Below are 288358 nucleotides of genomic sequence, written 5' to 3' on the forward strand. Positions count from 1 at the left end.
GGAACGGGGCTTATTATGTGTATAATATATGTAATGGAATTTGCCTATTCAATTTGAGAGTAGCGGAATTTACTGAGAGTACTTTCAAGAAATGATTTTGTGAGCATAGCGGGTAGACATAATTGAAGATAGCAACATAATCATAGCAATTAGTTAACTTGGCATAGACAATACTTTTGCAAGAGAGAGAATTTAGAGAACATGACAACAGTTGAGGACCGGATTTATGTGGAGCCGGACCCCCCTCCAATAGGCATTTGTATAATGATTTCTCCCATAAAGAGAGACGTGTTACAATACATTCTTTGTGTTCCTTGTGACGTAGGTGAAGCAATGAAGATGGAAAGCTTCATGCATCACCATCATAGCATAACCTAAACTTGAATAAAGCTTTAACTATACCAAGCCTTAGTCCAAAGACCTCAAACACCTTCAAAGGTGGAGAGAGCTAGCAAGGAATGAGGGTAGGGAAGAGGAAGAAGAAACATTTCATACGAGAAAGATCTAGTTCCTCACTTATCATAACTCTTGTGCTAGCATACATAATAGCATAGTAATGAACAAGAAATAGATGGCAAGCTCAAGCATTGAAGCATGGCTCTTGGATGGATTTGCACTCCATAGCCAAGCGTGTTGGTGTAGGCTCTCAACCTCTACTTGCTTGGAGAAGGAGAGAGAGCTCTTGCACTTTGCATAGTACACAATGAGAGTGTTTGTGTGTGTGTGTGTGGGTGAGTATACCCCCTAAGCACCCCCCTAGCTTGCTTGGGTTGACCCCCCCTTGTAGCTCATGCTTGAAGCTCATTGGACCCCTCCAGGCCTAGCCAATCACAAGCACGAGCCATTACAAGCAACAAGGGTAGCCTTGGGATAAGTGTCCCCCTTTCCCCTTTGAGAGAGAGGACTTGATAAATGCAAAATCAATTAATTAAATATCCTAAATTATCATTGGACCCCTTGGGTGGCCAACCAATAGGCTTGAGGCACACCATGAGGGCAACATGAGGAGGAACTTGACAAGTGTCCTTGCTGCCTCTTCAAGATGGGGCTTCCCTTGTGTGTGTGTGTGTGTGTGTGTGTGTGTGTGTGTGTGTGTGTGTGTGTTCTCTCTCATCCCCCCCCCTTGTAGGCTCGCCCCCCTCCTTGTAGGGATCTTTTTGACTTTGGATGAGCAAGCCCCTTAGTCATCAAACAGACTAAGCACTTGAAGTAGGGGGTGTTCCCACAAGCATCTCAGGCAAGCTTCTCAAGGCACCTCAAGCACCTTAATCATGCACCAAGTCAAGTACCTCAAGCATGGAGCCATTCAAGAACCTCAAGCATCTTAATCAAGCACCTCAAGCATGACAAGCACCTCAAGCAGGACAAGCACCTCAAGCACGACAAGCACCTCGAGCTTGGGCCGGGTTCCCACCTCAAGCTCAGCCCTAGCTTACCTAAGCTAAATGACTTTTACACACATTATTGGAGGTCTTCAATGGAGCTAACCCTAAGGTCTGATGCTCCATTGGTTAGACTTGCTCTTGATAGACCATCTCCCATTTGGGGCCCTTTACTATTGGTCCCATGTTGAGATAGATCTATAAGCACATATCTATATCTTAACACCTGTTCCCGTTTATTCTCCCACATTAAGTGATCAATTCAATATGAGAAAATCATTTTGGTTGGTTAGATATTAGATTTTATGACATTACCTCTCTCTTGAAATCATAGTCGTCCTCGACTATGAGGTAGAAGAGATAAATCCTTAGTCATGAGTCAATTTTACTTAGAGGGTAGAGGATCCCTTTTTTTAACCCTACGACATCTTTCCAAGATGGATGACTAATCCATTTGGTGCTTGGGAGACATAGCTGCCGCAAGCATGTCTGCTCTTTATTCCATTTCATTCTCCCAAAGTAGAGTGACAAATTCTACTTGGTGTTTGAGAGACGTCGTCATCACAAACATGATTGTAAGCATGCATACTAGTTAAATTTGTGCACAAGTAAAAAGAGGACTAGTCTTATAAGACAAAAACATGAGTCATTTAAAAGAGAGTTGTACATTTGCTTACTCTAATGTAGCATTGTAAGCATTGACAAGGTTCATACTATCCTTAAGTTGTACTCCTTGCATCCATTTAGCATCTTCAAAAGGATAATTTTTGAACTTAATAAGATACCGTCGGATTATCTTACCATGTCGTAGTACCTTGTCTTCATGCCGAAGGACAGCTTCGGGTTGTAGCACCTCTTCTTGGTCTTCAACTTCGGGAGGGTCTTCAATAATTGGTTCAGTTGGTGGCTCTCCTTTGTAGGGCTTAAGTAGGCTTACATGAAAGGCATTGTGTATAAGCCAATGGTTGGGCAACTTGAGTTGATAAGCCGTCTCATTGATGGGCTTCAAGATTTGGAAAGGACCATAGTATCTGTTTGCTAGTTTAGCATAATACTTTTGATGGCCCGTAGGATTTTTGCCCGTCGTTTGCCTTAATTGAGCCTTAGGAAACTTGAGTAAGACCCAATCATTTTCTTTGAACATTAAGGCTCTTCTGTGCTTATCAGCAGCAGCTTTTTGCCTTTGTTGAGAGATGGCTATAGCCTCCCTAATCTTTTGAAAAGATTCTTGTAGGTCACGGCTATACTCATCGACGGCGAAGATCTTCCCATGTACTTTGAGTAGCAAGGGACTTTTAGGTCTTCCCTCTATGATCTCGAAAGGTGCTTTCCCCGTAGAAGTATGTACAGTATTATTATAGGCATACTCTGCTAGAGATAAATACTTTTCCCATTGTGAGCATTGATCTACTTCGGTAACATAAGTCTTGAGTAGATCAAGTATCGTAAGATTGGCTATCTCACTTTGGCCATCCGTTTGTGGGTGGTAGGCCGAAGAGAAATTCAATCTTGTTCCTAGATTTTCAAAGAGACCTTTCCAGAAATTACTGGTCATTCTAGGATCTCTATCTGACACGATGGATGTGAGTAATCCATGGTGCTTGAAAATCTAAGATATGAAGAGAGTTGCCATTTGATGTGCCTTAATAGTCTTTTTGACGGGAATAAAATGTGCTTGCTTGCTAAACCTGTTGACTATTGTCCATATTCCTGTATTCCCATGGATAGACTTGGGTAATCCAAAGATGAAATCCATGTATATACTCTCCCATGGTGAATTTGGAATAGGCAATGGCTAGAGTAATCCAGGTTGCTTCCCTCTATCATACTTGGTCTTTTGGCATACTACACATTCTGAAACATACTCTTGTATGTCCACTTTCATGGTAGGCCAATAGAAATACGTCTCTACTCCTCGGAGAGTAGGTTGAATACCTCTATGCCCTGCATATGGAGGAGCATGGGATTCATACATAACCTTCTCACGAAGGGAATGGGTAACACATAGCCTATTGCCGTGGAGAAGATAACCATCCTGCAACGTGAATGGTTCCTCTTTCTTCCCCAAAGCAAGGGCTGACATTATGTCTCTAAAGTGAGGGTCAGTAGCATACTCATCTATCATAGAGGATAGATCATTGTGAGTAGCTATAGACACCGCATTAACTTTTGGTCGTCGTGAAAGTGCATCAGCAACTTGATTGTGCTTACCAGCTATGTGAGCAATATGGAAATTAAATTGCGAAATAAAATTTGCCCACCTCATTTGTTTGTCGAAAAGTTTGGTTTGCGTCATGAAATACTTGAGACTTTGGTGGTCGGTTCGTAGGATAAATGGAGTCCCCAATAGGTAGTGCTTCCATGTATCTAGGGCATGTAGAACAGCTAAAAGCTCTTTCTCATAAATGCCCAAGACTCGTTCATCACTATTGAGCCTTCGGCTCTCATATGCTATGGCATGCCCTTCTTGAAGCAAAACCGCTCCAAGGCAATCACCACAAGCATCACATTGGACCTCAAATGGCTTTGAGAGATTCGGAAGCACGAGGACTAGTTGGGAAGTAAGCTTCTCTTTGAGTTTTTCAAAAGCATTTTGCTCCTTAGCAGTCCATACAAACTTAACGTTCTTCTTTGTTAAGTCGTGTAGTGGTCCTGCTACTTGAGAGAATTTTGCTATGAAGCGTCTATAGTATGCACACATACCAATAAAGCGTCTTAGCTCATGTAGATTCCTTGGGTTAGGCCATGATTTTATTACCTCTAACTTTGATGGATCCATACGAATACCATCGTGAGAGATAATATGACCTAGATATTGAATCTCTTGAAGGAAGAATTCACTTTTATTTTGGTTGAGAAAAAGTTTGTTCTCCCTCAAGGCTTGAAAAATCACTTGGAGATGTTGCTTATGTTCCTGCAAAGACTTGGAGTAGATGATGATATCATCGAAGAACACTCCAGTGAATTTACGATATGGTCTAAAAATTTTCTCCATGAGACGATTGAAAGTAGTTGGTGTATTAGTCAAGCCAAAAGGCATGACTAGATATTCATAAAGACCAAATGTTGTGCGAAACGCGGTCTTTAGGATATCTTCATCCACTATCCTTATTTGATGATAGCCACTCTTAAGGTCAATCCTACTCAAGTAGGTAGAGCCTTGTAGCTTATCAAACAGATCTTCTACCCGAGGCATGGGAAATCTGTTTTTGATAGTGATATGGTTTAGTGCTCGATAGTCCACACACATACGGTATGTACCATCTTTCTTTTTCACTAAAAGGACTGGAGAACAAAAGGGAGAGGAACTAGGCCTCACCATCCCTTTGTCTACCAATTCGTGTACTTGCCTCATAATCTCCTCTTGTTGAGCTTGTGAGACTCGATAAGGAGGTTTTTTAGGCGGTGAGCTTCCTGGAAGGAGCTCAATACGATGGTTATCATCCCCTCGTTTTGGAGGTAGGTCCATAGGGATATCATCGATGAACACATCTTGGAATCCTTTTACAAAAGTAGACAAGTCTAACTCTTCTTGATTCCTATCATTTTCATTTGATGAAACATTATTAGCTTTTAGAGACTCTTTGACATAAATCATGTACGCAGAAACTGAGCTCTTCATTGATTTATCAAAAGAAAGAGGATTTACAAGTGGAATAGTGCGACCACGCTCACTAGCATCTATATACATGTTCTTTTCCCTGTAGGTGAAGTAAATTCTCCTTTCAGGGAACTTCATGTTGGCAGCCATGCGATCAAACCATGGTGCCCCTAGGATAACATCTTGATGTTGGAGAGGAGAGATGAAGAAGTCTTCTTTGTCGACATAGCTTTGGACATGAAGCCTCAACTTCCCAATCAAGGGAGTAACGAAGGCTTGTTGTCCCTTGAAAGATGCATTATCTGTTACTATATCTGCCATCTCAAAAGCTTGAATGCCCAACTTGGTGGCCAACTCTATTGATATGAAGTTGAGAGTAGAGCCAGGGTCAAACAAGATGAAGGCATCATGCTCTCTTACCTTTCCCCATGCATAGGAAAGTGATGATCCTTTGCAATGAGCATCCTCTTTTGGAGCTTCGATGGTGGAAGCTCTAGGAGTCTCATTGCGAGTATTCTTATTGGGGCAAGAACGATAGCCATGTCCTTGCTCCCCACACTTGAAACACTTATGGTCCTTGCGAAAAGCTTCAAGCTCTTCAGGAGAGAGTTTGTTTTTACCTTTGTAAACTCCCTTCTCCTTGGACCGATTGTTGTTGTTGTTGTGGTTGGAAGTGCCTTGGGAATTATTTTGAGCATTGGATTTTCCCTTTGCATCATTTTTATCTTTGTTTTCCATGGGCTTGACATTACGTCTAGCCCCTTGATGGAAATTGATGCGTGAGGAAACCATGGTGTGGTGGATTACTTCGGTAATAGTACCGGGCCGTTGAGAGTTGATGTATTCGGCCATCTCTTCAGGTAATCTCGCACAGAATTGCAGTCTTTTCTCGGCAAAGTCTATCTTTTGAAAGACAGTAGCTTTGAGATGTAAATCCCAAAACTTGTCTACATACTTGTTGATAGACTCATGAGAGAGAAGCTTCAAGCCGCGCCATTTGGTAAGAACTTTATCTTTAGTATCGCTTGGAATAAATTGCTTCATTATGGAAACTCGTAGAGTTTTCCATGTCTTTGGGGCTTCTCCATTGCCACGAAGGCTAGCCCACCATTGACGAGCTGATTTTTTTGAAAGTGCATAGCTACATGGCATAGCTTGGAGGACTGTGTGAATCCCTCATCCCCAAAGGCCGCATCAAATTGCTGGATGAAGTCCAACACTTTGTCAGTAGCACCAAAGGTGCCATCATAGGTGAGAAAAGAGATACTCTTTCCTCCCTCCTTGAACTTCTTTAGCTTTTGTGACCTTCGCCATGCAGGAAATGATTTGCGATGTCCTCCCCTCTTGTATTCTCTAGGAGAATAGCTATAACTTTCATCGGAAGAGGAGGAAGGTGAAGAAGAAGGAGAAGAGGGTGACCTCTTCCTAGCCCTTTTCTTCCTTTGTTTCCTCTCTTGCCTTTCAGAGTGATGAGGAGAAGGACTATGGGTTGCTCTTCACCTCTTGGGAGGAGTAGGCGATCGTCTAGACCGCCGTCTTCGTGGAGCCACATCTTCAGAGGAACTTAGACTTTCATTGCTTTCTTTCTCTTTGGATTCCTCCTCTCGAATGGGAGAGAGTCTTCTTTTGGGGGTCTCTTCAAGAGGCCTCCTAAGCTCTCTCTCCTCTGGGAGAGGAAGGGAAATTCCATAAGCACGAAGTTGTTGAGTAACTTCGGCTTGCAAAGCAGGGTTTCCCATAGCTTGCTGCAACCTACTGAGGAGATAATTCACAAACATGGGAGCATCATCATTAGCACCTTCATGTGCAAAATCAAAGCTATCAATGTTCATTCTACTCTCTTGATTATTGTCAGCCATGTTAAAAAAATTTATGTTTATACTTAGTGTATGCTTTGGCAATTCAAAACCTTAGTTGCCACTCCTCTTAGCCTTTGAAAATCGGCTCTTAAGTATCTACACCCACTGCTCAAAGTGGTTAATTATAGAGAGTAGAGGAGTAGGTCTAACATAGCAGAGTTGCCAAGGGCTAGCTCCTTTCGGACTTCTTATGGCTCAATAATGGTAAAGCCGTAGGCAAGTCTAAAAAGACTCCATTATTAAGTCCAAAGATCCCGAGGTGTGCACCATCCCCCACATAGTGGTCTTAACAAAACCGATATTAGATCCCAGTTCCACTTACTCTATTATAATAAACAACATCAACCATTTATAGGCTACTTAAGGACCTCTCTTCTTAATCAAGAAAAGAGAAACCAAATGCTCTGATACCAATGTAATGGAATTTGCCTATTCAATTTGAGAGTAGCGGAATTTAATGAGAGTACTTTCAAGAAATGATTTTGTGAGCATAGCGGGTAGACATAATTGAAGATAGCAACATAATCATAGCAATTAGTTAACTTGGCATAGACAATACTTTTGCAAGAGAGAGAATTTAGAGAACATGACAACAGTTGAGGAGTGGATTTATGTGGAGCCGGTCCCCCCTCCAATAGGCAGTTGTATTATGATTTCTCCCATAAAGAGAGACTTGTTACAATACATTCTTTGTGTTCCTTGTGACCTAGGTGAAGCAATGAAAATGGAAATCTTCATGCATCACCATCATAGCATAACCTAAACTTGAATAAAGCTTTAACTATACCAAGCCTCAGTCCCAAGACCTCAAACACCTTCGAAGATGGAGAGAGCTAGCAGGGAATGAGGGTAGGGAAGAGGAAGAAGAAACATTTCATACGAGAAAGAGCTAGTTCCTCACTTATCATAACTCTTGTGCTAGCATACATAATAGCATAGTAATGAAGAAGAAATAGATGGAAATCTCAAGCATTGAAGCATGGCTCTTGGATGGATTTGCACTCCATAGCCAAGAGTGTTGGTGTAGGTTCTCAACCTCTACTTGCTTGGAGAAGGAGAGGGAGCTCTTGCACTCTGCATAGTACACAATGAGAGTGTTTGTGTGTGTGTGTGTGGGTGAGTATACCCCCTAAGCACCCCCCTAGCTTGCTTGGGTCGACCCCTCCTTGTAGCTCATGCTTGAAGCTCATTGGACCCCTCCAGGCCCAGCCAATCACAAGCAGGAGCCTTTACAAGCAACAGGGGTAGCCTTGGGACAAGTGTCCCCCTTTCCCCTTTGAGAGAGAGGACTTGATTAATTCAAAATCAATTAATTAAATATCCTAAATTATCATTAGACCCCTTGGGTGGCCAACCAATAGGCTTGAGGCACACCATGAGGGCAACATGAGGAGGAACTTGACAAGTGTCCTTGCTACCTCTTCAAGCTGGGGCTTCTCTTGTGTGTGTGTGTGTGTGTGTGTGTGTGTGTGTGTGTGTGTGTGTGTGTGTGTGTGTGTGTGTGTGTGTGTGTGTGTGTGTGTTCTCTCTCATCCCCCCCCCCCTCCTTGTAGGGATCTTTTTGACGTTGGATGAGCAAGCCCCTTAGTCATCAAACAGACTAAGCACTTGAAGTAGGGGGTGTTCCCACAAGCATCTCAGGCAAGCTTCTCAAGGCACCTCAAGCACCTTAATCATGCACCAAGTCAAGCACCTCAAGCATGGAGCCATTCAAGAACCTCAAGAATCTTAATGAAGCACCTCAAGCATGACAAGCACCTCAAGCAGGACAAACACCTCAAGCACGACAAGCACCTCGAGCTTGGGCCACGTTCCCACCTCAAGCTCAACCCTAGCTTACCTAAGGTCAAAGGACTTTTACACACATTATTGGAGGTCTTCAATGAAGCTAACCCTAAGGTCTTATGCTCCATTGGTTAGCCTTGCTCTTGATAGACCATCTCCCATTTGGGCCCCTTTACTATTGGTCCCGTGTTGAGATAGATCTATAAGCACATATCTATATCTTAACACTTGTTCCCGTTTATTCTCCCACATTAAGTGATCAATTTAATATGAGAAAATCATTTGGGTTGGTTAGATAATAGATTTTATGAAAAAATATATATTATATATGCTTTTTTTTTCCTGTTTGGCGGCATGCTGCAGCTATGCGAGGAGGAGTGGGGGGGATGGGAATGGTGTGTGTGTGTTTAAACAAGGGGATGTGTGTGTGTGTGTGTGTGTGTGGGTGGGTGATAGAGAGAGGGAGAGTGAATTGTTTCTACGCCTGTACAGGCCCGCGAGGGGGGGGGGGGGGAGAGAGAGAGAGAGAGAGAGAGAGAGAGAGAGAGAGAGAGAGAGAGAGAGAGAGAGAGAGAGAGAGAGAGGATATGATGGTTGGGGCTGTGTGTAAAGCCCGAGAGAGAGAGAGAGATGGGGTGAGGGAGAGGGTGCGAGGGTGAGAGAGGATGAGGGTGTGTGTGTGTGGGAGAGAGAGATAATTCCCTGCCCGGATGCGCCTGCAGAGGCTGGAGAACGAGAGAGAGAGATAGAGAGAGGTTCGGAGTGAGGTGGCAAGAGGAGGTGAGGGTGGGTGTGGATAAGGGTGTGTGTGTGTGTCCTTGCACCTTCGGGATGTGTCCATGAGCGGCTGAGAGCAAGAGAGCGATGGTGGGGCACCTTCAGCCGACAGAGGTCATGAGTATAAGGAAGGGGGGGGGGGGGGGGGGGGGGGGGGGGGGGGGGGGGGGGGGGGTTGTTTTTTTTTTAGAGAGGGAGAGCGAGAGGGAATACTTATGGTGGTTGCCACTGTAGGGGGGGAAGAGAGTGTGTGAGTGAGGGGGGGGTGGGGGGGGGGAAGATATTATCCTCTGTCTTGCATGGTGTCTCAAGGATGAGAGGAGGGGAGCAAGTCAATGGGGTGGGGGGGAGAGATGGAGAGTATTAGTGGGCCAAGGGAGGGAGAATGAGGCCGAGGGAAGGGTGAGGCGAGCGGGTGGGGGAGAGAGAGGGAGTATTTTTGGTTATCGGCTTGCATAGAGAGCGAGGGAGGGGGCATGTGTGGATAAGAATATGGGAGAGAGCAAGGGCGTGTGCGGCTATGGCTCGACACAACGGGAGTGCGAGAGAGAAAGCGAGAGAAGGGGTCGGGGTGAGTGCTCGAGGCCACTCCTGGCCGAGGGTGGCCAATAAGGGGGGGGGGGGGGGGGGGGGGGGGGGGAGGTTATTGAGGGTCAACGGGGGGGGGGGGGGAGAGAGAGAATATTAGAGAGAGAGAGAGAGAGAGAGAGAGAGAGAGAGGAGAGAGAGAGAGAGAGAGAGAGAGAGAGAGAGAGAGAGAGAGAGAGAGAGAGGGTGTGATCGGCCATTGGTAGGCAACGAGGGAGATAGAGAGAGAAAATGGACGGCCCACCTGCATGGGCTGTGATGAACAGCGCCGGGCCATTGCTTAAGCATTCTGATCGTGTCGCTAAGGCTCTGGTAGAGGGAAAAAAAAAACTTTTTCTTTTTTTCTTTGATTTTCAAAAATCGGCCATCAACAGCTCTAACTTTTGATAGACAACTCTAAATTGAGTCAGGTATAGCTAGGAAGAAAGCTTGCGGGCAATAGCACACACCTAGACCAATTTTACAAGGTTTCCTAATTCCAAACTTTTAGGGTACCCATAACTAGTTTTCAGAAACCAAAAAAGTCACAAATTCTTGACTTTTGAGAGACCTGGTCAGGGGCAGCAAGGGATAAGTTGCAGGTAGCCAAAGTGGGGTTGTCAATGACTGTCTTGAGAGTTCTAAGAGAGTCTTGACCATGACAAATCATCCACCACCACGGTTCTCTACTCCACTCAAAGGCATGAGAAACGATGCAATGCGGACAACTGGGGGATTGGGAGAATACATAGAGGAGAGGCATCCTCTGATCAACAAACCAAATGTGAGATGCATCAAAGGCAATGAATCCATGAGAGTGCTTACAGATTACACTAAGGGCTTGTATAGATTCACAAACGGGGATCCGTATATCTTCTACAAGTGTGAAGAGCCCTATGCTAGAGAGTTGACCACCCATAAGAATCTCTATGCGTTCACGTATATAGATGCCCATGGAGTGCAAGTTTTGATGGTAGATAAGTATGGATGTGAGTACAAACTTGTTGATCCAATTCACTTAGGATGTCCTTAAGTATGTCTACAAGATCACCAAGTCAGATACCCCCACTATGCTGAGAGGTACATGGATCGCGATCCATGTTCCCTGTCAAATGTTTTTTCTCCACATTTTTCCAAATTTTAATTGTGTGTAGACAAGGTCATGTGCATGCTATATACCAATTTTTATCAAATTCTAAGGTGGACTTGATCTCTTGGCAGCTTATTGCACTCTATGTCCACAAGCTAAATCTCAAATCTTTTTGGATTTGGACTTGTTTTGACAGGCCAAATGGTCAATACAAGGTCTGCATTGCGGTTTTCAGTTTGTCACCTGTTTTGTTCCCTTTTGACCCAAATTTGCTCAATTTTTTCCAAGATTGGACTTGGGGATATGTTTTCTTCTGTAAGCACTTCTGATTTGGAAAGTTTTCAGGTCAAGCTGTCACTATGGGTACATGGATCGCGATCCATGTTTGGAGCCCAAATTGACTTCTCTTGGTATCATCTGATTCACCATGCTTAGGAGGTCCTATGGTATCATTTTTAAAAAAAATGGACCTCTGGATTAAAAGTTAGGTCAGTTCTCGCACTTGCATAGAGTACTTTGCAGTTCTGGGCTTTTGGACAGGTTTTTGATATCCAATTTCACTTTTGAAAAGACCACTAGATTCCTTGTGATGTCCTCTAGCTATGGTGCAAGTTTGGTATTTGACTGTGAGAAAGGAACATGGATTGCGATCCATGTACCTATGTGTTAGATTGCACTGAAACTTGGCACATAGCTTCCCCTTGGTCCATTGATCCTTGCTATATGGTTTTTATGTGATTTGGACTTGTTTAGGCCAGGCAAAAGTCAATTCACAGGTCTATTTTAGGGTTTTTACCCTGGACAGTTTATGGCACTTTTCACCCAGTTTTTGAACTTTTTTGATTAAAATTCTTTGGGGACTTTTGTTCACAATGGTCTTTGCTACAGGCTTGAAAAGTTTCTTTCCAAAAATTTCTCAGAGGTGCATGGATCGCTATCCATGTTCCACCACTTTTGGATCTCAAAGTTTGGTGTGCTAATAGCTTGTGATGTTTGTAGCTTGCTCCACAAAAATTTCTGGATTTGGATCAATTTTGCCCAACCAAAACTGACTTCTACAGTTTATTGTGACAGTTTTGACAATGCTCTGTTTTTGGCTCTTTTGACCACTTTTTACAACTTTTTTGCATTTGGTTCTTTTGGGAAAATTGTTTGTCTATGTGTCAGCTATCCAGTGCTCAAATCTCAGCCAGAAAAAAAAAAAAAAAAATTTTTCATGAGGTACATGGATCGCGATCCATGTTTGAAAGCCAAACTGACATTTCTTGGTACCATTAGGGTCAGCATGTTTACTAGATGCTATGGTATCAAAAGTTTTGGATTTGGACTAGTTTTTGCCATTCAAAAGCAAGCTTTTCTGTTTGTCCTACGATTTTTCACTAGTTTCTGTATTTGGCTATTTGGACCAACTTTTTTTAATTTTTTGACATGCTCTCTTTTGGCAAAGTTGTTCCAAATGATATCAAGAATGTACTTGTCAAACATCAGTCCCAAATGACAAAAAGGTACATGGATCGTGATCCATGTTTGGCAGCATTTTTTCATGTATTTTGTTATGTTGGTTCTCTATGCCCTATAGAAACCAAATCTCATCCCTTTTCGAATTTGGATCCCAAAATCTCAAGATTTGATCAATTTTGTGTCTGCAATGTTTTTTTTACTTTTTTTGTCCTAACAGCCAATTCTGAAGTGATTTTTGAGTTTTTCTTTCAAGCAAACTTAATCAGAGCAGTTTCCCACTGATGCTCACTGTAACTGGTCACTTTTCACCAAAAATGGTTTTTTGGGGTACATAGATTGCGATCTATGTTCCTTTACAAATTCTTTCCAAACTTTCTAGATTGATTCTAGAGAGTATGTTGATGCCCTTGATCCACAAATTTTTGAACTTGGATCACTTTTGAGGTCTCTACCATCAAATTTTCAGAATTTCAGAGTTATGGTCATTTTGGCCAAAATATGGTTTTCACACTTTTTACCCTCAATCTTCTAGCCCAAATTTGATGGTGGTAGTTTCTACTTACCCTACTCCTAAGTACTGAAATGAAACATGAAACAAAAACAAATAAAATGGTACAAAATAAAGTCGAAACGAAAAACGGTACAACACTCTGAAAGCATAGAGAAAATCGAAGAATGAAATGCTTTTGGCTATCTCCCTCACAACCGTCTTTACTTCTCAAGAATAGATCTAGCAAGTCCTTGACTTCTAAACTCTATCAAGCACTAAACCCCGTGTCTAGCTGCTTCATTGCTAAAGTGTAAATGGAATGGAATGACAAATCTTTAAAAAAATAACGCTCTAAATACGCACTAGGTCACTCACCATCTAAGGATCATATCCCCGACATCGGCGCCAATGTTAGCGGGTCGCCGCGACAGACGTCTGTAGCATAGCTTTCTGGCACTAACATAATGTCAATACTCAGGGAAAGTGACTCGGATGGGGCACGGAGACTCTATGATATCGTCAATATCACGAAGTGAACCTTAACAAGCAAACACAACAGCTCTACAAGCAAACCTACACTCAATGATCAGGGAAATTTGCCTATGTCCTTTCTCATAGTTCTAGGTCAGCATGCCATTTTGGCACTCGAAAGGACTCAAAACGCAACAAAACTTTAGGAGGAGGTCTATGACACCTAGGGGCACTATCCTAGCACTACCCATGTTTGTGAATTATCTCGTAACTAGGTTGCAGCAAGCTATGGGCAACCCTACTTTGCAAGCAGAATTTACTCAACAACTTCGCGCTTATGGGATTTCCCTTCCTCTCCAAGACACAAGAGAGCTTAGGAGGCCTCTTGAAGAGAACCCCAAAAGAACACTCTCTCCTGTATTAGAGGAGGAATCCAAAGAGCAAGAAAGCAATGAAATTTTAAGTTCCTCTGAAGATGTGGCTCCACAAAGACGATGGTCTAGACGATCTCCCACTCCTCCCAAGAGGAAAAGATCAACACACAGTCCTTCTCCTTGTCACAAAAAGGGAAGAGAGGAAAAAAAGGAAGAAAAGGGCAAGAAAGATTTCACCCTCTTCTCCTTCTTCTTCACCTTTCTCCTCTTTTGACAAAATCTATGGCTGTTCTCCTAGAGAATACAAGCGGGGAGGACATTGTAAATTGTACCCTGCATGGCGAAGGTCACAAAAGCTAAAGAAGTTCGAGGAGGGAGGAAAGAGTATCTCTTGTCTTACCTATGATGGCACCTTTGGTGCTACCGACAAAGTGTTGGCCTTCATCTAGCAATTTGATGTGGCCTTTGGAGACGAGGGATTCCCATAGTCCTCCAAGCTATGCTATGTAGCTATGCACTTCCAAAAATTAGCTCGTCAATGGTGGGCTAGCCTGCGCGGCAACGGTGAAGCCCCAAAGACATGGAAGACTCTACGAGTTTCCATCATGAAGCAATTACTTGCAAGCGATGCAAAGGACAAAGAGCTTACTGGATGATGCATCTTGAAGCTTCTCTCTCATGAGTTTATCCACAAGTATGTAGACAAGTTCTGGGATTTACATCTCAAAGCTACTGTCTTTCAAAAGATAGACTTTTCCAAGCAAAATCAACAATTCTGTACGGGATTATCTGAAGACATGGACAAATACATCAACTCTTAACAGCCTAGTTCTATCACTGAAGTAATCCATCACACCATGGTTGCTTCATGCATAAATTTCCATCAACGGGCTAAACAGAATGTCAAGCCCATGGAAAACAAAGACAAAAAAGATGCAAAGGGGAAGACCAATACTCAAAAGTCTTCCCAAGGCACTTCCAACAACAACAACAACAATCGTTCCAAGGAGAAGGGAGTTTACAAAGGCAAAAACAAACTCTCTACTGAAGAGCTTGAACCTTTTCACAAGGACCATAAGTGTTTCAAGTGTGGGGATCAAGGACATGGCTATCGTTCTTGCCCAAAGAAGAATGCTTGCAGCGAGACTCCTAGGGCTTCCACCGTCAAAGTTCCAAAAGAGGATGTTCATTGCAAAGGACCATCAATTTCCTATTCTTGGGGAAAGGTAAGAGAGCATGATGCCTTCAACTTGTTTTACCCTAGCTCTACTCACAATTTCATATCAATGCAGTTGGCCACCAAGTTGGGCATTCGAGCTTTTGAGATGGGAGATATGGTAATCGCTGACATAGCTTTCAAGGGACAGCAAGCCTTCGTTACTCCCTTGATTGGGAAGTTGAGGCTTCATGTCCAAAGCTATGTCGACAAAGAAGAAATTTTCATCTCTCCTCTCCAGCATGAGGATGCTATCCTAGGGGTTCCATGGTTTGATCACATGGCTGACAATATGAAGTTCCCTAAAAGGAGAATCTACTTCATCTACATGGGAAAGAACATGTATATAAATGCTAGTGAGCGTGGGTGCACTATTACACTTGTAAATCCTCCTACTTTTGATACATCAATGAAGAGCTCAGTTTATGCGTACATGATTTTTGTCAAAGAGTCTCTAAAAGATCCTAATGTTTCATCAAATGTAAATGATAGAAATCAAGAAGAGTTAGACTTGTCTAATTTTCTTGAAGGGATTCCAAGATGTGTTCATTGATGATATCCCAATGGACTTACCTCCAAAACAAGGGGATGATGACCATCACATCGAGCTCCTTCCAGGAAGCTCACTGCCTAACAAGCCTCCTTATCTAGTCTCTCAAGCTCAACAAGAGGAGATCATGAGGCAACTACAGGAATTGGTAGACAAAGGGATGGTGAGGCCTAGTTCGTCTCCCTTTTGTTCTCTAGTCCTTTTACTACAAAAAAAAGATGGTACATATTGTATGTGTGTGGACTATCGAGCACTAAACCATATCACTATCAAAAACAAATTTCCCATGTCACACGTAGAAGATTTGTTTGATAAGCTACAAGGCTCTACCTCTTTCAGTAGGATTGACCTTAAAAGTGGATATCATCAAATAAGGATAGTGGATGAAGATATCCTAAAACCATGTTTCGCACAACGTTTGGTCTTTATGAATATCTAGTCATGCCTTTTGGCTTGACTAATGCACTAGCTATGTTCAACCGTCAAAGGAGAAACTTTTTAGACCTTACCATAAATTCACTGGAGTGTTCTTTGATGATATCATCATATACTCCAAGTCTTTGGAGGAACATAAGCAACATCTCCAAGTGATTTTTCAAGCATTGAGGGAGAACAATCTTTTTCTCAACCAAAAGAAAAGTGAATTTTTCCTTGAAGAGATTCAATATCTAGGTCATATTATCTCTCAAGATGGTATACATATGGATCCATCAAAGTTAGAGGTAATAAAAGCATGGCCTAAACCAAGGTATCTACATGGGCTAAGAAGCTTTATTGGTATGTGCGGATACTATAGACACTTCATAGCAAAATTCTCTCAAATAGTAGGACCACTACATGACTTAACTAAGAAGAACATTAAGTATGTATGTACTGCTAAGGAGAAAAATGCTTTTGATAAGCTCAAAGAAAATCTTACCTCCCAACCAATCCTCATGCTTCCGGATCTCTCAAAGCCATTTGAGGTCCAATGTGATGCTTGCGGTGATTGCCTTCCATCAGTTTTGCTTCAAGAAGGGTATGCCAGAGCATATGAGAGCCGAAGGCTCAATACTGATGAATGAGTCTTGGGCATTGTTTGGAGGTGATAACAAGTGCCCACCTAGCCAAGGCGCCCGTTGGGTCAGTCGGCCAAAGTTTTGATGTGGTCACATTATTTTTCCGATGTTTAATACATGAAACCCTGTAAAAGCCTAATGTCAATTGTCTATGTCAAGTCTAAGTCAAAGATGTAATCTTTCCAATAATGTATGTAAAGGTCCATGAGAAGTTGGCCACCGGCCACTTTAGAAAGCTCTAGGTATATAATACACTAAGGTTAGTGTAAAAGGACGATTATTTTTGGAAGATAAGTGACTATTGCATTACACACACAGAGCTACCTCTTTGCTCCAACTTGTAATCATCGCTTCTATGGCTACAGTAATCTAAATTCAGTTTTGTTTCTTGCATTGTGTTTCTCTTAATCTTCTCTTTCATTCAAGTGTAAGCATTCAAGATTCGGTGAAGGTTTCAAACGCATCCGTTTAGGCCTTAAATCGTTGTTTTGAGTGTTTATATGCGTATTTTATGTTGTTTTGACCCTAGGAGGGGTTTTAGGGACCCAAAACCGACCCTTTAGGATCATTCGTTTACTGTTTTTGTGTACTTTGGGATGAACGATCGCGATCCGTGTACCCATCCAGAATGCTGTGACAGTGATAGGATATGTTGTGACAGTGATAGGATATGCTCCTGATAGTCCCCTGTAGCTTCCCTTCAAGTTTCGTGCGAATCCGATATGATCTGCATGGTAAACAGGCGTGATGACTGTAGAGCTGTGTAGAAAGACATAAGCAGATTACTTGGCTTTAGTGCATTTGATTTGCTTGTAGAGTTAGTAGTTGCATCTCTTTGATTTCACTTTGACATTAGGATTGACACCCTAGTGAGTTTCCATGCCTCATCCGAGTCGCTTCCCTGGCATTGATATTTATGTTGATGCCTGAAGGCTATGCTATGGACGTCCGTCGCGGGGACCCGCAAACATTGGCGCCGCTACCGGGGAATGAATCTTAGGTGATGAGTGACCGATTGCTTATTCAGAGTTTTCTTATTGTTCCAAAAGATAATTTCCATTCCATTTACATTTTAGTGAAGCATCTAGACAGGGGTTTAGTGCTTAGTGGAGTCTAGGGTCGATGGACTGGCTAGATCTACTCTTGAGAGATATAAGGAGTTGTGAGTGAGGTTGCTTTAAGCATTTTTTCTCTTCAAATTTCTTTGTATTGATTGAGTACTGATCATCATCCGTTTTTTATCCTGTTTATTTTGTTTGATTCATTTTCTTATGTTCTTTCATTTTTGTACTTAGGAGTAGGATAAGTAAATCACATTCCAGTCAAATTTGGGGCAAAAGATAGAGTCAAAAACACAAGAAAACCATGACTTTGGCAAAAGGGCCATAAGACTCTGAAATTAGAAAATCTGACCAAATAGAGCTGAAATTGATTCAAATTACAAAGTGGTAGCACCAAACACTGGGAAATACTTGTCAGAGAGAGCCTGCAAAATTTAGTGAGATTTGTCTTTGGTACTACGATCGTGATCGGTGTACCTCAGTGTCAGAAGTGTACAAGATTTGACATGTGCCTTCATGATAAGATTCTAAACAAGTTTGTCTAAAGCAACCACACCCAAAAACATCAAAAATCAAGGAAATCGGGCCACTTGGGTAAAACTAGCCTGACAGACCTAGAAACTGTAAAATCTTGACTTTTGGTGATCCAAATGCAAAACAATTTGGGGGATAGCCTTAAAACATCAGTGTCTACAAGCATGACAAATTTGGTTGAATTTGGACTTAGAACTACGATCGCGATCAGTGTTCCTAGACCTTAGATTTGTACCAGATTTGATGAGTAGACTCTTCAAGGGTATACAAACATAAAAGTCTAAAGGACCTAGGGTCAAAAACCACAAAAAACTGGTCAAAACCACTAATTATAGATCCAAGTCAAAAACTGCTAAACTGGCATAGAAATTGACTTTCAGTAGACCAAAACACATCAAAACTGGAAAGAAACCATGAAGAGGGATAGCCTTTGCATAGGACAAGCCTAGGTATCTCTCAAATCCCAAATCAAACATCAAATCAATCAAACCTAATAAAATTAAAAAATCAGGCACTTCAGACTAAGAAAATGTAACAAAAATGTATGGCAGATAGTCTTAAAATAGCCTAGTGAACAAGCTGGTGAAGTTTCATTCAATTTGGGCTCCAAACTACAATCGTGATCGGTGTACCTCAATGCCAGATTTTGACCAGACTTTACCCACACATACACCTAGGTTATATAAGATACCAAGAGTTTTCAAAATTCAAAAAAAGTGACCAAAATTGCCAAAAATAGCAGACAATCAAAAAACCACTGCAGTAGACCAAGATCTAGTGAAAACTTGACTTTTTCTTGTCCAAATTCAAAAAGATTTGGGGAGTAGACTGTAAACATCATTGTCTACCATATCCATAAGTTTCATCTGAAAAGGAGCTGGTACTACGATCGCGATCGGTGTACCATAGTGACATTTTGAGTTGAGGCTTGGTGAGTAGGTAGCTGATAACTAGACAAAAAACATTCTCAAAAGAACCAGGGTCAAAAAACCAAAAGACAGTTGTCAAATAGGGCAAACACTGATCACTGATCCTTCAAACCAAACTTTTGAGAAAATTCAAGTTTTTGTGATCCAAATGTAAAGTGGGTTTGGGAATAGACTAATCATACCCCTGTCTATCAACTCCTAAAACTTCATGCAAAAAGGGCTTGGAACAACGATCGCGATTGGTGTTCCCCTGTGACAAAACATCTCCAAATTAAAAAATACAAAGACACTTGGTATCAAGACATCAAGGGCTAGCTACTATGCAAAAATCTTCCAAATCTGTGACATGGGGTCAACAATCGCGATTGGTGTACCTATCCATGGTGAGGGTATTTGACTTCATAAGTTTGTAGACATACTTGAGGAAATCCCAAATCTCAAGTTTGAGCTAAAAATACCTTCGGGAGACCAAGATACAAGCCAAAGTTCCTGTGTTTTGGTCCTTAGACTGTTTTGAGTGCTATTTCAAGTGCAATTCACTAAAAGTGCTCTAGCTTTTGATAGGCAACTCCAAATTGAGTCAGGGATAGCTATGAAGAAAGTTTTAGAGATGAATTTTTCTAGGTTTCCTAATTCCAAACTTTTAGGGTACCCATTATCAATTTCTAGAGCCCAAAAAAGTCACAAATTCCTGACTTTTTAGAGACTTGACCAAGGGCAAAAAGGGATTGTGTGCACTAAGCCAAGGTGTCCTTATCAAGGATCATATTGAGAGTATTGAGTGAGGCTTAAACATGACAACTCATCCATCATTAGGGTTTACCACTCAACTCAGAGCTATGCCATCTACAAAAATAGCCAGAAATACTGCAACACCTATAACAAGAGGGTTGAGACAAGACCATGAGGCTTATCAATCATATCAAGCCAAACCTCAAGGATGGCTCATGGATATTTGTCAAGTGATCATGTAGCTCACTGGAAGCCAACCCAATCAACTAAAATGCGGGAGTTTGGAAGAGCAAAAGTGGAAATTACTGGAGACTTCGAGGAGAAGCATCCTCTAATCAACAAACCCAATGTGAGGTTCATCAAAACCAATGAAGCCACGAGAGTTCTAACGGATTACACTTATGATGTCCTTTATAGGTTACCTATTGGGGATCAAAAAAACTTCTATAGATGTTTAAATTCCATCATTGAAGAGTTGACAGACTACAAGAACCTCTTTGCCTTCACATACACAGATGACCAGGGAGTGCAAGTTCATGGACGAGAGTACCAACTTATCAGCCCAATTGAGCTAGAAAGATATACATACATGGGTACTCCAATCTCTGCTTACAACTTTCAACCGAGTGTAAGCGTACCGGGGGTTTTTGTGACTGATTTTCAAGAAGCTAACATTGAAACTATGGAATCAAATGGACCTCAAACATCCAAAATAGCTATTCATGGCAGTGTAGCTCCTACCTCATTGAGTGGAACCAAGAGACCACCAATTAGACTTACAAATCCATCAACATTTCCAAAACATGTCTCAAAGGGGATTCCACCAGGATTTGCTCCCAGACGAGAAGAAGGAACGAGGGATGTCTTTGTGAGAGACCCCAACACGCTAAGAGACATGGTTGAACCAGAACCAATGAGACCATATCAATTGGCCAAATGTGTCAAGAAGAAGTATGATGGGTTAAGGGATCCATATGTACATGCATCCTTGTTCAAACAAGTGTTAAGAGCCGAACAAGTATTTTATTTTCATACACAGTATGAGGGATTTGGCTTGACCTTCGAACGGATAGCATTGAATTGGTTCCAACCGTTGGACAAAAATGCCTTCTCAAACGTTGAACAACTGTTGCAAGAATTTGTTGTGGAGTTCTCTAAAAGGGGAATCAAGCATAACACAGTGTCCCAAATCTATGCATTCAAGCAAAAGACGATGAGAGAGTGAAGGAAGCATCGCTATGCTTCAAAAAATATATAGAGAGATGTCCGGAATGCGAGTTACCACAAGATGAAAGATTATCAAGTCTCTTCATAGAGGGTTTGAAAAATGAAACTCTCAAGAAAGGTTTTCACTTAAAAGGATGTACTTCCTTTGAACAAGTCATGAGAGAAGCGTTATACCTAATTGACAATTGTAAAGCCTATGGCGAGGAAATTGGTGATACAAAGATCACTATGGATAATGCTCCTTTAGCATCTAGTGAAACCAACACAAGGCAAGTGGTTATGTCTCAATTAATGACCAACCTAGATGAGCTAGCAGCAGAAGTAGCACAACGAATAAAATGGTATGCCATTGAGAAAAAATGGACCAATCATGAGATGAGTGAGTGCTACTATAATCAAACCTACACGAGGGGGATACTATTTGGACATCAAATAGAAAAACAAATGCCATTACCAAATCATCCATTATTTCAAAATACGGTTGTATCAAGGGCTTTACAAAGAGCTAAGGTATCACAACCTAGGCTAGGGAAAGAACCTATGAGAAAACTCTATTCATTGAATGAGAACACTCTGATGTTCATAGCCAATCAAGAGCATAGACTAGAGACCATTCTTGCTAAGCAAGAACAACCATCAATTGTGCCACCAGTAACTCAACAAGATGGACCATGCTACAAGTGTGGAGGTAATCATTGGGTCAATAATTTTTCTCGTGTAGAGACCCAACCAAACCCTAGAGCAACGAGGGAAGAAATATCCTCATGCTGAGGTAGAGACTGAGAGGTTGAAAATGTGTAAGGAATTGGTAAAAACGGCACAGGCAATGATGGAGCCTGAAGCACCAATTCCACCTCCAGAAACAAAACCAAAAAAGTGTTGGATTTGAAATGCCTAAGGAAAAGGTTGTTGAAACATTAACTCAAAGAAACATTGAGCTAGAATCTCAAAAGGATATGCAAGCAAATACTACAACAAGAAACCAACAACCTAGAAATTCAACTAGATGTTCAAGTAGTGGCCAACACCACTATTGATGCAAGGTCAAGATCACAATTTATGACACCTATCCCAGAGATAGATGAGCCATGGCCAAATGAATTGTGAGAAGCAATTAGAAGTGCAAAAGATGGAAGTGCAACTTTCCAATCTGCACCCATAACTGAGGTCAATACACGGCATGAAGTCTATCAGGGAGACATTCAATCTCTAAATGGAGATGCAGGGACGGAAGTTTCAATTGAAAGCAAACCAGAGTCCTTGAAGACCTTACCCTCATACATAGGAGAACATGAGGTAGACTCAGAGACTAGAGTGGTGCCATCTCAGAGGAAAGCCATATACAAGATGATGGAATTGAAAGAGTATGCAAGAGTTGATGTCAGCTCCAATACAGTGCACCATTACTCTATCTAAACTGCTTAAGATTAGACCACATGTATGGGATGAAGTAGGCAACAATTTGGGGAAGATGGGATTAAAGATACCTCTTCAAGATCTACCCTCAAATGAACAATCAAACAAAACACAACAAGAAAGTGCAAACTCTAAACAAACAAGGTGGGGGAATATTGCGAAGGAGAAGAAGGAAACACCACCTTACCTGTGGAATAAAAAGGAGTTAAAACATTGGCTATACTTGATAGTGGGGTTGGAGTAGCCATAGCCACAAAAGACATTTGGGAAAAATGGGGTGGACCAGTGCTTAGGAAAACTAGAATGAAGCTGCAACTTGTAGATGGATACATGGAAAAACCCCTGGGTATCCTAGAGAAAATTATTGTGACTTCTTGTGGAATTGAATATGAACATACATTTTCAATAGTAGATTTGGGAAAAAGGAACATTTTTTATATCATTTTAGGAAGACCTTTCATGTGTCAACTTAAGATGGTTCAAGATTGGGGCTATGACTATATCTACTTGAGACATAAAAATATCACCACAAAAATAAGCATAAAAGACCATAGCTATAGAGATGTGAATAGAACTCCTTTAGAAGAAATTGACTCTATAATAGTCAATGGGAAAGAGATACCTGTGTGGATACAAACCAAACAAGAACTTTGGATGTGTGGTGGTTCGAAGTGTGGAAGCTCAGTGAAGGAGGATTGCATCCTAGAAAGATCAATGGACGATGAAGCTAACATACCGGAACCCTTTTCAGAGCAATTATTTGAGCCATTTGGATGGACTCAAATATTGGCAACCTTGGATGTGTTTGTAAATGAGCTAACTCCAACCAAGTTTTGCGATGAAGAAGGCTACGACCTAGTTTCATGTTTTATGTTGAAAGTGTTGAGAAATGCTAATGAGATTTGTGAGAATGAAAATAGAGGGACAAATAGCTATGTCATGGATGATGTTGCATAAACACAAACTAGGAGAGCAATACAAGCATGTGGAGATGTCATCATTGACATGCTTAAAGATTCAACGACATCTACTCCAAAGAAACTAACTTCAAATGATGCAAAGTTGAAAGTATAGGAAGAATCAGATGTCTTGGGGCGGTCACTTTTTAGAATGTGTATGATATCACGTGAGTTAACTGGAGAGGATTATTAAAAGACCAAAATGCATAAAAATGTATACATACAGAGGGGGGTGGGGGTTTTTTAAATAGGCTCACAGTGTAAGTATAGTATGTATATTGGGGTATTATTAATTACCTCTTGAACGCACGTGATATAGGGTTCTTTTGATAAGTGACTGCCCCGGGTTGGATGTGCAAAGCTCCACATCAACAGATGTTCTACAAACTCAAGATCAAAGGAAGAATGAGGAAGAAGCCAAAGATGAAAAATATCCCACATTGATCAAAATAAATTTATGCGGACAAACAGGGCTCAAGGTTACATGTTCGGCCGCAATTGATCCTTATGCTCATATGGCACTTGGATAATGATGGGAAAGCCAACAATTAAAGAAGTGGAGGAAAGAGTATACACCAGTGCCAAAACACCAATCCCAAGTTTTGGCATAGCGGAGGTAATACTCAAGTTGAGTCATGGGGAGTTCAAAGATAACTTCAACATAGTTGACTCACATCACATCAAAGAAATTATAGTCCTAAAAAGGAGTTGGAAGAATATCTTCTTCGGGCAACAACAAAAAGCATCAACAATAACAACAAAGACAGTCCAAGAGACATCAACAAAAAAGACACGACCATCTGCAGCAGAAAAAGCTAAGGCCAAACTAAACATTGAAGAAGATCATCCTCGCAAGTCACTTTTACCTTTGACAAGCCCACATCAAAGCTCACGCAAAGCCTCTACGTCAAGAAAGAAAGCTTCAACAATGCAATGCATCCCTAAACAAAAGGTTTTGCAACCTAAATCTCCATTGCAGCAAAGTCTCCAAAAGAAGCAAAGAAATGTCAAGCAAGCGTTGGTATCCAAGGAACACATTAAAGTCAAAGATCCAATTTGGATACACTCTCAAGAAAAATCTTAACAACAAAAGGCGACAGGGTGGGTGGCCTCAAATGATGTTTGGGCCAAAAAGCCCAAGGTAATGGCATGGAACTTCTCACCCTTACAAAGAAACCCCACAAAGAACAAGCCGAGCATTCAACACAAGACAACCAACTCAGCTAGGAGAAAGAAGAACCAAAAGAAAAGAGCTTTAAAGAAGCAAACAATACAACAAATATGGGTACCAAAGTCAAAGATTTATCAAGCTACCCAACAACGCCAAATGAAGACAAAGAATATAATGGTTCACGTCAAGCTACTTGAAGCACAAGGATTCTATGAAGGTAACACCAAAATATGGTTACCCAAAGTAGTTGCTCAACCTAGAGCTACTAAGACCAACCAAGTAGCAAAGGACCCCACACAAAGACAATCAACAACAACAAAGAGCCAATGGGACTAAGCACAACCAAGGGAGAAACAACCTCAAAATGGATCCCTCATCTTCTACTACAAAACCAAGGCCTTTACAATGGTAAAAGCCAAGTATGGATACAAAATCCTAGTGTCCATCAAGTCAAGGGAGAGACTCATGAAGCAAGAACAAAGTGGGTCCCAAAACCACTGTTGAAAACTCAGGCTCCTCACAAAGAAGAAAAAGTAAAGGTACAACAATGCGGCCTCCTTACGGAACATCCCATGCAACCAAAGAAGCTAGAGGAGTCAAAGTATGCCAACTTACTTGAAAAGATGGTGGCATTTAATGACCAAAACAATGATAGAGGCCTTAAACTCAAGAACTTATGGAATTGGGTTTCAGGCCATGAACAGGTAAGTCCAAGTCGCCATTAAAAATACATGGCATAAAAGTCAAGAGTCGGGCAGCTGAGCCACTAAATGAGCAAGGCATTAGTCCCAAAGCTTCAAATAATATTCTCTGTGGTCTAAGAGTCTTAGATATTATAGGTACGACTCAAGGTGGAGGAGTTGAGCATATTTATGTTGTGTCGCTCATGGTTGTATAGGTGAGCATAAGAGTCCAAGTCTATTTATTTTAAGTTTGGTAAAGTGAAGAAGAGAGTCCAAAAGACACTCACGCACTATGCATAGTGAGTAATGAGTGGAGAAGTTTCAACATCACAAACCCTCCTTGGAAATGTGGAAGCTATTGAGATGTCCTTGGATATCACATGTGCTACATTTGTTCCTTGAAGCACCCAACAACTCATTTTTCACACCGCATGATTTTCTTGAAAGAACTCTTGTGTGCATATAGAGTGTCCCATAATTGGCACTTGCATTACGCACTCTTACTTTATTTCTCCCAAGCACTCACCTTGCATGAACAGGTACTCAACTTCCAAGTGTTGAACCCCAATAAGAGCGTATACCAAAGGCATTTTTTCCCACTGGGTTTTTCCCTTTGGTCATTCAGGTTCTAGACCCTAATTTAAAAACACCCATCACTATTCTATTGTATATATTCCTTCCATCAAATGAAACCAATAAAGAATTTGTTACAGGATCTTCAAAGAGATAAAGTGGGGCCACATTGTTCTCAACTACACTTCAACAAGAGCAGCTCTTATCTTCAAAGATACCAACAAAGCTCTATTGACAAAGTGGCAAAGAAAATCAAATTGGAGATGCCAGTGCACACATGTCAAAGTCTCAAACATTTTGAGATACGAGCTCCAATAAAAAGTCAACTGCACCAGGAGGCAAAGTATCCAAAGAAGTAGGTATCATCGACCAACTGCAGAAATGGAAAGGTAAAGTAGGATGTGCAACAACATGCACAAATGCCTCGTCCACAACATCCAAATCACAAAGAACACATGTTCATCATCAAAGGAAAATGGGCACCTCATTTGAACAAGCAAAACATGCCAGATATAACTCAATCAAGGAAGGGGGGAGTCTCATCAACAAGAAGACCATACTACAAATGGTCGTGTCAAGGGACAACACGAGCTAGGAAGGGGGGAGTGTTTGGAGGTGATAAAAACTTTCAAGTGCCCACCTAGCCAAGACGCGCGTTGGGTCAGCCGGCCAAAGTTTTGATGTGGTCACATTATTTTTCTGATGTTTAATACATCAAACCCTGTAAAAGCCTAATGGCAAGTCTAAGTCAAAGATGTAATTTTTCCAATGATGTATGAAAAGGTCCATGAGAAGTTGGCCGCCGGCCACTTTAGAAAGCCCTAGTTTTATAATACACTAAGGTTAGTGTGAAAGGGCGATTATTTTTGGAAGATAAGTGACTATTGCGTTACGCACAGAGAGCTACCTCTTTGCTCCAACTTGTAATCATCGCTTCTGTGGCTACCGTAATCCAAATTCAGTTTTGTTTCTTGCACTGTGTCCCTCTTACTCTGCTCTTTCATTCAAGTTTAAGAATTCAAGATTCGGTGAAGGTTTCAAACGCATCCATTTAGGCCAAATCGCTATTTTGAGTGTTTATATGCATATTTTATGTTGTTTTGACCCTAGGAGAGGCTTTAGGGACCCAAAAACGACCCTTTAGGATCATTCGTTTACTGTATTTGCGTACTTTGGGACAAACGATCGTGATCCATGTACCCATGCAGATTGCTGTGACAGTGATAGGATATGATCCTGATAGTCCCCTTGTAGCTTCCCTTTAAGTTTCCTGCGAATCCGATATGATTTGCATGGTAAACAGGCATGATGACTGTAGAGCTGTGTAGAAGGACATAGGCAGATTACTTGGCTTTAGTGCGCTTGATTTTCCTGTAGAGTTAGTAGTTGCATCTCTTCGAGTTCACTTCATTAGGATTCACACCCTAGTGAGTTTCCATGCTTCATCCGAGTCGCTTCCCTGGCATTGATATTTATGTTGATCCCTGAAGGCTATGCTATGGACGTCTGTTGCGGCGACCCGCAAACAGGCATTTATGAGAAAGAGCTTTTAGCTATTCTACATGCGCTAGACACATGGAATCACTATCTATTGGCGACTCTATTTATTCTACGAACCGACCACCCAAGTCTCAAGTATTTAATGACACAAACCAAGATTTTCGACAAACAAATGAGGTGGGCAAATTTTCTTTCACAATTTAATTTCCATATTGCTCACATTGCTGGTAAGCACAAACAAGTGGCCGATGCACTTTCAATACAACCAAAAGTTAATGCGGTGTCTATAGCTACTCACAATGATCTATCCTCTATGATAGATGAGTATGCTACTGACCCTGACTTTAGAGACATAATGTCAGCCCTTGCTTTGGAGAAGAAAGAGGAACCATTCACCTTGCAGGATGGTTATCTTCTGCACGGCAATAGGCTATGTGTACCCATTCCCTTCACGATAAATTTATGTATGAGTCCCATGCTCCTCCCTATGTGGGGCATAGAGGTATTCAACCTACTCTTTGAGGAGTAGAGACCTATTTCTATTGGCCTACCATGAAAGTGACATACAAGAGTATGTTTCAAAATGTGTAGTATGCCAAAAAACCAAGTATGATAGAGGAAAGCAACCTAAATTACTCCAGCCATTTCCTATCCCAAATTCACCATGGGAGAGTATATCCATGGATTTCATCTTTGGATTGCCCAAGTCTATCCATGGGAATACAAGGATATGGACAATAGTGGACAGTTTTAGCAAGCAAGCACACTTTATTCCTGTCAAAAACACATTAAGGCACACCTAATGGCAACCCTCTTCATATCTCATATTTTCAAACACCATGGATTACCAACATTCATCGTGTCAGATAGAGATCCTAGAATGACCAGTAATTTTTGAAAAGGTCTTTGAAAATCTAGGAACAAGATTGAATTTCTCTTCAGCCTATCATCCACAAACGGATGGCCAAATTGAGATAGTCAATCTTACAATACTCGATCTACTCAAGACTTATGTTATCGAAGTAGATCAACACTAACAATGGGAAAAGTACTTACCTCTTGTAGAGTATGGCTACAGTAATACTGTACATAATTCTATGGGAAAAGAACCTTTTGAGATCATAGAGGGAAGACCTAAAAGTCCCTTGCTACCTATTGGACAAATACGCCGCAATGGACGTCAGCACAACGAGAACTCCCCTAACATATAATGTCAACTAAGGAAGAAGCTCGACCCGCAGGCGCGTGGAAGCAATCATAAGGTGTCAACCTACACTCGACCAACTCCTAACTAATTCCTATAGAGGTCTCTACCAATTGTTTAAGTCACAGCCTTCAAGAGTGCATAAGAGGAAACTTCCTACAATGCTGTCTAGATCCGAACACCCATCAAACAATCTCAAAACACCATAGAAGTTGAAGGAGACCCTACTAACACCAATAGGTCGCTCTCCCTAAGGTCTATGAACCAAAACTCCAACCCAAAACACCCGGTGCAAAATCACGTAGGATGTCTGGCCGAAATTTGCAGGTCTTTGTTTCCGAAATCTAAAGTGCCTAATGTGTAGCTCTACTCAATGTGAACGCGTGGATATGATGCAATGAAAAATCGGATTACGTATGCTCACCAAATCACCAGATGAAGCTCGTAGAAGGAGCTCGCAAAACCGGACCGTACGCGTGCAATGTAGGTATCGGTGCGTAGCTCTTGTCGGGGGCAATACGCTGCACTTCTCCGCACTCGATTCAAACCACCGGTGCACCCGTAGCATCAAGATGAAGCTCACACTCTCTCGCGTACACAGTACGCTCACTCACACACTTCAAAAGCTCGTTTTTTTAAAATGACAAAAAGGTTCTTCATTAAGGTCAAAAAGTGGTATATATACCTTACAATTCTCCAACCCTAAAGTTCCAAATCAACCATCTAGTCAATCTAACTATCAAAACTGGGATACAATCTGGAAACTTCTGTAAGCCTCAATATTTACAAGGTGAAAAATCAGGTTTCCTCAATAAATGAATAATTACAAAAAATGATAATCTTCCGAGTAGTCAGTTTCCGTGGGGTGTGTCTAGCTTCTAACACTCCCACCCTCCTTGCTCATGTTGTCCCCGACATGGCCGCCCGCTGAGCTGCTTCTTCATCGTATGGTTTCACGCATCTTGATCAACGATTCATATCTTGCCGGTGTAGAACGCTTCTTCAAAGGCCTGGAGGTGATAGGATGGCAGAAACATTATCCTTTGATACAATACATGTATCACCTCCTTGGAAGGCTGACCAGACAGATCATAGGCACATCTGTAAATATCTTGGAAGAAGAAGATACTGTCTATCACCTGGCCGTGCTTGAATGTCTCAAATACTGCTAGAAGAGTTTTGCAGATTTTCTTTATCATGATGCACGTAAGGTCAGGTCAGCTTGTGAACAATTTGATGGCGCCCGTTAGGTTTTCACCATGTATTGGACACTTATTCTCTCCCCTGCCTTCAAGCCTGGAAGCTTAGGATAATTCAGCCAAGTGGGTTCGCTCCAGTATAATATCTCCTGGGCCTTCCAGGTCCTGATCCTTGGTAGAGGACAAAAGCTGAGGTTGTCTCTGATGTTTTTTGGTGCCTCTACCAAATGGATTAGGTATTGTGGGTACTTTGTCAGCCAGGACTTCTATTTCAGCTTCTGTTTCAGCTTCTTCTCCCATATTCACGAGGAGGTCGTTCAGCTCGGCGTTTATCTTCTCCGCCTCCTTGAGCTTTCTTTTGATATTTTCTTCTTCCATTCTTCTTCTTCTTCCATTCTTGTTTGCATAACAATTGACCCCTCTGTCATCATCAATCGTTGCTTTTTCTCTAGAATCATCTCTTTCTGAAGTTCTTGCATCTATTCTTCATACAATTGGCTTTCCGTAGTGATGTGAGTCGAGCTAGTAGCTCTGACTCTGGCAGGAGATGCCCACAGCCTCTGGATGGTTTGATCTTTCACTTTGAGCTGGTCTTTGAGCTCAAGGACCTCATCCTGGCTGGCTTCTTGATCTATCTCCGCCTTTTCTTTGGCGTTTCGCATTGCGTCAACTTCTTTAGATTCCTCAGCCAGTAGTAGGGTCAGGTTATCCCTTTCCCTCTCGGCATCTATCAAGGATTTGCTAAGTTGCTGACATTCCTCTTCAACTCCTTGCATTCTTTGGGCTGCTGCCTGATTTTCTTTTTCCATTTCCTGGCATCTTTGCAATGCCCTTGCTGAGACTGGCCTGTAGCTCCGCTTTGTTAAGTATGGAACCTGATTTACCCTTGTAATTTTCTGTGGTAAAAGCGCACATTTGTAAGGCCCCCATTATGAGGAGAAGCCATCGTGCGTGAAGGAAAATCACTCACCGGAAACCAAAATTTTCATGGACAAGAATCAGGGGAAACTTTAAAGGCTATGCAGGATCTCAGATTCTGGAGAGCCGGAATCATATGAAGAAGCTATGCAACATGAATCCAAAGAAGAATGGACGAAGAGCATGCAAGTGGAGATGGACTCACTACAACGCAACCAAACATGGGAGTTGGTTGAGTTGCCTAAAGGTAAGCTGGCACTTCAAAACAAATGGGTGTACAAGCTAAAGGATGAAGAAGGTGGGAAGAAAAGGTACAAGTCTAGGATTGTGGTAAAAGGTTTTTCTCAAAAGAAAGGTATTGACTTCAATGAAATATTTTCTCCTGTTGTAAAAATGAACTCAATTAGGCTTGTCTTAAGCCTTGTGGCTGCTCATGATCTAAATCTTGAGCAAATGGATGTAAATACGGCATTCCCTCACGATGACTTAGAGGAGGAAATCTACATGCTTCAACCAAAGGGGTATGAAGTAAAAGGTAAGGAGAAAATGGTTTGCAGATTAAAGAAGAGCTTGTATGGTTTAAAGCAAGCATCAAGACAATGGTACTTGAAGTTTGATCGATGGATGTTGGATCATGGATTCACAAGATGCAACTCGGATCACTGCGTCTACACGGAGAATTTGGGAGATGGGAAATTCATCATCCTAATGTTGTATGTTGATGACATGTTGATTGCAAGTGCTAACATGCAGGACATCAAAGACCTAAAAGAGGAGCTGTCCAAATCTTTTTCACTGATTTACCCTTGTAATTTTTTGTGGTAAAAGCGCACATTTGTAAGGCCCCCATTATGAGGAGAAGCCACCCTGCGTGAAGGAAAATCACTCACCGGAAACCAAAATTTTCACGGACAAGAATCAGGGGCAACTTTAAAGGACTTTTTTTTCGCCGGAATATTATGGCTGGACGACGGCTGGAAAGTGGTCGGAAAACAAGATGTCTTTTTCATCAAAATTGCATGGGATTTGTTTTGTGGGTAGTCCTTGGCCTATGGAACATGGCTATGCTCTTGGATTTGGATTTGGACAAGGATTGATGCTTGCAAGAGCTTGTATAGTGTTTTGGGGCTCAAAAAGCATATCTTGAAGGTGTTGGGGGTCAAAATTGATTAGAATGGCTTCAAAATTGGTATATGAGCTCTTGATGATGATGTGATTGGATCTGGAATGGACAAACATCCTTTGTAGGCCAAAAATGTCAAATAGACATCCTACGCGTAGGATGTCTACTTCACCAATTTTTGCTTCTGACCACACAGATTGGTTGGTGATGTGCTTGTGAATGTGTTGTGCAAGTTTCATGTGGTTTGGACAAGATTTGGTAGGTCTATGGCCCATTATTGCCTCTATGCCCTAACTTTGAGTTTTTTCTTGCATATGAGGTCAATGTTGGTCCAAATGTGATGAAACTTGGTGGATAGCATGTAAAGGTCATTCAAAAAATGTGTGTGATGAAAAATGTTGGGATCTTTGCCCAGAAATTCCCTTGAGACATCCTACGTGTAGGATGTCTCCTGATGATTTTTTCATGGAATGTGCCACTAGTGCCTGCCCTTGGTCCCCCTAGGTCCCTTTTAAGCCTAATTTCAACAAAAAAATTCAAATGGATAGAAAGTAACTCCCTGTGTGGACTTCAGAGCCTCTGAGCCGTTTTCTGACTTTTGGAGTGCTTTTTGGCGATGAAATTTCTTGATGTTGGTCTCCATAGCTTCTCGATCCCCTGGGGATCCTTGCCGCATGGTTTTTGTCGACTTTGGCTTCACCGGAGCTTCATTTGGCAATTTGTCGCCCTAGAATCACCCGTGGTTGCGTTTACATGTCTTCGATGATTTGTGGTGGTCTACCACCATAGGACTCGGTTGTTGATGGTCTAGGAAAGCCGCTCGTGAAGTTTGGTGGCAAACGGGTATGTGGTTTGGCCGCGAGAGCTATTTGACGCTTTGTGTATCTAATTCCGTTTCTGAAGTTTAGTGTCGCTTCGGGTCATTTTTTGGTCATGTGGGTCACATAGACTTGTCGAGCATGTCGAGATGCTCCTACCCATGAATTTTGCTAGCGTTTGGGCGCCTTTTTGCCGATTTCCCATTTGGTAGCCTCTTGTGGGATTCTAGGAATTAGGGTTTTTCCCGATGGTTTTCTACTGCCTTTGGACATCCAAGACTGGTCTCCTATGCTAGGGTAAGCTGCCGATGAAGTCTCGGTAATTTTGGGTTAGCCGCTTCTATTTGTAGGTCTCTACCGCCCGCTTTGTGTGTGAACCCTACGCTAGTTTTCGCGACAAAATGACAAACATACACGAAAAGCTCAAGGTGGTGAGCCTACCTCTCAGGTCTAAAGCCCGTCGGGTATTCATGCGCATCGTAGAGGCTGCTGGAAGGTCCGTTTGCTCTAGGTGGCAGAAGCTCTCTCCAAAAGGTCAATAGTGAATTTGAGCTAAAAATGAGGTGAAAATTTCTTATAATGGAGGTCCCCAAACCACTTTTCATGAAATTTGACCTGTTCTCCCAACTTCTTGCAAGATGCGATTTAGGCTCAAAAATTTCTTGATTTGGATTCCATTTGCCCTGTTTACCAGAAATTTGGCATTTCGGTCAAAATTTGGCCAAAACACGCTTTCCGCTCCATTCTCATAAGTGCATCCCCACTGTACCATAGGTTGTCCTATAGTCATTGATCATCCCCATATTTTCTATTTTTCATTACGACCGTTTTTCACCTGCTTTTTGTATTTTTGAAGTTTTTTTGCCGAAAGTTAGCAAAATTAAAAGGAAAATAGAAAATCAAACCCAAAAAATCCCGAAAAATCATAATCAATCACAAACATCATTGCAAAACATTATATACACTCACATGCAATTTTTATGGCTGGATTTCTCCGTTTTACAAATATTTTGTCCGAAAAATGGCTATTTCTACTCGTATACACACACCTAGGGGCTTGATTTGGCGTTTGGCACCATATACCTATAGATACATGCTGTATAAGGGCATATTTACCTGGGTTAGTCTAGAAAATTTTGCAATCTAACAACAACCCTGAAAATAGTCAAAAATCATGCCCTTTTTTGCTCTTTCTGCTATTGGTTCCGCATTTGAGAATGCCTCCCCCCCTCCTAGCCGGAGTCCTCCCGGACGACAACGTATCGCCTTGAAGTATGTGCCGTACATAGGTTAAAAAATTTGTGCTAATTCTTGGCCAATTAATGTGGCCTAATTTATGCATACTCGATCAATGCATGGAAAAATTAATGTTGTGCAAGAGAAGGGAATAAGCAAGATGCATTCGCAGTCGAGGTTTTCTGTTTTCTTTGCAAGTAACAGTTGTAACTCTACTGCTCTCTGTTTGTTTTGCAAAAGGCAATCGCTTTGCCACTACTGTTGATATAGCCTTAGTTGTTTCTGTGAAGAGGATTGGCTTGACCGGAATGGCCTTGGACCGTATTTCTTTTGCTTTCCGTTGGTAGCTTGTTTTTGCCGATTTTTTTAGGTGTTTTGCTACTTCCTTGGTTGCCACTGTTTTGTTGCGGATTGGCATCCACATAAGTCGGTTGTCCTTTTTCGAATGCAGCTGTCTCCCTTCCGTTGTTGCTTGTACTGAAGGGAATTTCTTTTGATTTTGTTTTGGTATCCAAATACGAGTAACCTTTGGGTTATTTCTGAGCGGTTTCTTTGGGAGCCATGTCTGTTTTATGCCCTTGGTTTGTGGTTGAACTATCTGCTTCGGTTTAATTCTTTCGTTGCATTGTTGTTTGTCTGCCATGTCATTTATATCCTTCCGCATCCATATTTGTTTCCCTTGTTTGGTAACTTAGATCTTTGCACTGCGGTCGGTGACTTCGTATGTATGTAATTAACATGGTTGGCCTTTACCTGTCTGTTGGCCCTAGATATCATGTTGTTCTTTGGTGGAATTCTTGCTTTTGGCTCTTTTTCTAGTGATTGCATGGCTGGCAGCTGATTATTCCGATATTGCTGAGAAAAGGCTATTACCTGTTGTTCGTGTGCATGTTGAATTTTGACTGCATTTGGATTCCAATCTATCTGCACATTGTACTCTTTTTACCAAGGTTGTCCCAACATCATTGGGTGTTGTGTGCTTTCATCCTCTACTACATAAAATTTGTGTGGGTAAATAGATTGATGTACTTGTACATGCAATATAGTCCAGCCTTATGTTTTCAACGAGTGTGATGTACTACTTTCCAGCACTTGAGAGTAGGATGAAGTTGACCTGTGGATTTGAGCATTCAGTATAATCCGTAAGAGATCAAATTTTCTTGAGTTCTAGAATCAAGCAATGTCGTCAATTTTACTTGATTGCTACCCATCTTGACTGCAATTATTGGTTCCACTGTGTCTTCATCCAACTTCGTCAGTCGAATGGCATTGATTCGCAATGGTGCTCCACTTTGTTGTTGTTGTCGTAGAAGTCTTCGTTTTGCAATGCGTTCTTTTGCTTCTGCTTGAGCCTCTTCTCGTACTCTTTGTTTTTCCTTTATTCGTTGTTTTCCTTGATGAATTTGTTGAAGCATATCCTGTGTGAGTGGTAGATGATATTTCTTCAGTCGACATCCACTAATCCAGTTCGGTATTTCTTCACCTGCTAATGTAGCAAGCTTGACAACTGCACTTTGTCATAGATCACTAATCACAAAGGGTCCCATCCCTCGCTTTTTAAGTTTCTTGGCATGTTGCTTCAAAGTATAAAAAAGTATATAATCACCTGTTTTGAACTCTTTAGTGCGCACATGCTTGTAAAAAAACTCTTTTTGTCTTCTCTTTTTAGCATAGATTGAATCTACAGCTCTCAAGCGGAGTTCATATAGCTTTCCAAGATCATCTATTCTTGAAGAGAGCTCATGCCCTGTCCATTCTAAGCGTTTTGCTACTCGTAGAGTTGGAATTAAGAACTCTATGGGTAGTATAGCATTTAGGCCAAACACCATGTTGTACGATGTTGTTCCTATCGATGTTTTGTAAGCTACCCTGTATGCCCATAGTGTTGAGTGTAGCTGTTGATCCCAATCTGTTCTTGACTCTGACACTATTTTAGTGAGAACCATGCATAGTGTTTTATTTGTGGCCTCAGCTTGTCCATTTGCTTGTGGATGGTATGGAGAAGATTTCCTATGTATGACCATGAATTCCTCTAGTATATATTCAATGACTTCATTAAGAAAATGTTTCCCACGATCACTGACAATTTCTATTGGTAAACCGTATCGTACAAAAACATTCCCATACAAAAATTGTGCAGTAGTACGTGCATCTTCTTTTTGCGTTGCCTTGGCTTCCGCCCATTTTGTGAGATAGTCCGTAGCCACAATGATATATTGGACATGGGTGCAATATGCAAGGGGTGAGATAGGTTCCACAAAATCAATGCCCCATTTAGCAAATGCTCTTGCTCCCATCATTGGCCGTATTGGCATCTCATCTCTCTTTATCGGCACCTTGGTGCGCTGACATGCGTCACAACACTTTACAAATTCTTCATATCCATATGCAATGTAGGCCACCATATACTTGTGGTTAAGACAATTCTTGTCGTCTTATCGCCGAAAAAATGGCCTCCACTTATTCCGCTATGTGTATGCTCTAGAATCAGCAAGTATTCGCTTTCACTTGCGCATATTCTAATTTGATTGTCCTTTCCTCCCAATTATTTGAAAGTCGCGAGCTTCCAGCTCTATAGCCCTTTTTCGTGCTCTTGTGATGTTCTCAGGAAATGTCCTGGTGGTTAAGAAATCAATGATATATTGAATCCATGCAGGTGCAATGTTTACCTGAAACAATGTCGCGTGATCCATTGGTCATTTGGCAGTACACATAGTACAATTGGCAACATAAGAATGTGTATCCGCATACATAGTTGGCCAATAAACCCCTAACTGTTTCAGTCTCTGGTGTGTTTTCACTGTTGAACAATGAAATGCACAATCTTGGACATGTGATTCTTCAAGGTAGCACTATAATTCTTCCGGATTTATACATAAGCGTAGGATTTGGTCCGATCCTAGATGATACAGCCGTCCTGCTATCAACTGAAAGTTTTTTGTTTGTTGAATTGTTTGTTGTTTGGATCTGTATTCCATATTATCAAACCTACTTCCAAAGGAAAGAATGTTAACAATTTCCTGAGACCATTTGGGTATCATTTCAATATTGAAAAGATAAGAATCTGGTATGTCATCATCTACTCCTTCAAGAGCTTCCCCATTGTGTATCCTTGAAAGTTGATCCGCTCGTAGATGGGTTTTACCCTTTTTGACCACCACTGTGGAATCAAATTCTAGCAATATAATAAACCATAGTACAATTCTCCCTATATTGCATGGTTTATTTACCAGATACAAAAGAGCTTGATGATCTATGAAGAACACAAATTTGTTTGCGAGCAAATAATGCCAAAATTTCTTCACAACATAGATCATTCCTAATCCTTCTCTTTCGGTGGTTGTATAGTTCTTTTTCTCATTGTTTAGCTGTCGGCTTGCATAACAAACTGGAAAATCCATTGTTCCGTCTCCAGGTTGAGCCAAAATACTTTCGAGTGCATATGCAGACGCATCAATGTGAACATGGAATATCTTTTTCCAATCTGGTGCTTTAAGCACAGGTGCTGATATAAGGTTTTCCTTCAGCTTTTGGAATGAAGTTTCACACTCCTCGGTCCAATCGAAATTGACTAGCAAACAATACAGAGGTTGTGCAATGACTGCATACATGTATATGAATCTTCCATAATATCCGCAGTGTCCCATGAAGGATTGCACTTGTTTAGCATTAGTAGGCCTGGGTAGGTCTACTATGACTTTGACTTTGTCTAGGTCAGTGGTTATGCCATTTCTTGAGACAATGTGTCCTAAGATGCGGCCTTGCTTAACCATAAAGATACACTTTTTCGGGTTAAGACAAATTCGATATGTTCTATATTTTTCAAAGACCTTTTGCAAATGGTCAATATGTTCCTCTCGTAGAAGAGAGTGTACACAAAGATCATCCATGTATATTTCTAAGAATATTCTTAGGTATTCTTTGAACGCGTGCATCATTAACCTTTGGAAGGTAGCTGGGGAATTAGTTAAGCCAAACGGCATAACTCGATATGCATAAATTTCCCATTCTGTGGCAAACGCTATTTTGTGTTGATCCTCCCTTGCAATTGCCAGTTGGTTGTATCCTGAAAACCCATCCAAAAAGGAGTAAGCCCGTTTTTTGGCCACCCGCTCAAGAACATGTTCTGTGATTGGCAAGGGATAATTATCCCTTATGGTGGCTGCATTTACCTTTTTGAGGTTTACACACACTTGCAGTTTTTCATTCTTTTTGGAAACTACCACAATGGGTGACACCCAATCTCTATGTTCAATTTCATAGATGAATTCAGCTTGTCAATCTCCTCTTTGATTCGTTTAGCAAATGTGTCATTGTATGTATAAGGACGTTGTTTGCTAGGTTTTGCATCCGATTTCAAAGGAATTGTATGTTGGCATATCGATGGATCAACTCCTTTGAGGTCTTTATAGGACCATGCAAACACATCTTTATATTTCTTGAGAAGTTGTATTAGCTATTCTTCTTCTTCAGGCTCCAAATCGTTTTCTATATAGACTGGCTGAGGTTTTTCACCTTGTTCAGCGAGGTCTATCCTTTTTGCATTTTTTGGCCCATCGTAAGATTCTTGGTTGGTTCTTTCCCTGACTGGTGGTGTCATGATGATTTTTCTATCCTAGATGGTAAATTTCCGATAGTGTGATGGTACATTCATGTTTCCCTTTTCTGACTCCCCTTTACCATCACTATCTTCTTCAGTAGTCCATATCTTACATAAAGACCGTTTCAGTTCTTGGTATTTCTGTTTACGCTCCAATTTGGTCCACTCTTGGTCTTTTGTTGTTTCTTTTTTTTATTTTTGTGATTTTTTTTCTGTTTTAGCTTTTTGTTTTTGTTTTATTTCCTCTTGCATTCTTTCCCTTCGATCTTTTGAGAATCTTCCTGATATTTGATCTTTTACACAATCCTCTGCTTTTACAAGCATTAAATAGTGAGTTTTACCTTTTATCATGGGCATCAGGTTCTTTCTGTTTCCTGCTCATTTCCTCCTATAGCGCTCCTGGCGTCTAGAGTGCTGATTAGCAAAATCATAAAACTTGTTATTCTTTGTTTCCCTTCCACGCTCACTTCAGGTGTCTGAACACTCATTATCTGCATCATCATTTACTTCCAGATGTTCAGAGGAGTTATAAAACTCTTCTTGTTCTGGTGGTTCTATCATCTCATCTTCTCCGGGTATAATGCTTACCATGTAGTAGGGTAGCACATCATAGCCATCTTTATCGTAAAATTTTGTTGTTGGACTATCTGTAATGGTATAGACATCCAATGTTTCTAGTATGTGTTCCTATTCTACATGTTCCAAGGCATCTTCAGGGAAAGGTTCCGGAATATACTCCTTGTCCTTCTTTTCCTTTCTCGTGCTATTCATGTGGTTACTCATCCTATTAGCCTCGTTGGCCTCACGGATTTGCTTCCACAGATCATCTAGACCGTTATAGTCCTTATCCATTTTTGTCAATGTTTTAGGTTGGAACCCGTCACTTGCCTCATCTATTTTATTTGGCACTATGATAGGCTCTCCTCTGGACTCATAGGCATTAGTGAGTCTTTTCTTTGTTTCTACATGTTCCTCTAAAGTTGGTTGGATAGGGGTTGGAGCTGGTGCTTCATACAAATTTGCAGGTTTACCCACCGGGTCTTCCATCAATGATTGAGCTGTTTCAATCATATTTTTACACATTTCAAAACTTTCTTTTTCCTCATATGGATAAGTCATCCACCTTTGCTCGTGGGTTTGTTTCTTTTTTAGTCTGGCTTCATAGGCTTTTAGAAGCGCATCCAACTGCTCATTTACCTTGTCTGCCAGTACAGATCCTCCTGATCCTGCACTTTTGGGCTTTGCTATTTCCTTGGGTGCTATGGTTGCCGTGGTGTGTGAGCTTATGCTAGCTAGATACTCCAACCTCTCTAATCTATCCTTTGTATGTTTCAACTCCTCGGATAGAGCAGTTTTCTCTCGTTCTTTCCTGGCTTTCATACGCGCTGACGAAGGAAATTTGGAATGGCGGCCTCTACACCAAAACAAAATCCATTGCGCCACAAGGGAAATGAGATGAGGGCACCACCTAGTCTTGGAAGCGTGGACTAGGACCGCTACACAAAGAGAGAGAGAGAGAGAGAGAGAGAGAGAGAGAGAGAGAGAGAGAGAGAGAGAGAGAGAGAGATCACTATGAATGAAGCATTAACCGTAGTGTGTGTACAAGGAATGGATGACTTCAAACACTCCCAACACAAATAGCATATAGATTACCAAACAATCACTCAAGGATTAGCCAAGATCACATCAAGCACTCTCACACACATATAAAACATTTCTCTTAATTAACATAAGTAAGAGGAGGAGAGGTTACTAGCATGAAACAATTTGCACTCTAGGATGTGCAAGAATAGAGTGAATGAATGAGCTTATGGGCTCATGGTGAGTGATACAAAGGCTCAATGGGGCTGAGGGAGGCTTGAAATTACAAAGGGGAAGGCCTCTTTATATACGAAAGAGAGTGATTAGGAGTGAGGTTAAGATCCAAGTGTAATTTGTACAAATGAAGCTTGATTAGGGACATTCAACCAATGAAGAAGCTCCTTCCAAGTGATTTGTTGACCAATTAGCTCCATCATCACTTGTGTTGTCTTCACTCCTTCCTCCATAGCTTGAGTCCAAGAGCTTCCTTATTTTAAAATGTAAAGAATCTACATAAAATCAATACATATCTAGTAATAATAGGAAGGGGTTGAATGAGAACTTATGAATTACAACAAGATTAAGCATGACTTGAGAGGTGATTAGAAGAGGAACTTTGATGGGTTTTTGAGCTTGAGAGAGAGGAGGAAGGAGAGGAGGGTGAGAAGACTAATGGCTGATTTTAGAGAAGGTCTCAATGTGGAAAAGGAAGGGTGTGTGTGTGTAAAGGTAGAGGGGGTGGTCTCCACCACAGTTGAAAAAACTGGCGTCCACCATTTTGGCCATATCTCCTAGACCGTAGATGCAAAAATTATAAAAAACATATGGCCAAAATCTCCAGCTCATCAGCTACAACTTTGATGAAGACAACTTTTCTTGGATCGGAGTGGAAGTATTTTTTAAAAATTCAGCAAAATCATGTGTCTGGTTTCTTCCTTTACCAAGTTTTCCACTTGGGTCCCATTTGTTTGAATCATCATATGGCTCCAAAGCCATGATGATATGAGCCACTCATGACCCTTGAATCATGGGTGCATGGCTCCACAACCACATCATATCTTTTCTTTTCACATTTACATATTTTCCCTTCCCTTTACCACTAGGTTCTCCCTCTACCTTTCACCTCCGGTGAACTAGTCAAGAAAAAATCTTTTTTTTAAAATTTTTTCCAAGAGGTTGTTCTCACTCTTTCTTTTATTGTAAACCTCTAGAAGCAAGGAAAACCAACAAAATATGATAAACAAAAATTTGTGATAGGCTCGGATCATAGCCCCCCCAAACCTGGCTAGGGGTATTTATGCCTCTAGCCTACTTTCTTTTATCTTGAGCTGACCTTATCCTGATGTGATAAGGCTTTAGACGCCATCCAGTTGTCCTGGTCTTGTGCACTTTACCATCAATGTCTTGAAGTCTGTAAGAGCCATTTTTGAACTTTTTGGTGACCAAGAACGGGCCTTCCCATCGGAAAAGAAACTTTCCATCCTTACGAGTGTCGAAGCGATTGTCATATCGAAGCACCAGAGATCCCTTTTTGATGTCTTTGGATGCTAGCTTTTTGTTGAACTTTTCTCTGCGCTTCTCTGCTTCTTGAGAATAGTGGTTGATGGCTTCTTCACGATCCAATTGCAGCCTCTCTAGATCCATGATCCTTTGATGTACTTTCTCCTTTTGAGAGCCTACCTGGCTACCCAATATTCGAAGACTTGTTAACTTCACTTCAATGGGCAAAAGCGCCTCCTTTCCATAAACCAAATGAAAGGGTGTGTACCCTAATGTGGTTTTGAAGGAGGTTCTATAGGCCCATAGAGCTCCATTCAGGTGTTTGTCCCAATCTTGGCGCCTGGCATGTACCTGTTTGGTGAGAATTTTGCAAATGATTCCATTTACTTTTTCCACCAAACCATTGCACTGAGGGTAGTAAGGAGTAGAGTGTTGATGCTGAATATTTAGCTTCTTCATGAGTTCTCCTACCAAGTCTGCTCTAAACCCTGGTCCTCTATCAGATAGTATTTCAAGAGGGGTGCCAAACAGGCAACAGATGTGGTCAAAGATGAACTGACTCACATCCTTAGCAGTAATTCTATTGGTCGGCATAGCCTCAGCCCATCTAGTCATGTAGTCTACTCCCATGATGATGTACTCTTTACCTGATTGAGTGCGTGGTAGAGGCCCTATGGCATCAATTCCCCACTTCTCAAAGGGCCCATATACCTTTATTGGGTTCTGAGGTTTAGCTATGAGCCGTCGTGGTCCTGCTTTCTGACATTCATCACATGTTTGACACCAGTATTTGACATCACGATGAAGACTTGGCCAAGTAAACCCAGCTTGTAGAACCTTTCTACTAGTGACGTCGTGTGCAAAGTGTCCTCTGCACATATCATCGTGACAAGCTTTTAAAATCTCTTCAATTTCACTCTTCAAAGGAACTCTCCTAAGCACACCATCCTTACCAAGACAATACAAGTCATCATTTACTATGCGATACCTGGTAGCCTTCCTAGCTAACCATCGCCTTTCCCCTGCATTCAAGTGTTTAGGAGCCTCTCCTTGCTCCAGAATGTGCATAATATCTTCCAAGTCCTCCTTGCCTTGCTGAAGTGGAAGTTTGATGGCAACTGCTCCCACTATTGACTCATTTAACTTTGATGATGCTAGGTGGTCTGCATCCTTGTTCTGGTCTCTTGGCACATGATGTACTTGTGCCTCCCTAAATCTCCTCATAAGAGCTTTTGCTTCTCTCATTTTAGTAGAGAGACGGGCATTTTTGCAAGCCCATGTACCTTGCATTTGCCTTACCAAAAGCATGGAGTCACCAAAAGCGTTTAATCTCTTAATTGAGTTATCGAGGCACCAACAAAGGCCATGAATTAGAGCATGATATTCTGCTTCATTGTTGGAGTGGACATCTTCTAGAGTGATCCCTTCACCATGGATCCTCTCTCCCAATTGGGATAAGACCACGATGCCTGCAGCTGCCTTATCCTTGGTTCTCTTGTATGCTCCATCAAAGTAGAGGCTATAAGCATTGACCAAAGCCTCTAGAGCTGGAGGTGGTGGAAGTTCCTTTCTCTTCAAATGGAAAACTTTTTCATAGCACTTGTTTGTTAAAATGTCGGCTAAGCATGCTCGAGTTGTTCTTTCAACCTGTATTGTATAATCAAACTCTTGAAGTTGCACCACCCACTTTGCTATTTTGTCAGAGATTTCCATATGTTGTAGTGCATAGGGAAACATATCCTCCACAGTGATAATTACAAACCTCTTCGGCAGCAAGTATGGCCGAAATTTGGTTACTGCAAACATGAGAGCTAACACTAGCTGTTCCATCAGGGTGTAGGCCTTCTCTGTGTTTTCCATGAGGCGGCTAGCAAAATACACAGGCCTCATAAAGGAGGTTTTTGGATCTTTTTGTAGGAGGGCAGCACCAATGGCTTCTTCTCCCACACTAGGGTTTACAAATAATGTTTCTTCCCAACAAGGTTGGAGGATTACAGGGAGTGACCCTAACATTTTTTTAATCTCTCTAAAATGCCCTTCACTTTCTTCACTCCAAACAAGCGTCTCTTGACGAGTCAGCTGTTGTAGAGGAAATATCACTTGGGAGAGTAAGTGTATGAATCTACTCAAATATCTTAGCTTTTGCAAGAAGGAGATTAATTGTTTGATGGAAGTTGGGGAAGGTAGATTTAGCAATGTTTCTATCTTTTCAGGATCTACCTCGATTCCATCAATGGACACTACATGCCCTAATAGTGTAACCTTGCTTTCCCCAATGTGACATTTGTCCTTGTTTAGTTGTCCACCCAGCTTAGCTAAATGAGTAAATCCTTCATCAATCTTGCCGAGATGCATACTTTTGGAGCTGTAAATACAAAAGTCATCTATGAAAACCCTTATGGACTTACCAAAGTAAGGTTGGAAGACCATGTTCATGAATCGTTGAAAGGTGGCTGGAGCATTGGTGAGACCAAAAGGCATGACTCGAAATGCAAAACATCCCCATGGTGTGATGAAAGTAGTCTTTTTCTGGTCCTCCTCTGCAATGCGTATTTGAAAGTAGCCAGAGTAGCCATCACACACTGTGTATCTCTCATGGCCTGCTACTTCATTTAGAATCTCATCTTGAAATGGGAGAGGGAAGTGGTCCCTCTTTGTTGCAGCATTTAGTGGCTTGTAATCCACGCACACTCGCCATTTACCATTCTTCTTTGGCCTCACCACTACTGGGGAGACCCATTCTGAATCTTCTACTCGGTATATGAATCCTGCTTCTAAGAGTCTCTTCACCTCAGACAACAGTGCATTTTGTTGCACAACTCCTAATCTTCTTAGTTTTTGTACTACTGGCTTGCTCCCTTCTTTTAGATGGATATGATGCTTCACTGCAGTGACACCTGTAATGTGAGTGTAATCAGAAATAAACAATGATGCATGCTTCTTGAGAACATTTACATAACCCTCCTTTTCTTCTTCCTTTATTTCCTTGGATAACATCTCCTCTAGGCTGGCATCCCACACATTCTCCATTTGGATCCTTAGGTTGTCTTCTGATGAGGTAGTTCTCTTTATGGTGACGCCCATGACTTCGAGAGTGCTATCACTCTCTTCACTTGAACTCTCTTCCTCGTCCATGGATGAGGAGCATCCACTTGAGCTCCACTCATCAGCTGACGTCTCTAGTTCAAGGTTCTCTTGTCGCCCATTCTTTAGGTTATAAACCACCTTCCAACTATGGCCACCCATGCGAGGCCTCAACTCCAAGTCTCCTGTTGCCCAATCTTGCCTAGCTCCTATACCCATGAGCCAAGGTCGTCCTAAAATAAGGGGGTATCCTTCTCCCTTTACTGGCATCACATAAGCATCAACCTCTGTAGTGATTCCAAAAACAGAAACTCTCAAAGCTTTCACTGCACCCACACAAGTGACAGAGACATTATTGGCCATTTTTGCCCTAAAGTTTGATGATTCCATTACCTCTAAACCCAATTGATGCATTAGCTTTTCTGTCATGACACAAACCTCTGCTCCACTGTCAATGAAAGTTTTTGGAATCCGTTGTCCCTTGATTTGAGCCTCCACCAAAGGCACTATATCCTTGAGACCATATGCTTTGATTACACTTACTAGCTTACTTCGCTTTGCCCTCGTGCTCACCATTTTTGACCATTTTCGTCGAAGCTTTGGGGAGATATGAAGTAGTTGTGGCCAAGTAATCTTTGGTCCTTGAGAACTCACATCAGCTGTCAAGTCATAAGGTTGTGTCCGAGATCCCATAGGGAAATCAGAGATGTCAATTTGAGACCTAGTACGGGTCTTTCTCTTCTTGGATTCATCTTTAGTTTCCCGAGATGTACTTGCTTCATTGCTTGCATCCTTGCTTGTTTCTTTACCTACTTCATCTTGGACACGCACACGTTTGATAGGCATTGTAGCCACTTCATCTATCTTCATCTTCCCTTTAGCTATTTCTTCTTGGTTGCTTCTGCCCTTGAGGACCTCCTCCATCCTTATGATGCTCACATTTGGTTGAGTAACAGGGGCTTGAGCTTGAGCACGAGGTGGCTGCAAAATTTGAGGTTGCGGTTGCTCTTGTGCTTGAGCTCTAGCACGGGGTGGACTTACTTGTTGTCGAGGACCTCTGACAGGGTAGTCATATCTTCTGGGATGAGGGCAATTATACATGCCGTGGCCAATTTCCCCACAATTGTAACACAACATTTCCCTTGCTTGACGTCGCATTGGTGGCCGATTCCCACCATTTCCCTCAATAGGCCTTCTTGCACCCTGCACAAGATTTACTCTCCATTTCCCTCAATAGGCCTTCTTGCACCCTCCACAAGATTTACTCTCAACCCCTCTAGCTGGTTTGTGAGATTGTTTATTTGTTGGAGCATATCTTCTTGTTGACCTCTATTGAGGTCTGGTGCATTAGGCACATTTGGAGGTATGTGAGAAGCTTCCATAGTTGTGATATTGCCTCCCAAAGCTAGCTGGCCAGCTTGGGCTTGATAGAGAATCTTTCTATTCTTTTCCCTAGCAATTCTTAAGGCATCTTCAAAAGCATTTGGAAATTTGCTCTTTACCTTCTCCCTTAGCAAGGGGTACAAACCTGAGATAAATCGATCCTTTTGGAGGCAATTGGGAGCTCGATCACCAGGGTTTAGTGAGTCTGACCATTGCCCCCAAAGTTTCAGAAAACCTTCCTCATAGGTTGCATAACCATGAGGGTCAACTTGATGAAGGGACAGAAGCCGTTGCCATAGTTCTTCTGCCGAATTGGCTCGTTGAAATCTTCGTAGGAAAGCCACCTTCAATCCCTCCCAATCAATTCTTTGGGTTGGATCTAGAGCCTGGAACCATATCCTAGCTTCTTCTTTGAGCACCAAAGGAAAAGCTCTCAATTTCAATGCTTCGTCATCCCTCCCTGAGACAAGGAAAGCCATCTCCAAGTTATCCAAAAAATCCCCAGCATTTTCCCCACTACGCCCAAAAAAATTTGGGAAAGCCATCATAAAAGTGGGTTACCTTCCTCTCAATACAGCACAAAGATGAAAACGTCTAGGCCCAAATCATATCTTATTAAGGGTAGAATAAATGGATTGATAGATGCATTAATCTCAGCTAGACGACGAGGGCCTAGTAAGTCCCTTATGATGTTTTGGAACCTAAGCTTTGTGCTAGCTATTATATGCACAGTTTGTCTAGCAAGAGGTTGGAAAGGTCCATATAAATCCCTATGATTCATGGAGTATGCTTAAAGCAAGATGAAGATGTGAACATGAAAAGATACATTATACTCCAAAATAGGAAATATTATAGGGTCAGGGGACAGCAATATCTCTCTCAACCTCTCAGCTCCAAAATAGAAGACCAATCTTTGTTGGAAAAAAATATTTCTATCAATGCGCACATTCACCCTAATATTCTGAACTGATTGAAAGTTGTAGAAAATGGGATTATTCATTGGTGCATTAATTACAAACTTCCATGAAGCACTTCATTGAAGTTGAGCTCTCTTGGATCCCACCATTTGAGAGATGCGAAGAATTTGCTCACCAGTGATTAGCCTAGCTTTGGTGTGACCATCTTCAGCTTTGTAGAGTTCATAGGGTTCGATGGCTACCCTCTCAACCACCTTGAGCCTTCTTGCTAGTAGTAGTTGGAGTGCATCACCATATGTAGCCTCTTGCCAATACCGCACCCCATTGATGTGTAGCTCCCCCTCCAAAAAATTGTTAATACCCGAGTTTGAGAGTGCTTTCACCACCTGAAGTCGAGGCTTCAAAGGAAGTGTCTTCACACTAGCCACAAAGCACTCAACACAATTTTTTGACCTAGGGACTTGATGACTACAAGATTTTCCTTGAAGCAAAGAAGGGTGTGTGTAGTTAACTCTCTTTACCCGCATACGTGCCGTTTGTCGATAAAGACGCTTCTTTTCTCGAGCTTCTCGGGGAGACCATAGTGGAAGTCTCGGAGAATTTGATGGATCTTCCTTCATAGGATTGATAGAGCGCTGCTTGAGAACTCCTCCGTGGGGGCACCAATTTATGACGAAGGAAATTTGGAATGGCGGCCTCTACACCAAAACAAACTCCATTGCGCCACAAGGGAAATGAGATGAGGGCACCACCTAGTCTTGGAAGCGTGGACTAGGACCGCTACACAAAGAGAGAGAGAGAGAGAGAGAGAGAGAGAGAGAGAGAGAGAGAGAGAGAGAGAGAGAGAGAGAGAGAGAGAGAGAGAGAGAGAGAGAGAGAGAGAGAGATCACTATGAATGAAGCATTAACCGTAGTGTGTGTACAAGGAATGGATGACTTCAAACACTCCCAACACAAATAGCATATAGATTACCAAACAATCACTCAAGGATTAGCCAAGATCACATCAAGCACTCTCACACACATATAAAACATTTCTCTTAATTAACATAAGTAAGAGGAGGAGAGGTTACTAGCATGAAACAATTTGCACTCTAGGATGTGCAAGAATAGAGTGAATGAATGAGCTTATGGGCTCATGGTGAGTGATACAAAGGCTCAATGGGGCTGAGGGAGGCTTGAAACTACAAAGGGGAAGGCCTCTTTATATAGGAAAGAGAGTGATTAGGAGTGAGGTTAAGATCCAAGTGTAATTTGTACAAATGAAGCTTGATTAGGGACATTCAACCAATGAAGAAGCTCCTTCCAAGTGATTTGTTGACCAATTAGCTCCATCATCACTTGTGTTGTCTTCACTCCTTCCTCCATAGCTTGAGTCCAAGAGCTTCATTATTTTAAAATGTAAAGAATCTACATAAAATCAATACATATCTAGTAATAATAGGAAGGGGTTGAATGAGAACTTATGAATTACAACAAGATTAAGCATGACTTGAGAGGTGATTAGAAGAGGAACTTTGATGGGTTTTTGAGCTTGAGAGAGAGGAGGAAGGAGAGGAGGGTGAGAAGACTAATGGCTGATTTTAGAGAAGGTCTCAATGTGGAAAAGGAAGGGTGTGTGTGTGTAAAGGTAGAGGGGGTGGTCTCCACCATAGTTGAAAAAACTGGCGTCCACCATTTTGGTCATATCTCCTAGACCGTAGATGCAAAAATTATAAAAAAAATATGGCCAAAATCTCCAGCTCATCAGCTACAACTTTGATGAAGACAACTTTTCTTGGATCGGAGTGGAAGTATTTTTTAAAAATTCAGCAAAATCATGTTTCTGGTTTCTTCCTTTACCAAGTCTTCCACTTGGGTCCCATTTGTTTGAATCATCATATGGCTCCAAAGCCATGATGATATGAGCCACTCATGACCCTTGAATCATGGGTGCATGGCTCCACAACCACATCATATCTTTTCTTTTCACATTTACATATTTTCCCTTCCCTTTACCACTAGGTTCTCCCTCTACCTTTCACCTCCGGTGAACTAGTCAAGAAAAAATCTTTTTTTAAAATTTTTTTCCAAGAGGTTGTTCTCACTCTTTCTTTTATTGTAAACCTCTAGAAGCAAAGAAAACCAACAAAATATGATAAACAAAAATTTGTGATAGGCTCGGATCAGCGCCTTCCTAGCCTTCCAAGTGCTTCTCTAATTTTTCGTTTCTGAACTTTGGGCATCTGTTTTATGCTCTTCAACTATGGATTCATTCATCATTCTTTGAGCTTGGGCTCGTGTTATTACCTGAATAGGTATGATTGTTTCATTTTTTGACCCTCCACTGGAAGGTACTGTTTCTAGTGTTCAAGGTGGTTTTTTCTCCTTTGCTCAGGTTTTTAGGGAAATCAGGAATCAGATGAGTAACTCCACACTGGGTGCAATATACGTTTACTCTAATGATTTTATCATGAGGACAGTCTCTTAGCCAATGGTCTCCACCACACTTGTAGCAGGGTCCCTTGGGTTGTTGAGGTGCTCCTTAAGCTCCCTTTGTTGGTATGCATGTCTCTATCCGCTCATGCCTCCGTTGGCTATGAACAACAATATTCGTTCATCTAAGCTATATCTCCCTTCTCCTACTGCATGTGCAGCTATTGGTGGTCCTGTACTTCCTATCATGCTCCATGGTTCTGGTGTCGAGGGTTCTTCCGGTGGATAATAGACAGAGTTTGCCGCATATCCGTTGGGATCTTCATAATATGCATGTATAGGTACCAAAGCCTTATCCTCTGATTCGGTTACGGTTGGTGTGTATCTTATACGAAGTGGTCGTAATCCTCGTAGGGGTGGTTGTTGCCCTAACACCGGTTGTGGTCTTTCTACACCTACAAGTCTTGGTAGGTTTCCTGCCTGATACCTAGGCATCGATGGAACTTGAGGAGAAGCTACCTGAGCTTGGGGAGCATAAGGTCTCTCTCACACATATCCCTTGTTATAATAACATTCCTCGGTACCATGGTTTGTCCATTTTTGTTCAATAGCACACCACTTGGGCTGTTTAGCCTTGGGTTTGGCATACAAGTTAATCTTTTTTAGCACTTCTCTTGGTTTACAGCTACTTCTCCCTTCGGTGCTGTCTTAGAATACTTGCTTCCACTTTGTTGTGAAGATGAATTGTCGTCAAGGTCCGTGAACTCCCCCTCTTTGTAGACCGCACAATTGTCCACAAGGTAAAGAGCCTCCTTTGTCAACTCATTCAACGTCGTGCTCCTCTTCATATGTAAGTCTTTCTGGAGATCCACATTCCTTAGTCCTTGGATTAATATAAGCATAAGTCTGGACTGAGTTGGCAGTTCTTCCACCGGACAGAACTTAACATATCTTTTTACTCTTAGGGATGCCTTTCGTACAGATTCCCCATCTTTCTGTTTGAATTTATGGAATTGTGAGACGGTATTATGAGCTATCCCCCTTTGTGAGAATTCCTTGATAAATTTTTCAAACACTTCCTCCATAGACTCAAAGTCTCTATGCTCTACAGAGTCAAACCAAGTGGCAGTATCATCCTCTAGGGTTAGTAAAAACCCTACAAATTGGGTAGGGAAGTCTAACACCTCTTCAACTCTAATTACACGCACAAAGACTGCTACATGATCTCTTGGGTCTCTGTTTCCTGTGTATTTCTTGTTTACCCATTTTTGCACTTGAGAAGGTCTAATTCTACGATGGTCTACAAACCTCATCATTGGATCTCCACATCCTAATCGATATACCTCCTTAGGTCTTCTGTAGTAGGCTGGTGGTTCCTCTCTAGTGGTGCTCCTAAGCCATAATTTCTAACAGTTCTCGCTAGAGATGGTTCATCTCTTTGAACTCGTTCTATGGGTGGCCCTCCAGGCTCTGTTGACCCTTGAGTTTTTGGCTTACTCTCTCCTTGATACCTCTCTTGGGTCTCTGTTTCCTGTGTATTTCTTGTTTACCCATTTTTGCACTTGAGAAGGTCTAATTCTACGATGGTCTACAAACCTCATCATTGGATCTCCACATCCTAATCGATATACCTCCTCAGGTCTTCTGTAGTAGGCTGGTGGTTCCTCTCCAGTGGTGATCCTAAGCCATAATTTCTAACAGTTCTCGCTAGAGATGGTTCATCTCTTCAAACTCGTTCTATGGGTGGCCCTCCAGGCTCTGTTGACCCTTGAGTTTTTGTCTTACTCTCTCCTTGATACCTTGAATAGAGGGGTGGTTCTTGCAAATCCATTAGCCCTCGTGCGGCTTGATAACCATCTCGGGCTCGGTCTTGCTCCATTGTTGCACTTTGTCGAATCCATGCTTGCAATGATGGTTGAGTTGCTGGTTGGTTTTGGTTGTTGAATGCCTGCGGTCGGGTAGAATGTGAGGTCGCGTCATACTCTTCAGAAAAGGGATTTGTCGACTTGCTCGGGGTGTAGGTGGCTCTTGGCACTTCCTCTGGGGCATATGCTGATGCTCCTAGACCTGTCGCGCTTTCTACCTCCTCTGGGAGAATACATTGGTATTCTCGCCCGTATCTATCAACAAAAACTATACCCTTCCCCATAGCAGTTTCATAAGAGAATAATTAGAGAACCTTGTATTTGCTTAATTCGTTTAAGTATGGTTCTTTGCTGCGAAAGTAAGCGACTATACCCTCACTCTCATGCTTGTAGATTCCCACGTTCTCATTATAAGTTAGAACCCTGGTTGTTTTCTTATCATACATAAAAATAGCTCCGGGCCGATCAATGTTTGGTGGAAGTTCTTGAGCTTCTGAAACCATTTTCCCTTTCGCCACATTATCTCCATATCTATTGTAATCTTCTGGGTTACTAACTATCAGATAGTGGTTCTCCTTTTTGTCTCCGAATCTATCTCCATCATCATAGACTCAAATTATTTCCAATCTCTGAGCCGGCCTCTCTTCGATACAAATGCACTTGCGTCCTCGATAGTCTGAATAGACTAGGGCTCCCCTCGATTTTTTTCCCTCGAAGAAGATCACAATGAGCTGGGAATCATTCAAAGGATTTAAGGAGGTGCTTCCTCCTGTCTTGGTCCGTCATCGGTGAAACCTCCTGGCTGTTGACTACCCATCATGAAGAAAGATTTTTCTAACAAAGTGTCACTATAACTACCTTCCTCAATAATTGGTGCTAGTGGATCTAGCCTTGCCTGAGTTACACTCTCCTCGGTGGACACTAAGCTACCTTGGTCACCTGCCACCTTTTGGTCTCTAAAAATGTATCTTCCTGATCTTAAATTCATCAAACTTATCAATGCAATTTATAAAAAATCCAACCACTCACCTGGCAAAGGATCAATCTCCGCACAACTTCTTGCTTTGCTGCTGCTGAATATACCTGCACACAAGCGTTTAATTTCGGCAATTGAATCAAAGCATTTATCTGATAAAGGTTATCTTAGTAATGATTGGTGTAACTAGAGAGTTAATCTCAACCACTACTGTATTTTATACACTGTTGATGTTCTGGATTAGATGTGCTAATCTGGAACTGTACTTCCCTCGGATGTTGCTCAATTTATGTTAAAAAGTATGAATTCAGTCTTTGCTCCGTCAAATGGACAAACAAGGTCCAAATTCACTTCTGAAAGAAGTTCTGGAACCTTGATCCAACTGGAATCTCATTGTCTAAGCCCAGTCAATTTTATTTTTCCAGTAGGCCCCAGTAGACATCCTACGCGTAGGATGTATCCTGCTTTGTTTTGCCTGGATTTTTGCACTATGGATTCCCCTTTATGTGCTGAGTCCACAACTATTTTTACTTTTTGATTTGGACACCTATAAGCTGGTCAATGGATCAAAAATCTGTTCCGACAGTCTGTTGCTGATTTTGATCAGTCTAATCAGCTCCAATTTGGACCAAAATGGACTAGGGAGCTTGCCTCAGGCTATACAACACCTTGCTATGCCCACTGTCAGTATCTGGCTTCAATTTCTTTCTTTTTCATCAGAATGGCTTCAAATTCAAAACACAGGCTTCCCTTCAGTTGCTGATCACTTTGGTATGCTCAAAATTAGGTTTGGAGTGTAAAATCACACAGAAGACATCCTACAAATAGGATTTATTTTTGGCCTGTTTGACCCCAGACTTGACCCACAGCTTTCCCTTGATGTCAGTAGCATAGAGGTATGCTTAAATTTTGGTTTGGATTTCAAAAGTCCCCAACTTTAGCTGTTCTTTCCTTTTTCAGTCAAAAGTGCTAAAGTCCACTTTGAACCTAAATTTTCTCACCCAAATGAGGTGAAACCCCTCTCAGTCACTCAATATATCATGCAAATCATGCTCATACAACCCTCATATGGTTTTGGTCTTAAAATAATGCTTTGGCACAATTTGGGTAGGATGTCTGGCAATTTCAGTCTATCTGGCCTTATCCTGTCAAGATATGGTCAAATTTCCACTTTCCAGTTGAAATTAGGGTAAACCCCACCTTCTGAACACACTGGTCAACTCAAAATCCCAAATTCCCACCAGATTAGCCTATGGACATCCTACGCGTCGGATGTCTCCTGGCTTGAAATTAATTTTTTGTCTGACAGAAATGCTTCTGATGCTCTACAACTCTATCAGAAACACTCACAGTAACTTTTGGACTTCACTTAGGCTTTCAAACACACTTTTGCGTCTTTTACAAACTTGTGATGAATTTACCAAGCAAGTATACATGCATGGAGTGCTCTAGATCTTGAATCATGATGTCCTACTTACTCTACTCCTACTCATCATGTGAAATGGTGATAATGGTGTTTTGGGTGATTTCTGGCCTCTCCGGACTCTCAATCTCTCCTCCCACCGCTTCTACCACTCCAACTCCTAGCTACTCAAGAACTCAACTAATACCTAAAACTATCTTAGTCTACCTAAATTTACCTAAGTCGAAGGATCTAGGCCAAACACACGCTTCCTATACTCCCTCTAAGACCTAGAGAGTCCTCCACCCTTAGATCCTATCTCAATGTAAAACGAGACTCTTGGCAAGCCAAAAATCCCTATCCTCAAGGACTAGTCTCGGTCACCTACCTAAGGTTTCCGTCCCCGGCAACGGCGCCAAGGTTGGACGGATACGCAGCGACCAACGTTAGCACAGCGAGAACTCACCTAACATATAATGTGAGCTAAAGACGAAGCTCTACCTGTAGGCGCGTGGAAGAAAGCATAAGGTGTCAACCTACACTCGACCGACTCCTAACTAATTCCTACAGAGGTCTCTACCAATTGTCTAAGTCACAGCCTTCAAGAGTGCATAAGAGGAAACTTCCTACAACGCTGTCTAAAGCCGAACACCCATCAAACAATCTCGAAACACCATAGAACTTGAAGGAGACCCTACTAACACCAATAGGTCGCTCTCCCTAAGGTCTATGAACCAAACCCCCAACCCAAAACACATAGTGCAAAATCACGTAGGATGTCTGGCCAAAATTTGCAGGTCTTCATTTCCAAAATCTAAAGTTCCTAATGTGTAGCTCTACTCAATGTGAATGCATGGATATGCTGCAATGCAAAATCGGATAACGTATGCTCACCAAATCACCAGATGAAGCTTGTAGAAGGAGCTCGCAAAACCGGACCGTACGCGCACAATGTAGGTATCGACGCGTAGCTCTCGTTGAGAGCAATACGCTGCACTTCTCTGCACTCGATTTAGACCACCGATGCACCCGTAGCATCAAGATGAAGCTCACACTCTCTCTCGTACATAGTACGTTCTCTATGGGGTGTGTCGAGCTTCTAACACTACCCAAAGTACGTGGGAAGATCTTCGCTACCGATGAGTATAGCCATGACCTACAAGAATATTTTCAAAAGATTAAGGAGGCTATATCCATCTCTCAACAAAGGAAAAAATCTGCTGCTGACAAGCACAGAAGGGCCTTAACATTCAAAGAAAATAATTGGGTCTTGCTTAAGTTTCATAAGGCTCGATTGAGGAAAACCACGGGCAAAAATCCAACGGGCCATCAAAAGTATTATGCTAAGCTGGCAAAAAGATACTATGGCCCAAATTTTGAAGCCTATCAATGAGACGGCCTACCAACTCAAGTTGCCCAACCATTGGATTATACACAATGCTTTTCATGTGAACCTACTCAAGCCCTTGAAAGGAGAGCCACCAAGTGAATCAATTATTGAAGACCCTCCCGAAGTTGAAGACCAAGAAGAGGTGCTACAACCCAATTCTATAATTTGGAATGAAGGCAAGGTACTACAACATGGTAAAATTATTCGATGGTATCTTATTAAGTTCAAAATTTATCCTTTTGAAGATGCTAGATAGATGCAAGGAATACAGCTTAAGGATAGTATGAATCTTGTCAATGCTTACAATGTTGTATTAGAGTAAGCAAATGCACAAACTTCTTTTAAATGACTCATGTTTTTGTCTTATAAGACTAGTTGTCATTTTAATTGTGCACAAATTTAAATAGTATGCATGCTTAGAATCATGTTTGTGATGACAACGTCTCTCACACACCAAGTAGAATTTGTGACTCTACTTTGGGAGAATGAAATGGACTCAAGAGCAGACATACTTGCGGCAGCTATGTCTCCCAAGCAGCAAATGGATTAGTCATCCATCTTGGAAAGATGTCGTAGGGTAAAAACAGATCCTCTACTCGCTAAGTAAGACTGACTAGTGACTAAGGATTTATCTCTTCTACCTCATAGTCAAGGACGACTATGATTTCAAGAGAACACCATTTTAGATGAAATGGGAAAATCCCACAACTTTGGGACTAATTTCAACGCCTATGGATTACTATTTCCCATTAAATTTGGAAAAAATTCATTTAATTTGGGAATGTGACAAAGAGATAGATTGTCAAGAAAATGGTGGTGTTGAGAAACACCTTTTAAAATTTTTATTTTTATGTGGGTGTTTCAAAACACTTCATAAAAGAGATAGATTCTCAAGAAAATGGTGGTGTTGAGAAACACCTTTTAAATTTTTTATTTTTATGTGGGTGTTTCAAAACACTTCATAAAAGAGATAGATTCCCAAGAAAATGGTGGTGTTGAGAAACACCTTTTAGAATTTTTATTTTTATGTGGGTGTTTAAACATACTTCATAAAATCATACATAAGCTGGGGAAATTAAAAAATAAGCAAGATATGAAATGCTATTCAATTTCTCCTATTAAGCTAGCCTGTGCCTTCTCCATGAGATTTGATGGGATCTTGATTGTTTCCACAATTCTTCCACCCCTTGGAGTCCATGACCATACATCTGTATCAACACACTCCCAGCGCTTTGGGTCAGCAAGATTGCAACACCAACTCTTTTTCCAACAATCCTCATACTGTTCTTGGATTGTGGGATTTCGTTTTCGATGTTTTGGTGCCCAATACTGAATCGGAACTTTCTTGTAGTTAGGAGCTGATTTGTCTATATCAACGTTTGACTCTGCCACTCCTAGCCATGTCGGATATTTAGGATCTGTGGGTTTCACAAGAACAAGATCCCCTTTTCTTACATCAATTTGAGGCCTAAAGGCCTCTTGTGGCCTTTCACTTTGAGGACCAACATAGTGATCATTCAATTCTTCATATCCTTGAAACTCATCTCTGTCTTCCTCTATCTCTTGCATTCGATGACTCCCTATAGTCTTTGACCAAAATGTTGTATATTCACCAATGTGTTTATTGGTTGGTTGTTCAAGCTCATTGATTATGTTTTGCCAATAAGTGATAACAAGCTCCATGTATTTTGTGGAGTCATGGTCCTTTCCCTTTAATCCCTTGAATAACAAGCAGACTATCTCTCACATAGTTTGCTATAGGTACCACATCTAGACAGCCTGTTGGTAATTTTGGTTTTCCCTGGTCATCCTTTTTCCACAACTCAATTCCCGACTCCTTTGGCATCCAATCGGGTGATTTGGGATGAATTTTGTACTGCATTACTGGGACTTCACCTTGCATATAGAAACGAAATTGAAGTGTCTTAGAGTGTCCGACTAGAGCATCTTGTCCGTCACACATGTACCCTTGCACAAAGGATTTAAAGTCGGGAACTTGTGTCATCAAAAATGGTGCTGGAGCTGAGCTTTCACATTTTTGAAAATGTTCCATCAGATGTGGAAAAGTGAATGTCATTCCTGTTCGCAATCTTTCTGAGAACCTACTAAACATTGCATCTATGTCCTCATGTGTATGACCCACCATTAAGAATCCCAAATGCATGGTTTTGAAAACTCCTTTTGCTACTAACAAGGATAAGTATGCAAACAAATATCGATTTTTATTCTCTCCTGCACAATTATCTAGCTGTAGCAAAAGATTCTCAGGGGGCAATTTTTGAAATACAGGAGTGGATATGGTATCCACAACACATTGAGAGGAAGTTGATTGTATGTGTACAATCTCTTCATTACATCCTTGGATGGCCAATGGTGGTGTCATTGTTGATGCATTCCTCTCACGCTCTTGCTTCATTTTGTTTTGGAGGTCTAGAGCTCTCCTTGAGTTCAATGCATTGAATAACGTTACATTGCTGCGTGGCATACCGTCATCTCCGAGTCCATGGTTTTCTGTTCTTTCCAGATTCTGTAAGCATATTTCAAGAAAAACAATTGTAGCATTGGGTTCTGAAGGCCATAGACCATTAAGTGGGAAGTGACCATACATTCCATGACGATGTCCATGTGTTATCATACCTGTTAATGATACTTGCAATTGATATGCATTCGCATAATCTTTTGAGTTCACACACAACCTAGGTATTGCTGTCTTTTTTCGATCCATTTTATCATGTATAATGCATAAATAATAATCCTTTTGCAACTAGGAGAACTTACGTCAGGTGTAGTACACATTCCTACAACTTTGTTGTTGCAACATGTGAATTCGACAATCATCCTTCAAATGTGCAATCATCTCGTCATCCTTTGTTGACTCTAGTTGAGACTTTATCCGACTACACACAACACATTTGGAGAACTCACTTGTTTTTGACAATGTCACATTAGAACAAACTCTATGTTCCAAATCCTATTGAATGTCGTGCTAGACATTGGCTTGAGACTCATATTGTCAAGTGTTTTATTGACATCATGTAAAATGTCTACTTGATTGTACGTGTTTGGTATTGCAAGAAAAGTTTCCCTAGTACCATCTTCCATGGTTCTACTCTTATGTGGCATTGTTGGAATTAGGGTTGCAGAGAAACACACACAGCTTGGAGAAGACGAAGGAAGCTCAAGGCACACAATAGAGAGTGTATTACTTAGTGTGCAATGGAAAGATAGATAGCCCTAGAGTGATGGGCGTATATACAATGCACGGGGGAAAAAACCTCCTAAAGAGGGAAAAAATGCCCCGGCGGTCCTAGTGTGTTCACACACATCACTACCACATGTATATGGTAACAAATCCCCCCTGGAGTGATGCGGTGAACGAGAGCTGGCACATGAGTAAAGGGAAGTGCCATGCCCTGAGGACAGGATCAGTCCACAAAGGGGAGTAAGCCCAAAGCTTTGCGGAAAGCTTCAAGCTTCTCACGAGACAATGCCTTTGTGAAAAGATCTGCAAGGTTGTCCTGTGTTGGCACATAAGCCAAGCTGATCTCTCCTGCTGAGAGCCTCTCCCTGACATAGTGGTAATGCACCTCAATGTGCTTTGTGCGAGCATGAAAAACTGGGTTCCTCGCAACTGCCAATGCGCTCTGACTGTCAGTGTAGATAGTGTTGGCAGTGTCCTGTCCAACACCCAAGTCAGCCATAAGGCGTCTGAGCCATAGACACTCAACCGTAGCTGTGAAGACTGCCCTGTACTCAGCCTCACAACTCGAAGTGGCCACAGTAGGTTGCTTCTTGCTCAACCATGATATACATGAACTGCCAAGCATGAAACAAAAACCACTTGTGGACACTCGCGTGTCAAAACAACCAGCCCAATCTGAGTCCGAAAAAGCATGTAAGTCTGGCGGCAATGATCCCCCCTTGGGATAAAACAAGCCAAGATGTAAAGTGCCACTAAGGTAGCGGAAAATCCTCTTGACAGCCTGCCAATGCTTAGACCCTGGGCTATGCATAAATCTGCTGACCTGCGAGACTGCAAACTGAATATCTGGCCTCGTGTTGCATACATAAATGAGGCAGCCAACAGCAGTTTGGTAAAGAGTGACATCAGCAGGATCGCCAGCATCATGTAGACTCAACTTCAAACCTGTTTCCATGGGAGTGGCAATAGGTTTGCAATCCTCAAGTCCAAACTTACATAGCAATGTCTCTATGTAACTTTTCTGACACAAGGCAATACCACCATCACACTGCTTAAACTGTATACCCAAGTAATGATGCAACAGCCCCAAATCTTTCATCTTGAAAGTAGCATTCAAATCAGCCTTAAATTCAGCAATATGTCTCTCATTTGGTCCAGTGATCAGCAAATCATCAACATAAAGAACCACAATGAGAAATACATCATCCTCACGCTTTACATACAATGTGCTTTCTGTTGGACTGTTACGAAAGCCTCGTTTAACCAAATGAGTGTCAGCTTTCTCATACCAAGCACGAGGAGATTGCTTCAACCCATACAAAGCCTTCTTACATTTGCACACTTTGTCCTCTTGTCCTTTTATGACAAAACCGCGAGGCTGCGTTACATAAACTTCCTCAAATATGTCACCATTCAAGAAAGCAGTAACAATGTCTGATTGATGTACATCCCAACCAAAATGAGCTGCCAATGCACATAGAAAACGCACAGTAGTCATACGACAAGTGGGAGCAAAAGTCTCTTCATAATCTATGCCTTTTTGTTGTGCATAACCCTTTGCAACAAGTCGAGCCTTATGGCGATCGATCTCACCATCCGGCTTGCGTTTCAACTTGTAAACCCACTTCGTACCAATGGCCTTTTTGCCAGGAGGCAAATCACATAAAGTCCATGTGTCATTCTCTATAAGTGCATCATATTCTGATTTCATGGCAGCAATCCAATTTTCTGAATTCTGTGCTTCATCAAAAGACAGAGGCTCCTCAACATCATGTAAACTAGACACAGCCAAAGCATAACAATCTGATGCATAAGATGCATGGCGAGAGCCTGAACGAGTACAACTAGATAAAGGTGCATCCAATTTACTGTCACGCAAAGTGTGCACCAGCCATTTTGGCATACCTCTAGCCTGCTCATTTTCAGCCCTTTCCTCATCAAGTACATCATGTACATCTGCATCAGTAATAGGCTGTTCTAAAACATTTTCAGAAACCCCCATAGGCTGTACATTTGCCTCATTGGAACTTACATTCGTATTTCCACCACTGAAAAGAGGCAACAAAGTGTCATAGATGTCCTGTGAGCTTACATTACTGTCTCTAGTACATGACAGCAAGGGTTGAACAGAATCTTCCACAAACACTACATCCCGTGAAACCAAAATACGTTTTGTTTGCGGATGATACAACCTGTAACCTTTGCTTTCAGCACTATAACCAACAAAAATACATTTGACAGCCTTATCATCCAATTTTCTGCGCTGCACTTGTGGCACCAAAGCATATGCCAAACAGCCAAAAACACGCATGTGCTCAATAGAAGGTTTTCTATCATGCCATGCTTCATATGGAGTAATAGACTGCAAAGCTTTCGTAGGACACCTGTTAAGTACATAAGTGGCACACATGATGGCCTCAAGCCAAAAAGAATGCGGCAAAGCTTGACTTTTGACCATACATCGTGCCATTTCCGTTAGTGACCTGTTTTTCCTCTCAGCAACACCATTTTGCTGAGGTGTATAAGGCACTGTACATTGGTGTTTTATCCCACGACTAGCCAGAAATGCATTAAATTCATGAGACATATACTCCCCCCCTTGATCGGAACGGAGGGTGCCCATAGTACATTTTGAGACATTTTCAGCCATAGCCAAAAATTGTTTGAAGCACATAAAAACTTCGGACTTCGCTTTAAGCGGAAATACCCACGCATGCCTGGAGTAATCATCAATGAAAGTCACGAAGTACAGGTAATTGCCCAAGGACGGAGTTTGCATGGGCCCACAAACGTCACTATGCACAAGCTGCAACCTGCATGTGGCCCTAACTGAACCATCCTTTGGAAACTTAGAACGCTGCATTTTACCCAGAATACAACCTTCACAAACATGTTTGATAGGTGCTTCAAGAGGCGGCAAAGAAGCAACCATATCAGATTTCTGCAAACGCAGCAAACTGGCAAAATTCAGATGACCAAAACGTGCATGCCAAAGTTTTGCATCTGAAATAGCCCTTGAATCTGCAACAGCATTTGCAAAATTTTGTCCACACTTGTCATACAAAGTGAGCTTATACAGCCCACGGCACAAAAGCCCAGATGCAACAATTTCATCACCAAAACTGAGATCATGAACTGTACATCTGTCATCCACAAATTTGACTACAAGTCCAAGTCTAGCAAGTGCGGATACAGACAATAGATTCTTCTTGATCCCAGGTACATAAAGTGCATCAACAAGTGTGAAGGAACTGCCATTAGCAGCAGTGAGCACAATCTTTCCAACTCCCTGAACTGGATAAGAGGCGTTGTTGGCACAAGTGACTGAATTCCCATGAGGGACAGACTCGAGAGAGGTAAACAATTCACGATGTGAGGTAATGTGCTTTGTAGCACCACTGTCGAAATACCACACATGTGAATCTGCAGCAACTGACAAGCATGCATCATGGACAGCAGGATTGTAAGTGCACTCTGCGCTAAAAGCCCATTCTGCATCAACATCAGCATCACAATCTCCTTTCACAGAAGACTCAACAATGGCTGCATTTGTAGTGGAACCAGCATTTGCAGTGGAACCACCCTCTTTCTTCTTAGCCTCTTTGGCCTTCAACTTAGGACACGACTTGATCAAGTGATCATTGGCTTTACAATAATGGCAACGCATTTTCTTTTTGCCCTTATCACCAGAATTGCCAGACGAAGTGCTGCCAGCAGAAGCATTAGGAACAGAAATTTTGCCACTCGCAGCAGAACCATAAGAAGTGGCTGCATTACTGTTACCACCCTTTCTTTGAGAAGCAATAAAAGCCTGTTCAACTGCACGCTGCCTAGTCCTGTTTTTTCTAGAAAGTGACTCTTGCAACAGCAATGTGCATAATGCATCAAACTTGACAACTTCAGGATTTCCTTGGGTCATCAGTCTCCAAGTACTAGCAAAAGTCTGGTAGGAATCTGGTAAGGCATCAAGAACAGTCTGCACAAGGGAACTGTCAGAAATGACTTCACCTGCAGAAATGAGTTGCTCATTGATATCCTTGACACTAGCAAGGAAAGTGTCCATATCATCTTCCTCATGCATAATCTTCGACTCTAGCTCTTTACGCAGCAAAGCAATTTTAGCCTCATTGCGGCTTGCATAAAGACCTGCTAGAATATCCCAAGCCTGTTTTGCAGATTTTGCTGAACGGATGTGAGGAATAATGGTGCGCTTCACAGACAACGCAATCAATGCATGAGCCTGCGCATCCTTAACATCCCAATGAGCTTGTTCTGCTGTAGGCAAAACAACTCTAACAGCTGCAATCCTTGCAGCAAGACCTGCAACATCCTCAATATCGCCTACATCTTCAGAACCAGGACGTACATCAATGCCCTGCACAATGTTCCAGACACCTTTTGACACAAGAACGTGTTGCATCATATAAGCCCACATAGGGTAGTTGTCCCCATCCAACCTGTCCTCAGCAGCAAACATCTTGAACACATCTGTGTTGTTGTTGTCAGCCATGGTAAATGCTGCACCTGATGTGAAAACTGCCCGAAAATAGGAGAAATGGAGCGGGAACAACTTGTGCTATATAGCACAAACCGTAGAAGACTAAAAGGCACCTGTTATGCAGAAAACGGCACTGACAGAAAATCTGCACAAAATGACGAAATAGCCTGTGCAGTACTGCCCGTAGTGGAAACGGAGGCCGAAATGAGCCCAAATCAAAATTCTGAGCAGACCGAGCTCTTCGAGCTCACCCAAAATATTTGTCGACCTGCGAACGCTCACCAAAGCTCACTGAAATCGGAGAAAGTGAGCAGGCGTGTGCTGGAGCAGCTGGCGACTAAGCCCGGGAGGACGTGACCTGCTCTGATACCAATTGTTGGAATTAGGGTTGCAGAGAAACACACACAGCTTGGAGAAGACGAAGGAAGCTCAAGGCACACAATAGAGAGTGTATTACTTAGTGTGCAATGGAAAGATAGATAGCCCTAGAGTGATGGGCGTATATACAATGCACGGGGGAAAAAACCTCCTAAAGAGGGAAAAAATGCCCCGGCGGTCCTAGTGTGTTCACACACATCACTACCACATGTATATGGTAACAGGCATTCTCTCCGAGTTTTCATCAAGAAAAGAGCGCATCAATGCCCTTCCCATTTTTGTATGGTCTCTTCCTTTTCTCATGACACCATCATTACCATGCACTGAGCGTCTAACCCCATTCTCAAAATGTTCACGGTAACGATAAAATGAAGTTTTTGGAATGCCATGAATTTCGTACCAAGTTCTACTGCAAACCTCACTTCCATTAAAAGAAAACACATAGCATGTCTTTGAAGATGTTTTGTTTTCACGCCATGCAGTCAACATACACATAGTTTGTTCTATTTTGCAAACTCTATCCCCAAAATTTATTGCGCATAGCCATGACCTTATCTCGATTGGCATATTGACAACACCTTTTGGAACAACAATCTATGGTTGAAACAAGCTGGACAAATGCTAGAGATGCTTGATTGGATCTCTTAGAAGCTTTAACTGACATTTTTGTCTTCCTATTTACAAAGCAATATTTCCGCCTTTTTGAAATAGGCTCTACCAAATAAGCTGATTCAATGCATGTGTCTTGTAACGCATGCATAGCATGTAGATCCTCATAGCATAACAATTACTTTCCATCCATAGTTGTCAGTCTCTTGATAGGCTAACAAACTAGATAAATGCTGCATACACTAGCTTCTGCAGAAATAGTAGCCTCATCTGCATAGGATGTTTTGATACCAATACCAATGTTATCTTCACCTAGCTCACCAAAGTTTACAGAGTCAAACGGACACACATACATGACAACCCCTTCGGCTACTACATGTGTTTTGCTTTCATCCCAAAGTTGAACCCTCTTATCCTTCCAAACCTCTCTGTAGCTCATTCCATTACATTGTGCATCCAATGCCGCTTCTGATTTGTCAGCCTCATGCATAGAAGCCCCTTTGTACTGCATCTCATTTATATGTTGCAACAACCCACTACTCCATTTCACAATACTATGAAAAGCATCTCCCACTGTCAATGCATCTGTTGTTGGAAAAGGGATGAGTGCTTTCTTTTCAAAACACAAATCAACTGAAACCGATACATTGCCTTCCCCAATAAGCATGCCAGAACAATATGCACTTGGATTTATTTCAAATACAGTCCCAATGGAAACCTTTTGTGTCTCTACAAACATGCACACTCTATCACCATGATTGAAATTAGCCATACCTGCAAGTAGATTTGCAAGAATAATTGTTAAACAAACCGCTTGCAGAGTATATTGATTTACGTAGCATAAAACATAACAAGTATGTATGTAGGTGTTTCATGAGAAACACCCTATGGCCTGAAGGTCATAGGGTTCCCTCTATGCTACTAAGAATCTCTTTGTGCTCTATGCTCTATCGTCTATGCTCTATGATCTATATTGACTTCCTATGGCCCCTAGACCACAAGGCGCCCTCATTGTTTCCAAAAAACCCTCATTGTTTTGCTATGGCCCTAGGGCCATAGATCTCTATGCCAGTATAAAGCATATTTGCTCTATATTAGCTCCCTAAGGCCTGAAGGCCATAGGGTTGTCCTCAAGATCACCTCACAGAGTTTCATGTCAAGTATACATACATCTTATGGCACCCCATGACCCTAGGGCCATAAGATCTCCAAATGAAACATACGGCAATGTATGGCCCTTGAGCTTATACATTGCAACCCCATGACCCTAGGGCCATAGGATCGGCATATGAAACATACGGCAATGTATGGACCTTGAGCTTATACATTGCAACCCCATGACCCTAGGGCTATATGATTTCCAAAATAGGGCAACGTATGGCCCTTGAGCTTATACATTGACACTCTATGGCCCTAGGGCCACAAGACTTCAAAACATACAAAAAGACAACCTATGGCCCTAAGCCCAAGGGTGTGAGTTCAAGGGTGGCCAAGATGTCAATGCAACCCCATGGCCCTATGGCCATAGGATTTCCAAATGGAACATAGGACAACGTATGGCCTTTGAGCTTAACATTGACACCCTATGGCCCTAGGGACACAAGACTTAAAAACATACAAAAAGACAACCTATGGCCAAGATGTCAAAGGTGGCCAAGATAGAAATGTAGCCCCATGGCCCTAGGGCCATAGGATCTCTATATGGAGCATGTGGCACCCTATGGCCCTTGAGCTTATACATTGCCACCCCATGACCCTAGGGCCATAGGATTTCCTAATGGAACATAGGCAATGTATGGCCCTTAAGCTTATACATTGCCACCCTATGGCCCTAGGGCCACAAGATCTCACAACATACAATAAGAGAACCTAAGGCCCCTAAGCTCAAGGGTGCGGGTTCAAGGGTGGCCAAGATATCAATGCAGCTCCATGGCCCTAGGGCCACAGGATCTCTATATGGGAGATGTGGCACCCTATGGACCTTGAGCTTATACATTGCCACCCCATTACCCTAGGGCCATAGGATTTCCAAATGGAACATAGGCAAAGTATGGCCCTTGAGCTTATACATTGCCACCCCATTACCCTAGGGCCATAGGATTTTCGAATGGAACATAGGCAATGTATGGCCATTGAGCTTATACATTACCACCCCATGGCCCTAGGGCCGTAGGGTCTCCATATGGGACATGTGGCACCCTATGGCCCTTGAGATTACATATTGCCACCCCATGACCCTAGGGCCATAGGATCTCCAACTAGAAATTAGGGCAACGTATGGCTCTTGAGCTTATACATTGTCATGGACCTAGGGCCATAGGATCTCCAACTGGAACATAAGGCTATGTATTGGAGCTTATCCATTGTCGCCCCTAAACCCTAGGGCCATAGAATTTCCAAATGGAATATAGGGAAACTTATGGCTCTTGAGCTTATACATTGCCACCCTATGTCCCTAGGTCCACAAGCTTTCACATTGCCACCGTAGGGCCACAAGGATCTCACAAGATAGAAAAAGAAAACCCTAGGACATAGGATTTTCAAATGGAACTGAGTGCATGCTTTGATCCTTGACCTCCAACATTGTCGTCCTATGGTGGGAGCCCAGGGGTGGCTGAGGTGTCTTCATAATAATTTCGGCCATTCAAGGGATATCCGCAAGTGGCATAAATTAAAAAATAAAAATAAAAATAAAAATTTAAAAAGTTAAGTTTTTTTTTTAATGCTACGACAAACTTTGTCATAATGGGTTTGCAAATACACTTAATGATATCGGACAAAAAAATAGCGCACAATTTTCGGGATAATTTTTTTAAATATTAGCTATTTTTAGTGTATTTTTTACTATGCAGATTTTGATTTTGCAGTTCCACTCGTACTACAAAGATATGGACATTGACAAAGCCTTGCACCAACTTTTTTTTTTCCATACTCTTTTTTTTTTCCTCCTGAAAAGCTCTTTCAATTTCGGAGCCGATGAGCTATGTCTCATTTTCGCACAAAGCCTAGAACTCTAGTAATCTGGATTGCAACCCCGTGAGAACAACCCCTAAATTCAAAATTCGAATTTTGAATTTCTAACCTAACCTAACTAACCTTATCTCTCTCTTTCTCTCTCTACCACAATTTTTTTTGCGCTATTGCTCTCTTTCTCTCTCTCGTTTCTTGCTCGAAACCTGCACAGAGCTTGTCTTTCTCTGTCTCTCTCTCTCCCTCTCTCCCTACACATATAGTTCTACGCCATCGTTGTGGCGCGCACACAAATCTACGCGAAGCCATCGCCACTACCTTCAACAGAAGGACTACTGTCGCGACCTCCCAAACACAGATCTGTTACCATCATCGTCGCGGCCTCAACACACCTAAGTGACTGCTTGCTACTGCTGCAGTCGGTTTTCATCAAACACAAATTTACTCAGAGGTAGCCTATAGAAACCCTAATATTTTTGCTTAATTCGGTTTTAACTGTTCTTAATCTAATTACGTTTAGCTAAGTTGTGAATCACCTCTCTCTAAAACAATAAACAAAAATCATTAATTAGATCTCTAAAACTGTAAAAGTGTAGACTTTAGAACTATAAAACATAAAAATCTCTAACTAGAGATCTAAAACTGTAATACAGAATACTCTAATTAGAGACCTAAAATATAAAACAGAAGACACTAATTAGGGACCTAAATTTGTAAAACGAAAAACTCTTATTAGGGACCTAAATATGTAAAATAGAAAACTCCTCATAAGTGACCTAATACTGTAAAATTGTAAAACTCTAACTGCAAAAATCTCTAATTACAAAAAAATTTATAAACCTGCAAATACAAAAGACAATAACTACAGAAAATGCTAAAACTATGGATACCTGTAATTGGGTTGTGGGGAGTTGGGCACACGTTGTAAGAGGACGAGTAGAGCGCGCTGTTGTATGAGGATGGATTAGGGTTCAGTTTGTAGGAGGATGGGAAAAAAAAAGATGCAAAAAGGTGGGAAGAAAGTGTACACTATATGTGTTTGTAAGATATGGTGTAATATAGTTTCTTTAAATTCATTTGTTGTCACTAAAATAAAACTAGACATCGAATCTTTAGAAGGGCAAACAGGGTGTGGCAACATAGGGTTTCACCTCATACTAAAGTGTAAAATATGGCCCTAAGGCACCCTATGACCATAAGGCCATAGGGTGGTCTCACATCGTACTATAGGGTGACTAATGTCCCATCTGGCCATAGGGTACCAATGTACAATCTCAAGGGTCATAGGGTTCCCTATGTTCCTATTGAAGATCCTATGGCCATAGGGCCATAGGATCGCCAAAACATATATATGGCACTATGGCCATAGGATCACATGGTGCTCTATGTCCGATCTAGAGACCTTGTGGCCCAAGGGCCTTAGGGTGGCAATGTACAATCTCAAGGGCCATAGGGTTCCCTATGTTCCTTTTGGAGATAGGGTGGCACTAGGGCCATAGAATCTCCAAAAGCAGCATAAAGAACCTACGGCCATAGGATCAAAGGGTGACCTATTGGAGACCTTGTGGCCCAAGGGCCATAGTGTGGGAACGTACAGTCTCAAGGGCCATAGGGTTCCCTATGTTCCTTTTGGAGATCCTATGGTCCTCGGGCCATAGGATCTCCAAAATGAACATATGGCCCTACGGACATAGGATCACAGGGTTCCCTATGTTCCTTTTGGAGATCCTATGGTCCTCGGGCCATAAGATCTCCAAAATGAACATATGGCTCTACGGAATAGGATCACAGGGTGCCCTATGTTCCTTTTGGAGATCCTATGGTCCTCGGGCCATAGGGTCTCCAAAATGAACATATGGCCTTACGGACATAGGATCACAGGGTTCCCTATGTTCCTTTTGGAGATCCTATGGTCCTCGGGCCATAGGATCTCCAAAATGAACATATGGCCCTACGGACATAGGATCACAGGGTTCCCTATGTTCCTTTTGGATATCTTATGGTCCTTGGGCCATAGGATCTCCAAAATGAACATATGTCCCTACGGACATAGGATCACAGGGAGCACTATGTCCCATCAAGAGACACTGTGGCCCAAGGGCCATAGGATGGCAATGTACAATCTCAAGGGCCATATGGTTCCCTATGTTCCTTCTGAAGATCCTATGGCCCTAGCGCCATAGAATCTCCAAAAGGAACATAAGGAACCTATGGCCATAGGATCAAAAGGTGCCCTATGTTCCATCTTGAGACCTTGTGGCCCAAGGGCCATAGGGTGTATTTGTACAATCTCAAGGGCCATAGGGTTCCATACATTTTTTTTGGATCCTATGGCCCTATATCCATAGGATCACAGGGTGCCCTACGTCCCATCTAGAGACCTTGTGGCCCAAGGGCCATAGGGTGACAATTTACAATCTGAAGGGCCATAGGATTCCCTATGTTCCCTAGGGTCACAAGATGCTCTACATTCCATCTGAAGACCCTATGGCCCAAGTGCCATAGGGTGGCAATGTACAATCGCAAGGGTCATATGATTCACTATGTTCCTGTTAGAGATCCTATGGCCCTAGAGACCTAGGTGCATGGGGATGCCATGGTGCCCGTTAATATGCATCATGGTGTACCCTATGTACGTAGGCCACCCTCGGGCCCTTGGATGCCCTCGGTCCCATCTAAAGACCTTGTGGTCCAAGGGCCATAGGGTGACAATCTACAATCTCAAGGGCCATAGGAATCCCTATGTTCCCTAGGGTCACAAGGTGCCCTATATTCCATCTGAAACAATGAGGGCACCTTGTGGCCTTCGGGCCATAGGATCTCTATGTAGAGCATAGAGCAAAGAGCATAGAGAGATTCTTACTACCATAGAGGGAACCCTATGGCCTTCAAGCCACAGGGTGTCAATATAGAGATAACACAGGTTCTTACTAGCATAGAGGGGACCCTATGACCTTCAGCCCACAAGGTCTCCTCAATATAGATAAAATAGTGTTTTTTACTGGCATAGAGAGCACCCTATGGACCTGGGTCCATAGGTTGCCAAAAAAATGTCATGAATGGTTTCTTTAAAACATACAGGGCACCTTGCCCTTAGGGTCATAAGATGTGTAGAGCATAGAGAGGTTCTTACTAGCATATAGGGGACTCTATGGCCTGAAGGCCACAAGGTCCCAATATGGAGCATAGATCGGTTCTTACTAGCATAGAGAGACCAAATAGTGCTTTATACATGGGGCCATAAGGTGTCAAAACAATGAGGGTTTTTTCAAAACAATGAGGGCACCTTGTGGCCTTGGGGCCATAGGATGTCAATATAGAGCATAGAGCGTAGAGAGCTTCTTACTACCATAGAGGGAGCCACACGGTGTCAATATAGAGAAAACAGAGGTTCTAGCATAGAGAGGACCCTATGGCCTTTAGCCCACAAGGTCTCCTCAATATAGAGCAATAGTGTTTTTTACTGACATAGAGAGCACTCTATGGCCCTAGGTCCATAGGTTGCCAAAAAAACCCTCATGAAGGGTTTCTTTAAAACATACAAGGCTCCTTCTGCTCTTAGGGTCATAAGATGTGTAGAGCATAGAGAGGTTATTACTAGCATACATAGGACCCTATGGCGTGATCGCCATAGGGTCCCAATATAGAGCATAGATCGGTTCTTACTAGCATAGAGAGACAAAATAGTGCTTTATACCTAGGAGCATAATGTGCCAAAACAATGAGGGTTTTTACAAAACTATGAGGGCACCTTGTGGCCTTGGGGCCATAGGATGTCAATATAGAGCATAGAGCATAGAGAGCTTCTTACTATCATAGAGGGAACCCTATGGCCTTCAGGTCGCAAGGTGTCAACGTAGAGAAAACAGAGGTTCTTACTAGCATAGAGGGGAACCTATGGCCTTCAACCCACAAGGTCTCCTCAATGGAATAGAGAGAATCCTATGGCCCTGGGTCCTTAGGTTGCCAAAAAACCCTCATGAAGGGTTTCTTCAAAACATATAGGATGTGTAGAACATAGAGAGCTACTTACTAGCATAGGAGGGACCCTATGGCCTTCAAGCCATAGGGTGCCAATATAGAGTATAGATCGGTTCTTACTAACATAAAGAGACCAAATAGTGCTTTATACATGTGGCCATAGGGTGCCAAAAAAGCATTGAGGGTTTTTTCGAAACAATGAGGGCACTTGTTTCCTTGGGGCCATAGGATGTCAATATAGAGCATAGAGCATAGAGCATAGAGATCTTCTTACTAGCATACAAGGAACCCTATGGCCTTCAAGCCATAGGGTGTCAACGTAGTAAAAATAGAGGTTCTCACTAGCATAGAGGGGAACCTATGGCCTTCAGCCCACAAAGTCTCCTCAATATAGAGCAAATAGTGTTTTTACTAGCATAGAGAGCACCCTATGGCCCTGGGTCCATAGGTTGCCAAAAAACCATGATGAAGGGTTTCTTCAAAACATAGAGGGCACCCTTGTGCCCTTGGGGTCATAGTATGTGTAGAGCATAGAGAGGTTCTTACTAACATATAGGGGACCCTATGCCAATATAGAGAATAGATCGGTTCTTACTAGCACAGAGCGGACCCTATTGCCTTCAGGCCAAAGGGTGCCAATATAGAACAAAGATCAGTTCTTACTAGCATAGAGAGACCAAATAGTGCTTTATATCTGGGGCCATAGGGTACCAAAACAATGAGGGTTGTTCAATGGCATAGAGAGCACCCTATGGCCCTGGGTCCATAGGTTGCCAAAAAACCCTCTTGAAGGGTTTCTTCAAAACAAAGAGGGCAACTTGTGGCCTTGGGGTCATCGGATGTGTAGAGCATAGAGAGGTTCTTACTAGCATACAGGGGACCCTATGGCCTTCAGGCCATAGGGTGCCAATATAGAGCATAGATCGGATCTTACTAGCAAAGATCGGACCCTATGGCCTTCAGGCCAAAGAGTGCCAATATAGAGCATGGAGAGGCTCTTACTAGAATATAGGGGACCATATGGCTTTCAAGTCACGTGGTGCCAATATAGAGCAAATAGTGTTTTTACTAGCATATAGAACATCCTGACCTAGGGGGATTGGTTGTCAAAAATCCATCATAGAAGGGTTCCTATGGCCTTTATCCTACAAGGTCTTCTCAATATAGAGCGAATACTATTTTTCATTGGCATACAGAGCACCCTTGGGGCCCTTGAGGCCAACCCTATGGCCTTCAGGCCTTAGGGAGCTAACATAGAGCATGGTGCTTTATATCGGCGTAGAGAGCTATGGCCCTAGGGTCATAGAAAAACAATGAGGTGTTTTTGGAAACGATGAGGGAACCTTGTTGTCTTGGGGCCATAGGAAGTCAATATAGATCATAGAGCATAGACGATAGAGCATAGAGCACAAAGAGATTCTTAGTAGCATAGAGGGAATCCTATGACCTTCATGCCACAGGGTGCCATTATAGAGTAAACAGAGGTTCTTACTAGCATAGAGGGGACCCTATTGACTTCATCCCACAAGGTCTTCTCAATATAGAGCACCATATGGCCCTGGGGTCATAGGTTACCAGAAAACCCTCATGAAGCGTTTCTTTAAAACATTGTGGCCACCTTGTGGCCTTAGGGCCATAGAATGCCAATGTAGAGCATAGAGAGGTTCTTACTAGCATGCAGGGGACCCTATGGCCTTCAGGCCACATGATTCCATATGGTGTTGGTGTAGAGGCTCTAAAGGGTTATTGAGGCCATTCAAGGGATACTTCTTTGAGGGTCCTCTAATGTCATAAGGAAACATGTGATCACACTACCATAGAGTGGCCTAGGTACAATTGTAGAACCATTTTGTTGGCACCCTTTGGACCTAGGACCACATGGTTTAACATAGAGGTGACTCTATGGCCCTAGGTCAATATGGATGTAATAATATCCATCTTGTCTAAATATATGTCATTCTTTTTACAGAAAATGTCTCAAAAGAGAAAGTCAAAGTCAGTTGATGCAACAGGCTCAACACCAAGTTCTTGGTATTTAGATTTTCACTTACCAAATGGTGGAAGTGATGAGAAAGTCCACTTGTTCTTTCAAGATAAAGAGCAATTGCCCTTCAAGGACTGTGGTATTGTCAAGGAGATAAAGAAAGATTGTTCATATATTGAAATGTCTCCATGACTTGAAGTAAAACTACTCAATGGTGACTCCTACTTGTTGGAGCCTGTGGCCTTTGCTAAAAAAATTGGTGAAGGTTGATTATGAAGGAGTGACAATGACAAAAGCAGGGTGGGTGGATCTTCAAGAAGACACTCCAAGTGAGAAATTTATTGACTTATATATTGAGGGCTTTAAGAAAGTCAATCAATATTTAGGTAAATTGAGCAGCACAAAGAAGAATAAGAAGCAAAATAATGAAGACACAGGTACAACAAATGAATCTAAGACGCTCAAGGAGAGTCAGACTCCCTCACTTGGAGAAAATAGTGGAAATGTGGCCAAAGAAAATCTTTCAGTTATACCCTTACAGACTCAAGAAGCAGGAGATTCTAGTGGACTTGCAACCTAGCAGTTGGAACCCCCTCAGTGGCAGTGGTTGTGGACTCAACATCCTTAGCTGTGTTGGACTCTATTTTACAACCCAAAGAAAAAGATCTTGATAAAGAAGTTGCCAAAACTTCTAAGAGTGGGCTAGATGGATACGTCGGAATTGATCACTATTTTAAATTTGGTGTACAATTTACCCAATTGATCCCAGTTGAGCAATGCAACATTGCACCAGATGGCTATAGATGCAGACCATTGTCAGATGTATATGTGAAATATCTCTTGAAGAACTTTGTAGGGCACTCTAGGCCAGTCTCCAGTGCAACATACTTGATGTCGTATAACCCAATTACAAAAATGCCTTTACAAATAGTTGAAGTGCATGGAGACAAGCTATCAACATACCACTACTCGATTTTAGTTGGTCAGCATTCCATCATAGCGGCTAGAGCTTTTTTGCGTAACAACGGCACTAAGTATTCTTTGAGAAAAGAGTTCTGCAAGTTTAGAACTGCAAGGATAGTGGTAGATGCTCCAAAAGAGGTTGCTGTTCGAATTTCCAAAATGGAGAACATGGAGAGAATAACAACAATGAAACACCAGCCTTATGTGGAGGTCTTGAAGCATGGCCGTAGTCAATGGCTTGCATATTCTAAACCAACAAAACCCAAGGCAGGTGTTCCTATCGATCATTCACTACAAGAGGCTCTTCATATTAGCGACGCTCACACAGCGACGCTCAAAAAAAAATTTCCCGGCGTCGCTATGAGCGTCGCAAATTTACAAATAAATTTGCGACGCTCATAGCGACGCTTATAGCGACGCTCATAGCGACGCCAGCTGGGGTAAAAAAAATAACCGAGCGCGCCCAAAAACTCAGATCTCAGATCTGAGTTTTTCGGCGCCCTCAAGCAAAGAGCAGGTAACGCTCTCCCTCACTCTCTCTCTCTCTCTCTCTCTCTCTCTCTCTCTCTCTTTTTCTTCTCCACACACACACACACACACACACACACACACACACACGAGGAGAGGAAGGAGAGCCAGGTATGCTCCTTCCCTCTCCTCATTCTCATGTTCCCTTCCCCTCTTTCTCTCTCCCTCTCTCTCTCTCTCACACACACACATAGTGTTTTTGAGAGAGAGAGAGAGAGAGAGAGAGAGAGAGTACAAACAAAAACAAAAACGCACACACATACATAAACAAAGAATGCACACACACATTGAGAGAGAAAAAGAGAGAGAGAGCATGCATAAACAAAAAACGCACGCATTGAGAGAGGAAAAGAGAGAGAGAACATGCATAAACAAAAAACGCACACATTGAGAGAGGAAAAGAGAAAGAAAACATTCATACGATCCAAAAAAACGCACACACATTGAGAGAGAAAGAAAGAGAAACTAAGGGAGCGTCGTAGGAAACTAATTAAAATTAAAAGACCTAAAGATCTAGCCGACGAGGAGTTGAACTCAAGACCTATTATTCAAGAGGGAAATGGCATAATCAATTTATCATACTTGGCATGGGTGATAGAAAGGTTATACCATTTATCTCTTTTTATTGGCACACACATCCACACACGCGCACACACACAGGAAGAAGAGAGTTATAACGTCGTAGGAAACTATCTTAAAAGACGTTAAAGATTAGGTTATATGTAGACTTACATTAAATTAGATTTAGGTTTATTTTTAACTAGATTTACATTTATTTAAGCTAGATTTAGATTTACGTTATATTATATTAGATGCGGGTCTCCATAGACTGCGATGCCTGCATGAAGCGGGTGAAGAAAGCCCTCAATGGAATATAGGGTATTGCTGCCTTCACTCATGGTGGGCTCCGTCGATCCAAAAGTACTGGTGAAATGTCTTCAGAAGATAGGGAAGAAGGTGGATCTTCAGGGTGGCAAGAGTCACTACATCCCCGACACAATGACCATCTAGACAACCTCTAGTCATTAGACTTACGTTAAATTAGATTTAGCTTTATTTTTAGTTAGATTTACGTTTATTTAGATTTACGCTTATTTACGTTAGATCGAGTCCACGCAAGAATTACTTACGGTTTAGGGTTTAGAGTTAGACGAACAGTGAAAAGATCTACTGTGAAAAGATGTTAAGATGAAGTGAAGTGCTACAGCTAGAGAAGAGGCAAAGGGATTTTGTCCACTACATGCAGTATCATGTAGACGTGGGTGTGTAGATTTCTTGTACCCACAAATATAGGTATTGAACAATAAAGACGAGATTATAACCCGATGGTTCTGATCTCCGTGCACCTCTAGACCGAGGTGTGCGGGGATTGGACATGACTAGAGAATGTGAGGTAGAGAGAGAGAGAGAGAGAGAGAGAGAGAGAGAGAGAGAGAGAGAGAGAGAGAGAGAGAGAGAGATAAGACGAAGAATGCCAATAGAATATTAAATTTGTTGTCCAGGTTATAAGTTTTTTATCCTCATTATGAGTAGCGACGAGGATGTGGGACCGTCCAACCGAAACACCTATCTCTCAACGAGGGTCTTATGTCCTTGTAATCAATGCAAGCATGCTGTGCGACGGACAAGACGTGTTTCTTTGCAGCACGTTCGCGAATTTGGCGAGTTCGATCCATCTATTATAGATCAAGTTGTTGCCAATTATAACTCGTCGGACTCTGACGCTGGCCAACAAGCAGCAATCTTGCAACCCAATAGACGTATTCGCAGGCGCTTTGGACAAGCAGCATATGTGAGGCCACAAGATGTAGCCTCTGACAGCTCGGGGGATGATCATGCAGAGCACATTCCCAACGAGGCAATGTTTGAGCCCGAGATTGATGAAATGATCGAGACGATCATGGATTCAGAAAGGCTTATCTATGATGATATGAAAAGTGAAGCCGATACGTCATTGTATAATGGAGCACGTATGTCTAGATTGAAAGCACTCCTGGTTCTTCTCAACATGCAGGGAAAGTTTGGATGGAGTGACACTAGCGTCACAGCGCTTTTCAGGTGATCTATTACAATTAGTTTACTTTAATAGAACTCTAAATGTATAATGATCTGATAGATTTTTACACGACTGTATCATATTTTTATGTTGTGTAGATTGCTGAAAGAGCACATTCTACCAGCTGACAATGTGATGCCAGATTCCCGAGATGAAGCAAGAAAGATTTTGCGAAACTTGGGGATGGATTACAATTCTATCCACGCTTGTCCTAATGACTGCATTCTTTTCAGAGGGGAATACACAGACATGGAGAAGTGTCCGAAATGTGATTCCGAAAGATATCGAGTAGATCTCCACGGGACAAAAATTCCACAAAAGGTTTTGCGACATTTTCCTTTGCTTCCTCGCATCAAGAATTTCTTCGAATGTAAGTCCATGGCCGCCCTAGCATCATGGCATGAGGAGAATAAATCTTCGGATGGTGTGCTACGAATTCCTGCAGATTGCGCAGCCTGGAAACATATAGATGGAACATGGTCGGATTTTGCCAGGGAAGCTCGAAATTTGCGCTTAGGCCTGGCTATGGATGGCGTAAATCCATTTGGTCAAAGATCAACATCTTACAGTGTATAGCCCGTTGTCATCGTCAACTACAACATTCCCCCGTGGTTGACTACGAAGAAGGGGCACCTATGGCTAAGCTTGATTGTGCCAGGGCGATATAAAGTGGGGAATATGGATGTGTATCTTCGTCCACTATTGGAAGAGCTACAACAATTGTGGATTGGCATAGAGGTGGTGGATATGAGCCGACACACAGGACGACGGAATGCTTTGATCAGAGGTATTCTAATGTGGACCATGCATGACTATCCCGGGCTAACAGAATGCTCAGGTGATCTATTGACACTCCTCACTCAGACACTGTAAATCTTGTTTTTCCCCATAGTTGATCTATTATCATGTGTATACATGCAGGGCTTCAAACAAGCGGATACAGAGCATGTGTCACATGTGGACCTAGACTGAATGCACGTAGGGCACCCTCACTGAAGAAGCAAATCTACGAAGGTCATCAAGCGTATCTTCCGGAGAATCATGTGTTACGCGATGGCTTTTTGGGAAGAGAGCCACCAAGGATGTCTGCACAAGCATGGTTAGAGCAGAAGGAGATGTGCGATGACGGATTGCCTCCAGGGATGAAGAGACTATCTCTATGGTACGAGTTACCATACTGGCCCCGACTCGTGATCAATCACTTGCTCGATCCAATGCACATATTCAAGAATGTGGGTAATCTACTATGGGACCATTTGACCGACAAGAAAGATACTTTGGGAGCCAGAGTTGACCTTAGAAATGTGGATCGTATGGAGCAATATTGGCCGCAAACAGCGTTTGATGGATCGATAAAAATTCCTAAAGCACCATGGATTTTCACAGGAGCCCGAGAACGCAAAGTAAAAGAGGCCATTCGATCTTTGCGGACCCCCACTGGCGTAATGCACTCGCTCCGAACGTGTTTTACTAAAGAAGGAAATCTTACCGGTTTGAATCAAGATGGTGGTGCCAGACGAGCATCAAGATGCTACTACTCTATATGGGGTGCATGCTGAGGAGCTACAAAATGAAACAGAGGATATGTGTTTAAACGGAGAGCTCTATATAGATATAGGAAGTTATGCTGAGTTATGCGAGGATGAGAGAGAGATCTCTTAAAGCCACAAATATTGTATTTGAACAATTTTGCTCCGTGCTGTAAAAGCTCTGGCTCTCTAAGTAGCTTCCATGGTGTATAACGCTCTTTTCTACTCGTGCTCACATCTTTTGATTGAAAATTTTGAGTTTTCGACTTGCCTCTTCTATCACTCGATTCATTGCGTCATTGTATTTATATGCGTCATTACGTCATTGTATTTAATGGTCTCTGCGTCATTGTCTACTCCATTCATTCAATATTAAGTTTAAATATTCGTGTGTTTAATGCAGGTATGGATGATGAGGAGTTTCTTTCTTCTTTGTCACCGCAGTAGAGACAGTGGTACGTGGAGCGTCATCGCTCTGGCGCATCATCGCGCGTTCCTACACCATCCGCATCTCCCTCTCTTTCGGAGCATTCGGCGCGCTCTGAAGCTTCGGCGTCGACGAAACGAGCGTCCCACTCGTCTAGACACCGGCGCTCTAGTGGTGGCGGTGGCGGTTGTTGTGGGGATTCCGCCACCGATGCCTCCACACCGCCTCGTGTTCGACGAGGCTCTTTACCCTCCCCTTCTTTGCCCGCCCCCACACCAGCCACAGCATCGCCATCTACGCCAGGTTTTGCACGGCTGACTGTTCCTAGAAGCTACACACCTCTACCTACTCCGCCAGGAGCCACCCCACTCGACACTCCTCGCTTCGGCGCCCAGACGCCGGTGGAGACACCTGACGTCCGTACCCCCATCGACACGCCGCTAGAGACCCCTGCCGGGACACCCAGGTTCACGCGTCACTGGCCAGAGGGCTTGCCTTACTCCGTCGACATCAGCGGCGGCATCATCATGGATGATGACGGCAAGAAGGTGATCTCGCGCATGCGTGGTCTTTGCTCTCAGCTGTTTAGACACTATATACTAAACAAATGGAGTGAAGTACCAAGTGATTTAAAAAACAGAGTCATCAGCATACTTCATGATGAGTTTCCCGTTCCAACACGGGATCAGCGCTTCAATGAAGACCTAATGAAGATTCGAATGCGCGAATACTGCAAACACAAGCGTTTCGAAGTGCAAAAAGCAATCAAGAATGGGTGGAATAGGCCAGATTGGCTGGCCAAAGAAGATTGGAAGAATGCGAAGAAAGCAGCGCACGAGAATCCCGACAAGTGGAAGCAACAAAAGGATGCAGCCAGAGCGCGAGTAGAGGCAGAGAGCTCGCACCACTTGGGGAGCGGTGGATGGGCATCATTTGAGGCCGATTTTGTAAGTCTTTTCACATTGCTCTTTATGCATGTTCGATAGTTTAGGGTTTATGAGTTTTTTAGTTCTAACATAATGAAATCTTTGTATGTTTTGACAGTGGTCGATGACAGGACGTGATCCCACACTGTACGAGCGCGAGTACGCAGGCAGGAAGGGCTTAAACGCCCTGATGGACATTCTCAGTTCTCGTGGCGGCATGGTTAGTATTAGGGTTTACTCTTTTTTATTTTTTGTATTGTTTTATAAATGTCGTTATATGTTTATATTTACTGAAAACTGTCTTATTGTCTTTTTTTGCAGAATCCGACAGATACGCCGCTTGGACGCGATGAGACGTCTGATTAGACGACGTCAGTTTAGCCGTAGCTAGATAGCATTAGTTTAGGGTTTCTCATAGCTTATGTATCATGAGACGGATTTTATACGTCTTTTTGAACCATGTATATTATTACATTTGTCACCGCAATTCCTTTTGCCAATCAATTCTTTATGCCTATGATGTTGTACAATTGTCATTATTACATTTGCCAATCAATTCAGTTTGCCTATGATGTGTACAATTGTCAATTTTGCAAGCAATGCATCTTGTGGGTGACTATTTTGGGTCTATTATCTACCTTTGCACTTTTTTTAAAAAGTGAATCAAGTACAATATGGTTGATGGGTGGCAGGGCATTCAATGCCCTGCCACCAAAAAAATATTCTCTCAGGCGTCGCTATAAGCGTCGCTATTTATGGCTCTGTAGCGTCGCTATATGCGTCGCTATACTCTTCTGTGAGAGCGTCGCTATAGGCGTCGCTATGAGCGTCGCTATATAGCGACGCCTATAGCGACGCTCTCATAGCGACGCTGTTAGCGACGCCGGGGGTTATAAAAACCCAATGTATTTCCGTCGCTAACAGCGTCACAAGAGCACACAACCTCTTGTAGTGATTCGAGTCATGCAAGTTGGGATGTAAGTTCCAGTTCCCTATGATTGGTTTTGTTACAAATATGTCTTGAAATAAAGTTAATTTTCTTTTCTTTATTTTGAAGGCCTTTGTAAATGTGGCGAACATCGTGTTCAACCATAAATCATTTGCCAACAAAGAAGCACACATGGTCATGTACGATGATGAAATCTATGATCAGTGGATACACATCTTGGAGAAACATCAGACATCAACTGCTCGTGGGCGACAACCAAGAATAACAACCTTTAGATTCCTAAATGGTTTATAAGATAATGATATCAAGCTACTACAACAAGAGCTGGTAGACGAGAAGATCTGCTTAGTGAAGCAACCATGTCAAGCGGGCATGCTCGACCTCACTGCATGTGCAACGGTCTTAAAGAAGACTAGGGTTTTTGAGCCTCAAATATTGATGGTATTTAAAGAGATAGATCCATCAGCAATAGAATTTACTTCATGGGATAAATGTAAGTCTCATTATAACATTACAGATGAGATTTACAAATCTCTCTTCACGAGTTGTACGCAATGGCTAAATCTCCTACTACAAAAAGGAAAGGAGAAAGAGCAAATTCCTGAGATCACTAGGAGATATGTGCAGTGGATCATTGCACAAAAGAATGTCACTTCTAGTTTGTAATTCATTTTACCATGGACAATCAAGTGTGTTGGAAAGAATTTGGAAGGCATTGAGTTTCTCTGCAGTGAAAATAGCTCTAAAATTCGTGTTGGTGTTTGCATCATAGACACAACACACAAAAGTTCTACATCTAGTGGTTGGAGTGTTGCCCAATTTGGTAAAGTAATTGATGGAGTATGTGGGGTAGCACATCAACCATCAGAGTTTTTAATTGCCGGCTTAGTCAAGTATCAGCATGCTGCTTCCCTAGAGAAGGCAATTTCTGAAAAAGCTAAATGGTATGAAATGCACGTTCTACCTTTGAGCTCCTTAATGGGATCAGAGACCATCCAAACATGTGCTCTTCGCGAAGTAATTTTTGGGGTTTGGGAATTTTTCAGTGAAGGAGAGCAGTACACCAACTACTCTAGTGTTAAAGAGTCATTGTTGGAGCCAATGCATACTGTCTGCATCAATGACGACGAGTATGATGCTGTGACCACGGCCAAATCCTTTTTTGTACATCGTGCAATAAAATGCATTTGTCTCAAAGAAGATGATCAAGTGATAGACATCTTCTCATTAGGCTATGGGACTAAAGAGGCACTACAACAATAGAGAAAGGTGATATCAGTTGCATGTAGTAGTGATCAAATGACGCAATTGGAATCTCTTTTCCATTCCATAGTAGAAGAAGACCTTGATCTTAGAAGGTGGACAGGTGTGGATAACACAAAAAAAGTCAATGCCAAGGATTCAGAGGAAGAAGAAATTGAAGAACCATTGGATGCAAGTGCTGAGGTCATTCTAGAAATTTTACAGGAAACAGGTTAAGCTAGCCACCCATGATGTTACATTACTGATATTTAGATTATTATTGTTGTCATTTTATTTTATTTGTCCCATCTCAAATCTGCCCATGATGTTAAAAACATTGATGTTTGGCTCGTTATTTTTCTCAATTTATTTTCTTTGAAAAAATGTGAACTTGTGAGTTTGAGTTTTTTCACAATAAATGAATTTGACTTAAGTGTATGATATTATATGGACATGTTTTGGTAAATAGAATTCTACATTAATTTTATATATGGTCATAAGATATATATTATGTAATACTTTAAAGTTACTTGATCATATGAGGTTTGGGAAGAATACACTATGACTTGAGGATCATAGAGTTCTTTGTAGACATGACACCCTATGGCCCTAGGGCCATAGAATCCCCCCAAAGAAAATGGGATACCCTACAACCTTACAGATGTAGGGTGATTACACCGAGTCTCTAAAAGGGCACATAAGCATCTGGGTTACTCTATAGCCTTAGGCCCATAGGGTGTCAACATAGAATCCCCCAAAAGCATTTGGCTACCCTACAATCTTACGGATATAGGGTGATTACACAGAGTCTTTAAAAGGGCACATAAGCATTTGGGCTAGTCTATAGCCTTAAGGCCATAGGGTGTCAACACAGCTATCCTACAATCTTATGTATATAGAGAGATTACATAAAGTCTCTAAACGAGCACATGAGTATTTGGGATACTCTAGAAGGAAACATAAGTTATCCAAGAGCATTTGGAATACCCTAAGGCCTTAGGGTGGTGACATAGAATCTCCACAGGGGCACTTAAATCACCCCATGGATGCAAATCACCTAGCTCTTATGGACACATCTTATAAAACATCACATGACACCCCATGGCCTTTAGACCATAGGTTGGTTATTCTAGGTCACCTAAAGACTCTTTAAGTGTTTCAAGAACATTTTTCTCTCTCCTTATATCTTGTGTCCATATACATTAGGGACATATATTTCTTATCTTGTGATTAAGGTTTAATATTCTATTGAGAATGAAATAAGCTAGAAAAAACTAAAAAGTATTTAGTCCTCAAAATTCCAAAATGAGATGAGAGCTTGAACAATTGATGTATGATCATGTTTTGTTGGGTGTAAGTTCTTGTATTGTGAATTGATGGTGTAAGTGTTTGAAATAATTATCTTTGTATTGCAACTAACTAGATTAAACATATTCGCTTTGAAATAATTATCTTTGTATTGCAACTAACTAGATTAAACATATATTCAAAATTTGTTGTAAATGCCAATTATTTGCTTAGATAGTAAACATCGAGTATAAATGGTTATTGAAGCATTTGTCCTTTGGATTATGTGAAGAGCTAGTTCTTTGATTAAAACAAGATTTTATTCAAAGATATAAAGTGCGAGTATTTTGTTCCAAACTATGATTTTGTTTCTCTTCTAGATGATGCAGAGAATTGGAATTTATATCTTGAATTTTTTTCAATAGAGGGAAGCTAGGACTAGTAGAATTTTTAAGCTTGTCATGTAGCAATCGAAACATTGTATCAAGGTTTATTGCAAAGAAATGATTGTATAATGTATAACCATTGTTTAATTTTGTAAATTGGAAGTAGAAGGCAATGCAAGTTCCAAAACATGTGCAATGCCATAAGAAGAATCCAACACAAATACTTTTGCCCCTCAGGATTTGTAAATCAAAGTGCATGGTGAGCCGGACCTTCCATCCACCAACAGATCAATGCATTTGTGAATTAAAGTACTTGCAAATTTAATTTAAATGTTTGAATGTTATGATGATATTTGAAGGCAAAGACCCCTTCCACTGTGTGGCAAAGCAACAAATGTATGATGTATGATAATGATTCAATTTTTTATATGGGATTGCATATTTATCGCAGTATTAACTTACACATTTTGAAAGCATAGAGGACACCCTATGGCCCTACGACCATAGTATGCCATCATATCCCATGTACAATTTCTCTTTTACCATAGAGGACATCTTATGGATCTAGGGTCATAAGACGCCAACATAGTGCATAAATGGCTTCTTATAAGTATACACGTAAACATAGTGCATAGAGGGAATTTTACTAGCATAAAGACCGCCCTATGACCTTGGGACAATAGGGTGCCAACATAGAGCATAGAGGGCTTTTTATTAGCACCTTGTTGCCCTTGGGACGCCATAGTTCGATAAAGTGGTTTTTGTATATATAGTAGAGAATTCTCACACACATGATACCTTCATCACTATCTAGCCCTTGGACCATATGATAGTAGCATAGAGGACACCCTATACCCCTAGGGTTTCCTTATATCCCTAGGGCCATAGACTGCCAACATATAGTATACATGGTTTCTTCATAGAGCAAACCTTTTAGCCCTACACTATAGAGTGGAAACCTAGACCATATAATGTATCCTACTAGCATAGAAGGCACCCTATGACCCTGAGGCCAAAGAGTACCAATTTAGGGCATAAAGGGTCTCTTTCTAGGTTGAAGGGCACCTTGTGGCCCTAGGGAGCACCCTATGGCCCCAGGGCCATAGGGTGTCAACATAGTCAAATGGGGTGTAAACTTAGAGCATAGAGGGTTTCTTACTATCATGGAGGACACCTTATGTCCTTGGTGCCATAGGGTGCAAACATATATCATGGAGGGTTTCTTGCTAGCATAGAGAGCACCCTATGGCCTTGGAGCCATATCATTCCAACAAAGAGCATAAACCATTTTCTGATAGCATAGAGGATAGCTTATTTCCCTGGGGCCATATGATAAAAAAATAAAAGAGTCTTAAGAAGGGCACCTAGGCCACTAAATCACCATGGGGACATAAGGTGTTCTTTGTGGGGAATTCTCCTAAAGGGTTCCTTGGCTATCCTTTGGCCTTTGGACCATAATCTACCAACATAGAGTTTAGATGGTTTCTTACTAACGTAGAGCTCACCTTGTGGCCTACGGTCTTTAGATTCTAATATAGAGTTTCAATGGTTTCATACTAGGCGTAAGGGGCACCCTATGGCCTTGGGTCCATAGAGTGTCAATATAGAGCGCAGAGGTTTCCTTTCTAGCATAGAGCGCACCATGTGGCCTAGGAGCCATTTGATGCACCCTATGGCCCGAGGGTTGTAGGTTGCCAATGTAGACAAGATTTCTTAGTAGCATTATAAAGGGTAACTTGTGGCCCTCAGGTCTCCATAGGGTGCGAACATAGAGCGTAGAGGGTTTTTCTTACTAGCATAGAGGACATCCTATGGCTTGGGGCCATAGGGTTTCAATATTGAGCATAGAGGATTTCTTACTAGCATAGAGGCTACCTTGTGGCCCTAGGTCCATAGGGTGCAAACATAGAGAATAGAGGATTTCCTACTATCATAGAGGCTACCTTGTGGCCCTAGGTCCATAGGGTGCAAACATAGAGCATAGAGGATTGGTTACTAGCACAGAGGGCACCCTATGGCCCAAACACCATAAAGTGACAACATTTAGCATAAAGGGTTTCTTACTAGCATAAGAGGCAGACCTTGTGGCCCTCGGGTCATAGGGTGCCAACATAAAGCAGATATGGTTTCTTACTAGTGCTCATAGAGGGCATCTTGTGGCCATATGACAACCCATGGCCTTAGGGCCATAGGGTGACACATAAATAAAGTACCATATGGCTTTGAAGCCATATATCTATTTATATGTTGAGACCTCCCAACAGTCCTAACCCTATGTCCTTGAGGCCATAAAGAAACATATTTTGGATTTTCTTAAATTCATAGAGATATCTACAAAGAGAACCGTATGGCCTGAAGGCCATAAGAAACTTAGTCAAGGAAATCATCCAATGCAAGAAGATCATGGCAATAGAAAATGATACTTCTTCTCTAGAGCTTAAAGGCATAAATTTTTCTCCAAGTATAGTTCTAGGCGCCACCATCATGGACAAAAAACTAATGTAGCTAGATAAAGACTAGGAATCTCTAGACAATAAGGAGCATAAAAATAAATTCATTGTAGATGTGTTTTTAGTTAGTAAATTTGCTATTTGCGATTAGTTTTTTCTAAGAGTGTGACAAAAGAGAGCTATCAAAATGTAGATACTTTGGAATCTAAAATTAGGTGTTCTTTAAACTTGCGGTCCTTCAACAAGATATTGCGGCTGACAAAGTTTTACTCGAGATTGTTGGTATAGAGGATGCTAATGCCATTGACCCTACTGAGAAAGATTCTATCAATCTCCATGTGAACCAAAGAGTTTCTAACAAATATGACAAGAATCTACAAGTCTTTGAAGGTCAACTGCTACAACGACTGAAGATAAATTTAAAGTGTAATCCAATGGAAGAAGACAGTGAAAGTTCCAAAACATGTGCAAGGGAAGAAGAAGAATCTAATGAAAATATTCTAGTAGTCCAAGAGTTGGGAATTGGATTGCATGACACCACAATGAAGGTAGAAGGTTTTTTTTTCTGAAAATCGCTTTCAATTTCGGAGTATTAAGTTACACATTTTGCTAGCATAGAGGACACCCTATGGCCCTAGGGCCATAGGATGCCCTCATATCCCATGTACAATTTCTCTTTTACCATAGAGGACATCTTATGGATCTAGGTTCATAAGACGCCAACATAGTGCATAAATGGCTTCTTATAAGTATACAGGTAAACATAGTGCATAGAGGGAATTTTACTAGCATAAAGACTGCCCTATGTCCTTGGGGCCATAGGGTGCCAACATAGAGCATAGAGGGCTTTTTATTAGCACCTTGTTGCCCTTGGGACGCCATAGTGCCATAAAGTGGTTTTTGTATATATAGTAGAGATTTCTCACACACATGATACCTTATATGATAGTAGCATAGAGGATACCCTATACCCCTAGGGTTTACTTCTATCCCTAGGGCCATACACTGCCAACATATAGTATACATGGTTTCTTCATAGAGAAAACCTTTTAGCCCTACACAATAGAGTGGAAACCTAGACCATATAATGTATCCTACTAGCATAGAAGGCACCCTATGACCCTGAGGCCAAAGAGTACCAATTTAGGGCATAAAGGGTCTCTTCCTAGGTTGAAGGGCATGTTGTGGCCCTAGGGAGCACCCTATGGCCCCAGGGCCATAGGGTGTCAACATAGTCAAATGCGGTGTAAACTTAGAGCATAGAGGGTTTCTTACTATCATGGAGGACACCCTGTGTCCTTGGTGCCATAGGGTGCAAACATATAGCATGGAGGATTTCTTGCTAGCATAGAGAGCACCCTATGGCCTTGGGGCCATATGATTCCAACAAAGAGCATAAACGGTTTTTTGATAGCATAGAGAATAGCTTATTTCGCTGGGGCCATATGATACAAAAATAAAAGAGTTTTAAGAAGGGCACCTAGGCCACTAAATCACCATGGGGCCATCAGGTGTTTTTTGTGGGGAATGCTCCTAAAGGGTTCCTTGGCTATCCTTTGGCCTTTGGCTACCAACATAGAGTTTAGATGGTTTCTTAATAACATAGAGCTCACTTTGTGGCCTACGGTCTTTAGATGCTAATATAGAGTTTCAATGGTTTCATACTAGGCGTAAAGGGCACCCTATGGCCTTGGGGCCATAGAGTGTCAATGTAGAGCGCAGATGTTTCCTTTCTAGCATAGAGGGCACCATGTGGCCTAGGAGCCATTTGATGATGCACCCTATGGCCCGAGGGATGTAGGTTGCCAATGTAGACCGTAGAGGTTTTCTTTCTAGCATAGAGGGAACCTTGTGGCCTAAGGGCTATTTGGTGCTCCCGTAGAGCATACAAGGTTTCTTAGTAGCATTATAAAGGGTACCTTGTGTCCCTCAAGTCTCCATAGGGTGCCAACATAGAGCGTAGAGGGTTTTTCTTACTAGCATAGAGGACATCCTATGGCCTTGAGGCCATAGGGTTTCAATATTGAGCATAGAGGATTTCTTACTAGCATAGAGGCTACATTGTGGCCCTAGGTCCATAGGGTGCAAACATAGAGAATAGAGGATTTTTTACTATCATAGAGGGTACCTTGTGGCCCTAGGTCCAGAGAGTGCAAACATAGAGCATAGAGGATTTGTTACTAGCACAGAGGGCACCCTATGGCCCAAACGCCATAGAGTGATAACATGTAGCATACAAGGTTTCTTACTAGCATAAAAGGAAGACCTTGTGGCAACATAAAGCATATATGGTTTCTTACTAGTGCTCATAGAGGGCATCTTGTGGCCTTATGACAACCCATGGCCTTAGGGCCATAGGGTGACACCTAAATAAAGTACCATATGGCTTTGAAGCCCTATATCTATTTATATGTTGAGACCTCTGAAAAATCCTAACTCTATGGCCTTGAGGCCATAAAGAGACATATTTTGGATTATCTTAAAGTCATAGAGATATCTACAAAGAGAACCGTATGGCCTGAAGTCCATAAGAAACTTAGTCAAGGAAATCATCCAATGCAAGAATATCATGGCAATAGAAAATGATACTTCTGCTCTAGAGCTTAAGGCATAAATGTTTCACCAAGTATAGTTCTAGGCGCCACCATCATGGACAAAGAACTAATGTAGCTAGATAAAGATTAGGAATCTCTAGACACTAAGGAGCATAAAAATAAATTCATTGTAGATGTGTTGTTAGTTAGTAAATTTGCTATTTGCGATTAGTTTTTTCTAAGAGTGTGACAAAAGAGAGTTATCAAAATGTAGATACTTTGGAATCTAAAATTAGGTGTTCTTTAAACTTGCAGTCCTTCAACAAGATATTGCGGCTGACAAAGTTTTACTCAAGATTGTTGGTATAGAGGATGCTAATGCCATTGACCCTACTGAGAAAGATTCTATCAATCTCCATGTCAACCAAAGAGTTTCTAACGAAGATGACAAGAATCTACAAGTCTTTGAAGGTCAACTACTACAACGACTGGAGATAAAATTAAAGAGTAATCCAATGGAAGAAGACAGTGAAAGTTCCAGAACATGTGCAAGGGAAGAAGAAGAATCCAGTGAAAATATTCTAGTAGCCCAAGAGTTGGGAATTGGATTGCATGACACCACAATGGAAGTAGAAGGCAATGGATGTTCCAGAACATGAGCAACGCCAGAAGGAGAATCCAACACAAATATTTTAGCACCCCAGGATTTGGAAATCGAAGTGCATGGTGAGTCAGACCTTCTATCCACCAACAAACCAATGCTGACTATAATAGTGAGCTTGTATGGATTGTTCCTGAGGAGATGCTAGCAAAAGTCCAAGAAAATGAAGAGCTTAATGTTTGGACATGAGCATATTGTTCTTCGTCCAGGATGCATTGAGTTTTTAAAGGCTCTATTTAGCAATTTCAATGTAGGGATATGGTCAGCTGTGCTAATGACATGCAGGTTGTGGACATCATCAATATTTTAGAAAAGGAAGCTAAAGAAAAATTTCCATTATTTATGATCTAGGGGCAAAGCCAATGTCAACCATGCGTAGAATCAAGGATCACTCGCTTAGATAATCCAGGAGTAGAAGCACTTTTCAAACCGTTGGCTATTGTATCATCAAAATTTGGGCTGGATGCAAGAAGATTGCTTCTTGTAGATGATGAACCATTAAAGGGATGTGTGAATCCTACATTGAATTGTATTTTTCCACCATCATTTAATGTTGATGATGAGGAGGACAATATCCTCCTTGGGGAGCTACTACCATATATCAAAGCTCTCAATCATGTTAATGACATTCGCACAGTTGCAGGGTCTCATTTATATGGACAAGAACCCATTGCTCAAGGTCATGAGCTTTATAACCGTATACACGAGGTTGTTGCAGAGTGGGAGGAGAGAAATCTAATTTTTCTAGGAAAAACCTACTCCACGGGAAGGCTATCAGAAGTTTCTCGTCCTCTTCACGATGAGAAAGTTACAACATCTAGCACTAGTGGAATGTCCACTCGAAGTCAAGACAAGAAACTTTCAGCACGTGATCGAGAAAAAGTAAGGGTCTTAAAGAATATCAAATCATTATCAGCCTTGAAAGGTACAGAAGTAATCATGCTTGCCCAAAAATTGGGATACAAGGAGCCTATGATCAAAGTACATGAAGCCAGGAATTATATAAAGCATCTAAAAATTTAGTATGATCTCAAATAGCCCTATATCAAGGAATGATGGAGAAATTTTTTGTAACATTTTGTCATTTACAAAGATCTTTATGTACTCAGAGACTTTGTTATATGAAGATGTAAATGATTAATAGTTTTTTAAATTGTCTTTCAATACTATAAGTAACTTCTGAGTTTCATGTGCCAAATGCTCTTTTTTTAAAAAGCTTTTATAGTTGTTTGCTTTGAAATTTGAGTTCACTGTGCCATCAAGGACAATCTACATGCTCATAAGGTCAAATCTTGCTCTATAACCTTGGGGGAATTTCACTTTATGGTCTCAACACCCTATGAATCTAAGGACATAGGGTCATAGTTTGGCATGTGTTCTTGCATAGGACTTACTAAGTGTAACCACAAATTAGCACCCTATGTCCCTAAGGTCTTCAACACACTTAAGATCTCTATATTAATTTTTTTTTTAAATCATCAAAGCTTCTAAGAAAAAATGTTTTGCTATTAGATTATCTCAAAATAGAGGAGCTCCCTTTCATATTACATCAAATATCACATTCAAACCAAGAGCAATGGTTTCATTATCTACCAACATCTTTCAAACAGGACAAAAGAACGCTTATCTTGGATTTAGAGGGTGTGCTTCTTGCAACATTTGAGCTTCAATCAAGGCCAACTTGGACCAAGATAACAATGAGGTGTATGCGGTGCGTCTAGATGAAGAGTATTTGTTAAGATTTTGCTTTGAGTTCTTTGAGGTTTGGATTTGGAGTTGCCATCGTTTACAAAAAGCTCAACACATAATCAAGACCTGTTTTCCTACACAATGTCACAAATTCAAGATGATTATGGACAACCGATGCTGCCAAAAATCAAATTTCATGATCGGTTACAAAAGAGCCTATCACAAAAATCTTTCGACCATATGGAAGCTATTTGATTATTTAGATGGGGGCAACACTATAATATTTGATGATAGTCCATATCGAGTGATGTGGAATATGCAAGGAACTTATATGATTTTTCCAAAGTTTTTTAAAAGATGGAATTGTTCCATGGTTATGTGGATGGTTGTATGCTAAAGACAAGAGAGACTATACCATAAGAAATTTTGTAATGTTCCATCCCGATCCTTAGACTCACTATGTAATGCAATGTTATATGTCTCAAAGGACTCAAAATCTCAAGAGAAGGAGGCAATTTTAAGTGTACTAGTTAAGTATTCGAAATAGCATCTACCAAGTATTTGGCAATGTGTACTTTTCAAAATATAAACTTGATGCAATGTTGTCGGATATCTTGAAACATCTTTAAACTTTTTTTTTAATGAAGTGCATCCTATTGTGAGGAGACTTCTCTCATTCAAGTTCTTTGGTTTCATTGTTTGATGCTTCTATGGTATTGTTAACTTTTTCTTCTTATTAAGTGTCTTTATTAAGTGATCCAGACAATCAGAATGTTCTTGACATTTGGGTGGATGCATGAATAGGTGGACCAAAAACCTTGTCCCGGACAGAGGTTTTAAAACCGGTACATAAAACCATCTCTATTAGTTCAATTCGATATATTCTTTTGAACAGATTTTTAATTAAATATAGAATTTCCATAGCTTTTTGTTAAATATACAAGACAGCTCTGTACCTCTTAACTATGCACGTCAGCCAGCTCTTTACACCATTACCATTTCCATGTCTCTTTTTCAAATACAGAAGACGGCTCTGTAGCTCTTAACTATGCACGTCAGCCAGCTCTTTGTCTTCCCGCTCTCTCGTTTTCCTGTCTCTCTCTAACTCTCTGTGTAGGAGCACAAATTGTTGTTTTACTTTGTAGGCCTATCACACATCTATTGTTGTCATATACTGCTCTTGCTCTCTGTAGGCCTATCACCTAGCTCAATCTCTCCCTCTCTAGCATGGAGCAAGAATCTCACACTGTATGTGACTGCTCTCAGCCTCACTATGAACTGTGTGCTAGGTATGCTGTTGATGTGGTCAAGGAATAACATGCTAGGATAAAGAGGGAGAAGCGTGCTAAGAACAAGCTTGAGCAGGTAGCACATGAGGAAGATAATGATCAAAATGGTGCTGATGATGCAAAGCGTCAAAGACTTTGCAATGACCTTGTTATGCTCTTCAATCGGCGTACAAAGGCCCTTGATGTTGCATTGACGGGAGCAAAGCGAACCCCGAATCCCCGACGGCCTCTAAAACACCAGGGACCGAATGGCGCGGCTCGAGCTTGTCACGGGTAAAGCAAACAGGGGGACACCATCTAGCTTGAGCGGCCAGGACGCAAACAACACACCACCATAACAAAGTTTTCATCCAAGAGAGATGGATGCTTGGGAGTAATGATGAAGAGGAAGGGGAATGAGATCAAGTGAGAGAGAGAGAGAGAGAGAAAGAGAGAGAGAGAGAGAGAGAGTGTATAGCGGCTTATTACTTAGGCACCACAGAAGGATGGGGAATCCGCACACCCTTCACACATACACAAGATCACTCCAAACACAAGACTAGGTGGCGATTCCGCACACCTCACATGGGCAAAACATTGCAAGAAACATACTCACGAAACCTCAAGCTTTATTTAGAGAATAAGGCGATGAAATGGGGAGCATAGGGTAGGGGAAAGAGAAGGGAGAGAGTGGTAGAGCACATGGCGGATAGGTGGGAGATGATGGCGAAGACTCGCACGAGGGTTATGGCCATCATCCTTCATTTAGCTGCCCTTCATCTTCCATAGACCAAGGGTGAAGAGGTCATGCTCAAGATGAGCATGGTGATTACGGTGATGGTGTGGGTGTGTGTGTGCGCACTAGGCGCACACAGTGCATAGTGTACTCTTTGGTGATGTTGTGTGTGTGTTTAGTGTGATGGTGACCCCTCTTTATATAGGGGAGGAGGAGGGATAAATTCTAGAATTTAGAATTTATATAGGGGAGGAGGAGGGAGAAACTCAAGACGAGCATGGTGATTGCGGTGATGGTGATGGTGTGGGTGTGTGTGTGTGCACTAGGCGCACACAGTGCATAGTGTACTCTTTGGTGATGTTGTGTGTGTGTTTAGTGTGATGGTGACCCCTCTTTATATAGGGGAGGAGGAGGGAGAAATTCTAGAATTTAGAAATGAACAAATGATTATCTACATCGGCCATGTGACTGTGGGCCCCACTTGTCTGGATGTGTGTATATGTGCCAGAACAGCAGTCTCATGAGAGAGAGACTAAGAGAGAGAGAGATGGGTTGATGAAAAAAAGTGAGAGGTGACATTGAGGATAAAGTAATTAGAAGAGGGGAGAGAGGGGAGTGTGTTCAGAGGTGAATCTGTGTGCAGATGTGTGTGAACACAAGAAAAATCATGTAACCACCGGGTGGGGATGGGTCTGTGGGCACCTTTTTTCAGTGAAACTGAGTGTGTGTGAGTGTGGGGGAGGTTATCTGGCTACAGGACAAGAGACATGGCGCCCTTTAGAGAGAGGGGGGGATATTTGGGTCATGGGATATGATAAGAGAGAGAAAAGGGGGGTGGGGTATACTGTTTTTGGAAGATAGGAGAGGTGGCATGTGAGTTAGAATGTATTATTGGTGAGAGGTGGGGTAGCTTGAGGGGAGAGAGAAAGGAGAAAGGACAAGGGGAAGAGAGAGGGGCTGACCTTTTGAGTGGAGGAGAGGAAAAGGGACACACAACGGGGAAAAAGTGAAGAAAAAGGAAGCAAGGTGGGGATGGGTTGCCCCGCAGGCATGAGGTGGCCTATTTTACCTTTCTTACATATTTACATAATCATACTTTATTTTTTTCCTTACTTTTCCAATGCCCCGCAGACATGAGGTGGCCTATTTTACCTCATGCCCCGCATGCATGAGGTGGCCTATTTTACCTTTCTCATATATTTACATAATCATATATATATATTTTCTTACTTTTCCAATGCCTTTTATCACTCCCTCCCTAAGAGGAGGTTTTCATGGGGTGGGGACAAGCGAAGAGGGGTATGGGAGCTTGGCTTGTGAAAAGCCCCCATCAGCATCACGCTCAGATATTTTCTGCAAGTTTGTCAATCATCCTTCTCTTGGAGACCTTGAAATGCCCAGGGCACAAACAACCTTCGTTGAAGCCATACGCAACACAATAGATGCAATCAAATTACCCAAGAGCAGACATGAGCTCTTTCTTAAAAGGTTCATCACCACAATGCTTATGAATGTTGAGTGTACATCTACCTCAAAAGTGAATGTTTCAGCTGCATCTAAGTTTCTAAATTGCACAAGAGGAACTTCATAGCTGCAAAGAATCGGTTGAGGGCAGCAGGTGATGGCAATTTGCCAATCTCTTTGTGTGCTCGACAGCCCATGGATCGTGGCTTCATAACACCCGATGAGAAAGAGTTGATCTTCTCTTTTTGGATGTCTAACACTCGTGTTTCACCCAATAAGAAGGATGTGTGCAGAAAGCGTATTGGAAGAAATTCATATGTCAAACATCCTGTGCATCTTCTTGAACAATCTCAGGTAATAACTTGCTTCACTATATCCATTTTTGTTTTCTAATATTTGCATTCATGACCTATATTCTCTATAAATGGGTTGAAAAGAGTAGATATGAAATCGGATATGAAGGAAGTTATAAATGGAAATAGGGGGAATCTGTATTTGGTCCTAGACTAAGAGTAGATACATATTGGATGTGAAGGAGAATATAAATGGAAACATAGTTTTTATCATACGCGTATGTTTGTTGAAACATACGTTTGCAGACGTATACTTTCACACGCGTATGATATGTATAAACTGGTTAGGTTAAAAACTGGTTTACATAACCAGTAAAAACATTTTAACAGCTATTTCTCACTAGTATACATAGTGGTTAAGTGTTGACATGTACTCGTCAAGTGTTCACATGTACTGTTTGTCATGTCAGATAGGTAAAAAACATATCTGTTTGAAAGGAAAATACTGGTTTACATATCCAGTAAATTTTTTTGTACACTTATTTCTCACTAGTATACATCGTGATTAAGTCCTCACATGTACTGGTTAGGTAAATAACATACCAGTTTTAAATGAAAAGACTGGTTTACATTAGCAGTCAGAACATTTGAGCTGGATGACACTTATATACCACTGGTACGTACCAAGGACATGTGTTCATTTTTTTAACACATTTCTCTCACTGGTATACATCGTGGTTAAGTTCTTACATGTACTAGTTAGTAAATAACATAGCGGTTTCAAATGAAAAGAATTTTTTACATCAGTAGTGAGAATATTTGAACAAGTTGACACTTATATACCATTGGTATGTACCAAGGACATGTGTTAATTTCTTTTAACACTAATTTCTCACGGGTATACATCGTGGTTAAGTGCTCATTTGTACTGGTTAGGTAAATAACATACCGCTTTTAAATGAAAAGACTGGTTTACATCATCAGTAAGAACATTTGCACTGGTTGACACTTATATACCACTGGAACGTACCAAAGACATGTGTTCATTTTTTAAACCCTTATTTTTCACTGGTACACATCATGGGTAAGTGCTCACATGTACTGGTTAGGTAAATAACATACCGGTTTTAAATGAAAAGACTGGGTTACATTAGCAGTAAGAACATTTGCACTGGTTGACACTTATATACCATTGGTACGTACCAATGACATGTGTTCATTTTCTTTAACACTTATTTCTCACTGGTATACATCGTGGTTAAGTGCTCACATGTACTGGTTAGGTAAATAACATACCGGTTTTAAATGAAAAGACTGGTTTACATCAGTAGTCAGAACATTTGAACTGGTTGACACTTATATACCACTGGTACGTACCAAGGACATGTGTTCATTTTTTTAACACTTATTTTTCACTGGTACACATCATGGGTAAGTGCTCACATGTACTGGTTAGGTAAATAACAGACCGGTTTTAAATGAAAAAACTGGTTTACATAAGCAGTAAGAACATTTGAACTGGTTGACACTTATATACCACTAGTACGTACCAAGGGCATGTGCTCATTCTTTTTAACACTTATTTACCATTGGTGTACATCGTGGTTAAGTGCTCACTTGTACTGGTTAGGTAAATAACATACCGGTTATAAATGAAAAGACTGGTTTACATCAGCAGTAAGAACATTTGCACTGGTTGACACTTATATACCACTGGTACGTACCAAGGACATGTGTTCATATATACTGGTTTACCTAACCAATTAAGTGAAAAAACATAGTGGTTTGAAATAAAAATATTGATTTATAGTAATGTAACAATTTTCCTCAAAACCTGCAGTTTTCTTCAATGTTCTTTAACCATATATGTCTTTCATTGTAGGTGGAGCTATTTCTCAACTTCAAAGAACAATACCCTGAAATTGTAATAAGGCAGCGGGCGTTTGAGTACATGAAGCCATATTTTGTGCGGAAATTGAGAGACCGATATACTTGCTGCTGCATTTCACATGTTCAAATGTCCTTTCTAAAGGATGCCATAAATCACATGCAAAGTTCTGTATTCGGTCTGCATGGAAAATCTTGCCATTGTCAATGCAACATATGCAAAGACAATGGTGGATGCAAGGCACCAAAAAACCCTATCAAGAGTGTAACAGCCTTATTGGACTCTATACTGTGTCCTAAATCAGATACGTCCACCTTCCATGCCCTTGCCTGCTTGAGTGGTCAATGTAAAAGGTGTGGCCCGGATAAGTTAGACTTTTGTGCTGCAGAGGCTGCATTTATTGCTAAAAAGATTGTGGTGAAGATTTTTGAGGACCTAGAAGTAGGAACTGCGCATGACATTCTAAAGAAGAAAAGGAAAGTCTTGTTGCATAAGGAAATATCATGCCAGGATCTCTCAGTCATGTTCAAAGACCATCTTAAGAAATACATAATGCATAATTTTGTGTATAGATGGCAAGCAGAACAATATAAGGAATGTATACAAAGCTTTCCAGAAGATGTTGTTGTGTCAGTTGTTGACTTTGCTGAAAATTATAGTTTCAAAGAACAAAATGAGATTCAGTCCATGCACTGGTATTCAAATCAAGTAGCTATTTTTGTGCACATAACATATTTCCGAATTGCAGGTAACGACATCACCCTAGATCAGTATTATTTCTTTTGTATCAAGCCTTCAATAATTTCTTATTTTTATATTATGCAGGTAATATCCACAAGACAATTCACTTCTTCATTTCAGATGACAAGCAACTTGACACACATTTTGTTCAACACTGTTTTCTGAAACATGCGGAATGGCTAAAGCAATTTGGTCTAAACATAAAACGTCATTGGGTATGGTCTGATGGAGCAGCTTCACAATTCAAAGCAAGAAGACCATTCTATTTCCTTGCCAGGTATACCATGTTCTAACAAACATTATCTGAAGGTGGTTTTAATATAGAGACCTATATAATAGTGGCATTAAAGTTGTAATAAAATGCTTGTCTAACATCAGTAATATTATAATACGTGTTTTTTTTGGTAATTTTATCATGCCAAGAGTATATTAATCTTCTTCTATCCATTGAATAAATTGCAGATACAGTGTTTTTATGGGATGGAAAATGTCTTGGAACTTTTTTGGATCCGGACATGGTAAGGGAGAACACGACGGTGCGGGAGCAGTGATAAAGAGGTCTTTAACTCAATACCAATTGCAGCCAAACTGCCCAAAGATAGACTGTGCTACAGATGTTGTGGAATTATTGAGACGGACCTTGTCAGATGGTGCTACAACCACCTATGCATCCCAGGCCTGCTATGTAAGCAGGATTTTTTGGGTGATTGAATTGGGAGATGTCGAAAGGGGAAACCAATTGGGATGTGAAGGCTGTAAAAAATACCCGCTCAATGCACTCTGTTTCTGCATATTCAGAGCATGATACAACTACTTTGAGAACACGTTCACTGTCTTATTTCCGTAGTGCATGTAAACAGGAAAAGTCGAGGAGATGTGTGAGCAAGTCACACGTTCCTTTCTGGACATACCTTATTTTGGAGCCTACAGAAGAAGGGGAAGACGATGACGACGAAATAAATGAGGATGCAGCGTATGAAGGACACTATGACACCCTCAGTCAAGCTCTTATTGTTGGTGATAATTTTGTTGTTCCCGCACCAAATGACAACGAAGAAAAAGTGGATTTCTATATAGTGAAATGCACTGCAGCTATTCAAGAGTTTCATTCAGACGCTGAAGATGAATGGGGCAATATCATTGGGCGAGGATCCTATGCTTTCAAAGGGTTTTACTATTGTATGATAAATGAGCAGACCTACGAGCTTTTGGACAAAAAGCCAGAGGTGTTCATATATTCACATCTTGTTTGGGCAATCAAAATCCTCATTATACCCCATCCCAGCAACTCAAAACTATATACAATATCACTTGATGTCAGTGAGTCTATCTACAATAGTATGCCTTTTGAGCTGTAACCATCTTAAGAAATGCATAATGCATAATTTTTTGTATATCTACCTATTACTGTAAACTGAACTGTCTCCCTCCCTCTCTCTCTCTCTCTCTCTCTCTCTCTCACTTCTCAATATCATTTCTGTATCATACCAGTCATTTCTCAGTATCATACCGGTATCATACCAGTCAATTCCCAGTATCATACCAGTCATTTCCCAGTATCATACCCATATCATACATTCCCTCTCTCTCTCTCTCTCTCTCTCTCTCTCTCTCTCTCTCTCTCTCTCTCTCTCTCTCTCTCTCTCTCTCTCTCTCTCTCATTTCTAAACATCATACCAGTCATTTCTCAGTATCATACCGGTATGATACTGAGGAGGAGTGACTGGTATGATACCGGTATTATGAAAGTTCCTCTGTCTTTCTCTCTCTCTCTCTCTCTCTCTCTCTCTCTCTCTCTCTCTCTCTCTCTCTCTCTCTCTCTCTCTCTCTCTCTCTCTCTCTCTCTCTCTCATTTCTCAGTATCCTCTCTTTGTCATTTCTCAGTATCATACCGGTATCATACCGGTATCATACCAGTAACTCCACAGTATCATACCGGTATCATACCAGTCCCTGTGTGTGTGTGTGTGTGTGTGTGTGTAACGTCTCAATATCATATCGGTCACTCCACAGTATCATATTGGTATCATACCAGTCCCTCTCCCTCTCTCTGTCATCACTGCTAAGTATCATACCGGTCACTCCTCAGTATCATACCGGTATCATATTAGTCACTTCACAGTATCATACTGGTATCATATCAGTCACTTCTCAGTATAAGACTCTCTCTCTCTCTCTCTCTCTCTCTCTCTCTCTCTCTCTCTCTCTCTCTCTCTCTCTCTCTCTCTCTCTCTCTCTCTCTCTCTCGTGTCACTTCTCAATATCATACCGGTCACTTCTCAGTATCATACCTGTATCATACCAGTCACTTGAAAGAATCATGCCGGTATCATACATGTCACTTCTTTGTATCCGACTCTCTCTCTCTCTCTCTCTCTCTCTCTCTCTCTCTCTCTCTCTCTCTCACTCACTTCTCAGTATCATACCAGTCATGCCCAGTATAATACCGTTATCAGACACTCTATCTCACTCTCTCCTGAGTCCTTTTATTTGCAATATACTTCAAATATAGAATACAACTTATTTCCGTGCAACTTGCTTGTAAATGTATTATACATGAACTCTGTTACGTTGATTGAGCCTTTTGGCTGAGTAATTCTCCATTTACATCCATCGACAAAAAAATACATCGACAAAAGTCGCCCACTTCACAGAATTTATGAAGCTTTCTTTTTATATAAAAAATCTGTTCCTTTCTTCTTGAAAAAGTCAATCCGCCATTTCCAATAAAAACGACTCACATAGGTGTCGTCAGGTTGTCCGTCTGCACAAATTACAGTCCTCTTTTGTATACTCAATTATGTCATTAGAGTACAACCAGTGTGCCAGCCAGCAGTTTATGACAGTGGTTGACAAAAAATAGGCACGCACTTCTTTAGACTGCTTTTCTAGCTTGGGAAAAACAAGAAATGACCCCAATGGATTAAACATTAGCTTATATCCAGAATCATCAAAGATAAGTGTGTCAGGTGGTAGGTCAGGAAAATTTTTGAGATTCTTGTGGAACACCGGTTTGTCTGTCGCGCCCGATTTAAAAGGGGCCCTTGTGCCCTGCGTCTGACTTACCACTGTATTGAATCTTTTGTGGTGGTCAGGGAACACTGTCGCTAGCGTGCGTTTGAGCTTCTCAAACTCGCAGTAGCTCCATATCCACACTTCGAACCATCTGAAACAAAAATTCAAAAACACTTTTGCATCAGGCCTTACCCAAAACTGTGTATCCCCTTCAACAACATACCGCATTTCTGGCCAGTGGGGCAATTCCTCACCATATTTTCATCAAATTTCTTGAGCAGTAATCCATTAAGGTCCAAAATGAGAACCCTACGCTGGACGCTCAATAGAGGTGGTGGCCTTGGCCATATCAGTGGGATTCTTTTAATTAGTCTATACCATAGAGGAAACACGAGCACTTCAGAAGACAACACGCAATTCCATATTGCACAAATGTCAGCCCTGCCATTCTGCTTGTCAACCCTGAACCTATCTGCAAGGCGCCATTCTTCAATTGAAAACATATCTGCAGATGCAAAATTACACAAGACTCAAATTTAAATATGCAATTAGGACATATCTATAGATTGAAATCATACAATAAAAACACACAATGTTAAAAAATTAGGCACAAGATGAAAGAGACGTCGAATGGGAAAGAAAGTTATATTAATTTCAGAAGTGGTTACATAAAAAGAAACATGGGGGGGCAAACTATAATCTTTTGCAGGCTCTGGGTTTAGGGTCAGAAATTCTGTCGGTATTCTGCATCTCCTTAGTGTCTTCTATGTCCATCTCCTCTTCTGGCTACCCCTGGGTCTCTTCCTCTTCCTTGCTTTTTTGCTCCATTTCAGGCTTCTCATCTCCAGTCTTCTCGATTTTTTTTCTTTTTGCATTTCTTATATGCTGAGCAAGGGTCTCCTCGGGACTTCCCTCCAGCCTGGCATCTACACGACCATCAACTTTAGAAAGCTGTGCAGCAAGAGATCACTTATTAGAGCCATAATCAATGAAAAAACTTACTCTTGCCACGTTGGCCTCGTTTTCTTGGGGTCTTTGATCTTGTCACCCGCACGCCAGTGTCTAGCAACACATCGTCTTCCTCATTTTGTGTTTTCTCTTCAGCACCAGTCGTATTGTGCTCCTTTACCTCAAAGTTTTGTTCTTCTTCTGTTGTTTCTGAAATAGGTTTCTCAACATTACCAGGGAAATTTTCATCAAGCAATACCTCCATAGGTGTCTTGTATGCAGGTTTCACTACATCGTTCCCTGTGTCTTTACCAGCAGTAGTTCTGAAGCATCTTGACTCTGAAAAAACATCACAGAAGACAAAAATCAACCACCTGATTACCCATTGAAACAATTTTCTCACCTGTTTTTGGGCATGGTTCAACTGGCTTCTTCTTTAGAAGGGATTGGTCTTCTGCAGAAATAACTCCGAGGCAATCCTTAAGCATGCCCTTTCCTTTCTCAGCCAAGTGAGCATAGCAGAATGCATGGTATGCATGTGAACAAGGCAATAGAACAACATGACTTGATCGATTGTGATCATGAATTTTTACACCACAAGCATTGCACACATCAATGAGAACAACACTATGTCCAGGAGCTATTACTTGTGCAGGCAAGACTATGGTTTCAGGTAGCATTGGTTGACTAATCATGCCTGTCACAAACGTGACATAGAGACCAAAGGTTTCCTCACGGTCCAAGCATTTGGATAATTTTTCCTGTAGGCAAGAGACCTTTGTTATCAGACAATGTCAAACAGGTATAAAATCGGTATGAATGCTTGAAAATTGGTATAATGATGTTATCATACCGGTATGATTACATCCTACTGGTATGATGTTATCCCACCGGTATAATGTTATTATACTGGATAGTATAACATCATACCGGTAGGATAACATCCGGTAACATCATACCGGTAGGATAACAATATACTGGAAGCATAACATCAAACTGGTTGGATTTTATCATACCGGTTGGATCTAGTCAGATGTAACCATACCAGTAGGATGTTATCATATCGGTAGGATTATCTCCTAAATCCTACCGGTAGGATGTAATCATACCAGTAGGGTATAATCCTACCGGTATGATAACATCCTACCGGTATTGTCATCTACCCTTACCGAATATGATATAATCCTACCGGTATGAAAATTCATACCGTATGGTACTTTGCATGTATTATACTACAATCAGATGGAGTTAAAAGCATACATGTGCCTGTTGTAGGGTGGCTTTTGCTTGGTCAAATTTTTCTTGGAGGCTGTCAAGCAAGCCTGTTGGTACATTGGCATCATCACGGAAGTGCATTCGGATGGTGTCAAGGGCACCCTCGCAACGGTGCACATCAGCAACAGATTTGACCACTGAATCCTTAGCCTTCTGACACTCTGCTGATACATTGTCATGATATTTTCTAACCTCAACAAGAAGTTCTTGCAAGGAAGTGGATACTTCAACACTAAAGGCACATATTGAGTGGTCGCAAAAATTCCACTTCCGACTGGTGTACTTCCGGATGGGGTATTTACTAAGAAGATGGCAGAACCACTTGGGGTACCTGTGGATACTTGGGAAGTCTCTAAATTCCATTGTTCTCTTTTCCTATCTAAGTGACCTTCATTGGTCACATTCTTCACCACCTCAGATGCAAACTCAGCCCACTTTACCGGACCTGTGCATACGAAATAAACATATCCGCGTGCAAACTTGACTCCCAGCAGATAGTTTGGTGGTTTGGATTGGTACACCTGCTTGTAGAGCTGGTAGAGTGCCTTGTAGTGATCCGGCCTTGCTGTTTTTATCGGCACTTTTTTCTCCTTCACTGGAAGGCACGTGAAAACTTTCATCCAGTCGGATATGGGCACATCTGCATCTTTCAACTTCCTAACATCTTTCCCCTCAAGACTTAACCCATATTCCCTGTGAAAATCCTCCTTTGTCGTGCAGAATGCCTTTAATGGCACCTCCACATCCTTGGGGTGAACAAAGCGGCTGATTTTGGGAGGAGGCTGTAACTTCTGTCTCTGAAAGGAATAAATCCATACTCATTACTCAATGTATCCACACCTCATTACTCTACTACACACAAGTCCGTTGTACACAACACAGAGAGACACAGAGAGAGGTGACATATCTTCGTGGGAGAGTGTCGGGTCTTTGTGGGGGAGACCTGTCAGGCTACATTCCTTGGGCTCTTTCTTAGGTTTTTATCCATAGCTAAGGATAAGCAGCGTGCACAGGGGGCTGTAGAGCGATCTGAGAAAGGCGCAGAAGGAGAAAGGCACAAAGATACAAAGAAGTCACAATCATGAAAACATTCGACTGAACATTCGTTCTGACGTGGGCTCAACACGTGTTTTTGAATCCTCCACATGATTTTTAAGATTTTGCATCCTCCACACGAATATTTAATTCAAACAATTCTTGCCCATAACACCAGTTTCATACCCCCTAAATTTTAAGCCTCAAAAAGAAACTTTCAACCGGTTAAAACCGGGCCATCTATTCATGCACCCACCCATTTGGTAGTGTTACAAAACGGTGTTTTTTGAACACCCTCAATCTTGGAGATATCATACTCTTTCTAGTTATTACTTTATTGTACATGCGATGAAGACCATCATTGTTAGGAAACTGTCAAGTTGATGGTAATCTTTATGTTTATACTTTATACTATTTTGACATAATCAATGTATACAATTCATATTATTCACATCAAATGGTGTTTTTAAACACCTCCCTTTTTTGAGACACCATCTCTAAAACCTTTGAGTGAAGTTTTAAAGCATGTACTTGATGTAAAAAATATTCATCTTAACATTGATTCTTTGGCACAAACTTATACTAGGAGTTTTTATATTGTAGTTTTATGTTAAGAAATAATTTCAAAGTTAGAATTATGATAGTTTATCTAAGTAAGTGCCTCATCTAACTTTGTATAGTTAAATAAAATACCAAATGGAATCATAGGTGCAATAGATGACATCTTATGGTCTTAGGGCCATAGGATACTCTATAGTATTGTATAGATTTTTTAACTGTTTGTGAACATAGATCATAGAGGGTTTTCCTCACTACCATAGAGGATATCCTATGGCTTTGGGGCCACATGGTCTCAATATTGAGCATAGAGGGTTTATTACTACATAGAGGGTACCTTGTGTCCCTAGGTCCATAGGGTGCAAACACAGAGTATAGAGGATTTCTTACTACATAGAGGGTACCTTGTGTCCCTAGGTCCATAGGGTGCAAACACAGAGTATAGAGGATTTATTACTACATAGAGGGTACCTTGTGTCCCTAGGTCCATAGGGTGACAACATATAAAATAAAGGATTTCTAACTAGCATACGAGGCACACCTTGTGTGCCTGGGGACATAGAGTGCCAACATAGAGCATAGAAGGGTTTCTTATTGGCATAAACAACATCTTGTGGCCCTAAGACAGCCTACAGTCTTAGGGACATAGGGTGGCACATAAATAATGTCCCATATGTCTTTGAAGGACTGGATCTCTTTATACGTTGGGACAAGCTAACAATCCTAACCCTATGGCCTTGAGGTCATAAAGAGACATATTAAAGTCATAGACATGTCTACAAAGAGCACCATATGGCCTTAAGGCTATAGGTTCAATAGATGGCATCTCATGGTCTTATAGCCATAGGATACTATATAGTATTGTTTTGACTTTTTAAGTGTGAAATATTAGTTTGAATGTTGTTTAAATTATCGTGTATTTAAAACTTGATAGCATGCTACAAAACCATGACCAGGTATTATGTTATACATGGATTAAGGTCACCAAATTATGACAAGAGTGTTTAATAGTATTTGCCTTTACATATTATGTTTTTTAATTGATGTAATCAATCTATATGCTGCTTTAAAATCATATCAATTGGTTTTTTTGACACCTCATTTTTTGAGAAGCTACTTCTAGAAGCATTTGTTGAATTTTGAAAAGCACTGATGTCATACAAATCCTCTTTCCAAAAACTATATTGGAGGTTTATTCTTAAATTTTATAGTAGAGAAATTAAAAAAGACTCATACAATCATGATAATTTATCTAAATTAAAGGCAACTAGAGCTTAGAAATCATTAAATAACATGATCCTAGCATACACATTTAGAATTTGGGAAATGGGATTTTCCCAAATTATCTAAAATGGTGTTAGAGAGAGGTAATGTCATAAAATCTATTATCTAACCAACCCAAATAATTTTCTCATATTAAATTGACACTACAAGAGGTTATTCATATTAGCGACGCTCACACAGCGACGCTAAAAAAAAAAATTCCCGGCGTCGCTATGAGCGTCGCAAATTTACAAAGAAATTTGCGACGCTCATAGCGACGCCGGCTGGGCTAAAAAAATAACCGAGCGCGCCCAAAAACTCATATCTCAGATCTGAGTTTTTCGGCGCCCTCAAGCAAGGAGCAGGTAACGCTCTCCCTCACTCTCTCTCTCTCTCTCTCTCTCTCTCTCTCTCTCTTTTTCTTCTCCACACACACACACACACACACACACACACACGAGGAGAGGAAGGAGAGCCAGGTATGCTCCTTCCCTCTCCTCATTCTCATGTTCCCTTCCCCTCTTTCTCTCTCCCTCTCTCTCTCTCTCACACACACACATACACACACACACATAGTGTTTTTGAGAGAGAGAGAGAGAGAGAGAGTACAAACAAAAACAACAACGCACACACACATACATAAACAAAGAATGCACACACACATTGAGAGAGAAAAAGAGAGAGAGAGAGCATGCATAAACAAAAAATGCACGCATTGAGAGAGGAAAAGAGAGAGAGAACATGCATAAACAAAAAACGCACACATTGAGAGAGGAAAAGAGAGAGAAAACATGCATACGATCCAAAAAAACGCACACACATTGAGAGAGAAAGAGAGAGAAACTAATTTAACGTCGTAGGAAACTAATTAAAATTAAAAGACCTAAAGATCTAGCCGACGAGGAGTTGAACTCAAGACCTATTATTCAAGAGGGAAATGGCATAATCAATCTATCATACTTGGCATGGGTGATAGAAAGGTTATACCATTTATCTCTTTTTATTGGCACACACATCCACACACGCGCACACACACAAGAAGAAGAGAGTTATAACGTCGTAGGAAACTATCTTAAAAGACGTTAAAGATTAGGTTATATGTAGACTTACATTAAATTAGATTTAGGTTTATTTTTAACTAGATTTACATTTATTTACGCTAGATTTAGATTTACGTTATATTAGATTAGATTTAGGTCTCCATAGACTGCGATGCCTGCATGAAGCGGGTGAAGAAAGCCCTCAATGGAATATAGGGTATTGCTGCCTTCACTCATGGTGGGCTCCGTCGATCCAAAAGTACTGGTGAAATGTCTTCAGAAGATAGGGAAGAAGGTGGAACTTCAGGGCGGCAAGAGTCACTACATCCCCGACGCAATGACCATCTAGACAACCTCTAGTCATTCAACAGCAACTTCAAAGTTAGTAACAAGAGCAAGAACGGTCTAAAGGGCCAATTGCTGTTGTCAGATGTGGATGGAGATGAGGCAACGTCACCGCCGGAAGTTAACTCTCACATCTTTAGTGATGAGAATGCCAACTCTTGCCGAGTTATGTGAAAAATTATGTGTTAAATCAGTTTTAAGGTTCTTATAATCCCTGTTAGTTTAGTTCTTTGTTTTTAATATAACATAATTTACGTTAGATTTAGATTTATGTTATATTAGATTAGACTTAGGTTTATTTAGGTTTACCCACACACACACACACACACACACACACACACAAGAAGAAGAGAGTTTTAACGTCGTAGGAAACTATCCCAAAAGACGTTAAAGATTAGGTTAGATGTAGACTTACGTTAAATTAGATTTAGGTTTATTTTTAGTTAGATTTACGCTTATTTACGTTAGATCGAGTCCACGCAAGAATTACTTACGGTTTAGGGTTTAGAGTTAGACGAACAGTGAAAAGATCTACTGTGAAAAGATGTTAAGATGCTGTGAAGTGCTACAGCTAGAGAAGAGGCAAAGGGTTTTTGTCCACTACATGCAGTATCATGTAGACGTGGGTGTGTAGATTTCTTGTACCCACAAATATAGGTATTGACCAATAAAGACGAGATTATAACCCGGTGGTTCTGATCTCCGTGCACCTCTAGACCGAGGTGTGCGGGGATTGGACATGACTAGAGAATGTGAGGTAAAGAGAGAGAGAGAGAGAGAGAGAGAGAGAGAGAGAGAGAGAGATAAGACGAAGAATGCCAATAGAATATTAAATTTTTTGTCTAGGTTATAAGTTTTTTATCCTCATTATGAGTAGCGACGAGGATGTGGGACCGTCCAACCGAAACACCTATCTCTCAACGAGGGTCTTATGTCCTTGTAATCAATGCAAGCATGCTGTGCGACGGACAAGACGTGTTTCTTTGCATCACGTTCGAGAATTTGGAGAGTTCGATCCATCTATTATAGATCGAGTTGTTGCCAATTATAACTCGTCGGACTCTGACGCTGGCCAACAAGCAGCAATCTTGCAACCCAATAGATGTGTTCGCAGGCGCTTTGGTCAAGCAGCATATGTGAGGCCACAAGATGTAGCCTCTGACAGCTCGGGGGATGATCATGCAGAGCACATTCCCAACGAGGCAATGTTTGAGCCCGAGATTGATGAAATGATCGAGACGATCATGGATTCAGAAAGGCTTATCTATGATGATATGAAAAGTGAAGCCGATACGGCATTGTATAATGGAGCACGTATGTCTAGATTGAAAGCACTCCTGGTTCTTCTCAACATGCAGGAAAAGTTTGGATGGAGTGACACTAGGGTCACAGCGCTTTTCAGGTGATCTATTACAATTAGTTTACTTTAATAAAACTCTAAATGTATAATGATCTGATAGATTTTTACACGACTGTATCATATTTTTATGTTGTGTAGATTGCTGAAAGAGCACATACTACCAGCTGACAATGTGATGCCAGATTCCTGAGATGAAGCAAGAAAGATTTTGCAAAACTTGGGGATGGATTACAATTCTATCCACGCTTGTCCTAATGACTGCATTCTTTTCAGAGGGGAATACATAGACATGGAGAAGTGTCCGAAATGTGATTCCGAAAGATATCGAGTAGATCTCCACGAGACAAAAATTCCACAAAAGGTTTTGCGACATTTCCCTCTGCTTCCTCGCATCAAGCATTTCTTCGAATGTAAGTCCATGGCCGCCCTAGCATCATGGCATGAGTAGAATAAATCTTCGGATGGTGTGCTACGAATTCCTGCAGATTGCGTACGTGGAAACATATAGATGGAACATGGTCGGATTTTGCCAGGGAAGCTCGAAATTTGCGCTTAGGCCTGACTATGGATGGCGTAAATCCATTTGGTCAAAGATCAACATCTTACAGTGTATGGCCCGTTGTCATCATCAACTACAACATTCCCCCGTGGTTGACTACGAAGAAGGGGCACCTATGGCTAAGCTTGATTGTGCCAGGGCGATATAAAGTGGGGAATATGGATGTGTATCTTCGTCCACTATTGGAAGAGCTACAACAATTGTGGATTGGCATAGAGGTGGTGGATATGAGCCGACACACAGGACGACGGAATGCTTTGATCAGAGGCATTCTAATGTGGACCATGCATGACTATCCCGGGCTAACATAATGCTCAGGTGATCTATTGACACTCCTCACTCAGACACTGTAAATCTTGTTTTTCCCCATAGTTGATCTATTATCATGTGTATACATGCAGGGCTTCAAACAAGCGGATACAGAGCATGTGTCACATGTGGACCTAGACTGAATGCACGTAGGGCACCCTCACTGAAGAAGCAAATCTATGAAGGTCATCAAGCGTATCTTCCAGAGAATCATGTGTTACGCGACGGATTTTTGGGAAGAGAGCCACCAAGGATGTCTGCACAAGCATGGTTAGAGCAGAAGGAGATGTGCGATGACGGATTGTCTCCAGGGATGAAGAGACTATCTCTATGGTATGAGTGACCATACTGGCCCTGACTCATGATCAATCACTTGCTCGATCCAATGCACATATTCAAGAATGTGGGTAATCTACTATGGGACCATCTGACCGGTAAGAAAGATACTTTGGGAGCCAAAGTTGACCTTAGAAATGTGGATCGTATGGAGCAATATTGGCCGCAAACAGTGTCCGATGGATCGATAAAACTCCCTAAAGCACCATGGATTTTCACAGGAGCCCAAGAACGCAAAGTAAAAGAGACCATTCGATCTTTGCGGACCCCCACTGGCGTAATGCACTCGCTCCGAACGTGTTTTACTAAAGAAGGAAAGCTTACCGGTTTGAAGTCACACGATTGGCATAAAATGTGTCAGGTACGTTCATAGTGGACTTTAATATCATTGCATAAAATGTGGACTTTAATATCATTGGAGCACATACTTTACAGTTTATTTTACCGGTTGCCATTGAGGGATGTTTGTCTCTCGACATCCGTAACACAATCTACAAACTTGCAAAGCTGCTGCAATGGATCTCACAAAAGGAGATCAACCTAGACTCCATACCATTCGCCAAACTAAATGCTGCGGAGCTTGTGTGCATGTTTGAGCAACATTTTCCTACTACAATGCTAACCATTCAGGTGCATCTTCTTGTTCACATAGTTGATGAGGTGGAAATAGCTGGCACAGTTCATTCCAGATGGATGTTCTTCTTAGAGCGTTTCATGAAAACGCTTAAGGGATATGTCCGTCAAAAGGCACGTCCGGAGGGTAGCATGGCAGAAGGTTGGTTGGTATCAGAGTCCCTAGTGTACATTGGAGAGTGGCTAGACGGATTTGATAAATCCCGGGACACGCTATGGCGAACCATAGATGATGAGCACATATTTGGGATTGTCATGTGCAATCTCGGTGTTGAGAAGAAGATGACGGAAGATCTAGAGGCTAAAATCAACCGATTTTGCATGCTTCACAATCCAGTGATGCAAAAGTGGATTTCACAATAAGAGGATGCAAAGCAAGAGCGACAAAGGGCACGAATCGAGTGGAGACGGGGAAGACGACCACCGATGCACTATCCAGCGGTTCTGGAGAGCCTACCAACCTTCATGAGCTTAAGATGGTTGCACAACCAATTGAAAAGCGCACAACAATGCGGTGACGAAGTGACTGAAGAAGAGTGGGAGTACTCTCGGGGTTGCGCGACCAAGGTAAGTTTGCAATGTACGACTAGCAAGTGACTTTATTTATAAACGTTTGAACGGCCACTTATAATCTTTGTTCGTTGTAGTATAAGTCATACACAGCAACATGGTGTAAAGGTCGACATTTTAGGGTGGAACGAATCGACAAAAAGTGTTTTACTCAAGATTGTGGAATCATGGCAAAATTTGAACAGTCTAGTTGACGACGTTCCTCTGATGCAGATCCTGTGGTGGCGGAACTCACTTACTTCGGCACGCTGCAAGAGACTTTGAGGATCGATTACAGAGGATTTTTTGTCGACTTGTTCGACGTGCAATGGTTCAAGATAATCATGGAGGGTCGCAATGCTACTGTGCGTAGAGGAGAGTCTGGTTTTCTTGAGGTGGATTCTACTAAGAAATGGACTGACCTAAGAGACACTTTCGTACTACCCGAGCATTGTGAACAAGTAAGTATGTAAATAGTTAACATCCCCCTTTTACAAGTTATGTGCTTGAAAGCTCTCATGTAAGTTATGTGGCTCTGGCAGGTAATATTTCATCCTACAAAGTCTACATCAAACTGGTGGTACTACGTCATAGAGGTAGCCCCTCGTAGTGCAAGGACGTATGAAGGCTACCATGTGCCAATCACAACAACATCAATGGAGGAGATCAGAGAAGATGCTCAATCAGAAGCCGCTGCGGTGGTGCCAGACGAGCATCAAGATGCTACTACTCTATATGGGGTGCATGCAGAGGAGCTACAAAATGAAACAGAGGATATGTGTTTAAACGGAGAGCTCTATATAGATATAGGAAGTTATGCTGAGTTATGCGAGGATGAGAGAGAGATCTCTTAAAGCCACAAATATTGTATTTGAACAATTTTGCTCCGTGTTGTAAAAGCTCTCGCTCTCTAAGTACCTTCCATGGTGTATAACGCTCTTTTCTACTCGCGCTCACATCTTTTGATTGAAAATTCTGAGTTTTCGACTTGCCTCTTCTATCACTCAATTCATTGCGTCATTGTATTTATATGCGTCATTACGTCATTGTATTTAATGGTCTTTGCGTCATTGTCTACTCTATTCATTCAATATTAAGTTTAAATATTCGTGTGTTTAATGTAGGTATGGATGATGAGGAGTTTCTTTCTTCTTTGTCACCGCAGCAGAGACAGTGGTACGTGGAGCGTCATCGCTCTGGCGCATCATTGCGCGTTCCTACTCCATCCGCATCTCCCTCTCTTTCGGAGCATTCGGCGCGCTCCGAAGCTTCGGCGTCGATGAGACGAGCTTCACACTCGTCTAGACACCGGCGCTCTAGTGGTGGCGATGGCGGTTGTTGTGGGGATTCCGCCACCGATGACTCCACACCGCCTCGTGTTCGACGAGGCTCTTTACCCTCCCCTTCTTTGCCCACCCCCACACCAGCCATAGCATCGCCATCTACGCCAGGTTTTGCACGGCTGACTGTTCCTAGAAGCTACACACCTCTACCTACTCGTCCAGGAGCCACCCCACTCGACACTCCTCGCTTCGGGGCCCAGACGCCGGTGGAGACACCTGACGTCCGTACCCCCATCGACACGCCGCTAGAGACCCCTGCCGGGACACCGAGGTTCACGCATCACCGGCCAGAGGGCTTGCCTTACTCCGTCGACATCAGCGGCGGCATCATCATGGATGATGACGGCAAGAAGGTGATCTAGCGCATGCGTGGTCTTTGCTCTCAGCTGTTTAGACACTACATACTAAACAAATGGAGTGAAGTACCAAGTGAGTTAAAAAACAGAGTCATCAGCATACTTCATGATGAGTTTCCCGTTCCAACACGGGATCAGCGCTTCAATGAAGACCTGATGAAGATTCGAATGCGCGAATACTGCAAACACAAGCGTTCCGAAGTGCAAAAAGCAATCAAGAATGGGTGGAACAGGCCAGATTGGCTGGCCAAAGAAGATTGGAAGAATGCGAAGAAAGCAGCGCGCGAGAATCCCGACAAGTGGAAGCAACAAAAGGATGCAGCCAGGGCGCGAGTAGAGGCAGGGAGCTCGCACCACTTGGGGAGCGGTGGATGGGCATCATTTGAGGCTGATTTTGTAAGTGTTTTCACATTGCTCTTTATGTTCGATAGTTTAGGGTTTATGAGTTTTTTAATTCTAACATAATGAAATCTTTGTATGTTTTGACAGTGGGCGATGACAGGACATGATCCCACACCGTACGAGCGCGAGTACGCAGGCAGGAAGGGCTTAAACGCTCTGATGGACATTCTCAGTTCTCGCGGCGGCATGGTTAGTATTAGGGTTTACTCTTTTTTATTTTTTGTATTGTTTTATAAATGTCGTTATATGTTTATACTTACTGAAAGCTGTGTTATTGTCTTTTTTTGCAGAATCCGACAGATACGCCGCGTGGACGCGATGAGACGTCTGATTAGACGACGTCAGTTTAGCCGTAGCTAGATAGCATTAGTTTAGGGTTTCTCATAGCTTATGTATCATGAGACGGATTTTATACGTCTTTTTGAACCATGTATATTATTACATTTGTCACCGCAGTTCCTTTTGCCAATCAATTCTTTATGCCTATGATGTTGTACAATTGTCATTATTACATTGCCAATCAATTCATTTTGCCTATGATGTGTACAATTGTCAATTTTGCAAACAATGCGTCTTGTGGGTGACTATTTTGGGTCTATTATCTACCCTTGCACTTTTTAAAAAAAGTGAATCAAATATGGTTGATGGGTGAATGCCCTACCACCAAAAAAAAAATCTCTCGGGCGTCGCTATAAGCGTCGCTATTTATGGCTCTGTAGCGTCGCTATAGTCTTCTGTGTAAACGTCGCTATAACCGTCGCTATGAGCATTGCTATGAGCGTCGCTATATAGCGACGCTTATAGCGACGCATATAGCGACACATATAGCGACGCTCTCGTAGCGACGCTCGTAGCGACGGTTTTAGCGACGCCGGGGGTTATAAAAACCCAGTGTATTTCCGTCGCTAACAGCGTCACAAGAGCACACAACCTCTTGTAGTGTGATCATTTAATGTGGGAGAATAAACGGGAACAAGGGTTAAGATATAGACATGTGCTTATAGATCTATCTCAACACGGGGCCAATTGTAAAGGGGCCCAAATGAGAGATGGTCTATCAAAGAGCAAGGCTAACCAATGGAGCATACGACTTTAGAGTTAGCTTCATTGAAGACCTCGAATAATTAGTGTAAAAGTCCTTTGACCTTAGGTAAGCTAGGGCTATGCTTGAGGTGGGAACCGGCCCAAGCTTAAGGTGCTTGGGGTGCTTTACATGCTTGATGAATAAGGTGCTTGAGGTGCTTGATGACTGAGTGTATTGAGGTGCTTGAGGTTCTTGATGACTAAGATGATTGAGGTGCTTGTCATGCTTGAGATGCTAGGGTTGTACTTGAGGTGGGAACCCAGCCCAAGCTTGAGGGGCTTAAGGGACAAGCTTGTGGTGGTAACACGGCCCAAGGTTGAGTGGCTTGAGGTGTGCAAAAGTCAAGATTCAATCGCTACAAGGAGAGGGCAAGCCCTACATGAGGGGGGATGAGAGAGAGCACACACACACTCACACAAGAGTGCTTGGTACAAAGAAATCAAAAGGGACACTTGTCAAGTTAATCCTCATGTTTCCCTCATGGTGTGCCTTAAGCCTATTGGTTGGCCACCCAAGGGGTCCAATGATAATTTAGAAGATTTAATTAATTTCTTTCGCATTTATGAAGTCCTCTTTCTCAAAGGGGACAGGGGGACACTTGTCCTAAGGCTATCCTTGTTACTTGATCTACCTCCTGCTTCTGATTGGCTAGGCCTGGAGGGGGCCAATGAGCTTCAAGCATGAGCTACAAGGGCGGTACACCAATGCAAAGCGCAAGAGCTCCCTCTCCTTCTCCAAGAAAGTAGAGAGGTTGACAGCCTACACCAACACTCGTGGCTATGGAGTGCAAATCCAAGCAAGATCCATGCTTCAATGCTTAAGATTTCCATATTCTCCATCTTCATTACTATGCTATTATGTATGCTATCAAGAAGAGTGATGATAAGTGAGTAACTAATTATTTCTCCTATGAAACGTTTCTTCTTCCTCTTCACTATCCTCATTCCCTGCTAGCTCTCTCCACCTTCGAAGGTGTTTGAGGTCTTGGGACTGAGGCTTGGGATAGTTAATGCTTTCCTCAAAGTTTATGTTATGCTCGGATGCATGAATCTTTCATCTTCATTACATCACCTAGGTCACAAGAAACACAAAAATTGTATTGTAACAAGTCTCCTTGATGGGAGAAATCATAATACAAATGCCTATTAGAGGGGGGACCGGCTCCACATAAATCCGATCCTCAACTGTTGTAATATTCTCTAAATTCTCTCTCTTGCAAAATTATATTTCTTGCCAAGTTAACTAAATGCCATGTTTATGTTGCTACCATCAGTTATGTTCACCCGCTATGCTCACAGAGTAATTGCACAAAAGTCATCTCTCTAATTTCCACTACTCTCAAGTTAATAGGCCAATTCCATTACATTGGTATCAGAGCATTTGGTTTCTCTTTTCTTGCTTAAGAAGAGAGGTACTTAAGTAGCCTATAAATGGTTGATGTTGTTAATTATATTAGGGTAGTGGGATTGGGATCTTTTAATGGTTTTGTTGAGCCCACTATGTGGGATATGGTGCACACCTTGGGAGATTTGGAATTAATAATGGAGTCCTTTTATGTTGCTACCATCAATTATGTTCACTTGTTATGCTCACAAAGTAATTTCACAAAAGTACTCTCTCTATTTCCGCTACTCTCAAGTTAATAGGCCAATTCCATTACAAAAAGTTCCTTCTAACTAGTGCGTAGGTCCTCTATATCCTTGGAAGGCCTGCAGTCGGGCTATCGTGACTTTGACCATGAATGCTACGTGTGTGGAAACCCTTCAAGAAGGTGACAAAGAGACATCGTCTAGCATATCACAAGAGCCTTTGAGGTTTTATATTTTCTAATACACAGAAAAGGCGACCACAAGATCTCTACTATGGGCTAAATGCCCTATTTTTGATGAGTGTGCTTCATTATATAACCTCTTTCTCCTACCCCAAGGGCTACATCAAGGTACACCAAGACACGGATGTTATACCTACTACCTACCCTCAGTTATTATCGCACTCTACACCCCCCAAAAAAATGAACGGGTTATCCCATGTGTGAAGGCGCATGATATGGGCTAAATGCCCTATTTTTTATGAGCGTGATTCATTATCTAACCTCTTTCTCCTGCCCCAGGGGCTACATCAAGGTACACCAAGACATGGATGTTATACCTGCTACCTACCCTCAGTTATTATCACACTCTACACCCCCAAAAAGATGAACTGGCTATCCCGTGTGTGAAGGCGCATGCATTAGGGGAATTTTGAGGTCATTTTTGTGCCTTTTAGTGTGTAGAGAGAGAGTGGTCTCAACCAATGGTTGAAGATCTTCCGTTACGGAACCTCTATTTTTGAAAACTCACAAGAAAAGAAAATATTCTATCTTTACCGCAACTTTGAGCTGGTAAATAGCAATGTAAACAAGTAAAAGTGCAAAGGCATTCAATAGCTGTCGCTTTTAGAAAGACGTACTTCTCATATTATATTGTTTTCATTTTGTACATCGTCATCATAAAACAACGTTTGGATTCTATCTCATGATCTTTTCCAGATTTGAACCGTTTTTTGCACATTCTGCTTATTCTTCTCTTGAACTCAGACTAGACTTCTCTTCTCATTTCTTTTTTCACCATGGAATCTTCATCACGATCAAAATGACCAAGAACTTCCATTGAAGCCGTTGTCACTTACAACACGACTGATCTAAATGGACAATGGATTCCAATAGCTATACACAAAGGAACGTTGATACTGCTACAGCAGAACAAGAGAATAAAGTCTTCCACCAAAAACTCTTTCTTGGCGGGATGGAAGGGTATTGTTAAAGATTTCAGCTTTGGCGACAACAAAAAATCAATCAAAGAGGTGTTGGTGCAGCATGTGTACATGCATAAAGATCTGCATATTGACTCAGAGAGTTCTGCTTTGCCATTACATAGACCAAACTGTAAGTCTCTTAACTTAAATCCTTATTTGTAATGCATGTTGTATAAGGTTATTTGTTGTAGAGATTTGTATCCTTCAAACATTATGGAATGGCAGCCAGTAGAATGTGTTATAAATATTCTGGATGTGTGTCATGGATCAATTGGTGAAGAAATATACAAGAGAAGGACTAAGGGTTCACTGGCAGAGAATGGAATATTCTTCTTTGACCATTATTATGCTCCACCTAGAAGGACTGGAGAACTTGGAGCCACAACCAAGCTAGACTTGCCTGATTTCAAAAGTGGAGAATGGTCACTCCCTAGCTCAAATACAAGTGAGGGCTACAGGTGCAAACTGTTTTGTGAGATTCAAAAGTGTTTGAAAGCAAACATAGCAAGAAAACAGAGTAGATTTTCTATATTCATGCCCGTTACAGTTTTTGTAGACTTCTTCTCTGATGCTAAAGTCAGAAAATCTAGAACAATGTTTTCAGTGAAGAATTTAGACTCAACAAATGTACTTGAATTTGTGGATGAGGGTTGGAACACCAAAACAGTGAATGGAATCACTTGTAATGTGCAAGCTGGCTCAATTGCTTGCAAATACATGATAGGGACACAAAACTTCATTATGTCATTTTATTACAGAAGATGGCACTATGTTGGTGGTCAGCTAGCTCCACTTGATCAAGACATGAAGGACTTCATTGACAGCCCAATAGAAGACATTGATATATGGGTAAATAATGAGCATCTGTCAATTGTAAAGATAAGAGGCAATTGTAGCTTACAGCAATTGAGATTGGACCTGCAAAATGATGAAATTAAACTGCCCACAACATTCTGCTTTCAAATAAATGGTGGAAAGGTAACTATTATGCCTAAAAGTCTCTTGTTCTCTTATTGGTTCTTTATTTAACTTGGACTATTTTTGTAGGTATCAAAAAGGAATGAAAAGAGGCTATAGTGCAAGGACATCTTGGATGGCATTGTACATTTGGTGCCTTAAACATCCTTCAAGGCAGTTTTGTAACACATGCCCTGCAAGGATCTTGTTTTGTATCACATGACCTGCAATGATCTTATTGAAATAAAGATCTAAAAGGATCTTTATTTTGTTATTGAAATGCAACTTTTCCAAACATCAATGATTTTACTTCAATGATTTTACTTCAATGATTTTACTTCAATGATTTGATTTTGTAACACAGTCTTAAAACAAGGTGATCAAAATGTATTCAATTTCAAATATTTGCAATTACATACAAGGGTCCATTGGTTACAAGTGGGCTATACAAGAGCCAATTGGATACAAGTGGGCTATAGAATAGACAATTGGATACAAGTGGGAAGCTTGATACACGTGGGCTACAAAAAGCTAGAATAGTTTTCTGCCAGGAGTTTTTTTGTCCCTAGGGGACTTCCTTAATGGGGTTGGTGCTTTTGCAGTGGGCTCTTTTGTCCTGGGAGATTTGCTTGAGGGCTGCTTCCTCTTTCTCTTATCATCCATCTCTTCACTTGCCTTTTCCTGCTCACCACTCTCTTCTTCCTCTTCATTTCCCTTTTCCTCCTCTAGCTTTGCTTTCCCCTTCTCTTCAACATCATCATCTTTAAATACCTCTTGCAGTTGTCCATTTGTTTCAATCATATACTTGATAATCCTTGCTCTTGTCAACCATACATGGTTCTCACTATAGTACTCTCTGTTGATCTATACAAGGCAATAGAAAGCAAGTTTTAGGAACAATAAAATGAGAAAAAATACAACTGGCAAATATGAAATATGCTATACTTCTATATCCTGATTGTCATTGCAGTATATGAAGTCCAAGAGGAGCTTGGCATTTGTCACTACCCTCCATCCACATGAATGGATTTCAGGCTGGATTGGAACCTGCAATTCATTACATGTGTTTATGGGAAAAAACATTTGAGGATAATCCATTGAAGTGAACAAAGCATAAAGAATTCCAACCTTCACAAGTGAAAATTGGATTTCAGTCAGCATCTTTGGCATGGGTGGACAATTCTCCAGTGTCTCTATAAATCTTGTAGCAGCACTGTCCAAAATTCTTTATAAATGAGGTTCTGCTTTACTAAAAGTATGTGCTTGTGGTTTACAAAATGTGTCTGCTGCTATACTTACAATTTTGCTTGACCATGTACTCCAGCAAGAGAATTGACAAAGTAGCATTTTCTTTTCACAATATCAATTGCAATTAAACTCCAATGTGAGCTATAAAAACAAGCCTCAGTTAGCCTTCTAACATGAATTAGTAAATTCTCTTCATGTAGGTAGGAAACTTACCTCTCATGATAAGGAATCAAGAAAATTTCACAGATTTCCAAGTCCACATAAGTCAACCACTTTGTGATCTCTCTAATATTTGTCTCTGTCCTGAGAAAGTGGGAGATAGAAGGGTCTAAAAATTCCACCTTTTGTTGAAGGTCTCGCTCATATGTATGCATCATTAACCTGGTACAAGATATTTCTATATAAAGAGTTCTTGCTATAAACAAAAATACAGAGGAAAACAAAAAAAACCTGAGGCATGTGATAAGGAGTGGAGAATTGATCTGCTTGGTCCAGTCCTTGAGAATTTCCAAGGTCTCAGAGTCAAGTGAATTGTAATCCTCCCTAGGATCCTCCTCACTGAATAGAGTGACAACAAAACTAGTAGGATTGACACTCCTCAAGAGGGGCACTAGCTGAGGTTCCAACAAGTCAAGCTCCTTTCTCTCTGCAATTTCCTTGTCTTCCTTGACTCTGTTTTTCCTTTCCTTTTCCTCTTCTTCAGTAATATCAACTACTCCTACTTCAGGCTCCTTGGGCTTCCTCCATGGAGGAATGTTGAGAATATTGAATGCCTTAATATCATGCATAGGGACAGGCTCCAACATTTTTGAAAACCTGTATCTCAGCCTCCTAAGAGTGATCATGTCTTTGTCCATCAAAGTAACCCTATGGGCATGAGCTGAACAGATATAGGCATCTTGGAAAAGCTCAATCATAAAGTCCTCAGAAGCCTCCTGGATACATGCCAATGCAGTTCTAGTCCACCTCATGTCAATCTTGTACTCCTCTACAACTTGTCTGCATAGTCTCTGGAAGGGCAGTTTGGGAATTGCAAGATTGATGGCCTTTATGGCCTTCCTTATCTCTCTTAGACATTTGACCCCCTTCTTGAACTTTCTCTTTGTAAGGAGAGGCTTAAGCTGCAGAGGCTTGGAAGCTTTCCTCTGATGTGTAGTTTTCCTTTTGCTTGGTTTAGGGTCATGCGTGCTTGGTTTAGGCTCCTTCTTCTGAGATGTGCTCTTCTTTGTGCCACAAGAGGTTGGTTTTCCAGGAGCTTTGGAAGTGGATGGATGGTTTGGTAAAGTACCAGCTGAAGCTTTGCTAGGCTGAGGAACTTCTTCTTCATATTTGGATAGAGGCTTCTCAACCTTCGTTGCAGTCTTCTTGGTCCTTGCCATCTTCAAAAGGGATAGGAAGGTTGCTACACAACAAACAACAAACATTAGTAAAAAAAATAAACGATGTATATTTAATTCTTAATATTACCTTCACAAAGCACAAGAGAAAAGAGTCTGCATAGAGTGACAAGCAGAGGCAGATATTGCATGTGACATGGTAAACTCCACCTTGTGGACATAGTGGCACACATTGGATGTGGACCTATATAGTGGCACACATTGCGGTACACATTTTAACCTATCCTTGTGGACATAATGGAACATATTGAGGTGACACCCCGTACGCAAAAACCCAAAGGGACAAATGCCCTCACACTTTAGATCATCGCACACGGGGTGACGGAGTGACAGCGGTTAACATAGGCACACATTGCATGTTACATCGTGGCACACATTGGATGTGGACACAGTGGCACACATTGCGGTACACATGGTAAAGTGGAACACATTGTGGAACACATTGCGGTGACACGCCGTACGCGAAATGGAAAAGTGTCCAATGTCCTCAGACTTATGAAGATCACGCACGGGGTGACGGTCAGAGCGCCCGGAGGATCGGGTTTTGGAAGCGCGAGAATCGGGTAAAACCTCCTTCAAAATGTTCCTAATTTGGGTTTTGAGGAGATTCGTGGGCTTATATATGGCGCTAGGTGCAAGTCCCTAGGTGCACCGCTCCTCCCTAGGCGCATACTAGCCGTTGGGCACACACTTCAAGGCGGAAACCGCTTTGCACACCCCCCGAGGCGGCGTTTTTGGCTATAAAAACAACCTACCCAACTCGTTTTTTCGCTTATTGTCATTCACAAGGCTTCGAAATAAAGCCTCCAACCTTCTAATTGGCACCTCGCGACACCCCGTGCGCGATTTTAAAAGCTGTCGAACTCATCTTCGCTATAGGAAATCGCGTACCAAGTGTCAGTGAGTGCCGACTTTCTCTTAACACTCAAAGCTCGCATAGCAAGTAACAAACTTAGCATGTGACACAAATTTATGTAATTCTTTTTTGCTTAATAGATTTACAACTTGTATACTTGTTTATTAACCATTATTAGTTTTTTCGATTATGAAAGAAGAGTGGTTTATTTATATATTTTAGTCATAGAAGAAATTTACACACAATGTAATGTCTATTTTTTAATGTCTTGATGGACTTCTCTTTTTCAGCTGGACATTTGTGGATTGTCATAATGGATACAGAGGATATACAAGAGACCGTTGATGACAGGCTGATGTCTTTTCTTTACAAAGTTAATGAACTTACAAGATTTCAAAGTGTCAAAGAGATTTTTAATGTTGCCTTTGATCTTCAAGCACTTGTGGATGGCTTCGCCACACAAATTAGTGACTTGAAAGAGATACATATAGCATTGATCAGAGATCACAGGCTTGACAATCTTGTTCATTTTGTTGATATATGCAAAGCAAGTAGCTTGTCAAGGACAGGTATTGCGGTCAAGCCTTCATCCAGACTGGTAGAAGATCATAAAGCCTTGAAAATTTCATGGTAATATGCATTGCCAGTTGGTAGATTATGACCTTGGACTTATCATTTTCTTCAGTGTACTCCCAACACCAGAGGGCAAAGAGGGTCCAAAGCAGATTTCTCAGGCTGAGGAGGACCAAGAGGAAGAGGAGATAGAGATGGAGTTCCATGAAGAGGAAGACATTGCAAAATTTAAAGCAGAAAACATCACTAAAGTGGAGAATGTTGACATTGAGGATGAAGATGTTGATCCTTTGCATTGCACAGCAACATTTCCCACATACAAAGTTAACAAAAAGGAATATGTTTTGCTGAATGACATTCAACATCTTTTTGATCTAAGGGAAGATTATGCTTTGGCAGTTTTGGCTGAGTGGGGATCTAATGACATAGGATTTATTGATTACTCACCTTGCCCATTAGCAGTCTTGGACACAGAGGCAGAAAATTTTATTGACAGCTCAAGTGTTGGAAAGCATGTGCAGGACATTGTTCTGAGATATGAGCAACAGGGTGTACCTTCTGAAGAGGAGTTCCATGAGATCTAGAAAAGGCTTAAAATAGAGCATATGGGAGAGGAAAAGACCAGAGATTATGAAGTAAGGCCAACTAGATCCATTGATATATGGGAACCTGCCTTGTTTGAGGAGGATGAGTCTCCTAAGGTATGTTAATGACCATTTTGCTTTGTCTTATTAATGTGTTGAACAATTAACCAAGACATATTTTTGCAGATTGAAATACTGGACACAGACAAATTCCTTGGCATGGGGAAGGGTTCCAGACCCTTAAACTTAGGGAGGAACCAGAGCTTGGGACACTCTATTGGGAAGCTCAACAAAGAGACTGTCATTATATTCCATACCAAGTTTACAAGAGAACCATTGCTACCAATGCTTGCAATTAAAGCACTTGCAAAGGTTGTTGGTTCATATCAGCTTCCTCCAGGGTTTGAGAAGTTAATATTGGTGGAAAAGGAGGAAGCCATCAGAATTTTTGGATTCTTCCCTGGCCTTACTGGTTCTAGAGCTCGTTATTTTGCAACAATGGCATCCTATGTGCTTGCCCACTTTGGAGACCTCAAGAGACAAATGATAGGCTACAATAAGCAGAAGTTTAGGGGTGAAGTTGATGTACCTTCATCAAAAGACTGACTTTGCTCAAACCTATACTTTGGCCCACTTTCTACCTTGTCTCTCTCTTGTAGCTAGCCATTGTAAGAATTTTTCATTTGCAAATGAACTATTATATGAATTTTGTCTTTTCTGCTTGTTCCTGTGTAAGGCATTTGCTAAATCTGAGTTCAGTAGTGCTTTCTTTGTCATTTTTGATCTGGTTCTATGCCATATTTGTCTATAGAACCATTGGAAAACCTCAAGCAAGCTGTTTGCCTTCACTGCACCTCCCCCATGTCTTGTATGCTTGAAAAACTTGGTTCTTGCTTGATAATGGGATTTCTCCATGCCTTGTGTAGACCATATGGACAGGGAGCCCCATCTCTTTACAAACCGGGGAGTGTGATTGTAAATTATATGCTAGCAAAGTAAAAGTGTGTCAATAATTAGTAAGTATGAGATTAATCATATGCTGCCAAACTAAAAGTATGTACATATTAAAAAGGTAAGAAAATAAATAAAAAACTGTAATGTGTGAATTCCTGATCCCAAGCATCTTTCATTGCACTTCTGAAGTTATTGAGCACTTTCTTGAAATTTGGCAGATCATTTTTTCCCCAGGATGTCTTATCACAATAGGAAAATACTTTGTCTAGTGATTCCCATACCTCTGGTTTTTTATTTCTTGATGTACCTTCAAGACCATGATCTTTGATGGCATTGCGGAGAGCTTTCCACTGGTTATACTTCACATTGGATGAACCCTTCTTGGCATTTACATTTCCTAGTTTGCCATGAAACCCTAGGAAAGCTCTGGCCTTCACACCACCAACAAATACCTTTCTAGGCACATTGTTTCCATTTGAAGACCTCTTCAGGTCTGTTTCAATCTTAACCTTACCACTGTGAAGGCCAATTTCTGATAAAACCCTTTCAATACATTTGATTGCAGCATCTCTAGCGGCTTTTGGCTGTAACTTCCAGGCAAACCCCACATGCAGATGTACAATTTTCTCCACAATTTTACAAAGAGCATGCAGAGTGCATATGTGGACATTAGCAAGTGGAATATTTAAAACTGCTTTGAAGTTTGGATCTTGAGTATGCCTATTGGGTGCTTTGTTCCAATTTGCAGGATTACATTCTTTTGTTGATGCCATACAATACAGACAAGGGCTCTTTTCCATAGCTCCTTTGGAGACATTGTACATACATTTAAGGGTTTTAAGGTCTCCTCCCATGTGCCATTCCACCCTGTAACTTCCAAACCCTTCTACTTCAAGCTCTTCCTCTAATTCTTGTGCATTAATGACTTCGGGTATTGTTGTTTGATGGAAAACCCAATCCAGAACATCAAAGTCTTCACTCTCTACTTAAAAAGCACCTAGCCACCAGACATTCTTCTCCGATTGCACGCTGAAGTACTTGGTATCCTTCGGTTTCAATGCTCTGTTCATTAAAGTATGGAAATCCTCTCAATTTTTCTGTTCTTAACAATCTCGCATTCATCAAGCTTTATCACAAAACTGACAACACCATTTGCTTCTGTATGCTCTAGCTCATATAATCTGATCATTTCCTTCTGAAGTGTCATCAAGTCAAGGAAAATATTATTGAACTCATCAAATTGAAGATCCCTCTTTTTACCATGATAGGTACCATGAATGTGGTGAGGCTCACCCAACATCTCCATTATCCTCTCATTGATCTTTTTCCTTGCCTGCTGCACAATGGATGGCTTTGGAAGCAAAGAGGACTTGACTTTACATTGCTTTAACCTTGACTTCATATTTCTGAACAACTTGCTATAACCATCTCTGCTAATGCCTACCTTATCCATAGTATATTGCACATCCTCCTTGTCCAAGCAAGAGCTCTGCAAAAAACCCTCAATGCACTGCTCCTTTGCCTTTTTAAACTTCTTCTCTGTGAAAATCTTTTTGGAAACCTTAGGAGGTAAAACATCACAATAATGTTTAGCTGCCATTTCCATGTTTCATGCAAAGTTTGGTTGTAGCAAAGTCCTAAATCAAAAGGTACAAAATTAATTGATTATTGATCTTGTCGAAATGACAGTAACAAAATAAACAAATAGTGATCAACTAAATTAAAGTTAACTGAATATTAATCATTTAATAAATAACAATAGCATAATAACAACCTAACAAAAAGATTAACAACCTAACATAAGCATAATAATGTGGAGCAGAATCATAATACAACTTAACAAAGAAAAGTAACCTAAGCACCTTAACAATATAAAATAAGTATATATACCTTGCTGCTCTGATTCTCCTGCTGCAACCTCCTCCACCACGTCTCAAGGCTTCAATGTTCTTTAACTTCTTTTCTCTTTGTCTGTTTCCTAACATTGTATTCTTTCTTCTAGCTTGTTTGAGTTGAGTTTGTAGCTTTTCGTTGCTCTCTTTACATTCCTCAAGGTGTTGTTTAAGAGTATTTATCATTTGTTTGGTCAAATGATCTTCTAACTTAAGAATATCTCTCTCTGCCGCAAGACTCTGTGTATAACCCAGCAACCCTCTTTGACCATCACCCACAAATTTTATCAAAGATGAACAATTTGAGAATGGGGGAGTGCTCTTTTTCATTGGGTCCACTGGATACAATCTTCCATCAGTCCAGAGATCAATGTGTTCTTTTTAATCTTGCCGCATTGCTTCAAATATGGACGAGGACACCTCTGCACTTTTGTTTCTCTTGTGCACTAGACAATATTCTTCATTTAGCTCAATGTGTAGATGGTATAAGCTTCTCTTCTTCATGGAAGTCTGTTAACAGTATTTGTCAGAGATAGTACTATAGGGAAAAGCTCTGCAGATACGAGGAAGAAGAAGACACAGAAAAGGTTTGTTTCAGGTTTTGGAAATTTTGAATTTTGGGCCAGAACTAACGTTTTCGTTAGTTTTGGAGGGAGTATTTTTTAGAATACTAAAGATCCTAGAAAGATTTGACAATGACATGTTTCGGTGGAGGTAAAAAGGATGCAAACTCACCTTTTTACAAACATTTCACTATTTTTTAAATAAAGTATATATTCTCTCTCTACATATTCTTACAGGGCACAAAAGTGACCTCAAAATTCCCCTAATGAGAGGGCTTTATGCAGGTGATGTGAGCAGTGGTGGTAGTATTGTTAGACAATCGTTACAACCTATAGGTGCTGCCACATAGACTTTGTGGGATTTTGTAGGGTCCAACCCAATGATGTAACGAGGATTCAACCCGGGTGTTGTATGGGGTAGTAAAATAGTAGCAATGCATTAAATACTAGGTATTCCACCAAGCTTCTTCCCTCATCATAAGCTTTCTTCTAGCTGTTTGTGCCATGTTTGAGTTTTGGAGGAGGGCTCAATGGAGAAGAGGTTGTTGTTGTTGGAGATAGAAGAGCTATTCAATCGCATTTATCTTTGATGGCGTGAGCTACAATGTAGCCATGTCAGGAGGTAGGCGAGGATCACGCCCATACAAGGCCCGAAAGAGACTGAACCTAGTGGAAGCCTGGACTGAAGTATTTTTTGCATGCATAGCAAAAGGAAATACCTGATCCTAATTTTGATGTAAAGGATCCACAAATGAAGCAATTACTTGTTGAGTGCACTATTGAAACACTCTATAAAACAATTGGTCTGTGGATCATATGGGGAGGTAAAGATCTGAGCTACTCCCAATCTTTTTTTCAGAATTGTCATCACCTTGCTCTTGAACGATATCTTGATTAAATAAGAGCATGGTTTAAAATAAGCTTTTGTAAGAGCGTTGCAACAATTGTATAGATGTAGTGCATCTGGAAGGGTGGTTGCCTCATACCATCAGGTTAAGTATTCTCTGATAACTTGGATGTAGTGATTACATGTTCTTCATTGATCCATATTGGGGGCTTGTAGTCAGAGGGGGAGATTTGGTGCTTTTACATACACCTCTAAATGAAATGAAAACCGACTGTCTCATCTTTGGCGTATAATAATGTAATCATAGATTTTCCAAAACCTTGTGAAAATCACAATGCCCTAACATGGGATGAGCATCATAAAATTGTAAATAGAGTGGCTAAAGTAATGGGCACCACATGTTGAGCACGAAGCGGAAGCTTACTATCTCTTGAATAGACATGGCTATGAAGTATGCAAAGAAGAGAGAGGAGAGGAGAAGAGAAGATACACAAAAATTTTACAAATGAAAGAGAGTTATTACTAAATTTTCATAGGCCTTTATAGGCTTTACAATATGTTCACACATTGTTGACCGTCCAACTTTTGGCTCACCCTAACAATCACCCCCTTCAATCAAACTTGGCATGATCATCATCATCATCATCATCGTATGCCCCCTTGAACTAAGTTATACACTCTCATGACATCATGAGTTTTTGGTATACTCGCTAACCATGAGTTTTAGGTTTTCTAACAACTTGGTGCTACTTTTCTGAGATACCATAATGAGGGGTTTTTGGTTTACTCCCAAACCTTGGGTTTAGGTTTTCCCGTTAACCTCATGAGAGTGGATTACAAAACAAACTGCATCTTTTCATAATCAATGAGGGAAGGTCTTATTGACGGCTTTATCGTACTTGTCAAGGTAGTGTCTACTCCCTTACATATCTTGGCTAGAAAGATAAACTCGGGGACAACTATGGGGTTTTGACCAAAAAGCTTTCACCAAACACAATTGGTGTACAATAATTGTCAAATTGGTTTCATTTGAACAACCTCTAAAGATTAAAGTAAGAGCATTTTAATTTATGATAATAGAAGACTTCAATTAAAAAAAAACATGTGAGAGTAGACGTGGGCTTGTCATCCCTTATGTCACTTTGTGTGTGTGTGTGTGTATGTGTGTGTGTGTGTGTGTGTGTGTGTGTGTGTGTGTGTGTGTGGTTCCAAGCTCTAATACCAATTGCTGAGTACAAAGCGGAAGCTTACTGCCTCTCAAATAGACATGGCTATGAAGTATGCAGAGAAGAGAGAGGAAAGGAGAAAGTAAGATGCACACGAACTGTACAATTGAATGAGAGTTATTATTATATCTCCAATCTTGTTGTGTGCTTAGCCTCCACCACAAACTCTCCCTTATATGCACATGTGCCTTCATCTTGGGCACTGCCATCCTTTCTATCCTCAGAACTAGATATCTGGCCTGGTTGCAATGGATTTTTCTCAGAGGAACAACCAGTGGAGGTTGACGAAGGGTAGAGTTCTTTAAATGGCTTTGCCTTTGAGCAATTCATACTAGCAGCAAGAATTTCCCAACTCTCCACCTTCTTTCCAACTCAATGCGTCCCTCTCTTTGATCTTTTCCCACTATAGGCTCCTCTACTTGCTACTCGATCTTCTGTTATTGACTCTAATTCCCCAATTGCACTCTTTAGCTCAATTTCTTGTAGGTTGAATTCCTATTACTATTTTATAGAACAATCAAAATCAAGCAAGAAATGATAAAGAAACCATTTCTTGTACAAAATTTGAATCACGCAAAGGCAAAGCCATTTGAAGAACTCTGCCCTTCGTCAACCTCCACTGCATGTTTTTCTAAGAAAACTTTGTTACAACCGAGCCAATATATGGAGCTTTGAGGTTAGAAGGGATGGAGGTGCCCAGCTGGAGGCATATGCATAGATAAGGGAAATTTTGTGGTGGAGGCTAAGCACACAACAAGATTGGCGGTAGATAGATCTTGGCGCCACACACACACACACACACACACACACATGTACACACACATACACACAAAGTGGCATAAGGGATGACAAGCCCACTACCCTTGCACCTTTTTTCTTATTGAAGTCTTCTATTATCACAACTTTAAATGCTCTTATTTTAGTATTTATAGGTTGTTCACATGAAACTTGTTTGATAATTATTGTATACCAATTGTGTTTGGTGAAAGCTTTTTGGCCAAAACCCCATAGTTGTCCCCGTGTTTATCATTCTAGCCAAGATATTTAAGGGAGTAGACATTGCCTCTCAAATAGACATGGCTATGAAGCATGCTGAGAAGAGTGAGGAGAGGAGAAGATAAGATACACACATATCGTACAAGTGAATGAGTATTATTATTAAATTTTCTTAGGCTTTTATAGGGTTTACAATATGTTCACACATTGTTGACCGTCCAAGTTTTGGCTGACCCTAACACCACAATGCGAAGCTTTTGTCTTGAAAAAACATAATGGAAGACATTATCTAATATTATAAACTACCATTGTTGGTATGTGGGTTGTGGGGATTGTACCTTTTGAATTATATGTTGATGTAAGTATAATGCATTTGTCAAATCTTCAATGGGTATTTGTTGAAGCTCTTTTAGAGGTATCCAATTAAGTTTTTGGCATTCAAAGGCTATGATTGCTAATTAAAAGTTATTTCTAATGACTTCAAAAAAGTTAAAAGGTATTCCTAATTCAAATACTCCCTCAATAACAACCAAAACAATGCACTAGTCTATAGCACATAGCAACGGGCAAAGATGAAGCACATAGATTTGCAACAGTATGAGCTAATGTTGGAAAGATGTATACAACTTTGCATGCATACACGTGAGAGAGAGAGAGAGAGAGAGGACACTTTGTAGATAAGAAAACACTAAGGATAAGAGAAACACAAATATATGATGTGTAGTCAACCACCTCTTCATATGGACACAAAAGCTCTTTTGACTTTCCAGCTTCATATGTCTATTGCCTTTCCACCTCCATCTGTCTTTTGACTTTCCACCTCTATTTGTATTTTCATTTCCTAACCTCACCCTTAACTTACGCACTTAATATCTTTTAAAATACTTTTTATTAATCTGCAATTGGGGAGACCTAATTGCTTCTTCTAAATCATTCTCTCACATGTATTTAGCGGGTTCAAAGTTTGATGATATTTCTTCCATCCTATCCAATCTAGATGCTTCCTCTTGTAGTGGCTCAAGTTCCATGATGGTGGAAATTATCAATTTTTTTGTCAAGGCTATGCTGGAAGTTATCTTGCGAAAGGTCTCACCACAATGTGGCAGTGTCTGATTCCCTTTGTGAAAATATTTAATTATGTTATAGCTATCCAAGCATGCAATATGGTGATACAAATCCATGATAACTTGATGAGAAATAGGGTTGCTAGAGATCTTGAATTGTGAGCAGAGACTCGAATGGTTGGAAATAAGAAAAACAACTAGCACCCTATAGATGAAAGTTGTCTCAGTCGAAGTGTAGAGCTTGGTGCTATTAGAGTAGAATAGATAGCTCTATAAAGTGTGTGTGTGTGTGTGTGTGTGTGTGTGTGTGTGTGTGTGTGTGTGTATGTGTGTGTGTGTGTGTGTGTATGTGTGTTCCAGTAACAATATAACATATACAACAAAGAATCCTTTCAAATTACAAAAGACACTGGAAACTATGTCAATGAAAATGTGTTATAATTCCCATTCATAGTACAGAACAGTCTTTATACACAAGTACAAGAGAATCAAGAGCCTGAAGATATATAAGTCTGCCATCTTCAAGCCAAGGAACTTTGAAAACCATAGTTGAGAAGGTAACCCTCATCTACACCCATGGAAACAACACAACATATAGTTAGCATTGGCACCGTATGTAGGTGATGCATGGGTATCCCACATGTTATAGATGTCACTTAACTAGATTGCTTTCAAAGAAAAATAATAAGAAAGGTAAAGATAACCATAGCATATATTCAGAGATGGATTCATTTACAAGGGGTTGTAGGGAAACCATGTGGAGTCCCTTTTGATTTGCAAGCTCCCATGAGATAAGGCTTGAGACAAGTTTTATGAGGAAATTTAGCATCTAAGTGGGCCCCATATACCTGTTTCTCAACTTTACAGAGTTTGGAATTAATTGTTGCTATTGTTTTTGGGTTAGTGACAATGCTCATACGTGTAGTCAATCTATACTTTGGAGTCACCTGTAACATAAAGAGATGTTAGTAAGTAAGTACCTACACCTTTCTAGATGGAGTCAAAAACCACATGAAAGGTAGTAAGTATGAGTGCTTAATCCCTTAATCTTAACATATATAGGTGTTGTATTCCAGAATCCCCCATTTGTTCCAAAAGCCAAGGGAGTGTGCTGCCAAGGCCCATAAACTAGATGCAATAAGCAACCATAGACGGCCTCATAAGTAGCCCTATGTTAACCATTTACAACCTTCATAACCATATTCGACCACAATCATTCTTGACCCTATTCACAACCAACCACTCACAACCATATTCGGCCAATTGAGCAACTTTGCCAAAGATCTGTACACACAACACTCAAATGGCATAGACCATATCTGAGCAAGAAAGGTAAGCTCAATCACAAACCCTAGAGGCACATCATCAGTAGAATAACCGCAATAGTAGCCAGGGCCATTCACCATTAGTAATAAAAACCTTTTATCATTATTGTTCACCTAAAAAAATAAATTCAAGGCAACCATTATCTAGTATTGAAGGAGGGTACAACCTTTCAATGTTTTTTCATATATCTATGACAGGTACGTAGATATGTATTGAAAGAGATCCCTAAACTCAAAAGGGAATTAAAAAATCAGTGCTGTAGACACCAAATGGGTGCTCATATACATGCTTATGATAAGTCAATCATAAATTGAAAGCATTTCCTAAACTCGAAAGGTGAGTAAAAAAACCAATGTTGTAGATACCAAAGGTTAAGTGGAAGCTACCAACCATATTCAAAATCCAACTTAGTATAGCCAAGACATGCATGAGGACTATTACTATATCAACAAGTGAATCACAACACATCCAAACAGTTCGAACCATAGTCCCATATCAATGCCTTAAGTTGCCTGAGATTGAGTCGAAGCAGCTAGCTCCACGATAGCGTGCTTATCTTTGTCTTTTACCATAGAGCCAACCAATTTAACGATACACACCTTTGCGGACAAAACCCTCAAAATCCCAATGTACACACAACCACTCACAAGTACACACACATACCACAGAAGCACATTCTAAGTGAGCATGGAAGCTCAACTTTTATAGGGTTTGGTGCCACTAGCCACATTCCTTCACAGCAGAGTATGACGGGGCCGACTTCATGAGGGAGAAGATTTATCAGCACCCCCTCGTACAACACACACACACACACACACACACACAAAGAGCACTTAGAGAGCGCGCTGTAGCGTAGATCCACAAGGTGGAGCCACCATAAAATCAAGCAAATGAGGACAAAGATTACAGAGCCAAGCCAACACACCCATTAACTTCTAAGGGGTTAGGCACCATTAAGAATCCACCTACTAATATCATTTTAGAAATTTACCTAGTGAATTCAAGCCTTTTATTCACCAAAAATTTCCTAGGCCAATAGTCCCCAACTAATTATACCTAGGAAATAGCAACAAGCCACTCCTATATACTAGAAAGAGTTATACTTTGTATAAATAGCAGCATGTGTGTATGTGTGTGTGTGTGTGTGTGTGTGTGTGTGTGTGTGTGTGTGTGTGTGTGTGTGTGAGAGAGAGAGAGAGAGAGAGAGAGAGAGAGAGAGAGAGAGAGAGAGAGAGAGAGAGAGAGTACTCCATAGCTTTGCAAAGGGAAAGTATTGTGAAAAAAATACAGAAAAGCTTCAATATTTAGAAGACTCAAATTACAAGACTTTATAAGTTTAGAATATGAACCTTTGAAGTAAGCCATTATATCATCCTCATTCATAGCCAAATGATGGAAGAGGAGAATATCTAGCTTTTCTTATTATGCTTAGACTAGATCTAAGAGAAGAGGCACACACACACATACTAGGCTCCATAATCTAGCACCTTCCTTTGGAGTTATGGTAACTGGCAAGTAACAATGTTGACTTTGTACCCTAGTAGCTCAGAGGCTAACATTTGAGCATGGCCGAGAGGCTAACGTATGTCCATGATTTAGAGGTTGATTTAAGAACACCCATGGGTTAGAACTCAACATAGCTTAGAGGGCTACTTGGCCATCTTATAGGCCTGAGGATTACACCAACATCCTAGAGCTCGACTAGGCTTGGTATAGAAATAATAAATGATTACTCCTTTTGGCTCCAAACTAGGTAAATGAGCCTTTTATGGAGAAACAACAAGAAACACACATTGACAATAGCTTACTTATAATAATCATCCTAGGGTACAACCTGTGGGCAGAGTAACGCAAACCCACTAGAAAGCCTAGATTTCATATATCTCTTCATGAAGAGGTAGTCTAGCTACACATGCGATGTAGGCTCAATCTTCATTAGTAGGCACCTCTATGTCTTTGGCTTCATCCGCTACATGATTTGCATGATCTTTTTCTTGTTCCTTTGCTAGATTTTGAGCGCAATGATTATTGATATGGCTAGGCTTTTTGCAAAATGCACATTTCATTACAATAGACTTCTTTTTTAACTTGTTCTTGGAGAAGAAAGCCTTGTCCAAATCCAAGGATGCATTTTTTGCTAATCGTCAGTCCTCATTAATGAGATAATCTATCATGTCCTCATAGGCCATATCTTGGCTAACTCATAGAACAACAAGAATCTTTCAGTACTTTGGGATGTCCTCAATGCTAGAGAGGAGAACAACAATATGAGCATATTCACTACCTTGGCTTTAAGAGCATCTAGTTGCTGAAGTATAGACTCCATGGTTCTTATTATGCTAACACTAGATCTAAGGTAAGAGTCCCACAGGCTCCATGATCTAAGCTAGCAACAAAGAGGGTGATGATGGAGAGTCTATGACAACAATGCCTTGAGTGCAAGGTGAGGCTTCCTAGCAGTGTGAGGTATGGGCTATCCTTGAATGATGAGGGGTATGCAAGTGGCACGGGGTTGGCTAATCGAGCTGATGGGTATGGTGCTTTATGGCCAAAAAAGGGGGTGATGGTGCTTTCATGAAAAAATTAACAAGGCTAAATAGATCATCCATCAGATAATTCTTTTTTTTTCACCTTTATCTATCGTTTCATTTCCTAACCTCACCCTTTACTTACGCATTTAATATGGTTTAAAAGACTTTTTATCTTTCCAAGATTTGGGAGACCTAATTGCTTCTTCTAGATCATTCTATCCCATGTATTCAAAGGGTTCAAAGTTTTAAAATATTTCTTCCATCTTCTCTAATCTAGATGCTTCCTCTTGTAGTGGCTCAAGTTCCATGGCAGTGGAAATGATCAATTTGTTTGTCAAGGCTATGCTGAACGTTATCTTGGGAAAGGTCTTACCACAATATGGCAGTGTCTAATTCCCTTTGTGAAAATATTTTTAACTGGATGAGCAAAGGCTCGAATGGTTGGAAATAAAAAAAACAACCAATACCCTACAGATGAAAGATGTCATAACAACCAAAGTGTAGGGCTTGGTGCTATAGAAGTAAAGGTTAGGGTAGAATAGCTAGCTCTAGAGAGAGAGAGAGAGAGAGAGAGAGAGAGAGAGAGAGTACTCCATAGCTTTTCATAGGGAGAGTAATGTGAAAAAAATACGAAAAAACTTCATACATTAGGAAAATTTTGAACTCATTTTTGGGCCTTTTAAGAGTGCCACATCATCAAAGTTGTACAAAAGAAAGCAACCCGGTAGACCGCTCTAAATATTGCTCAGAACCCCATGATATGACCTATCATTGGAAAGTTCTTGAAAAATGGATTCTAAAGAGCCAAGGTCTGAAAATTTTGGATGACTTCTATGAAAAATATGCCATTTTTTTTCAACCAGCCAGGTTTTGTTAACGTTACGGTAATCTAAAATCACCTTTCTCTAGATCTACATCAAGGCAATGTCCGATACATGCATGCTATATATCAATAGATAGCATTTGAAGAGTAGATTCTTAGTATCCAACCTCCGACAAGTTTGGATCTTATTTGCAAAAAAATTACCGATCCCCACTTTTTGAAAGCAATGCCACATCAACAATTCTTACAAGGCCCATTTTTGAGTCCAAACTTTTCCTAATGATTAAGAAGACTCAAATTACAAGACCATTTATAAGTTTAGAATATGAACCTTTGAAGTAAGCTATTATATCATCCTCATTCACACTCAAGCGGTGGAAGAGTAAAATATCTAGCTTTTCTTATTATGCTAAGACTAGATTTAAGAGAAGGGTCACACACACTAGTCTCCATGATCTAACACCTTCCTTTGGAGTTATGGTAAGTGACAAGTACAAATGTAGACTTTGTACCCTAGTAGAGAAGAGGCTAACTTTTGAGCATGGATAAGAGGCTAACATCTATCCATGGTTTAGAGGTTGATTCAAGCACACCCATGGGTTAGATCTTAACATAACTCAAAGGGCTACTTGGCCATCTCATATGCCCGAGGATTACACCATTATCCTAGAGCTCGACTATTCTTGGTACAAAAATAATAAATGATCACTCCTTTTGGCTCCAAACTGGGTAAATGAGCCTTTAATGGAACAACAACAAGCAACACACATTGACACTAGCTTACTTATTATCATCATCTTATGGTACAACCTAAAGCATAGTACCCAAACCCACTAGAAAGCCTAGATTTCATATATCTCTTCATGAAGAGAAAGTCTAGCTACACATGCAATGTAGGCTCAATCTTCATCAATAGGCACCTCTATGCCTTTGTCTTCATTCTCTACCAGATTTACATGCTCTTTTTCTTGTTGCTTTTTTAACTTGTTCTTTGAGAAGAAAGCCTTGTCCAAATTTAAAAATGTGCTTGTTGCCAATTGCCAGTCCTTATCAATGAGATAATCTATCATGTACTCATGGGCCATATCTTGACTAACTCATAGAACAACAAGAATCTTTGAGTACTTTGAAATGTCCTCAATGCTAGAGGGAAAAACAACAATCTCAGCATCTTCATCTATCATGGCTTTAAGAGCACCTAGTTATTGAAGGATAGACTCCATGGTGCTAACATACTCACTTAAAGTTTCATTCTCCTTCATCTTTAAGTTGAAGAAATTTTGTTTGAGGAATGCTTCAGAGTTATTGATTTTGTTCCCAAACGAGTTCTCCAACTTAGCATACACTTCACTTGTCAAAGTCAATGTGAAGGATAAGATTGTTACCAAGATCTAGGCCAAGGATGACCATAGCTTTGTCTTTTTTGTTCTCCGACAACAAAATCTCCTTGCTATCTAATGTGGTTTTTCTCCGTCCCATTTGTGACATTTTAAATACTTTCATGCATGAGCGCAATAGCCAATTTCCTTTTGGAAATTTTCGTGTCAGATAGTTTTTCAGCAAGTGGAAAAGATTTAGAGGCTTCCATGGGAAAGGTATTAATGACTATTAGCCATCAATGTCTAGTCCCCAACATAGAAAAAGATAAATAACTACAAGGCTAAATTTACATCATGAATGATAGTTGGAAAATCATGTCATGACTTCCACAAGGTCTGATGAGATGTAGCAACCATCCATGAGCATCATGGAGTGCATTTTGACAATACATAGACCGAAGAGGAGGCCCTTTAGAAGATAATTCCATCCATGCTTTTTGATTCACATGAAGATGCGTGGATGATGAGAAATGTTCAAGATATGGTTGTCATTGAGAGTAAAAACAACCTTAGCTTGCAAATGTTGTATATCCTAAATTGTAACTCAAATGAAGATGTATAAAAACCAAACATATAGCCCTTAACCTAATCTATAGCTTTTCTATCGAATGTCAATCCAAATTCATCACCAACTTGAGATAGAGATGTTGCAATGAACCGGTGTCAAAAAAGCTTGCAACTACATGATCAGGGTTATGCTAATTTGTCCTTGATACCATAGGTAGAAATAAGGGTTAGGGTAAGAGGAGAAGCTAAATCTCTATATCCCTAGAAAGAGAGAGAGAGAGAGAGAGATGAAAATATAAAAAAGATTTCAACTACAAGAATTTTTAAGTTTAAAAAGATCAAAATTTGCAATAAGGCATTATTTCATTCTCTTTCACATCCAAACGATGGAAGAGGGTAATATCTAGATGTTCTTATTATGCTAAGACTAGATCTAACAGAAGAGTGACACACACTAGGCTCCATGATCTAACACGTGCAAAGCGAGGGTGATGATGGAGAGGTTATGGCAGCAATGCCTTGAGTGGGAGGTGAGGCTTTGTAGAAGCATGAGGTATGGGCTATCCTTGAATGATGAGGGGTATGCAACTAGCATGAGGGTGGCCAATCTAGTTGCTGTTGGGTATGGTGCTTTGTGACCAAAAAAGGGGGTGATCATGCTTTCATGCAAAAATTAACAACGCTTAATAGATTATCCATCAAATAATGCATATTTTACCACCTCTATCTGTCTTTACATTCCTAGCCTCACCCTTCACTTATGCACTTAATATGTTTTGAAAGAATTTTTATTTTTCTAAGATTGGGGAGATCTAATTTCTTCTTCTTAATCATTCTCTCCCATGTATTTAGCGGGATCAAAGTTTGATGATATTTCTTCCATCTTCTCCAATCTAAATGCCGTCTTGTAGTGGCTCAAGCTCCATGGCGGTGGAAATGATCAATTTTTTTGTCAAGGCTATGCTGGAAGTTATCTTGGAAAAGGTCTTACCACAATATGGCAGTGTCTTATTCCCTTTGTGCAGATATTTTTTTTATGTTATAGCTATTGAAGCATGCAGTATAGTGGTAGAGCTCAATGATAACTTGATGAGAAATAGGGTTACAAGAGACCTTGAATTGTGAGCAAAGGCTCGAAGTGTTGGAAAGAAGAAAAACAACCAACACGCTACAGATGAAAGCTATTGCAGCAGAGTGTAGGGCTTCATGCTATAGAAGTAAAGGATAGGGTAGAATAGCTATTTCTATAAAGAGAGAGAGAGAGAGAGAGAGAGAGAGAGAGAGAGAGAGAGAGAGAGAGAGAGAGAGAGAGAGAGAGAGAGAGAGAACTCCGTAGCTTTGCATAGGGAGAGTAGTTTGAAAAAAATAAAAAAAATCTTCAATATTAAGAAGACTTAAATTACAAGACTTAATATCATCCTCATTCACCATCAAACGGTGGAAGAGGAGAATATCTAGGTTTTATTACTATGCTAAGACTAGATCTAAGAGAAGAGTCACACACACACTATCTTCCATAATCTAACACTTACCTTTGGAGTTAAAGTAAGTGAAAAATAAAAATGTAGACTTTGTACCCTAGTAGCTTAGAGGCTAACATTTGAGCATGGCTAAGAGGCTAACGTCTCTCCATGGCTTAGAGGTTATCAGAGGGCTACTTGGCCATCTCATAGGCCTGAAGATTACACCAACATCCTAGAGCTCGACTAGGCTTGGTATAGAAATAATAAATGATTACCCCTTCTGTCTCCAAATGAGGTAAATGAGCCTTTTATGGAATAAAAACAAGAAAAACACACTGACACTAACTTATTATAGTCATCTTAGGGTACAACCTAGGCCAGAGTACCCAAAACCCCTAGAAATCATAGATTTCATATATCTCTTCATGAAGAGATAGTCTAGCTACACATGCGATGTAGGCTCAATCTTCACCAATGGGCACCTCTATGTCTTTGTTTTAATCCCCTACTAGATTTACATGCACTTTTTCTTGTTGCTTTGCTAGATTTTGAGCATAGCAATTTTTGATATGGCTAGGCTTTTTGCAAAATGCACATTTCATTACAATAGACTTCTTGTTTAACTTGTTCTTGGAGAAAAAAAGCCTTGTCCAAATCCAAGGATGTGCTTGTCTTTTTTGCCAATCGTCAGTGTGGGCTGCTGTCACACATATCAAAGCAAGGGACTTGCCTAACACTATGTGCGAGCCACAGATGGCTCCAAGCATGCAACTAGCCTAAACAAGTAAGCTCAAAGATGACAATGGTGTGTCACTCACCTCTCTACGCTTGCTATCGTGGAGGATTCCTCACCACGAAGAAGAGGGATCCGGCGTTGTGCCGCTCTCAACCGCCTCGCCGTCATCCTGCCGCCGCAATTCTCGATCACTCTCTCTCTCTCTCTCTCTCTCTCTCTCTCTCAAACACACACATACTAGTACACAAAGGAGACGGAGAAGGAGATGGAGCAAGAGCATTCTTCTTGCATTTCACAAATGAGAGGATGCCCTATTTTAGGTTTAAATTGACTTTTATATGGGCTTGCCCGTTCACATTTGGACGCCCACACTTAGCCAATCTTACCCAAACCTTATAGGTTCCAGTTTTAGTGCACCTCTCATTGGCGATCACTCTTAACCATTCGTAGGTGACTGACAAGCCTGGCCAATAACGTAATACACTACTAGTGGGTTGGACAAGCCCGGCCCATAGCGACATGTGTATAAAAGGTGGTCGCTTGGTGCTAACATGCCCCCCTTCCTGATGTAGATTCATCCCTTGGAAGCTAGTGAGAGAAAGCCCGTTTTTTCCATGTTGTAGAGCATCTGGATTTGAATCTGCAAGGCAAAGTCATTTTTCTATGCAAGCAAAATTTATGGAAATAAATCATGAGAGGAATGTAAAGTACATGTGGAAATGAGTAAATGCAAGATTTATGAAATACTAGACTGCCATTAAGGACAAATAAATTGCATTTTGATGAAATTAATTAATCAAGAGTTTTGGGCTGATGGGTGAGTTTATCAATTAGTTAGCTATGACTAAGGTTAAAACAACTACTCTAGTACTAGCTAAGCTAAGAAGATTATTTAAATGCAAGATTCCCTAATTGTACTTCAGCTTTGATTAGCCAACTAGCTCTCACAACTCCAAACAAAAGCTTGAAATTTTACATGTAAGCTTGATGGAAATCTTTTAAATGTCATTTTTTTCTCTTTTCTTTTTTCTTTTACTTTGGTTCACAATCATTTGACGTGTGTGCTTATTTTGTATGTCCGGGCCTTTTTGCTTCTCAAGGAAAAGCGCCCACACTAGGAACCTCTAGGGCTCTAGTACCATAGACAATACATGTGAGTGAAGTACCAAATCAAGCCAAGATTTTTCTTCCAGTGTAAGATTTTTCATTTGTGGTAGTTATGTTTTTTGCTTCCATTTCCTTGGTATTCTCACTAGTGTCTTTTGTTGTTTAAGTGAGCAAGCTTCTCTATGCCTAAAACATTCCTAAGGTCTCAAACACTCAGATAATTTTATCAACTAGGACTAGTGGTCAAGTAAATTAGTTAACCTAAAGTCACGGTCTCCTAATCTCAAGGCTCATCTATAAGATTAAAATTTAGTTCAATCAACTTAAGCAAAGAAAAATTTATACATCTATAATGGTAGATAAAAAAATTAACTATTGTACTCAAAACAAACCATGAAAAACCACAATTAGCAATTATACATATCCACCAGCATGAATCATGGAAAGTAGTACACCTGGAGGTATAAGTTGCTCATTTCTTCAAATCAGATTTCCTCATCCATGTGGGTGGAAATCCATGTAAGTCCTACATAACAATATCAAACAACAAGGCGCTATACCTCTAGGAGGCATGTCACTGTGAAAAAATTAAAACTCTTAGAAAACCAACTCAAAACACGATCCACACCCCTAACTTACCTATATGTCATCCCTTTTAGTAATAATGAAAGAGGATATTATATAAACCGAGTGGCATTCCTAAGAATAGGCCTCTATCCTCATCATCTAGATAAACGAAATCATTTATCGTGAGGCCATAGTCTTCCTCAGTCTCTATTATTTCTTCTTCATCATCCTCTTGTGAAAACGTGTTAATCAAGAACCTCGCTATGCGTCGATACTCATCTCGTGCAAAAGAATAAGCATGTGCCATTGGAGAAACATTCGGTATTGGGTAGAGATTACTAGTTATCCATAGACGCATGAGCCATTCTAAATCCTCAAAATTTCTCTCACGTGAAAGTCTCTCTACCAAATCCCATTTGCAAGAAAGTTCAAGGTAGCAGATGTGAAACACTTGAGAAAAATAAAAAGGGTCCCTTTCATAAAAGATAGAAGCGCATGCCTCTGGTGAAGTAGCCATCTCTAAGAATACAGATACATTTGGTTAGGTCTTTAAAACATAAAAGTTGTTTTTTTGTGTTGCTTGATGTAACATGGTGAATTTGGACTTATGTGTAGGATCTGATAGGGTGCTCTCTCATTGCTAGTCGCTCTTTATCTTTTACTATTTCTTTTTTTTTTGTTGGCTAGAACTAGTATAAGGCTATGTATATACAGACCCTCAATTGCAGAGTTCAGATGTCAAGGAATAAAATTTAAGAGGATGGGGATCCAAAATATTGACGTGGGTGAGGACTCCCCCCTTCCTTGGGTAGGTTATACTATTTAAAATATGCTCTTCACCCTTTGAAACCAATTGTACCAGTTGGTAATAGGTGAGGATTTTTGCCATTAGTTTTCTATTACCTTAGGTGCCTCATCAAGTTGCAAGGGTGGTAAGGTACTCTCCCACGATCGAACTTGAAGTGGTTCATCAGGTGATTGTTGAACACTAGGAGGTGTGGATTCCTTTGTAGCTTCATGGAGGTCCACTATTGTAGGTAGAGGCTGTGGAGAAGCTTTCACCTCTATGGATGCATTACATGAGGAGCTAGAAGCTTAATGGGACTCCCATCTTCCTAAGCTACATGGAATAATTTGGTTTTGCCTTGGAACCCAAACTAGCTCTAGAATAAGTGTGTAGCATTCTGTGATCTTTCCCTTTCCATGGTTTGCCATTGGCTTTGCAGTTACAAAGATTGACTCACATGGTTTTGTACATGATAGGGAAAGACACATTTTACGTTTAGGTACCCAAATTTGATCATTTCCATCATAGTATCCTTGGGCTTCTAATAGTCATTTTGGAATCCATCGTGATTTGTTCTGGATGGAAGGGTTGAGGTATCTGGAAGTAAGGCCTTGGTTTGTGAATCTTGGCTATCCTGCATCTTCGCTAAAGTCTGCAACATATGTGACTTTGCTTCAATGATAGGGGTAAGAGTGGGTGGTCCCGTCGTTACACTACCAGTACCCCAATTGATAGTGCATTTGGTTTCCAAAATCCACATGAATCCAAGGTTTATGTTGCCCTCCATAGTCGAGCAGGCATGACCAAAAAGTCTTGAGCTACAACCCCATTGTCATAACTAACAGAAGTGTGCCAGATACCAAAAATTATGTTTTTTTCTTGTTGACACCCTTGACTTGGACAATACTCTTAGATAGAGATGGCTTTCCTAACTGATACCACATCCCATATGATAGTAGATTATACTTAGCCCTTGTGTCCAATAAGGCGTTATATAGTACTTTTCCATAGGTGTTGTTTAGCTCAATAGGGTATCATAAAGGTGTGTTAGAGTCCAACCAATCCTCATCGGTTTCAACGTGGAATGCATGTGCAACTCCAAGGTTAGCCTCTCGTTGGCGTCTTATGCATTGTTGTCGCTCCTTAGCCTCGGCTTGAGCTTGTATCTTCTTCAATTTTGTTTGTGCCTTGGCTGCCTTTCTGTGATGGATGGCACGCGGTTCCTCTTGGCTTAAAGAATAATAGTATCTTTTAAATTTTCTACCATTAAGGAATCCAATGGTCTCAACTCCATCAAGAGTCTCCACACAAATGGTCCCTCGTGGGGTGATTTCACAAACTCTATATGGTCCTTTTCCCGTATATTTCAACTTTTTCTTTTCGTTACGTACTCCATACATAAGGCCGTTATCACCAACATTAATATCCTTGTTCTTTAGATGACGGTCAAACCATTTCTTCCTCCTATCTTTATCCAAAAGTGAATTTTGCACAGCTAATTTCCTTTCTTCATCTAACCTTTCAATGATATATAAGCGCTCAATTAAAGGGTTACTATCCCAACCTTCTTGTGAAGCTACATGCAGACTAGGAATTACAAACTCCCATGGCATAACTGCTTCTTAGACATATACCATTTTGAATGGTGTACAATTAATAGCCACTTTGTAAGTACGATAAGTCCATAGGGCTGAAGTCAGCTTCAAATCCCAATCTGTGGGATGAGCTTCCACCGTTTTGGTCAAGATAGAGATTAAGGTCTTGTTGGTGCTCTCAGATTGTCCATTTGCTTGTGGATAATAAGGTGTGGACTTATGGTGAGCTATCATGAAGTTGGTAGTGAGTTCTTTTATCACTCCGTTCATAAAATGAGTGCCATTGTCACTCAAAATCTCAAAGGGACAACCAAATCTTGTAATAATGTTCTCAAAGAAAAACTTGGCAGTTGACCTTGCTTCAGCCGCCTGGCTTCCGCCCAGTTTGTCACATAGTCAGTGGTAGTGATAATATACCGAGATTGAGTGCTACGAGATGCGAGACTAATTGGGCCTACAAAGTCCAACCCCTATTTTTCAAATGATTGAGTCACTTTAACAGGATGTAAGGGTATCTTATCCTTTCATTGTGCGATCTTGTAATGTTGGCATTCATCACATACTTTTGCAAAAAGTGATGCATCTTTGAATAAGGTAGGCCACCAATAGCCTGATTGCAATACCTTTCTAGCTATTAGTTTCCCTAAGAAATGTCCTCCGGCTATCCCGATGTGGGCTTCTTGCAGTATGTATAAATACTCATCCTCACGGGCAAAGCATCTAAGAATATCATCCTTCCCTAGCGTGTAGAGAGTTCTTGCAATGAGAGATTAAGGTTCACATTCTTTTAATAGTTTTCAAATGATGTCCTTATGAAGCTCTTTTGGTGGAAAATCATTAATTAGAAATTTCACAAGCTTCTCACTCCATTCAAGTATGGTCTCGACTAGGAATAGAGAAGTATCGGGCAATTCATCATAGACTCCAGTAGGGGCTTCACCATTGGGTATGCAAGACAAATGATCCGCCATGACATGTCTTTAACCAGTCTCACCACAATGATAAAATCAAACTCAAGGAGAATTAACAACCATTGTGCAATTCTTCCCGTGAAACGAGGTTTATTTACTAGATACAACAAGGCTTGATGATACACATAGAAAAAAAACTTGATGGCAAGAAGGTAGTAGCAAAATTTCTTCACTGCCTAAATCATAGCTAAACCTTCTCACTCCGTAGTGGTGTAGTTTCTCTTGGCATCATTCTATTGACAACTTGCAAAGCTAATGGGGTAGTCCAATTTATGTTCTCCTGGTTGAGCTATAACATACCCAATAGCAAATTTTGATGCATCAATATGCACATGGAAAATTATATTCCAACTGGGCACTCGTAAAATGGGAGATCTTATCAAGGTCTTTTTCAATGACTCATAAGCGTGGTCACACTCCATGGTCCAGTGGAACTCAATAAGAAGCTTGTACAAAGGACGAGCTATCTTGGTAAATTTAAAAAAAAACCATCGATAATAACCAACATGGCCCATTAACCTTTGAACTCCTTTATAATTTGTAGGTGGTGCCATTTTAGCAATGGCTTTAATTTTTCTCTCGTCTGTCAAAATCCCATTTTTAGACACTATATGCCCTAAAATGACTCCATGTTTAACCCAAAATTGGCATTTGAAACGGTTTAAGGAGATGCGATTCAATCTGTACTTCTCAAACACTTTTCGTAAGCATGATGGATGTTCTTTCCAAGAGGAATAAACACAAAGGTCATCTAAGAAAGCTTCGCAAAACTCCCTCAAATATTCTCTGAAATCGGTGTTTATTAATCTTTGAAAGGTAGCAGGGGCATTGGTTAAGCCAAAAGCCATAACACAAAATGATAACACTCCAAATTCGATTATAAAGGTTGTTTTAGCTTGGTCTTATAGCACAATTGTGATTTGATTTTATCCAAAGTACCCATCTAAAACGCTATAAGCTTCCTTTCCTGCAACTCTTTCAAGCACATGTTCTGAATATGGCAAGGGGTAATGGTCCCTCCTAGTGGTGGCATTGAACTTCTTGAGATCCACACACACTCTGAGTTTTCCATTCTTTTTCGGTACAATCATTATTGGAGACACCCATTTTGAGTGCTCAATAGGGTATATGAATCCGCATTTCAGAAGCTTTTCAATCTCTTCTTGAACGATCTTTGCATATTTAGGATTCATTGGGTAGGGTCATTGTTGAAATGGTTTAGCCATGCTATGGGGATTGTGTGTTGCACCACAAAAGGTGAAACAGCTTTCATATCATTAAGTACACACTTCTCAGTTTTTGTCAGATCTTGGGCAATGAAGACAGGTTTGGACTCTTCTCCTGGGTCTACTAACTCTATTTCCTTAACTATCACGGTACCGTCACAAACTCCATTTCTTCCATCGATAGGTTTTCTTTGAGCCTTTGTATACACAACTTTTTGTTCCTCTGTGGTGTAGGATTTGAAATGTTTAGTTGCAGGGTGTAAGTTTGTGGGGTTCTGTTGTTCTGTGGATTGTGATTTCACTTCCGATTCCTTTTCTTGTTGAGCTAACTCTCGATTTTGTCGTCTCTTTATAGTGCGGATCAACTTTGGCTTCTGTGTAGCCTCTAGTTGTGCGATGTCAATGGGATGTGGACTACACTACATAACACTTTGAAAGTATTCACCCCAGTTATCTACCAACTTCCGATGAGCATCACATGCTTCTATATAATTAAGCACATTTTTCTTTATTCTATAATGCACATTTTCTCAATATCGTTGCCTCTTATATCTCTTACTCTTCTTGTGTAATTTTCAATTACGGCCGATCTCTAGTGAAGAATCACTTGGATCGATTGTCATCTAGTGTAAGGTCTCTGACCCCGACCAAAAAGAGCATCGTGTACCATGTAATGATCATAATGGAAAAAAGTTACTATTCTAGCAATTTTCCGAATTCTGCCAGTGCCATGATGTTTAGAATGTTTTAAAGCTTCGAAATGTGAATTAAAATAATTTTTGTAAAAAAAAATTCCAAAAATAGTAAGTTTTTGGTCACCCGGCCGGTTCAATTTTGACCGTCTCGAAAAACTGCACCTGTACCCCGAATTTTAAAAAATGCATTTTCGGACCCCGGGAGCTGCTAAATATGGCAGGTACTCGGGCCAGTACGCCTTAGTTAGAGCTTGCTATAGCAATTTTTGGCATCAAAATCCGACTCGTATGACCCGTTTTAGCCTAAAAGCAATTTTTCCCAAAATTGTCCGGGGAGGCACCGGGGGCCCGAGACTGTGTGGGAACAGGTTCCAGTCCACTCCAACTCAGCTTTAGCAGCTAGGAGGTTCCCTCTTGCCTTGTGGGAGTCTTGGGAGTGTTTCTAAGCTTGCTACTAAGTGTGAGAGTCAGTTAACCAAGCTAACTGGACACTTGGTGGGTAGGCAACTGGACTTGCCATGCTTAACTAAAGTAGCTCCCAGATGCAAATAGCAACCCAGATCGATTTTCTGCTTGAGGAGGCCTATTTCAAGGTGTTCTCACACACACACACATATTCTCACACACACACACCCAGTACACACACACACAACACACACCTTGGGGAGGTGCTGCCGGCACACACACAGTTTTTGAAGGAGAAGCAAGGAGGGAGGTGCTGCCGAAATTCTCATCTTGAGGATTCATTAGATCAGAAAAATCTGAGGATTCTCAGCCCCTAATCAGGGTAATTATGGTTAATTCCGGTTCTTCTTAATTCTTAAAATGCGAAGGAGAAGCATATGAGAATCATCAAGTGCTACACTATCAGTGGAAACAAGAGGAAGGCCTAAGGAGAGGTTCAAAAACCAAAAGGGTCATGATCGCTCAAGGCAGATCAAGTCACACACAAAGTCAGTTCTTGAATGTTGGAACTGCGACAAGAAGAGCCATGTCAAGAAGGATTGCTGATCCAAGAAGAAAAAGGAGTCGGAGTCTCAAGATAACAAGACAACATCACAAGCCAATGTGGCAAGTAAAGTAGAGCAAGATGCTCTAATTATCTCATTAGACAATGTGTCTAATGAGATAATTAGACACATTAGACAATGTGTCTAATTCTTGGATAGTAGATTCCGGGGCTTCATTCCATACGACACCACACAAGAAACATTTCCAAGATTACACCAAAGGTAATTTTGGGTATGTATATTTGGGAGATGATAAAGCTTGTGAGATTGTCAGCAAAGGTACAGTTTCTGTCAAAACTGCTAATGGAAATGAATGGAATCTTAAAGATGTTAGGCATGTTCCGTCTCTTTGCAAAAGTTTGATCTCTACAGGACAATTGGACGATGAAGGTTGCAACATTAAATTTGGAAACAAACAGTGGAAGATCTCAAAGGGATCTTTGGTGGTTGCCAAGGGAGAAAAGGTTGGTACACTTCACTTGTGTACTGTTAGCACGCAACCTTCAGCTTGTGTAACAACTACAGAAGTCGACAATGCACTATGGCACTACCGGCTTGGGCATATGAGTGCCAAAGGAATGCAAATCCTTCAAACAAAGAAGCTTCTACCAGGTTTGAAAGAAGTGGACTTAGAGTTCTATGAAGATTGTGTTTATGGTAAACAAAAGAGGGTAAAATTTTGAAAATCTAGAAATGAAAGAAAAAATATAAACCTTGAGTTGGTTCATTCTGACGTTCGGGGTCCTGCAAGTACACCATCACTTGGTGGATCATTGTACTATGTAACATTCATAGACAATGCGACTAGGAAAACATGGATTTATGTAGTTAAGAATAAATCCGATGTGTTTTCTATATTTCAAAGGTGGAAAGCCTTTGTGGAGAATGAAACAAGTGCTAAGGTCAAATGCCTCAGATCCGAAAATGGAGGCAAATATTGCAGCCAAGATTTTGAACGATTTTGTGCTAGCAATGGCATGCGGAGGCAAAGGACAACCACAAGGACACCTCAACAAAATGGGATTTTGGAAAGGATGAACATGACAATCATGGAGCGAGCACGAAGCATGCGGCTACATGTAGGCCTACCTCTTGAGCTTTTGGCGGAAGCTATAAGTACCTTTGTGTACTTAATCAACCGGTCACCCTCAACGACATTGGATGGGGGAGTTCCAGAAGAGGCATGGACAGATAAACTGGTGAATTATGCATTTCTCAAAGTGTTTGGGGTGAGGCTTTCATGCACATAGATAGAAACCTAAGATCAAAGCTTGATGCAAAGTCCAAAAAGTGTTTCTTCATTGGCTATGGAGAAGGTGACTTTGGGTATCGCCTATGGAATCCTGAAGATGGTAAATTCTTTAGGAGTAGAGATGCAATTTTTAATGAACAAAATATGTACAAAGACTACTTGGAAAGAAAACAAACAAAAGAAAGATGAGTACATGGAGCTTAAGGACGGTGAAGACTCAAGGATTGGAGATGGTGACAATGTGCAACAATGTCAACTAAATGAGGAGCCTCAACCTATTCCTCGAGGATCCACAAGAGCAAGAAAGGTTTGTTCTTTCCTTCAACCATCTCTTGATCTCAAATTCTGGAGATCCAGATGCTATGCATCATGAATCCAAAGAAGAATTGATGAAGAGCATGCAAGTGGAGATGGACTCACTACAACATGGGAGTTGGTTGAGTTGCCTAAAGGTAAGCGGGCACTATAGAACAAATGGGTGTAGAAGGTGAAGGAAGAAGAAGGTGGGAATAAAAGGTACAAGTCTAAGCTTGTGGTAAAGGGTTTTTCTACACCTTTGACTTCAATGAAATATTTTCTCATGTTCAATAAATGAACTCAATTAGGCTTGGCTTAATCCTTGTGGCTGCTCATGATTTAAATCTTTAGCAAATAGATGTAAATACGGCATTCCCTCACTGTGTCTTAGAGGAGGAAATTTACATGATTCAACCAAAGGGGTATGAAGTAAAAGGTAGGGAGAAAATGGTTTGCAGATTAAGGAAAAGCTTGTATGGTTTAAATCAAGCATCAAGACAATGGTACTTGAAGTTTGATCGATGGATATTGGATCATGGATTCACAAGATGCAACTCAGATCACTGCGTCTACACAAAGAATTTGGGAGATGGGAAGTTCATCATCCTAATGTTATATGTTGATGACATGCTAATTGCAAGAACTAACATGCAAGACATCATAGACGTAAAAGAGGAGTTGTCTAAATCTTTTCCAGTGAAAGATTTAGGTGTTGAAAAAAGGATACTTGGTATGAAAATATCAAGGGACAGGACGAAAAAGACAACAAAGCTACCTCAAGAGGATTACATCAAGAAGGTACTAGAAAGGTTTGCAATGCAAAATACAAGAATGGTGTCTACACATTTGGCTGGTCATTTTAAACTACCCAAGGGTATGTGTCCAAAGAGACAAGAGGAGATAGCCTATATGTATAAAGTTCCATATGCTGCAGGGTAGGTTCTCTAATGTATGCTATGGTCTGCCTGGAAAAGGCTAGATATTGCACATGCAGTGGGAGTTGTGAGTAGGTTCATGGACAACCCAGTTAAAGAGAATTGGCAAGCTGTGAAGTGGATACTTAGGTATCTAAAAGGGACAACAACAAATGCTTTGTATTTTGAAGGAGCTGATATTTTTCTAGAAGGGTATACTAATGAAGATATGGTAGGTGACACAGATACTCGAAGGAGCACTATTGGCCATGTCTTCATGGTTGGAGGCACAACAGTAAGCTGGGCTTCAAAGCTACAGAAAGTGGTCTCACTTCTACCACGAAAGCGGAGTATGTAACAATGACGGAGGCAAGAAAATAAATTCTGTGGCTTTACAGATTCTTAGAAGAGCTTGGATTCAAACAAGACAATTGTGTCTTGTACAATGATAGACAACGTGCTATCCATCTTGCGAAGAACTCAACCTTTCATTCAAGGACAAAGCACATTGAGGTGAAATATCACTTCATACGCACTCTTGAGGTTTGGTTTGGAGGTCAGTCTCCAAGTGGGAGATTGTTAAGTATGGAGCCTGATTTACCCCTTGTAATTTTTTGTGTTAAAAACACACATTTGTAAGGCCCCCATTATGAGGAGAAGCCATCGTGCATGAAGAAAAATAACTCGTCGAGAAATAAAAATCACTCACCAGAAACCAAAATTTTCACGTTGCCGGAATATTTCTTTTCACAAGAATATTATGGCCGGACGGCGATCGGAAAGTGGTAAAAAATGACCGGTCGGTTGGCTGGTTGGCCGGTGGTCGAAAGTCAATGGCTGGTGGCTGGTGGTCGAATTCAAAAGCGGACTTGTCTTCTCAAGGGCAACCACACATGGGCGGATTGGAGGGTCCAATTTAAAATTATCCACACAAGGGCGGCTACATATGGATGCCTCTCATGAGAGAGGGCAGCCCTTTTTGCCTATAAAAGGAGGCCATTTCTACAGATATTTCATAGTGTGAAGTTGATGTAACAAGGTGGGTGTGAGATGGTGAAAGTGAAGCAAGGTGGGAGCTCTACTAAGGATATAATCTCTTTGTAACCTACTTCTTGTTTTGAAGTACTAAAGCCATTGAGTGGCTGCTTTCCCGTGGACGTAGCCCACATTGGGTGAACCACGTATATCCTGTGTACTCTCTCTCTTTATCTACTCTATAATCTCTTGTGTGTGAAAATTATCTCTCTCCATTAAGTAATCTACTCAATTATCTACTTAGCTACGTCATTTTTCCAAACACCAACAACATTCTAGCAGATAGTATGCCATGCACTATGAAACTTTCTAGAAGTTTACATGGATGATCTTTGTGTGTATTTTTGTACTTAACAAGAAAACCATTTTTAACACTCATAGTGTGTCTTTGAGAAATGCCATCTATATTGGATTGCTTAAATCCTGAGAAATGTGTATTGATGGTTAGACATGGTGAAATTCTCGGACATGTCTTAAAAAGTTGTATTACTATTGATATGTAGAAAGTGGCAACAATTGTTGTTATATCTAGACTTATCAATGCCAAGGAAGTTCAAGCATTTATGGGGCATTGTGGCTACTATCATAGATTCATCTACATGTATGCAGCCATTGCAAAACTTATTTATGGAATCATACTCATATTGAATGGATGGAGGAGTGAAGGGTCCTTTCAAAAGCCTAGACAAGCCTTGACATTGGTCCCAGTACTAAGAATCCATATTGGAACAAAGTTTTCCATGTGCAGGTTGATGCTTCAAATATTTCAGTTGGTTGCATATCAGCTCAACCAAGAGAGGAGACAATGGATTTTCCTATCTCCCATGCTAGCAGACAGCTAAACCTAGCTAGGGGAAAATAACTACACCATAATTGAAAGGGAAGGCCTTGGAATGATATATGTGGTTAAAATATTTTGGCACTACTTAGTAGCTAATAAGTTTGTATTTTTTGTAGACCACCAAGCCTTACTCTATTTGGTAAACAAGCCATGCAACACAGGAAGGACAATAAGATGGTTTATCATCCTACTAGAGTTTGATTTTTACATTGGTTGTTAAGAAGGGAACCACGCGCCAAAGAGTGGATCGCTTGTCAACAAGGATAACTTTGGGGGAACCTCCAAAAGGAGTAGATGATAATTTTCGAGGAGCTTACTTGTTCTCAATAGAATGATTCCTACATGGTCAAAAGACCTTGTCTCTTTGATGACCATTGCTCAAGTAGATTCAAAGATCCCAGTTCCAATTACACCATGATTGATAGAGCATCTGCCCTATATCAATTGTTGGCTGGAAGGCTGTATCAGAAAAGCAAAGATGGGACTCTACTTATGTGCATTAGCCCTGAGGAACAAGCAAAATACTTAAATCCATATCATACCATGGTGGTAGGGATTCATTTTGCAGAAGACCCTTGTAATGATTAACCTTCTTAGGAGTTTTATTGGCCTACCATGAAGAGGGATGTTCATGCTTATGTGAAAAAATTCTCCCAATGTAAGGAAAAAGTAGCCATTCCACTTGCCACTTTACTCCAAATCTATATTACACCAAGATGGATTAGATATCTCATAGAGTATCTAACAAATAGGAAATTTCCAGAAGAAATGATCAAATAAAGACAAAGAGAAATTGAGATTGAAGCAGTCCACTATGTGATGATTGATCATCAACTCTATAGACAAGGGAAGGACCAACAACTTATACTTTATGCCAACGAGAATGAATATCGTCCTATCTTAAAACAAGCACATGCTGGTCTTGCAAGAGGTCATTTTTCCCACAAAACCATAACTAGAGCTATCTTGATGGTTGGTATTTGGTGACCAGCTCTGTTTGCTAATGCAAAAAAATTGTTTGACAATGCGACTCTTGTTGACAAGAAAAAATGCCAACTAGAATTGATAGCATGCAATTGTGACCTATGATGGGAGCATGTGCATTTTCTAAGTGGGTTATATAGGCTTTGTTGGTCCAATACAACCACCTGCATACAAGACTCAGGTGCAATACATTATTGTGGCCACAGATTACTTGACCAAAATGGTCACCATAAGAGAATGGCCAAGCCAAACATACAAAAAAGATATTGAGCTCAATTCTTATCAAGATTGTAATCTTGAGAAGAATTTATTGGGAAAGTAATCCTCTTTCAACTTTGTGGGTTTATAGAGTATCATTCAAAATGGCTTTAAATGCTACTCCCTTTAACTTGGTCCACGGACTTGATGCTATATTGCCAACCCTCAGAGTTGCACACGAGTTAATGGAAAGTTCATGAATTGTCAAAAAATCTTAAGGATTTGGAATGGTTAGATGAATAGAGACTAGCAGCTATATCATATATATATGCCCAAAAATGAAAACAAAATAGTTCTTTGATTCAAATTTTCTAAAAAGATCTTCAAACAAGGAGATTTGGTGTTGGTTTACTCACTGAAACAACACATCCCTAAATTCAAGTAAAAGGGACACAATCTTTTGTAATCGAGAATGTTTTGCCAAGCGGGACAGTTAAATTGGCCACTTTATAAGGGAAAATTATGAAGATTCATTGGATTAGTGGATATTCACTACAAGAGGTTGTGTGCTCTTGTGATGCTGTTAGCGATGAAAATACACTGGGTTTTTATAACCCCCGGCGTCGCTAATGGCGTCGCTACGAGAGCGTCGCTATAGGCGTCGCTATATAGAGACGCTCATAGCGACGGTTATAGCGACGTTTACACAGAAGTCTATAGCGATGCTACAGAGCCATAAATAGCGACGATTATAGCGACGCCCGAGAGAATTTTTTTTTGGTGACAGGGCATTGAATGCCCTGCCACCCATCAACCATATTGTACTTGATTCACTTTTTAAAAAAAGTGCAAGGGTAGATAATAGACCCAAAATAGTCACCCACAAGACGCATTGTTTGCAAAATTGACAATTGTACACATCATAGGCAAAATGAATTGATTGGCAAATGTAATAATGACAATTGTACAACATCATAGGCATAAAGAATTGATTGGCAAAATGAACTGCGGTGACAAATGTAATAATATACATGGTTCAAAAAGACGTATAAAATCCGTCTCATGATACATAAGCTATGAGAAACCCTAAACTAATGCTATCTAGCTACGGCTAAACTGACGTCGTCTAGTCAGACGTCTCATCACGTCCAAGCGGCGTATCTGTCGGATTCTGCAAAGACAATAAGACAGCTTTCAGTAAGTATAAACATATAATGACATTTATAAAACAATACAAAAAATAGAAAAGAGTAAACCCTAATACTAACCATGCCGTCGCGAGAACTGAGAATGTCCATCAGGGCGTTTAAGCCCTTCCTGCCTGCGTACTCGCGCTCGTACGGTGTTGGATCACGTCCTGTCATCGACCACTGTCAAAACATACAAAGAATTCATTATGTTAGAATTAAAAAACTCATAAACCCTAAACTATCGAACATAAAGAGCAATGCGAAAACACTTACAAAATCGGCCTCAAATGATGCCCATCCACCGCTCCCCAAGTGGTGCGAGCTCCCTGCCTCTACTCGCGCTCTGGCTGCATCCTTTTGTTGCTTCCACATGTCGGGATTCTCGCGCGCTGCTTTCTTTGCATTCTTCCAATCTTCTTTGGCCAGCCAATCTGGCCTGTTCCACCCATGCTTGATTGCTTTTTGCACTTCGTAACGTTCTGTTTGCAGTATTCGCGCATTCGAATCTTCATCACGTCTTCATTGAAATGATGATCCCATGTTGGAATGGGAAACTCATCATGAAGTATGCTGATGACTCTGTTTTTTAAATCACTTGGTACTTCACTCCATTTGTTTAGTATGTAGTGTCTAAACAGTTGAGAGCAAAGACCACGCATGCGCGAGATCACCTTCTTGCCGTCATCATCCATGATGATACCGCCGCTGAAGTCGACGGAGTAAGGCAAGCCCTCTGGCCGGTGACGTGTGAACATGGGTGTCCCGACAGGGGTCTCTAGCGGCGTGTCGATGGGGGTACGGACGTCACGTGTCTCCACCGGCGTCTGGGCCCCGAAGCGAGGAGTGTCGAGTGGGCTGGCTCCTGGCGGAGTAGGTAGAGGTGTGTAGCTGCTAGGAACAGTCAGCCGTGCAAAACCTGGCATAGATGGTGATGCTGTGGCTGGTGTGGGGGCGGGCAAAGAAGGGGAGGGTAAGAGCCTTGTCGAACACGAGGCGGTGTGGAGGCATCGGTGGCGGAATCCCCACAACAACCGCCACTGCCACCACTAGAGCGCCGGTGTCTAGACGAGTGTGAAGCTCGTCTCGTCGACGCCGAAGCTTCGGAGCGTGCCGAATGCTACGAAATAGAGGGAGATGCGGATGGAGTAGGAACGCGCAATGATGCGCCAGAGCGATGACGCTCCACGTACCACTGTCTCTGCTGCGGTGACAAAGAAGAAAGAAACTCCTCATCATCCATACCTGCATTAAACACACGAATATTTAAACTTAATATTGAATGAATAGAGTAGACAATGACGCAAAGACCATTAAATACAATGACGTAATGACGCATATAAATACAATGACGCAATGAATTGAGTGATAAAAGAGGCAAGTCGAAAACTCAGAATTTTCAATCAAAAGATGTGAGCGCCATGGAAGGTACTTAGAGAGCCAGAGCTTTTACAACCCGGAGCAAAATTGTTCAAATACAATATTTGTGGCTTTAAGAGATCTCTCTCTCATCCTCGCATAACTCAGCATAACTTCCTATATCTATATAGAGCTCTTCGTTTAAACACATATCCTCTATTTCATTTTGTAGCTCCTCTGCATGCACCCCATATAGAGTAGTAGCATCTTGATGCTCGTCTGGCACCACCGCAGCGGCTTCTGATTGAGCATCTTCTCTAATCTCCTCCACTGATGCCGTTGTGATTGGCACATGGTAGCCTTCATACGTCCTTGCACTACGAGGGGATACCTCTATGACGTACGACCAGTTTGATGTAGACTTTGTAGGATGAAATATTACCTGCCAGAGCCACATAACTTACATGAGAGCTTTCAAGCACATAACTTGTAAAAGGGGGATGTTAACTATTTACATACTTGTTCACAATGCTCTGGTAGTACGAAAGTGTCTCTTAGGTCAGTCCATTTCTCCTCTACGCACAGTAGCGTTGCGACCCTCCATGATTATCTTGAACCATTGCACATCAAACAAGTCAACAAAAAATCCTCTGTAATCGATCCTCAAAATCTCTTGCAGCGTGCCGAAGTAAGTGAGTTCCGCCACCACAGGATCTGCATCAGAGGAACGTCGTCGACTAGACTGTTCAAATTTTGCCATGATTCCACAATCTTGAGTAAAACGCTTTTTGTCGATTCGTTCCACCCTAAAATGTCGACCTTCACACCATGCTGCTGTGTATGACTTATACTACAACGAACAAAGATTATGAGTGGCCGTTCAAACGTTTAGAAATAAAGTCACTAGCATGTCGTACATTGCAAACTTACCTTGGTCGCGCAACCCCGAGAGTACTCCCACTCTTCCTCAGTCACTTCGTCACCGCATTGTTGTGCGCTTTTCAATTGGTTGTGCAACCATCTTAAGCTCATGAAGGTTGGTAGGCTCTCCAGAACCGTCAGATAGTGCATCGGTGGTCGTCTTCCCCGTCTCCACTCGATTCGTGCCCTTTGTCGCTCTTTCTTTGCATCCTCATATTGTGAAATCCACTTTTGCATCACTGGATTGTGAAGCATGCAAAATCGGTTGATTTTAGCCTCTAGATCTTCCGTCATCTTCTTCTCAACACCGAGATTGCACATGACAATCCCAGATATGCGCTCATCATCTATGGTTCGCCATAGCGTGTCCTGGGCTTTATCAAATCCGTCTAGCCACTCTCCAATGTACACTACGAACTCTGATACCAACCAACCTTCTGCCATGCTTGTTGAGCTTATATGTGAAGCTACTCAATATATGGCTTCTCTATATATGGCACCCAGGTCCCCTCTATATATACATCATCTCATGTGTGTATTCTACACACTTTGGGGTTCTACTTCTGTGTTCTCTCCTTCTCTCTCAACATGGTATCAGAGCAGTACGTTTTTGTTTACAATTTTTCTCCTGATCAAAATCGATTTTGCAGAAACTTTTTTGCAGAATCGATGTGGTCTACAACTTTGCAGAAGGAAGTTTTTTCAAATTCTGCACCGATTTTGAGTTATTGTTCGCGGACTGCATACATACCTAAAAAGCAATTTCCGTTTTTTGTTTTTTATTTTTCTGCTTATTGAAAACGATTTCGCAGAAACTACCCACGTGAGAGACCAGAATCGATGTGTTCTACAACTTTGCAGAAGAAAGTACCCGCGATGGGGATTGGAATCGATGTGGTCTATAACTTTGCAGAAGAAAGTTTCTCTAAATTCTGCACCAATTTTGGGTTATCGTCTCGGACTGCGAATATGTTTGAAAATCAAAATTTTACTTTTTGCTTTTGATTTTTCTCATAATTGAAAACTTCTCAATTATATTTTTCTTCATCAATCATATATTTTTTACTGACGTAACTTTGCTGTAGAAGCCAGTTACACATCGTTTCGATTCAGTCGAGCCGTTGATGATCGTCCAAATTCTATCGAGCTACTGTTGGTACATGATCTTTTGTTATATGATATACTCGTTCATTGTTCTCGTATAATTATTCTTTTAGAGATATAGTTTACGTCGTTTTATTGATAATTTCTCATTGATGCCATAGTGATTTTGATGGTACCATGATGATGTTTTGTTAATACTTTGGTCATGGTGATTTTCGTTGATACCATGATGATATGTCATTGATACCATGGTTATTCTCGGTGGTGCCATGATGATATTTCCTTGATACCATGGTTATTCTCGGTGATTCCATGATGATATTTCATTGATTCCATGGTGATTTTTATTGATACCATGATGATGTTTTGTTGATACCATGGTTATTCTCGGTGATACCATGATGTTGTTTCGTTGATACCATGGTTATTCTCGGTGATGCCATCATGATATTTCGTTGATACCATGGTTATTCTCGGTGATGCCATGATGTTGTTTCGTTGATACAATGATTATTCTCGGTGATATCATGATGCTTTTCGTTGATACCATGATCATTTATTCATTTGTATTGGCATAATGATGATATTTTGTTAATACTTTGATGGTGTTTATTGATCACTACATTGATAAATGTTGTTTTATGTAGTATATACACATATCATTTGTATCACGTAATCACACATTTTGTACTTTTACGTTTATACTTTATGTACCATATGTTGTCGTGCGTATATATGTCGTCAAAAGAGTGGTGTCGCGAACCATCTCTTATGGCATTGTGAACGTAATTATTTCATTAACAATGCTAATAATTTTCAGGACATGTTTTTTTTTGGAGTCTATGATCTATGTAGGATTGATCAAAGAATTGATTTTATGAAGACAAACTTGGTGACAATAAAAGATTTATGAAGATATGTTTGGTGATGCCATATTGATGACAACATGCATATGAAGACATATTTGGTGATGCGATATTGATGACAAGCTACACAGCAGATTCACGGAGACACTTTTGATTACAAGCTAATCGATAGCTTTTACACCTCTTTATTGAACCTTTGTATTCATTATTGTATTTGATAGGAGTAATGTAACTCCTCATAAAACATTCATTGTAAAAGGAGTGATGTAGCTCCTCGTAAACATTTGTATATTCAATGATTTTTATAATATAATGGTGGGTGTATATAGAGCTATGGGTTTTTCCCTTGATCCCCCAAGGGTTTTTTCATCCACAGTTAGGGACCCTTATTTGAGCGGGGGTGTTGAGCTTATATGTGAAGCTACTCAATATATGGCTTCTCTATATATGGCACCCAGGTCCCCTCTATATATACATCATCTCATGTGTGTATTCTACACACTTTGGGGTTCTACTTCTGTGTTCTCTCCTTCTCTCTCAACAATGCTACCCTCCGGACGTGCCTTTTGACGCACATATCCCTTAAGAGTTTTCATGAAACGTTCTAAGAAGAACATCCATCTGGAATGAACTGTGCCAGCTATTTCCACCTCATCAACTATGTGAACAAGAAGATGCACCTGAATGGTTAGCATGGTAGTAGGAAAATGTTTCTCAAACATGCACACAAGCTCCGCAGCATTTAGTTTGGTGAATGGTATGGAGTCTACGTTGATCTCCTTTTGTGAGATCCATTGCACTAGCTTTGCAAGTTTGTAGATTGTGTTACGGATGTCGAGAGACAAACATCCCTCAATGGCAACCGGTAAAATAAACTGTAAAGTATGTGCAGCAATGATATTAAAGTCCACATTTTATGCAATGATATTAAAGTCCACTATGAACGTACCTGACACATTTTATGCCAATCGTGTGACTTCAAACCGGTAAGCTTTCCTTCTTTAGTAAAACACGTTTGGAGCGAGTGCATTACGCCAGTGGGGGTCCGCAAAGATCGAATGGTCTCTTTTACTTTGCGTTCTTGGGCTCCTGTGAAAATCCATGGTGCTTTAGGGAGTTTTATCAATCCATCAGACGCTGTTTGCGGCCAATATTGCTCCATACAATCCACATTTCTAGGGTCAACTCTGGCTCCCAAAGTATCTTTCTTACCGGTCAGATGGTCCCATAGTAGATTACCCACATTCTTGAATATGTGCATTGGATCGAGCAAGTGATTGATCATGAGTCGGGGCCAGTATGGTAACTCGTACCATAGAGATAGTCTCTTCAGCGCTGGAGGCAATCCGTCATCGCACATCTCCTTTTGCTCTAACCATGCTTGTGCAAACATCCTTGGTGGCTCTCTTCCCAAAAATCCGTCGCATAACACATGATTCTTTGGAAGATACGCTTGATGACCTTCGTAGATTTGCTTCTTCAGTGAGGACGCCCTACGTGCATTCAGTCTAGGTCCACATGTGACACATGCTCTGTATCCGCTTGTTTGAAGCCTTGCATGTATACACATGATAATAGATCAACTATGGGAAAAAACAAGATTTACAGTGTCTGAGTGATGAGTGTCAATAGATCACCTGAGCATTCTGTTAGCCCGGGATAGTCATGCATGGTTCACATTAGAATGCCTCTGATCAAAGCATTCCGTCGTCCTGTGTGTCGGCTCATATCCACCACCTCTATTCCAATCCACAATTGTTGTAGCTCTTCCAATAGTGGACGAAGATACACATCCATATTCCCCACTTTATATCGCCCTGGCACAATCAAGCTTAGCCATAGGTGCCCCTTCTTCGTAGTCAACCACGGGGGAATGTTGTAGTTGACGATGACAACGGGCCATACACTATAAGATGTTGATCTTTGACCAAATGGATTTACGCCATCCATAGCCAGGCCTAAGCGCAAATTTCGAGCTTCCCTGGCAAAATCCGACCATGTTCCATCTATATGTTTCCACGCTACGCAATCTACAGGAATTCGTAGCACACCATCCGAAGATTTATTCTCCTCATGCCATGATGCTAGGGCGGCCATGGACTTACATTCGAAGAAATGCTTGATGCGAGGAAGTAGAGGAAAATGTCGCAAAACCTTTTGTGGAATTTTTGTCCCGTGGAGATCTACTCGATATCTTTCGGAATCACATTTCGGACACTTCTCCATGTCTATGTATTCCCCTCTGAAAAGAATGCAGTCATTAGGACAAGCGTGGATAGAATTGTAATCCATCCCCAAGTTTTGCAAAATCTTTCTTGCTTCATCTCGGGAATCTGGCATCACATTGTCAGCTGGTAGTATGTGCTCTTTAAGCAATCTACACAACATAAAAATTCGATACAATCGTGTAAAAATCTATCAGATCATTATACATTTAGAGTTTTATTAAAGTAAACTAATTGTAATAGATCACCTGAAAAGCGCTGTGACGCTAGTGTCACTCCATCCAAACTTTGCCTGCATGTTGAGAAGAACCAGGAGTGCTTTCAATCTAGACATACGTGCTCCATTATACAATGGCGTATCGGCTTCACTTTTCATATCATCATAGATAAGCCTTTCTGAATCCATGATCGTCTCGATCATTTCATCAATCTCGGGCTCAAACATTGCCTCGTTGGGAATGTGCTCTGCATGATCATCCCCCGAGCTCTCAGAGGCTACATCTTGTGGCCTCACATATGCTGCTTGACCAAAGCGCCTGCGAACACGTCTATTGGGTTGCAAGATTGCTGCTTGTTGGCCAACGTCAGAGTCCGACGAGTTATAATTGGCAACAACTCGATCTATAATAGATGGATCGAACTCGCCAAATTCGCGAATGTGCTGCAAAGAAACTTGTCTTGTCCGTCGCACAGCATGCTTGCATTGATTACAAGGACATAAGACCCTCGTTGAGAGATTGGTGTTTCGGTTGGACGGTCCCACATCCTCGTCACTACTCATAATGAGGATAAAAATTTTATAACCTAGACAACAAATTTAATATTCTATTGGCATTCTTTGTCTTATCTCTCTCTCTCTCTCTCTCTCTCTCTCTCTCTCTCTCTCTCTCTCTCTCTCTCTCTCTCTCTCTTTACCTCTCATTCTCTAGTCATGTCCAATCCCCGCACACCTCGGTCTAGAGGTGCACGGAGATCAGAACCACCGGGTTATAATCTCGTCTTTATTGGTCAATACCTATATTTTTGGGTACAAGAAATCTACAGACCCATGTCTACATGATACTGCATGTAGTGGACAAAACCCCTTTGCCTCTTCTCTAGCTGTAGCACTTCACAGCATCTTAACATCTTTTCACAGTAGATCTTTTCACTATTCGTCTAACTCTAAACCCTAAACCGTAAGTAATTCTTGCGTGGACTCGATCTAAGGTAAATAAGCGTAAATCTAAATAAACGTAAATCTAACTAAAAATAACCCTAAATCTAATTTAACGTAAGTCTACATCTAACCTAATCTTTAACGTCTTTTGGGATAGTTTCCTACGACGTTAAAACTCTCTTCTTCTTGTGTGTATGTGTGTGTGTGTGTGGGTAAACCTAAATAAACCTAAGTCTAATCTAATATAACATAAATCTAAATCTAACGTAAATTATGTTATATTAAAAACAAAGAACTAAACTAACAGGGATTATAAGAACCTTAAAACTGATTTAACACATAATTTTTCATATAACTCGGCAAGAGTTGGCATTCTCATCACTAAAGATGTGAGAGTTAACTTCCGGCGGTGACGCTGCCTCATCTCCATCCACATCTGACGACAGCAATTGGCCCTTTAGACCGTTCTTGCTCTTGTTACTAACTTTGAAGGTGTTGTTGAATGACTAGAGGTTGTCTAGATGGTCATTGTGTCGGGGATGTAGTGACTCTTGCCGTCCTGAAGATCCACCTTCTTCCCTATCTTCTGAAGAAATTTCACCAGTACTTTTGGATCGACGGAGCCCACCATGAGTGAAGGCAGCAATACCCTATATTCCATTGAGGGCTTTCTTCACCCGCTTCATGCAGGCATCGCAGTCTATGGAGACCTAAATCTAATCTAATATAACGTAAATCTAAATCTAGCGTAAATAAACGTAAATCTAATTAAAAATAAACCTAAATCTAATCTAATTTAACGTAAGTCTACATCTAACCTAATCTTTAACGTCTTTTAGGATAGTTTCCTACGACGTTATAACTCTCTTCTTCTTGTGTGTGTGCGCATGTGTGGATGTGTGTGCCAATAAAAAGATATAAATGGTATAACCTTTCTATCACCCATGCCAAGTACGATAGATTGGTTATGCCATTTCCCTCTTGAATAATAGGTCTTGAGTTCAACTCCTCGTCGGCTAGATCTTTAGGTCTTTTAATTTTAATTAGTTTCCTACGACGTTAAATTAGTTTCTCTCTCTTTCTCTCTCAATGTGTGTGCGTTTTTTTGGATCGTATGCATGTTTTCTCTCTCTTTTCCTCTCTCAATGTGTGCGTTTTTTGTTTATGCATGTTCTCTCTCTCTTTTCCTCTCTCAATGCGTGCATTTTTTGTTTATGCATGCTCTCTCTCTCTTTTCCTCTCTCAATGTGTGTGTGCATTCTTTGTTTATGTATGTGTGTGTGCGTTTTTGTTTATGTTTGTACTCTCTCTCTCTCTCTCTCTCTCTCTCTCTCTCAAAAACACTATGTGTGTGTGAGAGAGAGAGAGAGAGGAAGAGAGAAAGAGGGGAAGGGAACATGAGAGTGAGGAGAGGGAAGGAGCATACCTGGATCTCCTTCCTCTCCTCGTGTGTGTGTGTGTGTGTGTGTGTGTGTGGAGAAGAAAGAGAGAGAGAGAGAGAGAGAGAGAGAGAGAAAGAGAGAGAGAGAGGGAGAGCGTTACCTGCTCCTTGCTTGAGGGCGCCAAAAAACTCAGATCTGAGATCTGAGTTTTTGGGCGCGCTCTGTTATTTTTTTAGCCCAGTCGGCGTCGCTATGAGCGTCGCAAATTTACAAAGAAATTTGCGACGCTCATAGCGACGCCGGGATTTTTTTTTTGAGCGTCGCTGTGTGAGCGTCGCTAATATGAATAGCCTCTTGTAGTGATTGTCTTCAAAAATACCATTTTCCATTGACTAATTATCTTTTGCAAAGAATACATGCAGCAAAAGAACAAAAGCTTAAACAACAATAGGTGATTGAGGAGGCTCAAGAAAAGGCGCACATTCAAATTTTGAAGAGAAAAGCCATAATCAGACCAATCCCTAATTTTTTGATGTTCAACACCCTTCAAGTTCAGCATCAATATTTTGCTTAGTCTTTAGCAGAAGATGAAGTGGAAATAAATGATGATTGAATGAATGGATTGGACATGAGGATAACAGTTACCTTGCAAGATGAGTTCAGAGTCAAAGCAATAGCTGACACAGGTGCACGACTCAATGCTCTAAACTCTTCAACTCACAAAAGAGCGATAACCCAACCATTGAAATACTACAAAGCTAAAGTAAAAGGCTATCATAAATAATTCACAACAACATTGGGATTGATCAATCTCAATATCTTTGTGCATGGACGTTTTCATTAAGAAAAGTTTGGACTCATATTTGGTCCTTTTAGCGCTAGAGAGAGAATGCAACGTGACCAATGGATGGTGGGCTACCGTAAAGGTGGCTTGGATTTTCCTTATTTTTGTCTCAAATTTTGGCATTTCCAAAAATTAGTTTTTTAGTTGCTTAAAAAACCTTAACAATAATATACGTTGTGATTTGCTGGAATCTTTCTTGTCAGGACCGAATATAGGACAAATGTACCATAACTCACACTCAATGCAGTTGTGCGCACTTTTTTGATAGGAGAGACTTCATAGTATTCCCGCTCATTCTCATTCATTTGCACTCAACTAACTATTCTGCGCGCATTTGAGTGTATTGTGTTTGCACTCAGAAACACTCCCCCTCTCACATATGTGTTGTGCATCTTGCCATACATAGATGAATCACTAATGGAGAACAAAAGACCTCAACAACCATCTGCAAGTATTAAGTCTGTCAAAGTTGTCAATAGCTTCGATTTGGACAACGGTCGATGGTTTCAACACTATTACAGTTGGAAGTTGGGTTCTCTTGCAGACGAGGAAGAGAGAGCGCACGGGCAACAAGTTTGTGAACAGTTGTAAAGGTAGGGAGAAAAACTTTCTCTTGTCACAAACGGGCAAAATATTCAAAGAAGTTCTCGTTGAACACGCATATATGCACTCAAAGTTGTGTCTACGAACAACACTGACAAGATTTCCAACAAACCGACCAAATTGTAAGTTTTCTTACATCCACAATGGTCACTCATGTATTGTGTGTTTAACCTGCCAATTGCAGATATTTATCCTTTCAACAAAGAAGACTGACAACCGGTGGATTGCATTATTGGAATTTTTTATGCATTCCATGCAACTGGGGAAGAGCTACTCTATAACACCAGCGTGCGAAGAGTGTTGTTTGAAAGGGGTTTTTTTTTCTTTGACCACTTTTATAATGCTCCGCATTCTGCACTTGGATTTGGCACTCTAGAATATCTCTCGGTTCCTTCAAAGGATAGTCCAGAGTGGCTAGTCCCTTCATCTGAAACCTCTGAGTGTTTCAGACTAAAGCTCTGTCAGAAAATACAAAAGTACTTAAGACCAAATATTGCTAATCGACGGGTACGTGTTTCAATCTTCATGCCCATACATATGTTCATCAACTTTTTCCATGATGAAGAGATTAGGAAAACAAGAACTATACTACTGTGCCAGATAGAGAAATGAGTCAATTTTCTAGATGAATCTTGGGATGTCCAGGATTCTGATGGTGTCTTATGCAAGGTAAATAAGAAGTCTATTGTGTATAAGTACATGATAGCTTCTCAAAATTTCATAACTTCCTTACACTACATAAGGTGGCATTGAGTGAATGGTCATCTGGTAGCTTTGGACCAAGATTTAACTGATGACCTTAACAATCCTTTCAGAATGCTTGAGGTATGGTGTGGACCTGGTCTACTAAATGTTCTTAGCATTCAAGGCAATGTGCCACTATGAAAAGTGCGTGAGGATTTGGAGAATGAGGTTGACCTTAGCTTGCCTCCAAAATTCCTTTTCTAGTGCAACATGCAGAAGGTAGTATGTTTTCTATGTAAACATTAATGTTGCGTTAATTATTTCCATGCTGGTTATCATCACAAAATATTGGTCTAATCTAACTGTTTGATTAACTGTCGTGCAGGTGCCTCAAAGAAAGGAGAAGAAGACATTGTGCACAAAGATAAAGGATGATCGACTGTTTCTAGTGCACTGCAACTCTTGATTGAAGAAGGCAGCTCACACAATATATCACATTGCTCTGTACTACGGATATTATAGAAAGTTGTTGACAACAAGCTTGCAATCTACATTCATGCAAAAATGCATTGTTAAGGAGTTTCTTACAAATAAATCATGAGAACAATTATCTTTTCAAAATCGACTCAAGTTATCTTTACATTTCGTTTAACAATGTACATTGTAATAATGTCCAATTAAATCTTAGTAGATCTCATTTACAATTGAGCAGAGCTCCCCCTGGCTTGATTATCATGATTAGGATACAAAGGCTCATGAGACAGTCTGGGGGTTGGGTCATGGGGGGGTTGAGGAAAAGATTGTGCAGTGGCTTTGTCTTCCTTAGTAAAACCGGGTATTACAAAGAGGTCAAGTGGCCAGAAACACGAGGGGAGACAGGTCTGGGCGCTTGGTCTGTCCTTGGTGGAGGTGCTGCTTTGTACCTCCAAGGTGGAGGCCAAGGTTGTGGTGATGGCAGTGGCATGACAAATGCATCGCTGACTCCTTCAGGAACAAGTCTCCACAAGATTGATCATTATCTGGATGATCGTCATCCTGAATACCTCCATATGTAAGTTCAAATAATATGTCAGGCTCCTTGTCTACAAATGAATTCCATAGCTTTAATGTAATTGAAAGAAATCATGTTTGCAAGGATTACAAAAGTGACACATTGCACTTACACTTCTACGCTCCTCAACATAAATGGATTCCAGAAGAAGCTCCACATTTGCAAGAACTCTCCATCCACAAGAATGCACGTTGTCTTGCTTTGGAACCTTGCAACTCAAAATCAACATATCTTTCCAAACACTATCTTGGGTCAATGCTTCCCATGCAGCAACAAGCTTCTGAGCAGACCTGCAATACATAGCATATGATGACCACATATTACATTGAAATTGTAGAATCAAGAAACAAGTAACTATGTACCTTCGAACATTCCCACTAAAACCATGCGCAGAGTTTGCAAGGTAGCAATGCTTGCGCTCAATGTGTAAGTCTACAAGGCTCCAATGTGAACTGATTACACAAAAAAAGGAATTAGTTTGATATTCATAGTATATAGATTATTAAAAATTAGCGGTATAAAAAATAATTACTTTTTGTTGTAAGGTAAAAGTAAAACTTTTGTTGTGTCCATGTTCACTCGTTGAAACCAATCAACGAGTTCAATTAGGGAAGTGTCCTCCAAGGTAAGCACGAATGATAGTTGTGCATCCAAAATGGCTATCTTAGATTGTAGATTCCATGCAAGGTTCAAAACTAGCATGCTGTGATTTGAGAAAATTAATTGATGAGGATCTCTAATTAGCCAAAATCAAATAAATATCTCTGCAAAAAATATTTAAGATAATAGAGACCGAAGTTGATAATTTGGTCCATAAGCTCCCTCCCACTATTTTGAAAAACACCTATCTCGTGAGGGCCGAAACAAAGGTACAAAATTTGGCTCCATACAAGAAGTGCTACATCGAAAGCTCGGCCCAGGAAACGTAGGGTGTCATTGTTAGCTTGGTCAATTGCTAATAACATCTCCCTTTCATTTGACTCCTCCGAAGGCTCTTTCACAAGTGCCTCTTGGGTCTGCTCCACATTCAAACGTGTGAAGCATGTGTGTTGTGTGGTGCTCACATCCATCACCTTCACTTTGGTTATTGGAGGGATTTCCAAAATGTTGTCCATTTTCCCTGCAAATATATGGACCGGTGTAAGTGTCTTGTCGTACGTAAATTGTAACAACCTCAAAGAATTGATATCCCTAGGCATCATTGTCACTCTGTGGGCATGAGCTGTGAGGACGTAGCTCTCTTGGAATAGCTCAATTAGACAGTCCTCAGCTGCCTCGTGGAGGCAACCCATTGCACTTTTGGCCCATCAAAAATCCAAATTTGCGCTCTCAAAATTTGGCAAGCTACTCTTTGAAAGGGTAACTTAGAACTAGCAAGAGAAACACGTCTCTGGAGTTTATGCAGCTCAAACATAATGCTTTAGTTCTGCTCATACCTCCAACTACGCATTGCTGCCCAAAGATTAGGCAGGGTTTTGCCTGCAAATCTTGAGGATGAAGGTTGGTTGTCTTGCGAATAAACCTTCCTTGCGGTCTGCTTCATGCGAGCCATGGAAACAAGTGTTTACCCTGGAAAGTGTTGTGAGAAAGAATAAGAAGAAGATTGAGCAATGAGAAGGTTACATCGCAAAAGCTGATTTTGAGAGGTGAGGACATTCGTCAAACAGCAATGGGGTATTTGGAAATAGAAAAGTTATACAATCATCAAGGACGTCATCATCATTGATAAGAGTGCATCACTGCATGAATGACACATGGCATACTGCATGTCGACTGGGGTACGAGGTTGACAATGTGGTTGTCGTGACAGAATGCAATATGGGATGTGCCTTGTTGACCAAACCCCCTCCTCACGTTGTGTCACAACAAGCAAACATTCCGTGGCACAACACGAGTAGGGGGAGTGTAATGCAGCCAGACCTCCATATCACGTTGTGGTGCGATACTCTTAAAGGTGCACCATAGAACGATAGGGACTAGCAATGCCTCTCTATCGCACTGATGTGTGACATTTTGATGTCACGTCACAATGCAATAGGGACCACCCATATCATGGACATGCCTCCCTATCGCGTTGTGGCACGACATTTTGATGTTGCTTCACAATGCGGTAGGGACCACCCATATCGTGGACATGCCTTCCTATCGTGTTGTGGTGCGGATTTGGATTTTGCATCACAATGCATAGGGACCACACATATCATGGAGATAGCTCCCTATCGCGTTGTGTTGCAACATTTTTCTATCGATGCACAGTGCAAGTAATTCAATGGATGTGTGACATAAACCTATCACTCGCATTGTGGTGCGACACATTTTGATAAAATCTCTTTCTTCATAATCGTTCAACTAAAAAAGAAACAAAGAGGCAGAGACAAAGGGACATATGAATACAAGAAAGCACAATCTTGTTTGTCCATTTTGATTATTCTTTTTCCTCCTTTATCGTTGGTGCTTTCTTGTCCTCGGTCTTTACCCGTGGAAGTCACTTATCAAAAGACCCCTATATCACGTGCGTTCAAGAGGTAATTAATAATACCCCAATATAAATACTATACTTACACTGTCAGCCTATTTAGAAAACCCCCACCCCCCTCTGTATGTATACATTTTTATACATTTTGGTCTTTTAATAAGCCTCTCCGGTTAACTCACGTGATATCATACACATTCTAAAAAGTGACCGCCCCGGGGGTCTTTACGATGTTGTTTTCGTCAGCCTTTGCCTTTTGGTTTTTCTTCTTCAGCTCCTTTCAAAGAGCTTTTGCCTTAGCTATCATCTTCTCTACCTCTTTCATTTCTGCCATCATCTTTAGGGAAAGCTTTGCCTATCTTCTCTTCTTGTCCTCCATACCTTCTATGTTGTGTAGATGTGAGCAAGTTCTGGAGTGTGCAGTCAAGGTGCTTTATATAGCTACGGTACTCATTGCATGAAGGACACATGTCATAGGGATGTTGGAGCTTGCCTCGGTATTTATGATGCATTCGTTGCATTGTTTTTAATGCGATGATAAGGGTGGCTCAAATTACCTGGTCGAGTTCCCGAGGAGTCTATATATAGGAGGCCAATCAGTCCCCCTTTGTGCTCTTTAGTGTTAGTGGGTGCCTTCCTACCTTCACCCTAACCAACATCCCAAGTTTTCTTACCTCTCTCCATAAATGGATCCCTTTCAGATCGAGATAGAGGAGGATCTACCTTGCTCTAACGAGGCACCCAAAGACAAGCTGTACGGTTTTCTCTATAGAATTGGGCTTCAGCAATGGGAGTAGGAATTTAAGCCTATTTTCAATCCCGCCTTCTCCTTGCAATAGTTTTTGGCTTCTACGTCACATTTCCTTGCAGAGTTTTATCAGACATACAATCAACAAACGATCAACGGCACACTTGAGTTTGGTGATTGTCGATATGTTCATGTGAAGGATATCAGTTCTGATAGTTTAAATAAATATATTTTCTATAGAAGAAGCCTCAAGCTGTTATTGCAGTCTCGCAGTCTCGCAGGAATAACATCAGATATCTTTGTACATAATCGAAAGTGTTAAGATGTATAATACTATGCTAGGTTCATAAATTTTTTTAATGTTAATATGGACGATCACCGATACAGAGTAGAGGAGGCCGAGAGAAGTCATTGTTCATCACTAGTGATGAGTTGGTGTAACCACCTAGTGCTGCTTTGTGAGTTTTAGAAGGTGTTAAGCTGCCATAGGGAGCTTTGCCAACAAATGTGCTCCCTATCGTCCCAAGCTATGATCATCATTATGTAATGCCCAATGACATTATGGAACTGTTTGACTAGAGAGAAGACTACTCCCTTTCTATAGTTGCTCAAAATCTACAAGAGGATGGCAGTATAATCGACCTTATCGATGACAAGTATTCTATCATGGATGCTCATTTAACAGCAGGTGATTTTATTGAACCAACAAAGGCACTAGCAATGACATACAAGGATGCAAGACACATGTGCCGTGATGCTTCCAATGGAGTCGGAGTTCAGGGTGATACAAGAAAGGCTTGGAATCACAGAGATGGGGAGAAGTGCTCCATCAACGACATTGACACCATCCTCATCCTCTGCAAATGTGAGTACACTTGACTTATTGAATGATGCATTACTTAAAGAAGATGAAAATCAGAAGATATACTCCTGTATAAAAAAATTTGCTTCCCTGTATGAGAGTTTCATGTGTATATACTATCATTTGGCTTTTATTTCTCGTAGCTTGTAGTCGAGGATGATGAGTTCATTCCTTGTCCCCGTGGACGAGGTAAAGGATACTTGGGAAAGAATTCCTCTCTTGGTCAGTACTTGGAGAATTTGAACGGTTCAAATTTCCTCTACTTCCATTCCAGCTTCTCCGGAGAAGACTAAATTTCCCCATTTTTTATTGAAAACACCCTCAAGATATCTAGGAGGCGCGGCCATCAGATGGAATTCAGACAAGGTGATGCTGCAAGACAAGCAAGCAGCGGTCTTAATTTTTTGTGTAGGTCCTGGCATGTATGGCCTGCGTAGTCGCTACTTTTTGACACATGTTACGTATGGTCTAGCTTGTGGAATCAGTGACCCACACTAGTTACCACAATATGGAAAAAATGATATGTTGAAACAAAAGCAACCAATCATTCAACTTATAGAAGAGGCCCCGTAGGTGGAGGCAACTGAGGAGACCGAATTGCTCAACCTCAACGTTCTTGCAACAGATATTGATGATGAAACGCGTGATTCAAAGAGACCAAGGCACGAGGAAGAGGGTCCTTCAAATAAGGGCAAGAGGATAGAATATTATGTATCATTTCCAGATGACTAGAAATAAATAGAATGTATTTGTTTTATGCATCAAAGCTAGATTGATTACGTAACAATTTCATGCAATGTATTTTTTTTGTTGCAACAATCACTCACAATATGAAAAGTTAAAACTCCATCGATTCTTCTAGATACATTAATTTTTCTATTTCGATCTTGCCATGACTGAGAGTTATGGCATAATTTGCAACGGTGTTGTGCAAACCCTTCCAATCCGTTGTTTTTGTAGCCGCAAATCCACATGTTGCCTAGTTGTAGACGATAACTCCCATAATTCCTTTCTTCCCCATTTTTTGGGTAATCTCACAGCATGGCCACTCTGACTCTGTTTGACTTGTCCCTTGCAATGTGACATGTGCATTAGTTTTCTATACGTCCATTGGTGTAGCTCCGCTAAGCTATTTTATTTGTCTACACCACCTCCATGTCCAGTGTGATTGAAATAACCAGTATGAGCTTGGTAGTGGGTTTTTTGATGCCCTATGTAGACCAAACACCCAAGCTACCATATTGCCTTGCAAACCAAGGTATGTGCTTACAGATAATGTTCTAAACACAAAGCATTTAGAAATTATAAGGATGAGTATTATTGGTCAAAATATTATCATGTCTTCAAAAAAATTATAGTACCATATAGTGAGTAGTATGTTGACTTTTCCATGCACTGATGAATGTTTTGTGGTAGGTCTCCATGGCTTCTTGGAAAGTTATATAGTAGCCATTAGTCCCATGAATTCAATTCGCAGAACCTGAATATTGCTTCCAAAGTTTTCCATACCTTTTCTTTGTGAGTCCTTGATACACCATTGTCTACATGGTCAACTACAACATTGTGCAGATTTTCCCACCTGTTGTATCTTAATGCTTGTCTTTCTTGTGTACTTTGGCTTTTGCGTTGTCATCCAGCTGTGGGCAGTGAAAGGAAGAGTCGGGCTTTCACACCATCAATGGATAGATTCTTTGGAACATCTCGCCATTTTTTATCTCTTGTCATCTTGCTCTATCTTCACATGTCCTCCGTGCAAAACCCATTTCTGAGAAGGCCATCTTTAAGGCTGAGATTTCCCTTTGCTTTGCAAATAGAGGTCGAGTGGTCAAGGAAAAACAAATGTAGAGAAACATTAGTTTTCGTATTGCTCTATAAAGTGCATGCATTTTGCATATGTGTACTCTAGATAGTGGGATATCCAAAATGGGTCCAAAGTTAGGGTCGCGGAGCAACCTATCCAGAGCTCTCCTCCAAAATGGTTTGTCAAGGATGTGAACCCCTCCCATGCAATACAAGCAAGGGATTTTGCTTGTTGCTCCTTTGGAAACGTTGTGTATGCATTTCAAGGTTTTTCGGTCTCCAGCCATGTGCCACTCAACATTGTAGGATCCCATGCCCTCCACATCCAATTTCTTTCCATTTTTCTATTCGCTTATTGTCTTTGGTATGTTCGTTTGATGAAAACCCCAATTCAATATATCAAATTTCTTAGTGGGCACTTGAAAGGATAATTTTGAACTTTTTACAATGCACATTTGAAAGCATTCAACTGAGACATAACGATAAATTATCTTAAACACTCAAGGGGTTCACTATATGTAAACCATCTATACAACGTGCGTTCAAAGGGTATTTAAAAAACCCCTTGTCTGTGAATCTTGAACTAATAAAACAACCCCTCTTTCTTTATGAACTTACGGTTTTTTTTACAAAGTGCAATAAAAAACCCCTTATTTAAATATATTTATGTAAATTTACCCAAAATTTCAGAATTAAAAAAACCCTTATGTTGAACTTTCATGGTACACTTAAATACATAGAGGTGGACCCCCTGAGCTTAAACATAACTTCTACAAACCTTGAATGTTGCAAGAAGGAAAATGTTGTGTTTAGATTGCACACTAAAGTTTTGAGGATTAGATCTTGATGAGAAACTTTAGGACGTCCTTGCACTCTTCAAAAGTGACATCGAGCAACTGCACAATGTATGACTGCAGCGCGATGATATCATAAAAAATATTGTTATAATTGTCATAGACCATTTCTTCTCCTTTTGGCGATCTATAAGTCAATTCAATGTGGAAAGGACTTCCTAGATTTTGAAGCACCTCCTTATTGACTTCCCGTCTTGTTTTTTGAATAGAGAAAGGGTTTGGAATAAGCGTGTGCTTGATGTGGAACTTTTTGACCTGTCTTTACACAGACCTGAGTAAGAGGAGTTAAGAATCAAAACCCTTTTCTAGTGGAACAACACTGCAAATGATGCTACATACTTGAAAATGGTTGCATATCTCTTATTGGATATACCAGCTTCATCCAAAATTGATTGAACGTCCCATGCAAGGAGTTGGTTCTCCTTTAAAAGACTATCAATCTATTTCGCAACGATCTTACCATAGCGCTTATCATCCAAGAGGCCATCTATGTTTTTGTGATTCAATATGCACCCATAATGGGCGAGGAGGTGGTTGTGCTATGCTCCACTTCTTTGTCAAGGTGAAGCAAAGATCTGTGCAAGCATGTTAGTGTTAGGAAATATGATGTGGCTAAGTAGATAATTGAGTAGATTACCTAATAGAGAGAGATAATTTACACACACAAGAGATTATAGAGTAGCGAGAGAGAGAGTACACACGATATATGTGGTTCACCCAATGTGTGCTACGTCCATGGAAAAGCAACCACTCAATGGATTTAGTACTTCAAAATAATAAGCACGTTACAAAGGGATTATACCCTTTTGGAGCTCCCACCTTACTTCACTCTCACCACCTCATACACACCTTGTTGCATCAACTTCACATTGTGAAATGTGTGTAGAAATGTCCTCCTTTTATAGGACAAAAGGGTTTCCCTATCTCATGAGAGGCAGCCATGTGTAGCCGCCCTTGTGTAGATAAGTCCAAATTGGACCCTCCAATCCGCCCATGTTAACCCTCACGCACATTTCTATCACCTACAAAGGGTAAGAGTGATCGCCAATGAGAGGCGCACTCTAACTGGAACATTCAGGGATTATTTGACTAAGCATGGGCACCCAAGTGTGAATGAGGCGAGCTCATATAATATTCAACCAAACCCAAAATTCACTCATTCTCTCATTTGTGCAATTGAAGAGTGCTCTTGCTCCATCTCCATCTTCTTCTTCCTCATCTCCTTGTGTGTGTGTGTGTGTGTATGCGTGAGAGAGAGAGAGAGAGTGCGATCGAGCATTGCAACGATGGCATGTTAGCGGAGAAGTGGTTTAGCATGGCATAGTAGTGTCTTCCTCTTCTTTGCGATGAGGAATTCTCCACGACAGCAAGCGTAGAGCGGTGAGTGACACACCAACGCCATCTTTAAACTAACTAGTTTAGGCTAGTGGCGTGATTGGAGCCATTTGTGGCTTGTACACAATGTATCGGCAAGTTCCTTGCATTGACATGTGCGATAGATGTGCACATTTTTGGCACCATTGCCGGGGAAATTCCATACACTAAGATTGAGTGGCACTCTATGCTTCTTTGTGGTGCAATTTCAATTGTAGGAAAGGTAGGGAAGGAAGGTGTGTGTGTTGAGAAGAAGGATTTTGTTTTGATACTGTGTATTTCTTTGTTGATGAGGTTTTGAAAGGTACTGTGTTTTCTCTATGATAAGGTATTAGTATTAAGGTTGTTAGTTCTGTGTAATGTAAAGTACAGTAAGTGGGAAGTAGATCTGTTAGAGCTAATGAAGTGTGTTAGTGTGTAACAATAGGTGTATTAGTTGGAAGTAGGTAGGTAGAGTGTGTGTGTGCTTGTACGCAGGCCGCGATGACCTTATCCTAATATATATATATATATATATATATATATAATAAAATAAAGGTAGGACCGAAATGAGGAACATCTCCCAGACCCAAGCCGAAGCTCACGCTCAGGCTTAGGCCTCAGTCGTCCTTTGAAATTACGCATTTTAGCTTCACACGTAGTTAAAAATTGACTTGTTTGAGGACCAACGGAGCTTGAGGTGACCGAACTTTGTGCTGTAAAGCACACCATGACCCTTTGAGTGATATGCTTGTTTTGAGCTATCACACACTTTAATCAAAAAATAGATCATTAAAAAACATAAAAAAACGAGTGAAAACGGGTGCTTAAAAAAGTAAGCGTTTAACCTTCGAGGTTATTCGCCGATCCTTGTAGAGCACCAAAGGCACATGCATCTGTGCTCTGGTCGTGTGCTAGAGATGAAGGAACTAGAGAGAATCTCGACTTACGCGAGTTCTCAATATCCACCTACCTTAGGTTCCGAGCCCTCGGCAGAGACCCAAGGTAGTACAAACCAAGACCCGAACATAGCGGCTAGTGCCTCTTCCTCTAACTACGACGTCATGGAGGGTTTCCCAATGTCTAATCTTGATAGCTCAAGCCAAGACATGCATGCCATGGGCCCGGGGTCCGGGCTGAGCGTGCTTAGCCACTTGAAGGAAACCTTTAGTAGAGCCACTTGCTCCGAACATGTAGCTAATGATGTAAATGAGGGGGGTGGGGAAGTAAATTCTCCATTCACGACCAACATAGACCCTATGCCCTTAGAGAGTGTGCACATGAATAATCCATTCAGTGCACCCCTTGACTCTTCAGAGCTATGTCCCTCTGACATTATATTACCTGATGGTGGAAGCCTTGCCAAAGTGCAAGAAGTTGAGTAGTATATCCTTGCGGCAAGGGAAAAAGAAATTTAGAGCTTACGCAAGGTGCAGCAACGAAGAGAGTTAAAATCAAAAGCTCCTATGTCAATATCCTTGGTAGGAGATCAATCGAGTGCTCTTGCATTAGCGACCACTAAGGGTCAACCCATAGAGACCCACATTGCATCTAGTTCAAAGGACACCCCTAGCACCTCAATCCTAGATGGAGCATTCTTAAATGAGAACTGGGAGTACAAACTACAAACGGAAACTCTAACTGACCTATACACAGGTCACACCTATCACTGGGTTGGTCAGATGTCCTACAATCCACAATGGGTGCTACTAGTGTGGAGGATCAACAACAAAGAGTTTGTGAGGTCATCCATAGGGTCATTGAGTTAGAGAGACAAAACAAGGGGATCAACATGCCTTCAATGGGTCTCATGAGATTCTTGGATACAGGAAAGGCTAAACAACCAACCTTATCACAAATGGAGACTCCCTCGCTAAGTTCGATGGATCCTCCATATGTTGTTTCGCCAAGGGTCTCAGTGCAATCTGAGCCCACAAGTGATAGCTTTACCTTTCTAAGTCTAGCTCATATTTCCCTTGATGAGACCACAGTTACCATGCCTACATCAATGATGGGCATGCCAAGAAACACGCCATGGACCTCACTTGTTAGTAGACCACTGCTACATGGTAGCTCAATGCCTGCAAGAGTACCTAAAAGTGTGTACCGATTGTATACACCCATGGGTCCTCGTACTCATGTAGTCCCTACCCCTCTCATTGTTTCAACTACCTATGCTCCACAGCCACAACACCCAAGCTCTTATTTCCATGGGACTATACCGGCTAGCATTAGCATGTCACATCCGGCGTCTGCTATGCCTAGGGCCACACATATGAACTTTGGGCCACCACATGGCACAACATCGTACTCAACGTGGAGCCCAAGGGCTTCCTATGCGCCAAGCCCAATGCCAATACCTACTCCACATGTAGTCTCTATAGCGCCTTCACCCACGGTGCCTGCTCACTTAGGTGACTTGCCAACATTTGCTCAAGCTATTGGTTGATCTATTGCTGAGAATATGCGTAACACTCCTGATAGAGAACCTAGAAGTAAGGCAGTACAAATAGCCAAGCATATCTAAGTGTTTGAGCAAATATGCGATTCTCTAGGAGAACACAATGACCTGCATAAGAGCAATTCTTTAAGCCTAACCTTAAGTGGAAAAGCTGGGGATTGGTATACAAACCTAAGGGTGGAAGAAAAAACGATTTACCCTACTCTTAGGAGGCTGTTCTTAAAAGAATACATACGAGAGGGAGAGCTTTGGGGTGTGGCCTCTCATCTCCAAAAAGCCCAACGAGAGGAAGGAGAGTCGGTGAGAGACTTTATTAGTCGCTTGAAGCATTTGAATTCTTGTTGTAATACAAATGAGCACTTTAACAATAATCAATTGCTTGATAGATTCATTAGGGGATTACGACATGAGGATATATACAATGCCTAGTCATTAGAGGTATCACCACTTGGGAAGCACTCACCACCAATGCGATCCAATTAGAGGATAATTTAATGACTCAAGGAGAAAGAGTGTCTGTTGAGCCTAAATCTATTAGCTCGCAAGCATCAGGGCATCAGCCAATGACCCTAAATCCTATTGCTGAGGAGCCAAAGATATCTAAGATGACTTTAGCAGATCTCACCAAGGCTATTCAAGAGATTCTTACAGACAATCGTTCTCTGCAAAACAATTATATGTATCCAATAAGGGAGCAACAATGGTGCTCAATATGCTACGGAACCCATAGTACTAGTGAATGCCCTACTTGTAGAGTAAAATTCAATGGGAATTGCAATGCCTGTGGAAGGTATGGTCATCAAGCTAAGGATTGCATAGTATTAAAGTGTGTGATGGACAATAGACCAACCTTAGCATGGACAGACACACCTCGAGTGCCTGCATTGATGCCGGCCCCACCTCTTGAACAAACAACACAACACATGGTCCCTAGGGCCCAAAATGTTGTTTAAACAACACCGTTACCACCTCCAGTGCTAGGACGGCAACCACCACATCTGAGAATCACTTCTATGAATCAAGTGGGTTGTGAGTCATCTATTGCTTGTTTGGATGGCTGTGAGGAAGATATAGATCCTAACATTTCCTATGGGATGGATGTTCTTGAAGAAAGTCCACAATACTACATGGAGGACCATTGGGGACAAGTCAAACCTCTCTATCAAGTAGCTGCTCTTGCGGCAAGAGGCCAAAATATCAATTACACTGCTAAGAGACCACCTCTTCAATGCTATGAGTGTGGAGGTCTACATCGTGTTGCCAAGTGTCCTATTAGGCTACAAAAGAACACCACACTATTGCAAACCAATCAAGCAAGCATGTCTACAATGCCAATACTCATGTTTAATCGATGTCGTATAGATCATTTGATTGCCCAATGTCCAAATAATCCAAATGCATCAAAGATTACACCATTAAACTTGATTGAGGTTATCGAAGAGCCATCACAAAGTACACCTGTGGTATCAGTAAACGTACTCACACGATCGATGATCCAAAAACAAAATTATATTCTTGAGAAAAGAGACACGGCATCAATTGCCCAATCTCAAAAAAAGAAGAAAACACGAAGGAAGAGATCACAAAATGCAGCGAAGTCAGACCCCAGTTCAAAGACCAACATAGGGACTATGATGACCCTGTATATATGAACGATGTTGAAGAGGATTCTGATTCAGGTAAAACCATAAAGACCAGAACGTACAATAAGATAGAAACCAACAAGTAATATCTTCATGATCCACGATGGCAAGGATCCAAGAAGAATATAGGAACTTATCCAAACCCTACAAAGGAGATCAAGCAAGTCAAGCGATTAAGGAGTTTGGTAGAAGATACCCAAAGGGATCTAGAACCAGCACCTAGGCAGATCCATATTACAGACACTGTGTTCCCTACGCAACAACAACCTCACCAAGTCCATAGACCCTTAGTCATACCTAGTGTCATCCAAGAAGAAAGTAACTTAAAGTCATGGGAAAGTGGGCGTACTCACTTCTTGATGGAAAGAATGTTTACAGATGGACTACCTGATCCTATCAAAGAAATGGATATCCCATCTTCCCCACATCAAGGGACTGAAGTCCATGATGGATTTCATGTCTTCAGAAGCTAGAACCACCATCATGTCCAAACTATATAAAGACCATGATCTAGTCTCAGCTCTTCGAGCCTTCCTCAATGGAGAACTAAAGTTTGGGCTACCACAATTTGCATGGATGGATGGAGCTGGGGAGATGCCAATAGAGGAGGAACACTTAGATCCTCAACCCAACGTAGATGAGAACCTTGTTATAGAAATACCTGTTAACAAGTTGGGATAATACTTTGAGGGTGATGAATCCAATGCGACCATACCAATCACTACTAAGGGATTAACTGTGAAGGGAATCCTTGATGGTGGCGCTGGTGTTTGCATTGTGACTAAAAATTGATGGGAAACTATGGGAAGACCTCACCTTGCGACCACAACCATAGTAGTGAAGATGGCCAATGGGTCTATTGTTAAACCTTTTGGGATGCTAGAAGATCTCAAGATCAAGGTCTTTGGACATAAAATAAGGATTACCTTCATTGTTATGGATTCTCCAAACACACTATGGCATCGGAGATGATCTTAGGACGTCCGTTCATGAGGGAAGAAAAAATGGTGCATGACTGGTCTAAAAACCATGTCTACTTGCAATTCCAAGATTCTGTCATTTGAGTGGATCTTGTAACTGGTCGAGCACATCCCCTAGGAAACAGGTTTATAATTGATGATAGATTTGACACCACATTTCACTCGGCCCCATTGCAATATTGTTACACGTGTAAAGCGGACACTGATGTTGGGAAAGATTCTCCTTATATGGAGGTATTACCTAGGATGAATGAGTCGGACAATGTGGATTGGGTCCACCTATCAGCAACCGTAGACACTTGGGGAAACAGGGGGACAACCTGGGTAACACCTGAGGGGGTTAAAATGCCCGTACCCTTAAATATGCTACAAGCAATGCATATAGCTTTTGACAAGACTCATCCTAATATAACGAAGAAAACATACAAGTGGGTCCCTAAAGCTTCTTTAGCGACCATGGTTGATGCTAAAAAACAGAAGCCTTGTAGGAAATGTCCTATTCGCTCTAGGAAATGTAAGGAAACATGGCATTGGATTCCTAAACGACTATTGGAAGCCCAAGGCTACTATCAAGAAAATGATCAAATCTGGGTGCCAAAACGTAGATTGTGTTCTTACTTGTCACCTGACCCATGTGAGCCCACTCAATCTTGTAGCTCCAAAGGGTGAAAGCATGTTAACCTGTCATGCTTCTTCATGTCCCGGACAATGCTAACTAGCACAATTTTGACATATGCTAACTAGTACAATAACTTGAGCTACATCTCCAAGATCTATGACATATGATATATCAATAGAAAGCACTTGAAACAAGGAATCCAAATGTACAACCTCCAACAAATTTTGATATTATTTGTAAAAAATTTACCGGACGCCCAACTTTTTGAAGATGTGCTAACTTGAAACTGCTAACTAGCACAAAAAGCGTGACAGGTTAACATGCTTTCACCCCAAAATGAATTGACGATTGTGGAAAGAAAAAAATCACAGAATGCTACACACCCGCTCCAGAGCTAGTTTGGGTACCAAAGAAAGGACAATTTGTTCCACCTAGCTTAGGAAGGGGGGGAGTCCCATGAAGCTTCTAGCTCCTCATATAATGCATCCATAGAGGTAAAACCTTATCCACAACCTCCACCTACAATAGTGGACCTCCATGAAGCTACAAAGCAGTCCACACCTCCCAGTGTTCAAGAATCACCTGATGAACCACTTCAAGTTCGATCTTGGGAGAGTACCTTACCACCCTTGCAACTTGATGAGGCACCTAAGGTAGTAGAAAACTACTAGTAAAAATCCTCACCTATTACCAACTAGATCAATTGGTTTCAAAGGGTGACGAGCACATTTCAAACAGTATAACCTACCAAGGAAGGAGGGAAGTCTTCATTCACATCAACCTATTGAATTATTTCCGTCTTACCCTTCTATCCCTGACCTCTTAATAACCAATCTTATAGAATGTATATATAAAGTCTTATAGTCACAAAAAAGAAAAAAAGTAAAGAGCAAGAGCAATTAGCAAACAAGTATGCACAATAAAAGTCAACACATTGACCCAGACCTACACATTCACATCTGATACACTGAAACAGAAACTTATGTCATTAAACACCTTTGATCCTCATCACTCGAGTGATGGAGGGTAGGTAGGATTAGTACGATAGGAATGTTTCTTTTTTAGAGTTTAGTGATTAGCAAAGTTCTTTCCTCCTATTGATGCACCTCCTAGAGGTATTCTTGTGTTTCTGTTGTTAGAATTTAGACCTTCATGGAATCTTTCTGTCATCCACTTTTCAAATCAAGCACGATCATCAACACAAACAGGTGTTTGTTGTCCATTAGCATTGCCCCTTATCTTTTTTGCATCCATGTTTGTCTGCTTTGATTGTGATTGGTAGCATAATATTCAACGCATTTTCTTAGTATCAAACATTAAATTCAATGTAATTTTTGTCATAATCATTTGTCTAGGTTTAAAAATCAAGCAGTCCGACTAAACTGTTTGACCAAGCTACGTGTTAGAGATCTTCTCTTAATACCATGGGAAATGCCGTCCTAATAATCTAAGGTTACTTAGGTTCTTAATCTGATTTAGGTAGCATTGTGTGAAATGTACTAGGGCTTTCTAGTGGGCTTAGTCCCTATTGACATTTAGCTTAAGTATTATTAAGGGAGTTTACTAGTGTGATGAGCCTAAGGAGGGTAACAACATTATATGACCCCCCAAAGTTACAAAATTAAAATGCTGAAAACGAACAAACAAAAAAAATCAAAGTGCCACAATGTAAATTCTTAAGTTGGAAGAGAACTCTCAGCTTGATCTGGTACTCTACTCACATGTATCGCCTATGGTACTAGAGCCCTAGAGGTTCCCAGTGTGGGCGCTTTTCCTTGAAAAGAAAAAAACCCAAGGCATACAAAATAAGAACACATATCTAAATTGAATCACTGTGAAAAGACTTTAGGGGGTCAAAGAAAAGGTAATGAGTCAGGCGATGATTTCATGAGAAATTCCTTTTATCGTAGCTTAACTACAAGGTCTTCTAGGTATAGCCTCTAGTCAGTCCTCGAACATGAATACTTGGCTCTCGCGATTAAAAAACTTAATTGACCAGAGAAAATTGAGAAGCTTGCCCATGGTATTAATAGTCGATCTTTAGTGCCTTTCGACCATTAAATTAGCGACCCCAGACTTGTTTAAGTTTTTACCTTTACAACTATTTATGCGTTTGATTATATTGGAATTTAATGTTTATTGTTGACAAATGGTTTAGAGTTCTGCTACCAATAAATTTGTCTGCCTAAAACTACATATGTTTTTAATTGTATATGAGAATGCAATTACTCTGCCAATGTTGTTTGATTTTGCAGTGACTCAAGAAGGCTAAGGAAATTCATCGCAAATGCTCTTCCACCTCAACAACAAGCTTCAACTCAATAGCTTCCGAGGACTGTCAGCACACCGGCAAGGCCGGACTAGACAAGAGCAGGGCCGGGCTAGGCAGTGCAGAAAGGGAGTCCAACTAGGGAAAAGGGCCAGGGGCTATGCTGTATAGTGGGTGGTTGGGTGGTGGACTCCTAGGTTCTAGTTCCCCTTGTCTAACAGAAAGATAAAAACTTCTTTTCCAAAAACATATTATGTGCGTAAGTGAATGGTGAGGTTAGGAAATGAAAAGACAAATAGAGGTGGAAAATATAGAGGTGGTAAAATATGCATTATTTGATGGGATAATCTATTAAGACTTAGTAATTTTTTCCTGAAAGCATCACCACCCCCTTTTTTGGCCACAAAGCACCATACCCATTAGTTGGATTGGCCACCCTCGTGCCACTTGCATACCCCTCATCATTCAAGAAAAGCCCATACCTCACGCTGCTACAAAGCCTCACCTCCCACTCAAGGCATTGTTGCCATAGCCTCTCCATCGTCACCCTCATGTTGCATGCTTGGAGCTTTGCACCTGTTAGATCATGGAGCCTCGTGTGTGTCACTCTTATCTTAGATCTAGTCTTAGCATAATAAGAACATCTAGATATTATCCTCTACCCCGTTTTGGATGTGAAAGGGGATGAGATAATGCCTAAATTCAAATTTTCATCTCTTTAAACTTATAAAGTCTTGTAATCCAACTCTTTTTAATATTTTCATCTCTCTCTCTCTCTCTCTATTGATAGCCGTTTTTCGGCTCTCTGTAATTGCCATAGTGAGTTATCTCACCCTATCAAATCACTCAAACACTGTGGTTACCCCCACCCTTTCACTGTATATAGGTGCGTGTGAGTTAGGAGACTTTTCCTATATCTCCTTACTGAGATAAAAAACCCTCAATTAGCTAGTCATTGGGCTAGTTGAGCCAAAATATATATATATATATATAAAATATAAGTATATTATGGCCCATGCGTATGTAAATATTTCTTTGTATATAGGGCCTAAATAAAAGATTTTTTCATAATTATTTTGGTATTTATTTAAATATTTCTACCTAGGTGTGTGTTATTTATGCTCTGTACATTGCCTCACCATTACCACAATTTTTCTTACCATTTTTCATACTCTTTATTCCATATAGAAATATTTTCATGTAAGCTTCTCTTATATTTGGTGTAACTCCACCCCAACAAAAATCCAAAAAAACTAGTTTTATTTATGTGTATATTTTTTCACTATTGTGATTTTTCCCTTCCTACATCTATTTTGTTTTTTTTCTAAAAAATTAGAGCACCAAAAATATTTATCTTTTTATGGTAGCCTCATAATGAGAGAGATTTCTTTTGACCCCTTTAGATTTTTTCCACTTATATTATTTATATTTGACATGTACATATTTTTTAGACCCCTCAATATTTGATTTTCTTAGTTGTACTATTCACTTATATCATGATCTCAACAATATCTTCAATTATAGACCTACCAAATAAGGTCAAGGGTAGGTGGCATGCATACATGCACTATGGAGGGCTCACTCTTGGAGGTATTCAAAAGAATCATCCAAAGAAGGACCCCACAAAGACCTTGTGCAGTGGAAAAAAACGGTCGGTTTTGCTGAATTTTTAAAGTTCACTTGCTCTCCGGATTTGAAAAGGTGATACAAATAAAAGTTGTAGCTCGTGGGCTGACCTTTTGCCTCAAAGTTTTTCATATTTTTTTGAGCTACGAGCTGTGAGCTATGATTTTATTAGTGGACCCCAGTTTTCCCATGCTATGCAGCCACACTCTCTCTTCCACTTTATCATTTTCCTCTTTCACACACACTTCTCCACTCATCATCCCCACCTCTCTCACCACTCCTCTCTGCACCCTACTCACCTTCTCCTCAACCTTGAAGAATAAGAGAAACCATGGTGAACTCATACCTCCCACACACAATTCCATTTCAAAATTGACCACCTAGTCTCATTTTTCCTCCTCCAAATTACCCATATCTATCAAAAAAACCACAAAATTCAGCCTCTTCTCTTAAAATACAGCATCATGGTGGTTGATTACTCAGCTTCAAGTACCTTGTCTCTCAAGGAAGGTCAAGAGTGGAGAAAAAATGTGCCATCAAAGCTAGTGGACCGTCAACAAGCGTCAAAATTGGTACTACTCAAGACACTTGGAGCATCAACCTTGTAAGAAATCCACCTTTTCTTACCTCGTAAGAGTTTTTCTTCCTTATTTGTATCCTACATGGATACTCCCATTGTAAATATCCAATTCCATTTGTAAATTAATACTAACTCTACTAACACTAACCCACTATGAAAAGTCCTATCACCTCCATTTCTCTCCTCTCTCTTTCCCCACCAACTTCTTGATAATTCCAAGCAAAAGAAATTAGATAAATTGCTGAAAATCTAACCCAACCATGGTTAGAGGAGTAACCCTAGCCTTCAAAATTGCTATAAAAGGAGGGTGTAGCTAGCACAAAAAGGGGGGAGAAGAAAGAGCACTATGCTATAGCTTGAGAAGCCAAGCTCAACCTCTTGAGAAGGAGCTCTTGAGTGGAATCTCATTGGCATTAGGCATATGTATGTGTTGTATTAGGGGAGATTAGCAAGGGAACTCTATGCCATTGTAAGAGAGAGTGATCATTAAATTGAGAGTAGGAAATCTATCATTTCTCCTACTAGAGTAAGCCCAACATTTGCTGAATCAAGGAGGGTGAATTTGGACTAAGCATGGATACCTTGTCTCCCTTCCAACGTGAAGTCATGGACAATAATGATGTGTAAGTGTCTTGGTGTTTTATGTAAGTTCTTGATAGCTTGTCTCCGGGTATTGTTATCAATTTAGCCATAAATCCCACATGTTGTAAGAGGGCGACAGGGTGGAGAGGACTCCCCTGGCCTTAAGACAGTGATTGGGGTGGCTTTTTTCTTGTGATGTGTTGTGGTGTAATTTACTCAGGCTATGTTGAACAAATACTAATCTCACTTTGATTGGTCATGACAGATTTGTAAGAAGGCAGTAGTGCAACAAGCACCCCCTTCCCCCTTCTCTCTCTTTTTTACATATATATATTTATGTTTGCTTGATCATTAACGATACACTTCAAAGCAGCCCGAGCACCATCTCTCTCTCTCTCTCTCTCTCTCTCTCTCTCTCTCTCTCTCTCTCTCTCTCTCTCTCTCATGTTTTAGTGTGTGAGAGTGTTCCATTGGTGTTAGGGTTAGTGTAAATTCCTTGCTTGTTTGTGGGTTGCTCTAACGATTCTCCTCGTTTGCGTCCTAGTTCGCTCTTAAACTAGGTGGTGCCCCTTGTGTAGTTGGGATTTGGCTGGGGGTTTGTTGTTTTGGTTTGTGTTGTGTTGTGCCCCAGCCCCATTGAGCAGCACGGGAGCCTTGAAGGGTGTCTAGAGGTTGCTCTTCTTGTTGCCCGCCCCGGACCGCTTCACTATCTATCTATCTCTTTCTAGAGCTATAGAGATTTAGCTTCTCCTCCTACCCTAACCCTTACTTATACATATGGTATCAAGGCCATATTAGCATAACCCTAATCATGTAGTTGCAAACTTTTTTGACACTCACTCATTGAAACATCTCTATCTCAAGTTGGTGATGAATTTGGATTGACCTTTGATAGAAAAGCTATAGATCAAGTTAAGGGCTATAAGTTTGGTTTTTATGCCTCTTCATCTGAGTTACGGTTTAGGAGATACAACATTTGCAAGCAAAAAGACCATATTAGGTATTTTGGTAAAAATCTCACATTATGAGAATCTCCAAATTGACTAAATTCATGTAATTTGGGAATTTTCCACTTAAAGTGGGAAAAATTGAGGTGTGTGGTTAGTAAATAAAGTGAAAATCTCATAGGATTGTGGTGTTGATAAACACCAAAAATCAAGAGGATGTACAACACATGGATTTGAATAATAACTATAAATTACATAAAACAAAGAAAGATACAAAAAAGATTTTGTTTACAAACTGACTAGTATAGTCACAATAGAAGCTCCACATAATTCTACTCCACATTTGATACCATATCTGAACTTTGATCCAAGTGTGGTTGATGTGCACGAGTGAGGCCTTCTTTGGCTTTTAGAGCATGCCTTTTTGGAATCTTTATTCTAGAAAATTGTCCTTCTTTGTTGGGTCTCCAGGACCAAACAATTGCATCTACAGTTTCCCACACTTGTGGGTCCTTATAGTTGACAGCCCAATAACCCTTCCAACAATTGCTGTAAGCTTGAGTATCTGTCATCCCACTTTTTCTCGCGCAAGGTGCCCAATATTGAATCAAGAGTTTTCTGTAGTTTGGTGATGTAGGCTCATTATCAATGTCAGATAAAGCCATTGCAAGCCACACTGGATAGATCTCTGTGTCACTCAGAACAAGCATAAGAAAGTCACCTTGGTGCACATCAGACATAGGGTCAAACTCTTCCCTTGGCCTATCTCGTTGAGGCCCACAAAAATGATTGTTCAACTCTTCAAGGCCTAGGAATCTTTCTGCTCCTTGTTGCAAATTCATTGTAGTGCTTTGTAGGTGAGAATATTCTTGAGTTTTTGGCCAAAACATTTCATACAAGACTCCCTCTGATATGATTGCTTTTCCAATCTCTTCAATTACCTTACTCCAATAATCTATCACGGGTCTATAATATCGCGGAATACTTGAACCATTCCCTAAATTTTTCCAAAATTTTGTATAGTTCTTTAGCCCCAAAATGACTTCTTCGTGGGCCTTGACATACTCCGCCATTTGTACTAGAGGTGGATCTCCATGTGGTAACATTGGCTTGCCTTCTGTGTCTGTTTTCCAAAGGCGAATACTTCCACTCCAACTTGATACACCTACATGTGCCTTATATTGCATCATTGGTGTCTCATCTTGCATAAAGAACCTGAACTGAAGCGGTTTGGAATGTCCAACAAGTATGTCTTGTCCATCACAAAGATAGCCATCACAATATTGCTTGAAATCGGGGATCTTTGTGAGAAAAAATGGAGCTGGAGATGAAGATGAGTTGTTTCGTAATGTATCCATCAAATGTGGCAAAGTATAGGTTTGTGTAACTCTCAGCTTCTTTGAAAACCTACTAAACATGGTGTCTATGACCTCATGTGTATGACCAACCATTAAAAATCCCAGCTGGATGGTTTTGAAAACACCCCTTGCAACAAGCATTGACAAATAGGCAAATAAGTATCGATTTTTGTTTTCCCCTGCACAATTATCCAATTGTAGCAACAAGTTCTCTGGCAATCTGTGAAATGTTGACCCCAATTCCTTTTCTGCAATTTCTGACGACTGCACAATGGGCTCTTTTCCATCACTCAAGTTATGGTAGTCCAAAGCATCCCTTGAGTTCAAAGCATGTAGTAGTGAAATATTGCTCCTTGGAAGTCCATTTGTTACTAGATCACCAAGAGGATGCTTATCTATCCTCTCTAGGTTATGTAAACAATTAGCAATTGAGCCAATTGTAAGATTTGGATCAGCTGGCCACAAACCATTCAAGACAAAGTGTCCGTAATGACCTTCTCCATGTCCATGAGTGATCATGCCAATCAATGCCACCTGCAGATTATATCCTAAATCCACACCCTTGGGAACAATGCGTAATCTAGGAATGGAAGTTTTCTTTTGATCCATCTTATCATGGATTATGCATACATATTTTTGTGGTTGAGTTTTTGAATACGTGCGCCATGCATAATATAGGCTTTTGCAACTCTTTTGTTGTACCATGTGAACTTATCTCTCCCTCGAGAGAAGAGCTCTCTCTTCAAGAGAAGGTTTAGCTTCTAACCTTGCCTTGATTGAGCTACAAATATTGCACTTAGAGAACTTACTCGTCTTTGTTAAAGTGACATGTGGGTACTCTTTGTTCCAAATTCTACCAAAAGAAGATTGGGATAGCTTCTTCTCATAGCCCATTTGGTCAAGTGTCGTGTTGATTTCACATAAAATATCCACTTGTTTGTATGTTGATGGAATCACCAATTGAGTCTCTCTTGAGCCATCTAGCAGTGTTCTACTTCTATGTGGCATCTTCTCAGAGTTGTTTTCCACAAACTCATTTAGTAGTGCTCTTGCTAAACTAGTATGTTGAAGTCCCCTTCTCAATGTACATGTGTTCCCATGTACATATTGGCGCACACCATTTTCAAAGTTCTCCTTGTATCGATAAAATGATGTCTTTGGTATTCCATGTAGCTCATACCATGCTCTACAACAAACAATAGAGCCATTTAGCCTGAATTGGTATCGTGACTTCTCATCTTTCTGATAACATATAGAAAGAACATCATAAACATAATTAGTGCGTGATTTTTGAGACTCTCCCCAAAACTGTTGTCGTAACCTTGTCACCATATCACGATCTGCAAACTGGCAACATTTTTGTGCACAACAATCAATGCATGATACCCTTTGAATTGATTTGTTTGAAAGGTAAAAAGTCGAAGCTGGTGCTGCTTTTGATTTTTGAGTCCTGTTCATGAAAGTGTATCGTCTCTTCCTTGACAACTGGACAACATTACTCCCATCAAGTTTTTTTCAAACATTGTCATCGTTGGATACATCCTCATATGTAGCATGCATGCCATCAACAGGAACAAATCATTGTAATGGGCTCCCTTTCAACATTGTTGTCTGCTTGATGGGCCACTTTAGCAAAGTGATGCTACCCACTTCAACCACATCATCAATGCTTGCATTTTCTCTTTCAATACCCACACCCACACAATCAGGACCAAGTTCCTGAAAGTTGACATAATCATGTGGAAATACATATAAGATGGTCCCTTCATTCATGGTTTGCATCATTGTGTCATCTTTTAAAAGGACCCTCTGATTTCTCCAAGACTCTCGAATCATTGCTTCAAATTCTGGGCTTGTCATAGGTATTGCATCTGTAACTAGAGGATCAGAATGATCATGTTCTTCATCACCATTGTAGCTTTCCTGTGGATCAATTAAGTTCCCATTCAATACAAAAGATTGCAAAAGAAGCTTTGACCATCGAACAACACTCCATAATGAGCCTTGGAGAGATGAAGTATCCATTGTAGGAAAAGGTAGGACCACATCCTTCAAGCATTCCTCCACTATTATGGAGACATTTTCGTGCCCTATCTTTGTACCACCACAAGTGGAATCTGGATCTGTTCTACACACACAGCCAATAGCAACAATTTCATTCTCAAGTATCATATGTACTTTCTCCCCAGATTCAAAGTCCATCCTGTAAGTGAAAAAGATTACATTGTTAAATCCATAGTTATAGAAAAATACTCTTCAAACAAAAAATCATGCTACAACATGGAAAAGGTTTGCATAGGTTGGACAAGTGGTGAACCTTGAGACCAAATCCTCCTTGCTATATTAATGGAAGCAAGGTTGGAAATCATGGTGGATCTTGAAACCAAAGCATCCTTGCTATATTAGAGCATAGGTTGGACAAGTGGTGGACCTAGTTGTAATACCCACTGCCACCTATCAACTACTATAGGACTATGCTTTCCAATGTAGTGAAGCGGCCCGGGGCGGGCAACAAGAAGAGCAACCTCTAGACACCCTTCAAGGCTCCCGTGCTGCTCAATGGGGCTGGGGCACAACACAACACAAACCAAAACAACAAACCCACGACCAAATCCCAACTACACAAGGGGCACCACTTAGTTTAAGAGAGAACTAGGACACAAAAGAGGAGAATCGTTAGAGCAACCCACAAACAAGCAAGGAATTTACACTAACCCTAACACCAATGGAACACTCTCACACACTAAAACACGAGAGAGAGAGAGAGAGAGAGAGAGAGAGAGAGAGAGAGAGAGAGAGAGAGAGAGAGAGAAGGGGGAGGGGGTGCTTGTTGCATTAATACCTTCTTACAAATCTGTCATGACAAATCAAAGTGAGATTAGTATTTGTTCAACATAGCTTGCGTAAATTTCACCACAACACATCACAAGAAAAGCCATCCCAATCACTGTCTTAAGGCCAGGGGAGTCCTCTCCACCCTGTCGCCCTCTTACAGTATGTGGGATTTATGGCTAGATTGATGACAACACCAGAGACAAGCTATCAAAAACTTAACAAAAAACACCAAGACACTTACGCATCATTGTTGTCCATTACTTCACGTTGGAAGGGAGACAAAGTATCCAAGATTAGTCCAAATCCACCCTCCTTGATTCAGCAAATGTTGGGCTTACACTAGTAGGAGAAATGATAGATTTCCTACTCTCAATTGAATGATCACTCTCTCTCTTACAATGGAATAGAGTTCCCTTGCTAATCCCCTATTACAACACATGCACATGCATAAGACAATGAGCTTCCACTCAAGAGCTCCTTCTAGAGAGGTTGAGCTTGGCTTCTCAAGCTATAGCATAGTGCTCTTTCTTCTCCTCCTTTTTTGTGCTAGCTACACCCTCCTTTTATAGAAATTTTGAAGGCTAGGGTTACTCCTCTAACCATGGTTGGGTTAGATTTTCCGCAATTTATCTAATTTGTTTTGCTTGGAATTATCAAGAAGTTGGTGGGGAAAGAGAGAGGAGAGAAATGGAGGTGATAGGACTTTTCATAGTGGGTTAGTGTTAGTAGAGTTAGTATTAATTTACAAATGGAATTGGATATTTACAATGGGAGTATCCATGTAGGATACAAATAAGGAAGAAAAACTCTTAAGAGGTAAGAAAAGGTGGATTTTTTACAAGGTTGATGCTCCAAGTGTCTTGAGTAGGGCCAATTTTTGACGCTTGTTGATGGTCCGCTAGCTTTGACGGCACATTTTTTCTCCACTCTTCACCTTCCTTGAGAGACAAGGTACTTCAAGCTGAGTAATCAACCACCATGATGCTGAATTTTGTGGTTTTCTTGATAGATATGGGTAATTTGGAGGAGGAAAAATGAGACTAGGTGGTCAATTTTGAAATGGAATTGTGTGTGGGAGGTATGAGTTCACCATGGTTTCTCTTATTCTTCAAGGTTGAGGAGAAGGTGAGTAGGGTGCAGAGAGGAGTGGTGAGAGAGGTGGGGATGATGAGTGGAGAAGTGTGTGTGAAAGAGGAAAATGATAAAGTGGAAGAGAGAGTGTGGCTGCATAGCATGGGAAAACTGGGGTCCACTAATAAAATCATAGCTCACAGCTCGTAGCTCAAAAAATTGTGAAAAAATTTGAGGCAAAAGTTCAGCCCACGAGCTACAGCTTTTGTTTGTATCACCTTTTCAAATTCGGAGAGCAAGTCAACTTTAAAAATTCAGCAAAACCGACCGTTTTTTTCACTGCACAAGGTCCTTGTGGGGTCCTTCTTTGGATGATTCTTTTGAATACCTCCAAGAGTGAGCCCTCCATAGTGCATGTATGCATGCCACCTACCCTTGACCTTATTTGGTAGGTCTATAATTGAAGATATTGTTGAGATTATGATATAAGTGAATAGTACAACTAAGAAAATCAAATATTGAGGGGTCTAAAAAATATGTACATGTCAAATATAAATAATATAAGTGGAAAAAAATATAAAGGGGTCAAAAGAAATCTCTCTGATTATGAAGCTACCATAAAAAGATAAATATTTTTGGTGCTCTAATTTTTTAGAAAAAACAAACAAAATAGATGTAGGAAGGGAAAAATCACAATAGTGAAAAAATATACACATAAATAAAACTAGTTTTTTTGGATTTTTGTTGGGGTGGAGTTACACCAAATATAAAAGAATCTTACATGAAAATATTTCTATATGGAATAAAGAGTATGAAAAATGGTAAGAAAAAATTGTGGTAATGGTGAGGCAATGTACAGAGCATAAATAGCACACACCTAGGTAGAAATATTTAAATAAATACCAAAATAATTATGAAAAAATCTTTTATTTAGGCCCTATATACAAAGAAATATTTACATACGCATGGGCCATAATATACTTATATATATATATATATTTTTTTTTTTGGCTCAACTAGCCCAATGACTAGCTAATTGAGGGTTTTTGAAGAAGATATGGGAAAAGTCCCGTGACTCACGCACGCCTATGTACAGTGAAATGGTAGGGATAGCCACAGTGTTTGGGTGATTTTGGTAGGGTGAGGTAACTCACTGTGGCAATTACAAAGAGCCGAAAAAACGGCTATCATTAGACCTTCCCCTGGATGATGGTATATTCATGTACCATCATAGAGCATTTTTTCCAAAGAGAGTGCTTCAGAGTCCTTGACGAGATTTTTATTGTTTGGCCCCTCAGAATTTTGGCTAGAGTTACACTCATGCTTCATGTAACAATAGTTACATGAGACAGTGGCCTTTTGACAGATCTTTGGTAGATCCTTTGGTAGAAGGCGACTCAAATAGGGCTTCAAGCGATACCCGTTTACTTTCCTGGAGTGCTCTTTACCATTCAAGTCCATAAGCTGATAGTAACTTGAATTGAAAGCCTTCTTGACTATGTATGGCCCTTGCCATCTTGTTTCAAATTTGGCATCAAAACGATTATCGAGTTGATTGTCATACCTTAGCACAAGATCTCCTTCATTGATGCCTTTGTCCTTCAGTTTCTTGTCAAGCTTCTCCTTTGTCTGTGTGGCTTTACTCTTATAGCACTCGTATGCTGCTTCTCTTTTCCACTCAAGCTCAGCTAAGGTAAGAAGTCGATCCATCCATGCTTCTTGATCATCTTGTGCTAATTTTCCATGAAGTCGCATTGTTGGAATGTTTATCTCAATTGGCTGTAAAGCCTCTTGACCATAGACCAAGTGAAATGGTGTGAACTTCGTGGCTTCCCTATATGTGGTTCGATACGCCCACAAGGCACCATCCAAGAAGTCATCCCACAACTTTGTCTTGTTTTTCACCATCTTTCTAATGATGCCTGCAATGACACCATTAGCTTTTTCTACCAAACCATTTGATTGGGGATAGTAGGGTGTACTGTGACGATGTAGAATGTGAATTTCTTCACAGACTTCTGTGAGCAATCCCTTTCTAAACCCTGGACCATTATCAGAAACAATCTCCAAAGGTGTGCCAAATCTACAACAAATGTGAGTGTAGACGAATTTGCTCACTGTCTTCTCATTTACCTTTGCCACACTTTGTGCTTCCACCCACCTAGTCATATAGTCTACAGCCACTAGAATGTAGAGTTTACCATTTTTTGTCCTAGGCAGAGGACCCATAGCATCAATGCCCCACTTTTCAAACGGTCCATTTGCAAGCACGATTTGCCTTGGACCATAAACCAATCTTCTATTCCCATTTACCTGACAATTGTGACAACTTTTACCCCAATGTTGGACATCCACATGCAGACTTGGCCAAACATACCCCGCAAGCAAAATCTTCTTCACAGTTAATTCTTGGGCAAAATGACCACCACATGCTTCTTCATGCAAACCTTTTAGAATGGCTGGAATTTTCTCAATAGTTGGTACTCTTCTGCATACTTGATCCCTCCCTCTTTGATAGAGGGAGCCTTCTAGGACGAGATATGCGCTTGCCTTCTTCATGAGTCTCCTCTTCTGAGCCTTCGTGAAGTCTTGTGGAAACTCGCCCTCCAAAATGTAGCTAATAATGGGAGTCAATGACTCCAATCCCTGGTATCTCGGTTGCTTGACAGCTACTGCCACCATGATGACCTGCACTTCTCTCTCAACACATGTAACTGCTTGTTGTGCAAGTAAATCGGCATCTTCATTTTGTTTCCTCGGAATATGATATAGTTGCACTTCTTCAAACTGATTAAACATCCTAGGAATGGCATGAACTTTTGTCCTTAAGCTTTCATTCTTGCATGCCCAAATGCCTAAAATCTATTTAACAATGAGAAGTGCATCTCCTTTTACCATGAGACGTTGTATCCCTTGGCCAATGCACATCTTCAAACCATGAAGTAGTGTGTCGTATTCTGCTTCATTGTTGCTAGTTGAACTTGGTAGATTGACCTTCTCTTTCATGACCACCTCTCCACTTGGGTTGAGCAACACTAGCCCTCCCCCTGCTTTCCCTCTGGCTCGTCGAAAAGCTCCATCAAAGAACAAGGTAAAAGAATTGGGAATACTTTTTGGTGGTGGCAATGGTAGGGTCTTTACTTCAGGCACCTTAATCTCCTTTTCATGCACCCTATAAGTGAGAATCCCTGCCAATTGTGCACACACACTATCTTCTACCTTGAAAGAGTATTGAAACTCTTGCAGCTCCATAATCCACTTTGAGATCCTAGTACTAAGATTCATTTGAGATGACACCCAAGGGAACAAATTCTCTGCAGTGAGAATTACAAAAGGTTTTGGTAGCAGGTAGGATCTAAACTTTCTCACCGCAAACATTAGAGAAAGCATCATGAGTTCTGCTTCTGTGTGGTCTCTCTCCAAAGCATTCATGACCCTACTAGCAAAGTAGATGGGTCGCATCCTTGTACTGTGGGGATCTTGTTGTAATAAAACTGCACCAATCGTTTCCTTTCCTACACTAGAGCTAACAAAGAATGTGTACTCCCAACAAGGAGGCATGAGTGTTGGTAGCTCTGACAAAATGACTTTAATATTACAAAAATAATCTTCAAGATCATCAGACCATGCAAATTCTACTTGTTGTGTCAACTTTTGCAAAGGGTGAAGTAACTCCGAGGCTAAGTGAATGAAGCGTGACATATACTTCACCTTTTGAATGAATGAGATGACCTCTTTGAGATTCTTGGGTGATGGGAGCTCAATAAGAGCCTTTGCCTTTGAAGGATCCACCTCAATGCCTTTATAGGAAACCTTGTGACCAAGCCTCACCTATATGGCACTTGTCGGGGTTGAGTTGACCTCCCATGTCGTAGAGCTTCTTTAAACCTTCTTCTACCCTTTGTAGATGCAATGATTTTGAGCTATAAATACAAAAATCATCAATGAACACCCTAATTGACTTTCCAAAGAATGCTTGAAACACCATATTCATGAAATGTTGGAATGTTGCAGGAGCATTTGTCAGACCAAATGGCATGACTCTTAAAGCATAACAACCCCAAGGAGTGATAAAGGTTGTTTTCAATTGATCCTCCAATGCAATCCCTATTTGAAAGTAACCTGAGTAACCATCGCACACAGTGTACTTCTCATGACCAGCTGCCTCATTTAGTATCTCATCCTGGAATGGGAGGGGAAAGTGATCTCTTTTTGTTGCCTCATTGAGGGGACGGTAATCCACACACACCCTCCACTTGCCATTTTTCTTAGGAGTGACAACAACAGGAGAGACCCACTCTGAATTCTCCACTGGATAAATGAAACCTGCTGCTAGAATCTTTCTTACCTCCTTGAGTAGAGCCTGCTCCTTAATGACTCCTAGCCTTCGTAGCTTTTGAGCCTTAGGTGTGGCCTCTGGCTTCAACTCAATCTTGTGTTGAACAACATCTACTCCACGCACATCGGTGTAGTCTTTAGCAAAAAGCCTCGGAAATTTCCTTAGCACACATTTGAACTCCTGTCTTTCATCCTTTGTAAGTGTTGTAGACAACATACCTTCTAACATTCCTTCATCTTCCACCTTTTGGTTCTCTTGGGAACCTACCTCTTCCAAACCTCGACAAGAGGTCTCTTGGTTGCTTGGCTTAAACCTTACCCCCATGACTTCGATGGAAGACTCCTCTTCAGTAATGCTGCTGCTACTTTCTTCTTCTGAAGTGCTATCGGTCCAACCTTCTTCCGTCTCACTTTGAGATGATTCTTCATGGAGCTCCTCTTGGCGTTGCTCCTTCATGTCAAAGACAACCTTCTTATGATTGTCATTCCTGCAAATTAATTTCCCACTCTCCCAATCCTGCAAAGCTCGCATTTTCATTAGCCATGGTCTTCCTAGGATAAATGGATAACCAGTTCCCTTGGTCGACATAACATAAAAATCCACTGCCTTCTTAATGCCAAAGGCCTCCACAAAAACATTTTTACAAATGCCTACGCACCTAGCCTTGATATTGTTTGCCATTTTCACTTTGATTTCAGGTGTCTCATGGATGTGCATGCCTAGTCTTTGCATGAGCCCTTCTGTCATGATGCAAATTTTTGCACCCCCATCCACTAGACCTTTCCTAACCAATCTTCCTTTTATGTAACAATCTAGCACAGGTGTAATATCCTCGTTCATTTCAGCATGTGCAATTTTTACAACAGGAAAACTCTCTTTTACCTTTCTCCTAGTGCCAACTGCCTTTGTTAAATCCCTCCTAACTTGTGGGCATAATGCAAGAAACTGAGGCCATGAGATATCAGGACCCTTACCTTGCATGTCTTCCAACAGGTTGTATGGAGCCATACCATGTCCAAGAGGGAAGTCTTGGAGATTGATACGACGTTGAGTCCTCTTAGCTTCCTTGGTCTCCTTTGCCTTCTTGCCTTGTCCATGGTCACTCTGTGATGGGACACCCTCTTTCTCTTTACCTTTTCCTCGGTCACGCTTAATGCCATTTGCTTCCATGTCAACCTCATTTGAGTTTTTCACCTCTACCACATGCACATTTGGATCTGGCAAAGGTGGAACTCCTTCTACCCCTTGTGGAGGTGGTCTTGTTCCATTTGGCCTTTGTAGAAGCCTTCGTTGTTGACTAGCTCCTTCTCCTGCATTCATCACTGGGTAATTCATGTTAGGTCTCCCTGGCTCTCCACGGGGCCAAGGACAATTATACATCCCATGTCGAGACTCTCCGCAATTCCAACATTGCAAGACTCTCCTAGGTCATGGATCTCGCTCTTCAGACTTCTTTGCTTGTCCCTTTGGACCTACAACTTGTGCAAGGTGAATTGACAGGCTGCTTAAAGATTCGTTTAACTTCTCAATTACTTCCGCCGTTACCTCAGGAAGATCTATCGATGTTGATGCTTGTAACTTACCTTTGGGTCTAAGACCTTCTATTGGAACCTCTCCCCTTAAGCACTTGAGTTTCCTATATTTCTCAGCAGCCCTAGTTTCAGCTGCATCAAAGGTAGCAGGTGCACCCGCCTCAACTTTTACCTTAAGGTCAGGAAAGAGTCCGGCTATGAACCTCTCCTTCTTTAAAAATTCTGCACCATCACCAGGGTTAGTAACATTTCGTATCCATAGAGCCCAAAGACGTAGAAACTCTTGCTTGTACAAGTAGTAGTCATCTAAGTCTTTTTGCTTATGAGAAACAATGTCTTGCCATAGTTTTTGAGTGTTTTGGGGATCAAAGAAGTATCTCTTAAAACGATTCAAAACTTCTGTGTAATTCCCCTTAACTTCCTCAGGCAAAGAGTCAAACCAAGTACTAGCATCTTTCCTAAGGACCACCTCAAACATTTCTACACGTTCTAGATCAGTTACTATCCTCTTGATACGGCAAGACATCTTGAAATTCGCTAGAAATAATTCTGCATCCTCTCCAGGCTCTCCAAAGAAAAGAGGATATCCAGACATTTGGCGTTGTCTCTCCATTGAATTGATTTCAAAGTGACGCGTTTTTGTTTTTTTCTTTCTTTAAAAGGTTTACACAATAATGTTTTCTAGCTTGCAATCTATTCTACAACAAAATAAAGATATTCACATCAAACGACCTATGATAATCAATAAGAGGTAGGATGACAGGGTTTGGTGATGCCAGAATTTCTCCAACTCTTTGGGCACCAAACATGAACACCATACGTTGTTGAAAATGGATTTTCCTACTAATTGCAATGTTTATTCTAATGTGTGGAGTGAAATGGAAGGGGAAAACCTCTATTCCTGGGCCATTATCCATGGTCTATGCATGACCTAATGCTTAAAACAAAACAAAAATATAGATGTCCAAACTAAGGATGTACCTAATGAGAGGCAAAATAAAAGGATTTACTGAAGCGTTTATCTTGGCCAACCTAAGAGGACCTAAAATTCTACGAATGACACGTTGAAATTGCAACTTAGTACTAACAATTATGTGTACCTTTTGCCTTGCAATGGGAATGAAGGGATCATACAAATTTTCGTGATTCATGCAAACTACTTGACTATGCTAAAGGTTGATTCTACACAAAAATACACAAGCCGTCCTCCGTGGGGGCACCAATTTGAAGCGGTCCGGGGCGGGCAACAAGAAGAGCAACCTCTAGACACCCTTCAAGGCTCCCGTGCTGCTCAATGGGGCTGGGGCACAACACAACACAAACCAAAACAACAAACCCACAGCCAAATCCCAACTACACAAGGGGCACCACCTAGTTTAAGAGCGAACTAGGACACAAAAGAGGAGAATTGTTAGAGCAACCCACAAACAAGCAAGGAATTTACACTAACCCTAACACCAATGGAACACTCTCACACACTAAAACACGAGAGAGAGAGAGAGAGAGAGAGAGAGAGAGAGAGAGAGAGAGAGAGAGAGAGAGAGAGAGAAAGGGGGAGGGGGTGCTTGTTGCATTAATACCTTCTTACAAATCTGTCATGACAAATCAAAGTGAGATTAGTATTTGTTCAACATAGCTTGCGTAAATTTCACCACAACACATCACAAGAAAAGCCATCCCAATCACTGTCTTAAGGCCAGGGGAGTCCTCTCCACCCTGTCGCCCTCTTACAGTATGTGGGGTTTATGGCTAGATTGATGACAACACCAGAGACAAGCTATCAAGAACTTAACAAAAAACACCAAGACACTTACGCATCATTGTTGTCCATTAGTTCACGTTGGAAGGGAGACAAAGTATCCAAGCTTAGTCCAAATCCACCCTCCTTGATTCAGCAAATGTTGGGCTTACACTAGTAGGAGAAATGATAGATTTCCTACTCTCAATTGAATGATCACTCTCTCTCTTACAATGGCATAGAGTTCCCTTGCTAATCCCTTATTACAACACATGCACATGCATAAGACAATGAGCTTCCACTCAAGAGCTCCTTCTAGAGAGGTTGAGCTTGGCTTCTCAAGCTATAGCATAGTGCTCTTTCTTCTCCTCCTTTTTTGTGCTAGCTTTACCCTCCTTTTATAGCAATTTTGAAGGCTAGGGTTACTCCTCTAACCATGGTTGGGTTAGATTTTCCACAATTTATCTAATTTCTTTTGCTTGGAATTATCAAGAAGTTGGTGGGGAAAGAGAGAGGAGAGAAATGGAGGTGATAGGACTTTTCATAGTGGGTTAGTGTTAGTAGAGTTAGTATTAATTTACAAATGGAATTGGATATTTACAATGGGAGTATCCATGTAGGATACAAATAAGGAAGAAAAACTCTTAAGAGGTAAGAAAAGGTGGATTTCTTACAAGGTTGATGCTCCAAGTGTCTTGAGTAGGGCCAATTTTTGACGCTTGTTGACGGTCCACTAGCTTTGACGGTACATTTTTTCTCCACTCTTGACCTTCCTTGAGAGACAAGGTAATTGAAGCTGAGTAATCAACCACCATGATGCTGTCTTTTAAGAGAAGAGGCTGAATTTTGTGGTTTTTTTGATAGATATGGGTAAATTGGAGGAGGAAAAATGAGACTAGGTGGTCAATTTTGGAATGGAATTGTGTGTGGGAGGTATGAGTTCACCATGGTTTCTCTTATTCTTCAAGGTTGAGGAGAAGGTGAGTAGGGTGCAGAGAGGAGTGGTGAGAGAGGTGGGGATGATGAGTGGAGAAGTGTGTGTGAAAGAGGAAAATGATAAAGTGGAAGAGAGAGTGTGGCTGCATTGTATGGGAAAACTAGGGTCCACTAATAAAATCATAGCTCACAGCTCGTAGCTCAAAAAAATATGAAAAAATTTGAGGCAAAAGTTCAGCCCGCGAGCTACAACTTTTTTTTGTATCACCTTTTCAAATTCGGAGAGCAAGTGAACTTTAAAAATTCAGAAAAACCGACCTTTTTTTTTTACTGCACAAGGTCCTTGTGGGGTCCTTCTTTGGATGATTCTTTTGAATACCTCCAAGAGTGAGCCCTCCATAGTGCATGTATGCATGCCACCTACCCTTGACCTTATTTGGTAGGTCTATAATTGAAGATATTGTTGAGATTATGATATAAGTGAATAGTACAACTAAGAAAATCAAATATTGAGGGGTCTAAAAAATATGTACATGTCAAATATAAATAATATAAGTGGAAAAAAATATAAAGGGGTCAAAAGAAATCTCTCATTATGAGGCTACCATAAAAAGATAAATATTTTTGGTGTTCTAATTTTTTAGAAAAAAAAAACAAAATAGATGTAGGAAGGGAAAAATCACAATAGTGAAAAAATATACACATAAATAAAACTAGTTTTTTTGGATTTTTGTTGGGGTGGAGTTACACTAAATATAAGAGAAGCTTACATGAAAATATTTCTATATGGAATAAAGAGTATGAAAAATGGTAAGAAAAAATTGTGGTAATGGTGAGGCAATGTACAGAGCATAAATAGCACACACCTAGGTAGAAATATTTAAATAAATACCAAAATAATTATGAAAAAATCTTTTATTTAGGCCCTATATACAAAGAAATATTTACATACGCATGGGCCATAATATACTTATATTTTTTAATTTTTTAATTTTTTTGGCTCAACTAGCCCAATGACTAGCTAATTGAGGGTTTTTTAAGAAGATATGGGAAAAGTCCAGTGACTCACGCACGCCTATGTACAGTGAAATGGTAGGGATAGCCAAAGTGTTTGGGTGATTTTGGTAGGGTGAGGTAACTCACTGTGGCAATTACAAAGAGCCGAAAAAACGGCTATCATTAGCATCCTTGCTATATTAGAGCATAGGTTGGACAAGTGGTGGACCTAGTTGTAATACCCACTTCCACCTATCAACTACTATAGGACTATGGTTTCCAAGTATCCCTTGAGGCTTTCAAGGTTGAACATGTGGTGGACCTTGAAACAAAAATCCCCTTTCTATATCAGAGCATAGCTTGGACAAGTGGTGGACCTAGTTATAATGCCCAATATCCAAGGTGAAATACCTTAGGACCTTGCTACCTTGCTTGCCAATGTTTACGTAGCCCCTCATTTATTTAATGGAAGTAAGGTTGTACAAGTGGTGGACCTTGAAACCAAAGCCTCTTTGCTATATGAGAGCATAGGTTGGACCTAGTTGTAATACCCACGGCCACCTATCAACTACTATAGGACTATGCTTTCCAATGTCCAAGTATCCCTTGAGTCTTTCAAGGTTGAACACGTGGTGGACCTTGAAAAGAAAATCCCCTTTCTATATCAGACCATAGGTTGGACAAGTGGTGGACCTAGTTATAATGCCCAATATCCAAGGTGAAACACCTTAGGACCTTGCTACCTTGCTTGCCAAAGTTTACATAGCCCCTCATTTCTTTAATGGAAGCAAGGTTGGACAAGTGGTGGACCTTGAAACTAAAGCCTCTTTGCTATATGAGAGCATAGGTTGGACCTAGTTGTAATACCCACTGCCACCTATCAACTACTATAGGACTATGCTTTCCAATGTCCAAGTATCCCTTGAGTCTTGCAAGGTTGAACACGTGGTGGACCTTGAAACAAAAATCCCCTTTCTATATCAGAGCATAGCTTGGACAAGTGGTGGAGCTAGTTATAATGCCCAATATCCAAGGTGAAATACCTTAGGACCTTTCTACCTTGCTTGCCAATGTTTACGTAGCCCCTCATTTCTTTAATGGAAGAAAGGTTGGACAAGTGGTGGACCTTGAAACCAAAGCCTCTTTGCTATATGAGAGCATAGGTTGGACCTAGTTGTTATACCCACTGCCACCTATCAACTACTATAGGACTATGCTTTCCAATGTCCAAGTATCCCTTGAGTCTTGCAAGGTTGAACACGTGGTGGATTATTGAAACCAAAATCCCCTTTCTATATCAAAGCATATCTTGGACAATTGGTGGACCTAGTTATAATTCCCCTCCTTTCTTTAATGGAAGAAAGGTTGGAAAAGTGGAGAATCTTGAAACCCAAACCCTTTGGCTATATATAGAGGATAGCTTGGACAAGTGGTGGGCTTAGTTGTAGTATTCAATGTCCAAGGTCCAAGGTGAACTATGTAAAGACCTTACTTCCAAAAACAAAGTCGTACAAGTGGTTCTCCTTCAAACCAAAACGTCCTTAGTGTATTAGAACATAGCTTGGAGAAGTCGTGGACTTAGTTGTAATGGTGAATGTCCAAAGCAAAGTATTATAGGACCTTGCTTCCCAAATCAAGTTTGGACAAGTGGTGGATTGAAACCAAAACTCCCTTACTGTATTAGAGCATAGCTTAGATAAGTGGTGGACCTAGCTACCATGGAAAATGTTCAATGTGAACTGCTACAGGACCTTGCTATTAAATGTCTAAGTAGAGCTAGCTTCTTTAATGGAATCAAGGTTGAGAAAGTGGTGCATCTTGAAACCAAAAGCCCTTTATTGTATTAGAGCATAGCTTGGACAAGTGAGGGACCTAGTTTTAATGTGTGATGTCCAAAGAAAAGTATTACAAGACCTTGCTTTCCAATATTTGAATTGGTCAAGTGGTTAAAACTAAGTATAAAACTTTGACCATTTTCTTCTCGAATTGCCAAAAAGCTAGTTTTAGACACCCCTAAATGAAAATGGTTTAGGGTGGCCTTAAGCAACGTTTTTTCAAAGACTTGAACAAAAGGGTTGCCGAAGAGTAATGAAAATTTATTATGGCTTGAAGTGCCTGAGTATGTGAAAACAAGCCTAGGTTTTCCACGAGGCAAAAGGTGACATAATAACAACATTGGAAACTTAGGATTGACCATGTGGCCTAAACTTTGGCAAGTGAAGTGGTGGCCAAGTTTTGTGGCACAGTGTGCACTTGGTCCTATATGTGTTGACCACTTGGCTAAATCTAGGACCATAAGGCCAAACCTTTGGCACCTTAAATATAGTATGGGACATAATCTAGAACTGCTATAGTAAATTAGTAGTATAGTTAATATGTTAATATTTGTATTATATTTAAGTATATGCTAAATATAATTTATGTTCAAAATTTCACTAATGAAGAATGTTCCCATTTAGCACTCCAGATGCGGGGTCTTAGGGCAATGCCACAATGGGGTGACAAGGCAGCACTTCCATGTGAGGTTTGGGGGTAGCGCTCTTGATGGGGATGTGGAATATAGCGCTCTTGATGGAGGGGCTTGGGAGGCTGATTTTGGGATATTGTTCCGGGCGGGGTCCGGGGCAGCGCCCCAGGCGGCGTCAAGGGCGGGGTCGAGGGGCAGTGCCCCCGCGGGGCTAGAGGCAGCGCCCAAAGATATTTTTTTAAAAAAAGTGAATTCATAGTATAGAGTTACGCATGTTTTGCATATTTTCAACCATGATTTCTTTAATTTTGGCTCTGTGAATTGGTTAATGTTTTATATTGCTTTTGTTTTTTTTAATCCTATGATAAAACATGGACTTGTAGCATACGTGGCATTCTAATAAACCCTATCAAGATTAGGCACAGAGAGAGTGCACGAGCAACGCACACAGAGAAAGCAGGCGAGCAGCAAACACACAGAAAGCGCACACGGATCGCACACAATTGGAGTATACGCGTACGTAGAGGAGCAAGCCCGGCATCGTACACAACACACAGGTGGAGCGCATAGGATTGAAAGTTCGCGCACAAGATAAAGAAACAGCAGCGTACGCAACGCTTTCCAGAAGGGGGGGATCGGGCATAGCTTCTTCTCAGGAGACATTGCACACCTCACGAATAGAGAAAAAATAGGTATTTCTCTCTCACTCACTCTCTGTCTTTCTCCATATAGAGAAGATGGTTCTCTGTAACTCTTCTTGCACACACACTCTCTCGTCAAAAGACAGAGATACGTAGTTTAAAAATATCCCCGCACATATACACATATTCCTACACATCGTCTTCCTCTCTTCCACATACATAACCACAGTGAAATCTGTTATCTTGTTGTCTCTCTCTTGAAAATACATGCACGTATTCCCACACATCGTCTTCCTCACTTCCACATACATAACCACAGTGAAATCTGTTATCTTGTTGTCTCTCTCTTGAAAATACGTGCACATATTTCCATACATCGTCTTCCTCTCTTCCACATACATAAACACAATGAAATCTGTTATCTTTCTCTCTCTCCTCTCTCTAGAAAACAGGTATTTCTCTCTCTCTCTCTCTCTATCTATCTATCTCTGTATCTTTCTATCTCTCTCTTGAAAATACATGCTCATGTATGTGTGCGTCTGTGTTATCTATGTGTATGTATGTATATTTGTGTTATTTCATTGTAATACTCATACATAATGCAGATACACAATTACACTTAATTACGATATGCACACATAGTATATATACATACATAAATATCACAAATAACTAACACATTGTAATACTAGTAAACTTGAATGGAAGACTTACTTGCGTGATATGTTAAATTCGATTCTTGTTGCGAGTTCTGGATGTATACTGAGCTGATTTTCCTCTAATCCATTTGTAGATATGATTGTAACTTCTGTTTCTCAAAAATAGTAGTGTTGTTTAGTGATACACCTAATGGACATAAATGGTTGAAACTAGGACATGTAGACCAAAAATACGTGTATTTCTTTGGATGAATATATACACTTTTTGGTGACCCTTACCACAAGTGGTGGACCTTGAGACCAGTGGACTATAAGGACCTCCAAACAATACCTTGTACACTCAATCCTTCTTGGTATCTAGGTTGGACAAGTGGTGGACCTTGTTCAAATTCTCTAACCACTCTCTCTAACATGGTGACATAATTTAGGTGTGATAAATTCATATATATGCAAACTAATATCAGTTTAGGCTTGTTAATTTGAATTTATGTACAATATAATGATTTGAGATTTGCATATTTGAATTTAGGTGGTATAATGATATCTTTTTGTGGTAAACTTGAATTTAAAATCAATTTCGCATGGAATATTTTAAATTTAAGTGGTAAAATTTAAATTTTTATAAAAAAAGTTTGAATTTTAAAATTTGGGCGAGATATTTTAAAATTTAGGCGGGATATTTAAAATTTGGGAGGGATATTTTAAATTTAGGCAATCAGATTTTGAATTTTAAATTTAGGCGGGAAGGTTTTGAATTTATAGCGAGATCTCTCTTACATAAAAGAGTATAGGTTGGACAAGTGGTGGACCTTAAAGCTACAACATCCATGCTACTAGACATGATAGGTAGGGAATCTAGTTGAATATTGTATGTATAATATATATGTAATAGATCTAGCTTGGACAAGTGGTGGACCTTGGAGCAAAACCCCATGTAAAACATATCATGCACATTCCAAGTGGTGAGAAAAAATATCATTTAAGATATAGCCTTATAGGTTGGACAAGTGGTGGACCTTAACACCAAGATATTCTTAATGTAATGACATAGAGTGGAAAACTGGTGAATCTTGAGACCAAACCATGCTACTAGCGATAATAGCTTGGACAAGTGGTGGACCTTGAAAGTAATCCCCCCATCTACGAAATATCGTGGGTTTAAGGTATTTTGATGGAGCCTAGCATCTTGGAGACATGGTGCAGCTTGCTTCTCTTCATGTTTCAATGGAGCCTATCTTGGACAAATGGTGGAGCATCCTTCTCTCCATGTTTCAATGGAGCCTAGCTTGGACAAGTGGTGGACCTTTGCTTCTCTCTATGATTCAAGTGGTGGACCTTGGAACCAAACCCCCATGTAAAACCTATCATGGTCACTCCAAGTGGTGAGAAAGAATAACCTTTAAGATATAGCCTTATAGGTTGGACAAGTGGTGGACCTTAACACCCAAATATTCTTAATATAATGACATAGAGTGAAAAAGTGGTGAATCTTGAGACAAAACCACTCATGCTACTAGCGATAATAGCTTGGACAAGTGGTGGACCTTGAACGTAAACCCCCCATGTTTCAATAGACTTAGCTTCGACAAATGGTGGAGCATCGTTCTCTTCATGTTTCAATGGAGCCTAGCTTGGACAAGCGGTGGACGTTTGTGTCTCTCTATGTTTCAATAGAGTTAGCTTGGACAAGTGGTGGACCTTGAAACCAAACCCCCATGTAAAACCTATCATGGTCACTCCAAGTGGTGAGAAAGAATAATCTTAATGATATATCCTTATAGGTTGGACAAGTGGTGGACCTTAACACCGAGATATTCTTAATATAATGGCATAGAGTGGAAAAGTGGTGAATCTGGAGACCAAACCACTCAGGCACATACCAATAATAGCTTGGACAAGTGTTGGACCTTGAATGTAAACCCCTCATCTACGACATATCATGGGTTTCATGTTTTTCGATGGAGCCTAGCATCTTGGAGACATGGTGCAGCTTGCTTCTCGTCATGTTTCAATAGAGCCTTATATCTTGGACAAATGGTGGAGCATCCTTCTCTCCATGTTTCAATGGACCCTAGCTTGGACAAGTGGTGGACCTTTGCTTCTCTCTCTGTTTCAATAGAGTTAGCTTAGACAAGTGGTGGACCTTGGAACCAAATCCCCAAGTAAAACCTATCATGGTCACTCCAAGTGGTAAGAGAGAATAACCTTTAAGATATAGACTTATAGGTTGGACAAGTGGTAGACCTTAACACCCACATATTCTTAATATAATGACATAGAGTGAAAAAGTGGTGAATCTTGAGACAAAACCACTCATGCTACTAGTGATAATAGCTTGGACAAGTGGTGGTACTTAAATGTAAACCCCCCATGTACAAAATATCGTGGGTTTAAGGTATTTCGATGAAACCTAGCATCTTGGAGACATGGTGCAGCTTGCTTCTCTTCATGTTTCAATAGAGTCTACCTTGGATAAATAGTGGAGCATCCTTCTCTCCATGTTTCAATGGACCCTAGCTTGGACAAGTGGTGGACCTTTGCTGATCTCTATGATTCAATAGAGTTAGCTTGGACAAGTGGTGGACCTTGGAACCAAACCCCCATGTAAAACCTATCATGGTCACTCCAAGTGGTGAGAAAGAATAACCTTTAAGGTATAGCCTTATAGGTTGGACAAGTGGTGGACCCTAATACCCAAATATTCTTAATATAATGACATAGAGTGAAAAAGTGGTGAATCTTGAGATAAAACCACTCATGCTACTAGCGATAATAGCTTGGACAAGTGGTGGACCTTGAACGTAAACCCCACATGTTTCAATAGACTTAGCTTCGACAAACGGTGGAGCATTGTTCTCTCCATGTTTCAATGGAGCCTAGCTTGGACAAGTGGTCGACCTTTGTTTCTCTCTATGTTTCAAAAGAGCTAGCTTGGACAAGTGGTGGAACTTGGAACCAAACCCCCATGTAAAACTTATCATGGTCACTCCAAGTGGGAAGAAAGAATAACCTTTAAGATGTAGCCTTATAGGTTGGACAAGTGGTGGCCCTGAACACCCACATATTCTTAATTAAAGTGGTGAATCTTGAGACCAAACCACTCAGGCTACTAGCAATAATAGCTTAGACAAGTGGTGGACCTTGAATGTAAACCCCTCATCTACGAAATATCCTGGGTTTAATGTATTTCGATGGAGCGTAGCATCTTGGAGACATGGTGCAGCTTGCTTCTCGTCATGTTTCAATGGAGCCTATCTTGGAGAAATGGTGGAGCATCCTTCTCTCCATGTTTCAATGGACTCTAGCTTGGACAAGTGGTGGACCTTTGTTTCTCTCTATGTTTCAATAGAGTTAGCTTGGACAAGTGGTGGACCTTGGAACCAAACCCCCATGTAAAACCTATCATGGTCACTCCAAGTGGTAAGAAAGAATAACCTTTCAGATGTAGCCTTATAGGTTGGACAAGTGGTGGACCTTAGCACCCACATATTCTTAATAAAAGTGGTGAATCTTGAGACCAACCCACTCAGGCTACTAGCAATAATAGCTTGGACAAGTAGTGGACCTTGAATGTAAACCCCTCATCTACGACATATCGTGAGTTTAATGTTTTTCGATGGAGCCTAGCATCTTGGAGACATGGTGCAGCTTGCTTCTCGTCATGTTTCAGTGGAGCCTATCTTGGACAAATGGTGGAGTATCCATCTCTCCATGTTTCAATGGACCCTAGCTTGGACAAGTGGTGGACCTTTGTTTCTCTCTATGTTTCAATAGAGTTAGCTTGGACAAGTGGTGGACCTAGGAACCAAACCCCCATGTAAAACCTATCATGGTCACTCCAAGTGGTAAGAAAGAATAACCTTTAATATGTAGCCTTATAGGTTGGACAAGTGGTGGACCTTAGCACCCACATATTCTTATTAAAAGTGGTGAATCTTGAGACCAACCCACTCAGGCTACTAGCAATAACAGCTTGGACAAGTGGTGGACCTTGAATGTAAACCCCTCATCTATGACATATCGTGAGTTTAATGTTTTTCAATGGAGCCTAACATCTTGGAGACATGGTGCAGCTTGCTTCTCATCATGTTTCAATGGAGCCTATTTTGGACAAATGGTGGAGTATCCTTCTCTCCATGTTTCAATGGAGCTTAGCTTGGACAAGTGGTGGACCTTTGCTTCTCTCTCTGTTTCAATAGAGTTAGCTTGGACAAGTGGTGGAGCTTGGAACCAAACCCCCATGTAAAACCCATCATGGTTACTCCAAGTGGTAAGAAAGAATAACCTTTGAGATATAGACTTATAGGCTGGACAAGTGGTGGACCTTAACATCCACATATTCTTAATATAATGACATAGAGTGGAAAAGTGGTGAATCTTGAGACAAAGCCACTCATGCTACTAGTGATAATATCTTGGACAAGTATCGGCCCTTGAATGTAAACCCCCCATGTACAAAATATCCTGGGTTTAAGGTATTTCGATGAAGCCTAGCATCTTGGAGACATGGTGCAGCTTGCTTCTCTTCATTTTTTGATAGAGCCTATCTTGGAAAAATGGTGGAGCATCCTTCTCTCCATGGTTCAATGGACCCTAGCTTGGACAAGTGGTAGACCTTTGCTTCTCTCTATGATTCAATAGAGTTTGCTTGGACAAGTGGTGGACCTTGGAACTCAAACCCCCATGTAAAACCTATCATGGTCACTCCAAGTGGTGAGAAAGAATAACCTTTAAAATATAGCCTTATAGGTTGGACAAGTGGTGGACCTTAACACCCAAATATTCTTAATAAAAGTGGTGAATCTTGAGACCAAACCACTCAGGCTACTAGCAATAATAGCTTGGACAAGTGGTGGACCTTGAATGTAAACCCCTCATCTATGACATATCGTGAGCTTAATGTTTTTCGATGGAGCCTAGCATCTTGGAGACATGGTGCAGCTTGCTTCTCGTCATGTTTCAATGGAGCATATCTTGGACAAATGGTGGAGTATCCTTCTCTCCATGTTTCAATGGAGCTTAGCTTGGACAAGTGGTGGACCTTTGCTTCTCTCTCTGTTTCAATAGAATTAGCTTGGACAAGTGGTGGAGCTTGGAACCAAACCCCCATGTAAAACCTATCATGGCTACTCCAAGCGGTAAGAAAGAATAACCTTTAAGATATAGACTTATAGGTTGGACAAGTGCTGGACCTTAACACCCGCATATTCTTAATATAATGACATAGAGTGGAAAAGTGGTGAATCTTGAGACCAAACCACTCAGGCTACTACCAATAATAGCTTGGACAAGTGTTGGACCTTGAATGTAAACCCCTCATCTACGACATATCATGGGTTTAATGTTTTTCGATGGAGCCTAGCATCTTGGAGACATGGTGCAGCTTGCTTCTCGTCATGTTTCAATGGAGCCTATCTTGGACAAATGGTGGAGCATCCTTCTCTCCATGTTTCAATGGAGCCTAGCTTGGACAAGTGGTGAACCTTTGCTTCTCTCTCTGTTTAAATAGAGTTAGCTTGGACAAGTGGTGGAGCTTGGAACCAAACCCCCATATAAAACCTATCATGGTCACTCCAAGTGGTAAGAAAGAATAACCTTTAAGATATAGACTTATAGGTTGGACAAGTGGTTGACCTTGAATGTAAACCCCCCATCTACGAAATATGGTGGGTTTAAGGTATTTAGATGGACCCTAGCATCTTGGAGACATGGTGCACCTTGCTTCTCTTCATGTTTCAATGGAGCCTATCTTGGACAAATGCTGGAGCTTCTCTCCATGTTTCAATGGACCCTAGCTTGGACAAGTGGTGGACCTTTGCTTCTCTCTATGTTTCAATAGAGTTAGCTTGGACAAGTGGTGGACCTTGGAACCAAACCCCAATGTAAAACCTATCATGGTCACTCCAAGTCGTGAGAAAGAATAACCTTTAAGATATAGTCTTATAGGTTGGACAAGTGGTGGACCTTAACACCCAAATATTCTTAATATAATGACATAGAGTGAAAAAGTGGTGAATCTTGAGACAAAACCACTCATCCTACTAGCGGTAATAGCTTTGAAAAGTGGTGGACCTTGAACGTAAACCCCCCATGTTTCAATACAGTTAGCTTCGACAAATGGTGGAGCATCCTTCTCTCCATGTTTCAATGGAGCCTAGCTTGGACAAGTGGTGGACCTTTGCTCCTCTCTCTGTTTCAATAGAGTTAGCTTGGACAAGTGGTGGAGCTTGGAACCAAACCCCCATATAAAACCTATCATGGCCACTCAAAGTGGTAAGAAAGAATAACCTTTAAGATATAGACTTATAGGTTGGACAAGTGGTGGACCTTAACACCCACATATTCTTAATATAATGACATAGAGTGGAAAAGTGGAGAATCTTGAGACAAAACCACTCATTCTACTAGCGATAATAGCTTGGACAAGTGGTGGCCCTTGAATGTAAACCCCCCATGTACAAAATATCCTGGGTTTAAGGTATTTCGATGAAGCCTAGAATCTTGGAGACATGGTGCATCTTGCTTCTCTTCATGTTTTGATGGAGCCTATCTTCCACCAATGGGGTTTCATCCTTCTATAAATGTCTCAATGGAGTCTAGCTTGGACAAGTGGTGGACCTTTGCTTCTCTCTATGTTTCCATAGAGTTAGCTTGGACAAGTGGTGGACCCTGGAACCAAACCCCCATGTAAAACATATCATGGTCATTCCAAGTGGTGAGAAATAATACCCTTTAAGATCTAGCCTTATAGGTTGGACAAGTGGTCGACCTTAAAACCTAGATCTTCTTAATATAACGACATAGAGTGGAAAAGTGGTGAATCTTGAGACCAAACCACTCATTCTACTAAGGATAATAGGTTGGACAAGTGGTGGACCTTGAATGTATACCCCCCATGTACGAAATATCATGGGTTTAAGATATTTCAATGGAGCCTAGCATCTTGGAGACATGGTGCAGCTTGCTTCTCTTCATGTTTCAATGGAGTCTATCTTTGAAAAATGGTGGAGCATCCTTCTCTCCATGTTTCAATGGAGCCTAGCTTGGACAAGTGGTGGACCTTTGCTTCTCTCTATGTTTCAATAGATTTAGCTTGGACAAGTGGTGGGCCTTGTAACCAAACTCCAATGTAAAACCTATCATGGTAACTCCAAGTGGTGAGAAAGAATAAAGTTTAAGATATAGACTTATAGGTTGGACAAGTAGTGGACCTTAGCACCCAGATATTCTTAATATAATGACATAGAGTGGAAAAGTAGTGAATCTCGAGACCAAACCACTCATGCTACTAGAAATAATAGGTTGGACAAGTGGTGGACCTTGAATGTAAACCCCCCATGTACGAAATACCATGGGTTTAAGGTATTTCAATGGAGATTAGCATCTTGGAGACATGGTGTAGCTTGCTTCTCTTCATGTTTCAATGGAGCGTATCTTGGACAAATGGTGGAGCATCCTTCTCTCCATGTTTCAATGGACCCTAGCTTGGACAAGTGGTGGACCTTGGAACCAAACCCCCATGTAAAACCTATCATGGTCACTCCAAGTGGTGAGATAGAATAACCCTTAAGATATAGCGTTATAGGTTGGACAAGTGGTGGACCTTAACACCCAGATATTCTTAATATAATGACATAGAGTGAAAAAGTGGTGAATCTTGAGACCAAACCATTCATGCTACCAGCGTTAATAGGTTGGACAAGTGGTGGAACTTGAATATAAACCCCCCATGTTTCAATAGAGTTAGCTTCGACAAATGATAGAGCATCCTTCTCTCCATGTTTCAATGGAGCCTAGCTTGGTGGACCTTGGAACCAAACCCCCATGTAAAACATATCATGGACATTTCAAGTGGTGAGAAATAATACCCTTTAAGATATACCCTTATAGGTTGGACAAGTGGTCGACCTTAACACACAGATCTTCTTAACGTAATGACATAGAGTGGAAAAGTGGTGAATCTTGAGACCAAACCACTCATGCTACTAGAGATAATAGGTTGGACAAGTGGTGGACCTTGAATGTAAACTCCCCATGTACAAAATATCGTGGGTGTAAGGTATTTCAATGGATCTAAGCATCTTGGAGACATGGTGCAGCTTGCTTCTCTTCATGTTTCAATGGAGCCTATCTTGGACAGATGGTGGAGAATCCTTCTCTCCATGTTTCAATGGACCCTAGCTTGGACAAGTGGTGGACCTTTGCTTCTCTCTATGTTTCAATAGAGTTAGCTTGGACAAGTGGTGGACCTTGGAACCAAACCCCAATGTAAAACCTATCATGGTCACTCCAAGTCATGAGAAAGAATAACCTTTAAGATATAGTCTTATAGGTTGGACAAGTGGTGGACCTTAACACCCAGATCTTCTTAACATAATGACATAGAGTGAAAAAGTGGTGAATCTTGAGACAAAACCACTCATCCTACTAGCGGTAATAGCTTTGAAAAGTGGTGGACCTTGAACGTAAACCCCCCATGTACGAAATATCATGGGTTTAAGATATTTCAATGGAGCCTAGCATTTTGGAGACATGGAGCAGCTTGCTTCTCTTCATGTTTTAATCGAACCTGGCTTGGACAAATGGTGGAGCATCCTTTTCTCCATGTTTCAATGGAGCCTAGCTTGGACAAGTGGTGGACCTTTGATTCTCTCTATGTTTCAATAGAGTTAGCTTGGACAAGTGGTGGACCTTGGAACCAGACCCCTATGTAAAACCTATCATGTGCATTCCAAGTGGTGGTAAATAATACCATTTTAGATATAGCCTTATAGGTTAGACAAGTGGCGGACCTTAACACCCAGATCTTCTTAAGATAATGACATAGAGTGGAAAAGTGGGGAATCTTGAGACCAAACCACTCATGCTACTAGGGAGAATAGGTTGGACAAGTGGTGGACCTTGAATTTAAACCCCACATATACAAAATATCGTGGGTTTAAGGTATTTCAATGGAGCCTAGCATCTCGAAGACATGGTGCATATTGCTTCTCTTCATGTTTCAATGGAGCCTATTTTGGACAAATGGTGGAGTATCCTTCTCTCCATGTTTCAATGGACCCTAGATTGGATAAGTGGTGGACCTTTGCTTCTCTCTATGTTTCAATATAGTTAGCCTATATTAGACAATTAGTAGACCTCGAATCTCTCCATGTTGTCTAGAACTGAGCTTGGACAAGTGGTGGACCTTACTTCTCCCTTCCCTTAGTTTACTAGCTTAAAAGATTACTATGTATACTTGCTTAGATCTAACTTGAACAAGTGGTGGACCTTGTATTCATACAAACTTAATTCATTACAAAAAAGTATATGCTTAAATAACATTTGGTTTTTTTTGTTTCAGGAAAGATGGCTCCAAAAAAACAGGTTGCAAGGGTTGCTGTCTCAGTTGACTATACTTGCAATGATGTTAGGAAATGGTATTTGGACATACATGGTATAGAGGGTGCACAATTTCATAAGGTGCATCTATTTATTGCCAAAAAGGAGAATGAGAGCTTGTTTGAAGATGTTGGACAAGTTGTGGAAGCATCTGTCTCTGTAGTTGATAGTCATCCGGAGGTGGAATGCATTGACATTCTAGTTCCAATGAATCTAAAATTTCAACTATCTCCAGGAGCATATGCATTGGAGCGCATGTCTAGAAACAAAGAAGAGACAATGTTTTCTCGAGGATGGAAGTTTGCAGAATCAAATCCAAACATCACAGCAGATCAACTTCAAAGCTCCATCATTGCCACACTACAACGAAAAAAGGTGAAAGCTTCACGACCACCATCCACAAAGAAGCAAGCAAAAGTGCAAAAAGTAGCAACTAAGCGAACTAGTTCCATTTTGGATGTAGACAAGGAATCTTTGGCATCCTCATCAACAGAGGGTTCAATATCAAAGATGAGAATTGTGGATCCAGATGTTTTAGAAGCTGAGGCCATGAAAGGACAAGAAAAAGATACAGGTGGAATGAATAAGTACATAAATTATTTTCCTTTCCAATATAGGGAATTTGATATCCCTATTCAAAATTGTTGGCTTGCTCCTGATCACTATAATGCACGTATTATGGATAAAAAACACGCTGAAAGTGTGTTATTTGGATTTTCACGGAGTATGACCAAGCCTGCAGCATGTGCATATTTGATGCCTGTTCGAAATGAAAAATCAAAGAAGGGGACTCCTTTGGCAGTAGAAGAGGTAGAGGAGCAAAAAATTAAAGATTATCATTATTGGATTCTTGATGGGCAGCATTCAATCTATGCAGCAAAAGTTTTGCTTCACAATGAACAAAACAACAAAGAGGTATTTGAAAGATTGATTAGCGTGTATAAATTTAGAAAGGCTCGCATTGTTGTGAATGCTCCTCCATTTGTTGCAACTGCTATATCTGCCATTGCAAATGAGGAGGCTCAGGCATTGTATGTCAAGCAACCTTACAGCCAAATATTGAGACATTTACAGAGTCAATGGATCTTCTCAGGACGACCACCAAAGGCAGCAAGTGGAATTGCAGAGGGACATGCATCTCGTGCCGGATGGGATGTAAGTTATTTTCTTTGTCTTTTTGATAGTGTTTAATTAACAAATCTTGCTCAATAGTTTAATTATTTCTCTATTTCTTTTTAGGCTTTTCTTCGATTGGCAAGAATGAGTGCAGCAGCAAGTTGGATTGCTAAACAGGCACACATGGTCACGTACTCTGATTTAGTTTATGATTGCTGGATAGAAATCATTGAAAAGCTAGAAGAGGAGAATAAGAAACCCCGAACAACTGTATTTAGATACCTTTGTGGCCTTGAGGAATCAGAGGTAAAGACTATTCAAGAAGAGATTAGAGATGAGAAGATTTTACTGTCAAAGAGTGCAAAGGATGGTGATGCAACTGACATGTATGATCGAATCAAGCAGTTGAAGCAAGACAAATTGATTCAAGATGCACTTCTTGAAGGCTTCAACAATTTGAATGAGTCTTCACCATGTAAAGACTGGGAGGAGGTGGTCAAAATGTATAACATCAATGATGTTGTTTATAAAACAATTTTAATGCTATGCGAGGAATGGATCAAATCTAGTTTGATGCGTGGAACAAAGAAAATGGCTTTTCCAGATGGAGCAATAAAATACATGCAATGGGCAATTCACCTTCAAAAGGAGAAAATTGAGCCTAGAGATTTGCCATGGTCAATCTATGTGGTGAGCCTACAAATGGAGGGCAATATCTACTTGATGTGCCACTTCAATAATAAAGTGCCTATTGGCTTATGTGTTTTAGATATGACAAAAAACGTTGGAGGCAATTTGAAGTGGAGTGAGGAGACATTTAACAATGCTTTGGATGGGATCTTGGCTATTGCTGGAGGGTCAACAGATCCTGGATTTGTCTTTCTTGCATTTGTGGATTTCACTAACTTCACAAAATTGCAATGTTCCTTTCACGCCATGGGAGATAATCTGAGCTACCATTGTTGTGGTGCATTGCATCACTTTCCATCAGCTCCTTGCAAAGGAGAAATTCAATTCCTAACAGTTATTGCCTTCTTGGGACAAGGCAATGCATTTGAAGACCTGAGAAGAAGATCAGAGGAACATCCCATGCCAATTGATTGTTCTCTTCTTCAAGTAGCAGATAACGATATGTCAGATTTGCAATATTTGGAGGCCAAAAAAAGAGCTTTGGTCAAGCACTACATTCGTACATATTGTTTTGAAGACCGCAAGCTTGTTGATGTTTTTGGTGATGGCTCCTTGGTTGCACAAGAAGGAATACAACAGAAAAAAGAAGTTATATGCTTAATTGATAGTGTGGAGGAGGCAAAAAACGTGGAGACCATGCTGCTAGACTTTGCTAAGTCTCATGAAGATATAGAAAAATGGGCAGGAATTCAACAATCCACTTCGCAATCAGATGAAATTGTGCCTGTTACAGAGGAGTGCTCTCCACAAAGAGAAGAAGAAGAACAACAACAACATCCTCTGTCAATGGAGGACTTTTTGGAAATGGAGACACGTATGTTTTGAGTTTCTTGTGCATGTTAGTGTTTCTTGTTACTGGTTTGATACTCTTAATGTTAGATTTTGCTTTATATAGTATTGATTGAGTTTGTATTTTTTATCTCAAGCATTCAAGGTTTGAATGTAAATAATAAATTACTTGAGTTTTTGAATGGTGGATCTTTAGACTAAAACTATAACATTTAATACTCACAAAGACTTAATTACTTAAGAGCTTGAACTCAATAAGTTTTGGACCTTTTATCAATACCCCCTTGATATGATACATTAGATCGTAGCATGGTTAAATGGTGATGCTTCATAAATTGAACTAGCTTAGACAGGTGTTGGAGCCTAAATTTAAACTAACCTTGCTAGAAGGGAGCTTATGTTTGGAATTTGAGAACTAGCATAAGTAATCAATTAGAGCATAGATTAGACATGTGTGGTGGCCTTAGAGACCAAAATCTTAATGAGCTTGGAAAGGTATTTAAGTACTGGCAATTTACTTAGTTTTAGTACTCACTAAATGCATAGCTTGACAAAAGGTGGACCTTACATGGATCCTAATTTCAAGAGGTGTGGTAGACCTTCAAAACAAGCTCATATAGCTTGGACATGTAGTGGACCTTGCATGAAGACTAGTTTAGACAAGTGTGGTACACCTTGTAACCAACACCCATTGTTATATTAGCTTGGACAATGGTGGACCTTGCTTTTATGTTTCAATGGAGCATATTTTGGACAGGTGGTAGACCTTGTTTCTCTCCATGCTTCAATGGAGAGAAACTTTAGCTTGGACAAGTGGTGGACCTTGTTTTATGTTTAAAGGAGCATATTTCGGACAAGTGATAGACATGTTTCTCTCCATGGTTCAATGGAACCCACCTTAGACAAGTGAAGTACCTTGAAACCAAACCCCCATAATACAACCTACTAAATAGGTTGGAAAATTGGTGGGATATGAAACCATCCATGATAGAGCATAGTATAGGTGAAAACGTAGTGGTCCTTATATCAATTACCCATGCATAGCTTGGACAAGTGGTGGACCTTGATTCTCTCTATGTTTCAATGGATCCTATCTTGGACTATAGATATATCTTACTTATTTCCATGCTTCAATGGATTGTAGCTTGGATAAGGAGTGGCCTTCAAACAAAACTCCACAGCATAGCATATATTAACAATTCATTGGTTTTATAGAGATTTTGCTTCCTATTTTCGGAGATTTGGTACACCTTTATTCTCCATTCTTCAATGGATCTGAGGTTGGACAAGCGGAGCTGGAGAAGTGGTCAACCTTAAAATGAAACCTCCCATGCTACAACCCATCATAGATCGTATATGTAGTGGACCTTGAAACTCTTTTATGTCTCTAGCTTAGAGAAGCATTGCCTCTTCTTTTTATCTCCATACTTGAAGGCAAGGTTGGACAAGTGGTGGACCTTCAAACCAGAATCTCTATGCAATAATAGGCAAGTGGTGGAGCTTGTTTTCTCCATGTTCCAATGGAGCTAGCTTAGACAAAACAATGGAGCTTGCTTCTCTCCATGTTTCATGGATTCTAGCTTAGAAAAGTGGTGGAGCTTTGATTCTCTCCATGTTCCAATGGACCATAGCTTAGACAAGTGGTAGACCGTGAAAAAACCCCCCGTATACAACATATTATGGGGTTTTCATGTTTCAATGGCACCTAGCTTGAAAAAATGGTAGAGCTTGCTTCTCTTTTATGTTTCAATGGATCCAATCTTAGCCAAGTGGTGGACTTGAAACAAGAATCCCCCCCCCCCCCATGTACAACGTATTATGGGTTTTGAAAGCACTGGGAGAAAATAATAGCTTTGATAAGTGGTGGACCTTGCTTCTCTCCATGCTTCAATGGAGCCGAGGTTGGACACATGTTGGAGAGAAGATGGTTGCCATGAAATAGACCATGCATGCTATAATCAATCATATGTTGTACACATGGTGGACCTTGCAATTGTTTTATATGCCTAACTTGGACAAGTGGAGGACCCTTGATTACCTCCAAATATCAACAACAAGCCAAGTTTGGACAAGTGTAGTACACCAAACTAGAATCTCTATGCTACAATAGAGTATAGGTAGGACACGCAGTGAACCTTGATATCAAACATCCATGCTACTAGAGATGATAGGTTTCACATGTGGTGGAACTTTTGTATCAATGTTCTATGTGTAGTTTTTGACTAGTGATAGACCTTGAAACTAATCCCTCTAGGTTACAAGAAAAAGAGATGGATGAGGAGGCTAGACTACTTTTGTTGCATCAATGCATCCCATGTTACCACATATACTATAGGGGTTTTGGATAAGTGTTGGATCTTGTGTCAATGCTCCATGTCTAGCTTGGGACAAGTGGTGGACCTTGGTTCTCTCTATGCTTCAAATGGGCAATAGATTGGGAGACACAGTGGCCTTTTTTTTCCAATGATTTTATTTTTTGGAAACCTTGGAGGGCACCATGTAAGAGGCACTCTAAGTCTTCCATACAATAGACCTATGGGACTATAAAATAATGATATCTTGTTTGATATTGTCATTATTTTATGCATAATATTTTCTTCTTTTTGCAGACACAAAGGAGTTAAGTGATATAAAAACTAGATGTATTTCACACTATGATTGGCATGAAGATCCTTTTGGGACACCAACTTTTCCTATTCCCAAAGATGTAATTTTCCATATTAACGGTGTGGATTTTGAAGTGCGACTTTCATGTATTGAAGGAGCTGGTTATGGGCTATTTGTGCATACTACCTGGAAGTGGTTTGACTATTCTAAACTATGGAGGGCATAAGTATAGATTTCAGAATGGAAAAAGATATGCAAAAATTTTCCAAGAGCTTATAAATATTCTCTTCTAGAGGATCCAAACATAGAAGAAGAGGAAGATCAATCATACATTATTGGTTGTGTAGAAGAAGGAAACGTGTCGGGCTATATAAATAGTTCTCACAGTACAAATTTCTATCCCAATGTACGCTATACATTTGATCCAAATTTTCCACCTTGGCATAAATGCACCTCTTAACACATCAGTCAGAGAATATGGCCATGTATGCATTGAGACTATTTGTTCAAGTTGAAGCAGAAGAGAGTTGTTGCTGACTATAACTTTACTTGACATTGTAAAGTATTGTACATGGATGGAAATCTCAAAGTACATGCATCATTTTCATTTTTCATGGATGAAATCTCAAGTGAATATAACATTTGATTATTGTTTAGTTTATGCTCAACGAGAATCTAAAGTGCTCTTATGCTTTGTGTGTTGTCTAACTTATTTGACTACCTTGGCCATAGAATCTTGATTCTACTCTAGATTTGTGATAAATCTTACCAAAATTTAATCAATGTCTAGGTTGGACAAGTGGTGGGGCTTCAAACATTACTGTCTTAAACAAGTGGAGTTATCTTACTTGAATAAGTGGTGGCCTTTGAATCCAAATCTAAGCCAAATCTCTAATTGTTTGCTTGTAGTCTAGGTTGGACATTTGGTGGACCTTGTATCCATGTTTCCTCAACAAGGGTGGCTTTTAGTTTTCACTTTAAGTACTCATCTTTAATAAAGTGTAGGATGGAAAATGTTGAGTTAGTAGATTGTATTTTAGACAAGTGGTGTTTGGTGTACGAATGCTGAAAATGGTTGCAAGGATTCTAACAACGACTTTACCTTAAATAAATTTCTTACTAGGAGTTCTACATATAAATATGGTGAATAAAATTCTAGTGGTTTTGAGATACCATTTGTGTGTGTGTTTTCTTAGATTCACAAACTGGGATGGATAATGCTCCTATGGTTCAGTCAACAACTATAGAATCCATAGATTCTATGGTTTCTAAAGTGCCCAAGATGGATGATATTTCTATACTAGAGTCTAGTGTTGTGCAACTTGAGCAAGCTTCCAATAATGAGAACCAAGAAATCGATGCTTCAAAAATGCAACATACATCAAAAGAGACTGAAAAGTCCACTCACGAGCTATTGCCAATTGGTACTACGTCATGTAGCGTAGATGTTGAGAAATCCATGCTTACAATTATATTGGATTTAAATGGTCTATTGTTGAAACGTTCCCCTCAACCATCCTCACACCACAACTCAGTGCAAATGGATTCAAAAAGATATATTATACTCAGGCCAGGTTGCATCCAATTCTTGAAGACTATTTTACAGAGGTTTAATGTTGCAATTTGGTCGACAGCTACTAGGAATAATGTGTATCAAATCCTTGCAGCACTAAACAACTTAGCTGAGGATACATTGCCTTTCTTTGCAATTTGGTCGCAAGATGTTTGCTACACCGCTCAAACTCAAAAATTGTTTAGACCCGACAATCCAAACGTTGAGGCAATGTTCAAGCCTCTAGCCAAAATTGCCATGGGGTTTGAATGTGATCCACAAAGAACAGTGCTTATTGATGACTCTCCTTACAAGGGATGTATTTCACCAGCAAACAATTGCATTTTTCCACCACAATTTGATGCTGAGAAGATGGTTGACAATATGCTCTTGGAGGAGCTACTGCCATACTTGATTCAGCTTGATGAGAGAAGGGATGTGCGTGATTTAATTGCTTCTAATCGTTATGGACAACCTATAGTGACAAATGATAGTGAATACAAACAAATCATGGAGTATTGGAAGCAGAAAAATGATGTTTGGTCAGCTAAGGTGTTCTTTACAAGAAGAATACCACCTGCAAAAGGTGACAGGATGAAACTATCATTGAAAATGCAAGTGACACAAGCCACCGCAATGAAATGAGAAGAGCCCAAATACAAGAGATCTTAGCAAAGGAGCGTACACCCATTGAAAGCATGAAGGCGTCACAATTGACCACTTTAGCTAGGCAATTGGGTTGTAACACAAAAGGAGTTTTGAAGGCAACCACAGCAAAGGCTTATATAAATAAGGTGAAAGCTAAGAACAATCTTCTAAGGCTGGATAGAAAGAAACCCTAAGGTACTAGTGACATGTCATATATTCTTGATACACATACTTGAACACTCATGTGCATGGTATCTAACAAATCTTTCTTTTTATTCCTTCCTGCAGGATCTTACAAAGGATACTACTAGATGGAGCTCAATCAATAGATATTTTGATATGTTTGCTCAAAATAATGAAGCAGTCACCTACATTTTTTGTTTATCAATTTCTTGAGAGACTTTCTTTTAGTTTGTAATCATCAAATGAAATGAAAAGTATCCTTCTTATAACATTGCTGATCTTTTTCTCGTTCAAAACTTTCAATTGTGATTTATAGTTTTGTTAGCATGAGATTGTGCTTTTTTAGTTTGAAAAAAACTGTCAAAGATCCAAGTCTTTTTGGCTTTACTTAAGTTATTAATTGTGAAAGATCCAAGTCTTTTTGCTTTACTTAAGTTATTGATTGTCCATGCAATAGTCCTTAAAACAATATCGGATGGCTTTCTTGCTCCCATGTCTCACATTGCTCTTTAGGTAAGACAAGTGGTGACCTTGAAAGTATGGTCTCATATCTCGATCAAGTGAAGAGACATGAAGCTTAAATATCACTACTATGTATCTAGTGTTAAACTCCATCAAGACAAAGATACTAGAGTGACAAATTGCAGTCTAGTTTAAGTGAAAATCCATTTGAGCTAAGGTAAAACTTATAGTGCCTCATTTTTCTAGGATTCTACCCCATCAAGGAAGTTAGAATCTAGCACAAACCAATTAAGACTCTTTTGGAGCCTAGATAGGACAATTCGTGGAGCTTAAGAGACTTATTATTGAGTTAGAGTCTAGTTTAGATAAGCAAAATATCTTCAAACCAGCACTTGACTTTCTTACTATTCAATATTCAAAGTCCCTTGAGGCTAACAAATTACATACCTACTTGTAACCTAACTAATGAGTAATTATATAGATCTAAGCAAGTATATATAATGAGTCTTCAAACTAATAAACCAAGGGAAGAGAGTAGCAAGGTCCACTACTTGTCCAAGCTCAGCTCTAGACAACATAGAAAGATGCTAGTTCTACTAATTGTCTAATTATAGGCATGGAGAAATGATAGAAGGTTGAACACTTGTCCAACCTATCATCTCTAGTAAGATGGGAGGTTTGGCCTTAAGATTCACCATGTAACCAACCTATACATCATTGTATTATGAAGAGTAGAAAAGCAAAGCTCCACCACTTGTCCAAGCTAGTTCTAAAATCCACATGGAGATAAGCAAGCTCCACCATTTGTCAAATCTCTCTTCCATTAAAACATGAAAAAACTAAGCTATGTTGTACAGGGGGGACTTTTTTCCAAGGTCCACCACTTGTCCAAGCTAGGATCCATTAAAACATGGAAATAAACAAAGCTCCACCACTCGTCCAACCTTTAGAGTTGCAAAGTGTATGGGTTGTCTAAACTAGGTATGGGAAAATAATTGAAGGTCCACCACTTGAAACATGGAGCGAAGCAAGCTCCACCATGTCTCCAATATGCTAGACTCCATTGAAACACCCTAAACCCATGATATTTTGTACATAGGGGATGTACATTCAAGATCCACCATTTGTCCAACCTAGTATCCCTAGTAGCTTGATAGCTTTGGTCTCAAGATTCACCACTTGTCCACTCTATGTCATTGTATTAAAAAGGATTGGGTGTTAAGGTCCACCACTCGTCCAACCTATAAGGTGATATTTTAAATGGTTTTTTTTCTCACAACTTGAACTACCCATGATATGTTTTACATGCGAGTTTTGTTTCAATGTCCACCACTTGTCCAAGCTAACTCTATTGAAACATAGAGAGAACCAAAGATCCACCACTTGTCCAAGCTAAGCTATATTGAAACATGGAGAGAAGGATGCTCCACCATTTCTCCAAGATAGGCTTCATTGAAACATGGAGAGAAGAAAGCTCCACCATGTCTCCAAGCTAGGATCCATTTAAATGCCCTAAACCCATTTTATTTTGTACATGGGGGTTTTATTTCAAGGCCCACCACTTCTCTAACCTATTATCCCTTGATAGCTTTGGTCTCAAAATACACCACTTGTACACTCTATGTCATTATATTAGGAAGAACTATGTATTAATGTCCACCACTTGTCCAACCTATAAGGTTATATCTTAAATGGTATCCTTTCTCACCACTTGAAATGCCCATGATATGTTTTACATGGGGGTTTCATTCCAAGGTCCACCATTTGTCCAAGCTAACTCTATTCAAACATAGAGAGAAGCAAATGTCCACCACTTGTCCAAGCTAACTCTATTCAAACATAGAGAGAAGCAAAGGTTCACCACTTGTCAAAGCTAGGCTCCATTGAAGCATGGAGAGAAGTAACCTCCATCATTTTTCCAAGATAGATGCCATTCAAACATGGAAAGAATCAAGATCTACCATGTCTCCAAGATTCTAGGCTCCATTGAAACACCCTAAAACCATGATATTTTGTACATGGGGTGTTTACATTCAAGGTCTACCACTTCTCTAACGTATTATACCTAGTAGCATGAGTGGTTTGGTCTTAAGATTCACCACTTATCCACTCTATGTCATTATATTAAGAATAACTGGGTGTTAAGGTCCACCACTTGTCCAACCTATAAGGGTATATCTTAAATGGTATCCTTCACCACTTGTCAAGGTCCATCACCACTTTTCCAACCTGTAAGGTTATATCTTGAATGATATTTTTCCTTATCACTTGTAATGTCCATGCTATGTTTTACAAAGGGGTTTTGTTCCAAGACCCACCACTTGTCCAAGCTAACTCTATTGAAACATAGAGAGAAGCAAAGTTCCACCACTTGTCCAAGGTAGGCTCCATTGAAACATGGAGAGAAGGATGATCCACCATTTCTCCAAGATAGGTTCCATTGAAACATTGAGAGAAGCAATCTCCACCATGTCTCCAAGCTAGGCTCCATTGAAATACCCTAAACCCATAATTTTGTACATGAGGGGTTCACATTCAAGGTCCACCACTTGTCCAACCTATTATCCCTAGTAGCACGAGTGGTTTGGTCTCAAGATTCACCACTTGTACACTCTATGTCATTATATTAAGAAGAACTATGTGTTAAGGTCCACCACTTGCCCAACCTATAAGGTTATATTTTAAATGGTATCCTTTCTCACCACTTGAAATGCCCATGATATGTTTTACATGGGGGTTTCATTCCAAGGTCCACCACTTGTCCAAGCTAACTCTATTAAAACATATAGAGAAAGAAAGGTCCACCACTTGTCCAAGCTAGGCTCATTGAAACATGGAGAGAAGGAACCTCCACTGTTTCTCCTAGATAGGCTCCATTGAAACATGGAGAGAAATAAGCTCCACCATGTCTCCAAGTTGCTAGTCTCCATTGAAATACCCAATACCCATAATATTTTGTACATGGGGGGTTTACATTCAAGGTTCACCACTTTTCCAACCTATTATCCCTAGTAGGGTTGGTCTCATGATTCACCACTTGTCCACTCTATGTCATTATATTAAGAGGAATTGGGTGTTAAGGTCCACCACTTGTCCAACCTATAATGTTATAGCTTGAATGGTATTTTTTCTCACCACTTGTAATGCCCATGACATGATTTACATGGGGGTTTTGTTCCAAGGTCCACCACTTGTCCAAGCTAAATCTATTGAAACATAGAGAGAAACAAAGGTCCACCACGTTTTCAAGCTAGGCTGCATTGAAACATGGACCTTAATACCAAATTATTTCTAGTAGCATGAGTGATATTTTGTACATGGGGGGTTTACATTCAAGGTCCACCACTTGTCGAACCTATTTCCCTAGTAGGTTTGGTCCCAAGTTCACCATTTATCCACTCTATGTCATTATATAAAGAACAATTGGGTGTTAAGGTCCACCACTTGTCCAAACTATAAGGTTATATATTAAATGGTATTTTTTCTCACCACTTGTAATGCCCATGATATGTTTTACATGGGGGTTTTTTTCCAAGGTCCACCACTTTTCCAAGATAACTCTATTCAAACATAGAGAGAAATAAAGGTCCACCACTTGTCCAAGCTAGGCTCCATTGAAACATGGAGAGAAGCAAGCTTTACCATGTTTCCAAGCTAGGCTCCATTGAAACACTCTAGGGGGTTTTATTTCAAGGCCCACCACTTGTTTAACCTATTATCCCTAGTAGCATGAGTGGTTTGGTTTCAAGATTCACCACTTGTACACTCTATGTCATTATATTGTGTTAAGGTCCACCACTTGTCCAACCTATAAGGTTATATATTAAATGGTATCCTTTCTCGCCACTTGAAATGCCCATGATATGTTTTACATGGGAGTTTCATTCCAAGATCCACCACTTGTCCAAGCTAACCATATTTAAACATAGAGAGAAACAAAGGTCCACGACTTGTCCAAGCTAGGCTCCATTGAAACATGGAGAGAAGGAACCTCCACCATTTCTCCTAGATAGGTTCCATTAAAACATGGACATAAGTAACTTCCACCATGTCTCCTAGATGCTAGGCTCCATTGAAATACGCAAAACCCATGATATTTTGTACATAGGTGATTTACATTCAAGGTCAACCATTTGTCCACCCTATTATCCCTAGTAGGTTTGGTCTCACAATTCACCACTTTTCCACTCTATGTCATTATAATAAGAGGAATTGGGTGCTAAGGTCCACCACTTGTCCATCCTATAAGGTTATACCTTGAATGGTATTTTTTCTCACCACTTGTAATGCCCATGACATGCTTTACATGGGGGTTTTGTTCCAAGGTTCACCACTTGTCCAAGCTAATTCTATTGAAACATAGAGAGAAACAAAGGTCCACCACTTTTCCAAGTTAGGCTCCATTGAAACATGGACCTTAATACCAAATTATTCCTAGTAGCATGAGTGATATTTTGTACATGGGGGGTTTGCATTCAATGTCCACCACTTGTCCAACCTACTTTTCCTAGTAGGTTTGGTCGCAAGATTCACCACTTGTCCACTCTATGTCATTATATTAATAATAATTGGGTGTTAAGGTCCACCACTTGTCCAACCTATAAGGTTATATATTGAATGGTATTTTTTCTCACCACTTGTAATGTCCATGATATGTTTTACATGGGGATTTTGTTCCAAGGTCCACCACTTGTCCAAGCTAAATCTGTTCAAACATAGAGAGAAACAAACGTCCACCACTTGTCCAAGATAGGCTCCATTGAAACATGGAGAGAATGATTCTCCACCATTTATCCAAGATAGACTCCATTGAAACATGGAGAGAAGTAAGCTCCACCATGTCTCGAAGATGCTAGAGTCGATTGAAATACCCAAAACCCCTGATACTTTGTACATGGGGGGTTTACATTCAAGGTCCACCACTTGTCCAACCTATTATCCCTAGTAGCATGAGTGGTTTGGTCTCAGGATTCACCACTTGTCCACTCTATATCATTATATTAAGAAAAATTGAGTTTCCATATCTAAATGGATCTTTGCTTGGATAAGTGGTAGACCTTGAGACCTAAATACCCATTCTACACTAGAGCATTGGTTAAGCCTTATGCACTTCAAGCATACCTTTAAGAACAAGTAGTAGTTATTAGTTGACTTAAGTCTAGTTGACCTCCATGGTATTGAGACTAAGAGAGAGTGTAGCATAAAAAAGAGTCAGGATTTTAATTTGACTTTCTTTCTATTAATGAGTAGATCATAGATGGATTTTGGTATCTAATAAAACCTTAGGGTAGACAATGTAAAACTCATGTCTATTGTTGTGTTTGCATTAAGTGTTCTTGTTCTTTAATTTCAGAACCATTACAGAAAAATGGATTGGCTATATGCTGGCATAAATTGAAGAAAACTATTGAATTACCCATCCAACCTCCTCCAAGACCTTTTCCAAGGAATGAATCACCTCCTTATCACCTACCACTTTCTTTCAAGGACATCAAAAGAGTACTTATCTTGGATCTAGAGGGGTTACTTCTCAAGACAATTGAAATGAAACATGGAGATTCTATGCCATCTTGGGCTCAACACATGTGACTTCTGGAGGATAAAGATGAAGTTTATCATGTGGTGCGACCAGACGCACAAAGTTTTTTGGATTTTTGTGCTGAATACTTTGAGCTATGGATATGGAGTTGCTATAACTTAACAAGGGTGCAACGCATCACACAAAAATGTTTTCCTGAGCAGTATACCAAGTTCAAGGTGTTTATGAGTAACAAAAATTGCCAAAATCCAAATATTATGTTAGGATTTACAAGGGTTTATCACAAAAATTTGAGTGATATTGGAAGATATTTGAGGATTTGGATGCAAACAATACCTTAATTTTTGATGACACTCCATATAGGGTGATGTGGAACATGCCAGGGACATATCTTATATTTCCAAAGATGTGGAGGCAAACTTCCGAGCAACTTCAAAACTTCTTGCAGAGAACCATAATTCCATGGTTGGTAGGATGGTTGTATGCAAGAGATAAGAGAGTCTATACATACAACACAATTGTAAATCAGTATAGTGATTCTGAGACAAATTATGTCCTTGGTGTGTACTTGTCAACATGAAAGAATTGAATAAATATGGCCATAAGATGCTTTTTTTATTCAAGTGTGTATCTTTCAACATTTGTATAATTTTATATAGTCTTTTTTATAAAAAAACAAAGGTGTGTCAATTTTATGAACACTTGAATGGAGTGCACCCTACTCTAAGGGGACTTCAATGTACTATTGGAGTGCATCCTATTGTAAGGGGACTCTGATGTATTGCTAGAGTGCACCCAAATTTTTGGAGACTCATTTTTTATTTGATTGGGGCCTATGTTGGGTCATATAGTAAAAGAAATTCATTTTTTGTCAATTCATATCGAGGTTGCATTTATTTATAACTATGAGAGAATTGATGTTTGATGTCAAAATAAAACTTGTAAGTATGGATCAGAGAATTCATGGACTTTAAATATGTGAGAGGGATCTTTTTCTTGGGCACAAATGTTTGCTTCAAGAATTTTGTCATTACATACTTTACGTGAAAGAGTTTTAGAACCTAAAAGACTTTGAAAACAAAACTATGGAATCTAAGTGCATGTATTCTTGAATGGCTTGAAATTTGATGTATACATGCATGTCGCCTTGATGAAGATTTAGATCTGACAAGATACAAAGCTAGAATTCTTGGAGTACGTTACCTTTGTCAATTTGGTAATAACATATTTAACTTTCTTTTATTATGGGTGGAAAATATATTATTATGTGCATTTGGAGCCTAATTGCTTGACCTTCAAACCACGATTCCTATGTTATTTTTTCATATACTTTTTTGTAATGAATTAAGATTGTGGATACAAGGTCCACCACTTGTTCAAGCTAGATCTAAGAAAGTATATATACTGAGTCTTCAAACTAGTAAACCAAGGGAAGAGAGAAGCAGGGTCCATCACTTGTCCAAGCTTATCTCTAGACAACATAGAGAGATGTTAGGTCTACTAATTGTCCAATATAGTCATGGAGAAATGATAGAAGGTTGATCCACTTGTCCAACCTATCATCTCTAGTAAAATGGGAGGTTTGGCCTTAAGATTCACCATGTAACCAACCTATACTTCATTGTATTATGAAGAGTAGAAAAGCAAAGCTCCACCACTTGTCTAAGGTAGTTCCAAAATCAACATGGAGAGAAGCAAGCTTCACCATTTGTCCAAGATAGGTTCCATTAAAACATGGAAAACCTCATATATGTTGTACATGGAAGCTTTTTTCCAAGGTCCACCACTTGTCCAAGCTAGGATCCATTAAAACATGGATAGAAACAAGGCTCCACAACTCGTCCAACCTTTATAGCTGCAAAGTGTACCGGTAGTCTAAACTAGGCATGGGAAAATAATAGAAGGTCCACCACTTATCCAATATATTATCTCTAATAGCATGGGAGGTTTGGTCTCAAGATTTAGGAATTGGCTAACCTGTATTTCATTGTATTATGATGAATTTGGTTTTAAAGTCAACTACTTATCCAAGCGATAAGTTTATATCTTGAATGGTATTCCTTCCCATCACTTAGAAAACCAATGATATGTTGTACATGGGGGGGTTTGTTACAAGGTCCACCACTTTTCCAAGCTAGTTTCATTGAAACATGGATGAAGACAAGCTCCACCATTTGTTAAATCTAGACTCCATTGAAATCTAGAAAATCCATTCTATGTTGTACATGGGGTTTTTGTTTTAAGGTCCAACACTTGTCCAAGCTAAGATCCATTGAAACATGGAGTAGAGAAACACTCCACCACTTGTCCAAGCTAGGAAACATTGATAGTATTTGGCTTAGTTTGAAGATCCACCACGTGTCTAAGCTAACTCTATTGAAACATAGAGAGAAGCAAAGGTCCACCAACTGTTCAAGCTAGGCTCCATCGAAACATGGACAAAAGCAAGCTCCACCATTTCTCCAAGATAGGCTCCATTGAAACATGGAGAGAATCAAAGGTCCACCATTTCTCCAAGCCAAGCTCCATTTGTCCAACCTATAAGGTTATATCTTAAATGGTAATCTTTCTAATCACTTGGAATACCCATGATATGTTTTACATGGGGGTTTTGTTCCAAGATCACCACTTGTCCAAGCTAGCTCTATTGAAACATAGAGAGAAGCAAAGGTCCACCACTTGTCCAAGCTACTCTCCATTGAAACAAGGAGAGAAGCAAGCTCCATCATTTCTCCAAGATAGGCTAGCATGGATAAGTGCACTTTGAAACCAACCTTCCTATGAGGCAATAGAGCATATGCTACATATTTTATGTATGCCCCATGCCTCAAATTAAGAAGTTATAGATTAGAAGTGGACCTTGCTTGAATGTCACATGCAATAAATTAAGGAAAAATAGCCAAGTGGATTGTATTCCTCAATGGATCCTTGCTTTCACAAGTTGTGAACCTTGAGTCACTTTTACATTAACTTGGACAAGTGGTGGACCTAGAAACCAAGCTCTCCATGTTGGGATAAGTTGTAGGTAGGACAGTAGAACATAGACAACGATAATGGATGCAATATACTCGTCTCCTAATAATCCAATTGATTGAAACCATGGTATTTTAGTTGTTTTCATTGTGTATTGTATGTGCATAAAGTGGAATGAGACCTTAAGAAAACTCAAATTTTTGACAAAATCTCTATATTTTGTACATGATATATTGAAAGTTGTCCAACCTGGGAATTGGGATTTTCCCACTTTACCTAATATGGTCTTCAAAGGTTATTTCTACTCTCAATGACAACCATATCTTGAATATTTCTCATCATCCACACATCTTCATGAGAATCAAAATGCATGGATGGAATTCTCTCCTAAAGGGGATCCTCTTCGGTCTTTGTATTGTCAAAATGCACTCCATGATGCTCATGGATGGTTGCTACTTCTCATCAGACCTTGTGGAAGTCATGACATGATTTTTCAACTATCATTCATGGTGTAAATGTAGCCTTGTAGTTATTTTTTTTTAAATGTTGGCGATTAGACATTGATGGCTAATAGTAATGAAGACCTTTCCCATGGAAGCCTCTAAATTTTTGCAACTTTAAGCAAAGTGTATGATAAGTTGGAGGACTTGTTTGAGAAAAAAATCAATAACTTTGAAGCATTCCTCAAATAAAAGTTCCTCACCTTAAAGATGAAGGAGAATGAAACTTTAAGTGAGTATCTTAGAGCCATGGAGTCTGTACTTCAACAACTAGCTGCTCTTAAAGCCAAGGTAGATGAAGATGCTTGGATTGTTGTTCTCCTCTCTAGCATTGAGGACATCCCAAAGTACTCAAATATTCTTGTTGTTCTATGTGTTAGTCAAGATATGGCCTATGAGGACATGATAGATTATCTCATTAATGATGACTGTTTGTTACCACCAAGCGACCACCTTTTATGTAGCCATGGGCTGGGCTTGTCGGACCCGCTAGTAGTGTATTATGTTATTGGTTGGGCTTGTCGGTCACCTAGGAATGGTTAAGAGTGATCGCCAATGAGAGGCGCACTCTAAAACTGGAACCTATAATGTTTGGGTAAGATTGGCTAAGTGTGGGCACCCAAATGTGAATGAGCAAGTCCATATAAAAGTCAATCTAAACCTAAAATATGGAATTTTCTCATTTGTGCAATGCAAGAAGAGTGCTCTTGCTCCATCTCCTTCTCCGTCTCCTTTGTGTACTAGTGTGTGTGTGTGCTTGAGAGAGAGAGAGAGACAGAGAGAGAGAGAGAGAGACAGAGAGAGAGAGAGAGAGAGAGAGAGAGAGAGAGCATTGCAGTGGTGCAACGACGGCGAGGCGGTTGAGCGCAGCACAGCAACGCCTCCCTCTTCTTCAGGGTGAGAAATCCTCCATAATAGCAAGCATAGAGTGGTGAGTGACACACCATTGTCATCTTTGATCTCACTAGTTTAGGCTAGTTGCATGCTTGGAGCTATCTATGGCTCGCACACAATGTTAGGCAAGTCCCTTGCTTTGATACATTGTCAAGAAGTAGGCGGTCTTGCCAGGAAGGCACCGGGCCTCTTGCTATGAGAGTTTGTGAGGAGCTCAAGGGTTATGAGAAAGAGCTAAGATGTAGATAACATAGCTTCTAGAGATAAAGAAGAAATGTAGCCAAAGAAGCCGCTCATTTTCCTTACAAACACACACGTGATGGAGAGAACTCATGAAAGATAGTCAGAACAAAACAAAAATGAAAACATCGAGATTACGATCATATCGTATCATGGGTAGGATAAAAGGGTTAATGGATGAGTTAATGATATTTAATCTTTGTTGTCCAAATAAGCTACGGATTGCTCTTTGGAACTATAGCTTTGTGCTTACTATAATGTATATGTTTTGTCTAGCGATGGGGATTAGTTGTGAGTACAAATCCTCTTTATTCATAATAAAATAACCACACTCACATCAAAAGAGAAGTTATAGTCAATAATAGCAAGTATGATGGGATCTGGTGAGAGAAGCATTTCATTGAGCCTTTCAGGACCAAATAGAAACACTATGCGTTGCTGAAAGTGAATCTTTCGACTAATCCAAATGTTGACCCTAATAGATTGCGCAGAATGGAAATGAAAGAAATCCCCTCTATGTGGATTATGGTTATTCATCGATGATATACTTAGTATGTTCAAAGATAAAGGTGTGAAAGAAGTGAAAGGAGAACAAGAAGAGAGTTTCTCTCCCAAGCCCTATTGTTGCCCTTAGGCAATAACGATATTGCGGGGAGAGAAGTACCTGTAGCAAGGAGATTCTAGAGTTTGTGGAAGAAAATGAGAACCTTAAGAGAGAGAGGTGCTCGTGAAAGATGAAGATACTCTCACTAACCTTGTGCACATAATTGTTTCCCGCAAGAAGGTTGTTCCAATTACATTGACAAGATTGTTGCTTGAATACCTTCCAATGAAACAATTAGGACACAACAAGAGAGTTGAAAGGAGGAGTAAAGATAGAACTAGAGATAGATCTAAGTGTGGTGGTGGTATTAAAGATAAATAATGAGAGATAGAGAAGGAGTTAAAGACAAGTATTGGACTAGTTATGCAAATGAAAGAAAAAATAGCAACATATATCTTACATGAGAGCAATCGCCACCACCTTAATGGAGAGAGAAGATGAGGAAACTTCAGCCTTTCTTCAAGAGAAAGTGTGGCACTAACATGAGTGTGACACTATGGAATTGAGCTATTCTCACTCACTCATAACTTGCCCCAATGAAGAGAAGGTTTCCCTTTTATAGCTGAGGGAGCCATGTTTTACATAATCACTTGATTAGGCTAAAGAGTTAGCCCAAATCCAATGTTCTTTGGGTATTTATTTAAATGGGAAATATTAGGACTCAAAAGATCATGAAATTCAGCATTTTTTGTCGTTGAGGCTCCATGTGGGTGCATGATGTATGTGGGCCCCACCTAGGCATCTTCTGTGTGGCTCTAGCAGGGGGTCCCAACTTGTGTGTCTTGTCCTTCAAGGCATCTTTGAGGTGTCACATTCACATGCTTGTGTCTTTTATCCTCCAAATATCTTGTTTTATGGAAAAAGACCAAGATTACCTCTTTTCACTTGATTCACCTGTTTACCATCTCTTCTTGCAGTGTAGTTGTGAGAGGGTTTTTCATTGGTTTCCCTGTTACTCGGATTGACATGCTTCAAAAGGAAAAATTGGCCTAATAAAAGAGCTTGAATTGGTTTTATCCTTTTCTCCATGCCCTTAGGTCGGGATGTTCAAATTGGGATGGTCCAAGAAGCTTTGGATCTTCCTTTTCATAAAGTCTTCTAGTAGGCCCTTCCCTCTTGTATGTATCCAAGAAGGTATGCATTATTGAAGGGTTGTATTATTAAATAAATGTGAAAAGAAGAAAATAATTTATATATGGTAGGGTATAGCTCAGATATTCGAAGAAATATACAAATGCTTTTCCCCCAGACAAAAAGAGCCACAATCATTGATACTTCTATTGCAGTACTTTCTAATAGTAATGTACATTTATATTACTTCAAAGATAATACTAAGGTATGGTAGAAAACTTTTATTTATGTATATGAGTATTATATGAAGTATACTTATGCGTCAAAAAGTCACAAGATAAATCGTTTAATGCCCGTTCCCACTATATACTTGCCACAGCATGACATCAACCCCCTCTAAACCTGCACATCCTCCGGTATGTGCCACATTGTCTCTTTGTAAGATGAGACCTCTTGTACATCTTCCTTGCTTTCTTCTTCACTGGATGATTCTAGAGATTCATGTTGACTTTGATCTTCACCCGTGTTTTGCTCTTCTTCCTCATCAACATCTTCTAGATCATTGTCTCCTCTTCTCTTAAACATTTTGATCCTTTTTCCTGCAATGGGAATCTTTACTTCTGTACCATCTAGTTTAGACAAACTGTAAGTATCATTTTCATACGCACGATTTACAACATACGGTCCAATCCATCTTTTTGAGAACTTACGCATGATTGTGTGCTGGTTATCAAGGCTACTATCATACACTAAAACCCAGTCACCTTTGTCAATTGCTTTGCTACTGAGTCGATGTCGCTTATCAAAGTAGTCCTTGTTTTTCAACCTTGCATTTTTGAGTCGTTCTTTTGCAGCTTCAATGTCTCCAGGTCTTCTCTCTAGTTGCCTTATACGCAATGCAAGGAGAACTTACCTGCTAAGCCCCTCTTGCCAAGGTAGTACATTCCATGTGGGAATTGTATCTTCAATCGGCATCACTGGCTTTTGACCATACACTAGCTCCGCAGGCATGTAGCCAATTACTGAGCTATGTGTTGTACGATCAGCCCATAAAGCATATGGTAACAGTTTTGGCCACTCACCAACTCCTACTTCACAAGCCTTGGCCAAAGCTTTGATGATAGGAGGATTCCCTCTTTCACTCTTTCCATTGCCTTCAGGGTTGTAAACTGTAGTAAGAGAAAGCTTGATTCCTAATCTAGAAAAGAACTCCCTTGCTTCTTCGGTATCCAATTCACCTATATCTGCAGAAGTGATTTTTCCCATACAACCATAACAACAAATCACCTCATCAAGAAGGAATTTGCACACAGATTCTGTGGTTTTAGCTCTTAATGTTCTTCCTTCAACCTGGTTAGTTAGGTCCTATCGTGCAAGAACCAAGTATCTCATCTGCCAGAGTCCTAGAGGCATTGTGACTAGATCCACAACCCATTTATAGTGCATGGCTAGTGGATATGTAGGGTGCAATCCATCATGATGTCGAACATTTGAATACACTTGACAAGTTACACATGTCTCTACAAACTGAGATACATCTTTATACATACCCTTCCACTAGTATTTTTCTTTCAACTTGGAGAAGGTTGCCCATACACCCCTGTGTCCAGCCCATAGACTCTCATGAAACTCTTGCATGAGCTTTACTTGAGTATCTTTTTTACATATAACCCTTTGTGGTGTAGCACCCTTTTGTTTAGGATGCTTCCACAAGTAACAATCCCTCAAAAAGTACCCATATGCTTTCCTGCGTATCCTCTTGAATTCTTGTTCAGACCAATCATCCAGTTTTGTTAGAGTACTCAAGTAGCTTCCAATAAGAAGCCAATCACCTTCATAAAGCTCTTTCAAGAATGATTCAAGTAGATTAGTCATGCAGACATTGTTACCTTTGACATGAGAGATAGAACAGAACTTTGTGTCTACATCATCTCCCTCGTCAATCATTTGTGACTCATCTTCATACCTTACCCTTGATAGCATATCTGCCACTGTATTGTCTTTACCTGCAATGTGCTTAAACTCAGGATTTAAGGACTTAATGTAGGCAATCCACAGCAACATAGCAATGTCTAGCGTTGAGCAACTTGTAATCATCCCAAGAAGTGGTAGACAATTTGTTTCTACAACCACACATGTACCAATTAGGTACTCTTTCCCACTTTTCAAGGCTGTAACCATACCCCATAACTCTCTCTTTATCTGTGGATAGTTTCTCTGGTGAGCACTTAGTACCTTTGCTCCAAATCTTACCACATACCTGTGTCCTTCTTTGTCATCTTGCCCTATTGCCTATCCAATCCCTGTAGGACTGGTGTCTACTGTCACAATTACTGGACTTTGACACTCGTAGTCTACCTTTCTCAAAGTTGTTGCTGATTGGAGAAACTCCTTTAGCTTTTTCATGGATTTTACATGTGCTAATATCCATTTAAACTTCTGATTCTTTCTAAGCAGTTGGTAAAGAGGATCAGCTACATGTGCATAATGTGGAATCCAAATAACATAGAAGACACATGCTCTAGAAACCTTCTAACCTCAGTGATGCTAGTGCACATTTCTTTCATTCTTTGGATGGCATCTACCTTTGTTGGACAAGGTTTCCTACCATATGGCCCGCACATGTGCCCCACAATGAGCACTTCATTGACACCAAACATAGACTTTTTCCCTGACAATGTAAGATTCACTTCTTCCAACCTAGACAAAATTTTATCACAATCATTTATGTGATCTACCACAAACCTGCGACATCCCTTGAGATCCAAAGGCTTCATCTTTGTCACTCTATTCACATCCTTTGATAGGCAAATCATCAATGAAAGACATTTTGATTTGAGGAATAAAGTCATGTAAGACCTTATTCATCCCATTCATCATATGTGCAACCGAGTTGGTTGCTCCCTGTCGCAAGGTACACATCCTTACCAAACCCAAAGGTGTCACCTTGTTTACTGGTTGCATATCTTGGATGAAGCGTAGAGAACCATTCTTCTTTGGAACTGTGAACCACCTGTTTGAGTATGGAGCACAAGAAGGCTCAAAGATTCCCATTTTGATTTTCTCATTCAGTAGCTCTACTAACTTTGGAAAATGAGCCTTTGGAACTGGAATAGGCTGCAGATTCCAAGGCACATGAGGTATTGTGAAAATTACCATAGGAGCTACAGTAGAAGGATTAACACATCCTATCTCATGTGGCTCAAATGCAAAAGCCTTACCATGCTTTGAAAGCATTTCTTTGAAGCACTTTTTCTCCTCCTATGTTAGAAACTCCTCGCAACCAATCTGCAACTCTTGAAAAGACTCCTTTGTGAAGGTATGCCCGATCTTTTTAGGATTCCTCAAACTTGGTTGTAAAGAAGCCTGCTCAATCTTTTCCCTATTGTTGGGTGGTAAGGGTGAAGCTACTGGTTTCACCCTCTTTGCTACACTGTTGTATTTAGTTTCAACATGGACTTCTGGGCCAATTGTTTGGCTTTCTTTAAAGGCTTCTATTACTTGATACATTTCCATAGAGAAAACTTCCACAACTTCATTTTCAAGATGCAAACTAGACCTCATTATAGCATCAAGCTCACCCATAGTATCTACAAAAGAAACTTGTTCACACAAACCCAAAACATTTTCAGTAGGCTTTAGCAACCCACTCTTTTTCATGCTTATTTGTACATTATGCACATATTGCCTCCCACATCTCTTCAAATCTTCAAGTTTTGTAGAACATACTGATCCATTCCTTGTTACCAAGGAGCTCATTGAGAAAGTTTCACCTATTGTTGGATCAAGCGAGACCCTTTTTATTTCTCTACTACTGCAATCCCGCTTTACAATGGTACTGGGCCAAAACCCATCATTTCTCTATGATCATGAAACTCTTTGCTTACCTTTGGTAGAGGATTTTCTCTAAGGTTGTCACGATTTATTTCATGGTTTACACAAACTGTGAGAAACTAGACAACTCGTTTACCATCTTTGTTGTGTATCCTAGCCTATGTTGAACCATCGTCCATTACCTTTGTTTCCATTCAAACTCCCACAATGTAGGGTTGTCCAAGGATGAGATGATATGAAGATGTATCCTGTACAAAGAAGTTTTGATCAATCTTTACCTATTGTCACCTTCATGCCTGGACATGATGCATATAATCACCGGATGAATTGTTTGCCACTTTTACCATCCAGCCATGATCTGTGTCCATCGGCCAGTTGTACTTGTTGTAGAGACTCTTTGACATTATGTCTATTTCTAAACCATGTTCAATAAAGGCAACAAATGGCTCTTCAAAATCACCTACCTTGACGAAACTTTCTGTAGTAGCCCTTGCCCAGTGAGTTCGTGAATAGTAGCTCCTACGAATATCTTCAACTTCTTCATCATTATTTGAGAAATGCACTTGCTTCACTCTCCCACTAGATTGGTAGCATCCTACCACAGCTCCATCCTCCTCCTTATTTTGCAGCTGCATTCCTTGTGTCTTCGAGGTTTCCCCTTCATCCTGTGGACGAGAAACTTCAGCAAGGGTTTGCCTCTTCCTCTTGATGATGTCAATGATCTCCTCGTGGAATTCACGCTTTGCAATGCCAAGAACTTCTCCTAGAGTAAACTCAATCTTGCTATTCAAGATCCTTTCCTCCAGACTTTCTTTAAATCTGTAGCAACCTCAATACCAGATTGTAGTTTATAAGTTGGGCCTTTTGTCTTACCTTTTGTTGGCTCTTTCTTCTTTCCTGTTGTAGACTCCTCCATGAATACTTCAGGTGGAAATGATCCTTTTGTTGAGGGTGTTTGAGAAGGCATTGAGTCGCTTCTTCCCCCACTTCTAGAAGCTCTTTTTGATGGTTCTTCATCAGCATTTTCACGTCTGCACACTCTTCTACAATTGCCTCATTTTGTTGGCATTTTGTAATGTAGGCATGCACTGACAATGAGTCCACTGGATCATTCCATCCTGTTTCTAGACGTATGCAATCACTTGCTTCATGTAGAATCTCTTTTGTAAGCTTTCCCTTTTTAGCTAACTGCATGAAATTTGGCCAAATTTGACCATGATGGTCACTCACCTCTTCATCACAAAAATGTTTAATTTTTACTCCACAAGTAGCTGCCTCAACTGAAGAGGTGGCATGCTTAGTTGCCATATCTTCAATTAAGGTTTGCATTCCTCCCTTGCCAAAGTTAGTTCTCAAGGGTAGACCTGTCTCTCTTAAGTGGATTTTACCATCCTTAAAAAAGACAACATCTTTTGACAAAGCATCACAATCCCTTCTTACATGGTCTGTACTATCACACCGAATACATCTATTAACAAACCCTTCTTTGGGCTGTTGTCTTTGCCTAGGAAATGGCCGTGATGGTTGGTCTTTTTCTTCAAGCTTTGCAAGCTTTACCTTCAAGTCACGCATTCCCTTCACAAGCTCATCTAGCATGGACTCATCAAACTTAGGATCGATAAAAGTAGGCTTTACCATTTTGTCAGAAGTTGAGGTTGAAGGACTTGTAGTGTTTACTACCATCTTGTCCCTTCTTCTTTGTCGTTCGGCAAGCAACGAGACAGCACCTTCAACTTCATTCCAGTCAGTCTTTAGTCCTTGCTCATCATCTTTATCTTCAAGAAGAAGCTCCAAATTTTCTTGAAACTCTTTACCTGCAGCTTGTAAGAAAAGATTTTTCTTCTTTGCATCTAGTGTGGCCCTTTCTATCCTTGTGAGTTGTGCATAGCGCCGCTCAAATTCCCTAAGTAGCTCTGTTATTGATATTCCTTACTTTGGCTTGACTACCCATTCTAAGAATGTCCTTTTGGTTACTCTCTCAGATTCCTCCATGAAATATTCTCCTTTAAAGCTACTTTGAGTTCTTCCCAATTTCTCCCATGCCCATCTTTAATTGCCCTAACATGCTCCCTAATTTCTGGAGCAACAACTAGCTCAAAGCTTTGAATCATCTCACCTTCTGACACGCGATGCAGCTCCATCTCCTTCACATACTCGCGTAAGTACTTGGTTACATCTTTGCCATTGAATTGATCCATTTTATTGACGACCGCTTGTATGGCCTTCGTTGCTGAAATCTCCCTTCTTTCAGTGGCATGTTGTTGTTGCATGAACATTGCAAATGCTTGAAACATTTGCATTGTTGTTGGGTCAAAATGCATACCCTGTTCCTCAAAATGATCACCCATGGTTACGGACAAACTCTCACCCTGGCAGTTTCGCGTCGGGTTCATAAAAAATATGTCCAGAAGTAGGTGGTCTTGCCAGGAAGGCACCGGGCCTCTTGCTGTGAGAGTTTGTGCGGAAGCTCAAGGGTTATCAGAAAAATCTAAGATGTAGATAACATAGCTTCTAGAGCTAAAGAAGAAATGTAGCCAAAGAAGCCGCTCACTTTTCCTTACAAACACACACGTGATGGAGAAAACTCATGAAAGATAGTCAGAACAAAGCAAAAATAAAAACATCGAGATTACAATCATATCGTAATCTCGATCATATCATATCATGGGCTGGATAAAAGGGTTAATGGATGAGTTAATGATATTTAATCTTTGTTGTCCAAATAAGCTACGGATTGCTCTTTGGAACTGTAGCTTTGTGCTTACTATAATGTATATGTTTTGTCTAGCGATGGGGATTAGTTGTGAGTACAAATCCTCTTGATTCATAATAAAATAACCACACTCACATCAAAAGAGAAGTTATAGTCAATAATAGGTAGTATGATGGGATCTGGTGAGAGAAGTATTTCGTTGAGCCTTTCAGGACCAAATAGAAACACTATGCCTTGTTGAAAGTGAATCTTTCGACTAATCCAAATGTTGACCCTAATAGATTGCACAAAATGGAAATGAAAGAAATCGCCTCTATGTGGATTATGGTTATTGATCGATGATATACTTAGTGTGTTCAAAGATAAAGGTGTGAAATAAGTGAAAGGAGAAGAAGAAGAGAGTTTCTCTCCCAAGCCCTATTGTTGCCCTTAGACAATAAGGATACTGCGGGGAGAGAAGTACCTATAGCAAGGAGATTCTAGAGTTTGTGGAAGAGAATGAGAACCTTAAGAGAGAGAGGTGCTTGTGAAATCTGAAGATATGGTTACTAACCTTGTGCACATAATTGTTTCCCGCAAGAAGGTTGTGCCCGTTACATTGACAAGATTGCTGCTTCAATACCTTCGAATGAAACAATTAGGACACAACAAGAGAGTTGAAAGGAGGAGTAAAGATAGAATTAGAGATAGATCTAAGTGTGGTGGTGGTATTAAAGATAAATAATGAGAGATAGAGAAGGAGTTAAAGACAAGTATTGGACTAGATATGCAAACGAAAGAAAAACTAGCAACATATATCTTACATGAGAGCAATCGCCACCACCTTAATGGAGAGAGAAGATGAGGAAACTTCAGCCTTTCTTCAAGAGTGTGACACTATGGAATTGAGCTATTCTCACTCACTCATAACTTGCCCCAATGAAGAGAAGGTTGCCCTTTTTATAGGTGAAGGAGCCATGTTTTACATAATCACTTGATTAGGCTAAAGAGTTAGCCCAAATCAAATGTTCTTTGGATATTTCTTTAAATGGGCAATATTAGGACTCAAAATATCATGAAATTCAGCATTTTTGGTCGTTGAGGCTCCATGTGGGTGCATGATGTATGTGGGCCCCACCTAGGCATCTTCTATGTGGCTCTAGCAGGGGGTCCCAACTTGTGTGTCTTGCCCTTCAAGGAATCTTTGAGGTGTCACATTCACATGCTTGTGTATTTTATCCTCCAAATATCTTATTTTATGGAAAAGACCAAGATTACCTCTTTTCACTTGATTCACCTGTTTACCATCTCTTCTTGCAGTGTAGTTGTGAGAGGGTTTTTCACTGGTTTCCCTGTAACGTTTGACCTGTAACTCGGATTGACATGCTTCAAAAGGAAAAATTGGCTTAATGAAAGAGCTTGACTTGGTTTTGGAATTTTCTCCACGCCCTTAGGTCGGGATTTTCAATTGGGATGGTCCAAGAAGCTTTGGATCTTCCTTTTCATAAATTCTTCTAGTAGGCCCTTCCCTCTTGTATGTATCCAAGAAGGTATGCATTATTGAAGGGTTATATTATTAAATAAATATGAAAAGAAGAAAATAATTTATATATGGTAGGGTATAGCTGAGATATTAGAAGAAATATACAAATGCTTTTCCCCCAGACAAAAAGAGGCACAATCATTGATACCTTTCTTGCAGTACTTTCTAATAGTAATGTACATTTATATTACTTCAAATGTAATACTAAGGTATGGTAGAAAAATTTTATTTATGCATATGAGTATTATATGAAGTATACTTATGCGTCAAAAAGTCACAAGATAAATTGTTTAATACCCGTTCCCACTATATACATGCCACAGCACGACAACGTGTGGCAGAAGCCCACATTTTTGGCACCACTGTCGTGGAATCGCCTGCACTAAGCTCAAGAGGCACTCTATGCTTCTTCTGAGAGTGTTTGTGTTAGGAAGGAAGAGGAAGAAGAAGAAGTTATTTTCTGTAATTTTTTATTTCCTGCATATCTCTGTTTTCTGCCAATATCTGCTTGCATATAATCTTTTGCACAATTAGCAGTTAGTGTGTTAGTAGTGAATGAGTAAGTAGATAAGACAGTTAGCTTGTTTTTTGCCATTGTCTGCTTTTACACAGTTTTTTTTTAATTTGCACAGTTAGTAGTTAGTGTGTTAGCTAGTGAATTAGTAAGCAGGTTAGCAAAGTAGGTATCTTCACTGTCAGTTAGTAGTCAGCAGAGTAGTTAGCAAAATAGTTAAGCTTAGTTAGCAGAATAGTTAGTTATAGAGGAGATAAGGTTAGGTTGGTTAGGAGAGTAGGTAAAGGTTTAGCGTGTGTGTGGTCCAAAAAGGCCACTGAAACTACGCCTGAACATCTGTGGTATTGTTAAAAAAAAACGCTCAGGATATTTGGACCAAAAAGAAATTTGGGAATTAAAAGGAAGGGATCGGGATCATTCCCCAAGCCAAGCCCAAGCCTAGGCCCTGGCCTCAGCTCTCAGTATTATGATATACTACTTACACTACCTTATATATAAAGACTAGGATCTCAAGTGAAGGCAGAGCATGTGGGACAAGTTCCTCAAGTCCTCCACCATCCCCTTCACCCTCACTCCTTCCCCACCTAGGAAAAGACTATTTTTAGGATTCCGAGGGTTGTACGTAACCGAATAGGGGGCTATAAAGCATGGCACATTCATCTAGCCAAGATGCTTGTTTTGATCTATCACATGCCATATTATGTGGATCGTTAAAAAAAAGGGACCAAAAATACAAAAAATTGGGTTGTAAACACCTAAAAACTAAGTGAGCGGCCTTCAAGGGCACTCACCAACACCTCTAGAGTGTCAAGGTCATATGCACCTATGCTCTGGTCCTGTGTTGGAGGACGAGCACATCGAGAGTGTCTCCATTTACGCGGGTACTCATTATTTCTCTACCTTAGGCTCTAGGCCCTCAACAGAACCCAAGGTAGTACCACTCACTATCCGCATATTGCGTCTAGTGACTCTTCCTCTGACTACAACGTTATGGAGGGTTACCCAATGCCTAATCCTCATAGCTCAAGCCAAGGCATGCATGCCATGGGCCCAAGGTCTAGGCCGAGAGTGCTGACCCACTTGAAGGAAACCTTTAGTAGAGCCACTCACTCCAAACATGGAGCTAACGATGTAAATGAGGAGGGTGGGGAAGTAAATTCGCCATTCATGACCAACATAGACTCAATGCTCTTCGAGAGTGTACACGTGTGTGCGCTCCTTGCCGCACTGTCGAAGCAAGGGACTTGCCAATACACCGTGTGCGAGCCACAAACGGCTCCAAGCACACAACAAGCCTAAACTAGCAAGCTCAAGAAAACAAAGGGTGTGTCACTCACCGCTCTACGCTCGCCTTCGTGGTGGATTCCTCGCCGCGATGAAGAAGAAGCTGTAGTCGTGCCGCGCTCAACTGCTTCGCCGCCGTCGTGCCTTCGTAATGCTCGATCGCACACACACTCTCCCTCTCTCTCTCTCTCTCACACACACACACACACACAAGGAGGTGAAGAAGAAGAAGATGGAGATGGAGCAAGAGCACTCTTCAATTGCACAAATGAGAGAATGAGTAAAAATTAGGTTTAGTTGGCTTTTATAGGAGCTCACCCCATTCACACTTGGGCGCCCATGCTTAACCAACTAATCCCTTGAATGTCCAAGTTAAAGTGCGCCTCTCATCGGCGATCACTCTACCTTTCCCTATTGGACCGACAAGCCCGGTACCTGACTCTAAATAATACAACGTTTATAGATCATAGGGTGTCCGTGTGCCGTGAGGGTTAACAACGTGAATACTCCATTCACTGCACTCCCTTACTCTTCAGAGTTATTTCCCTATCGAGGTTATATTACCTGATGGTAGAAGCCATGCCAAAATGCAAGAGGTTGAGTGATATATCACTGCAGCTAGGGAAAAGGAAATCGAGAGCTTATGCGAGGCGGAGCAATGAAGAGAGTTAAAATCAAAAGCCCCTATGTCAATATCCTTGCTAGGAGAGAAAATGAGTGCTTCTGAATTAGTGACCACTAAGGGTCATTCCATAGAGACCCACATTGCATCTAGTTCAAAGGACACCCCTAGCACCTCAATCCTAGATGGAGCGTTCTTAAATGAGAACTGGGAGTACAAACTACAAGAAAACTCTAACCGACCTATACACAGGTCACATCTATCACATGGGTTGGTTAGATGTCCTAGAATCCACAATAGGTGCTACTAGTGTGGAGGATCAACAACAAAGAGTTTGTGAGGTCATCCATAGGGTTATTGATCTAGAGAGACAGAACAAGGGGATCCACATGCCTTCAATGGGTCTCATGAGATTCTTGGATACACAAAAAGCTAAACAACCAACCTTATTGCAAATGGAGACTCCCTCGATAAGTTCAATAAATCCTCCATATATTGTTTTGTCAAGGGTCTCAGTGCAATCTGAGCCCACAAGTGATAGATTTACCTTTCCAAGTCTATCTCATCATTCCCTTGATGACGCCATGCCTACCATGCCTACCCCAATGATGGGCATGCCAAGAAACACGCCATGGACCTTATTTGTTAGTAAAGCACCGCTACATGATAGCTCAATGCCTGCAACAGTACCTACAAGTGTGTACCAATCATATACACCTATAGGTCCTCGTACTCATGTAGCCCCTACCCTCCCATTGTTTCAACAACCTATGCTCCACAACCACAACACCCAAGCTCTTATTTCCATGGGACCATACCGGCTAGCATTAGCATGTCACATCCGACGCCTACTATGCCTAGGGCCACACATATGAACTTTGGGCCACCACATGGAACAACACCGTACCAAACATGGAACCCAAGGGCTTCCTATGCGGCAAGCCCAATGCCAATACCTATTCCACATGTAGTCTCAGGAGCGCCTTCACCCACGGTGCGTGCTCACTTAGGTGACCTTGCAACATCTTCTCAAGCTATCGGTCGATCTATTGCTGAGAATATGCGTAACACGCTTGATAGAGAACCTAGAGTAAGGTAGTAGGAATAGCCAAGCTCACACAAAAATTTAGTGGAGACGGGGATGTGAGAAACCATATCGAAGTGTTTGAACAAATATGTAATTCTCTAGAATAAAATAATGACCTACATAAGAGTAATGCTTTAAGCCTAACCTTAAGTGGGAAGGTAGAGGATTTGTATAGAACCCTGAGGGTGGAAGAAAATACGATTTACCATACTCTTAGGAGGCTGTCCTTGAAAGAATACATACGAGAGCAAGTACTTTGGGATGTAGCCTCTCAGCTCCAGAAAGCCCAGCGAGAGGAAGGAGAGTTGATGAGAGAATTTATTAGTCGCTTAAAGCATTTGAGTTATCTTTTGTAATCCAAATGAGCGCTTCAATAATAATCAATTTCTTGATAGATTCATTAGGGGATTATGACATGAGGATATCTACAATGGTCTAGTCATTAGAGGTACCACCACTTGGAAAGAAGTCACCACCAATGCGATCCAATTGGAGGATAACTTAATGATTCAAGTAGAAAGAGTGTCTGTTGAGCCTAAATCTAATAGCTCACAAGCATCGGGGCATGAGCCAATGACCCTAAAGCCTATTGCTAAGGAGCCATAGATATCTAAGATGACTTTAGCAGATCTCACCAAGGCCATTCAAGAGAGTCTTAGAGTCTTAGAGACAATAGTGCTTTGCAAAACAATCATATGTATCCAAGGAGGGAACAACAATGGTGCTCAGTATGCTATGGTACACATAGTACCAAAGAATGCCTAATTTTGGAGTAAAATTAAATGGGAATTGCAATGCCTGTGGGAGGTATATTCATCAAGCTAAGTATTGCATATTATTTAAGCGCGCGATGGCCAATAGACCAACCTTACCATGGACAAATACACCTTGAGTGCCTGCATTGATGCCGGCTCCACATCTTGAACAAACGTCACAACACATGGTCCCTAGGGCCCAAAATGTTGCTCAAACAACACCCTTACCACCTTGAGTGCTAGGAACACAACCACCACATCCAAGAATCACTTCTATGAATCAAGTGGATTGTGAGTCATATATTGCTTGTTTGGAAGGTTTTGAGGAAGATATAAACCCTAATATTGCCTATGGGATGGATGCGCTTGAAGAAAGTCCACAATACTACATGGAGGACTATTGGGGACAAGTCAAACATGTCTATCAAGTAGCTGATCTTGCTACAAGAGTCCAAAATATCAATTACACTGCTAAGAGACCATCTCTTCAATGCTATAATTGTGGAGGTTCACATCGTGTGGCCGAGTGTCGTATTAGGGTACAAAAGAATGCCACCCTAAGGCAAACCAATCAAGCGAGCACTCTACAATGTTGATATTCAGGTGTAATCAATGTCGCATAGATCATTTGATTGCCCAATGTCGAGATAATCCAAATGCGCCAAAGATCATGCCATTAAACTTGATTGAGGTTATTGAGGAGCCATCACAGAGTACACCTGTGGTACCAGTAAACGTACTCACATGATCGATGCTCCAAAAACAAAATTATATTCTTGAGGAAAGAGACATGGCATCAACTGCTCAATCTCATAAGAAGAAGAAAACACGAAGGAAGAGATCGCAAAAAGCAACAAAGTCACCCCAATTCAAAGACCAACGTAGGAACTAGTGACGACCCCGTATATGCTGAAGAGGATTCTGATTCAGGTGAAACTGGAGAGACCAAATCGACCACTAAGAAAGAAAGCAACAAGGAAGATCGTCATAAGCCACAATGGCCAGGATCCAAGAAGAAGATAGGAACTTATCCAAACCCTATGGAGGAGATCGAGCAGGTCAAGCAATTGAGTTTGGTAGAAGATACCCAAAGGGATCTAGAGCTAGCGCCTTGGCAGATCTAGATTATAGACACGATGTTTCCTACGGAACACCATCTTAGAAATTCCATAGACCCCTAGCCATACCTAGTCTCATCCAAGAAGAAAGTGACTTAAAGTCATGGGAAAGTGGGTGTACTCACTTCTTGTTGGAAAGAATGTTTACAGAGGGACTACCTGACCCTATCAAAGAAATGGAGATGCCGTTAAATATTGCCAAATTGATGGATTTCATGGCTTCAGAAGTTAGAACCACCATCATGTCCAAACTATATGGAGTCCCTGAGCTATTCTTAGATCTTCGAGCTTTCCTCAATGAAGAACTGAAGGTTGGGCTACCACAATTTGCACAGATGGATGGAGCTAGGGAGATGCCAATAGAGGAGGAACAATTAGATCCACAACCCAATCTAGATGAGAACCTTGTTGTAGAAATATCTATTAGCAAGTTGGGACAATACTTTGAGGGTGATGAATCCAATGCAACCATACCAATCACTACCAAGGGATTAACTGTGAAGGGAATCCTTGATGGTGGCGTTGGGATTAGCATTGTGACTAAGAATTTCTAGAAAACTATGGGAAGACCTCACCTTGGCACCACAAACATAGTACTAAAGATGGCCAATGGGTCTATTGTTAAACCCATTGGGATGCTAAAGATCTGAAGATCAAGGTCTTTGGACATAAAATAAGAAATAACTTCATTATTATGGATTTTTCCAAGCACACTATGATATCTGAGATGATCGTAGGACGTCCTTTCATGAGGGAAGCAAAAATGGTGCATGACTAGTCTAAAAACCATGTCTACTTGCAGCTCCAAGATTCTGTCATTTGAGTGGATCTTGTAACTGATCGAGCACATCCTCAAGGAAATAGATTTATACTTGATCATAGATCTGACACCACAGTTCACGCGGCCCCATTGCAGTATTTTGACATGTGTAAAGTGGACACTTGTGTTAGGGAAGATTCTCCTTATACAGATGTACTACCTGGGATGACTGAGTCGGATAATGTGGATTGGGTCCACTTGGCAGCAATCATAGACACTTGGGGAAATAGGGGGAGGAACTAGGTAACACTTTAGGGGGATAAAATGCCACCAATCATACCCTTAAATATGCTAGAAGCAATGCATATAGCTTTTGATGACCTACAAGATGAATATTTGACGGGCATCCAATAGCGTCTCACAAGACTATAGCCCACACGTTTTGGGGTCAAAATCATCAATTGAAATTGATTCTGAGGACAAAGAATCCGAGTTAAAATCTTAGTGCAAATGTGGGGACAAACCATTCAGGGCCCAGTGGTACCCTAGATGTGAGGTCCCCACCCCGCCGTATCAACCAGCGGATCTGATGGTGAACCTGGTGGCCACTAGATCTATAGCAGAATCAAACAAAGTGGTTTAGGGTTCAGCTAGCGGACGATCTCTCATCACAAAGTAGTTCAATCTCGAGCCTAGTAGCAATGAGATCTAGCTCCACCTTGCAGGGGAAGCGTACTTAAACCATCTAGTGATCCTAAGACCCACCTTCCAAGAGGAGAGAAACCCCGAGTGCCTTTTTCCCCATGTTTCAGAGGCACGTACTCTCGAGATTCCACCGCTCTAGGGGCAAAGAGTATTACTAATATCGAATTAAACACTATGGGGACAGAGAGTTCCCGACCAATCGGGACCACCCATCTCATAGGCATTGGCAACCTGAGCCAAGCCCCCACTTTTCACCCCCACACTCACACTTCCTTGTGTGACCTAATTACTACCACAAAGGTTGTTCAACATAAACATTCCTTGTTTTAATTCCAAAGCACATTGTTCGTTAAGACAGCCCTTCAACCAGTATTGCAAACAACACGAAGACAGTATTCTAGTAAAAATTCTACTCAAACTTATTCATTAAAATTCCAATGTTCTGGAGGTACAACATCCCCCTTCCAGCGAGAGTTCACTCCTCGCGTTGTCACCTAGCTGCCCATACAACTAGGTATGCCCACCGCATAGAAAGCACGTCATGGACACTCCCACCGCATAGAAAGCAAGACGTGGGTTCCCACCGCATAAAAAGCAAGTCGTGGGTAACCACCGCATAAAAAGCAAGTCGTGGATTCAAGAGCCCTGAACAAGGAACTCTGTCCCCTGTGATCAGTAGGGGGGTCAGGACTGATTCAACATTGGAAGTAAAATGAACATGTCGCGCTAAATTTTCCTAGCAGACATTCTTTCCTATTGCAAACAGCATACCCATCAATCATTTCGTTCCTACTTTAGACTTTAATGTACAAATGAATTCAATGCCGAGATTTCCATCGAATTTCTCCAACCTTTTCGGAGATATGTTCAGTTCTAACTAATCATGTGTAATGTTAGTTTAAACGACTTGAATAAAATTATGACCTACCTCTTCCATTTCTTCATCAATGGCCCGTGAGATGGCCGGTATTTGTTCGTCCATGGGAGCTTTTCCCTTTCCATTGACATTGCTTGTTCCCGCCTCGCGGTCGTGGGCACCACCAAAGCGAGTTCTCTTAATCGGGGCCATTTTACTCACTACTTTAAATGATAAACTTGAAAAAGAGCTAAAGTCTGAGGGCATCATAACAAACCAATTGGCATATTAGAATCATTGATGAATCCACCTTATGCAAGAGATTTGATTTTTCCTTCGAGACCTAGCAATTTTATAGGTAGTTCTTTACTTGCGTATGGAAACTAGCTCTAAGTTAATTACTTGGCTTAGATGATTAAGAAATTCAGAATTTCTCTAATTGATTCACAAAAGAGATGAAATAAGCGAGTTCAATCACTTTCCTAGAGCAATTTGAAGATGCAGAATTACCGCAGGCATGTGTGATAGAAAATTCTCTTCTTAATTGCCTAATGACGGTTTAATTTTCAGCCTTAATCACATTTTAATGTGAGAGAAGATTGAATCTAATTTAATTGCAATACTATTGAATGATAAAAGAATGAATTCCATCAAATCTACTTTATTACCGGCAGACAATTTATTAACTATGCTGACTAGAGAGAGAATCTTTCCTAATCATGTATTAATCCTTGATTAAGGATGATGAATGGCTGCATAATTTAGCTAATTGAATGATGATTATGTAACGGAGTATAGCTATGTAAACTTAGAGAGCAGCTATTGGGAATTATAGCTAAAAGCAGGCATAGTAGACGAAGAATACGGGAGAATAATGATGAGAATTAAGAAGAACCGGAATTAACCATAATTACCATGATTAGGGGCTGAGAATCCTTGGATTTTTCTGATCTAATGAATCCTCAAGATGAGAATTTCGGTAGCATCTCCCTCCTTGCTTCTCCTTCAAAACTGTGTGTGTGCCGGCAGCACCTCCCCAAGGTGTGTGTAGGTGTGTGTGTACTGGGTGTGTGTGTGTGTGTGATCATATGTGTGTGTGTGAGCACACCTTTAAATAGGTCTCCTCAAGCAAAAAATCGATCTGGGTTGCTATTTGCATCTGGGAGCTACTTCAGTTAAGCATGACAAGTCCAGTTGCCTACCCACCAAGTGTCCAGTTGGCTTGGTTAACTGACTCTCACACTTAGTAGCAAGCTTAGAAACACTCCCAAGGCTCCCACAAGGCAAGAGGGAGCCCCCTGGCTACTAAAGCTGAGCTGGAGTGGGCTGGAACCTGTTCCCACACAGCCTCGGGCCCCCGGTGCCTCCCCGGATAATTTTGGGAAAAATTGCTTTTAGGCTAAAATGGGTCATAGGAGTCGGATTTTGATGCCGAAAACTGCTATAGCAAGCTTTAACTAAGGCGTACCGGCCCGAGTACCTGCCATATTTAGCAGCCCCCGGGGTCCAAAAATGCATTTTTTGAAATTCGGGGTACGGGTGCAGTTTTTCGAGATGGTCAAAACTGAACGGGTCGAGTGACCAAAAACTTACTATTTTTTGTTTTTTTTTTTTACAAAAATTATTTTAATTCACATTTCGAAGCTTTAAAACATTCTAAACATCATGGCACTGACAGAATTCGGAAAACTGCTAAAATAGTAACTTTTTTCCATTATGATCATTACATGGTACACGATGCTCTTTTTGGTCAGGGTCAGAGACCTTACAACCTCCCCAACGTGAAAAATTTGAGATGTCCTCATCTTAAGAATGTGTTTGGGTAATCTTTTATGAGCATTGGTTCGTCCTCCCAAGTTGCATCTTCTTTAGGGTAATCCTTCCACTTTACCAAATGCTCTGAGATAGTTCTGTTGCGTAACTTCCTTTCCGTTGTTTCCAGTACGTTGTCAGCTTGGAGCTCGAGAACTCCTTGTGATGGCATGAATATCTGATATAAGTCCAAGAATTGATCAGGATTAGGAATATAAGGTTTGAGTAAGCTGACGTGGAGCACATCATGAACCTTCAATTTTGCAGGTAACTTTAGCTTGTAGGCTTGGTCACTCACAACCTTAATGATCTCGAATGGTCAATGATACCTTGGGCTTAGCTTCTTATATCTGCCTAGTGATAAGTTGCTTTTCTTTGGTTGGACTCGTAGAAAAACCTTATCTCCTTCTTTTAAAGTTCTTTCCGAACGGTTCTTATCTGCATAGTGTTTCTGTCTATCCTGAGCGGCCTGAATGTCCTGGCGAATAGCTCTAGTCTGTGCTTCCATATTTTCTAACATCTTCCTCTATGCTTCTACCCTGATGGTTGGATCTGAGAAGTTCAGTGGTGGTAAACAGTCCTGTCCATAAAGAGCTTTGAAAGGTGACATTCCAATGCTTCTGTGTTCGGAAGAGTTATAAGCATACTCCACCAAAGGTAGATACTGTAACCACTTCTTTGGCTCTTGCGAACAATAGGCTCTGAGAATGTCCTCGATGACTTTATTAACTCTTTCAGTTTGCCCATCTGTCTGGGGATGATACGCTGTACTGAAAGCTAATTGTGACCCAATAGATTGGAAAAGAGAAGTCCAAAATTTTGATGTAAACTTGGCATCTCTATCACTGGCGATACGCTTGGGCAGACCATGTAGCCTAAAAATCTCCTTGATGAATACTCGAGTAATATCTGAAGTAGTAAAGGTTGTCTTTATGGGTATTAGATGAGTCACTTTTGTGAGCATATCAACAACCACGAAAATAGAATCATACCCTCCTGTAGAAGGTAATCCTGTAAAAAAATCCATACTAATGCATTCCCATTTTATCTGGGGTATGTCAAGAGGTTGAAGTTGCCCTGGTAACTTGATCCTTTCGGCCTTTATCCGCTGACAAGAAAGACACTGCCTCACATAGCGAAGTATGTCTCCTTTCATTCCAATCCAAAAATAACTCCTCCTGACAGCATGAAGAGTCTTAGCATAGCCTGGATGTCCGGATGTAGGGCTATCGTGTGCTTCATACAAAATGTCCTTCTTTAAGGCTGGATCTTTGGGTACACAGAGTCTATGTCTGTAGTAAAGACATCCTCCCATAAGAGAGTAATCTTTAGCTTCAGGCATCTTATTCTGCTGGACTAGAGATACTATATGCTGGTATTCTGGATCTACTAAAGATGCTTCTTTGATTCTATCCCAGATAGGGTTATTTGGAATAGAGATAGCTACGAGAAAGGATTTTCGGCTAAGACCATGTGCAATTGCATTTTCCTTCCCTGGTCTATACTTTATGTTAAGGTCATATTCCTATAATAGCTCTATCCATCATCGTTGTCGCATATTGAGAATAGGTTGAGTAAAAATCCATTTTAAGCTCTTGTGGTCTGTAACCAGCTGAAACTTGCACCCAAGAAGATAATGTCTCCATAACTTCATCACATGAATAACTGCTAAAAGTTCCAAATCATGAGTAGGATAATTCTTCTCATGATCTCTCAGCTTTCGCGAAGTATACGCCACTGGTCTTTCTTCTTGAGTAACTTCGCCTAGGGCAAATTTGCTAGCGTCGGTCGCTACTTCAAATTCCTTGCTGAAATCTGGAAGCTTTCAAATAGGAGCTAAGACCAAGAAATCTTTTAGTTTAGCAAAGCTAGACTCCTGCTCGGTCTTCCATTCGATCCTCATTCCTTTCTTCAGGAGTTCCGTCAAAGGTGCAACAATACGTGCATAGTCCTTGACAAAAATCCTGTACCATCCCGTTATTCCAAGAAATCCTCTGACTTCACTGAGAGTGGATGGTTGAGGCCAATCAACGATATCCTTGACTTTGTCTGGGTCCACTGAAATCCCTTTAGTCGATATGACAAATCCAAGATAGTTGACCTTTGGTGAGCAAAAAGTGCACCTGCTCTCTTTAGAGTAAAGTTGGTGCTCCCGAAGAAGATCAAGTACTTTGCGAACATGTCCTTCGTGATCTGCCTCATTCTTAGAACAGATCAAAATGTCATCAAAGAAAACCAAGACAAAATCATCCAGGTAAGGTCTGAAAATATCCTGCATAAGTGGATTGAAGCTTGCAGGAGCATTTGTTAGACCAAAAGACATTACTGTGAACTCGTAGTGCCCATACCTAGTGTTGAAGGCTGTCTTTGGAATATCTGATTCTTTGATTCTGATTTGGTAATATCCTGACCTTAGATCAATCTTTGTAAAAATTTTGGCGCCGTGGAGCCTATCCAAGAGTTCGTTAATCCTTGGAATTGGATACTTGTTCTTGACAGTTACTTGGTTCAGTCCACGGTAGTCTATGCATAGCCTGAAGGTTCCATCCTTCTTCTTCTTAAAAAGAACTAGAGCACCCCAAGGAGAAGTACTGGGTCGAATGAATCCTTGCTCAATGAGTTTCCTAAGTTGTTCCTTGAGTTCGATGGCCTCTGGAAGTGACATCTGATAAGGTCCTTTTGAGATAGGTTCACATCCAGGGATAGTCTCAATCTCATGATCTACCTCTCTATGTGGCAGAAGATTCGTAAGGTCTTCAGGGAATACATCATCTTACTCTGTCAACCAGTTTGGTCGAAGTGAGGTATCTGATTGGTCCACCTTGTTGAGTTTTACTGCATAAATGTGCTGACCCTTACTTAGTCCCTTCAAAAGTCTGCTGGCCTTAACTAGAGTAGCCCTAGGTCTCCCATTTTCCCCCTAGATTAAGGCTTCATTACCCAAGTTATCTGTAAAGGTAAAATTCCCTTGTGCACAATGTATGTGGGCCCTATTTTACTTTAGCCAGTTCATCCCTTGTATCCCATCAAAGAATCCTAAGTGTAGGGTTCAAAATTGGGCAGAAGTTGGGTGTCCCCCTAAATCAAAGTCGATGTTGCCTGCAGAATGTTGAGATACTACCTCCTTGCGGTTTGCTAACTCTAAAAATAGCTTGCTTGTTGGATACTTATCTAGCTTCAGCTTCCTCATGCATCTGGGTGAAAGAAATGAAAGAGTACTACCACAATCTATAAGGAAGTTAACCTGTTCACCTCTGACAGATCCTGGCGTATGAATGACTGCATATTGCTTGCAACCATTGGGATTGTCAATTGCAGCATGTAGGGTTGCTCTCTCCAATGCTTCGTCACCCACAGTTGGTTGTACCACTGCAAAATTTACTCTGGCAGTAGCTCCAGGCCCTCGCCCTCTGTTCATCCTTCCTCGTCCTCCTCTTCCATTAGCTTGGCCACGCCCATGGGTATTCAAGAGTATGGCATTGGCGTTGGTTTCCTGAATGTTCTTGGGGCAATTGGATCTGTAATGTCCATGTTCGCCGCAACCATAGCATCGGACATCAGGGAACTCCATGGTTGTGGTGGTAGCCACAATAGGGCACTCATCATATTCTTGGTTGGCTGGTCTGTTATTCCAAGAAGTTGTCCTTGCCCTCTTTGCCCAATGATTCCTCCTGTTCTGATTAACCTTTTGTCCTTCGAGAGCTAGAGGTTTGGCCCTCAACAAGGCATCCTATAGTGTTGTCGGCCTGAGAGCTTCCAACCGAGTATTCAAGGGATCGATTAGCCCTTGGCAGAACCTCGCCACTTGTTGTTCCAAGGTCATCTTAGGAGCATATCTCCGAAGAGTGACAAATGAATTCAGATGAATTCAGCTACCGAAGTGAAAAGAATTCATTCATCCTCAAGGTTCTATGGGCAGGCAGTAAATAACGCCCCATTATTGCAGCTTTGATGTCTTCCCAGGACTGGGAAGATCCCTTAATATCCATGTCCCTGCAATGTAGCTTCCACCATATTTTGGCATCACCAGTAAAGCGGAACATCGCAAGCATGGTCTGATTTACGGGTTGGGTCCCCGCGGCTTCAAAATAGTCATCCATGGCTTCCATCCACACTTCCGCATCTCTCTCCACATTTTCCCCCTCACCCTTAAATATCAGAGGTTGGGCTTGCTTAAGGAGGAGCTTCTTCTCTTGCGCTGCCGAGTACAGAGAAACTTAGGACACATGGAATTACCAATCAACTCAGTGGATCATTGAGGTGCAACTATAGCAGCCAGCGTGTCCTTCCACCTAGGCACCAAGAAGAAATTAGCGAGACCTACTAATGAACCATCATCAAATTGCACCTCCTTTTGGAGACTAGCATTAAAGCCTTGACTACCATCTAGCTGGTTTGCAACAATAGCTAACATACAACGGAGATTAGATTGTTCGTTCTTGATAGAACTCATTATTGATCTCATCAACCATGTCTTCATCGGCTACTCCACATGACCAGCTCACAGAATGAGTTTTGCACGAGTGTCGTTGCAAAATATCTACTAGATAGGGCATGGCTCATTGGTGTCATTATTGTAGCTATGTAAATTTTTTTATGAAGGAATGTTTGGCGGACGAAGAAATGGTCTCCAAAGAAAGAGTCACATTTTTCAGGGAATCTACGTTTTGGCAAAAATCTCATCCTTTTGTAAAAGAGATTCTCTAAGCCGAGAACTTGTAAAGAAATTTGGATTATTTTTCCGAGAGCATTTGTATAGTGGAGATCCATTTAGAAGTTTAGGACTTTTTGGTCAGACAAGCCATTTGTAAAGACCTAAACTATAAAGGTCAAGTTTTGTAAGTTTGAACATTATCTTCTTTTATCACAAGTTTTGGAAGAAGACAACGAACGTTTGAGAGCTTCCTCTTGCTCCAACTTGTAATCTTCTCTACTGTGGCTACGATAATCCGAATTCAGATTCGTTTATTTCATTGTATTCCTCTTACTTTGCTCTTCCATTCAAGTGTAATCATTCAAGATTCGGTGTAGGTGTTCAACTACGAGTTTGAGACCTTAAATCGCTGTTTGGAGTGTTTAAACGCGTATTTTATGTTGTTTTGACCCTATGAGAGGCTTCAAGGACCCTAAATGACCCTTTGGGATCAACTGATCACTGTTTTTGCTGACTTTGGGATGAACGATCGTGATCTTTGTACCTCTCCAGAATGCTGTGACAATAATAGGCTAGATTCTAGATAGTCCCCTGTAGCTCCCCTTCAAGTTTCGTGCGAATCCGACATGATTTGCATGGTAAACGGGCGTGATGACTATAGAGCTGTGTAGAAGGACATAGGCAGATTACTTGGATTTAGTTTGTATGATTTACTTGTAGAGTTAGTAGTTGAATCTCATCGAGTTTACTTCATGAGGAATGACACCCTAGTGAGTTTCCATGCCTCATCCTGGTCACTTCCCTTGTATTGATATTTTATGTTGATGCGTGAGAGCGATGCTATGGACGTCCGTCGCGGCGACCCGCAAACATTGGCGCCGCTGCCGGGGAATGCACCTTAGGTGATGAGTGACCTAGTGCGCAGTTAGCTTCCTTAAAAGAAGATCAATCCACAAATCCATTTTACACCTCAGTTAGGCTGTTAGACAGGGAGTTTAGAGCTTAGTGGAGTCTAGAGTCAGTGGACCCCTCTTAGGAGATTTAGGGAGATGTGAGTGAGAGTGTTCAAAGCATTTTTTCTCTTCAATTTCTCTAATTCGATTGAGTACTGAAATCTCACCCAAAATCCATCTTGTTTGTTTTGTTTGATTCATTTCTTTATGTTCTTTCATTTCTGTACTTAGAAGTAGGATAAGTAGTTCACATTGCAGTTAGATTTGGGGTAAAAGTTAGAGTCGAGAAACCACGAAACTATAACTTTGGGCAAAAGGACCATAAGACTCTAAAATTTAGAAAATCTGACCAAACAAGGTTGATATTGATTCAAATCACCAAGTGGTAGCACAAAACACTGTAAAACACTTGACAGAGGGAGCAAACTAAATTTCATTAGATTTGGCCCAGGCACTACGATCGCGATCAATGTACCTGAGTGTCAGAATTGTACAAGATTTGACATGTGCCTTCCTGATAAGATTCTAAATAAGTTTTTCTAAAGCAACCACATCCAAAAACATCAAAAATCAAGGAAATCAGGTCACTTGGATAAAGCTAGCCTGACAGACCCAGAAACTGTAAAATCTTGACTTTTGGTGATCCAAATGCAAAAAGACTTGGGGGATAGCTTTAAAACATCAGTGTCTACAAGCATACCAAATTTGGTTGAATTTGGGCTCATAACTACGATCGCGATTGCTAGACCTCATATTTGCACCCGATTTGATGAGTAGACTCTTCAAGGGTATACAAACATAAAAGCCTAAAGGACCTAGAGTCAAAAACCACAAAAATCTGGTCAAAACCACCGAATATAGATCCAAGTCAAAAACTAGCATGAAAATTGACTTTCAGTAGATCAAAACACATCAAAACTGGGAAGAAACCATGCAGAAGGATAGTCTGTGCATAGGACAAGCCTAGGTATCTCTCAAATCACAAATCAAACATCAAAATCAATCAAACCTAATAAAATTGGAAAATCAGGCACTTCAAACCAAGAACTAGTAAAAGCTTGACTTTTTGGGGTTTGAATACAAAAGTATTTGGTTGGTAGCTTTAAAATAGCCTAGTGAACAAGTTGGTGAAATTTCATCAAATTTGGGCATTGTACTACGATCGCGATCGGTGTACGTCTGTGCCATAATTGACTCATTTTTGGCCTATTCATAGACCTAGACTATTTAAGATATCAAAAGTTGTCAGAACCCAAATTGGACATACTGTCAATAATCTGCAAGCAAAATTGTGTTGAAGTCGTTGTGAAGTTGTTGAATCTACTGACAGTTGGAATGATATAGTGATCTCATAGCCATCAAGTGTATTCATTTGCAGAGACTGATCAAGTAACAGTCCATGCAGTCGTGAGAGTTGGGAGATCACTCCATCTCCAGGTAAGAGGTTTGGATTCAATCAGTAAATTCCACTTTCTTGATGTTTTTGAGATCGGGAAAACAGATCCATTCAACAACGAAATTTAGCGGATCAAGCAAGTGTTTTATCAACGAAGGAGAGTGTAAACCAAGGTGTAGTACAATCGTTAGAGCCAGTCCTTGAAGAAAGTATTTTCGATACTTCTTCAGAGAGATCTTACGAGTATTTCACAGAACACTTGGGACATTTAAACCTGAACGAAAGAGAAAACATGGCAGCAGGACCATCAAACCCTTCGGCCACAATGAAGGTATCGTTCATCAAGTATCAATATGACAACAAGCAAGGTGCCAAGAGCTACAAAGATGGTATGGACCGCTACTGTGTGAAAATAGAAGATAGACCAAGTGAGTTCAAGGACTTAGTGCCTGTGAGCTATAGCGGAGATAGGTACCTAGATGACGAAGGTATCATGTACTTGGTAGTCCTGAATCCTAGCATTGTGGACAAGTGGGGATTGATGGGCACGAAAGCCAAAGTAGATGAGGAACCTGAGGAGAAGGCACCAACAATGAGCTTCCCTAATGCGAGGTTAAGGCGAGAAAACAAAACTTTGAGAGTCAACATAGAAAACATCTACTTGGGGTTATACAAGTATAATAATGGAGAGAAAGATCTCTATTATAGATGTGAGGAACCCTACATCGGAGAATTGAGAGAGCGAAAAAGACTTTATGTCTCCAGAGGGATCATAAATGAAAATCACTGCATATGACAAATATGGAGGATGATACGCAACAATCAATAAAAAGAAGTTGGAAGGATATACGTACTTTGGGGGACCACTCCACCAGTATTATGTCACTCCAAGCCCACTGAGACCAGCACCTAAAAATGTCATGCCAGACCCGATGGGGGAAACAAGTGGAGAGAGGAATCAGTATTATAATCCAAGCCCCATGGAAACATTACATTCCAGAGAATCAATGGCTATGAATCGAGGTAGTGTTGTTCCTATCTCTACACATACTGCAATAGGTCCGACGTTTGAAGCAACACCATCCAATTTGCCTCCTAGTAGATTCGTGGCAGGGGAGCCAATGAGAGCAACCCACGACATCCATGATGTACAAGAACGATTAAGTCAAGACACGGGAGCATTGAGATTGGTTGCAGACCATAGACGGATGAGGCCATCCCAGGTAGCGAAGTGCATGCCAAAGAACTATAGCAGATCAGGGGATCCATATGCCCATGTGTCGCTCTTCAAGCAAGTCTTAAGAGCAGAGCAGATCACTGATTTCCATACTCAATATGCGGGATTCGGGCTGACCTTGGAAGGGACGTCCTTAACGTGGTTTCAACCTTTGAACCTTGAAACTTGTCCAAATATTGAACGTGGATTACGGGAGTTCGCGAAAGAATTGTCAAAACGAGGTATAAAGCATAATACTGTACTTCACAAATATATGCTTTTAAACAAAAGGAGAACGAAAAAGTGAAGGAAGCATCCTTGAGATTCAAGCAATACATTGAGTGGTGCCCAAGGAGATAATTACTGCAGGACGAGAGATTGTCTGAGTTCTTCATTGAAGGACTTAGAAACGAAACCTTGAAAAAGGACCTTCACTTGAAAGCCTGTAGCACATTTGAACAGGTTACAAGGGAAGCATTATATCTTGTTGATAACTGCAAAGCATATGGGGAAGTTTCAGAGGATACTGATTCAGTAACCAGTGACTCTTCATCTATTAAGAGTGAACCCTCTACTAAGAAAGATGCTCAGGCTTCTTTGATGCCAACAACTGACCAAATGATAGAGGAAGTAACGAAGAGAATGCAACAACATATGAGATCAATTCCGATGATGAGACAGTCTCAGATGAGGAAATGTGACATATGTGGGGGGGATCACCCAACGCCGTGGTGCACACAATAGCCGAAAGCACCAGTTGCGAATGGACAAGTACTGAAATGGTGCACCATAGAGAAAAAATGGACGAACCATTGCACGGATGAGTGTTTTTACAAAAAAAACTATGTGAGGAAAAGGTCGTATGGACCTCCAGCAGGACCACCCAAGCCACCTCCTCCAAGATATCAAGTTGGGCCAAATGTGAATATGGTAGCAGGAGCAGAAAAACCTCAACCTGTGTTGGGTCAACAACCTCCTTTACCACAGGAAAATAGGGCCATGATTAGGTATGCTCAACCTTACGAAGCATCACCAGGAACAAATAATACACCTCAAATTTCTTATTGCGAGGAACCAAATGAGCCTTACGTAACCGAACCTGAATCACAGATGTACGCAGACGAAGCCTATCAACCCTGGGGAAATAACGAGGGTATGGCACCACCAATGTATGTAGCACAACCTTAGAGGGATCAATATTTGGTGGAAGAAAGAACACTAATGTTCATTGCGAACCAGAACTACAAACCAAGAGCATATCCTAATAGGGAAGGGCAGCCTATGGGACCACCTCCTCAAAATCAACCACCAATTGGACCGTGCTATAACTGTGGAAGTACAGATCATTGGGAGCGTATTTTTCCTTTCAAAGATGAAAGAGTGAAAAATTTTGGGTTTTGTGATAGGTGTGGTGTGAATCACATACTGCCAGATTGCCCAAGGAATCCAGACAACAAGGGAAAAGCAACTATGAATATTGTGGGGGTGTTACCAGGTGCAAGCAGTGGATCAAAAACCGAACCCATGATCCAAATCAATGCAGTAGCCAGAGCCCAAGCCAAGGACTTAGAGAAAAACAAGCCATTGGAAGAAAAGGTTGAGTTTCCAATACCCACAGAAAACGAGAGTTTATCTATGAGAACACAGTGGAAATCCTGGAAGGCGAAACGAAACAGAATAAAAACAAGAAGGATAAAAACCCAAATTGCCATGCAAAATGAATTACATGAAACGAAAGAGCAACTGAAACAAGAGAGAGATAGTAAAACTATTGAGGACAACAACAAGCCGGGGAAAGCATCCTCGGGGGTATCAATCTTGGTTGAGAAAGTGCTAGAGCCTTTAGATGCTCTATTACAAGCATATGAAGCAAGGCTAAAAACAAACCAAACCTTAGAGCAGAGATGGTTGAATTATTCCAACCAAAAGTGGACGAAGCGTTTGGAAATGTGTAAACACCTCATTGAAACAGCCCGGGCATTGATGAAACCTAATGCGATTAGAACCCCATAACAAGAAGTGCTGATTTACAAGGAGCCAAAAAAAATGAAGATCGATGAATCAGAACATGTAAAGGGACCCAAACCTGAAACGATATTGTCATTGGATCACCGAGTGGTGCCGAACACCATTGATTATGCTAAGTCAATGACTATAATGCCAATTCCAGAAGTGGAAGAACCATGGCCACAACAATTATGGGAAACCATTAGAAATAGAAGGAATGGAAGCGTGACGTTACAGTCTGCACCAATTCCTGAGGTTAACATGGACAATGATATTTATCCAGGAGATATACAATCGCTGTATGGAGATGCAGGAATGGAGGTTTCGATGGAAAGCAAAGCTCAATCCCTGAAAACCCTGCGTTCATTTATAGGTGAACACGAGACACAATCGGAGTTAAGATTAGTTCCATCCTAAATGAGAGCTATTCCACAAATGATTGACTCACAAAGTCTTCAAGAGATGCTGTCAACACCTGTAACATGTGCAATCACACTGTCAGAACTCTTGAGAGTCAGACCACACTTATGGGAAGACATGGGGAAAAAATTGGAGAACAAAGGAATAAAGATTCCTCTTTAGACAAACCCTACGGTGGAAGAAAACAAATGAGAAGGTCAACCCAAAGCCAACCTGTGCCCATAAACAAGGTCGGAGATTACTGTAAATGTGAGGAAGGTAATACAACCTTACCTGTCGAATATCAGGATATAAAGATGATAGCTATCCTAGAGAGTGGGGCCGGAGTTGCGATTGCTACAAAGCAAATCTGGGAGAAATGGGGCCGTCCAGCTCTCAGAAAGACGAGAATGAAACTGCAACTCACAGATGGGTATGTAGAGAGACCATTAGGAGTCCTGGACCAAATAGTTGCAACTTCGTGTGGAATTATTTATGAGCACACCTTTGTCGTGGTAGATTTCGGAAAAACAAACAACTTTGAAATTATTTTGGGGCGATCTTTTATGCGTCCACTCAAAATGATACAAGATTGGGGGTACGAGCAAATTTACCTAAGGCATGAGGATCTAATAACAAAAATCAACATGAAAGATCACAGCTATAGAGACGTTGCAAAAACACCAGTGCAAGAATTTGATTCAACCACCGTGAACGGAAAAGAAATACCTGCGTGGTTATTACAAGCGAAAGCACATGTCTGGATGTGTGGAGCATCTGATTGTGGAGACTTAATCAAAGAGGAACATGTCTTGGAAAGGTCAGTAGAAGATGAGGCTTATCTCCCAGAACCTTTCCCTGAACATTTATTTGAGCCATTTGGGTGGACTCAAATATTGTCAACCTTGGATGTATGTGTTAACGAATGCACGCCTACAAAATTTTGTGACGATGAAGGATATGACCTAGTAACGTTTCAAATGGCTAGCGTCATCCTCGAGTCAGGTTCACACAGAGAGTGTTTGGCGGCTAAGTCAACAATGGCCAAACGGACCAGTCAAAGATGATAGTTACTATTTTTAGGAAATGCTAACGAGCCCAGATGATGCGGATGCGAAGTAAAGATGAAGATGAAGCAAATACAAGAAACAGATGCAGAGAAGAGTTGGAATTGATGACTATCTATGGAGTTACGGTCACAATTGATAGTCACTTAAGTTTTAGGATTTTCCGTCAAATGACTGTAAATGCGGGTGTAATTATGTTTTGGGCTTATCAAGAGTTCCAAGTTGTAAACATTGAGCTATATTTAGATCTTAGGCAGTGCAGATAGCAGATTAAGTGAGTTTGGCCATTTGGATGCCCGACCACTTCTAAAAAGCCTAGAGAGTATATAACTCAAAACACACAATGTGAAAGGGGATTCTTACTCACTTGAGATAATCTTTGTGAAGAAGGAGATGGCTATGGAGTTCTTGAGCTTTCTACGCGCGTGCATGGACGATTCAGCCTCATGCCAAAAGCTAAACTCTAACCTCTTCTCTCTCATTTTCTCATGGTGTAATCAATGCTTGATTAATCAAGGATTAGTGGCTGATTTTTTTATTAATCTCTCTCTTTTTTCATATTTCCCTCTTGTTTAAGCATGCTACTAAGTGTGTGTAGGCTTGTGTAGAGTGTTGGTGTCCGGTGTGGTCATTCTATGCTATTCTATGCTCATTGTGTGCTTGATTAGAGTTGGATTAGTGATTGATTAGAGAGTAGTGCGTGATTAATCTTGTGTGTGAGATATTAGGTCGAATGGTAGAGTAAGTAGTGTGCTCACTCCTCGTAACAACATCTTACCCGCTCCATAGCTTTCTTTGTGTGTAGGTTTCACCTTCTAATCCTCCATTTGGCACGCACAAGCCACTTGTGTGTTTCCATGCCCTAACCGGATCCTACTCCTCCGATTGACATTATGTTGATGTCCTCCGTATGCTAGGATGACGTCCCAACATTGGCACCGCTGTCGGGGAGCGATTGCCTAAGCTAGAGGTGCCATTGGTGTGATTAGGAGACACTAATTGCCCTAATTTTTTGTTAATTTTGTTAGTTTTTAGATTAGGTGTGTTGATTAATTGAGTGGTTTTTAGTGTGCTTAGTGCTTGGGTTAGCATTGATTATGCTTAGAACATCACAAAACAACCCACACACATTATTAGTTCTTGATTTTGATCACTAATTTTGACCATCAAATTCACTAATTTTCCCTAACTTTGATGCTAATTTTCCGTTGATTGATAAGTGTTTTTTGTGCTACACACAAGTAGAAAGTAAGTTGGGTGTATGGACAACATGCCTATGTGATCCACACACTCATATCCTACTCCATTTGTGCGCAAATCGTAGTCGAAATCACTTATTAATCACTATTTTTCACTAATTTTTCACTAATTATTTGGGCATTTTGCAAAGTGCTGATTTGTATTGATTATTTGATGCATGTACATGATGATTATGTGTTTATATTCATGCTAAACGATGCTACCCATTGATATTTTTGTTGGTTGTGTGTAGGTGATTTTACGGGATCGACACACACACACACACACACACACACTAGTGTGTTGGGCACTAATCAAGTGCTTAATCTCTGATTTTGTGGCTAATTAAGGTGCTGAAATAAATGCTAATTTTTTTATTTTATGTGCAGGTTTGGTTCATGAACCATGTGCATTCATAAAATGCAAAACTAGGTGCAATTTATGTGCGCTTGTGTGTAGGCGGAAGTGCCTAATTTGGGGAAATTTGAGGCTGTTTTGGAGTCCAATTTGCTTATGAGAAGCATGTGATTTCTTCTGGTCTTCAATGAGTTATGGTTATGTTTTTCTAATTCCGTTGTGATGCCGAAATGCTGTCGAAATTCGGTCAAATTTGGTTATGTATGCTTATGTGCATGATTTGATGCAAAAAGCGTGTTAATGATTGATTAAATTTGAGATTTAGATGCTCGAATTGATGTTTAATTGATGCAAAATGCTGTTTTGAGTGCGATTAGTCATCGTGGAAGAGAGGGTGATTTTTGTGTTCATTTAAGCGCAGTTTCGAGACGATTTGTGTGCTTAAAGAATGATGTTTTGTGCAATTTTGATTAAGTGATCAATTTCGGTGTTTCGATTGCTTGATTGTGAACGTTTAGGTCAGTGGGCTGATCTAGAATTTTTGAGATGTTTCTGGTAATTTTTGGCAATTTTTTACGAATTTTTACTCAAATGCACTAATTTTGTGTATTTTATTATTTTTTTGTGTTTTTGTTTCTATTTTTGTTTGTGTTTTTGTGATTGTTTTTTATTTTCTTTTTTTCTTATATTTTAATTGTGGTTTTTAGCAATTTTGTGCATGTGTTGATTTTTTGAGTGTTTTTTAGAATTATTTGAGTTTTTTATTTATTATTGGTGTTCATTTTTGTATTTTTGTAAGTTTTTTTTAAATTTTTTAGTATATTTTATTATTTATTTTATGAGTTTTTTGAATTTTTTGTGAGTCTTTTTGAATTATTGTATGATTTTTGAAATTTTTATTGTATTTTTTGTGTATTTTTGTATTTAATTTTTTATTTATGTGTGTTTTTTAAATTTATTTGTGTGATTTTTTAATATTTTTGGTTTTTTTTAAAATTTATTAAAAAAACTCACCTATCTCGCCACGTTGACCGAATCTGGCCCACCCTCCTGCAGTATCGCGGTGAATCGCTCTAAGAATGGCCCTAACTTACCTACCTACGCGCTGAATCGCCTGTCGCGCCGTGACTCGAATTGAGCTGGCCGAGTACTCCTACGCTTTTGAGCCCGCCGAGATCTCTTACGCATTCACTGCAACGCCTACACTTCCTACGCATGCTGCCCGGCTTGACGTCCTACGCACTTGCGTGCCCGGCAAGACTTCCTACGCTTTTGCGCATGCCTAGACATCCTACACTGCTGGCCTAGACATCCTACGCATGCTCGGCTTGTAGTTCCCCTGATCTCGTTGTCCCCACCATCTCCTCTACACTACAATCTGTCGCTTCGACAGCAGGAATTTAAAAAAAAAAGAAAAAATAAATGAATAAATAAATAATAAACTAATAAGTTTAAGCTTAGCAAGAGAGTGTTCCCACCTCAACCTTGCTAGATTTGATAGAGAACAAAAGACTCCAGTTGAGCCTTGGGTTGAGACATGTAAAACAAGAAAAGGGGTATCTCAGTGGAACCTTGAGTCAAATTAAGATGGACGATCAAGAAACAATAAAATGAAAAATACAAAATATTCCTTGGTATTTTGTATGCTTAAAAATTGGCTCAGTGGATTTGTGTGCATACCTTAAAGTTATATTTAAGCCACATGGTGATGATTGTTTTGGGTACATTTTGGCACTAAAAGGTGAACTATTTTAAAATGATTTTAGTGGCTAAAAAGCTAAAACAAGGAGCATTCATAATATTGGGTTGTGCAAGGAGCATTCATAATGATTTTAGTGGCTAAAACAAGGAGCATTCATAATATTGGGTTGTGCAAAGTCCACCATCATCACCGCTAGCATTGGTTAGAGTCGAGTGCACTTCATGAAACTCTCTCTTCCTTTTAACATGTATGCCAAAAATGCTAAAGTGAGCATGGTTTTGGGAAAATGGTCATTAAATAGCATTAAATTGAGGGTTTGCTATCGACCATAATATGGTGCTATGAATTAAAATTTGGATTTTTCATTGCTTGATACATTTTAGTGCTACATACGACAGCTAGACCTACACCTAATGATGACATGGTAATACATCTGGGCAAAAGCAGCTGCAGTGAAGGGTACTAACCTTAAGGAGGCCAGAAATTGAGCATTGCCAGGCAGAATTTTCTGTGCAAGTCATCAAAAGAGCAAATTGAAACTGAAAACCTTGAGTGTGCCAGGGATAAGAGTGACAGTGAGGCCGGAAAAGCAAAAAATTGCGGACAAATACACTTCAGAAGTCGGATGACCTATAATCACCTGCGTGGTGGTTTAATTTAAATTAAACGCCATATAAAGTGTGCTGTCAACAGGCAAATTGAGGTCGATTTAGTTCAGGTCAAAAGTGCATTGCTAATCTACAATTTTGCAGATTAAGAGAAAATTTCATAGCTCAATCAACTAGAATCGAGGTATCACAAAGACGAGTAGCCGTTGTAGTACAGTGGTAAGTATCTTGCCAACTAGTGCTACAACTATACAGGTAAATCAGATCATCGAGATCACAGTTAAGCCTAGCAGAGAGCTTTGAATTAGGAAAACCACTAGTCACCCATGGGAGAGGCTAGAAAAAGGGAATACAAGTGCTCAACAGGTCAATAAGAGGGTTGAAAGAAAAATGGAGCAGCAGATGCAACAGCCACAGTCAATGGCAACATCGGCAAATCAAAGCAATTATGATGCAACTTCAAGCTCATTAATAACAGTCAAATCAGTTGGCATCAGGTTGGAGTTAATAGGTCATTTCAAAGACTTTCCATGCTACATGGATGAATGCAGACAATCGCTATCTAAATTCCAAGAAAATTTCTCTAAAAAGCTCGGCAATACAAGTTGTGAAAGTAGAAGAAGCTACCAACATGGCTAATTCACAAAAGAACCTAATGGAAGATTGTTAAGGATCGGTGTACATGAAGCTCAAACCAGGTAGTGAGTTGGACATAATAAAATTGCACATGCAAGATCTTCCAGAGGTTAGCAGTTGTCGAGTCACTATGCACTTGATAAAGTCAAATTACAAGGACAAAAAATGTAGCAGTCTCTATAGAGATATGGAGGGCAGATGGTACAAAGCAGAAACACCTCAACAAGCGACAAAAGAGCCAGATCAATGCTTCATAGCTCATGAAGATGGTTCAATGTTGGGTTACAAATACATGTCGACAAGTGGTAATATTTACTACTTGATAATGAGCTTACCTTTAGCCTCCAATGCAAATACAGTGGTAGCTCAGAACAGAGAAATCACTCAAAAGACGGGGCCTACTATAATCAATCTGCAAAATGAAGACACAGTCAGCAGGAAGGAATTCCTTGAAGCCATGTGTAAACGACACTTGCCTTCAACCACTTCAGAATTCAACAAGCAACCTGAACCAATAACCCTTCATTGGATCCACAAAACGAGATGGAAAGATCCAATTTATGTAGATTCTGATGGAAAAATATGGTTTCAAGTCACACGATAAAGGACATTTAGCGAGTCAGTTCTTCCTAGGACACTATGGGCAACGCACATTGGAGACAAGAGCTATGATATAGATGGAAGATGCTATGAATTAGATCTTATTGCAGATAAATTCTTGAAAAGAGCTGCAGCTTTCATCTTGTCACCTTCAACTCCACAAGACCAAATTGAGCAACGGACACATGAAGAAATGATATCTAGCCAGGTACAGATTGGTCACACTGCCACTATTGCACAAAGTCAATCACTAGAAGATAGGAAAGTGCACCTTAAAAGCTCTAGGCTTCCACTGACACATGATCATACTTTGAATTTGTATGAGCACAATTCAACTCCATTCATTACACAAATGAGTGCCACAACACAACAGCCACATGTACAAAACACTACACATGCACCACAAAATGTACCAACACAAACACACGTACAATCAATGGAAGAATCAGCTATTGAGTAAGCACGACTTCACAAAGACCTATCTCAATCAGCTAAGCTAGATGACAAAGCTAGAATGACCACACCAGGCATAAGAAAGATACCTCTTACAGATAGGGAACACTCTCGGATGGGTGGAGTCCAATCTCCACCTCACTTACTGCAATCAAGACAGCCCTATCAACTGCAAACAGCAAAAGAGAGTCACAATACTCTCTTACAATTCAGCAGACAAGAGAAGACAAATACAGGACCGAATCAACAACATAGTCCTAAGACTATACAGAAGCCACAGATAAAGGATCACGTGTTCATAATAGACATAGAATTAAAGTTGGTCACTGAAGAAGGGACTGAAATGACCATCTACCAGGGTTATAATGGAAGCTATTACAAGATTCTTGAGAATGCCACAACCAAAAAAGATAAGGGCAATCAGTCAAAGCTAGCGTCTGTGTTGGTTTTTAAGTATCTACATGTCATGCTGATGACATATTTGATCAAAGATACTATGGGCAACGAATACCAACAATATTATGGACAGATACCTTGACCAGGTACAAAAAAAATAGGAATAGATGTGCATTGCTACGAATGTGGCATTAATCATCTAATACCCAATTGCCCAGAAAAGATACACTTAGATATGATGAAGCAACAAAACCAATAAAGGATCAGAATGCAAGCAGGAGAATCATTAAAGCAGACGTCTCCAAATAGAAAGTTTCCAGAAAAAAAGCATATCTTGTCAAAGGATACCAGAGACAAACTGATGACTAAAATATTGGAGGTCAAAGACGTCAATAATATTTCGATTGAAAATCAAGCTGCCAAAAAAGATCAGCTACAAAAGATGGTCTCAAATAGCTTGGAATTTTTCAGGTGTGAAGTCGAAAAATCCAACAAAGATGTAGCGGATGATCCAATGTCAGAGGAAGTGGATAAAGAAATTATCTGTGACCCAGAACCAGAGCAGGTACGGGCAGTCAAGGACTTTCCACTAAATATTTCAACAAGAAAAAATGTGGAATCAAAGATTATACATAAAGTGCTAATAGCACAGATAGTTCAGCGGTAACGAATGTACCTCAGAATTCAACAAAGCCAGAGATCAAATCTCAAAGGCCAAGAAACAGACGTCTCAATGTGCTCAAAGGCAGACTTGAATCAAAAGGCAGAGGCGGTCATAAAGTCAGATCCTAATATTGTCTCGCCAATGGAAGATGCCACAGAACCAAAGGTGACACAAATCACAATTAACTTGAACAATCAGAATCAAACGGTGCATCAAGCACATGAAGCCTATCAAAAGACCTACAAACAGATCAATAACAAGAAATGTGAACCAAAGGCCACGGTAAGCATTGCAACTGGAGAAAAGAGTCAGCATACTTCTGTCCAGCTGGCAGAGGAAATTAAAGACTCAAACAGATTGTCAAACATAGAGGCACAAAGGACTGTTCACGTCAGTTTAGACGTAGAACTCACCAAAGCATGTCATCCACAAGCAAAGAAGTCCAACAAGGAAGTCACAAATGCAACTAAACATTCAATGAGAACAGTTGTGGATTCAACACCCCAGGGAAAGATAGACCAACAATCTAGAATAAAGTATAAAAAGGTCTTTTAGCCAAAATACCCAACCAAGAGTAAACAAAGACACAAGAAATACATCAAAACCTATGTTGCGGCCAATGACATCAATGTCAAAGATCGAGTTTGGGTAAATGATCCTAGTCCAAACAATTTAGGTAAACAAATGGGATGGATTTCCTCCCAGTACAGCTTAGAAGAGCAAGGCTACTACAGTAGTCAACCAAAGGTTTGGTTACCTAAACCAAAGATATCAGGCTATACAGTAGCAAGTGGCTTCGAACCAAAACAACAAACAGGTAAATCAAGATCAAATTCAACTCAAAATAGGAGATCGAACAACAGGACTAGAAACAGGTTCAAAAACGATTCACAATCTAGAAGGCCTACATATCTTCAAGGGAATTCACCAACCGTGATTCCCAAAAATGGCAAAGAACAGATACAATCGAATTCAAAAGTATAGACAAAAATATTTTTGCCATCAAATATACTTCAAGCGCAGGGATATTACAAAGGACAAAAACAAATCTGGCTACCCAAGGCACCAAGACCATATTTTACACAACTTGAAGATAATTACAGCTACAGACACCAAAAAATCAAAGATACAGGTCCAAAACGTCAATATGTTGTCTGTAAAAATAAGACAACAACAAATTGTAGATACATATGGGTGCCAAAGCATACAAACGAGCAGAAGAAGATTGAAGTCATCTCCCACTTCCAACAAAATGAAACTAGCCAATCTTCTCAGATAATGGACCAAAAGTTAAAACAAGAAATTTTGACAACCAAGGTCACCCAGGTATGGCAGAGAAAACCTACTTTGCCAATATGGTCCTTTAATAACCCTCTTTTTGAGGATCTGAGCTCTAAATTTCTAGATATATACTTTGTTCAGAGCTCAAGACAGTAGTCAAGTCAAGTCAAAAAAAAAAAAAGAGTCAAGAGTCGGGTTGCTAAGCCGATAAATGAGCAAAGTGGTAGACCTAAGCTTCAAGTCCTAATAATTTTTTGTGGTCTATGAGTCTAGCTAATTAAGCTACAGCTCAAGCTGGAAGAGTTGAGCGTAATCATATCAAGTCGCTCATTTTGTATAGGTGACCATAGTCAATCTATTATTTGAATCATGGTGGAGAGGCAAAGTGTTCAAAACAAAACACACACGCACTTGTGCACTTAGAGAGTGGAAACCATTGCATCAAATGCCCTTCTCAAGAGTAGTGAAAGCCAGTAAAGTGAATTTAATTTACTTTTTTAGTTGCATTAACTCTGCGGAGCACCCATCAATACTCTTCTCTCGCACAGCATAATCTTACCCATGCATAAATCTGTGCAAGCATATTGAATGTCCCATAATTGGACACTTGCATTACGCAGTCTTTATTGTTCCACCCATGCACTCACCTTGCATGTACATGCAGCAACAAAGAAACTCCAGACTCAAGGAAGATCCTTGACCCTTTTCAAGGGACAGAAGGCTTAAACAATTCACTTTCACGTTATTTATATAAACCCACTCAATTCAATCCCTAAACAACCATCATTGTATATTCCCATGTAAGATCACATACCTTTGGGCACTTTTTCGCATGAGGTTTTTCCCAATTGGTAATCCAGGGTTTCCAGAGCCTAACATACTATACCTAGCTTTTTATTTTTCTTTATTACCATAACAACTCAAGCCAATTACTTTTACTTGAATCCAAATGCCTAATCTCATATTACACCAACAAGTCAACCCAGCAGCTTACAGCTCTTCCAAACAACATTCACCACCAATTTCAAATCTCTCTAGCGCCAACCACCCAGGCAGCGCACGAGGACGTGCACTAAAATCGGATGGGGGGAGTGTTTGGTGGCTAAGTCAACAATGGCCAAACGGACTAGTCAAAGATGCTATTAACTATTTTTAGTAAATTGTAACGAGGCCAGATGATGCGGATGCGAAGTAAAGATGAAGATGAAGCAAATACAAGCAACAGATGTAGAGAAGAGTTGGAATTGATGACTATCTATGGAGTTACGATCACAATTGACGGTCACATAAGTTTTAGGATTTTCCCTCAAATGACCGCAAATGCCGGTTGTAATTATGTTTTGGGCTCATCAAGAGCTCCAAGTTGTAAACATTGAGCTCTATTTAGATCCTAGGCAGTGCAGATAGCAGATTAAGTGAGTTTGGCCATTTGGGTGCCCAACCACTTCTAAAAAGGCTAGAGAGTATATAACTCCAAACACACAATGTGAAAGGGGATTCTTACTCACTTAAGATAAGCTTTGTGAAGAAGGAGATGGCTATGGAGTTCTTGAGCTTTCTACGCACGTGCATGGACGATTCAACCTCATGCCAATAGCTAAACTCTAACCTCTTCTCTCTCATTTGCTCATGGTGTAATCAATGCTTGATTAATCAAAGATTAGTGGCTGATTTGCTGATTAATCTCTCTCTTTTTTCATATTTCCCTGTTGTTTCAGCATGCTACTAAGTGTGTGTAGGCTTGTGTAGAGTGTTGGTGCCCGTTGTGGTCATTCTATTCTATTCTATGCTCATTGTGTGCTTGATTAGAGTTGGATTAGTGATTGATTTAAGAGTAGTGCATGATTAAGCTTGTGTGTGAGAGATTAGGCCGAATGGTAGAGTAAGTAGTGTGCTCACTCCTCGTAGCAACATCTTACCCGCTCCGTAGCTTTCTTTATGTGTAGGTTTCACCTTCTAATCCTCCATTTGGCACGCACAAGCCACTTGTGTGTTTCCATGCCCTAGCCGGATCCTACTCCTTGGATTGACATTATGTTGATGTCCTCCCTATGCTAGATGAAGTCCCAATAGCGAGGAACAAGAAGAACCACTACGTGAGACTGAGTGTAAAAGAATAGTTGATGAGATATCCGTAGTGGACGATAGGAATCAAACAGAGGAGGAATACACAGACTCACTAAGCGGCGACCTTCCATCATTGAGTGATGAAATCCAAATGATAGATGCTAATGAAAAAAGATCAAGTGGATCAGAGACAAATAGGAAGTATATATCGAGACCGAACGGGTTTTACAAGTTTCCTAACCAAAAACCTAGTCGACAAGAGTGGTATATATCAAAGAGAACAAGGAAATCAAGAGAAAATACTCATAAACCCATGCCTCTTGTCAATGACAAAAAGGGATATCTAAGGCTTGTAAAAGCTGACGATTGTGTCAAAGACAAGGTCATTGGCCGGTTTATCAAAACTAAACCATGGAAAAACAACAAGAAGAACAAGCGCGAAAAGCAAACAACTGAGACACAACAGGAGGGGGAAACAGGGTCTAGAATGACCAAAACAGAGAGGAAATCAAACAGACCCTCAAAGACATATGGACAACTAAAATGGAAACAGATGAGGACACCAGTTCTAACAAGATGGATGTGCCGTCCCATTATAAGAAGTATACCATACAAGATAGAAAAATCATAGTGCAACAACCGATGAGGGAATGGAAGGAACTTGGCACATTATACGACGGTCCTAAAAAAGCCAAACAAATAGATCTAGTGGAGCCAAGAGAAGATCCAAAACCTGCATATATTGCCACGGATCTTACTGAAGGAGAGGAAAAGTTTCTGATACTACTCTTAAACAGTATAGAGATGTGTTTTCATGGTCATACAAAGATCTTAAGGGAGTGGATCCAAATATCTGTCAACACACAATACCCCTTAAGAATGACGCTAAACCAAGCAGACAACATCCTTATACTTACAATGAGACGTTTGCAAGGAAGATCAAGGAGGATATAGATAAACCAAACAGACAACATCCTTATATTTACAATGAGACGTTTGCAAGGAAGATCAAGGAGGAGATAGATAAGATGAGAGAGGCAGAGTTTATTTACGAAATTGAGCACACTGACTGGGTTTCACCAATTGTGGTGGTCCCAAAGAAAAATGGAAAGTTGAGAGTATGCGTCAATCTCAAGAAAGTAAACGCTTCTACAATTCGGGACAACTATCCCCTACCCATTACTGATCATGTAATAGAAAGAGTGGCAGTAAAAGAAGCTTACAGTTTCTTAGATGGTTTTTCAGGCTACAACCAACTCGCAATAAAGCCAGAGGATCAGCACAAGACGGCTTTTGCAACTTAACGGGGCATTTTTGCATTCAGGGTAATGGATTTTGGCTTAACGAATGCACCAGCCACATTTCAAAGGCTCATGGGTCATGCTTTTAAAGAATATCTAAGACAGTTCTTAAAAATTTACATGGATGACTTGTGCGTTCACTCTCTCGTGAGATTGGAGCACATAGAGCACTTAACCAAAGTGTTCAACAAATGCAGATTGTATCGGATTTGCCTGAATACAGAGAAATGTGTCTTCATGGTAAGAGAAGGCAAAATATTGGGACATATAGTGGCCAAAAATGGTATTTCGACAGACATGGAGAAGATTAGCGTAATTGTTGATCTACCACGACCAATAAAGGTAACGGAGGTACAGGCAATTATGGGCCATTGTGGATATTATCGCGGATTTATCTACTCATACGCGGTTGTACTGTGACACGTACATAGTGGGAACGCATGCTACAAGATCTATCTTGTAACTTTTTAGATACATAATTATCTTTCCTATAATGTACATATGCATATTTAAGTATAATAATAAGCCTTCTATCTCATCCTATTATTTTTCTCAAGGGTAACCTATCCTTACTTTACCATCAGAAAATACTATGGGAAAGCTCAATAGCTCTGCCTCTTTAACTTGGGGCAAAAAGCATTGATACTTTATTTCTACTATCTCATTATCATCTCACACCCTAGTTAGATCCTATATCTAAGGTAAACTCCAATATATATATATTCTATGTATTTTTTATATTTTTCTTATATTTCTTTTTAAATAGCTACTAGGAGGGAATCAAATCCTAGTGGGACACTAGGTGGCATGATTTTAAAGATACACTTATTTTAATGCATTATTGCAAGCATGATTACAAAAATTTGTCAAAGAGCAATGTCATGTTTTCATATGGCATGAGGTGTCCTTTGGAATTAAATGAAAGTCTAGGCTAAGGGGACCACAGGAAGACTTTTGCTGCCAGAAATGGACCCTATTTTGATGAATTTTTTACACAAGGTTCCAATCTGAATTGGAAAATGATTTTAAAATGAAAATCGTAGCTAATGAGCTGAAGTTTTTGCCCATATTTTTACTTTTTTATTTGGAGCCACGGTTGAGGAGATATGATCAAAATACTGGATCCCCAGTTTGCCCACATCATGCAGGGACAACTCATTTCCAACTTTTCCAATTCCTATTCACATTGGCTCCTCTCTACTTGTGTAAACCCTTGGGGGTTCCCTTCACCTATAAAAGGGGACCTCTTCTTCCTTGAAAAAAAAAACTCAAGCATTCAAGCCATTGATGAGAGGAATTCTTGAGGGAGTGAGTAGTAATGCCTAATTGTACTTAGCCCCATTAACATAAGCCCAAGCCTACACTTTCTCCTAGAGGAAGACTAGCCATTCTTGTACGCTATCCTTGGAAGATCAACTGGAATCAAAGAAGGTGTTGCACTTGGCGTATCAATCAATGTTGAATTCTCCCCTCTTCTTCTCTCTCCCATCAATAATTGTGCCGAAGGGTTTCAAGTAAGATGTGTTCTACATTGATGTTTTCTTGATTTCTGGTTGTTTTCATTTTCATCTCTAATCCAACATATATATATGTATCTAATCTCATCTCTTTAACCAAACCTATCTCTCTCATTCTTAGTAATTCATCCTCTCTAGGTTCTCTTTGCTACAGGTACATCTCTCCCCGCAGTATCCTTATTGCCTACGGGCAAGAATAGGGCTTGGGAGGGAAACTTCTCATCTCTTCACTTCTCTCATATCTACATTTCTCACATAATATCCTAGAGGAATAACCCACATGATGATCATTTCTATCGCTTTCACTCTATACGATCTATTATAATTAACGTATGGATTAGCCGAAAAATACACTTTCAGCAACGAATAGTGTGTCTCTTTGGCCCAGAAAGGCTTAATGAAATAGTTCTATCACCAGATACCATCATACTACCTCTCATAGACTATAACTTTTCTTTTGACGTAAGTGTAGTTATCTTGCTATGAACCAAGAGGATTTGTATACACAATTAATCCCAATCACTAGACAAAATATATATATTATGGTAAGCACAAAACTACAATTCCAAAGAACAATTCGTAGCCTATTTGGTCATCCAAGATTGAATGCCATTAACTCATCTATTAACCCTTTCATATTACCCATGATACGATATGACCATAGCCTTGATGTTTTCATTTTTGTATTTTTTTGACATTCTCTTTTGTGTTCTTTCTTTGTGTGTGTGAGTGCAAGAGAGAAAGAGTGAGTCTGCTTTGATTGCACTTCTTTCCAAACCCTAGTCTTCATGGCATCTATGGTTTAACTCCTTCAGATAGTTTTTGTTGAGTTCTCTCACAAACTCTCACAGCCATAAGCCCGGTGCTTTCCTGGCAAGACCGCAAATTTTTGGACATATTTTTGGTGAACCTGACGCGAAACTGCTAGGGTGAGATTTTGTGGGTAACCATGGGTGATCATGCTGAGCAACAGGGTATGCATTTTGACCTAGCAACAATGCAAATGTTTCAAGCATTTGCAATGTTCATGCAACAACAACATGCCACTGAAAGAAGGGAGATTTCAGCAACGAAGGCCATACAAGCAGTCGTCAATAGAATGGATCAGTTCAATGGCAAAGATGTAACGAAGTACTTACGGGAGTATGTGAAGGAGATGGAGATTCATCGCGTGTCAGAAGGTGAGATGATTCAAAACTTTGAGCTAGTTGTTGCTCCAAAAATTAGAGAGCATGTTAGGGTAATTAAAGATGGGGCATGGGAGAAATTGGGAAGAACTCAAAGTAGCTTTAAAGGAGGAATATTTCATGGCCAAAAGGACATTCTTAGAATGGGTAGTCAAGCCAATGCAAGGACTATCAATAACAGAGCTACTTAGGGAATTTGAGCGGCGCTATGCACAACTCACCAAGACAGAAAGGGCCACACTAGATGCAGAGAAGACATATCTTTTCTTACAAGCTGCAGGTAAAGAGTTTCAAGAAAATTTGGAGCTTCTTCTTGAAGATAAAGATGCTGAGCAAGGACTATAGACCGACTGGAATGAGGTTGAAGGTGTTGTCTCACTTCTTGCCAAACGACAAAGAAGAAGGGACAAGATGGTAGTAAACACTACAAGTCCTTCCGTCTCAACTTCTGACAAAATGGTAAAGCTTACTTTTATCGCTCCTAAGTTTGATGAGTCCATGCTAGATGAGCTTGTGAAGGGAATGCGTGACTTGAAGGTGAAGTTTGCAAAGCTTGAAGAAAAAGGCCAACCATCAGGGCCACTTCCTAGGCAAAGACAACAACCCAAAGAATGGTTTTTTAATATATGTATTTGGTGTGATAGTACAAACCATGTAAGAAGGGATTGTGATGATTTTAGTGATGCTTTGTCAAAAGATGTTGTCTTTTTTAAGGATGGTAAAATCCACTTAAGAAAGACAGGTCTACCCTTGAGAACTAACTTTCGGAAGGTGGGAATGCAAACCTTAGTTGAAGATATGGCAACCAAGCATGCCACCTCTTCAATTGAGGCAGCTACTTATGGAGTAAATATTGAACATTTTTGTGATGAAGAGGTGAGTGACCATCATGGTCAAATTTGGCCAAATGTCATGCAATTAGCTAAAAACGGAAAGCTTACAAAAGAGATTCTACATGAAGCAGGTGATTGCATACGTCTAGAAACAGGATAGTGGACTCATTGTCAGTGCATGCCTACATTACAAAATGCCAACAAAATGAGGCAATTGTAGAAGAGAAGCGCAGATGTGAGAATGCTGATGAAGGACCATCAAAAAGAGCTTCTAGAAGTGGGGGAAGAAGCGACTCAATGCCTTCTCAAACACCCTCAACACAAGGAGCATCTCCACCTAAAGTACTCATGGAGGAGTCTACAACAGGAAAGAAGAAAGAGCCAACGAAAGGTAAGAAAAAAGGCCCAACTTATAAACTACAATCTGATATTGAGGTTGCTACAGATTTAAAGAAAGTCTTGGAGGAAAGGATCTTGAATAGCAAGATTGAGTTTACTCTGGGAGAAGTTCTTGGCATTGCAAATTGTGAATTCCATGAGGAGATCATTGACATCATCAAGAGGAAGAGGCAACCCTTGCTGAATTTTCTCGTCCACAGGTTGAAGGGGAAACCTCAAAGACACAAGGGATGCAACTGCAAAATAAAGAGAATGATGGAGCTATGGTAGGATGCTACCAATCTAGTGGGAGAGTGAAGCAAGTGCATTTCTCAAATGATGATGAATAAGTTGAAGATATTCCTAGGAGTTACTATTCACGAAGTCACTGGGCAAGGGCTACTACAGAAACTTTGGTCAAGGTAGGTGATCTTGTAGAGCCATTTGTTGCCTTGATTGACCATGGTTCAGAAATAAACATAATTTCAAAGAGTCTCTACAACAAGTGCAAATGGCCGATGGACACAGATCATGGCTGGATGGTAAAAGTGGCAAACAATTCATTCGGTGAATTGTATGCAGCATGTGCAGGTGTGAAGGTAGCAATACGTGATGTAAAGATTGACCAAAACTTCTTTGTACAGGATACATCTTCATATCATCTCATCCTTGGACAGCCCTACATTGTGGGAGTTAGAATGGAAACAAAGGTAATGGATGATGGTTCAGCATATGCTAGGATACGTAGCAAAGATGGTAAACGAGCTGTCCAATTTCTCACAGTTTGTGTGAACCATGAAAGAAATTGTGACAACCTCAGAGAACATCCTCTACCAAAGGTGAGCAAAGAGTTTCATGATCATAGAGAAATGATGGGTTTTGGCCAAGTACCATTGTAACGCGGGATTGCAGTGGTATAGAAAGAAAAAGGGTCTCGCCTGATTCAAAAATAGGTGAAGCTTTTTCAACGAGCTCCTTGGTAACAAAGAATGGATCAGTATGTTTTACAAAACTTGAAGATTCGAAGAGATGTGAGAGGCAATATGTGCATAATGTACAAATAGGCATGAAAAAGAGTGGGTTGCAAGAGCATACTGAAAATGTTTTGGGTTTGTGTGAACAAGTTTCTTTTGTAGATACTATGGGTGAGTTTGATGCTATAATGGGGTCTAATTTGTATCTTGAAAATGAAGTTGTGGAAGTTTGCTCTATGGAAATGTATCAAGTAATAGAAGCCTTTAAAGAAAGCCAAACAGTTGGCCCAGAAGTCCATGTTGAAACTAAATACAAGAGTGTAGCAAAGAAGGTGAAACCAGTAGCTTCACCCTTACCACCCAACAACAAGGAAAAGATTAAGCAGGCTTCTTTACAACCAAGTTTGAGGAATCCTAAAAAGATTGGGCATACCTTCACAAAGGAGTCTTTCCAACACTTGCAGATTGGTCGCAAGGAGTTTCTAACACAGGAGGAGACAAAGTGCTTCAAAGAAATGCTTTCAAAGCATGGTAAGGCTTTTGCATTTGAGCCACATGAGATAGGATGTGTTGATCCTTCTATTGTAGCTCCTATGGTAATTTTCACAATACCTCATGTGCCTTGGAATCTGCGGCCTATTCCGGTTCCAATGGCTCATTTGCCAAAGTTAGTAGAGCTACTGAATGAGAAAATCAAAATGGGAATCTTGGAGCCTTCTTGTGCTCCATACTCAAATAGGTGGTTCACAGTTCCAAAGAAGAATGGTTCTCTACGCTTCATCCAAGATATGCAACCAGTGAACAAGGTGACAACTAGAAATGTAGGTACAGGTCCAATTGTGGATGAGTTTGCAGAGGCATTTGTAGGGAGGGAAATCTACTCAATGGGGGATCTCTACTCAGGGTATGATCAATTTCAGCTTGCAATCGAAAGCAGAGACTTCACAACCATGAGGACACCTTTGGGTTTGGTAAGGATGTGTACCTTGCCACAGGGAGCAACCAACTCGGTTGCACATATGATGAATGGGATGAATAAGGTCTTACATGACTTTATTCCTCAAATCACAATTCCTTTCATTGATGATTTGCCTATCAAAGGATGTGAATAAAGTGACAAAGATGAAGCTTTGGATCTCAAGGGATGTCGCAGGGTTGTGGTAAATCACATAAATGATTGTGATAAAATTTTGTCTGGGTTGGAAGAAGTGAATCTTACATTGTCAGGGGAAAGTCTATGTTTGGTGTCAATGAAGTGCTTATTGTGGGGCACATGTGCGGGCCATATGGTAGGAAACCTTGTCCAACAAAGGTAGATGCCATCCAAAGAATGAAAGAAAAGTGCACTCGCATCACTGAGGTTAGAAGGTTTCTGGGAGCATGTGTCTTCTATGTTATTTGGATTCCACATTATGCACATGTAGCTGATCCTCTTTATCAGTTGCTTAGAAAGAATCAGAATTTTAAATGGACAGAAGCACATGTAAAATCCATGAAAAAGCTAAAGGAGTTGCTCCAGTCAGCAACAACTTTGAGAAAGGTAGACTATGAGTGTCAAAGGCCAGTAATTGTGACAATAGACACCAGTCCTACAGGAATTGGATGGGCAATAGGGCAAGATGACAAAGAAGGACACAGGTATGTGGTAAGATTTGGAGCAAAGGTGCTAAGTGCTCGCCAGAGAAACTATCCACAGATAAAGAGAGAGTTATGGGGTATGGTTACAGCCTTGAAAAGTGGGAAAGAGTACCTAATTGGTACATGTGTGGTTGTAGATATATGTGTTCTATTTATGTGTATATTTTTTCACTATTGTGATTTTTTCCTTCCTACATATATTCTCTATTACTCTCATAAACTAGACCACCAAAAATATTCATCTTTTTATGGTAGACTTATGATGAGAGAGATTTATTTTGACCCCTTTATATTTTTCCACCTATATTATTTATATTTGACATGTACATATTTTTTAGACCCCTCAATATTTGATTTTCTTAGTTGTACTATTCACTTATATCATGATCTCAACAATATCTTCAATTATAGACCTACCAAATAAGGTCAAGGGTAGGTGGCATGCATACATGCACTATGGAGGGCTCACTCTTGGAGGTATTCAAAAGAATCATCCAAAGAAGGACCCCACAAGGACCTTGTGCAGTGGAAAAAAACGGTCGGTTTTGCTGAATTTTTAAAGTTCACTTGCTCTCCGAATTTGAAAAGGTTATACAAACGAAAGTCGTAGCTCGTGGGCTGAACTTTTGCCTCAAATGTTTTCATACTTTTTTGAGCTACGAGCTGTGAGCTATGATTTTATTAGTGGACCCCAGTTTTCCCATGCTATGCAGCCACACTCTCTCTTCCACTTTATCATTTTCCTCTTTCACACACACTTCTCCACTCATCATCCCCACCTCTCTCACCACTCCTCTCTGCACCCTACTCACCTTCTCCTCAACCTTGAAGAATAAGAGAAACCATGGTGAACTCATACCTCCCACACACAATTCCATTCCAAAATTGACCACCTAGTCTCATTTTTCCTCCTCCAATTTACCCATATCTATTAAAAAAAACCACAAAATTCAGCCTCTTCTCTTAAAAGACAGCATCATGGTGGTTGATTACTCAGCTTCAATTACCTTGTCTCTCAAGGAAGGTCAAGAGTGGAGAAAAAATGTACCGTCAAAGCTAGTGGACCGTCAACAAGCGTCAAAATTGGCCCTACTCAAGACACTTGGAGCATCAACCTTGTAAGAAATCCACCTTTTCTTACCTCTTAAGAGTTTTTCTTCCTTATTTGTATCCTACATGGATACTCCCATTGTAAATATCCAATTCCATTTGTAAATTAATACTAACTCTACTAACACTAACCCACTATGAAAAGTCCTATCACCTCCATTTCTCTCCTCTCTCTTTCCCCACCAACTTCTTGATAATTCCAAGCAAAAGAAATTAGATAAATGGCTGAAAATCTAACCTAACCATGGTTAGAGGAGTAACCCTAGCCTTCAAAATTGCTATAAAAGAAGGGTGTGGCTAGCACAAAAGGGGGGAGCCATAAGCAAGAGCACTATGCTATAGCTTGAGAAGCCAAGCTCAACCTCTCTAGAAGGAGCTCTTGAGTGGAAGCTCATTGTCTTATGCATGTGCATGTGTTGTAATAGGGGATTAGCAAGGGAACTCTATGCCATTGTAAGAGAGAGAGTGATCATTCAATTGAGAGTAGGAAATCTATCATTTCTCCTACTAGTGTAAGCCCAACATTTGCTGAATCAAGGAGGGTGGATTTGGACTAAGCTTGGATACTTTGTCTCCCTTCCAACGTGAAGTAATGGACAACAATGATGCGTAAGTGTCTTGGTGTTTTTTGTTAAGTTCTTGATAGCTTGTCTCTGGTGTTGGCATCAATCTAGCCATAAATCCCACATAATGTAAGAGGGCGACAGGGTGGAGAGGACTCCCCTCACCTTAAGACAGTGATTGGGGTGGCTTTCTGTGTGATGTGTTGTGGTGACATTTACGCAAGCTATGTTGAACAAATACTAATCTCACTTTGATTTGTCATGACAGATTTGTAAGAAGGTATTAATGCAACAAGCACCCCCTCCCCCTTTCTCTCTCTTTCTTAAATATATAGTTGTGTGTGCTTGATCATCGCCGATACGTTTCAAAGCAGCCCGAGCACTATCTCTCTCTTTCTCTCTCTCTCTCTCTCTCTCTCTCTCTCTCTCTCTCTCTCTCTCTCGTGTTTTAGTGTGTGAGAGTGTTCCATTGGTGTTAGGGTTAGTGTAAATTCCTTGCTTGTTTGTGGGTTGCTCTAACGATTCTCCTCTTTTGCGTCCTAGTTCGCTCTTAGACTAGGTGGTGCCCCTTGTGTAGTTGGGATTTGGCTTGGGGTTTGTTGTTTTGGTTTGTGTTGTGTTGTGTCCCAGCCCCATTGAGCAGCACGGGAGCCTTGAAGGGTGTCTAGAGGTTGCTCTTCTTGTTGCCCGCCCCGGACCGCCTCAAATTGGTGCCCCCACCGAGGAACGGCTTGTGTATTTTTGTGTAGAATTAACTTTTAGCATAGTCAAGTAGTTTGCATGAATCACGAAAATTTGTATGATCCCTTCATTCCCATTGCAAAGCAAAAGGTACACATAATTGTTAGTACTAAGTTGCAATTTCAACGTGTCATTCGTAAAATTTTAGGTCCTCTTAGGTTGGCCGAGATAAACGCTTCAATAAATCCTTTTATTTTGCCTCTCATTAGGTACGACCTTAGTTTGGACGTCTATATTTTTGTTTTGTTTTAAGCATTAGGTCATGCATAGACCATGGATAATGGCCCAGGAATAGAGGTTTTCCCCTTCCATTTCACTCCACACATTAGAATAAACATTGCAATTAGTAGGAAAATCCATTTTCAACAACGTATGGTGTTCATGTTTGGTGCCCAAAGAGTAGGAGAAATTCTCGCATCACCAAACCTTGTCATCCTACCTCTTATTGATTATCATAGGTCGTTTGATGTGAATATCTTTATTTTGTTGTAGAATAGATTGCAAGCTAGAAAACATTATTGTGTAAATCTTTTTAAGAAAGAAAAACCAAACGGGTGTCACTTTGAAATCAATTCAATGGAAAGCCAACGCCAAATGTCTGGGTATCCTCTTTTCTTTGGAGAGCCTGGAGAGGATGCAGAATTATTTTTAGCGAATTTCAAGATGTCTTGCCGTATCAAGAGGATAATAACTGATCAAGAACGTGTAGAAATGTTTGAGGTGGTCCTTAGGAAAGATGCTAGCACTTGGTTTGACTCTTTGCCTGAGGAAGTTAAGGGGAATTACACAGAAGTTTTGAATAGTTTCAAGAAATACTTCTTTGATCCCCAAAACACTCAAAAATTATGGCAAGACATTGTTTCTCATAAGCAAAAAGACTTAGATGACTACTACTTGTACAAGCAAGAGTTTCTACGTCTTTGGGCTCTATGGATACGAAATGTTGCTAACCCTGGTGATGGTGCAGAATTTCTAAAGAAGGAGAGGTTCATAGCCGGACTCTTTCCTGACCTTAAGGTAAAAGTTGAGGCGGGTGCACCTGCTACCTTTGATGCAGCTGAAACTAGGGCTGCTGAGAAATATAGGAAACTCAAGTGCTTAAGGGGAGAGGTTCCAATAGAAGGTCTTAGACCCAAAGGTAAGTCACAAGCATCAACATCGAGGGATCTTCCTGAGGTAACGGCGGAAGTAATTGAGAAGTTAAACGAATCTTTAAGCAGCCTATCAATTCACCTTGCACAAGCTGTAGGTCCAAAGGGACAAGCAAAGAAGTCTGAAGAGCGAGATCCACGACCTAGGAGAGTCTTGCAATGTTGGAATTGCGGAGAGTCTGGACATGGGATGTATAATTGTCCTTGGCCCCGTGGGGAGCCAGGGAGACCTAACTTGAATTACCCAGTGATGAATGCAGGTGAAGGAACTGGTTAACAACCAAGGCTTCTACAAAGACCAAATGGACCAAGACCACCTCCACAAGGGGTAGAAGGAGTTCCACCTTTGCCAGATCCAAATGTGCATGTGGTAGAGGTGACAAACTCAAATGAGGTTGACATGGAAGCAAATGGCATAAAGCGTGGCCGAGGAAAAGGTAAAGAGAAAGAGGGTGTCCCATCACAGAGTGACCATGGACAAGGCAAGAAGGCAAAGGAGACCAAGGAAGCTAAGAGGACTCGACGTCGTATCAATCTCCAAGACTTCCCTCTTGGACATGGTATGGCTCCATACAACCTGTTGGAAGACATGCGAGGTAAGGGTCCTGATATCTCATGGCCTCAGTTTCTTGCATTATGCCCACAAGTTAGGAGGGATTTAACAAAGGCAGTTAGCACTAGGAGAAAGGTAAAAGAGAGTTTTCCTGTTGTAAAAATTGCACATGCTGAAATGAACGAGGATATTACACCTGTGCTAGATTGTTACATAAAAGGAAGATTGGTTAGGAAAGGTCTAGTGGATGGGGGTGCACAAATTTGCATCATGACAGAAGGGCTCATGCAAAGACTAGGCATGCACATCCATGAGACACCTGAAATCAAAGTGAAAATGGCAAACAATAGCAAGGCTAGGTGCGTAGGCATTTGTAAAAAAAATTTTGTGGAGGCCTTTGGCATTAAGAAGGCAGTGGATTTCTATGTCATGTCTACCAAGGGAAATGGTTACCCATTTATCCTAGGAAGACCATGGCTAATGAAAATGCGAGCTTTGCAGGATTGGGAGAGTGGAAAGCTAATTTGCAGGAATGAAAATCACAAGAAGGTTGTCTTTGACATGAAGGAGCAACGCCAAGAGGAGCTCCATGAAGAATCATCTCGAAGTGAGACGGAAGAAGATTGGACTGAAAACACTTCAGAAGAAGAAAGTAGCGGCAGCATTACTAAAGAGGAGTCCTCCATTGAAGTCATGGGGGTAAGGTTTAAGCCAAACAACCAGGAGACCTCTTCTCGAGGTTTGGAAGAGGTAGGTTCCCAAGAGAACCAAAAGGTGGAAGATGAAGGAATTTTAGAAGGTATGTTGTCTACAACACTTACAAAGGATGAAAGAGAGGAGTTCAAATGTGTGCTAAGGAAATTTCCGAGGCTTTTTGCTAAAGACTACACCGATGTGCGTGGAGTAGATGTTGTTCAACACAAGATTGAGTTGAAGCCAGAGGCCACACCTAAGGCTCAAAAGCTACGAAGGCTAGGAGTCATTAAGGAGCAGGCTCTACTCAAGGAGGTAAGAAAGCTTCTAGCAGCAGGTTTCATTTACCCAGTGGAGAATTCAGAGTGGGTCTCTCCCGTTGTTGTCACTCCTAAGAAAAACGGAAAGTGGAGGGTGTGTGTGGATTACCGTCCACTCAATGAGGCAACAAAAAGAGATCACTTTCCCCTCCCATTTCAGGATGAGATACTAAATGAGGTAGCTGGTCATGAGAAGTACACTGTGTGTGATGGCTACTCAGGCTACTTTCAAATAGGTATCGCATTGGAAGATCAATTGAAAACAACCTTTATCACTCCTTGGGGTTGTTATGCTTTTAGAGTCATGCCATTTGGTCTGACAAATGCTCCTGCAACATTCCAATGTTTCATGAACATGGTGTTTCAAGCATTCTTTGGAGAGTCAATTAGGGTGTTCATTGATGATTTCTGCATTTATAGCTCAAAATCATTGCATCTACAAAGGGTAGAAGAAGAAGCTCTACGACATGGGAGGTCAACTCAACCGCGACAAGTGCCACATAGGTGAGGACGAAGTGATCTTGCTCGGTCACAAGGTTTCCTATAAAGGCATTGAGGTGGATCCTTCAAAGGAAAAGGCTCTTATTGAGCTCCCATCACCGAAGAGTCTTAAGGAGGTCATCTCTTTCATTCAGAAGGTGAAGTATATGTCACGCTTCATTCACTTAGCCTCGGAGTTGCTTCATCCTTTGCAAAAGTTGACACAACAAATAGAATTTGCATGGTCTGATGAGCTTGAAGAGTATTTTTGTAACATTAAAGTCATTCTGTCAGAGCTACCAACACCCATGCCTCCTTGTTGGGAGTACACATTCTTTGTTAGCTCTAGTGTTGGGAAGGAAACAATTGGTGCAGTTTTATTACAACAAGATCACCACAGTACCAGGATGCGACCCATCTACTTTTCTAGTAGGGTCATGAATGCTTTGGAGAGAGGCTACACGGAGGCAGAACTCATGATGCTTTCTCTCATGTTTGCGATAAGGAAGTTTAGATCCTACTTGCTCCCAAAACCTTTTGTAATTCTCACCGCAGAGAATTTGTTCCCTTGGGTGTCATCTCAAATGAATCTTAGTACTAGGATCTCAAAGTGGATTATGGAGTTGCAAGAGTTTCAATACTCTTTCAAGGTAGAAGATAGTGTGCGTGCACAATTGGCAGGGATTCTCACTTATAGGGTGCATGAAAAGGAGATTAAGGTGCCTGAAGTAAAGAACCTACCATTATCACCACCAAAAAGTATTCCTAATGCTTTTACCTTGTTCTTTGATGGAGCTTTTCGTCGAGCCACAGGAAAAGCAGGGGGAGGGCTAGTGGTGCTCAACCCAAGTGGAGAGGTGGTCATGAAAGAGAAGTTCAATCTACCAAGTTCAGCTAGCAACAATGAAGCAGAATACGACACACTAATTCATGGTTTGAAGATGTGCATTGGCCAAGGGATACAACGCCTCATGGTAAAGGGAGATGCACTTCTCATTGTTAAACAGATTTTAGGCATTTGGGCATGCAAGAATGAAAGCTTACGGACAAAAGTTCATGCCATTCATAGATTGTTTAATCAATTTGAAGAAGTGCAACTATATCATATTCCGAGGAAACAAAATGAAGATGCCGATTTACTTGCACAACAAGCAGTTACATGTGTTGAGAGAGAAGTGCAGGTCATCATAGTGGCAGTAGTTGTCAAGAAACCGAGATACCACGGATTGGAGTCATTGGCTCCCATTATTGGCTACATTTTGGAGGGTGAGTTTCCACAAGACTTCACGAAGGCTCAGAAGAGGAGACTCATGAAGAAGGCAAGCGCATATCTCTTCCTAGAAGGCTCCCTCTATCAAAGAGGGAAGGATCAAGTGTGCAGAAGAGTACCAACTATTGAGGAAATTCCAGCCATTCTAAAAGGTTTGCATGAAGAGGCATGTGGTGGTCATTTTTCCCAAGAATTAACTGTGAAGAAGATTTTGCTTGCGGGGTATGTTTGGCCAAGTCTGCATGTGGATGTCCAACATTGGTGTAAAAGTTGTCACAATTGTCAGGTAAATGGGAATAGAAGATTGGTTTATGGTCCAAGGCAAATCGTGCTTGCAAATGGACCCTTTGAAAAGTGGGGCATTGATGCTATGGGTCCTCTGCCTAGGACAAAAATTGATAAACTCTACATTCTAGTGGCTGTAGACTATATGACTAGGTGGGTGGAAGCACAAAGTGTGGCAAAGGTAAATGAGAGGACAGTGAGCAAATTCGTCTACACTCACATTTGTTGTAGATTTGGCACACCTTTGGAGATTGTTTTCGATAATGGTCCAGGGTTTAGAAAGGGATTGGTCACAGAAGTCTGTGAAGAACTTCACATTCTACATCGTCATAGTACACCCTACTATCCCCAATCAAATGGTTTGGTAGAAAAAGCTAATGGTGTCATTGCAGGCATCATTAGAAAGATGGTGAAAAACAAGACAAAGTTGTGGGATGACTTCTTGGATGGTGCCTTGTGGGCGTATCGAACCACATATAGGGAAGCCACGGAGTTCACACCATTTCACTTGGTCTATGGTCAAGAGGCTTTACAGCCAATTGAGCTAAACATTTCAACAATGCGACTTCATGGCAAATTAGCACAAGATGATCAAGAAGCATGGATGGATCGACTTCTTACCTTAGCTGAGCTTGAGTGGAAAAGAGAAGCATCATACGAGTGCTATAAGAGGAAAGCCACACAGACAAAGGAGAAGCTTGACAAGAAACTGAAGGACAAAGGCATCAATGAAGGAGATCTTGTGCTAAGGTATGACAATCGACTCGATAATCGTTTTGATGCCAAATTTGAAACAAGATGGCAACGGCCATACATAGTCAAGAAGGCTTTCAATTCAAGTTACTATCAACTTATGGACTTGAATGATAAAGAGCACTCCAGGAAAGTACACGGGTATCGTTTGAAGCCCTATTTGAGTCGCCTTCTACCAAAGGATCTACCAAAGATCTGTCAAAAGGCCACTGTCTCATGTAAGTAATGTTACATGAAGCATGAGTGTAACTCCAGCCAAAATTCTGAGGGGCCAAACAATGAAAATCTCGTCAAGGACTCTGAAGCACTATCTTTGGAAAAGATGCTCTATGATGGTACATGAATATACCATCATCCTGGGGGAGGGCTAATGATAGCCGTTTTTTGGCTTTCCATAGTGGCCATAGTAAGCTACCTCACCCTATCAAATCACTCAAACACTATGGCTATCCCTACCATTTCACTATATATAGGCGTATGTGAGTTAGGGAACTTTCCCCATATCTTCTTTAAAACCCTCAGCTAGCTAGTCACTGGGCTAGTTGAGCCAAAAAAATAAAAAAAATAAAAATTATAAGTATATTATGGCCCATTTGTGTGTAAATATTTCATTGTATATAGGGCCTAAATAAAAGATTTTTTCATAATTATTGTGGTATTTATTTAAATATTTCTACCTATGCTGTGTTATTTATGCTATGTACATTGACTCACCATTACCATATTTTTTCTTATCATTTTGCATACTCTTTATTCCGTATAAAAATAATTTCATGCAAGCTTCTCTTATTTTTGGTGTAACTCCATCCCAACAAAAATCCAAAAAAACTAGTTCTATTTATGTGTATATTTTTTCACTATTGTGATTTTTTCCTTCCTACATATATTCTCTATTACTCTCATAAATTAGACCACCAAAAATATTCATCTTTTTATGGTAGACTTATGATGAGAGAGATTTATTTTGACCCCTTTATATTTTTCCACCTATATTATTTATATTTGACATGT

Source organism: Adiantum capillus-veneris, chromosome 1 (genome assembly GCF_014529385.1).
Source record: "Adiantum capillus-veneris isolate H3 chromosome 1, ASM1452938v2, whole genome shotgun sequence".
In the NCBI taxonomy this organism is placed as follows: Eukaryota; Viridiplantae; Streptophyta; class Polypodiopsida; order Polypodiales; family Pteridaceae; genus Adiantum; species Adiantum capillus-veneris.